Source organism: Petromyzon marinus, chromosome 1, assembly GCF_048934315.1.
Source record: "Petromyzon marinus isolate PM22_M1 ecotype Great Lakes invasive population chromosome 1, UKy_Petmar_22M1.pri1.0, whole genome shotgun sequence".
Lineage (NCBI taxonomy): Eukaryota > Metazoa > Chordata > Hyperoartia > Petromyzontiformes > Petromyzontidae > Petromyzon > Petromyzon marinus.
The window spans coordinates 32,000,664-32,258,865 of NC_133667.1; the positions used below are offsets into that span (position 1 = coordinate 32,000,664).

The 258,202-nt window shown below is 49.7% G+C and overlaps 1 protein-coding gene and 2 long non-coding RNA genes across 12 annotated transcripts; 2 read left to right on the top strand and 1 right to left on the bottom strand.

Annotated features, from left to right (window-relative positions):
- Window positions 1-251: 251 nt before the first annotated feature.
- Window positions 252-120,106, bottom strand: MEF2C (myocyte enhancer factor 2C). 10 transcript variants are annotated; one of them, XM_076067116.1, is made up of 12 exons: window positions 119,726-120,106; window positions 63,070-63,213; window positions 51,827-52,030; window positions 35,469-35,612; window positions 34,739-34,882; window positions 30,339-30,549; window positions 26,900-26,956; window positions 13,839-14,134; window positions 12,018-12,053; window positions 7,339-7,468; window positions 5,886-6,012; window positions 252-4,716 (listed from the first exon to the last, which is right to left on the bottom strand). In XM_076067116.1, the coding sequence occupies exons 2-12, from the start codon at window positions 63,121-63,123 to the stop codon at window positions 4,278-4,280; spliced, it is 1,842 nt and encodes a 613-aa protein (XP_075923231.1). In that variant the 5' UTR covers window positions 63,124-63,213; window positions 119,726-120,106; the 3' UTR covers window positions 252-4,277. The 10 variants fall into 10 exon arrangements, with proteins under 10 accessions (XP_075923231.1, XP_075923236.1, XP_075923225.1 ...); XM_076067121.1 differs by lacking the exon at window positions 119,726-120,106 and adding an exon at window positions 99,208-99,350 and having other exon boundaries at window positions 12,030-12,053; XM_076067110.1 differs by lacking the exon at window positions 119,726-120,106 and adding an exon at window positions 99,208-99,350.
- Window positions 120,107-145,252: 25,146 nt separating this feature from the next.
- LOC142924609 (uncharacterized) lies at window positions 145,253-150,333 on the top strand. The gene is made up of 2 exons (XR_012941715.1): window positions 145,253-148,059; window positions 148,770-150,333. It is a non-coding gene; the product is annotated as an uncharacterized LOC142924609 (long non-coding RNA).
- A 34,998-nt stretch (window positions 150,334-185,331) lies between these two features.
- Window positions 185,332-186,984, top strand: LOC142930611 (uncharacterized). The gene is made up of 2 exons (XR_012946569.1): window positions 185,332-186,414; window positions 186,812-186,984. It is a non-coding gene; the product is annotated as an uncharacterized LOC142930611 (long non-coding RNA).
- The last annotated feature ends 71,218 nt before the right edge of the window (window positions 186,985-258,202 follow it).

Here is a 258,202-nt window from a genome sequence, read left to right on the forward strand (position 1 = left end):
CGTTAATGGATTTTTTTTTCACCCCTCCTCCCAACCAGACAGCTTAGTGCCACAAGGGAAGTTATTCTCCGAGTGGCTGCATAAGTAGCAGCCTCCATAGCAGGTGGTAAGCGCTAATGCGTTTAATACGAGCAAATTGATGCAACAGGCATCGCCGGTAATTTCAGAAATGAATGAAATTGAATTAAAATAAGGCGGGGGGGGGGGGGGGTCACACTCACTTGACACGAAAGTTCACCTCGTTACGTATGTTAACTATAATATGATGTGTATTCTTTATTTTTTAAAACTTTTTTTTATACAAAGACATTGAAAAGGACAGTCTTGAGCTGTCTATAAGCGAGTTGAACATCAATATACTGTACACTGTAGCTAAGAGGACTCGTCAACAGTCGGTACAAAGGTGTTTTACAGAGTAGCTTCATAGTGACCGCACAAAATATATAATTTTTTTTCCTTTTTTTGTTGTTTTCGTTGTGTTTTTAGTAACAATACGGCAGAAACGAAAGGAAAAAAACAACCCCCACAAAAAACAGCAAATATTTCAAGTTGCTATACACAGGCAGATATTGTTTTTTTTGTGTTTTTGTACAGACGTATACCTCTGCTCTGTAGGATTTTTTTTCTTTAGAAAGCAAAAAAAACCATCACAAAAGGAAACGAGATTTCATGGCTTATTTAGGATAAACCTTCAAAATACAGTATAACGTAAAATTACTGTGCCAACAAATACAAATTAAAACACTTTTGAAACACTTTGGCTTCAGTAAAATCATTAAAAGCAGACTACACACAATAATTTTACTTTAGAATACAACTTTTTTTTGTCTCCCATTGATATTTACGAAAATAGATGCACTTTATCTTTCACTGAGGTTTTTTTTAAATTTCCATTAAAAACATTTCAAAGAGGTTAACCAAATTCTGAACCTTAATACAACACAATATATAATAATATATATTAGCTATATTAACTAATACATCAGTCCAATCCAATGCAAGCTCCTATCTTACAAACATCCCATGCAGATTCTACAGAAGAAAAGGGAGGGGGGGGGGGAAACCCATTCATTAAATAAATTAAATCTGTTTTTTTGCGTCGTTTTTTTTGTTAAATCAAACAAGCAAAGTATAAGCAACTAAAAGAGAAAGGGGATTTAAAGTAAATGATATCAGTACACGAGATGACAAAGCCGCTCGTACAGTTGATAACACGTTAAAACAAAACAAAAAACACCACGTTTTTCACCGCATTGTCGCGAATAAACTCCGCGGGATTTCAGATGAGAGTGTCGCACTGCCGCCCCACCACGTGATGTCACGACGCTCGCCGTCTCGCGAAGTAATGCAGGCAAAATTGGTGGACAAGAAACCGAAATAGAGAAACCAAAAGTGAACTTTCTCTGCATGAACTGCTGCCAAAACTGTAAATCTACATGCGTGGAACAACTTCTACACATCCAACTGCATTTTTCGCCAATATATTGTAACTTATAATATGCACGTTTGATTATATAAGCTGTGACGTTACCGTACGTATGTATGTATATGGGGCAAAACGAGCCCAGAAGAAAAAACGTGACAAAAGCTGTAAATTTGATCAATTCAGAGCACAGCACAAGCACTTGAAAAATAACCATTTTGTCCAGATTTTTCCAACAACGGAAACCACCCCCCCACCATTTTTTTAATATTATAAGTGTGAACTCATTGCAGTCTGGTGGGGCGAAACGAGGAGGAGAAAGAGAACAACATGAACCCAAACGTGGGAAATACGAGAGCAAGTCGGAGAAGGGGAAAAAACACCCCTAGATGGACGCAAGAGATTGGGATAAGGGATGTTTGATTAGACGTTAAACAAGAAGAAATAAAGCATCCTAATAGCAGCAGCATGGCTAACCCTGGCCACGCTTGTATTCATGCCAACCCAACATCTCCCACGCGCAAGAACGCCCCCACGTCCACCCTCCCCATCCCCTCTTGGCGGCCCCCCCCCCACCACCAACCTCCCCCCCCCCACCTTCCACTGAATGTGCACGGGACCAGCGTAGGTCAGAGCAGTCACACAGAGGTCAGGCTCCCAGAAAGCAACAAGCAGCTCACACAACTCACACGGGAAACCTTCCTCGGGTTCCAGAGAGATCGACGACGATGGAAAGTGGAGTGGAGGAGGAGACAGGAGGGAGGGAGAGAGAGAGCGGAGAAAGACGAGAAAGCGGAGAGAGAGAGCGGAGGGGGAGAGTAGAGAGAGTGGAAAGAGAGCGGAGGGAGAGCGGAGGGAGAGCGAATGGTGTGGACGTTTCACGATGCTGCTGTTGCCCTATCTGCTCTCGGCACAGGGTCGTTGCGCAAGTCTATGGCTCTGGCACGAGAAGCTACCCTGGCCCCGAGCAACTGCTAAATGTAAATGGACACTTTGGCAGACGCTATAAACAACCGATACAATAATAAGTTCTTTTTAAAAAAATCAAAATAAAACCCAGTTTATTTTAGGAAATACATTAGCTAAAACTGTACAACGGCGTATTTGTAGTGCATTGTTAATTATGTTGTATTATTTATTTCACGTATATATATTTCTCAAACTCGTAAAAACTGACGCATTGTTCGTTGCGGTGCGAGTGAATCCGATCTGCGCCGGGGGAGTCGAGCGGTGTCGTCTCGCGGAGCGTTGAGGGCCCCCCCCCCCCCACGCCAGCGCCGGCTATGGCTGAGAGCTTACGGAGCGTTAAGTGCTGCGGGCACCGGACGAAAGCGAAACGAACAACAACAACAACCCCGACTCTGCAAGTACAGCAGGACCCTGCCAAATTTGAACATCCATTAATGCACAGACCCACACAGTCAAAACAACAACCGCACCTTTACTTCCGGCACGATTAACGGATGACTGTAAACGGGGGGGGGGGGGGGGGGGGAGTATAATTAAGAAATCATTGTGGTTATTTTGTACTGAAACGAATCTATTGCGTGTACCAGTGAGCAGCAGGTGTTACTGCAGCCGCTTCGCTTAACAGCTGCAATGGACAACAATCGCGTCGGACTACATTATCGTAGACGATATCGTGGAAGATACCAGTATATTATCTATTTTATCGACGCCGCTCCGATTATTATTATCTACAAGCAAGACGTCGCTACAGACAACAGCTCCGGCCGAGGCTGTCGCAGACAAAGGTATCATTTTTAAATTGTCACGATTATCCAGAAGCCTCCGTGGCACTGCACCAAACACCAACCCGCAGACAAAAAAAACAAAACGCTAAAACATGATTGAGATACAGGCGTCACCACCGTCATCATTATCATCATCATCAACAACAACAACATGATCGTCACCGTCATTGGGAGGACGATATCATTGGGAGGACGATAAGTTATATCGCGGGGTAAGGAGAGTGTGCAGACGCTGGGCACCTGTGCCGGAGGGGGCTATGGAAGGAGGGGAAACGGGGAGAACTGTGAGCACAGCGGGGCGAGGGGTGACCGCACGCCCAGAGTGGCAAAGAGAAGTGCAATCGGTACTGATTGACAATATCGCGAGGAGGCAGTTTCGAGACAATCCTGCCACGGAAACTAAAATTCACTTGTGTTGGGATCGGGAGAGGCAGCCGAATAACGTTTCAACAGCCGGAGCCGCTTTACTTTCTGAAACTTGCCAAGCGTTTCGTTCTACGTGTTCCTGTCGCGCAGTCCAGCCCAGATATGACGTGCAAATGTTTTGCGTGTAAAAAAAAAGGTGTTCTTTTAAATAAAAAATAAAAAAAGCCACAATGGCAATTCGTTTATAAACATCGGTCAAAAGAGAGACACGATTAAGAGTCGACGAGGTTAACTGTAATTTAAGATCGTGTTTCGCGGGTGTGCGCTCAAAAAAAAAACTTCGGAGAAAAAAAAAAGCACCGAGCTGAAGAAATTAAATGTTCATGTCATAAACGAAAATTAAAAGTACAAGCGTTAGCACTAAAGTGTTCCATCAACAACAAAAAACTGGAGACCACGGAACACCGCTAAATACTGGTGGATTTGTACTGCGTAATTTTCATCTCAACAAACCCTGGGGGGTAGAGAGAGGTGCAGGAAAAAGAGAGAGGGAAAAAAAAACAACGTTGAAATGGCGAGTTTTGAAAACGAAAGAAAAAAAATGTACGACGAATTTAGTAAAGTGTATTCTCTCCTTAACCTCATATATATGTGTGTGTGTGTGTACGTATATATAATTATTTAGTTTCGTTTCATGGGACTATCGGCGCGCGTCGCCCGCGCGTCGCAGCTCCTTATCGCGGCGGCCAGCCGTCTATGCGCAGGCGCTTGGCCGCCTGAGCGTCTCCGGGGTCCGGCGATGAGCGCAGCATGCCGACGCCGTGGTGCCCCGCGTGGTGCCCAGCGTGGTGCGAGCCCATGAACTCTCCGCCCCCTCCGCCGCCCCCGCCGCCGCCGCCGCCGCCGACGTTGCGAAGATCCTCGCGATCGCTGCCCCCGTCGTACGAGCTGCCCGAGCTGCTGAGGCTGTCGCCGGTGGCGCCGGGCCCCGGGGATCGCGACGTGGCGCCTGTGGGGTCGCCGGGACCCCCGCCGCTGCCTCCCTGCGCGCCGCCCGCCACCAGGAACATGGCCGATGAGACGACGCCGCCCTTGGGGGGCGACACGGGCTCCGACTTGACGCTCACGCTCATGTTGGTGTTCACCGTCAGCCCTCCGCTGCTCGGGTTCATCCTGCGGTGGCGGAGAGCGGTGGGGGTGGGGGTGGAAGACGCGTTAAGTTTCGGTGTCGTTGTTTTAGTCGGTGCATCGTCACGGATGATTATCATCGTCGCCACCGCGATCGCCGCATCGCGCGCTTTCAGATGTGCTTTTGCGGCTGTCTGGAATGCCCTTCCTTGCGATATTAGAAAGTCACTGGAGCTATGCACTTTTAAATCATCTGGATTGAAATCTCATTTCTTTATAACTGCATTTTGGTGTTTAGTTTGTTGTCCTTCCCCCACACCTCCGATTAGCACGGTTGGCTACGTATGGTGCGAAAGAAGTTCAACATACAGTACATATACATACAATGCCGTGTAATCATCACTGTAGTTGTCGTGATAATAATGATCGCCGTCTGTGTCGCGTCATCTTTAAAACGATCATCACTGGTGTGACCGTAGCGATCCGCGCATTCAATTCAACTGGAGTCGTGAACCTTGCGTGCGATCGATGCCAGAGTAATGAGGTTGACGAACATTATTCATTATATACACCCGCATTTTCGCTCAGAAAGAAAAAAAGTGTTGGTAACAAGCTTGAAATTCAGAATTCTTGTTGTGACAGTGGACCACACCCTTTGTCAGAGGAAAAAAAACCCACAAGATGACGTCACAGAACTCCATCTGAATTCACTTCTATGGAACCATTTTTTAATCCATGCTTACAACTCATATTTAATACGATTGGTTTCCTTGGGCTGAGAACATGCGGCAGTAACTAATGTATGGACATGCACCTTGCCTTGTCAAAATTTCCAAGCTACTTTCCGAGTAATTCCAAAGCACAAAATTCTTACCACACGCATCATTCCCCCCCCCCCCCATTATTCTTTATTATTATTACTACTATTACTATCGCAAGAGCATTTGCATTATTACGATTATCAGTACGTTGTTGTTTAACCAAAAAGGAAAAACAAAACCCACGTGCCTCGGGGTCTCTTAAGCGCGACGTCAAATAAGCCCTCGAGAGTCTTACCGTTCCTGCAAATACCGAAAGTGATCGCACGGCCTCAAGAAAACATTGAACAGCGAGAAACCGCACAAACACGAGAAATTCCTGCACAGCGCAACGCGCATCAAAGCACGCACGCATGCACGCACGCACGGATACGGGGCAGGGAGGAGGCGCCTCACAGAAGCTGGTTGAGCATGCTCTGCGGGATGTTGTGCAGCTGCTGCTGCTGCCACGTGACGGAGCCCAGGTGGAGGGTGCCGGGCGAGTTGAGACCCGTCAGAGCGGTCAGCTCTGCGAGGGAGTAGTCTGCGGGGCACGCACGGAAAGCACACACGTCAAGGCGCCGAACGCACACACACACGCACACACACACGCACACGCGGGGGTGCAGGTATGAGACAGACCGGAACAGAGATACAGGGACAACAAGATCAGGCACTGTTAGCGAGCACCAATGAAGTCCGCCACGGCACGCGAGAGGCTGGTGTGGCTTGGGCCATGCCCGGCCACATTTGTCTCCCCAATGCCAGGTACTCATTTGAGGCCGAGTCGACCTAGGGGAGGCCCAGGACCAGTGCAGATTATCGTCACCGGTGTTGGCCGTGGGCGGGTTTCGTAGAGCAGCGCGCTAACTGCTACCCTACCGCTCCCTAACCAGACACGACGGTACACACAGACATGGGGATTTCAGGGCACACGTACACACAGACATGCACACGGACACACAAACATGCACACGGACACACAGACATGCACACGTACACACAGACATGCACACGGACACAGAGGGACACAGATGGACACCGGCACACACATAGATATATGACGCAGTGGTAGAGCACACATACATAGACATGTAAGGACACACAGGCACAAGGCATACGTACGCACGCATACATACACAGGGTTAAATGTAGTCATATAGGAGGTTGTTTTTACAAATTGTTACACGCTCTAAAAATGTCCAGATTGGGCTGTGACTCCAGGACACAATCGCCTGCTCTTACAAGTGATGCTGGTGTGCAAGTCTTTAAGATCTATGCTACGCCGGTGGCAGATTTTAATCATTGTCGAGTGTGCTATCTAATGAGCCACACCCACATACAGGCAAACATCACCTGTTTGGTGGTTTGGACCTTAGAGGCAAAGCGCCGTTTGTGAGCACCTATTAAGGCCGGTACTGCACACGGGAGGGTGGTGTGATTAGCACCACTCCTGGCTACCCTTTATCTCCCCAGTGCTGATGTTTACAAACTGCACCAGGCACTCATTTAAGGCCGAGTCGACCTAGGGGAGCCTCAGAACTGGTTCAGATATTCCTCAGTGACGTTGGCCGTGAGCGCGAATCAAACTCGGCTCGCCAGGTTCGTAGCGTAGCACACAAAGTGCTGTGCCACCACTCCCCAAACCACAAACAACACGCGCACAATCACACGAGCGCACACACACACACACACGCATTGGCACAAGCTGCCCTTGCTTCACGCGGTGAGCTCTACCTATCCCCAAACAGCAACACAGGCCCCCAGGAGCTGGGAACCGAGAGCTCGTTAGTGCGAACCTGGGGGGTGCGAAGGGGAGGGGGTCGGGGGGGGTTGGGGGGGGGGGCTGAGGGGGGGGGGGCGCTCCCACCTGTGTTGTAGGCCGTGGGCATGGCGGACGGATACCCCGAGAGCGCCTGTGGAGGTATGCTGGGCGTTGCTACGGAAACCACCGGAGTGGCCAGGGACTGGGTCACCTGCGAGCTGTTCAGTCGCTGGTTCTGCAGGGTGAGGAGGCAAGGAGGCGGGAGGGGGGGGGGGCGCGGAGTTACGCCAGTGGTGTCGGCAACGCGATGGCTCGCGAAATAAACAACAGCATGCGGAGAACCATTTTTATTTTCATTCGAAGTACAAATTGATGGCGTATTTCGTCAGATTCTGTGGTGTCCCGCTGCGAACGGATGGGCTCAATATTTATCGCTTTTGCGACTCGCAGATGGCAGTGAGGTGGAAGATGTTCAGCTGTTATTTCTCTCCAATAAGTCGTTTTTGTCCGCTCTCTGGGTCAGATCGCGCACACTCTTAAAAACAAGGGTGCATGTTGGAAAGGGGAATTGTTTTGCAGACCTTAGGTGCGTTGGTCACGCTTGCGCTACCTTTTAACTTGCGAGCTTTAAGCGGAAGGACGGACCAAACTGCCCCTAAAAATCAACAGCAGTATAACGAAGATGATGTTCAGCGCTATGTTTTCTGTTTGTAATAACAAACATGCGCCGCGGAATATTTGGTGGAAAATGCCGGTGAAAAACAGCAAAAATCAGATGGGTGCAGCATGCACCCTCCGCTTTTGAAACCAAAAAATCAGCACGAAAATTACGTTGCGTGTTTGATGTGCAAGATGTGGCCAAAATTCCGAGTCAAAGACCGGTGACTTGAAAATCAAAATGAGGATATTTATTTATACTGGAAGAATCTGATGAGCTACAAAGCTCTTTTTCACAGACGTCCAGTCATACAAAAGCGGCAATTTACCAGGTGCTTATTTTGAATCGGAGGCACGAAAAGAACGCATGTTCGAAGGATGCTTTAATATTTCAACAAAACGCCTGCTGAAATATTAAAATGTCTGGTGACATGACAATTCAAATAAAATGTGTGAACAGTATTTTCACATTGAGAAATGGTTAGGGTTTTTGCAATTTTCAAATTGGATTTTTTTCTTCCACCAATTACATAGAAGCTACACTATTAGCAGCCAAGCATGAAGCATTTCATATCCTGCTGCCCGCCTCCAAAAGCAGAATTACTTTGTTGTGTTGAGGAACAACTCAAATCAGCCTCTGCCCCCCACATCCTTCAACATGAATATTTTACACATGAACCTCTAGCCTTGTGAGCGAAAATCAAACTTTATACATCTTGTTTGTTCAGTCATTGGTGACTGCACGGACCAACTGTCAAATTCAATCCACTTCAGAACCCTGTTTTAAAATTACCATCAGCTGCTTCGACCAAAGCTCGCAATCTCAGCAGTGTCAGCTCGCCGTCTCAGACACAACCGTTACCAATGAACCGTTCCGCATTTCGACCACTTCAACGCGGCCCTTTTTGCGCAATGCGGTCCCCCCAATCAGAACATTGAATTCGCGCGTTTCTTTTTTTACAAAATAATTACGGAACGTTACGGGGACCGCGTGGATCTGCGCGACGCGGAACGGCGCGGGAAGTGAACCGCGAGAGACCTTCGCTCGCGATCGGGCGGCGGTGGTGGCGCTGTAACAGCGATAACAACGGACGCCACCTGACGACATCACCGATCGATGATCTGCCCAGATATGGTAGAAAATAGGTACGGCCTTGCCCGTATAGGGACGTCGTGTCTCTGCCCCATGTGTGGTCTTGTGGATCGTGAATCCTGATTATCATCACGTGCAGTCCACCATACAGCCACGTTCAAGTGTTGATTCATTTGGAGGGTTGATCGCTGCGTCAACTCGCTTGGCGAGCGATCGATCCCACGGACCGATTGATCCTATTGGTCAGTATAGCGTCGTCTGAAACGCCCTGCTTGTTTGGGATTGGCTGATATCTGCAGGATCGGTGATTCGCTCGCAGTCTGTTTCTATCGCGTCACAGCGGCGCCGCTGTCTCCAACTGAGAACTGCGGTGGCAGCGGCTCCTCCCGCACCTCCGAGTAGCTGGATTGGCGACTTACGGTGCGAAAGAAGTTCAACACACATACACATACGTACACATACATCACAAAACCCATCGCGGGTCATAAGCGGCGTGGAGGACGGAGCCAGAAGAAGAACACGTGCCGATCTACGCAGCGCCCAATCTCCCTGAACGTGCCCGATCTCTTCGGGATCTCGGAAAGCTGAACAGGTTTTTTTGAGCCTGATTTTTCGTTGCATCAGGCATACGTGAATTTTGCAGAGGGTTTTTTCCTGCCAAGTGACCGATAGATGGCACGTCGAGCGATGGATTCTTGTATCTATCCGTGGAGAATTTTGTAGGCGTGCTGGGTTTCAGATGGGTTTCTCTGGTATCTTGGGCACACGGAAGGCAAATGCTCATTCAAGGCATATGCCTGACATCCAAATGTAGCAGGAGCCTCATGAGAAAAAGAAAGAGTCTCAGAGACTCGGTAAGGCTTTTATGGTTGAAGCAAAGCCATTGCTAATTAGAGAGACTTCGCTTGCAGCGTCAGGAGATAAGCACAGCATTCGAGAGGAATTTGCCAAACCCGTGTGCGCTACTATCTGCAAGAGCCGAGAATCCAACTCAACAGACTAAAAAAGTTGCAAATATTATGGGCCTTGTCAATCCACTGCTGGCTGAGGGCCTCCCATGCAACGTGCAGGTCATGGTGTTTTTTTTACCATACTTCACCACGTTTGTCAAGTACGGATTGGTGAAGGCTGGCAGCAAAGACACGAGAGCATACACGTACATTACAGGAATAATTTGTTTTTGCCGAACTGGCCTCTACTGCCTACGACGTAGGCCCCACAGCAAGCCTATAGCAGCCTGCTGTGAATGGTGGTCACCAGTCTATGCACTATCCAAGCTCGAGTCTGCTTAGGTTGTGAGCTCCGATGAGACGAGATGGGGGGGGGGGTGATTTCGTCTCTGTATATACTCCTACGGCTATTCCACAGGTTGCCCATTCGTTCTCGAGCCCATAATTCACATTCTAGGAGCCTGCAGCTCCAGCTTGTGCATTACAATCGTCGGATTTCAAGGTGCACACGTGGGTAACGCATTAACCGCGGCTTTCTCGGGCCACTGTTTGGCTGCTATAAATTTCCACGCGATAAGCCACTCCTCGTTGAGCTATCGCTTGTGGTCAGGTCAGCTTCTGAAAAAGAGCTACAGAGCTCGGTTGGGCCTTACCTGGTAAAATAAAAATGGTTTGTAAAAAAACCGAGCAAAAGACGGCTGCACGGGCGGCAGCAGCGGAAAGTCAAAAGGGCCCGGCCTAAGCGTCCGGGCAACGGAAGAGAGGCACGCTGTGTGATCGTTACGTAACGGGCACAGCGAGGCAAAGAAGCATATCCTGCTCACTACGGGGGCATCGTAACGGGTCATTACCGACAGCAGACCCTAAACTAAACTCTTTTTATTTTTATTTTAGCAGGTACGGCCCACTGAGCTATATAGATCTTTTTTTTTAGAAGCGACCTGGCTACAAATGATAGCTCAACAAAATCAGCTTGTCATCACGTGCAAAATTATAGCACGTTGATTCTAAATGTGGACGGTAACACCGGAGGAGCCGGAGAAAAATCCACGTGACCACGGGGAGAGAAACACGCAAACTCCGAATATATAGACGTCAGGGTCGGGTTCGAACCCACGACCTCCTGTATACTGGGCGAGGTAGTTAACATCTCCTAGTCACCGAGTTATCACCCGCCGAGTATTGCGGCGAGCAACAGGCGAGGCGGCGAGAGGGGGAAGTGAACCCGCAGCGTTGTAAAAGACGCCGGGGCTCTCCCCGCGATCTACCGCGTAGTCACTCCGGCTTGTTGCTCGCACGCGCAACTCAATCCGCGCGCTTCTGGTTCCGTCCACCTCGGCGCTTTCAACGGAAAAAAAAAAATCGCCATTCATTCGTAACATGCCGTGATTTCGTGTGCTCTGTGCGTCGTGTGAATGTATTGGAACACCGCACACCGGCGCCAACGAGGTCGCTTGACAGTCACAAGGCATGCACGGCGGCTCGCAACACGAAGGGATGGACCTCTGGGCCGCGACGCAAAGGAGATGCTTTTAGCTTTCCCCCCTTGCAACGAACGCTATTTATAAAATAACAATAATATCACCGCCACTATATATAGGGTAAAAAAAACACACGCACACAAAGGGGCATGCAAAACAGCATGCGCTAATATTATCCACAGCACACTTTAGGAAAACATAGTTTATCCCCCTTGAATGCATAGAATTATCAAATCAAAGGCCTGACAAGAGTGTTCAGTGAAACGGTTTGTCCAAATCCCACAAATAGCCAAGTGTTATTACTCATAACAAAGGCTGCATTTAAACACATTAACCCTTAGCTCTTCGAACACAAAATGCATGCCACCATGGGAAAAAACCCCCGGTGGAATAAGTCATTAACTCATAATGGGTAAAGCCCTCTCTCGTGGGGCCTGGTGGAGGGGGAGGCAAGGGGGGGGATGGCGAGACGGGAGGGTGGTATGTTTGTCCAAAACCCCATGCAGCAATCGGTGCGATATTTGTGTGTGTGTGGGATCCGCAAAGGCACACGCAGGCAAGTGTGTGCGTGTGTTATGCGTTTACAGAAATCCGTTGACTAACCTGCATACTCACCAGTTCCATGAGATCCTCGTCCGTCTGCATGCACGACAAACACAAATCGGGGGCCATCAGGCGGTGAGCGAAATGACTAACGGCGTGGACGGTTCCCCCGTGGGTGTTGCCGATGGACAGGGGGACAAAAAAGTGGTCGCATCGCGATCGCAACGTCCAGACTCGGGGTTTTCCTTTGAGCGTCGTGGTCGGTGCCCATCCTCCGCCGGGTGATTCGGAAGTAGGCGGTGGAAATTCCGCGTTCCCTTTGGCGACGTCTGAACGATGGCGACGATGATATAGGACGAGTTACGCGACCCACCGCACGGGCGTGTTGCTCAAGGGTCAACTCGGAAGCCCACGAGAAAAATTTTAATGTGTCGTTGCCGCTAGCACCGCACAGAGGAAAACGACACGGAAACGGTGAATGGGGTGCAATTAATTTGCTTTGCGGGTTTTTTTTTTTTTACAGGGGACCGATCTGCCAGGCTATCACCCGAAAACCAAATCCGTTACTGGTCTGCCAGTCCATAAATATCTAGAGACTCAATCACAGACTAGTGTACCAGTGTACTGTCTAAAGATCCCACCAAAAGACGAGTCAGGCATATGTCTGACCTAGCGAACCCACTGGTCTGACAGTCTACCATTTGAAGACCCCATCAGAGACCAGTCCGTCAACCTATTATTTAAAAATCTGATCAAAGACCAGTCTGCCAGTCCATTGTTCTGAGTCTGACAGTCTATTGTCCAAAGATCCTATCACAGACTAGTCTGCGAGTCTGTAATTGTTTTAGAGACTCCCATCGTAGACCAGTCTGTGAGTATATTATTGTCTAAAGACTCCTTCGGAGATTGGTCTGTCAGTCTATTATCAGAAAACTCCGGCTTAAACATACTAACAGCAACACAAAATAAAATCAAGAAAACCGCAGCTGTTTAATAACCGTAATAATACTAACACGTACTAAAAATGTACAGAATATAAATTGTAGAAAAACTTGAGTGGGAGAATGAATTCTAAGGTTCAGATTTCTCAACGAAACAACAATATAAAAGTCAAGTGGTTCCGGAGGCACTAAAGGGTGTGAATAATTAAATCGGTAAATTGAAGCGGTCGATAAGCGGTGCCCACAGCTGCATACCTGAGAGTCAGCCACGAAGCTCGTGTGAAAGCTCACGAGCGTGGGCATTCCAGTGGCTCACTCTCGAGAGATGTGCTGATGCGAGATCAAACGCGCTGCATCCAAGTGCACCTCCAGCGGCTGGTACCAGCAGCGTCATGACCAGCCGCTGTGTGTGACGGAGGTTCGGGAATGGTGTTCATTGAACAATGTTGGTGGTAGTGGTGGTGGCCACTTTTCAGCGACAAGAGGAAGGAGAGAAGCGACGCTTACGGCAATGAATGAATGGTGCATCGGGCAGATAAAATACAGCAAGTTGCTCCTGTAGGGAATGCAGAGTGATGCATCTGCCGGTCATCCGGCTTTGGTCACCCACACTGCCTGGGTCTCATTCGTGACCTACTGCCGACAAACCCTTCACCTCTACGTGACCTCAAAGTGGACCTCCTGGCCAGGCACAAATGCCAGGGTGACGTCACTGCCGCTTTGCAGTGATTAGTGGTTCTTGTAGGCTTGCTGTTGTTGCACAGGAAACCTGTGAGTACAAGGTTGCTGTACACTCACTCATTCACTTAATAACTCACTCACTAAGTCCTTCACTAGAAACTCGTACAACGAATCAGCCATTGACTAAATAAATAACCCACTCAATAACTCATCCGACCACTCACCCACCCACTCACCAGCTTGCCCCACTCACACTCACCAGAGTGGGCATCATGCCCTTGCTGTTGGACGGGATGACAACACGCAGGTCTGGCTTATTGCGCTGCTGCTGCTGCTGCTGCTGTTGTTGCTGCTGCTGTTGCTGCTGCTGTTGCTGCTGTTGCTGCTGTTGTTGCTGCTGCTGCTGCTGTCCTCCAGCTTGTCCCTGTGAGGGCGGCGGCGGAGACTTTGCGGCCATGGATCGGCTCATCCCTCCGGATCCGGAGCCCGATCCCGGGGACCCCATGAGCACCGGCGATGCCCGCGAGGCTGCCACCGCAGCTGCGTATCCGTTACCTGCGCGATGGCAAAAAATATAAAATAAAAACGAGTTATTCTTTCGTGCGAATGCCACTGCGGTGTACGGTTAAACACACTGGACATGCAAATCCAGAAGTTGCCGGTTCGATTTTGATCTCTCCCGGAGTAGCAGTCGAGACATGTTTCTTAAAACCCTCCCGCCTCCATCCACAAAGCGGCGCAAATGAGTTCACCAGTTAGTCGATCGGCTGGTCACATGGGTAATCCCACCTCTCACAAGACGTCTGGCCAGCAAGTTCGAAAGAGTCGGTCAAAATATCCCTCTAGAGGGCCTCTCTCAAACTCCTCTCGTGGAGCCCCTTCCGCCAGCAGTGGCGTGGGCCAAGCACTTGGAGCGCTGCACCTTTACCTTGACCTGGCGACCGGGCCAAGGCCATCAGCTCCGCGGCTCCGAGGCGCGACTTAATTCCGTGAGATTTCGCGCGTATGCGAACTGTTTATTGTTGTTATTGTTATTAACTCGCAATACGTGTGAGAACCGAGTCCAATCACGGTGGCAGGCACCGGAGGGGCCACACGTTCCAGAGGGCGTCAACTGCAGAGAGGGATTAATGAAAGCAGCTCGCGTGTGCAGGTGCTCTACGGATTGCGACAGCGTATGATCGTTGGGGGGGTGGCGACAGCTTTGAGAGGCCTTCGTCCAGCAGTGGATTGATCATGCTTGATGACGATGATGACAGAATTGAAAAGAAAAACATGAGCGTTTGAGAAAAAGCACAGTGCATAAAACAACAAAAAAATACCAATTTGCTATGTATTCCGGCATCTGAAAAATGTAAATGTTTTCACTTGCTTCAATAAACATTTTCTTGATTGAACAACGAGCAATGGGGGAGTGAAAAATTTTGCACTTGATTTTCGATGCGATAATTTTCCCCGTCGGCCACGAATTTAAGCCTTTCAACAAAGAAATCACGTCACCAACGCTATCGGCTCCACGAATCACAGAAGTCGATCGTTTAGTTCGTCTCTGGTGTTTTTTCCGCCCAAGTGCTCCCTAAAAAAAAAAAAGTCAGAACGCACGCGGACATAATTCTACGAAAATAAATTGACGCCAAATAAATCGTGGTCGAAACATTCTCGCATCAGGCGCTCGTAATCACGCGCTCGTCTTTAGCGAAGATAATCAGTAAATATATCAGTCGTGTCACCTCACCGATGACACCAAACCATCAATCCAACAAAGCTTTTCATCGCGACACTCGCTCCTTTGAGAGCCTTTAAGGCATTCCTCAAAAGTGCGGCTTCAAAAATTGCCTCCAGTGGCCGTGCAGCTCTTTCACCGTTTGGAAGAAGACCCGCTCCTCATCTCTGTGGGCCCTATTAAAGGCACTTTGATGTTTGGTTATAAAACATTCCATAAAACAAAACGATTCATAACTCGACAAAAATGGCAGACTGATAATATATATTTTTATCTCAACAATTGGCACTCGAATGCATCTATCTGGCTTTATATTTTTTTCATTGGAATGTTTTTTTTCATTACAATTAGGATGACTGTATTAAGTGGGAATAAGTCTTTGTAATGGTGCAACTGCACCCAGAGAATATTGCAGCTCTGCCGCCAGCCAGGTGCGATTTTCAAGGGCATTTTAATTTGGCAGCGCGCTTTACAACAGGGCCACATTTCCCCGTCGTTTCCTGTTTACCGCCGCCGCCGCCGCCACCGTCCAGATGTGGGTACCACTCTAGACGGGCGAGCCAGGGCACGGCATGTAAAATGGTCGCAACCCTTCCAATCCTCCCACTATCTCCTTTACCTCCCTCCTCCCCTGCAACTCCCTCCCTTCTCTTCCCTCCCACTCACCCACCCACCATCCTACCATCACTCCCCTCCCCTCCACTCCCATCATCCCTCCCTCGCCACCGCAAGACCGACCTTCCCGCCGTAACGGCGGCCGCAGGCAACACGACTGAAAATGCCCCCGTGCAAAATGGAGACGCACTCGAGGTCATGGGTCGCAAGGCTGCCATCGCCGCTGCCATCGCCTGAACTTAAAAAAAAGCGTCTCCTTAGTCACGCTTGTTAATCAGCTTGGCGCAGGAAAAATAAGCGGCCAGCAGCTTTGGCGGTGGCACTAACAAGCTGCAAATTTGGACACAGTAATTTTTTTTGTTACTATCGGTGAAGTGAAAGGAGGAAGAAAAATAAATTCCCCCCCCACCCCCCCCCAATGCCACAGTGTTCACCTCTCAAAGAGGTTTGACGCCACGTTCTTGTGGCCGAGAAGCTGATTTATTTGCGAACAAAGCGAAGGTTTTCCCAGGGACGTTATTTATTTATCTCATCCAGCGGGCACGCCTATAAACGTACCTCGGGGGTGGGGGGGGGGAGGGTTTTTACTTACGCAACAGACCAATGAAGAAATTTGCATAGAATTAAAATAAAACTCAGCAGTTGAAATCGTGGAGCAAATTATACACGGCTGCATTTCACGCGTGTAATAATTTACAGGCCTGTTGTCAATCCACTGCTCAGTCGTGTTGGGGGTTGCGTAACCTTATTTCACCAAGCTGCTCAGGCGCACAGTTGGTGAGTTTTGTTATCCAGGGTCAGGAATCAAACTCGGCACACGCTAGAGTCATAGCGCGGCGTGCTAACTACCTCCTGCACGCAGAGAGATTGCGCTTTACCCAAGGTGTGAAAAAAATGTTCTTGCCAAAATTTTACAAATCACACCGAACTCGCACTACGAGTTAAATACAATAATTCAGCTATAATTGAGTTGCATTGCGTAGCGTTTCTTTCTGGAAATGTATGCAACTGGTGATTTTTGTTGTTCATAATATAATTCACGGTATTGTTATTTTTTTAAGTGTCAAGAAGGCTTGAGAACATGAGCAGGCTGGCTCCTCATTAAAAAATGTGATTCGATTATTTTCTACTTAGGGACAAAAGCCTACCTGCAGAGTGCAATCTCCAGACACGTTGACCCTTACTTGCGTGCCCGTGTGTCCCTCCGTTGTGAAAGCTGATATAGGTTCAATAAAAAAAAAATTGACTCGATTTCTAAGCGACGCATGGTGCAGCAAGCCCTTTACACGAGTCGATTAACTAGAACCCCCCCCCCCTCCCCCCCGGGCGGAGGACAGCACATGGGCGATGGGAGCAACGAGACGATGTCGGCTGCCTACGTTTCCCTTCTCACTGCGAGAGACACAGCGAGCCTGGGAAAAGTCGACAGCTCAGACTCACCGAGACAGAAATCGCCGAGCAGAGAGAATGGTGGGGGGGGGGGGGGGTGAGAATGCACAATGGATGGGTGTGGACTGCAGAGGCAGGCCGGGCAACAATGCTGGAGATAGACATGGAGTGACAGAGAGGGATGGAAGGATGATGGAGTGACAGAGAGGGATGGAAGGATGATGGAGTGACAGAGAGGGATGGAAGGATGATGGAGTGACAGAGAGGGATGGAAGGATGATGGAGTGACAGAGAGGGATGGAAGGATGATGGAGTGACAGAGAGGGATGGAAGGATGATGGAGTGACAGAGAGGGATGGAAGGATGATGGAGTGACAGAGAGGGATGGAAGGATGATGGAGTGACAGAGAGGGATGGAAGGATGATGGAGTGACAGAGAGGGATGGAAGGATGATGGAGTGACAGAGAGGGATGGAAGGATGATGGAGTGACAGAGAGGGATGGAAGGATGATGGAGTGACAGAGAGGGATGGAAGGATGATGGAGTGACAGAGAGGGATGGAAGGATGATGGAGTGACAGAGAGGGATGGAAGGATGATGGAGTGACAGAGAGGGATGGAAGGATGATGGAGTGACAGAGAGGGATGGAAGGATGATGGAGTGACAGAGAGGGATGGAAGGATGATGGAGTGACAGAGAGGGATGGAAGGATGATGGAGTGACAGAGAGGGATGGAAGGATGATGGAGTGACAGAGAGGGATGGAAGGATGTTGGAGTGACAGAGAGGGATGGAAGGATGATGGAGTGACAGAGAGGGATGGAAGGATGATGGAGTGACAGAGAGGGATGGAAGGATGATGGAGTGACAGAGAGGGATGGAAGGATGATGGAGTGACAGAGAGGGATGGAAGGATGATGGAGTGACAGAGAGGGATGGAAGGATGATGGAGTGACAGAGAGGGATGGAAGGATGATGGAGTGACAGAGAGGGATGGAAGGATGATGGAGTGACAGAGAGGGATGGAAGGATGATGGAGTGACAGAGAGGGATGGAAGGATGATGGAGTGACAGAGAGGGATGGAAGGATGATGGAGTGACAGAGAGGGATGGAAGGATGATGGAGTGACAGAGAGGGATGGAAGGATGATGGAGTGACAGAGAGGGATGGAAGGATGATGGAGTGACAGAGAGGGATGGAAGGATGATGGAGTGACAGAGAGGGATGGAAGGATGATGGAGTGACAGAGAGGGATGGAAGGATGATGGAGTGACAGAGAGGGATGGAAGGATGATGGAGTGACAGAGAGGGATGGAAGGATGATGGAGTGACAGAGAGGGATGGAAGGATGATGGAGTGACAGAGAGGGATGGAAGGATGATGGAGTGACAGAGAGGGATGGAAGGATGATGGAGTGACAGAGAGGGATGGAAGGATGATGGAGTGACAGAGAGGGATGGAAGGATGATGGAGTGACAGAGAGGGATGGAAGGATGATGGAGTGACAGAGAGGGATGGAAGGATGATGGAGTGACAGAGAGGGATGGAAGGATGATGGAGTGACAGAGAGGGATGGAAGGATGATGGAGTGACAGAGAGGGATGGAAGGATGATGGAGTGACAGAGAGGGATGGAAGGATGATGGAGTGACAGAGAGGGATGGAAGGATGATGGAGTGACAGAGAGGGATGGAAGGATGATGGAGTGACAGAGAGGGATGGAAGGATGATGGAGTGACAGAGAGGGATGGAAGGATGATGGAGTGACAGAGAAGGATGGAAGGATGATGGAGTGACAGAGAGGGATGGAAGGATGATGGAGTGACAGAGAGGGATGGAAGGATGATGGAGTGACAGAGAGGGATGGAAGGATGATGGAGTGACAGAGAGGGATGGAAGGATGATGGAGTGACAGAGAGGGATGGAAGGATGATGGAGTGACAGAGAGGGATGGAAGGATGATGGAGTGACAGAGAGGTATGGAAGGATGATGGAGTGACAGAGAGGGATGGAAGGATGATGGAGTGACAGAGAGGGATGGAAGGATGATGGAGTGACAGAGAGGGATGGAAGGATGATGGAGTGACAGAGAGGGATGGAAGGATGATGGAGTGACAGAGAGGGATGGAAGGATGATGGAGTGACAGAGAGGGATGGAAGGATGATGGAGTGACAGAGAGGGATGGAAGGATGATGGAGTGACAGAGAGGGATGGAAGGATGATGGAGTGACAGAGAGGGATGGAAGGATGATGGAGTGACAGAGAGGGATGGAAGGATGATGGAGTGACAGAGAGGGATGGAAGGATGATGGAGTGACAGAGAGGGATGGAAGGATGATGGAGTGACAGAGAGGGATGGAAGGATGATGGAGTGACAGAGAGGGATGGAAGGATGATGGAGTGACAGAGAGGGATGGAAGGATGATGGAGTGACAGAGAGGGATGGAAGGATGATGGAGTGACAGAGAGGGATGAAAGGATGATGGAGTGACAGAGAGGGATGAAAGGATGATGGAGTGACAGAGAGGGATGGAAGGGTGATGGAGTAGAGGGATGACAGTGTGATGAAACAGAAGATCACAGAGGCAGAAAGGAAAAAAAAAGGTAGGCAGCCAGCAGCGGCGAGGGGTGAGAGTGTGATGAAGGGAGAGAAGGACGCAAGAAGGGGGTGGGGGGACAGAATGGCGACACGAGGGAGGGGCAGTTAGGAACGAACCCAAAAGCTGCGACGACGATGAGAGAGGAGAGATGGAGGGATGGAGGGAGGGAGGGGATCGGTGACGCAGAGAGAGAGATGCAAAGATGCTGGGTGCAGCAGTCAGGTCTGGGCCTGCTTGTCACTAGCACTGCCATCACACAGCCCAGTGCCCTGGGCTTGGCGTGACAATACCGGGAGAAGGCTCGCCTGCTCGCTCGCTCGCTCGCTCGCTGGGAGGGTGCGGGGAGCTGAAAAATGAAAATGAAAAAGGGGTGGCAATGTGTTTTTTAACGCGCACACAGACGCACGTGAGCGCGTCTGCGCGATAAAAAAAAAAGTGTAACCGTGATTTTTTGTTACCACCCCCAAAGCGTTTGCACCCACTCGCAATCTCGTAATCACGAAAAGGAAGGAAGAAGCGGAGGGGGGGGGGGGGATCTGGCAAACACAATGGCCCTGCACGTACCATTTCTGGCTGGGGGAGTTCATCTTACAGGTGCCTGTGGCTCGCGCGGCAACACAATAGCGCTGGTTTTGAGAAATTCAAGCATCGATGTCAAAACATGCCGCGGGATTTTTTTGCTGTTTTTTTTTCTCGTCCTCCTCTTTATCTCTTCTTCTTCTTCTCTCCGCCACATGTGTATTTCTAATTTTTTTTGTTCAAAGCGAACGCCACAGCTCTCAAGCTTCCCGCGAGGTTGCTAAGCATCTGAAAGATTTAAAGGGGAAATAAATGCAAAAGGACACGACGGAGCCGCTGCGGTGGCACGTTACGGTGTTAAATGCGCACATGGAAGCTCTTTGCCGCCCGCGGAGGAAATGTTAACATTTGAGGTGTTTTCGAGCGCTCCTCTCTCCCTCTCTCCGATTAACGCCTTCATGAAAACTGCTCCGAGATGCAGTGCCACAGCGGCGGTGGTGGCAGCAGCGAGCGTAGGGTGGCGAGGAGGCACCCGCCGATCACAACGCAGGAGCATTTCGCCGCCTCGATCACACGGTGAAATATTCACACCGCCGTTTGCTGCTGGACAATTAAAAATAAAAATTCGGTGTTTGGCAGCAGCAGCAGCAACAGCAGCAGCTTTGTTTTGAAACCGTCAGCTAAGGTACCGAAGAAGGGCGACACCGCCAGATTAGAGGAGGCGGGAGAGACAGATGCATGCGTACACACAGGCAAAGATCCCCCTTATAGCCTTGGCAGGCTGTTGGGATAAGTGCTGTTAGCGAGCACCTATGAAGGCCGGTATGGCACACGAGGGGGTGGGCTGCCAGCACCACGCTCGACCGCCTTTGTGTCTCCCCAGTGGCGATGTTTTCACACCGCACCAGGTACTCAATTTGAGGCTGAACCGGCCTAGGCGAGGCCAAGGACCGATTCAAACAATCGTCACTGGCGTTAGCCGTGAGCGCGAATCGAACTCGGGTCGCCGGGTTCATAGCGCGGTGCGCTAACCGCTACACAACCGCTGCTTACACGAAGATTGTGTGTGGGGCAAGTGCTGTTGGCGAGTCGCATCTATGAAGGCCGAAACGGCACAAGAGGGGCGGCCAACACCACGCCCGGCCGCCTTACACACACGCGTGCGCTCACACACACACACACACGCGTGCGTTCACACACACGCGTGCGCTCACACACACACACACGTGCGCTCACACACACACACACGTGCGCTCACACACACACACACGTGCGCTCACACACACACACACGCGCTCACACACACACACGTGTGCTCACACACACACACACACGTGCGCTCACACACACACACGCGTGCGCTCACACACACACACACACGTGTGCTCACACACACACACACACGCGCGCGCCCACCGCCCTTTCCCTCTCGCCTCGTCTGCCGGCGAAAGTCAAACCCCCCCAGCACCGGCTCGTGGTGCCGGTGCTGGGGGGGGGGGGGTCGGCGTCACCGCTGGGATGGGCGGTGCGAGGTGGACGATGGCTCCCACTCGCTCGCTCCGGGAGCCTGCCGCGCCGGGGCACGTAAAGCCGCTAACGCGAAACCTCCCAGACATCAGAGCTGCTCGTGACAAAAAAAAAAAACCCGGGCATCATTATTTTCCGCGCTCTTCAGTGCAATTAACGAGCGGTAATCATGTGTGCTAGGAGCCCGGTAATGAGCCCAACGCATTTGCAAATGCAGACGGTTCGCCGTGGGGGGGGGGGGCCCGTGTGCATTGGTGAAGAGCTTTTAATTATTATTTTAATAATATATTTTTCCTGTTATGTTCAAATTCCGCTTCGCCTTTATTCTGAACGCTCTGGCAATGGAGGCGGCGACGCATGTCCTTATTTTTATTTAAATTTTGTCCACGACGCACACCTTCGGCACTCTGGGGCGTGCTTTCCAGTTATTGCTCTGCGAAGAGCAAAGCGTGCGGCCAAGGCACAGCAGAGGCTGCGTTTTTTGGGTTTTTTTTTCTTCTGTTGTACGCATGATGTACGTACGCATGATGTACGTACGCATGGTGAACTTCTTTCGCGCCGTTGCGTAGCCAAACCGTGGTGCGGGCGAAGGAAGAGAAACTCGATACTAAAAAGTGGTTGTAAAGAAATTGAGCTTTCAATGTCGTCAGCACCAAAGCACCGAAGCAAGCTCGGTTATTGCTGTTGCAGCGCACACGGAACATTCTGGAAAAGTGTGCTATTTTTTTTTCCTCTCACACCGTCTTCTCACTCGTAAATAAACACTCCGTCATCGGCTCGCGGGGTATAAAACTCGCCCGTCCGAACGCTTAGGCCACCGAGCCGAGAAATATGCTGCTAACGCTTTTCTGTTGTTGATGAACAGAACTCAGGTTTCTCCGCGGAAAGCACTTTCTCTTTGGCGATGCAACGTCGGATCTCCTCCCCCACCCACCCACCCACACCCCACCGCCACCGCCCCCACAACCCACCCTCTTACCAATGACATTTGTTGGCTCACAGGCTGTGAAGTGGTAAAAATAAATTCCGGTGAAGCCCAAACCATTCTCGTGATCATTATCATCACCTTCATCATCATCATCATCCTCGCCAGAATCTTGACCGTGAAGTGAAACCCGATGCACCCTTTGTTATCCTCATCACTACCACCACCACCGTCGTCGTCGCAATGATCTGCATCGTCAAGTGAAATCCGAGCCATCATCACCACCATCAACCATCGTAAGTGTTAGTCACTTCAATTTTTTTGAGCGCATTCCATTCGAGAAAATAAATAAATAAATAGATATAGCGCCATTGCTCACTCACAGAGCTTCACAATTGCACTACTTTACAAAATCCAAATTATACTGTATTGGCTTGTACAGAGGACCGGAAGTATTATATGAAGATTTGTTTTTGAAATGCTATCAATGGTAAATATACAGGTAAATTATAATCAATGATTGGAAGTGCATCGTCGGTTTTGCCAAACCACTGTTGTTTCAAGATGCAACACCCGCTACTTAGACAGAGTTGTACGCTACATGTGATGTGTTCCTCATTATAATACGTTTTAACCAAGTAGATTTGCGTGGGTAATTTATTAACAGGGGATCTAAATTTAGGGCCAAGGCACATTTGCTAATCTTGCATGACACCGGACCTCAAGGAAGCTACGAGCATCGTTACGATCCATCGATTCATCGATATTTGGGTTTATGTGAAACCTCCAGGCATTGGAGGCTACTATATTCACCGCAACATAATAAAATAAATAAACTTCCAATTCAATCGCAGGACCACTATGATATGACGGTGCCTTCGGGCGGGGGGGAAGGGGGCACCGTCATCCAGCAGTTGATAGATCAAGGTCGGCGACAGTAATCATGAGCATAAGAATGTATTTCCAATCGGAAAATCCGATGCGACACGCCTAGACTAGGACAAGGATGACGATGTCGAAGCCGAGTCAACCCTGGCCAGAATCCAACCACCTCCCCCCCCTCCCCGCGATCTCACAATTGTAAACCTGTCGCTCCGCACACACAAAAAATGAGCGCCACATCCAATCGTCACTTCAAACCCCGAACAAAAACCGTCGCTCGTTCCATAAACACCGCACAAGAAAAAAACTTCCTGGGGCTGGGCTCGGGGCAAACGAGAGGCAAAACCAAAGCCGATTCTCTCTCTCTCTCTCTTTCTCCCTCTCGTCGGCGAGCGCTCCCCGATCGTCAAACGAGGGTAGGTGTGCCCGCCTGTGCATTGTCGTGCAAGACAGCGCCGACAGCGGGCGGGCGAGCGAGCAGAGGGGCGGCGTGCGAGCCGCACTTCCTCCCATTCTCCACGACGGGAGCCGGCTCTCCTCCCCAACAACCCTCCACCCCCCCCCGCCTGCCCGCCGACACCCCACACTCTCCCCCACACTCTCCCCCACACTCTCCCCCACTCCCCACCCGCACAAGGTCAAGGCAGCCGGCCAATGAGGAAGCAGCTGTGGCTGTCGCTCGAGTCACATGATAATTACGCCCCCGGTGCCAGAGGGGGGAAAAAATGCCGCAGCCATCCCGACACGTGGGGGCCACACTGGCGGCAACATGAGCGCGCGGAAATCCTGGGGGGGGGGGGGGGGGCGACAGGGGCGTGCAGCGGGGATGGCGATAGGGATTGGGGATAGAGGAGAGAGGTGGGGAGAGTCAGCACAATGGGCGAACGATGGTGTGCACCGACCGCCTTTCGTGCCAAGCTAGCAGCCGGCGTTGGTGGATAACTCCGAGATCACGGTCTGCACGGCACCGCCCCCCCCCCCCCAAGTGGCTAGGAGTTGGCGGCAGGGTCGTTAACCGTCGAGTTTACCTGTGCGGAGCTTTGAGGTGTTACTCACCGGTGGGCTAGGTACGGTGTGAAAGAAGTTGAACATACGTACACGCAACACATGTACTCTCCTCCCAAGCGAGGGCGGGCATTCTTCGGGTACTCTGGTTGTCTTCCGCACGGCCAAACGCTCACCGACGGTACTGGCCAAAAACAACCCGGTGTAGTGACCCCCTCCGGCAAAATCAAGTCCTGAGACTGAGGCTTTTCTGGGATGAACAAAGGGCGTTAACCATTGAAATATTATTTTTATTGTTACTGCCACATGCAATCCACAAGGCGATGAGGTGGCTCGTCGACAGGAGCACATGAAGTAGGCTTGTGCCCTCTCACATGCAGTGCTTTGCAGTGTTATCTCCCCACATGAGTGGGTTTTCTCTCTGGGCACTCCCATCTCATCCCACATGTAATGTACTCATTCAGAAACCGGCCAAAAAATCCCAACGCGAAACCCTTCAAGAGGAAAAAATTATTACGACGATCTAAGATACAGCGAGGATTCTCCCGGTTAAATAAAAGGGGGGGGGGGGGGTTGATTATAATTATTGTGTTGCAGGCGGCACAGGAGAACGTGTGTGTGTGTGTGTGTTTGTGTCGGGGGCCAGGCTTGAGGGGGGTCGAGTCAGGGGAGCGGAGGAGCAGTAAGAGGGGAGTTGGGGATTGTGGGCTGCTGGGGGTCGTGGTGGTAGTGGGGCGAAGAGGAGGAGGGGGAGAGCGAGGGAAAGAGGGAGGGACAGGCAGGGAGAGGCAAAGCGAGACCAAGGCCACTCACACCCACATCACCGCTGTGGACTAATGAGCCGGGGCGTTCAGCTGTCGCGACGCTTCACGCGCACAAACAGCGGAACAACAGGGTCAAACGGAACAACAGGGTCAAACGTGAAACGCAACGCCACCGGACCTCTCCTCCGCCCAGTCCCCACAGAAGCGGGCGAGCGGAGGCGGCTTTAACGCCGGGCTCGGCGCTAACCGCGGGGGAGGAGGAGGTGGGGGGGGGCGGAGAAGAGGGAGGGGGCCCCGGGGCAGGGTTGGATGTGCCGTGACAAGGTGCGCGGAACGTTCGTCGGGGTCCTTAGTTGCAAATTGGGCTCGTAACAAACGAGCGGCACGCCTTTTAACGATTCTTGTTTGACCCAAAACGCGTTCCTTAATAAACACGCGTTGTTAATTAAGTGCCTTCGTCTTGCACTCGCGGCTCGCAGGACGAGCTGCGCTAAATGCGTTTCTTTGTCCGACGGGACGTTAGACAAAGAAACGGGTCAAGTTAAAGATTAATTAAGACACTCCTGTAGGTTGTATTTACGTAAGAGGGCGTATGTAAATGCGTTTTAAATATCAGATTCCTGAGTTGAATAAAAACCAACGCTGATGTTATGAATGAATCAACAACGAGAATCATTAATGGACAATAAGAAAATGATAAGACCGTATAATGAAGGTAATATTTTACAAAAGTACACAAAACCAAATCACCCCATTCGTAATTGATGATAATTCCCATTATAAATAAATACAAATCTCGAGAATAGGTTTTCCCATTTTTTCTGGCAACAAAACAGGTGTTAAGAGGTTAAAACACGAAACTGAAACCTTTTACAAGGAATCATGTCTGCAATAACCACAATACTTGTGGTCAGAATGCAAACAAAAAACATTCGCTGATACATATGCATTGTTTTAACATCTAAATATCTATTCTTGGTTCTTTCGGTAAAGTCACGTAGAAGGGAAACAATAAAATAATAAAAATATATTTTTATACCGAAAGAACCAAGAATATGAATCCCTGCAGTCACGAAAGCTTTAAATCAAAATCTTAACACCTGTTTGTTGCCAGAAAAAAGGGGAAAACCTATTCTCATATTTTGGTACTGGCAAAGGAGGTCCCATGAAATACAAATCTCACTTGACAAAAAGTATTCAGTGTTAATAGAGATTCATAACGTGACGACCCTGCCACTGATGATTTACCAACGACAGCGATGACAATGACCGCGGAAGGAAACGAAGACCATGATGACAATGATGACGATGAAGACAACGATGAAGGCACCAATGAAGACACCGATGATGAAGACGTGCCCGTAACTCACCTATGGGACTGGCGCCTGCACCAGAGCCTGAGACGAGTTCTGCCCCCAGCATGCCTCCTGCAACACAATGCCGAGACCCATGACACAAGCCCCAAGAGACGAGACCCATGACCACAGGGCCCAAGACGTAAGACCCATAATATGAGACCCATGACATGAGACTCTATGACAAAACAGCGAGACCCAAGACACTAGACTGACGCCATTGACACCCAAGACACAAGATCCATGACACAACAACAAGAATCGTAACGCTAGTCCGAGGCCCAAGACACAGCACCGAAGACACGATACTCACGACACAAGACCCGTGGCAACAACGAGACCCACGGCCGACAGACGGCAGTAACTCAAGTAGGTTGCTGACCTATCTGTAAATGTCACCGGGCTTGGCAAAATGAGACAGCATGAGGCAACATTGGTTTTGCCGTTTCACATTACCTATTTGGTTCCTCACTTGATCATCAACTAATGTCGCACCTGATCCTAAAACCTTAACTGCTAACCATTAATCCACAAGAACAAGAAGTATGGGGTGGGGGGGGTAAGAGATGATCTCTGGTGTGAACAAATATTCATTTCACTGGGGGAGATGAATATTGTATCCAATGGAACCAAAATTCCTCCTCTACACTTTGTTCTCAATCATGAATGTGGTAACCGAAGTAGAAATCCCATCCAGGGCTAACATCGACGCTCAACGAAGTCTGAAACAGTCCTGACCCCCCCACCTTCCCATGCCCCCCCCCCCGCCGCCCCCCTTTTCTCCTACTCCCCGCCCCCTCAACCACCTTTCACAAACTCACAATGATGAGTGCGATGAGGTATGATCAAACAACCCCCGTGCCCGACACGGCGGCAAGGGGAGGCTTTTATCCAGCAGTGGATCGACAAAGGGCTGTAAATAAATGATGCTACGATGGTTTATGATGGGAGGTCTGTGGGAGCTCGCGGATGACATGCACGAGCGCCGGCAGGGTAAGTGGCTGCGTTTGGATGAGGGAGTGGGGGGGGGGGGGGGCGAGCGGAGGGGGGGGGGGTGATGGAGGTTAGCTGGCTGTGGGGCACGTGGGCTTCGTGGGGGTCTGGGGGTGGGGGGGTGGCAGAAGCTCTGTGCACGGAGCGTGATCTGTGGTATGTCGAGCGGACGACCGCTTGCGTTTGGGCTCTTATCAGAAGGCAAAAAGAAGTCGATGGGCACGTCTTACGGGCGCGCAGACGGCGTGACATCGTCGGCCGTGGCCAAACGACGGCGCTATCAGGTGAGGGGGAGAGGTGCACGCGGGAAGGAGGATGCCTGATTGCATTTCCACCAAGGGATCAGCAGCCAGGGATACTCGACCAATTTGAAGGGAATGCGGAGCTGGGGGGGTGGGTGGGTGGGCGAGTGAGTGAGATGAGGTGTGGAAGGGATGTTCGGGATTGAGGGCTCTCAAAAATTCCAGTCACCAGCGGCACTAAAGAACGGTGCATTAACAGAGACCGCACAGATAACGATCCTGCCCCCCGACCGCACGCGGTTCCACGGCCTGCCATGATTCGGGGTCGCGATTCGATTCAGGAAACGATCCTTTTTGTTGGTAACTAACGCTGATAGCGGTGGTGGTGGTCACGATTTCGACACTGGCTCCAAATCCAATCACAAGTCAACTACAAGACCTACACAAGATGACCCTCGTCGTATTTAAGACCCTTCTCTCTCTCTCTCTCCCTCTCTCTTCACTCACCCCTGCGCCACCTCTGCCTTGTAATCTCGCTTCACTTCCACCCGCGTGTCCTCTGCTTGAGCAAGCGAGGCCTTCGCTCTCTTAAACCCTCCGCGTCAGTCTCTGCCGAACATCAAGGTCGCTCCCCTTCTCCGCTGCTGATCCTATCGCCTGGAACTCTCCTCCGTCGCCCCTCTCTACGCGCAACGGTGCATGTTGCTCATCCCGGCCGCGTCTCGTACTTCGCTCCTTAAAGCCGGCCGAGTTTAAGGACGCCACCGTAATGCACAGCTCGCATTGCTCGTATCGTTAAACCGCATTGCGTGGGGGCAAGGGGGCAGTGAGTTGCGGCGCTGTACCGTGGATGGGGTTTGAGATAGCGGCCTAAGATTTGAGTCAAACCTATGTGGCGAGTGAGCAAGCAAAGGGCAGCGGAGGGATATTCAGTGTTGTACTGTGTTTCTATGCCACCACATCGCCGGCCCCGCGCTGGCCAGAGGAATGAAATACGGGCGGTCTCCGGTTTACAACAGTCCACATGAACGACGTCAATATTATGCCACCATGGATCGATTTACGATGCAGAAACTTGATTTTACGACGCGTCTTCCAACACGACTCCAAACGCATTTGAACAGAGTCGGTCTGGCTTCCGATGTGACTTGGCGTTGAGCTTTTGTTATTCTCAAGTGTTTTTGGTGGCTTTTTACCCACTGAACCCTGTTAAATACGGCCGATAAAAGTGAAAAAACACATCGGCAAGTGATGTGTCTACCGTTTCCACTGTCTGTTGGAAAAGAGGGTCCCCGATTTAGGACAGGCTTTGCAGGAACGCATTTCTGTCGTAAAAGCGGGGAACTCCTGCATGGTCAAATATCCCCTCTCACGCCCCACCTGACCAGCACAAGCATGGGGGAGTAGTGGATTGACAAAAAAAACGCTGCTCACAAACACGTACAATAATAACAATTATGATAAGCTTTGTATAATAATATTCACTGCCACTTAATATACCACGGCAACTCAAAGTACTTTACACCACATCTCATCCGGAACATGCCAAGGGCAACCCCAGCGGCAGCTGCCCCTGTGCGGAACAAGGTGGCGGAGTACCGGCATGCCTCGTCTGCCGGTAGCCGGCGACGATTGCTCTCTACGCGATCCCAATTGAGGACGTTGCAGGAAATGTTTGTGTGGGATAACAAAACCGGCACACAATGTCCTAATCGTTTGCCACGGTGGCGAGGCGTTAACCACCTCGCGCCTGGTTTACAGGAGGTCGTGGGTTCGTTCCCGATCCTAACGCCTCGTTTTATATTTGGAGTTTGCATGTTCTCCCGCAGTCGCGGATACATTTTCTCCGGGTCCTCTGGTTTTCTGTTTTTTTTTTCCTCCCTCCACACTCAGAATCAACACGCCCTTAGAGTATTTGGCTGCTATACATTTCCACGTGATGATGAGCCACTTCGTTGAGCTATAATTTGTGGCCAGGTCTCTTCTGAAAAAGAGCTATACAGCTCAGTGTGCCTTCCCTAGTTTATTTCATAACACGTCGTGGGGGGGGGGGGTTGGGGGGGGGTGGTACCCGTAAAGGTCACTGTGAAAGCAGACGGCACGCGGCATTCAGTGTTAATGCACCCGCAGTGTTGTAAGCTGGGGCGGCCTTCCGGACACTTGCCGCACCATCGGCGAGGGCGCCGGCTTGCAAGGATCATGCGCGGTTGGAGCCTCACCAGGGTTGCCGGCGCTGGGCGGGCGCTGCTGAACACCGGGAGACACGGTGTTCCTCTGCAGGCTGACGGCCTGCGGGGGCGGCAGCATTGGCCCCCCCCCGTGCTGTGCCAGCGTGCCCCCGGGGCTGCCGTACACCAGCGTGTTGCCGGGGTTAGACAGCGGCACGGCCACCGGCAGCTGGAAACTGCCTGTGCCTGGCGGCACGCTCGACTGACACGGGGAATTGGGGTGGGATGGGGGGGGGGGTGGGTGCGGAATCGGGGATTGCGGATCGGGGGGGATAAGGGGTGGTGCAGGCCCACGGGCGGGGGGGGGGGGGAGAGACGGGAAGAAACAAGGAGCACAATAAATAAGTCAACAAGCAGGCGGTGGTAAATAAATAATAAACGCAAAGGACATTAGCGGAATTAGCGGCGTGAAAAAGAACAACGTCAAGCTGCATCACACCACACTGGAGGTGCGAAACTAGCAGCGTGTACGATTTAATTGTCTTCCTCCGTAGGCTTTGAGCGATCGCAAAGTCTCCGGGCAATGTCCCCAATCGTGTTTGTGTTGGTGAGAGCTTATAAGAATCCTGCCTGAAAATTGTGTTTTATATATATTGAACGTAATCTCCTCTGAGAGTGTCTATTACGGACGAGATAGCAAACACGCAAAAATAGTTTTATTTAACGGAAATATAAACACAATTATTTTATCTGAGTGTGACAAATGACATTACCGTGTCTAAACTGCCAACAAATTTACCTTGGAGAATGATATACAACTTGACTTCGAAGATTTTTACATTGCGAGTTATATATATGTTTTTTTTATTTTGCGCAATTCACTTTTACCATTAACCCACTTAAAATAGACGACAAGACGGGGAAAACAAAAGATTCGCGAGTGATTTTTGGTTGAGGCCACGTAATGATCTGGCGAAATGTGTGTCGTGAAAACACCTCCACCATCCCGACAGCCAAAGAAATCAAATAGTCACGCGCAGAGGCGTTCAAAGCGCGCCAAATTATTCCCGTTTCAGCTCGCTCACCGGTAAGTTGCACAACGATTTGCGCAGCCAACTGCATGGAATCGCAATGCTGGCTGCAAAAACCGACGTGCTTGGTTGCAAAATGGCAAAGCCTGCCGACATAAGCTGGCGTATCTCGGTATCGACATCTCATTTGCGATGCCTCTTAAGCGTAATTACCTTAAGCGTGCCACCCGCTGGAGAGTGGATGTTAAAAGACCTCGCGAGATCCGTCCCAACCAAGAGCATGTGGGAGTGTCATGGCACACAACTGCCAGATTTGAAAACGATCCTAAGCCGTAGCCAATTTAGTGACTAATTCGTCCGTTTTTGCCAGGTTTGGTTTCGTTGTTGTCAATGCACATCTCCCTGGATCCATCCTCGCATTAGAAAAACGGTGTGTTGGGATGTAAAAAAAAAATCGTTAAAATTAGGGGTGGATTCCATCACATGCATGTGCCTAGTATGTGGTGAATAAGCGCTAACCGTGACTGAATGCTCAACAATAGCCAATCGATGAAGGGAATGTTATTGGTGCAGCCGGATCGGATGATTAAAAAAAATGCTGCGATTTTGACATCACGGCATTGTGCCAAGAACGATAATTACCGAAACATAGTTATTTCCTCGTGGACAATTAGCAAGTTTGCGTGTCTCGGACTGTCTGACAACAATTCGTCGTAACTTTGTTCGCGCGGGGGGGGGGGGGGGGGTAAAAAAAATAAATGCTTCAAAGTTATAGTCGAGGTCGTTGCTAAAGTACTGGTCGTGATCTCATCGACGTAATAAAATGTACTAGAGTGCCGTTGCGATGACGTCACTAGAGTAGCAACATGACACGTTTGATCACAACTTTAAAGTCTTTGTTCACTAACGGAGCTTCAAACTAGTGTCGGCTGGCCTCTGGCATGCGCACAGCCCGAGCACGCTTATTGACGAGACAGGAACCGGCTATTTCTATGGCGTTGTCAGTCTTCACTTGCATTTTACCACTCTAAGCGGAACACACTCATTGGGAACGATCCAAAGTCGCGGGCTTAAAAGCGCGTATAACAACGTGTGTTTGCACATGCGAATAATACGAAAAATTATTCCAGATACCATTGAACAGCATTTCTTTAAGCACACGAACTCTGGACCGGTTTCAACCTTCCGGGTATCATCAGCAGAGCCAGGTTTGTTAAGTAAAATGCCATTGGCTTGCTGGACATCTGGACGGTTGATGGCACGTGCATGTTTGCGAGCCGTGAAAAAAAACACCGTGGGCTTCTTGCGCTGGTCTATGCAGCAAACGTTTCTTTTGCACAGGGTGCCTTTATTGCATTAATAATGCCTGTGGGGCCCGGCTTACGTTACTGTGCACAGCAGATGACACCGGGCATTCCAAGGCAATAACGCGCTATTAAATTATGCCGTATCTTCACCTGTGCACCCACCGAAACCCGCCCGCACACAGGTGTGTTGTAGCTGGCGCAACGGTTTTCAGAGCCATGCGTTTGCGGCGCTGCGTAAGACGTGATGAATATATAAAGTCAAGTAAAATAAGAATAAAAGAGTTGGGTTTTTTTTTTCTAAAGCTGCGCAAGCTATTCGAGACCATGTCTCATTCCTGACGATCGCAGTCAATTTGTTGCACGAACCCGTTTCGGGAAAGAATTATCGCATGTCGGTGAAAATGAAGCTTTAACAATGCCTGGATGTACAATTAACCTTCAGTAAAAAAAAACATCCTACGTGAGCTCTACATTCCATGACACGGTGTGATGAAGCACGCCTGCAATCCTGTAACTTGGGATGAGATGTGGTGGACCGTGCCAAAATCAGCCAGTACAGAAAGTAAGTCGGTGACCTATTCGGATTTTGGGTGTTCTTTTCTTCGAGTCACCTGGCTTCCTCCAACATGAAATATAAAGATCCAAAAGAAGAATTTGCGGATAATCCAGGAAAGGGACCACCTGAAATATTCTTAAAATGCAAGTAAGCCTTTTCTGGGTGCATAAAAAGAGTTATCAGTTTCATAACAGTGGTTCTTCATTAAAAATACTGACATATCATTATGGCAAGATTTTCATGTACTTTAACTATTTTTTTGTCTCTCAATTAAGCGAATTGCACGGAGGAGCAAATGTAAGTGCACCACATTTGCACGTCAGACTGTGCAAGTTTCATAACAGTGGTTCTTCATTATATCCCGAATCCAAATATTTAGGATGCAAAAACCAAATTGAGCATTCGTGGCGCTGAAAAAGAGGCAGCAATTTCAGAAAGGCACCGAGAAACGCAATTTAAAAAAAAAATCTACAATACAACAAGCAGTATTTCGAAACGCAAGCCTTTCACATTTAGTTTTTTGGGCAGAATAAACTTTTGCGGTGAGTGGTGTTTGGTTGGGAAAATGACAAGAGGAGGAATTCGTGGAGGGAGGATGAGGGTTGGGGGGTAAGACAAAAAAAAGCAGCTGTAGCCGTAGAGTTTAACCACTTCCCCGCTCTAACGAGAGGGAGCGACAGGCAAAACCCGCAGACAAATAAAAATCATGCATTCATTACATGCGAACGACAAAATGCCACCTTCGTTCAATTAAACTAACAGCAATTTGCGCTGGCTTGACAGTGGCACATGTGTGATACACAAAGGACAGGGTGCCAAGGCAAGTGCACGCGCTCGCTCGCTCGCTTCCCTCCCGCCCGCGTCTCACGTGGCCAATTATCCCATCCCCCCCTATTCCAGCGAAAGGCCGGCAGTGAAAAGCGTGCGCCATGCGTGTTAAAGCCACCGGCACACTCGAAAGCCACACCACCGTCGATGAGATTGTAAGTGCCTTGTGCCTCCCTCTGCTGCCACGCGTGAAAGAGGGAAAACTACCACGCACTAGGATGTACCGGCCGACATTTGAAAAAGGTCACGTTAATTGAACCGTTTCGCCAAATTAGGAAATGACAACTTTTACGTGTTATTTTTCTTCGGGGTTTTTTTTGTTTCGTTTTCCAATAATAAATGTTTTTTTTTTTCTCTCTCTCTCCAGTTCACACGTCTCTATTACGGCCGAGCGTTTTGTTCAGGGAGAGACTGCTCGATGCTTTAGGGGGGGGGGGCGGGGGAGGCGGGGGCGGTTGCTTTGAGGGGGGAGGGGGTCGTTTTGCTTGAATGTAAGTAATGAAATCGTGCGATGCAGGTAAGCTGTAACGGGCAATTAAATCGGTTGAATCAATTTTTAACTGTCGCTGGGGGTGTTTGCCCCCCCCCTTCCCCACCCACCAGCTACAAGGACACGGAGGTGGTGGGCCAAGTGGGGGGGGGGGGTGCGGTGGGGGACCTGAGAGACGTCGGTTGGAATCGGGACGGTAAATCCTGGCGGTGAGAGCGCGGGCTGCGGTGGCTACTTACGGGCGCCAACCTGTGATTCCGCATCATATTATCGAACTCCTCGTCAATTTTTTTATACTTTTCCTCCGTGCGCGGGGTTAAAACATAAGAGACGTCGGGCTCGGGACTGTCTTCCCCGCCTCGCTGCTCCTTCCGATTTAGAGCCTGCGAAGGTGGTGCAGAAAGACAGAGAGGAGAGAGACGGAAGGAGGGAGACAGCGAAAGAAAGAGGGGGAAGGAGAAAAGCAAGCGGAGAGAGTAGCAAAGCAACAGAAAGAAAGGAGAAAAATACAAGAGGCAGAGAAATACTCTGGCCGACAGAAAGAGAACGACGGAGGAAAGGAAGCAGCATTGGAGAAAGAGGATTGAAAGAAGAGAGCAACGCTGGTAAAGAGAGGAGAAATATTGCCAGAGATAATAATCCAAACGAGGAGGAGAGAAACAGAGTCGGAGAATGAGAAAAGGGGCGGCGAGGAGATGGAGGAGAGAGAGAGAGAGGCAGGCAGATGGGGACAGAGGAAAGAGCAGCAAGAGGAGAAGTGTAAAGCAAAGCAGGCAGAAGAAGATGGAGGTGCAAAAGACAGAGCGGGGAGAGGCAGGGAGAGGCAGGGAGAGGCAGGGAGAGGAAAAGCAAAGGCGGAGGGGGGCAGGGGGGGGAAGGAGGCGAGAGGGACAGAGGGGAGAAGCGGGGGGGGGGAGGAGAGGCTGAGTGACCAGGTAAAGGTAGGGCACGAAGAGAGTTGCTACTTACACACAGTCTCTGATTCCGCATCATGTTATCGAAATCCTCGTTGATTTTGCGGTATTTCTCCTCCGCGTGCGGGTTGCTGCCGAGATTGTCTTCCGGGTCAGAGTCCGGGCTATCAAAGCCGTTCAGCCCCTTTTTTTTCAAGGTCTGAAAATCAAAGTTTAGGACAGTTCACAAAAAACCTCGACGCGCCTGGATCCTCTCCAGCCGACAGATCGCCGCCAAATTTCCACGTAAAAAAAAAAATACATGCCGCTTAATTCCAGTCTGCCAACCGCTCTCTGCAAACAGAACAGCCGGCGTTAATGTAACACAACGATTCGAAATTAAAATCTCTGCTGCTTAGATTTTTTTTTTTTTAACACCAATTATACCCCCAAAAATCGTGCTATCGGGGTCACGTCACGACAGAGCCTCTTCCGGAGCTGTCACATCCAGCAAAAGCATCACAATGTGTCACGAGTATAGCCCCCCCGCCCCCTGGAACATGACACCACAGATCAACTTCTGGAGTCACTTCAGTAGCTCCCTCACATCCACCAAGTGACAGCTCTCCTTCTCGCTCTGCAAACAGTATTTGTCACACGTCAATCGGCCCGACCATTTTTTGGGGGCCTCTTGAGCTGGATTAATAATATAATTTACCATCATTAAGGGCGTGCAGCCGGGCCTTTACTCTACACACTGGTGTTGAAAGCCTCTTCCCCCACCCACCCGCCGTGACGTGTCGGTACTTGGGGGGGTTGCTTTTGCCATACTTCACCACACTCGTCAGTGTAGGTTGGTAAGAGGTGGGGGTGGGGGGAGGCAGCACAGGTTCAGATATCACTTGCCTCACTGATGTTGGCCGCGGCTGGCAATCGAACTCAAGTTGCTGACTTCATAGTGCCGTGTGCCAAACACTAAAAGCCACCGCTCCACCCCCTGCGCTGGAAAGGGCACGGCAGTGGGGAGATGTTAACTACCTCGCCTGGTATACAGGAGGTGGTGGATTCGATCCCGAACCTGACGCCCGCTGCTCAATATTTAGAGTATGCGTGTTCTCCCCAGGGTTGCGTGGAGTTTTCTCCGGGTCCTCCAGTTTTTCCCCTCCACATTTAGAATCAACGTTACGGCGTTAAGAGTATTAAGGTTGCTGTAAATTTCCACGTGATAAGCCACTTCGGTAAGCTATCATTCGTGGGAAGGTTGCTTCTGATAAATAGCTATACAGCTCAGTGGGGGCTTTACCTGGTAGAATAATAAACGCGATGTCATTTGTGCAGTCAGTGTGGTGACCGAGTGAGGATCACCAAATCGCCACACTTGAGACCGTGGCTCCACCACCCAACCCTCCGTTTAATCGCAGGCGGCTGCACAGATTCACTATTTTTTTTACTATTTAAATTTTTTATCAGGTAAGGCCCACTGAGCTATATAGCTCTCTTTAAGCAGCGACTTGGCTACAAACGATAGCTCAACAAAGTGGCTTATCATCATGTGGACATTTAGAGCAGCCAAATACTATAAACGCACATTCACAGGGAGAGAGACACGCAAACGCAAAATATACAGCAGGTGTCAAGAGTTTAGATCGAACTCACAACCTCCTGCATACCAGGCGAGGCAGTTAACATTTCGCCGCCGCGGCGGCGACCCTGTTTAAGCCAGGATCTCGGCGGCGGCGTCAGCTCTGTCTCTCTGACACAGCCGACACGAAACAACCCCGATTCGCGCGGAGAGATCTCAACAACGCGAATTTCTTTTTGTGTGCGTGTGCGTGCGTGTGCTGCGTGTGTGTAAACACATCGGAACGGATTATCGCAAAAGCCGGCACGTGCACCGTCCGGGACACGCGGTGTCATCGGAACACGGGGCACGACAAACAAAAAAGAAACCGTGACGTTTCGGCCACGGTCGTGGCACGTGCGCCCGTCGACCCGCTGGAACAAACGCGCGCGTCAAATGCACGCAGACGCACACGAAACAACACGCGGGGAGGGGGGGGGCCTTAAGGCCACAGAATGTGTCGCGCACGAGTGCGGCGCTGCGGCCGGCACACTCCAGATAGCGCTAATCACGCGGAATGCATTCGGCCGTGTCCGATATGGGCCGGTTGGAGTAGCGAGCGTGGCAGCTGCCACCGCGTTATCGGCATTGGGGTGCCTGGGGAGGCCGGAATGTCACAATCACGGCGAGCCTATCTGCACCTGTTCCACTTCTCTCCTCCTCCCTCTCTCCCTTTGCCCTATCTCTCTGGTGGCCGCCATCTCCCCCTCTCTCTCTATGCCTCTCTCCCCTCTATCTCCCTCCCTTCCCCTCCCGCTCTCTCTTTCCCCTATCTCTCGATGTCCATGATCTCCCTCCCTCGATCTCCCCTTCTCGCTCTCCCTCCCTCGTTCCCTCTCTCTGCTCCCCCCCCCCCCCACCTTGCGCTCTCTCCCTGCGATATTTTTCTTTTTGCTATCCCTCCCGCTCCCCGTCTCTCCCTTCTCGTGCTCTTTCCCCTCGTTCCCGCTCTCGCCTCCTTCCCACTCTCCCCTCGGTTTACTCCCTCTGCCACCACTCTCCCCCAAGCACCCCCCCCCACCTCTCAAGCTTCTCTCTCCCCCCCCCCCCCCCCCCCACTGCTCTCTCTCTCCCCTCTCTCAGCGTCCGCACAGTACAGAATGTGACATGCACAGGGCGGCCATGGCCAGATGCCCTCGCACCTGTCAGCCTGGCCCCCCACTCACCCCCCTTCTCGTTTTTCAGCCGAGGCCGGGCAACCTCATCAACGTGACTGTTTGTAACGATCGCCAAAAAACAAACGACGGGTTTCGTTAGGCGCAGTGGAGATGCTCCGACCGAGCCTTTCAGAATTTTATTTCGCATCTCTTTCTCCCGCCGCCGCCGCCGCCGCCGCCGCTGCTGCTCGGCTTACGTGTTCGCGAAACACAAATTGCTCGTCGCAATTATACACATGCGCTAAGAATTACAAGAAAAGAGCATGAACCCAACAAGATTAACTTATGACATCAGCAGCACACACCCAACCACTCAGGACGCGTTTTGTGAGCATTCAATTAAAAACCGTGTTTCCCCAACAACAAAGAGGTGCGTCGGTTTTTCCTGCACTCGTCAATCCACTGCTGGATTGAGGGCCTCTTGGCTGTGGGGGGGGGGGTGGTCATCCGATTGTACGTCGGCACACCGTTTCATCGAGAGGGCATCAGCAGCGGCACGGAAGTGCAGTACAATGGATTGTGCTGCACTGCTGCCCGCAGGCGTATCATGCCCCCCCCACAGCCCCTATGGCAACCCGCTCGCGGGCAGCCATCGGCCATCCAAGCACCGTCACAAGCTGGCGGTTCTTAACCTGGGGTGCCCTTTCTGGGGGTACGAGACATGGCTAGATTTTTTTTTAGAAGGTAAATCATCGAAAACACAAATTCGGCATGGCTACGTAAGTACAACTCACTCTGTATTTATTAACACTGTACCTTTCTAATGATTGAGAAGCAAAGAGGGTGGGGCAAGGCTGCAATAAAGGTGAAAGAACCACTTGGTCCAAGCGATGAAAACTCAAATCTCTAAACGACAAGGAACCCCCCCACCCCATCGCAACGGAAGAATGCATGCGGGGCCGCAAAGCAGACAGACTTAACACCACACAGACACGTGCAATGGATGTACAAAAGCTGTATCAGCCTTACGCAGACCACCAGCTCCACAGAACTACACGTGCGGTCATTCTGTTTGTTTGTTTGCTTGCTTGGCTGGCCACATTTTCTCAAACTCTTCCGGGTTGTTGGCACACAAAAAAAATCGACAAAATGACCCCACACGGTGGTCTGCGACGAGGCCGAGAGCACATCTGGACGGCCAAGGCACAACGTTCTCGGCGACGTCAGCGCCACCAGGTCGAGCCACAACCTCCGTTTTGGCTTTTGTAAATGTTGCGGATTTGCTCTCCAACACACCCGTGGTGCTGTACTAGTAACGAATTGGCATCTTCCGTTTACGTGACAAACCTCACTAATTGGCCTTGTCGGGCGGTGGCGGGTTCAACGACACATTGATATTTCCGCGATTTAACCCCCCCCCCCAAAAAAATCTGTATTATGGATGATATTGGTGGCCAAAGCCTACGTGCTAAACCGTCTTGGCTTCCTTCACGACTTCTGATGGGATGGAGGTGCATTCCATGTGACGTGCCAATAGGCGTGGTTATTTGGTTTTACACCTTCTGGGGGTAATTGATCGCCCATTCCTGCCGACAGGTTTTTTTTGCGTTTAGGGGGTGGGATTTTATTTTAATATCCACTGCCGTCATCTCGGCACAGGTGTGTCTATCTGGTTTGGCAGGAGAGACCTGCTGCTTTTGTCAATCTGGCCCGGCTGCTTTTCTTTTTTTTTGCTTTCATTTATCGACGACGACACCACGTGACTCTATCTTTGTTCCACTTCCCCTTTACTTTGTGGTTGTTGTTTTTTTTGCGCGTGGGGGGTGTGAGAGGGAGAATGTAAAAGGATCACAATCCCAACATTTGATGTGAACGAACAAAACGAAATCCCACCTACCTAGGCTGCCCATTTTTAAACCTCCGTTGTGCCCGACACAAAATTAAAACGCTGCAGAGATTCGCTTCGAAAATTAGTACGAGGTCAAATGTATATATATATTTAAAGAAATCAGCAGCTTAAATCGTGTATGGTTTCCGAGAATGCCTGCCGGTCGGACTGCCTGCCTACCCACCTACCGACCTTCTACATTGAAATAAAGGCTTGGAATGGTGAGTAGAGGCACACAAGAAGAGTCGTATAAATCTGTTTCCCAGGCTGGCGCTGTTGTTCTAGTGTGGAGGCACTAACTCCTGAGGCTGCCCACCCACCACCACATCTCCCCCTCCCCACACCGCCACCACCCTCTCTCTCTCTCCCCTCCTAGCCCAAACCAACCCCACACCACCACTCGCCTCTCCTCCACCTCATGTCGCCAGCCGCCCTGGCTCTGCCTTCAATCTCAGCCCCCCTCCCCTCCGTCCCACCGCTCAGCCTGGCTCACACAATGCCCATACATGGCACCAAACACAGCAACTGCACGGCCGCCTGCCCCATCCCGAGGGGAGGAGGGCTAGGGGGGGAGGTAGTGGGGGGGGGGAGGCATGAGTTGGGGGGGCATGGGGAGGCTAGGGTAAAGGGGGAGAGGAGTGGGGGGGGGGATTGTTGGGGGGGGGGGAGCAGGAGGCCTCATTAAGCCCACATACGGCTTTCCGCCAGGCCAGCCCGGTAACCATCTCACGTGGACGTGCTTGTGTGCGCGCACACACACACGAACACGCGCACAGGCGTGTACACGTCTGCGTGTGTACGTTCACATACAAGCTCCCAGGACGTTCAATAAATACACACGTGCGCATAGTTGTGTATGTACGTGTACAAAATATAACTGCGAGCACAAAAATATATCAGCCATACGGTATACGCACACACAATGAAGTGTACATTGCCTACACATACAAAAGCACGCATACACTAAACATTATACACATTTATGAGCGTGCATACACACAAGCATTGCCACCAAATACGAGTACCCACGCATAAAAAAACACACAGACACACGCAAGAATATCCCACTATCCACATGCACGCACGCATATACACATTGGAAATAAACGACATGGATCCATCCACACAGCCTTACTGGGGGAGGGTGGCATGACAGTGGGTAGCGTACCAAACTATAAACCTGAGTGCGATTCCCGGCCACGACTAACATCACTCGCGTGCGATACCAGAACAGGCCTAGATCCTTCCCTAGGTCGACTCAGCAGCTTTACAGGAGAATCCGGTGCAGTGTGTAAAACACCGGCACTGGGGAGAAAAATGCGGCATGGTTCGCCGTTGGCCATACCGCCTCCCTTGTTGCACCTTGCCAATATTAAAAGGTGCTCACTAACAGCACTTGCGCCCCAGCAAACACACCAAACGCAAAGAAAAACACAAATACCACCTGTCATAGGCCTTTGTGTCTCGAGAGACAATTCTTTTTTGCGATTTACGAGGTCAGCTGTAGGTTTCGCAGCGCCTAGAATGACTTAGTAGGCCAATCCTTGAGTAACAATCCTTGCCACGGCAATTGCTGAAGTGAATGCGGTGGCAGCTCCAGAGGTGTTTGTTGCTTTTTCTTTTTACGTCGCTCCCTCTTGGTCTGCCAAGCGGTGCGTCTTTTCTCCTCGCCTCTCCTGAGGCCTGTTTTCACAGCCTGCTGCCAGCCGAGTCGGTCGCCGGCAGTTTTCTCCCAGTCATTTGGGTTGATGTCGCAGCTCTTCATGTCCCGTTTACAGACATTTTTGAAGCGCAGGACCACCTGTATAGCCTTTCAAAGACTGTTGGGATAAATGCTATCAGCGAGCACCTATGAAGGCCGGCATGGCACACGATATGGTGGCTGGCCAGCAACCATGCCCGGCTGCCTTTGTCTCTCCAGTGGCGATGTTTACACACCGCACCAGGTACTCAAATGCGGCCGATTCGACCTTGGGGAGGCACATCACCCTGTCAATGCTGTTGGTGTCCGTGAGCGGCAAATCGAACTCAGGTCGCCGGATTGGTATCCCAGCATGCTAGCCGCTAAAACTACACTACCGCTCCACACATGCACACGCGCACACAAAGATCCCCCGTCTCACCTTAACAGACACGCACGGCACATTCGACCCATCCTGGCCCGCTTTGTCGCCATGTACACCGGGTCGAATTTCCGCGCGGTTGTGTTCACGGTGGACCGTATTTCTCCTTCTGGCGCGTGTTAACGTTGTTATTAATTCGTGACGAGATTCCGCTAGCAAAACGTCCTGGGCAGCACTACGTCCGGGGGCAGCACTTCGGCCCAGGTCCCGTTTCGACAAGGCGGCGAGCCCCGTCAGGGCACGGAAAGAAAACCCACGCCGAGAGGGCACCCTCCCCCCCCCTCGCCCCAGAGGCAAAGTCACTCATCCACGCACCCACCCCGCTCGTTCGCATGCCCGCAATAAGCACGGTCGGCTCCGTACGGTGCGAAAGAAGTTAAACATGCATACGCCGGTGCAATGAGCGCGCACGTTTCTAACGGGTAAAGTTGTATTCGCCGATAATAAAAATTTACAATGTTTTTACAGAATTGTAATTTGTCGAATATGCCTGTTTGCGTGCGCATTAACATGATAGGTAGTGCATAAATCATGAAACGTTATAAAAAATGTGGGGTTGGGTTTTTTCGCTCTCTCACTCGCTCGCTTGCTGCACTCACACCGCATTTGCGGAGAGAGAGAGAGGATGCATTAGCTGCTAAATCTGATCCGGGCATCGATTCAAAGCGATCGGTTTCAATTCCTCCAACGGATATAAAACCTTCCACGGCCACAAAAACTCAATGGCAAATCTCCCGGGCCCGACGGCTGTGATATCATCCATTATCGGCCCCATCCCTCCCGCGACCATGCGGCTGTCAGCGATGCTGCGCTTTGAAAATGTCAAATTACGGAAAAATGTTAATTGTCTCGCAACACTACTAAGTCTAATTATCCAAAAATAGCTTTGCTGGGCCGTTATTATTTTTCCCCTTCGTGTTTTCGCATATCCTTGCAGGTCACCTGTTTGGCGCAGCGCGCGGTGTTGAAACAATGTTTGGAGGGCGAGCGCAGACGGGAAGCCACGGTGGTGAGATGTTAACTACCTCGCCTGGTATGCAGGAGGTCGTGGGTTTGATGCCGACCCTGACGTCTGCTGTGTATTTGGAGATTTGCGTGTCTCTCTCTATCCCTGTTGTTGCATGGATTTTTCTCCGGGTCCTCCGGTTTTTCCCTCCACATTTGAGAAACGTGCGTTGCGAGTATTTTGCTGCTGCTATAAATGTTGACATCATAAGCCACTTCGTTGAGATATCATTTATGAGCAGGTTGCTTCTGACAAAGACCTATATAGCTGGTAAGATAAAAAGTTTAGTTTAGGAAACAATTATTACGATGACAATAAACATAAAAAATAAGAATAATTTGAGGCATTTTTGTCAATTCTGCTGCTGGATGAAGGCCTCCCTTCCCTCCCCATCGCCCCATGCAATTGCTCCCACGACGTTAACCATTATTCAGAAAACAAAGAGTCGTTGAAGGCACTTTTGTCGATCCACTGCTGGAACTTTTTTGTCAATCCAACCCGTAGGAAGGAACGTTGCAACGTCGCCCCGTTGCTGCCCGTTACATGGGCAGAGTGAATGACGCGGGCAGCGACTCGCTCGCAGTCTGCGCCCATCACAGCTCCCGGCGACTTTCTTCTCCGCTTGAAATTCGGACGACGGGGGTCGGGCGATGCACAACCCACGCTGCGACGCAAGCGGTTTCAGCGAGGGGGTAAAAAATATACACGTTAAAACAACGCAAGCGTTAAAAGGCGGAGCGCCCGCGGTTCAACGGGATGTATTTATTTTTAATGGTCGAATTGGCTAAGCGAACTTGACACTTGCCTGTCACCTAAGCTATCCCTTATGAGTGTTCATGTTCTTTGAAATGCGCTTTCATGTCTGTAGGCCTCACCGTTGTTTACGTGCCTGTTCATATTTATTTTATGCTGCGTACACACGTGCGTATTTGTACCACGCGTGTTGCCTACAGACGGGTAGGGGAGGGATGGTGATGAAAGTGGTTTGCGTGCTGCCCTATGAACCCGGCGACACGAGTTCGATTCCCTGGCCATGGCTGATAACATCAGTGCGGGGTGACGTCTAAGCCAGTCGTAACCGCACCGCATTCGACAGCTCGCGCTGACCAGCGTGGTGAAGTATGGTCAAACAACCCTTGTGAACATCACGATGTGGGGGAGGCTTTCATTCAGCAGTGGGATGACAATGGGCTGCAAATAATTACTAATTATTGTTTCAGTATGTACATGAAACTCCTCTCGTCTCTAACCGTGGTATGTGTGAAGCCAATGTGTGTGGGTGGTCCAAGACAGCCCTTTCGTGTTGTCATTTTACTATTTGAGCACCAATAAATTCAATTAAAAACTAAAATTCCCCACGACAACAATTAAAAGAACACTTTGGTGCAAAAACACAGATCTCATCTGTTGTGTCTCAAGTCTTCTCACGCAAGTTAGAAACTTCATTAACGAGAAAAACAAGACAGCCTACAATTAGGCCTCTCAGGTTAGCACTCCAGTGACATCAAATTTACATCACTCCAAATAACCCAATGCAATAAAGTCAATACCCCAGTGTAACTATTACTATTTTTATTATTTTACCAGGTAAGGCTCACTGAGCTATACAACTCTTTTTCAGAAGCGACCTGGCCACAAATAATGGCTTATCATGTGGACATTTATCACAGCCAAATACTCGAAATGCACCTTTTTAAATGTGGAGGGAAAAACCGGAGGATCCGTAGAAAAATCCACGCGAGCACGGGGAGAGAGACACACGCAAACCCAAAATATACAGCAGCAGCAGGCGTCAGGGTCGGGATCGAACCCACGACCTCCTGCACACCAGGCGAGGTGGTTAACATCTCCTAGCCACCGTGATGATGATGAGAGAGAGACACGCAAACCCAAAATATACAGCAGCAGCAGGCGTCAGGGTCGGGATCGAACCCATGACCTCCTGCACACCAGGCGAGGTAGTCAACATCTCACCACCGAGGCGGCGCATCTCGCCGTGACTTTTGAAGTATTTTTTTTCCCCTCACCAACGAAGATTCAATCTCAAGCTGGTCAGTGCCTGACACATGGCGGCCCAGGCACAGTACGTATCTGCGAGAGATAAGAGTCGTTTCATTTTTTTGGATTGCGCCTTAACTTCCTCACAACCGCACTACGTTACTGAGAGCGGGCGCGCGCGCACGTAAGAAAGATGGGACACGGGACAAATATATATTTAACAGCCTATTTGTCAATCAACTGCCGTACCACGGTCGGTCATGAGGATTGTTTGATCACACTTCACTATGCTTTGTTAATGGGGGGGGGGGGGGTGGGCCCAGGACCGGTGTGGATAACGCTCGCCACCCACGGTCAGGTGTGGTTCAAAATCGAACTCGGGATGCCGGGTTCGTAGCGCAGTGCGCTACCCCCTCCACACCGCAGCTCCACTGTGAGAACGCATACCGATGTGAAATATTTAACAGCCATTACCCAATAACATGACATTATGCATATTCATGATATGAGACCTAATTTTTTAGATGAAAAAAGCGTCCTGGATAGCACCAAGCTATTTCTGCACGGGAGCGCCGGGAATGTGTGCGTACCTGAGCAAATGCATGCGCGCGTGAACAAGCGAGTGAGCGTGTGCGTGCGAAAGTGCACGCGTGTGTACAAGCGCGTGTGTGCATGCGCACAGGTGCCCAAGTGCACGAGCGTGCGTGAAGGTGGACGCGGGGGGCGTGAGTGCACGTGTGCCTGCGCGCGTGTGTGTGTGTGTGTGTGTGCGTCCGCGCGTGCTCGCCGAGCCGAGCCCTCGTGGCGCGCGTGGGCGGGGGTTTGAGCGCAGGCCGAGTGGGATTAGCGGCGACAGCCTGCCGATTTACTCTGCGCCGCTGCACACGCGCGCACGCCTGCGCATGCGTGTGTATGTGTGTGTGCAGCGCGCATTAAGCGCCCCTCTAATGAACTGTCAGCCGCGGCGAGTTGACTTATACGTCTCATTGCCGGCTCGCCGCAACTCTCCGCCAAACGACGCTCGGCAGGAATGTCGGGTCTTTGTTTGTCCGCCCGTCCTTCCGTTTTTCTGTCCGTCGATCCATATTGTCCGTCTGGCTATCCATCGTCCATCTGTCTCTCTGGGCGGTCTCCGTCTGTGGTCTGGTTGATCTCCCTGTCCTTCAGAGTTTACAATTTGCACAAGTGGTTCATTTTTCACACATGCGTGGCCGTTGACAGGGACCTGCTCGTATTTGAAATGCACGAGGTTTCTCATGGCCACGGCTGAAACGGCAGCGCGGAGACGGAGTGAGGGAATCGGCTCATCGTTGCACTGCTACATCACAGGACCGCGAGAGATGGCGAGGCATTCATCCAGCAGCGGCTTGATCATGGATGAGGATAATAATGAAAATGGCGACTCGGTTTCTTCGCTTTTCTTGCACCCCTTCAAACCGCGTTCACGATCTCATGGAGCTCGTCGAAGTGGCGAGGGACATTGCACAGTCGGCTCCGGTTGCAACGGGAGCCGGGGGGGGGCCCGTTGGGATTGGTGCTGGTGAGACGTTTCCAGTGTGAACCCCTTAGCACTTCACTGTCCCCCCCCCCCCCATGGACCCCTTGGCCTGTTACGGACCCCTAATGATGCCCGTGTCTGCCCCTAGAGGCCACTGACCCCAGTGGAAACCCCCCCACCCCACCTAGTCTAACGGATGCCACATAAAGCCAGAGTCCGCCCAGCATTGGAGGGGCTTAGAATTTTTTTGTTTGCCTCTGCGGGTCCACGTAGCGATTACTCCAAAACGTATATTTTTTACGCATTTCTTCCACTGCGCACCTCCTATTATTAGCACGTTGGCTACGTTGGGTACGGTGCGAAAGAAGATCAACATACAGGACATACACAGTCTTCAGGGTGCACTACCAATTGACCGCTCACCGTGTGACCGCAAGAGACGCCAGTGCCGTTTGAGAGACCTTTACCCAGCAGTGGGTTTATCGTGGCTAATGAGGAGGGATTTCTGTTAGACAGGGGAGGTGGCACATGACTAGTCGCCACAACCAAAGCGCGGGGTATACTGGACGTGGCGTGCGGAAATACATTCTCGGTCACCGACACGATTATGGATCAACCCCCGGTGATGATAATTACGGTGGTCTTCCACCAACGTATTTGCACTCCGTCCGTTCGAACAGCTGAACAACGCCGCCCAATTTCAGCCACAAAATGCAACGGCAAAAAAACTCAAAGCACAGCCCTCACCCGGAATCTAACCCCACCTTCTCCACCCCCCACCGAAACCACCCGGCGGCCAGAACGCTACCCCCCCTTTATCCCCGGCACCGAAATCGTACACGCGGCCCAGGCTTCCTGCAACACAATCAGGGTCACGGCAAGGATGGGGGAGGGGGGTCGCCAACGGCTTGGCAAAAAAAAAATAGTCGACGAGGGGAGTTCCCGCAGGGACGGTCGGCGGCCTGGCACAAGACAAGCGACGCCATTTCATAGCCCTCACCACCGCCCCCCCCCCCGTCCATCCATCACCAGGAGGGGCTTGCGGCAGATTTCTCTGCTCCGTCTCCTTCAAGGCATCCCGATCCACGGTATCCAGGGTTATGCGGAGCGCGTGCCCCCCCCCGCCCCCCCGCTGTTATTCCGTATGTTTCCGCCCCGTCTGGGCCGTGCTATTTTTAGCCGCACAGCCGCAGCTATTTTTAGTCGACGGCTACGCCGGTCCTGCACCGAATCCCCGCGTTTAAAAAAATTCAGCAGCGGTGGTGGGGGGGGATGAAAGAACGCTATTGATCGCCGCGTTTTGGCAAACAATTACATAATAGGGCAGTTCTTGCACGGGGCGAAATGAGACTAAGTATTTTTTCTCGTCATCGGATGCCACAATCCTGCAGGACTCCCACGCGAACCATTACTTGTTACACGACCTATAAAAATTCCGAGCCTTAACGCACGCGCGCGCGCGCTGTATACGTCCTTCCGGCGACGAAAAACAAAGGAAAAATATAGATTAAGTTGGGCAGCAAAGTGGATTTGCCAAGGCGCGTGACGTGCGGAACAAATCTTTTTAATGACGCCGTTTGATAGGCCAATGAGCCTGGATTGTGGCATCGCGAGACCCTGAGCAGATGGTGGCAATCTTGGGAGGCATTCGTCCAGCAGTGGATTGATTACGGCTGCTGATGACGACGACGCTTGATAGGACCTTGGCTACGTCCCTGTCCCCCCCAGCACCCCTCCCACCTGCAAAAAAAAATATTGGCTGATAAAATGAACCCTAAGTGTTTTTATCTCTTTAAATAGGTTTGTTCTGCCTACAGTTTTAAACACTTGAAAGAAAACGCATCACTCTTTTGGCAGAGGCCGCAGAGCAGATTTAAAACAAGAAACAACTTTCAAGTGCAGCTTTCGATGCAGCAGATGGAAAACAACAAAGCTTGAAACGGCGTTGGCGTTGATTTTTTTGTACGATGCTAAATAGAATGCTTTCACATTAATTACATTTCGCTTCCCCCCCCCCCACCCGTTGCAGACCTCATCCACCTTGCCCCCAAAATAAGTAACAATGTAAGAAAATGAAGAATGAACCCTGCCCGTCCCAAGTCATTCGTCTAATCTTGCGACGATGCACGAGACGGGAAAGGTAAAGTTGACATGGCGTGCGCAGAAAGCCCGGAGCAACTTGCAGCGACGTTTGTGTGCTGTTCCAATTTAAGGAGATTACGGGGCCCTCGTGCCTAAGCGCAAATGCTTCCTTGGACCACGATGACCAATCAGCTCAGCCAGGAATGGGTTTATCTCCAAACAGGCCTTCAGAGATCCCCGACCACGTGTCTGACTCTCGACAATGCGGAGGGCTCAGTGCGGAGGGCTCTGTGCGGAGCTGCTCGCCGGCATAGAGAGCACGGAGGAGGGTTTGAATCACTTACATGCTCAAAAGACTTGAGACTTGGGGACAGTTTAATGAGAAGATCTCGGGGGGGATTTAACCATGGTGTTTTTGCTGCGCAGGGCTACTGAAGTGGTGGTTGTTTCGTGATAAGGTCTGTGTTGTCTCAGAGTTACTTTTTTAACTAATGACATAGAGGTGGCTGGGTGGGTCAGGGGTCAGAGGCTAGAGTGCCGAGTTGCTGCCTGTGTCCGCGTCTGGGTTTTCAGACGCCTATGATTAAAGTGGGTGCTCAAGTGTAGCGAATTGGTCTCCCGGTGAAAAACATTTTTGAAACTAATTTTAATGTGTAAGGCTTGCATGAACTATTCTTTTGCCACATCACCTGATGCTTTCTGTCATTTCTGAATGGATTCTTCTTTGGCAGAGGTGGTGGTAAAAGTTCTGACGGTGGTGGTGTTGACGGAAACTGTGGTGGAGAAAATTGAGGTAGTATTGGTCGTTGGTTGTTTTTTTGCACGACCTAACGGAACCATATGATGGATTGAGACTTGTAAGGGCGGAACTTGGAGGGCACCTGCCAATTGCTTAGCATTTACATGACCAAGCAGAATATATGTATCAAATGGCAAGTGTGATGTGGCATCAACAGCATTCAGCCACAGTGACCTCGAGACCTGGCTGCTTACATTCTATAGACATGCAAACAAATATTTCTCACCATGGCCACACAGACCATTGGGGGCAAGGAGCTGTGAGTGAGCACCTAACAAGACCAACGCAGCGAACGAGGGGACAGCGTAGCCAGCACCACACATCCCCCGGTCTTCCCAGCCGCGATGCTTTCACACCACACCAGGTACTCATTGTGGGGGCCGAGATGACTTGGATGGGAGACCCGGGACCGGTTGAGAAACGGATCACTCGGGCCCTACGTTTGTCACAGCCGTGGGCACGAATAAAACTGGATTCGCAGGGGTTGTTCGTAGGCGGGGGTAACCGCGCTAACCACTTGCTACTCCCACCGCTCCAATCCCTACGCACACACGTAAACCCCACGCAAATACACGGGAGTACGCGAAGAGCACGAGCAGAGGCAAGGGAACACACGAAAAACACAAGCGCGTTGGCACGGCGAGGCCTTACGCCTCGTACCACAATTACGGCAGAGGCTCCGAACACTCCCGCGCCACTCGCGGCCGCGTTTGAAATGTGACACGCGACCAAGAAGCAATTTTACAGCGGGAGCGGGGGGGGGGGGGGGCCCCCGCAGCTGCCCAGCAGGCTTTAATTAGCACGGCCACGTGGAGGGAAGCATTTATCAGTGGAATGCGCACAACAGCGTTGCCTGTTGGAAAAAAAAAATCCGAGGGAGACATTTAAAAAGGGGGAGGAAACTGGCGTTATTAATTCCAGGGGAGAATGTGGCTCGTGCTTATGATATGGCACCCACGTAAAGGTTTTTTTCTTGCCCTCCGAATGCGTGGACCGCGCGTTCGTGTCGGGGAAACATTAAATGGGCCAGTCGGGCCAGAATGGATATGGTTTGACCGGTCACGTATTGGATTTTTTAAATTTAGTTTCTTCCTTTGACGTCAATAGCTCAGTCAAAATGTTTATTTGCGCGGTTGTTCGGCTGCGTTGGTTATCGTATTAACGAATGCGGGTTTTTCTGCATGATGTAATTTCTCGGGGCGCCCCGAATTTTAAATATAAATGCTGAAGAAACAACTGGCTAAACAACGCTAATGCTCGAGCCATAGAATCGCAACTTCTCGGCGGTGCAGAACATCCTTGCAGTTCACTCAACGCGCCCTCGACACGTCGACGAACGTCAAGGCCTCATCATCTACCTGCGGTGAAATAAATGACATGAAACCCGGGACGGGAATGACTGCGGCTTTCCTGGAACCGACCCTGGTCAAGTTGTGATTGAGATTGACCAGCGAACGTCACAGACCGTTTGGTAAGAAAAATAAAGACGCTCCCCACCCCCCCCCACCACCATTGACGCTGCCGCTCACCTTCCCACTTAAGGTGCCCTTCCGAGCTCGTATTAGCACTAAAGCTGGGGTTAGAAGAGATAGACACGGCGGGTACACACATCGGATTAGCCTCAAAATCCCCCCCCCCCCACACCTACACTCAAGAGGTCACCACCAGCCCCTCTCTCTCAGCCGCTCCCGTCTGCATGCGCGCACAAACGCACGTGCAGGCACGCACGTGCCACCACCGTCACGATTGTGAGAAGTGCCCTCCCTACAAAGTGAAGACGCGGCCTCTGCCACCGCATACCCGCCCCCCACCACCGCCACCCCTCAGATTTCCCTCGTCCCTTTTCATCTCTCCTCCTGCCGATGCGCTACCCCCTTCTCTCCCTCCCCCGTACAGAGGAGAGCCCCCTCCCATCCCTCTGCAGGCGCGAGCTCTAGCGGTGGCAGAACGAACCAATCACCCCGGCTCCTTGTCCTCCGCTCGTCGATGCAGCTGCTCGCTCGGGCACACGACGCGCAGACGCAGGCACGCGCGCGCGTGCACCCACGCACGTGCACAAACACACACACACACACACACGTACGCGCACTTGTCCTTTGTCCCACGCATAAGCGCGGCCGCTGACATTTTGAGTGAATTCCGCTCTCTCTCTCCGTGAAGCAGCGCGACGACGCTTGTTCAGCAAGCGTGAGCGCAAGAATCGTCGTCGGCAAGGACCACTGGGGTTGAGGGGCAGTGGGGGGGTCGTAGGAATGGTGGGGGGGGGGGGGGGGGGCAGTTAGCAGCTTGCGCGTGCCCCCCGCGCCGGCTGAGCGGACGCACCTCGATAATGTCGGAGTTGGTGCGGCTCTCGTGCGGCTCGTTGTACTCGGTGTACTTGAGCAGCACCTTGTCCATGTCGGTGCTCGCGTACTGGAAGAGCTTGTTGGCGCTGTTGAAGATGATCAGCGCGATCTCGCAGTCGCACAGCACGCTCAGCTCGTAGGCCTTCTTCATCAGCCCGAACTTACGCTTCGTGAACGTCACCTGGCACGATGGGCGAGAGAGATAACGCCGCCGTTTTAGCGTTTTGTTTTACGCTGCAAACGGAGCTTGATAGTGAAGAGCGGCGTGCCACTACGGGCATAGGGGATCAACGGCGTAATCGGTAAACGTTATCCGCTGCAACACACGGACAATGCGGATCAGACACACAACACGTTGACAAAGAAAAAAACACGGAAACGAAGGGGGTGAAATGTGCGCAAAGTGGCACGTTCGCAATTAGACACAAGACGGACATGTGGGATTGAGAGACATCACATTGACCGTTACGAAAATAAGCGGCGGGCTTCAGAGGGCGGTGTCACCGGGAAGGGGCGATGGCCGGCGGTCGAGACCGACGATGGAGTGACAACCAAAGGAGGGGACATGCCCCGCGATGGGAGCAATGAGAGCGGTCCGTCACGTGCAAGCGCTCGACGGATTGCTGCATCGCGAGACCGTGGAACACGGCGACGGATTGGGGAGGTCCTCATTCAGCAGTGGGGAGATCATAGCTGCTGATGGTGGTGTTGAATTATGCACAGACTAAGTACGTGCACTCGCACGTACATCTTCATATCTACGCGAAGACAAAAATGTCTCGAATAGGCTTAACAGGCTGTTAGGTCAAGTGCCGTTCACGAGCACCTAAGAAGGCCGGCACGGCACACGAGGGGGTGGGTGGCCAGCACCACACCCGGCTGCATTTGTCCCCCCAGTGGCGGTGTTTACACACCGCACAAATTACTCATTTGAGGCTGAGTCAACCTAGCGGAGGCCCAGGACCGGTTCAGATAATAGTCACAGGTGTTGGTGGTCGTGAGCGGGCATCTAACTCGGGTCGCCGGGCTCGTAGCGGAGCACGCCGACCGCTGCGCCACCGCTCCCCACCTACATACAGACATATTCACACACAAAACACACACTCCCCACGTGCACGTGTGTGCACGTACCCAATCTGACACACACTCGATGATATATACACACACGCACTCTGGAAGGAAACGCTAGAGAGTATATGCGGGTTTCTTTGGGTGCGACTTCAGGGGCACAATGCGCTTTGGTTTTTGTTTAGGAACGCGATAACCTGTCAGGTGTAACTTTGATTAATGCCCTCTCATTACAAAACTCAAAAAAAATCCCTGTTCTTTCTGCACGACTCAACAATAACACATTTAACACGTGATATTAGAGGAATTAATCGATTTCCTCATCTCGGTGCATTTCTACTCTAACTTTATCTGCAATAGACTGGTTTCACTGGTCCCTGTCATAGCAACGTTGAATTTCCACCGATGGCTAAGGGGACCAGCAACAGCTGATATGAGCACTACCCAATGCATGCCAGTTTCTGATGACACTGATTTATTTCACCTCTGTAAAAGATATGGGGGGGGTGATGTGAAGCAACGGGGCAGAGTAGTTAGCACACTGCGCCAAGAAATCCTGGCGAACAGAGTTCCAACCTCGGCCACGGCTATCATCAGCGACGAGCGAATAGAAATCCCAACCAGTTCTGCATTTCACCGCATCCCCCCCCCCCCACCACCACCACTCCTTCACCAAACCCGCACCGACCAGCGTGGTGAGGATTTGTTAAAAACAAACCCCATGACCGACACAGCGTCGAGGGGACCGGCCTTCATCCGGTGGCTGCTTTACAAACGGCAGTAAGACTATTAAATTATTATTGATTACATTCAAAAGACTCTTGCCACAGGAACGTTGAACTTCAGGACTGCCAAGGGATCTTAAAGAGCGCCGCCCAATGCTTGCGCGGGTCTGAAGAGACCGACATTTTTACTTTTTTTTTAAGTCGGGTTGTTATTTTTTTTGTAATTTTTTTTTCTGAAGGATGCTCTCACCTGGCCGTGCACGTGGAGCTTGATTGACCCGCAGCGAGTGTGCCGTCCGTGCGGGGGCAAGTGGCTCCGCGAGCCAGGACTCGGGCAGTTGGTTAAATGCTTCAACTCTTACCGAGGCAGTTGTCAAAACATCGACATCAAGCCTCAAGGAACTTCCTCGCGCGCTCCATAAGGGCTCCTCGAGCTCCACAAACCGCGCTTTGTGCCAGGGACACGAGCAAAACATTTTTGTTGGAAAGCCGTCGGCGAGAAGAAAATGTGCCGAGCGGAAACCAGAAACCAAGAACCCTGTTTGGAAAGCGAAGGCCCGGCTAACGAAGGCGGGATTGCACAAACACGTGTCGAAACTCCCGGCCGTCATCCGAGGCTCGGCTTGTCACGCCGGGGCTTTGCCGTTACGTCGGGGGCCTAGAGAGCGACACGCACGAACATGCGCACGCACGCACGGCCTCCGCGCGCGTGTGCGTGCTCATGCGTGCGCATGCACAAATTCCGTCGCCTTGTCTCTTGCTCAGGTCCCAAAACGCAAGAGCCGAAGCTGCGCCATTAATGCGCAGCAACAGTTCTGTACAATGCAGCTCCCTTTGGCCTGTGATCATCGCGCACGAATCTTTCATTTATTTCGAAGTTGTTCGTATTTAATCCAATTAAATCTGGGGAAACCAAAAGTAATACAATGATGGGCAATTCACCGACAGTTTGCAATAAATATCCACTTGTGGAAGTGCAAGTTGGTGTTTTTTTTTGAGAGTATGGCCTGACCTTGAGAGAGCATTACCAGGACCTGGAAAGCATACAAAAACATTTTATGGAGTGATCATTTGGCCGAGCATACTCACTCGAGACGCGGTCGGCTGAATTATGACAGTTTTCACATGTTGTTAACATCCATGGGCACACGACGGGGCAGGAGAGTAAACTTCAAGGATAGAATGTATGGAAAAAGAAAAGAAACGTGAAAGGGAGAGAAGAGAAAGGATGGAAAAGGAAGCGGTAAAGTAACAAGAAGTAAACAAGAGGTAAAGGAATGAAAAAAATGAACGGGAAAAAAGGCTCAGAAAATATGAGAATGGTGAGGGAGAGGCTGCATGAGGGCCTGGACGCTGCCACACGGAGGAGCAGCGTCTGCTTTCACAGTGGGTGGCAGGGAAAGGGGGAGGAGTTCGTGAGTGGGTGTGGCTACGTTGAGGTAACGTGATTTACTGGATGCTTGAGCTGATTTTAGAGAAAAAGATGTGTGCATATTCATCCCTTTCAACGTCACCATGACTGCATTGTACGCGTATCCTAACGTTAAACTACTACTGACGTATGAAGAGATACGTGTTTGTCGTTGTGTTAGTAACTCTAAAACTACAACTAAACAATTTTGTTTTTATTTTACCAGCTACGTAGGATGGTTGCGCCCCTGTGTGTGTCTGTGACCGCCTTCCTGTGTAGCCGGTAAGACGGTGCTAAGCGGAAGGCGATGAATAGCGAGCAGAGTACATACTAAACGAATGACTTAAGCGTGGGGCTAAGCAGTGGATGGGGATGAATACTTCAACAGCAGAGTAACCATACTCTTTGGTTTTTTCGGTAAAGTCACGTAGGTAAAATAAAAATAAAAGAATAATAAAACAACTAAATTACATCACGACGTTTCGGAGGCAACACAAGCTTCCGTCTTCAGGTGGAACAGTCACAGCAAGATAGCTGCAGTTGTAGTTTTAGAGTTACTAACTAGCTGCAGCTATCTTGCTGTGACTGTTCCACCTGAAGACGGAAGCTTGTGTTGCCTCCGAAAGGTCGTGATTTAATTGAGTTGTTTTATTATTATATTATTTTTTATTTTACCTACATGACTTTACCGAAAAAAACAAAGAGTATGAATCCTTGCAGTCACGAAAGCCTCAAATCTAGCACAGTAACCCTTCTGTTCATGCATTTTGTGACAATTAACATACGTACAGCCCTTTTATCAATCTGTCGCTGGATGAGTGCCTCCCCTACGCCCGTGTGGGTTCTCAGGTAGTGGGGGTGTTGAGCAAGGTTATTTGACCATACTTCACCAAGCTGGTCGCAGTGTGGGTTGGCAATGGCTCGGGAGTCATAGCACAGTTGAAATCAATAACGCTTTTAAAATCGCATACACGTAACATCAATAGCGGATTTACCGAATTAGCGAGAACACAAAAATTCCGAACACGCACGTAAGGAAACGATGCCGCAAAAAAATATAACATAATGAAAACCAGCGCTTCGGGAACAATCGCAGTATTATTGGGACGCGAAGTCAAGGCGTTTATTTATTTATTTTACAAAACGCAGTTGTACCTGAAACGTACAAGGCAGTTAATTGTTAGGGCATCCCCCGGGGAAGTCATTAAAGCAAAATTCCAAAATACCAAATCGAACACGCTTTTGCAGTTTCCCTTGCATTTCCTGCACGAACAAGCCTCGACAAGTTTCCGACGGGTTCCTTTTCCAGCACTTTTTAAAAAAAATTATTATTTTCTCCTCGGTGCGCAACGACACGATGGCTTGTCGAGTCGTTTGATGTCGCGACTGAACACACGAAAACTGCTAAATGACTCTGGTCAGTCGGCTACAGGGCTTCCGTACAGGCCATTGCCCGAAACACCACCCAGTAGTTGTTTTTTTACAGGCTGCACTGTCATTTTTTTTCCCAGTCGCTGTGAAGCTACTTGGGTTGCCGTACCCGAGCCAGAGAGCGGTGAAGGGGGGAAATCAAGAGGCGGGGGGGGGGGGGTAACGTATATATTTACATCGGAGATTCATCGACGGACATACTCCCCCCTAGCCCAAGCGATAGCCACGGGAGCAAGTGGGCAGGCTTCGTTTCGTCACTGTTGTGAAATACGTAAATACCGTAAACCTCTGTCCGGCCACTCTTCTGGGTTTATGTGTAAAAACATTTTTTTTTTCCAAATAAAGATCGTCCGTGCGAGACGATTGTGGTATCAGCTTCACTAAGTATCATCAGCGCAGGGTGTGGCCTCATAAAACCTCATGTTTACATTGCACACTGCACCACGTGTCACATTTTTAAAGCGACCTCGAGGAGGCCGAGGGTTTGTTCGGACGTCACTCGCCACCGGCGTTCCCCCCTCAAGACGGGAATCGAACTCGGGGTCACAGCGGCGTGCGCAAATCACTTCGCCCCACCGCCCTGCCCGCGCGCAACGCGTACGAATCGACGATTCGTGTCGAGAGCATAATCGACTTTTGTGATGCGGTACAGCCCTGGTAGCCCCGCCCACCCATGTGCCCCGCCCATCGGGCCACCAGGGGACTCCGCCCTCCCACTCCGCCCCCTGCGGGAGGGCGCGTAGCTGGCAGTGCGCGCAGCGCGGAGCAGGTGGGAGGGCGCGTGGGAGGGCGTGTGGGTCACCTTCAGCGCGAGCGCTTGGTTCCTTCACAGGAGGGTGGCCGTGGCAAGGGTGGTGGGGGGGAGGTGAGATGGGTGGGGGGGACAGTGGGAGGATGGGGGTCAACCCGTCACCACAACCCCCTCCCCCCATCCCCACTCTCCCCCCCTGCCGGCCCCCACCCCACATATGAACAAAAGCTGCCAATGCCTTCACAACTTGACCTTTACGCCGTGCCTTGCTTTTTTTTGTGGCGAGCTCTTTTTTTCACGACATTTCTTCTTTTTTTGCAAAATGAAAGCAAAAGATTCACACGCCGGAGCGGCGTTTGAATTCCGTGTGTGTTTATTATTTTTGTAGCCGTTGATAGTAGTGCGCTTCAAAAAATAAAAACGAAAACCTCATGGGGCGGACTACGTGACGAGCCGTGGGCAGGTGTCGCGCCCAGAGACTCTACGGCCTCTGAAGTCGCGGTCCGAGGCCGCGGGACACGAATGCTGGCTGTGGCAACTCCGCGAAAATCCGATCGAAAACAATCGGCTGAACTTAAACCTCGCGAGCTGATACAGTGAGGGAAAAAAGTATTTGATCCACTGCTGATTTTGTACGTTTGCCCACTGACAAAGAAATGATCAGTCTGTAATTTTAATGGTAGGTTTATCGTTTATTTGAACAGTGAGAGACAGAATAACAACAAAATCCAGAAAAATGTTGTGAATTGATTTGCATTTTAATGAGGGAAATAAGTATTTGACCCCTCTGCAAAACATGACTTAGTACTTGGTGGCAAAACCCTTGTTGGCAATCACAGAGGTCAGACGTTTCTTGTAGTTGGCCACCAGGTTTGCACACATCTCACGAGGGATTTTGTCCCACTCCTCTATGCAGATCTTCTCCAAGTCATTAAGGTTTCGAGGCTGACGTTTGGCAACGCGAACCTTCAGCTCCCTCCACAGATTTTCCATGGGATTAATGTCTGGAGACTGGCTAGGCCACTCCAGGACCTAAATGTGCTTCTTCTTGAGCCACTCCTTTGTTGCCTTGGCCGTGTGTTTTGGGTCATTGTCATGCTGGAATACCCATCCACGACCCATTTTCAATGCCCTGGCTGAGGGCAACAACATTTGACGGTACATGGCCCCGTCCATCGTCCCTTTGATGCGGTGAAATTGTCCTGTCCCCTTAGCAGAAAAACACCCCCAAAGCATGTTTCCACCTCCATGTTTGACGGTGGGGATGGTGTTCTTGGGGTCATAGGCAGCATTCCTTCTCTTCCAAACACGGCGAGTTGAGTTGATGCCAAAGAGCTCCATTTTGGTCTCATCTGACCACAACACTTTCACCCAGTTGTCCTCTGAATCATTCAGATGTTCATTGGCAAACTTCAGACGGGCATGTATATGTGCTTTCTTGAGCAGGGGGACCTTGCGGGCGCTGCAGGATTTCAGTCCTTCACGGCATAGTGTTACCAATTGTTTTCTTGGTGACTATGGTCCCAGCTGCCTTGAGATCATTGACAAGATCCTCCCGTGTAGTTCTGGGCTGATTCCTCACCATTCTCATGATCATTGCAACTCCACGAGGTGAGATCTTGCATGGAGCCCCAGGCCGAGGGAGATTGACATTTCTTTTGTGTTTCTTCCATTTGCGAATAATCGCACCAACTGTTGTCACCTTCTCACCAAGCTGCTTGGCAATGGTCTTGTAGCCCATTCCAGCCTTGTGTTGGTCTACAATCTTATCCCTGACATCCTTGGAGAGCTCTTTGGTGTTGGCCATGGTGGAGAGTTTGGAATCTGACTGATTGATTGCTTCTGTGGACAGGTGTCTTGTATACAGGTAACAAGCTGAGATTAGGAGCACTCCCTTTAAGAGTGTGCTCCTAATCTCAGCTCGTTACGTGTATAAAAGACACCTGGGAGCCAGAAATCGTTCTGATTGAGAGGGGGTCAAATACTTATTTCCCTCATTAAAATGCAAATCAATTTATAACATTTTTGACATCCGTTTTTCTGGATTGTTTTGTTGTTATTCTGTCTCTCACTGTTCAAATAAACCTACCATTAAAATTATAGACTGATCATTTCTTTGTCAGTGGGCAAACGTACAAAATCAGCAGGGGATCAAATACTTTTTTCCCTCACTGTAAGTGTGCCGCCGCCGCCGCTGTACGTCCGTGTACGCGATTTTATTGGTCCAGTCCGTTCCGCACCTTTGCCCGTGATTAAACCTCCGCTCGGGGAGCATGCTGCGGCATATTTGCGGTTGAGGTGGGGAGAGCCATTGGGTTAAAAGACAAAAACCTCGGGCACTAAACGTTTATTTCCAAGCAATGTAAATAAATAACCTGACTCTTATTTCAAAATAACACGCTAAATATGCGCTAGTGCCTTTCCGCATCATACTTGATCAGAAATGAGTCATGGGCAAAAAAATAAACAAGTCTATTTTCTTAATAATATAAGTCTCTCAAAAATATGCACATATTTCAAGCTTAACCTGGAGAATGCCTCTAAGGCTCAGCGTTAAATATAATTACATTTTCTATAATTCTTTTCCGGCAAGTTCTCAATTTGAAATTGTGCCAAAATGCCAAACTGGGTCATGTTGGTGTTATGATGCACCCCACTTACAGTACAAACTTGCCTGCCAAGTAAACGCTGATGTATAAATTGACAAGGCGTGCATAGATTTTGTTGTCGGCGGTGAGCAAAGGAGGAGAGGAAGAGGTTGAGGGGGGGGGGGGCAAGGTTATTTAAAAAAAAAACATAAAAATCTGCGTAGCGCAGCCGAACGTGTGAATTCCGCAGATTTCCAACACACGCGCGCGCGTGTGTTCCAGCCAGCCCCTCCGTGCGTCATCACGGGCCTTCAATGCCTCACCGTTCCGCTGTAATTCCCTCGGCTCATCCCTAACATCAAGACGCGCCCCTCTGCTGGATAGACACGCTGTTGCCACATTGATGTTCCGAAACCGTGAATGTTTACTAAACTCTGGCGGACGGGGTGGGGGAATGGGTAAAGAGAAAAATCTTTTCCAGAGGGCTCAAAAAATCCACGAGGCGTGGTGGCGCCGTGAGCGAGGAGATGCGAGAGGCTGCACATTTCACCCAAGCACCTCCTGCAAATCCCATCACTGAAAGCAGTTTATCCAGGGATTTTCTCCACTGCAATTCAATCCCATTCCAGAATCATTCACTTACAACCTCTTAGTTGGGTCCCCCCCCCCCAACTCACACCCCCCCCTCCCACGTCCAATACCATGGGGGGGGGGAGGGGGCACGTGCGGCGTTGAGCCACAACCCCCGCATATCAAGCAAGGGTCACCACGGTGGCGTGTGCCATTATGGTTTTCTTGCAAATGGAACGGACGCTCTTAATGCATTCATTACTCAAGCCCCCCCCCCCCCCCCCCCCCCCCGCGCATGGCGGGAATAGATTCGCAAGGACGCGTGCGGTGTCTCTATCTCCGAACAGATCGCCGCGGAACTCTATGGATCCGCCGAAAGCCGGAAGTGGACGTGTGGCTCGGGGTGGCGGGGTGGGGGGGGGGGGGCTTAAAAGCCTGTGAGAGCGCTGAGCCCAATACTGTGGTCGTCGTCATAGTAGTAGCAGCAGTCTTTTTTTTTTCCCTCTCCACATTTTATTTACAATGATGCCATCAGCATCATGCTGCGAGATGAAGCGCCCGCTTGGAAATTTTGCCGAGCAGTGACCCACCAAAACCCCCCCCCCCACCCCCCCCCCCCCATGCGCAGGAGAACGGCCTCCAGAAGCAGACGTAGCGGGACTTCTCAGATCGTCGCCTCGCTCCAGTTGAGAAGCCGGCTTCATCGCGGGCGGCTGAAATCTGGGCTCGAACCTTGTTTTATTTTCAGCGCTGGTCTCAGTTCTCTGATCCATGACCTGCCACTGACCACCTACAATAATTGTGTAGATTAAAATTCTTGCCTGAGAATGAGGCCTTATTTTGAGAGTTACATTTGTCAGGCGAGCCCTGCTTGAGGAAGGGTGGCCATTTCCTCTTTGAGTTATTGCTGTTGTGCAGCCTCTCTCCGAGATGCTACGTTTGAAATCCTGCGAAAGGTGGGTAAACTGAGATACTCGGGGGTGGGGGGTTACTGAAGATGAAGTAAAATTTTCACGGTCTCAACCCCTGCCACCGATGATTGCCACTGGTAATGAGCAAACATAGCCAGATAATGAACCCGGATCTCCGAGAGGAGAGCGCAGCGGGGGGCTAGCCATCAAAACGCTGCTCTCAAGGGGGCGCAGGGAGCACGGCGTAAGCAGTGTCCTGAGCGGAAACAGTTAGAACGGACGATTTTGGTAATAAGCATTAAACTGTCTGTTGTTTCTATGGATGTGATTTAAAAAAAAAAACCCTGTGAATCAGAGAAACATTGGAGAGCAGCGCGCCAATTAAAAAAATGATAAAGGGTTCAAAAGGACGTGAACGCACGCGCGGCGAGCCCGCCAAAGATGAGTGCAATCATGCAATCGGCCAACGAGCCACTTAACGATCACCAAAACAAAACGAGATGCGCACATCCGCGCGCGCGTCTCCTTTTAATCAGAAAGGTCGCGGTTTTCAAAGAATTAATAAACTAATGGACCCGGCGACTGTGATCTGCGCAACGCGTGCCCTCCAACTTGCCGTGTAAATTCTGGTGCTCGAGCACGGAGAGGCACAAAGAGGGATGAGGGGAAGGGGGGGGGGGCCCACTCTTCCACTCTTCGCTCGGGCCGGGGGGGGGGGGTACGCTGAGCCACTAGAGCCTGAGAGGCCCCTGTGTGACGGTGGCGGACGCGAGCTTCATTAAAGCGTCGCCGCAAATTATTCCCGAGCGTCATGGTACCGCGGGGAAACGCAAACAGGTGATGTGGGAACATCCGCCCGTGTCCAGGGCGATGGGCTCTGTCACGCCGGTTTTCAACGAGGCCGTGGCGCGATCATCACTGTTCCTTGGATTTGCCCTACCACTGCTGTTTTTCTACCAAGGAAAGGCCCGCTGAGCTGAACAGCTCTTTTTTCAGAAGCGAGCCGGCCGAAAAAATGATAGCTCGACGAAGTGGCTTATCATGACGTGGAAATTTATACCAGCCAAATTCTCAAAACGCACGTCAATACTAAATGTGAATGGAAAATTAAAAACCGGAGGAACCCGGAGAAAAATCCACGCGGCCACGGGGAGAACATGCGAACTCTAAATATACAAGAATCTGGGTTGGAATCGAACCCGCAACCTCCTACATTCCAGATGAGGGAGTTAACATCTCGCCACAAGAGTGGCCAAGTAGTTCCCACAAGCCCCGCAGATTGCAGGGAGGGGGGGGGGAGGTGGAAACTGTTGCGTGGTGGTGGCCCATCTGGTGGCAGTGGTGAGAAAAAGCAATTGCAGGTCTGCAGCACTACACCTTTACCCCACGGATGGCCCAACCCATGCCCATGGAGTTCCCATCGCAGAATAGTCCTGCCACCACCACCACCACCACAATCACTACCCGTGCGAGGGAAGCGTTACCAAACGGGTAGTTGAAGGGTTAAATTCTCCACACTGGACAGTCGGGCAATTTCCCCATAAACCAATCCCTGGATTTGCGCCACCGCACACTCAGCCCGGCTTAAATCACGCGGCAGCCGATTTAAGTTGAGCTCTAAGTTGGGCGCCGAGCGCGAGTCGGCGGCCCGGTTGCAGGACCGGGCTCGCCGGGGCAAATTACTCGGTCGACCGATGCAACCACCACCCGCCCCCCCCCCCCCAAAAGAGCGACAGCGGCACCCCCCGCGGTAGATTGCCCTCACCTGTCGGTTGCGCTCGTCCGTTATCCGGGCGATCTGTATCTTTTTCCGCCCCATCTTCCGGCCTCCTCCGTGGGTGTGCGGGCGACGACGAAAATGTCCGCCGCTCTGTTGCCTCGGAAACGCTTCTTGCCCGACCTCCTCACTCTGCGAACGCGAGGAGACAAAAAAAAACAAAGCAGCTGCTCATCTCAAACGTTCCTGCTATCAAGGGCGCGGAGGGGACAGCATTTTCTTTTTATCTGCCACCTGGAGTAGATTTTTTCTTTGCGCGTGCGCCTGCTAGACAGATTAACCAACCGGCATTAAACTGCTGGGACTTGGCAGGCACGGTCAGGGCTACAGGCAACAGTACCCCCCCCCCCCCCCCAGTCTCCCCCCTCCTGCTCAAGGTCACGTCCTGACATTCACAGGAAGTGGCATCACCCCCCAACATGCAGCCACTTCAACCGTTAGCGTCTCGATCGCGGAGAAAGCCGGTCAGGTGTGAACGACGGATATGTCGCGCGGTTAGCTATGGGGCAGGAGGACAAGATAATCTTCCCCGGGCAAGGCTTCTCAAGTTTTAGATTATGTACACATTTCACTCGACGTTTGGCTGTCCTTTTGGCCAGACAAAAGATTAAAAAACACGCCGGTTCAAATAAACACGGCACGTCGCGTTTCGCTCATATAGGTCAAGCACATTCTGCGGTGAAGATGCACGGACAATTGGGCGTTTATTTATTAAAATAACAACACGTGCGGCTGTACATCTCTCACACGTCCCACAGTTTGTAAACAACACACTTGTGTACACGCACATGCAGGCAGGCAGACAGGACGCAGAACTGGGACTGCTGCCAAAACAGAAGGGGCAGTGTGCCAGGAGGCGCAATTTTGACAGCAAATGGAAAACGAGCTTGCAAAGCTAGAAAAAAAAGCACCCACGCACATGCGACGGCTTCCAGTCTATGGGAGCTGCGGAAGCGAGGCCCCCTGTTCGCAGGCGGCGGCTGACGCCAGCTCAATTAGACGCCGGGAGGAGACACACAGACAGGCGCGCAGCTGGTCCGCCTGTCTGTCGGCACAAGCAGCGGAGCACAGCCACTTCGAGCCGCGCGAGCCAACGCGTGGCAACGATCCCTGCCCCCCACCCCCTCAACTGCCCGAGTCTGTCATCATGCCATCATAGAGGAGCGGGCTGGGGGTGGGGGGGGAGGTCTATCGTCCACCAAGATGCTCTCTGTACACGGAACGATACCGCGATTTGATTGCGTTCATATGAAGGGCGCTGTTAGAACAGCGGTGGGTTCGTAGAGTGGCACAGCGGAGGGTTCATAGCGTGGCACAGTGGAGGGTTCATAGCGTGGCACAGCAGTGGGTTCATAGCGTGGCACAGCGGTGGGTTCGTGGCGTGGCACAGCGGAGGGTTCGTGGCGTGGCACAGCGGTGGGTTCATAGCGGTGCACAGCGGTGGGTTCATAGCGTGGCACAGCGGTGGGTTCATAACGTGGCACAGCAGTGGGTTCATAGCGTGGCACAGCAGTGGATTCATAGCGTGGCACAGCAGTGGGTTCATAGTGTGGCACAGCGGTGGATTCGTGGCGTGGCACAGCGGTGGGTTCATAGCGTGGCATAGCAGTGGGTTCATAGCGTGGCACAGCGGTGGGTTCATAACGTGGCACAGCAGTGGGTTCATAGCGTGGCACAGCAGTGGGTTCATAGCGTGGCACAGCAGTGGGTTCATAGTGTGGCACAGCGGTGGATTCGTGGCGTGGCACAGAGGTGGGTTCATAGCGTGGCATAGGAGTGGGTTCATAGCGTGGCACAGCGGTGGGTTCATAGCGTGGCACAGCGGAAGGTTCGTGGCGTGGCACAGCGGAGGGTTCGTGGCGTGGCACAGCGGAGGGTTCATAGCGTGGCACAGCGGTGGATTTGTAGCGTGGCACAGTGGTGGGTTCATAGCGTGGCACAGCGGTGGATTTGTAGCGTGGCACAGCGGTGGGTTCATAGCGTGGCACAGCGGAGGGTTCATAGCGTGGCACAGCGGAGGATTCATAGCGTGGCACAGCGGCAGATTTGTAGCATGGCACACAGCGGAGGGTTCACAGCGTGGCACAGCGGTGGATTTGTAGTGTGGCAGAGCGGTCAGCGCAAAACGCTACGAAACCCGGTGACCTGAGTTTGACAACCAGTGATGAGCGATACGCGAGTCAATCCTGGACATTCACCTAAGTTACCTCAGCCTTAAATGAGCACCTGGTACGGTGTGAAAACACATCAGTACTGGAGAGACAAAGGCCGCTGGGCATGGCGCTAAGGACTGAAAGAGTTCTGTGCTTCCCCATCCCTTCACGAAGCTGCAGAGACCAGCATGGTGAGGTATCGTTCAAAGAATCCCATGATTGACATGGAGGAGGCAAGGCTTTCGTCCAGCAGTGGACTGATAAAGAGCTACAAATTATAATTATACATTTAAAAAGAACTCTCCTCCTTTGTCGGTTTCCGAATCTGCAACGATTTATCCTGCTCGAGAGCGGATAAACTCTCATGATTTGGTGTCGCAATTAAATTCAAGTAGACCCGATTATATTTGTATTAATTGTGGTGAATTTACGGACCACAAGCGGCACAGAGCATGGGGGTCACGTGAGCGTGTTACATGCAAGGCTTACGAATCGAAAATAATCCATTTTCACACGCGTGACTCGACGCATGTTTCGCGATTGTAAAAAAATAAATCTATTTTAATTGACCAATCAATGCATCATTATGCTCCCAGTTTTTAATGAGCCTTTGTAATCAATGCTTGGGCAATATGGAATGCGAGTGGGATCTTTTTTTGTTAACATTACCTCCCAAACAATTTTTTTTTGTATTTTGTTTAAAAGCATCAGTTTTATTTTTAAACTTTAATCCCGCTGAAATTGTTTTGTCTTGCTTGATGCTGCGTATTTTTTAAGGGTTTTTTTTCCTGTTTTGGCTCATATTTCAGCTTTGTTTGCCGTTTTTGATCTTTCATGACGCGCTATGTATTGTTTCACGACCCAGGTCTCCCTGAACATGAAATGTTTAGTCTCGATGGGGGTCTCACCTAGTTTCAAAGAGAGATTTGATGATGATGTTGATGGTCATTGATGTGAAAGCTAACTCATGGGCATATTTATCTACCGGTTGAAATTAAAGAACCCCATGACGCAATTCTCAAGAGGCCATTTGCGCATTACTGCCAGCACATAGATCCGCTGATAATCTTTAAGAATAAGTAACCATCTCAAATTAATGTTCACAGAGGACTCTCGCCTACAAACAAGAGACTGCCTTTTTGTTCATGGTGGCCACACCGTGCTGATGAAGCACAGCGAAATCAAAATCGGTCCGGGATTTTCCTGCTTTAAACAAATGTTACGATAAAAAAAATTTTTTACCTGAAAGTCGATAGACGGACGAACCAAAATACCATTATATTTCATATTTTGGCAAGGAAAGAGACCTTTGCTTATTTAAACATTATTCTAATTTCTGCCGAGATCCAGGTTGCCCCTGCTTGCAAAAAACAAAGGCACGTGCATGACACTTAGCGATAAAAGACGGGACCGGGCGGTCCCCAGACCGGTGCGTATTTCAAAGCTGCAGCATAGAACGTGGTGCGGGGGGTGGGCGGCTGCGACGATGTCAACATCGGCAACGATGACCTCAACAACAGGAGAAATATGGTCATTTTAACGATGAAGATGTAGTCATTTTAACGGACGGACGGACGGGTGGTTGCGCTGGTTAAGGGGTGGGGGAACGGACAGACGGACGGACAGTTGGGATGGACGGGTGCTACTTGCCTACGCAAAGTTGAGCGAGCCAATCGCTGCGAGTCGGTCTCATCAAGGCGCATGTTTACACGCCGCGCGCCCACTCGCCCCCCCCGTGACCGCCGGGCATGACTGCACGGGGGCGATCGTCGTCGCGGCTACGTGGACACCCGGTCACACGTACCCGCGTTTATTCCCTCCATCGTGCACACTCCAGTGCCTTGCCGTGAGAGGTCAAATTCCGTCGGCGACCGCCGCCGCCGCCGCCGCTGCAAAATGTTGTTACGCAGAGCGAGCGTGTGGGGGTGTTTAAAAAACATTTTTTCTGAATAATCTCGACAGAGAGGGCCTCCCCCCCCGTGCCTGCGTGGGACGTATCGGGGGGGGGGGGGTTGTTTGACCATAGTTCACCACGCTGGGCAGCGCGGGTTGGTGATCGCGGGGCGAGGAGCACAGACGTGAGGAAGCATAGAAGTACTGCACAGATCGACAGTGGAATGTTTCTGCACTGCCCCCTACTGATCACCACGTCAGCCCCGCAAGCGCTATGGCAACCAGCTTGTGCATGGTGGTGGTGGTGGTCTCCCATACAGGCACCGTCCAGGCTTAACCCTGCTTAGCTTTGGAGGTGTGACGAGATCAGGGGGGCACATTGCGTGCGATTTGGTCGTTTCGCCCCGACACAACAACCGAACACATTTAAGCAAAACAAAACATGTAAATGGTAACGATTTGGCATAACGCACGCAGTTGCGCGCGCGATGACTTAATTTACAACGGCGGGTGGAGTCATTCGCCGTGCTTGTTCGGTGCCACAGCTGTACGCCAGCCAGCGCGGCTGTCAGGACGATAATAACCAGATACTGCACGTCCTGTCAAACAGCACGGGGCGACTGCGTTTGTCACGGCGGTGTAAAAGGCCGGAACGTCATCATTTGTGCGGCAAACTGGAACATGAAGGAACCCGTGAGCGCCGCGCTCATTTATCGGTGCACATCTATCACATCACGCACTTCCACTGAAACCAAACGCACATTGACAAAGATCCCCGGAGAACCTGTAACAGACAGTAGGGGGGCAAATGCTGTTAGCGAGCACCAATTAAGGCCTGCACGGTACACGAGGAGGTGGGTGGCCAGAACCATGCCCGACGCCTTTGTCTCCCCAGTGACGACGATGTTACACACCTCACCAGGCACTCATATGAGGGTGAGTCGACCTAGGGAAGGCCCAGGACCGGTTAAGATAATCGTCACGGGCGTTGGCCGTGAGCAGGAATTGAACTCGAGCCGCCGGGTTCGTAGCGCAGCGCGCTAACCGCTACCATTCCCCACGATGATGACTGCCATACGCATGCGTGCACCTTTCTCTCAAATCAGGGCAACACAGCCACACGGCCTCAACTCCTCTACCCGTGCAACGGGGCCGCAGCAGCAGCGTTAAGTATGATATTGCTCGCATGCTTGCTCTTGAGTTTGTCTTCCCAAGGGCAGCTCCCTGGCTCAAGCTCCCTGCCCATCCCATTCCATCCGATCAGATGCCGGCCGGTCGGTTTGGCCAGGGCCCCCTCCCTCCGTCCCTTCCGCATCGCACAACACCCCACCCCGTGCTGGAGTTCTTGAGTCATGACCAGGAAAGGAGAAAGAAGCAGGTTTCCTCTTGCCTTCCATCGGCGGTCTTTTATAGGGTGACACCATCAGCGGATGCAGTTTGACATCGTATTCAGGATATTGCTAGAGGAGGCTATGATTCACCCACCACAGTGATCAAATTCATTTTCACGATATGGTGGGGGGGGGGGGGGTTCCTGCTATTCAATTCATAAATATTCCATTGATATTTATTTTCCACTAATGGGTTTACAGCAATGACAACAAGAACCCATTACATGCAATGCACGCACAGATTTACGCAGGCGCCATCCAACGCTTGTATCGCGAGCCTGATCAATGCGTCGTCACACCCTTCCAACAAACTACGGTTCCACGGTGGCGCGCCGACACAATCTCGCCGTGACTCAGGCTCGCGTTCCGACGACAACAACAACAAAAAAACTCGCGAGTGATTCAGGTCACCCGCAATCGAATTGCCAATTTAATAATTTTTTTTAAGAAACCACTTTAAAAAAAAAAGTTGTTGTAGTTTAAAAAATAATAATAATACCTCCACGCCGACAAAGGCACCACCGCCCCGTTTTCCAGCACCCCAAACGAGTTTCAGGCGCGCAAAAAATTTTTTCAAACGTTTAAGACCCCCCCTCCCCAACACAGGGACGCACTTGCCCCTGAGCACGGCCGCGCACGAAGGAGTTCGATCCGGGGCACGCGAGGGGACCGGCTTAAGCGCCGCTGGCAACGGGCCCGCAATGTCAATATTAGAGCTCAAAAAGGAACTGGCCAAGGAGAGGAGGGGAAAACAAAGCGATCAAACCTGAAAAGTTTTCAGGTTCAAACTTGCCCCCCACCCCACCCCCCCCCCCCCCCCCGTGTGACGTTCGGTACAGTACCGCGCTGCTGCAGGCGCCAACAGCTGACGGTGGACACACTTCTCACGAACGCAACATCCACGCGCCCCCACCCCCCACCCCCCGCTGCCTTCGGCCTTCATTTACCTTTCCAAAAAACCTAAGAGTATCGCGGAAAATATTTATATCGGACAAAGATGTCCATTTAGATTCCGCGGGCCTTGGGGAGCCGGGCCTTGCTGGATAACGGCTGCCAATGTCGGGGATGGCGCATAAAACGTGAGCGCTTTGGATGCCTCTTGAGTTAGTGTTGCTAAAACGAAACCATTAAAACTGAACAAATTTGTTTTATTTTACCAGGTCAGGCCTATTGAGCTATATAGCTCAATTCAGTGGCTTATCAAGAGGAACATTTATAGCAGCCAAATACTCTGAACGCATGATTCTAAAATGCGGAGGGGAAAACCGGAGGACCCGGAGAAAATTCCACACGACCACAGAGAGAACACGCAAATTCCAAATATACACGCATAAGGGTCGGGAATGAACCCACGACCTCCTGTATACCAGGCAAGGGCGTTAACATCTCGGCACCGCAACGCCCCGCTGTTATAATCATTTTAGGCACAGTGAAGCTCAAGGAAACCCAGCCCAGCTACAGATTGAAATCGAGAGGTGTCCTGAAAAAGCCTGATAACCCACCGTGTAGATTATTGTTTTTTTTTTTTAGATAACCCATACAGGGCTTCGTCGAAACGCATGACAATCCACATGTGTGTGATGGTTTTATTTGAATAGTACACAGTACAGTGCTCACAGATAGCCACACGGCAAATGTATGAACTTACTCCATCCTCTATCCACTTACTGTGCCTTACTATCAACAACAAAAAGACAAACTAACCATACATTCTACATAATTATCTCGTGCTGGTTATCAAGTTTGATTTTTTTATCCAACACCCCTTGAATGCCACCGGTGTTACATGTTGCCACAAATTACATTGACCAACGCAGCCTGATTTAGACATGGTGATGAAACGGGCTCTGTTGCGTATCGCACAAATATGCTGCATAACGTTTGGAAAATATAAAATCCCACGCGATTCCTGCGTTACATTTTTTTGCGATCTATCAGGCTCTGTGACCCATGCTGTAATGCAATTACCGGGGGGACCTACCACATGGCCCGGCATCGAACCTGGGTGGCCAGGATCGTTGTGCAGTGAACTCGCGGGTGGAAATAAACCAATTAAATGTCTCGATTAAATAATTTAAACGTCCTACATTTATAGAGGTGGCATGCCATCTGAGATTCACCATCTATCCTGCAAGGGAAAACTGGGAGTTGCTATACCAGTGCGCAAGTGGCTTGCTCGAGCCAAGGCGCCAGCAGTCATCTACACAGTGGATGACATGCTTTGGTAAATTAACTGACAGGAAACGCGTGGCAGGAACCGAGCCATTAGCTCGGTGTGACATGGCTCGGCCGACAGGCTGGCCACCTGCTTGGCTAAGCAAGCAGGAGCATATTCTTAGTTCTTTCGGTAAAGTCACGTTGAAGGGAAACAACAAAATAATAAAATATATTTTATATATATATTATTATTTTGTTGTTTCCCTTCAACGTGACTTTACCGAAAGAACTAAGAATATGAATTACTGCAGTCACGAAAGCTTTAAATCAAAATTTTAGCAGGAGCATGTCAGCTATTCGCCATCATGGTCCCCCCATCCCCAAACCATCTCTGCAATTTGATTGATTGTCACGCATGGGGGGGGGGGGGGAGATATAATAATCACTTATCCCTCCATCTTGCTTGTATTTATTGTTGTTTATTCTCTCTCACCGGAATACTTTTGTTCAATCCATGTTAAACATACTTTAAATTGAACACAAATAATGGAGCACAGTTAGCATAAATTGCTTTTACGTGAAAAAATACATTCACGCGCGCAGGAATCCGTTGCGTTTGTCGCGAGTGTGAGAAATAATTTTAAATCGACGAGCTGTAGCTTCGTTATAACGCCCCTGTCATCCAGCTGACAAAAATTAACTGCGCAATCATGTACAATATACATTGTGCGTTGCTTCGATGGTTGTTGGTGATGAATAATACGTAAATAAACACCGGCACAGTGCTTAAAGTGCAATGTGCTAAAGGCGAGGCCATCTAAAATCGACACCTATCCACAGCGAATATCTGTATCGAGTTTTGTTTTATCTATGGCCATCCTGGGGATTGCCTATTGCAAGACCAGCACTGACCGATGTGGTCAAGTTTGGGCAAACAACCCCCCTGCATGCGGAGGTAAGGCCTTCAGCCAGCAGTGGATTGACAAAGACCAATAATCCATTTTGCCATCAAACAATAACATAAAACAACACAAATAACCCCCCACCCCATTGGCTTTCCGGGTCAATGGTTTTAGCACCATTTGTTGAAGCAACATAAACCCTGGAGCAGTTTTGACTTCATGAGTCTCATCAACATATCAATGTATACCAAGTGGGGGACAGTATAGTCTACTGTCCACAACATACACGTGGTTATGTACAGAGAACAATACGTACACATAACTACATAAAGCGCACAGACAACAGAGCGTACAGGTCTCCATTGAAACGAAATCCCTGCAAGAGCGCACGATGGTGTGTGTTTATATTTATCAGCTGAATATACACCACAAGTTTTATATATATACTGCATACCTTATACACCAGGGTGTGCACCGAGTAACAGCATTTCCCTGCTATGAATACGAAATTGCGCATGCTTTTAGCGAGCGGTCGATAAAACGTACACACTTCACCCCGTGGTTGTAGTGGGGGTGGCGGTGGTGGTGGTGGGTCTATACAATGTACACGCGCGCACTACTTTGGCGAGGGTATTCCGTCTCCACGTGCAATGTTTTCCGACAGCGCCCTGGGAGTTTGTTTCTGACGCCACACCAAGCCACGGTCTCCCGGCGACTGAACCGCCGGAACGTCTGATGACCCTGTCGGGGTTGAGCCATGGGGACTCGCACTTCCGGAACAGCAGGAGGAGGACGACGACCCCCTCCCCCCATCTCGCAATACCCAACTTCAATTTGGCCCGCGACCAAAATCTCCCCTCCTCGCCCCGCCACAAAGCTCATCGGATCGAGCTAATTAGGGTCCGGGGCCTGGTTAGCTCGCTGCTTGGATTCGAGACCGACCGCTTTGGGGGATACCACTTGTGCTGCACACACCTAGGTCGCGTGGTGGCCAGGAACTGGCTGTAAGTAGTACAGCAATGGATTAGTGAATCGATCTGTGCGGAGCTTAGAGCGAAACTGCCCCACCCCCCCCCACCCGACCGACCGAGGCGTGCGTGCGGGTTTTTCTCCGAGTGGTTTCCTGCCACGCGCCGAGCACTCGCTAAGAGGCGTCCAAAAAGTCAGTGGGTAAATGAAAGGGAATCGTATTATTTTATTTTACTGCGAAATTTAAACCGCATCGCGCATCCGGCTGAGATTCGAGACAAGGGTCCGTGATAACGCCGGGTTTATAAACTATAACAAAATATCAATAACGATGCACCATGCCGCACGCAAGTACGCAAGTACGCAGGCTCGTTCTGCGTCCTAGCGAACGTCGCTGTGGGCCTCGTCTTGAATCAAATACTCAAAAAATAAATATATATTTGTCGCAGCGGGAGATTAGCGGACACAGGATCCACACACGGGAGCCGTATGGCCCGTTCTCAACATCGCCACACACCGGGGGGGGGGGATACTCTGTACAAAGCCAACGTGGAGACTTTAATTGACATTATTGAACAAAATGCATCGAGGAAGGGCCCTAAAACTTGGATTCTGAAAATACAGCCAAGGCCAACGACTAAACTACCTGCTGGCAAACACACTAACGGGGAGAGAGCAAAGAGCATTCCCCCCCTCCCACCCCGCTGTGCGAACGCACGCGATCGCCACGGCACGGTGTGTACAGCTGCACGGGAAAGGTCGATTTCCCACATTGCGTCCCAAGGCCAAGCGCGGTGAGGAGCCACACGGAACAACCTGAGCCGGCGTTCCCATCGCTATGGCGACAGCAAAGACGACAGGGTCGCCTCCAAGCGAGCAGCCCTCCCCGAGGCACCAGACGAAAGGGTAACCCGGCGCGGGTTGGCGGCGATGGCGACGGACATGCAAAGCAAAAGCGAGCTTGCGTCGAAGCCAACAGAAAAAAAAAGCGAGAATTATTTGAATCCCTCCCCCAGTAAATGAACAAGGTTTCATTTCGAGGGTTGTCGCCGTTGTTGTTGTTGTTGCCGCTCTGGAGACGGGGTGATCGATGTTCGGTCGCCGCGTCGATGGCATTCGTCGGGACTTCTCACTCAACGGAGCGGGCGCTGCGTAAAGGGCTGCGATCTTCCACTTCCGAGGGTACTGCGCCATCGGTGGCGATCAAACGCAGGGGACGAGGGGTGGGGGGGAGGGCGGGCAAAAGGGATGAGAGCGGACGACGGTCGCTAGGGCACAGACTTCGCTGGGACGCGGGGTGCGATCCCTCCGCCGGTTTTTAATGCACGCCGCAAAACAACAAAAAAACCGGCGGGGAAACCAATCAACAGAGTGACGCCTTCGGGTGGCACCACCCCCCCCCCCCCCCCGGTGGTGTGACAACTCCCCCAGCGAGTCACGCCGTAGGTGTCATTTTTGTTGTTGTGTTTTTTTCCACGGAGCCTCAACAATTACCGTGAATCGACTGCTCAACAATGCCTTTTTGCGCGACGCAGCCGCCGTGTTTTGTTTACGTCGCCGAGAAGCAGATGGCACATCAATAAAAGCGTGATCGAGCGAAGCTCCTTTTATCCACAACTACATTCCCAGCGACTCATGTTATGCGTGCCCCCCCCCTCCCCCCCCCCAAAAAAAATCAAATCTGATCTCCGTGGGCTTATTTTTTCGATCGTAATTGAGAATAAAATGCTCCAAACGCTTGCTATCGTCCATGGATAACGAGATTTTTTTTTTATTTGCGGTGATTTGTGGATAACAGGATCCTCGCGTAGCATCCCCACATCGAACGAAGTGAAATGGAGGAGGCCACACTCGGCACAACAACATAAACACGAGGCTGAGAGCACAAGCAAAACTTTAACAAGAGGAAAAAAAGCAATCCATCCGTACATACCATCACAAGCAGTACACCATTCCCAAACGAACCCTTTCGGTCTAAAATCTAGGCTCTACCAGATAAAGGCGGCGCGTCGTTAAATATAGATGGAGCGCACTAAATTGGAGCAACACCGTCGTAAAAAAAAAATGGGGATGTGGGGGGGGAAAGAACACGGCGACGTAGGGCACGCCATTCCGCCAGCGTCCGCAGTCTGCACAAGACGGACGTCCTGCCGAGCCGCGCTCACTCGCTCACTTGGCTCACACATACTCAATCATGAAGGCGCGCGAGTTGACTTTGGCAACGCGCGTCGCAGATGAAATGGGCGCTATGCCCTGCGACCGTGATTCCCCGGCACAAATTCGAGATTTCCCTGCCAGAGCGATCCGTCCGCCGCTGGCGGGGATGTTTTGCATGTGCGACGCATTTGCCGCGGGGAAAAAAAAAAACACATCAACTGGTCGAGCCGGGCTCCTGGAGGAGTTCAGCTGGGCTATATGCCGGCCCAACATCATGAGGAGCCTACAGTGGAGAATCGCAACTGGGGTGGCGACACGGCACGGCCTCGGGTGAACGTGGGCACGCACGGTGCCCTCAATGCCCGGCGCTTTGCGAACATGATGGGTTGGAAGGACGGGAAATGGACTCTTGAATCCATCTGTGGGGAGATTTAAGAGCGCAATCCTCTCAAGACTCATGATGGGTTTTCTCCCGGGCCCTCTGGATTCCTCCCACGCTAGTCAGCAAGGGTTGGTGAAGGGTATCTGGGGGCCCCAGGAACCGGGTTCGGATATCACTCACCGCCGACGTTCTTTGTGAATTTGACTCCGTTCGCCAGGCGCCGGGGTCCACAGCGTGACGTGCTAACCACAGTGCCACCACCACTCCACCCTGCTTTTACTACGCAGCAGTCAGGGAAAACAAACTGAAAACCCCCCACCGCCGTTGCCTCCTTGTAGAGGACGCGCTTTCAGATGCGCTTCTGCGGGCTGTCTGGAACGCGCTCTTCCTTCCGATATTAAGAAGCCACTGGGGAGCTCTGCACTTTTATATCAGGATTGAAAACTAATTTCTTTAGAACTGCTGTGGGTGACACGGGAGCAGGAGGGAGGCGCGCGTGCAGCGAGTCAATCGTATTTGAGGCGACCAAGCGCCAGCGGCATTAATGACACTACACTGTAAGGAAATCAATAATACAGTGCGGGTATTCATCACGCTCTCTCCGCTTGCTCGTGAAAGCCTCCAGAGGATCTTGAGCTTCTTTTTTTCCAAGAGGCTGCCGATTGGGATACTTAACCCGATTTCCTTATTGAGCGATGTTAATTTGTGTACGTGTGCGTTCGTTGGTGTGCGTGCGCGTGACGGACAGAAGCCGGAGTGTCCGGGAAACCCTCCCGCAAAACCCCACACCACCCTCGCATAAAAAGGAAAACACACTCAAAAAGGTGCACTCAGCTACAGCGGCAACCTACTTACCACGCTGCCTCTTACAAGCAGGGTTATTGATAGCAACAATGGGTCTCGCGTCTCTGGGACAACGCTTGGGAGAAAGATTGCGCTACGCAGTCGACGAAAACACTCGCAAATGCATGCAAAAAGGGCAGCTAACAACTTGCCGTATTCCCCCTTATAAGCAGGGCTGTCATTACCGGTAACAAGAACCAGAAGAACACGGCAGTACTTATTTATCAGTTCTTAGGAACACTGGATCCATTTAGCCTCATGTCTCCAAACACTGCTTACGGAAAAAGTAAATCAAGGCTTAAATCGCAACACAGATAGGAGCCGTGGCATAGTGGTAATGAGCGTGCTGCGCCATGAGCCTGGTCACCTGAGTTAGACTCCTTGTCATGACGAAACATCGGCGGCTTGTGATATCTCAACAGATCATGGGCCGCCCAACCCGCCCAATCCCCCCCCCCACACCCCACCTTCACCAACCCGCACTGACCGGCATGGTGAAGTATGGTCTAACCGGTCTTCATCCATCAAGATATTGACAAATTGGGGGTGCTGCGAATCGAATTAGCAAACCTATTGCCAATCGCAAATCTAAGTGGTGAAGTCGGTAAAAGCAATTGATCACGGTCAAGTCATTCAAGATGATAACACCAGAAAAGAAGTGGACAGGGGAATGCCCTACAATTTTGTATGCGGTCCATGAAGTGCGGCGAGATCGGTCGCTGAAGCAGAAGATGAAACGCATCCAGAAAAGGACTTCAAGAGTCAAAAATCGAGCAGCGAGTCTGCGCACGCATCACAAATTGGGTTCAACCCCGCACCTCCGATTAGCACGGTTGGCTACGTAAGGCACGAAAAAAGTTCCACGTACACATGTAATGCTTGTGTCTGCGCGTTACAGGACAAACAACACAAAAACATCCGAAATATACCAGATGGCTGAAGGAAATTAAGAACACAAGAGAGAGCAGTGTCAGAGTCTTAAGAATGGCAAGCGGAACTACGGTTTATCACAAGAACGGAAACAAAACGTTCCTCGAAGAACATTTGGCCTCGTGAAAGTTTACGGTCGCCAAACACGATTTCATCTTTGTCGCGAGCTCGAGATGCTATTTACTACTGTTTATTTTACCAAGTAAAGGCCACTGTGCGATTAGCTCTTTTTCAGAGGTGACCTGGCCACAAATGAAAGCTCAGCGCAATAGCTTATCGTGTGGAATGTATAAGCATCCAAATACTCCGAACGCGCGACGTTGATTCTACACGTGGAGGAGAAAACCGGAGGTCCCTGAGAAAAATCCACGCGACCACGGAGCGAGAGACGCATGAAAACTCCAAATATACAGGCGTCAAGGTCGGGATCGAATCCACAACCTCCCGTATACCAGGCGAGGGAGTTTACATCTCGCCAAAGGAGGCGCCCCATAAAAAGGATGGCACGGGGGAGCCGCGAGTGAACGCTCACTCCTCCACTCATGTCGAACGAACCCCGTCCTTGAGTGATAACGTCGACATGTTCACAAATTATTTTCTCTTCCGCACCAACCGCCCCGCCCTTCATATTAACACGTCACAGTGCGATAACGAATATGATTACGATAATTATCTACATCCCCTTGTCGATCCACTGCTGGATGAAGGCCACCCCACGCCGTGACAGTCATGGAGGTTGTTTCGATGGGTTCAGAGCGGGTTGGTGAAATGGGTGACCATAGAACTTTGGTTTGGATATCATTCGCCACTGACGTTGGACGTGGCTTGGAATTGAACCGAGGCCGCCGGGTTCGTGGCGCAAGGCGTCAACCGCGGTGCCTTCCATTGGGCGCATTCACAGTGATTTGGTCGAAGAGGCATATGCTTGATATTTTCTCATCCCTGATGAAAAAACGGTTAAAAAATATAAATTAAACGCACGAGTTGTAAAGGTAGTCCCAACAATTGTAGTGGTTGCAAGTTTCCGGAAGTCAGCCTTCCAAAAGACATCGCATCTCCGCGATTCTTTCCTTTTTAATCTACACGCAGTAGTATATACAGAAAGCACTGTACTGATGCTGCAAGCCTCGGCTTGCTTATAGGTTCAATTGTTACCGTACAGGTGAAATAGTCAAAAGTAAAAGCACATTGTTTATCGTTCGAACAAGCGCTGGAATGCTGTCCTGTTAGTGGAAATTCCACATTACTATGCCAGAGTTCAACATGAAGTGGTGGGATTAATTTACAGTCCTTTGCTTAATTAAGCTGTACTGTGCGTATGTGTGCGGGGAGTGGTGGTGTAGCGGTTAGCGCACTGGGCTACGAATCCGGCGACCCGAGTTGGATTCCCGCTCACGGCCAACACCAGTGACGTTTATCTGAACCGGTCCTGGGCCTCCCCTAGGTCGACTCAGCCTCAAATGAGTACCTGGTGCGGTGAGTAGTAAACATCGCCACTGGGGAGACGATGTCAAACTGCATCCGCTGATGGTGTCACCCTATAAAAGACGGCCGATGGAAGGCAAGAGGAAACCTGCTTCTTTCTCCTTTCCTGGTCATGACTCAAGAACTCCAGCACGGGGTGGGGTGTTGTGCGATGCGGAAGGGACGGAGGGAGGGGGCCCTGGCCAAACCGACCGGCCGGCATCTGATCGGATGGAATGGGATGGGCAGGGAGCTTGAGCCAGGGAGCTGCCCTCGGGAAGACAAACTCAAGAGCAAGCATGCGAGCAATATCATACTTAACGCTGCTGCTGCGGCCCCGTTGCACGGGTAGAGGAGTTGAGGCCGTGTGGCTGTGTTGCCCTGATTTGAGAGAAAGGTGCACGCATGCGTATGGCAGTCATCATCGTGGGGAGCGGTGGCGGTTAGCGCGCTGCGCTACGAACCCGGCGGCTCGAGTTCAATTCCTGCTCACGGCCAACGCCCGTGACGATTATCTTAACCGGTCCTGGGCCTTCCCTAGGTCGACTCACCCTCATATGAATACCTGGTGAGGTGTGTAAAATCGTCGTCACTGGGGAGACAAAGGCGTCGGGCGTGGTGCTGGCCACCCACCCCCTCGTGTACCGTTCCGGCCTTCATAGGTGCTCGCTAACAGCACTTGCCCCTACAGTCTGTTAAGGCTACACGGGGGATCTTTGTGTGCGCGCAAGAGATTGGAGTGGTACACTCTTGTCCTGTATTATCTATTGTGCCCAACACTGATAACAGGAAAAATAAATACAAGCGTCTAAGTATGCAGATACTTAATCATATCACTGTCTTTTGTAAAAGAGTGCTGCATAAGTAACTGCTCACCACTCGTATTAATTCACTTTAACTCACAATTACTGGGTTTCCAATATAACTGTTTATTCGGTGCCAGTGAAACGTATAACAGTTGTTTGGGAAAAGTCGAAAGGACGGATAAATAAAAGCATGCAAGCTAAACGTTTGTAAAATTAAAAGCAAAAATGTTATCCTAACCGCCAGCACAATGAACATGCATAGAGTACGTCCTGCATTTTTGCCGAAAAGTGGGCAAATGTAATGTTGAAATGAGCTACACGTGACAGGTTCTATCCAATTAGAGTTAAAATAAATAAAAACCCGTGATGCAGCACGTAAATGATCGTCACGTGATGCCCGGTGGTGGCCATTAAAGAGAAACAATCCCATGCTGGCAAACGGCGAAATGGGCACTCAACTTATACAAAATATTATTTTTATTCGAAATAAGCTAAGGTGAGAAAGTTGGCTGTTAATCATAGGAGAGAACGCATCCAAGAGGACGTCCACGGCGGCGATTGGGAATAAGAGACCGGCTTTCGTGAAGATTCTAGGACAGATTGTTGCTTCACGAGCTCGAGAAATATGGCGAAGGCTTGGGCGGGAGGCCTTCATCCAGCAGCGGAATGATCATGGCCGATGATGGCAACGATGGAGCAAAGTTATTCCGCATACTTTCTGGAAACGTTACGAATGAATGAACGACAACTTCTGTCCCCTTTGTTGTGCGTCTTGCTCGTCGCTGCTACATTTGTGGAAGCTCAGCGGATTGTTTTTTTTTTACGAAACGATTTATTTTAATAAAAAAAAGCTTCCGTTAAAAAAAGAAAAAAACCCAACAAAGTTTACTACCCTACAGAACTTCTTCAATCACTCCTTGAGTAAGACACACGTAAAACATTGACTTTACAAAGAGCGGGAGTTCTCTATCGCAACGAAAGACGGGTTCATGCTCATAGCCCCAACCTTGATATTGTGTGCATCTGTCAACAAGGCTACCCTTTGTACCCGAGTACTTTCTCCGAGTCTGGGAGCAGAGCCATGTGTTTTCTGTTATCTAATAAAATAAATAACTTACGAGAAACGGGTCATTTCAATAAAAATCCTCGTCTAAATAAATAAATGTAAAAGCACGCCACTTACGATGTCTACAATTTGGCTCGCCAACGACCGTACATATAGGAGCTGCACAATTTGGAACGAGCAGGTAGTACACGAACGCGATTAAACAAACTTTTTTTCCAAGGAATGTTTTTCCTTTTTCACGTTTTTATTTATTTAATGCCCTCTACAAACTCTCTATTTCATGCTGAACCCCATTCATTTTCAAACTATAAACAAGTTTAAAGACGCCAATAAAAAACACGTTTGTTTTTACGCGTGCGCAGAACAGAGTGCCTGCTTTCATATCCCATTAAAGGAGAGTGAGGTTGGGCCGGCTTGGGCGGGACGTCGCTGCGAAGGAGGGACGATGGCGGGTAGGGTTGAGACTCATCGCCGAGTGGCAGCCAAGGGACGGAACGCACACGAGAGGTCGTCAACTGCAGACTCGCGGCGATTTGAGTCGGCGTGTGCGCGAGGTGCTGGTGGGATTGTTGCAGTGCAGCACTGTGGGAAATTGTCGGACGCTTGGGGAGGCCTTCATATCCAGCAGTGGAGTGAGCGTGGCTGAAGGCGAAGCTGAACTTGGGGGGGGGGGGGAAGTCAAATTCATGTTGGGGTGCAGCCAAAAGTTGCAATGTGTGCGCAGGGCGTGGTTCCACGATGGATGGGTCAACAATAGGCACGTGATCATTCATTGATTCAAGCCGGTTCTTTTGCTCACAACGCAGGAATCTTTAATGTAGACTTTACAGATTCACACCACTGTGGAGTCTACAGGCGCCTTAAGCATAAGCAGTAATTGATTGATGATGGGCCCCAGCCATCCTGAGACTACCCTGGGGGGCTCAGTGGTTTTGCCCGGGCTGCTTCTGGGACTATTTGGTGCTGCCCAGACTGTCCCAGAGAACTGGCCTGGCACTTGGCGTTCCCCGGTAGTTTCGGCTGCCAGTACCTTGCCTAGTTTTCCTGGGGCCATGGAGCGGTGTCACTCTCCCCCTTCTCGCTCTTCCCTCTACCGTGAGTCTCACGGTGGCAAGATGTCAACTACCTCGCCTGGTATACAGGAGTTTGCATGTGTCTCTCGCCCCATGGTCGCGTGGATTTTTCTCCGGATCCTCTGATGTTTCCCTCCACATTTAAAATCAACATGCGTTTAGAGCATTTGGCTGATATAATAAATGTCCACGTGATATGCGCCACTTCGTCGTGCCATCATTTGTGGCCAGGTCACGTCTAAAAAAAATAGATAAATAGTTGAGTGGGCCTTATCTGGTAAAAAATAGTTTCGTTTTAGTCCTTATCCCCCCCCCCCACTACATCCTATTTAAGTCTTCTTCTTCCCTAATGCTACCCCCTCACTTATCTAAAGCATCATTTTGCGATGCGGGTTGCATTTAGACTCGATACAAATGGTTGCTGCTACTGCTGCTGCTGTTGTTGTTGACTCATGAATCGAAAATTGTGACCCCCAGCAGTGTGACAGTTCATTGAACTATAGTCAATGAATTGTTACTTATGTATGTCACAATCGTAGTTTTGTGGTGACACGTACAAACAAGTGAGCGAGCACCATGGGGGGGGGGGGGGGGGCGCAACTACAGCAACGACGGCGATGGCGAATGAGGGGGTGACCCCCGTGTACATTTCGCAACCAATGACCAAAGCCGCTAATCCACAAAGGGGAGAAAAGTAAAAAAAATTAAAACGCAAGCCCCAGGGTCAGATGGCTCTCTTCCCCTCTCCGTGGCATACACGTCACCCCGCAAATTGGAAAAACAAAAGGTCGATACGGGAACGTGAAATTTCTAGGAATGCAAAAAGGGCCCCGTTTCCAATAATCGTTTCAATAACGGAACGGAGGCCATTCGCACAGCGGCGCTTGTTGTTTGTGTACGACGACTACAAGTTATCTCGTCCGAGAACCTGGGTCATCTCAACGCGCTATCTGTAAAAGAGCGCAGACACAAGGAAATAAACTGCAATGCAGCATTATCAAGATGTGTTTATTTGTCGCTGTTTGCTCAAAACGGAGGAGCGCTTAACTTTGGTGCGTTAGAAACTAGAAGGGGGGGGGTGGGGGGTTGTTTCAGGACCACTCTGGTAAGATAAAGGTGCAGCCCTGCAATGCCTTGCTCACGCCACTGTTGTCAGAAGCGCCTCTGGCTAGAGGGGTTTTCTGGAGGGAGGGGATTTGGAGGGTATTTGGTAGAACATGAGCACCATTATTTCGACAGTGGCGTTGGGAGAGGGAATTTTAACTGGAAACCTCTGGATTGCAAGTTCAGTGTGCTGACTATTACAGGATCGCCTGCACTTTAGATCAGAAGATAAGAACATTTGTTTATACTGAAGGAATCCGATGAGCTATAAAGCTCTTTTTCACATATGTCCAGTAGGGGCGGGTAAGAACGTTACGCTAGGTCTGGGTGGTGGCATTATTCAATTACGAAGTATAAATGTCACACATTTCCAGAGGCAAGGTAAGATTACCTTCAAAAGATATTACAGATCTGGCGCTCTAAAAATATAGTATAATTTGGTCATCGTTGGCTCAAGTGAACCACACAAAGACCCCCCCCCCCGTATAGCCTAAAGGGACTGTTGGAGCAAGTGCTATTAGCGAGCACCTATAAAAGCTGGCACGGGACCACAAGAGGGTGGGTGGCCAACACACCGCCTTTGTCTCCGTAGTAGTGATGTTTAAATACCACACCAGCTACTAATTTCAGCCTCAGTCGACCTCGGGGAGGGCCAATGACCCATTCAGATAAACGTCACTGCTGTTGGCCGTGAGCGGGAATCAAACTCGGGTCGCCGGGTTCGTAGCGCAGCGCGCTTACCGCGACGCCACCGCTCACCCTACACAAACACACACGCGCAGGTTTACAGCAGCAAAACAGGCCGGTACACAGACATCGTGTGCCTCTATTTTGATCAAACGCAACTTTGAGTCCAACTTCAAAACACAAGCCGTGCATGTAAATGCACGGAGGCGCACATCAAACACAGCGGGCACTTTTTTTTAATGCAGTGCCTTGAAACTTCCTGTTCAGGCATTCAATCCAATTAATTTAACATTTCTAATCAACCAGGTCGGCTCGCCAGTCCGTCGGGATACATTATCTCCTTTGCAAAGGCAGACCTGGGTCAGTTGCGGGAACACACGCGAGTGAGTAATTGCACGCAAATTATCGTACAGTTGAGTTGAGTTTGTTGTTGATAGTTGTTGGTTGTAATTGCTGAGACTTGCTACAATGCTTGCATACAATGGCTAACACCAGCCGGCGGGGCGGGGGGGACGCTGTCAACCAAGACTATAAAGTCCACCCGACCGCATGTAGCAGTGGCAATGTCGCGTATCCGCTTCGCTGGGGAACTGAGGTACACACAGATATACGTGATTATCAGTAGAAAACACGCAAATAGGTTGCTGGACAAAACATAAAGCGCGAGCTGCTTGAAAACGTGGGACGGATTCTCTACCGCGCTTTATAAACGTGCACGATTATTAAGAATATATGGCGTGCGTGGGAACATCTAGAAATAACTAAAACATTTTCACCGTGCGGAAATACTGCAATGGGTGTGGGCGGTTAATGGGTCAGGGCGCGCGTGTATGCCACGTGGTCATGCAACTTATCCAATGTTGGACATTTTGGAAAGTGCTGTATTTGGTGGGGATTCCCGTTGCAGCAGCAGTAGCGGCAGACGGACAGTTGTCTGTCCGTCTCTCAGGAATCGAACCTGTCGCCCCCCCCCCCCCCCCCCCGGGCTCTGTGAAAACTGGCTTGGTTGGTGAGCGAGCCAACAACCGCCACGGGCTATCTGGGACGGCCAGCCGTGCTGGCTCGAACCATTTCAAGGAAGAGACTGGAATGGAAACAAACAGCCAAACAGCCCCACCAATACTGTACTGAAAAGCACGCTTCCCTTTCGTTTGGCGGCGTGAACGATCCGGCGGCCAGGCCGGTTTTGAGGATGCCATGATCCACCCCGCTCTGCTGAAGGACACGTGGGTTTCTGATCTCATGCGCAAAGCCTCCGCTGCTAAAACATTTTTTTTTTAGAATACGGACGTTAAAAAGATGTAAATAAATACTCGGAAGAAGAGACTATTCAGCACTTTGTAAATAAATACACCATTGGATGGAGGCTTCGACCACACCGTGTCAGGGTTATCTGATCATAACTTCACCACGCTGGTCAGTGTAGAGGGGTGACGTATGGGGGGTTGGATGGGAGGGGGGGTGCTCGAAGCGGTTCAGATGTCCCTCGTCCACTTGATGTTAGTCGTGGCCGGGAGTTCAACTCAAACAGAATATTCCATGGTATATGTTGATTATAAAACGCCAAACGCTTGTGACTCGGCAAGGCTTTTACGGATAAACAAAAAGCATTGATATTATTACTTTTATATTGTACTGGAACAACCGTACCGATGTAAAGTGTACTTTCACGAATTTTGTTTACACATTAAATTATTATAGGGAAGTTCTGCTTGTTGCAGAACATGGTAAAAACACAAGATTACCAAATTAAACTGCCAGACACGGCTTAACTTGTTGCACGTTTAAATGCAATTCATTACGGGAATACAATATTACTTTGCATGTACCGGATGAATGTCTCAGGAAGCCCCAAGATTATTATTTTGTAAACGATACCACTTGGAGATGTTTTGACAATTCCTATTCGATATCTTTGTGCGGAAAGAACCAAGAGTGCCCATAAAATAACAGACGAAAGCTTGTTTACATTCATCATCTCCCATGCAAATGGTAGTTAAAAACTGGCAATGATTTAACAACAGGTATTGGTTGAAGAAATAATTGACCACTTGGCTGCCTACATTAATCATTTTAAACGCAAAAAAAAACTCACAAAAGACGCTTGCAAACCACATCCACATTACAGAAAATGGCACAATTAGGATTTTTTTTTCCGCTATGTGAATTAAACCCCACTAAGGACAAGACTTGACGAAGGAAATTATTATTACTACTACGCAACACCATGTATGTACTGTACACATAAAGCATCACGGGAGATTTTGCCGAGAGGTAGCTCTGACAAAACATTGACCGTCGATCTCCGGAACCAGAGCCGCCACCGACGGTCAGACATACGTACTTACGAACGTGCAAAAAAAAGCATACCAAAAAAATGTACACCGCAATTGTTACGTAAAAGAACCGTAATGGCAAAAAGGGAAGCTGCTCAAGCAAAATGAACCAATGTCACATCCCCTGTCCGTCAACGCCTCCCAGCGAGGCGGGCACTTCTGTTCGCTGCGATTGTTCAATTATGGCCCACAGCCCGAAAGGTCAGCGATGGCCACAGGTGTGACGCGGGCTGCTCGCTCCGATATTTCTCCGAGGTCCCTCCTCCCTCTCCTCCGTGCGTAGGACGCGTGGGTCCCGCAGGCCACGCTAGTGCCATTGCGGGCAGCGGGCTTGTGATGTGACCCCCCCACCCCCGTAGCTAGACACCCCGTCACCATCACTAATTCCTCTGGAAATGACTTTCCATCAGCACACTGCCTGCTGGCCACCGAGTGTGGTGCTGGCGTCATACGGGCCGAGGCGTGAATGTCTGCGTGTGTGTGGATGTCTGCGTGTGTGTGGATGTCTGCCTGCCGTGGGGAGCGGTAGTGTAGTGGTCAACACGCTGCGCAACAAACCCGGCGATCCGACTTCGATATCCGCTCACGGCACAACATCATTGATAATTATCTGAACCGGTGCTGCGACTCCCCTAGGTCGACTCGGCCTCAAATGATTACCTCGTGCGGTGTGTAAAACACCACCACTGGGGAGACAAAGGCGGCCGGGCGTAGTGCTGGCCAACCACCCCTCTCGTGTGCCGTTCCAGGCATTCGTAAGTACTCGCTAACAGCACGTGCCGCAACAGTATGTTCAGGTTACACAGAGTTCCTTTGCCTCTTTGTGCGTGTGCGAGCATGTGCGTGTGTTAGCTTGTTTGCTGTGACACATGTGACCGTGTGAGCCGGTGAGTTGTCACACATGCGGGTTGCGTGTGTGCGAACGTGCGCATTGTTTATGTATTCTCGTGTGGGCGGAGAAGTGGCGGAGTGTCTTGGCGCATTCCGCTGTGTGAACCCAGTGACCTGCGTTTGATTCCCGACCGTAGCGAACATCAGCGGGAAAAGGAAACGCGGTGTCAGAACGTGTCCTGGGCTTCCCCTAGGTCACATTAACCTAATTTGAGAAACCGGTGCAGCGTGTGTAAACATCGGAACTGGGAGGACAAAGTCAGCTTAAGCGTGACATTGGCCGCATCAGCCACCTCCGTGCGTCATGCCGGCCTTAATAGGTGTTCGCTAACAGCACTTGACCCCGATGGCTTGTAAGGCTATACGGCGGGGGGGGGGGGTTTTGTCTTTCGTTGACGGGTGGCGAGCAACGTGCGAGCATGTGTGTGCCTTCACACATGTTGGCCCTGGGTGCGAGAAAAAGCGTGCGAATCCACTTGGTTGCTCTTTGTTCACATACGAGAGCCCTGTGTGTGGTGTGCGTGTCAGTGTGTGGGCGCGTGTGTTTGCTCTCAAGTATGCGAGCTCCTGTGCGCGCTTCTGTGCGCACGTAAGGCAAGTGGTATGCACAGTACAGTAATGCATTCAGGGCAATACACTACGATATTTTTTTACAATTATCTCGGCCACCCGTATGTATGTTGAACTTCTTTCGCACCGTGCGTAGAGCCAACCCGTGTTAATCGGCTACACATGCACATTAAACTCTTTTTAAGAAATTACTAACCTAGGTCAACTCGGCCTAAAATGAGAGCGTCGTGTGATGGCAAGCGTAGTGCTGACCTTAACAGATGCCCTGCTGACCTAAATAGGTGCTCACTAACAACACTTTCCTTAACTGAGCCTGAAATTCTATAATGGGGTGGGGGTGGGTGGGCTGACTAACCTCTGTGTGTATGGGTCCACTTAAAAAATTGGTGGGCATTGTTAAAAAAAAAACTGCACCACACACACACAGACTTCACTTCGAGGCGACAATTTTTTGTCAAGAGAAGATCTGGGTTTAAACACCCCCCCCCCGCCGCCCGCCCCCTAAAGTGAGAGGTTGCTTCTGCCGCGTATTGGAATGACTGCTGTACCAAGATAGTATTGTGCTGTTCGTCAAAGGGTTTGACGGCGGAATTTCCAACAGAACATGTGACTAAGCCAGATGCCATTAGGAAGGGCTTGGATTTTGCGTCACACCGAAACCTTAAAAAATAAATTACAAAACCGCAAAACGCACAGACTTACTTAGAGGCCCCATCGCATGCAACGGCCGGGCTTGCGCCAGCCTAACAGCTGTGCACGCCTTTTTAATGTCCGAATGACATTGCGGTCGCCGAGGTTAAAGCCATGGAACGGCAGTCACTGATGTAACGTGCAATGAGCCACCACCACCACCATTCATCATCATACAATTTCCGTCCATCTCGCACCTCCGTAACGCAACGTACACCATTTTCCGCGAGCGTTTTAAAGCCAACCAGAAAACGTGCATTTTAGTCTCGATAAAAACAGCGCCAAACCTGTCTAGTTAGCGTTATCAAATAACTATATTTGTGCTAGCAGATTACAATCTGGTGATATGGGGGCAGAAATGATGGCATCGTGTATCAGATGCCCGTCAATTGTCATACTATATGAATACACGTGTTTTGCTGGCTGCCGGGAACAAGGAAGGGACACGGACGGAGACGTCCAAAGGACGTGCAGGCTGCTAGTTGCACGAATGATAAAATAGTACACAGACCCTTTATAAATCCACTGCTGCGTGAAAGCCTCCTCCCCCCCCTGCCCCATCGCTCCGTGGGGGTTGTTTGTCCATACTTCGCTTATCAGTGCGGGTTGATGATTAAAGGGTGGGCTAAGAACCTGTTCAGTTTCCATTCACCACCGATGTTAACCGTGATCCGGCAATCCAAGACAGGTTGCCTGTTCGCAGCGCAGCACGCGAACCACATCCGTACACTTGCACTGGACACGCTCACTTATTTAATGCCAACAATTGTCAATAATATAATGGAGGCTTTGCCTAGTCTCGAGACTATTTCAGGAGTGTCCTGCGCTAAGATGGTTTGCATATATATGGTACATTCATCATCATCATCAGACATCTAACAACTGCTAGATTAAGGAGTGACTAAAATCGTCCAATGTGCAGGAGCCAGGTGAAATATCGCATCAGTTGCAGTACATTATACACAGCCCAAACGTAGAAATCACTCGCCCTCACACACACCTAAACATCTGTTTACTGGTTAAACTTAAAGACAACAGAGAAACGTTCCCTCATGAAATACCGATCATTGCTGAAATGAAAAAGCAAAGATCCCCCATGCTGTTAGCGAGCACATAAGAAGGTCAGCATGGCACACCAGGGCGAGGGTGGGTGGCCAGCACCACGTTCAACCGCTTTTATCTCCCCAATGCTGATATTTACACACCAGGTAATCGTTTGAGGCTGAGTCGACCTAGGGGACGCCCCGGACAGGTTCCGATATCATTCGACAATTATGTTAGCTGTGGCCGGTTCGTAGTGCAGTGCACTAACCACTGTACTGTCACCATTATGGGGACGAGCGCGTTGGTCAAGGCGCGAAATAAATTAAAATAAGATAAGATGTGCACATTTAACGAACAAACACATAAACGCGCACACGCACATATGCATTGGCTGATACCTCAAGGGTCAGTTTACTCTGAACACAACCTTGCCCAAACACAACACCTCTCTCGATACCTGTGTACGTAACTCGCTGTGTCACCACCGACAATGGAAAGAGAACTTTGATTGGCAGTGGCTACAAAGGGATGTTAAAAGTAGACCGAGTGACTGCTGACTGCCTGCCCCATTGCCAGGGGTTTTAAGTTTTAACAGAAAGCAGGAGTGATATCATCTCGTCACCCCCCCCCCCCCACATCTGTCCTCTAAGCCGATTCCTGGATGTAGTTAGACGCTTTGTGTTCCACTCCGACGTCTGTGCGCATGCGGCACGACACACGGCCTGGGTTAGATTTCTGCCAGTGGCCCTGCTTATATTTAAAAGAGGTCCAATACTGGCCACACCTCCACTCCCACAAGTGGTTTCTGGTGGCAATAGTACATTGGGTTAGGGCAGGGGTTGGCAAACTGCGGCTGCGTAGCCACATGCGGCTATTCAAGGACTGCTTCATGACGTTATTTATTAAGGACCACCCCCGTCTCGTATTCACCACGTGAATCGTGGCTCTTGAATTTAAGGTTTTTTTGGTGTTTGTTTACAGAATTAGGAGAAAAAAATCTCGCTTCTTGTTATTTTGGTTGCCGACCCCTGGATTAGGGTCAACTCGGCCTAATCATCCTTACAAATATCCCAGTCATCATCATCTGTATCATCACTAATAGCATCATCAACGACATCGTCATCAGCGACTGGAGTAGGCAGCAACAGAAGTCGCAACAGCATCATTATCAGCAGCTGCATTGTCACTATAATCATCATTTCCAAGTGCTTGCGTATAATCTGTTCCGTATTATAATAACAGTATTCGCGAGTATATAATTACAATGAATAAAATGTAAAACATATATGTTTTGTCGTTTGAATACAGAGGACATAGTTTATCCAGAATACGATAAAAAAAACAATAATGGATACATGTATATTATATGCAGTATGTCATGCTAGTATACATGTCCAATTTGAACCTTGTAAACAAATACTCGGGTAATATGAACCTTGTGTCCTGAGTTTGATTCCAGGCCACGACTAACATCAGTGATATATGAACCAGTCATGCCCGCATCCCCTCCCTTGCCTTTAACCTTCACTGACCAGCATGATGAAGTATGGCCAAACGACAACCCAACAACCAACACGACTTGGGAGATGGTTTTGTTCCCAGCAGTGGATCGACAAAAGCAACCATAAATGGCGATACAAATACTACAGAAACTCGCGTGTAATATCCAGCACATGGTGCTTATCTATCCCAGTGTAAATCATCGCAACTGAGTCGATGCCCGTAAACAGATGTGCTCTCCACCTTTCGTGATCTTCAAGTGTCTCTCACCACTCGCATTGCCCCAAAAACCGATCCGGTTTCCTTCATCTTACCCTTTTCTCACTTTACTCCCCTTGCAGACTTCATCCTGCTTCTGTCTCTAGCTGCGACCCTCTTTGTACGTTGAACTTCTTAAGCATACCTACATGAATTTTGATTTAAAGCTTTCGTGACTGCAGGGATTCATATTCTTGGTTCTTTCGGTAAAGTCACGTAGAAGGGAAACAATAACAATAATAAAAATATAAAATAAAACAATATTTTATTGTTTCCCTTCTATGTGACTTTACCGAAAGAACCAAGAATATACATACCTACATATACATAATCTCATATGCCATATTACCTTTTCTCTCAATGGACTTCAGTAGTTCAGTACCTATACAGAATTAGTCCTGCAATGTCACTGTGTATTTGTGATGCGATAGAGGAAAACATAACATATGGGTGACGTTGTTTATGCAGAATAAGTACACAATGTTTATTTTCAATACGTCGAGAACAATAATAATAAAAACAATATGATAATAAATTATAAACAAAGACAGCCTTTGCTGCAACCGAAAGGTTATGTTGTGTTCGTGGTACAATGGAGAAAATACGGATGGTATTGTTTATGCCGAATAGAGTACGTTGAACAGAATAATTTACAGCGTTTGCCAATCCACTGCTGGATGAAGGCTTCTCCGTGCGAATGATAAACAATGTAATACTGTGCACGCGTTATAAACACAACTGGCCCTAGCCCAAAGAGCAAGCCCACTCGCTGGCTCAGATGTGCCCCTTCCCAGACTTTGGACACTCTGTAAACAACGCATTTCCTTCGCCAATAGCAAGAATGCTCAAGTTAAACATTAGCCGCAGAAAAGCAACGGTAAAATACGTCAGACCCTGGCTAAATGAATCCAGCGACCTCAAGTTGCCTGTATACAACTGTACCGAATTGAAAATAACAGTCTAATACGTCGATGCAGTTCGGCACTCGCAATTTTTGCAACGCAGCGTACGGCAGGATGCCCTGCTTCTTCTTCGGCTGCGCACGTTCACAAACGTCGCACGTGGGTGAAGTATGGTCAAATACCCCCCCCCCCCGGCCAGCCCATACATAACCCCGTGACTCAGGCAGAGTGAGGAAATCCCTTATCTTGGGTAGCTTGGCTGTATATGTGCATACTCTAAAAAGGAGCCACTGATTGAAACGTTTTTTTTGTAAAAGGCAATGGCTAAAGACGAATGTGGCAGATTGTCTTAAATGTACAATTAAAGATTCGTATTGTTGTCAATATAAACAAAAACGGTGCAATGTAATGACATATCAACTTACAATTAATTATAGGTATGTAACACGGGGTAATGTGCAACTATTTGGCAACTCTCAGCCCCCGTTTCGGTCATGGGGATTGTTTGTCCATACTTCACCACGCTGGTCAGTGCGAGTTGGTGAGGAGGAAAGTTCAAGGCCCACCAGATATATATACAGACCTGTATATTCACATACACATGCAAGTATACCTACTTGTCAAATTCGTTCAAGTCAAATTAAGTCAAGGTGGGAAAAAGTATATAGCCCCGGTCATAGGAATGTGGAATTTACGAAACACTGACCCAACGTCCACAAAATGAAATTGTCACGGCCCTAGGCAAGTTTGAGATTAGGCAAATCAACTTTAATGCATGATTCATGTATCCATAATTGCTATTGTGCTCATTATACCCTGTTCAACACATGAAGGTAATTTCATCTTTCTCTCCTCGAGTATGGATTAACTTTTTGCTCATTCAGTGATGACTGTGGTGACTAAATCTAAGGCAATAAGCTCCCGTACGTTCGTACCTTTTACAGATTGCCAAGTACACCAATGGCACTGTAATGTACACGCCAATATGCAAAGTGCCTATCTTTAGAAGTGAATGTCAAAACGTGTCAAGTGACCTCAATAGGTCCAGCTGTTTGATGCGTAGTTTGAAGGTCAGTTTTTGACTCCACAACATGTCATCATTAATGGTACATGTAATTCTATATTGTACTATCATGCGTGCCATTCTCAAGACTTTATGACCGCCTTTGCTACGTACAATATAGGGAATTACATAACATCGTACGTGCAAGGACATTACGGCATTTAATTCCCAACAAGCTATTCGCTTATGCAAATCCTGTTTTATATCTCTCACGTGTATACTATTACACAAACCTTGCAAAAGTACGCATACGTGATGCACAACACACACCACACGCAAGAAATTCTCATCTACGTACCGTAACTTCACCAACCCGCGTTGACCAGCGCGGTGAAGTATGGTCAATGAACACGCCACAATCAGCAACTACGCATGGGTGGCCCTCGTCCAGCAGTGGATGTTTAAAAGCGGCCCTAACGTGTGTGTGTACACATTAATGGGACGCGTGAGATTCTAACACGTGCTTAAAAAGTCATGCTCGTTGCGTAAATCAAACGTGTCGGCTCAGTCCACTGCTGGATGATGAGGCTTCCGATAACACCGTGGGGTTTACTTGACCATACTTCGCTGAGGCTGACAAATACTGCGCAGTACATAGACACCAGACACAATGATCCAAATAATAACGGCAGAATAATCACGCGGGGTTTTTTTTGTTTGTTTTGCAACAAGAAGAAACAAATATCACTTCCCTAAAATACGAAGTCACATAGAAGCAGCTGCTGCTTTAGGGTCACGCAACTCTATTCGTAGTTCGTGCAAGACGCAACTTACTGCATCGACATTGGGAGCTCGTAATGTTGCACCCTCACCTTGCAAAATTTTCTTGGTCGCTTGATTGCGACGACTGCGGTGGACTTCCAGACGCCAATCTCCCGGTTAAAAAAAGTCACCAAAATATGTTTTGTACAAATATTTATTCCAAACAACAAAAAAATAACCCGCCAACAAATCCACTATCCAAAGACTTGTTTCTTCGACGCATGGTCAAGTGCACTTTTCTCCATTACAGCACTTCATCAATTATTATTTGCGACCGTTAAAATGTTGCTCGCACATCACCCACACCATAATCAGCAGAAAGTAAATGTATCTATTTAAAAAAAAAACAGAGAGAGATGAGAGAAGGCGTGATTAGTTTGGCGTTGTTGTTGTTAGCGAGCCCTCCTTATCATGTGTCCGTGGTGGTCACTCTCCAACATCGACTGCAGATGCCATGAACCTTGGGAGCTTATTTCTAAATTCACCGACAGACTCGGACTCCTACTAAGCGATAACGCATTCATTACTCCGACTACCACCACACTTTCAGTAAATACAACGCAACAATGACCACATGCAAATGATCAACATCAACAGATCGGGCCACCTCCCTTCTCCTTGCGCGCACGCGCAATCGTTCAATCGCAATGATGCAACATGAACACAACGATGGGTTAGTAGAAGCGATGGTGATGATGATGATCGTTATTATGAGAACACACACCAAGTATAGCTGCTGACTACTACTGCAGCAGCAACAACAACGACGACAACAGCAGGAGTAGTAGCACAGTGCTTATGGCCGTGCTATATTGCGAGGCTAGTAGTCGTTTCCCTTCTTCATGTGCAGCAGGGTTGAAGGTGAAACTCAATGTTACGGACTCTCTCTCTCTCCCTCTCTCTCTCTCACACACGCACACCCACACACACATAGACCGATGTTTGTTTTTTTTCCAACCTGAAGCCTCTTCTCTTGTGCCTCTGCCCGTCTATTACAGCCCGCCGCTGGCAAGATACACACCACCACCAAGCCACACTTGCAAGAAAGCTAAGAGGAGGTTAACGCACAGCAACTCACGCACACCACAAACAGGCAAAACGGAGGCTTGTTATTTTTTAAACCACAGGCCCCCTCCGTGTCTCTCTCTATTAGAGCACGCCTGTCATACACCAACCACACACATCAACAACGCTGGCGAGTAAGCTAATAGGATAACACAACACACACCACAAACACACAGAGAGGCTTGTGTTTTTGTTTTAAAACACGAGGCCTTCTCTCCCCTCTCGATTACAGCATCTTGCCCCCCTCTCTGTCACACACCAACCCTGTCTCTCGACATACACACACCAACACTGTCTCTCGACACACACACCAACTCTGTCTCTCGACATAGACACACCAACACTGTCTCTCGACATACACACACCAACATTGTCTCTCAACATACACACACCAACACTGTCTCTCGACATACACACACCAACACTGTCTCTCGACATACACACACCAACACTGTCTCTCGACATACACACACCAACACTGTCTCTCGACATACACACACCAACACTGTCTCTCGACATACACACACCAACACTGTCTCTCGACACACACACCAACACTCTCTCTCGACATAGACCAACACTGTCTCTCGACATAGACACACCAACACTGTCTCTCGACATACACCAACACTCTCTCGACATAGACACACCAACACTGTCTCTCGACATACACACACCAACATTGTCTCTCGACATAGACACACCAACACTGTCTCTCGACATAGACACACCAACACTGTCTCTCGACATACACACACCAACACTGTCTCTCGACATACACACACCAACACTGTCTCTCGACACACACACCAACACTCTCTCTCGACATAGACCAACACTGTCTCTCGACATAGACACACCAACACTGTCTCTCGACATACACCAACACTCTCTCGACATAGACACACCAACACTGTCTCTCGACATACACACACCAACATTGTCTCTCGACATAGACACACCAACACTGTCTCTCGACATAGACACACCAACACTGTCTCTCGACATAGACACACCAACGCTGTCTCTCGACATAGACACACCAACACTGTCTCTCGACATACACACACCAACACGGTCTCTCGACATACACACACCAACATTGTCTCTCGACATACACACACCAACATTGTCTCTCGACATACACACACCAACACGGTCTCTCGACATACACACACCAACACTGTCTCTCGACATACACACACCAATATTGTCTCTCGACACACACACCAACTCTGTCTCTCGACATAGACACACCAACCCTGTCTCTCGACATACACCAACAATGTCTCTCGACATATACACACCAACGCTGTCTCTCGACATAGACACACCAACACTGTCTCTCGACATAGACCAACACTGTCTCTCGACATAGACACACCAAACAACCCCACACAAGCAACAAGGCCACTATTATGGTGGCTCACCACGCACATAGAAGCCTGCTTTTATCCACACTTTCTCCTCTCTCTCCGTATCTATTCTACAGCCCTCTTCAAGTACCCCCCCCCCCAACAGCTATCAAAGACACAAAAATCCCCCCCCCCCTCGATAGCATTTAATGGAACTGATGGGGCGAGTGCTGTTAGCGAGCACCCTGTGAATGCCGACAAGGTACGCGATGGGGGAGGGTGGCCAGCACCACGCCCGACCGCCTTTGTCTCCCCAATGACGATGTTTACACTGCGCACCAGGTACTCATTTGAGGCTGAGTCAACCTAAGCGTTGGCCGCGAGCGGGAATAGCGCAGCGCCGCTCATCGCCACACGACCGCTCCCCCATAGCTGTCACAAACGCATTCACCACACAAATACCACACACTCACACCACACTCACACCACACAAACACCACACACTCACCACACACTCACCACACAAACACCTTCACCACACTCACACCACACACTCACCACACAAACACCTTCACCACACAAACACCACACTCACACCACACACTCACCACACACTCACCACACAAACACTACACTCACACCACACTGACATCACACAAACACCTTCACACTCACACCACACTCACACCACACTCACACCACACAAACACCACACTCACACCACACACACACCACACTCACCACCACTCACACCACACTCACATCACACTCACACCACACTCACACAAAAACACACACACCACACTCACACCACACACACACCACACAAACACCACACAAACACCACACAAACACCACACCCACAAAGACAGACCCCACACACACACCACACAAACCCCACACACACACCCCACTCACACCACACACAAACACCACACTCACACCACACTCACACCACACAAACACAACACACACCACACTCACACCACACAACACACAACACACTCACACCACTCACACACCAAATACCACACAAACACCACACTCACAAACACCACACACACACATCACACACAAACACCACACCCACACACATCACACACAAACACCACACCCACACACCACACTCACAAACACCACACCCACACACCACACTCACAAACACCACACCCACACACCACACTCACAAACACCACACCCACACACCACACAAACACCACACTCGCACCACACACACCACACCCAAATAAACAACACAAACACCACATCCACCACACTCACACACACCACACCCACACCACACCCACACAAACACCACACCAAAACCACACACACACAAACACACACACCAACAACAACAACCGCCATTCGCCACTAAGTGGAGGTGACGTCACCACGACACTTGTGCCAGGCCATGTGCACCTTGAGGCCACGTGAAGTGTCGAACGCCCGCTGGCAGGAGGCCACGGGGCAGACCCAGGTGCCACGGATCGACTGACTGAGATGACTGGCTGATGCACCACCTGTGCACCCTACTGTGCCAACCTGCTGTGCTTTAGCCACCCGGCGCTCCGCTCGTTGTTGTGAGCGTCGCTCCTCCGCCCTCCGTTGTTGTTGGAGGGCGACTGCCTCCAACTGCCCAGTAGCGTCCTTCACGAGCCTCCTCCACAGAGGCCGATCTTGACACCGCTGGTACCAGTCATCGGCAAGTCCACTCAGCTCCACGTCCTCCTGTACCACATCACTCCATCTCTTCTCTAGCCCGTGCCGCGCCCGTCTAGCCCCCTCCATCCGGCCGAACAAAAGCTGTTTCGGCATGCGGTGGCTGGGCATGCGGGCTACATGACCCAGCCAACGCAGCCTTGCCTGCCGGAGGAGCTCACCGATGGGACCGTGCCCAGATCTTTCAAGGATTTGCGAGCTCCTCACACAATCCAGCCTGGTTAAACCCAGGATGGATTGTAGGCAGGCTAGCCTAAATGTTTATAACCTGCGAAGATGTTCCATTAGGGGGGTCCACACACCACACACAAACACACCACACACAAAAACACACACCACACACAAAAACACACACACACCACACAAACACCAACCACACCGGCAATGAACCTAAACACAACAAGCACCCAAGAGCTTACTCCGCAGCCTCAATCCTCAAGTTCCTCTTCGCCTTCCCCTAAACCCTCTCACCAGCCCCTGCCGCTGTCAGACACACACACAGACAACAGCCTTGTCATTTACGGAAAGACTCCCTATGTCAGACACGGACAGAGACACACACAGACAGACAACAGCCTTGTTATTTACGGAAAGACTCCCTATGTCAGACACGGACAGAGACACACACACAGACAACAGCCTTGTTATTTACGGAAAGACTCCCTATGTCAGACACGGACAGAGACACACACAGACAGACAACAGCCTTGTTATTTACGGAAAGACTCCCTATGTCAGACACGGACAGAGACACACACACAGACAACAGCCTTGTTATTTACGGAAAGATTCCCTATGTCAGACACGGACAGAGACACACACACAGACAACAGCTTGTCATTTACGGAAAGACTCCCTATGTCAGACACGGATAGAGACACACAGAGACAACAGCCTTGTCATTTACGGAAAGATTCCCTATGTCAGACACGGACAGAGACACACACACAGACAACAGCCTTGTCATTTACGGAAAGACTCCCTATGTCAGACACGGACAGAGACACACAGAGACAACAGCCTTGTTATTTACGGAAAGACTCCCTATGTCAGACACGGACAGAGACACACAGAGACAACAGCCTTGTTATTTACGGAAAGACTCCCTATGTCAGACACGGACAGAGACACACACACAGACAACAGCCTTGTTATTTACGGAAAGACTCCCTATGTCAGACACGGACAGAGACACACACAGACAACAGCCTTGTCATTTACGGAAAGACTCCCTATGTCAGACACGGACAGAGACACACACACAGACAACAGCCTTGTTATTTACGGAAAGACTCCCTGTCAGACACGGACAGAGACACACACACAGAGACAACAGCCTTGTTATTTACGGAAAGACTCCCCAAGTCAGACACGGACAGAGACACACACACACAGAGACAACAGCCTTGTTATTTACGGAAAGATTCCTTATGTCAGACACGAACAGAGACACACACACAGACAACAGCCTTGTTATTTACGGAAAGACTCCCTGTCAGACACGGACAGAGACACACAGATACAGACGCAAATAAAAAACAGGGGACTGGTTTTAGCAACAACCTCTCTCCTGTCCTCATTGCCGATTCCCTAACCCCTGTCAAACACACACACACACAGATATAGATACACACACACAGATATAGATACACACACAGAGATATAGACACACACACACGACACAGGCCGCAATTTTCACCGAATCGACTCTTCTCCGGTCTTCTTTGCATCTCCCTGTTCTCTCCCCCCTCCCTTACCCTCTCACTGTCAACCCTTACTCGCTGTCACACGCGCACGCAGAGAGACAGCAACAAACGCACACGGCAAGCAAAGCCTCTTCTCCCACCCCCACCACCTAAATACACGTGAAAAACACAGACGCCGTCTAAAAATTCCGGCAAAGCTCACGCGTCTCGCAAAGAGGGCAAAAAAAGGCCCCAAAAAAATGATCAGCAGCCGCCGTCGCCGCCGTGGTTGCTATTTTTACTAACCAGTAGAATGTGTCCGTCGCGGGGCCCGAGATGAAAATTCGTAACAAACCTCGGCCGCTGCTATTTTTAGGGATTATGGCCGAGGGTGAAGCCGGAGCCGAGAGAGAGAAGAGGCTCCTCCCACTTCCCCTCTGGCCACGCCCCCCGTCACCACCCGTACACGCCCCCTACACCCCCCCCCCCATACACCCCTCCTACCCCGCCGCACCCCCGCCTCGTGCTCCACCCCCCCCCACCTCTCGCCACCACCCACCCACCCCAGCTCGTCTCCATGACAACCCACCCCCACCACCACGGAAATGTATCCCTCCGCAAAGTAGCGCCGGAGAAGGGGAGGGGGGGGGTGGGCGAGAATGGTTGTGACGAGGTTTGTTCTAAGCGGACGGATGATAATGTTGGGTGTTGAGACGCGGTTTGGGATGCTTGGCCATACGCTTGCGGCGAGTGGAAGCGATTTTAAAAAGCGTAGCTTTTCGTGGTAAACGTACGCACTATTTGCGGGACGGGGCCGCTTCGCTCCTTAAAATGCGTCAAGTGACGCGCGCTGACGTCAATGGGATCGGCGGGCGGAGGGAGGAACGGGGGAGATAAGACTTTGGACGTGTCCAATTTCATACGAGGGTGTATTAAATTATATTACATGAATTGTATTATTATCTTCCAATTAATACACTCCTTTTTAATTAATATACTGTGCTTTAACCTCTTACTAATTTCCCCCGTGTTGAAATTATTTCCATTATTGTTATATCTCCCATTAAAATGTCAACCCCCCCCCATGTTGCCATGTTTTTCTCCTCTTTGGTTTCGCCCAATCTTGATTGACGTCATCGGAGGGGAGGGGGTGGGGCGGGCGGGTGAAAGCGGGGGGGGGGGGAAGTAGCGTTCCCCCCAAATCCCCCCGCCCCTCGTAACACCCTTACCCCCTCCCCTCACTCATCACCCCCCCCCCCCCCCCCTGACCGGCTGGTATCGCAAACAAGACCAGCACCCCCATTCCAATTCCCAAAGTAAGCCCCCTATCAATTTAGCTGGGGATGGTAGGGGGGGTGGGGGTACAGCTGACCACAAAATATACAAAGACAAAGATCCCCCGTATAGCTGTTGACGGACTGCTGGGGAAAGGGTTTGTACCTATAAAGGCCGGCACGACACACACTAATGGTGTAGGTGACAAAAGCACCACGTCCGGCCGCCTTTGTCTCCACAAATGACGATGTCTACACACCGCACCAGGTACTCATTTGAGGCTGAGTCGACCTAGGGGAGGCCCAGGACCGGTCCAGATAATCGTCACCGGTGTTGGCCGTGAGCGGGAATCTAACTCGGGCCGCCGGGTTCGTAGCGAAGCAGCGCACTCACCGCTACGGCTGCCTTACAAAAAGAGACACACACACAGACACACAGACGCCAGTGAGCACTGGACATTGAGGGCTATTGGTGCTAAACATTAGCGGGAAAATGACTGCACTTCCCTTAAACTTTTGTTTACATTTAATGCCACTTACACGCGGGTGAAATCTGCCCCATGTCCTGTGGTGCTGTTGGATAATTCACATCGCAGGATCGTGAGAGGTGGCAGCAGATTGAGGAGGCTTTCATCCAGCTGTGGATCGAACATGGCTTATGATGATGATACATACAGATACATGTAGGGTCCTTTCTGAAAATTCACTGTTGGATGAATAGAAGACCTCTCCCATGCGTTGAGGGTCGTGGTGGTAAAATGGAGTTGGGGGGGGGGAGAGTTATTTGACCATACTTCACCGGTAGGGGTTGGTTGAGGATAAGTGAATACATTTGTATTTATATGACCAGGCGAAAGCTATTTGAGGTTAAAGTGTTTTTACACGGGAGACCTGAACACGGAAAAATAATAATAATGCGGAAATGTCCGCGTGTTGAAGGACAAAATGAAAACAAAACAATCTCAAAGTAAAATTAAACAAGGAAAGAAAATAATCTTCGAAATACGATACATGTAAATAAAGGGGTTTTTTAAATCACCAAAAACATTCCAGATAAGTATACATTTCTTCAAAGGTAATACTGCAGTGCCAGGACTATACTATATATACATTTTTAAAACTGATTTGGGGCTAAGAAATAAGCAGCAGAGAGCAGTATAGAAAACATAAATTGTTGTACTGTGCTTATATGCTCCTACGACTATGCTCCTCGCCATTCAACCCGCTCTGACCATCGTAGCGTGCGTGGTGAGGTATGGTCACATACAGTGAGGGAAAAAAGTATTTGATCCCCTGCTGATTTTGTACGTTTGCCCACTGACAAAGAAATGATCAGTCTATAATTTTAATGGTAGGTTTATTTGAGCAGTGTGAGACAGAATAACAACAACAAAAAATCCAGAAAAACGCATGTCAAAAATGTTATAAATTGATTTGCATTTTAATGAGGGAAATAAGTATTTGACCCCCTCTCAATCAGAAAGATTTCTGGCTCCCAGGTGTCTTTTGTACAGGTAACTAGCTGAGATTAGGAGCACACTCTTAAAGGGAGTGCTCCTAATCTCAGCTTGTTACCTGTATAAAAGACACCTGTCCACAGAAGCAATCAATGAATCAGATTCCAAATTCTCCACCATGGCCAAGACCAAAGAGCTCTCCAAGGATGTCAGGGACAAGATTGTAGACCTACACAAGGCTGGAATGGGCTACAATACCATTGCCAAGCAGCTTGGTGAGAAGGTGACAGCAGTTGGTGCGATTATTCGCAAATGGAAGAAACACAAAAGAACTGTCAATCTCCCTCGGCCTGGGGCTCCATGCAAGATCTCACCTCGTGGAGTTGCAATGATCATGAGAACGGTGAGGAATCAGCCCAGAACTACACGGGAGGATCTTGTCAATGATCTCAAGGCAGCTGGGACCATAGTCACTAAGAAAACAATTGGTAACACACTACGCCGTGAAGGACTGAAATCCTGCAGCACCTGCAAGGTCCCCCTGCTCAAGAAAGCACATATACATGCCCGTCTGAAGTTTGCCAATGAACATCTGAATGATTCAGAGGACAACTAGGTGAAAATGTTGTGGTCAGATGAGACCAAAATGGAACTCTTTGGCATCAACTCAACTCGCCGTGTTTGGAGGAGGAGGAATACCTGCCTATAACCCCAAGAACACCATCCCCACCGTCAAACATGGAGGTAGAAACATTATGCTTTGGGGGTGTTTTTCTGCTAAGGGGACAGGACAACTTCACCGCATCAAAGGGACGATGGACGGGGCCATGTACCGTCAAATCTTGGGTGATAACCTCCTTCCCTCAGCCAGGGCATTGAAAATGGGTCGTGGATGGGTATTCCAGCATGACAATGACCCAAAACACACGGCCAAGGCAACAAAGGAGTGGCTCAAGAAGAAGCACATTAAGGTCCTGGAGTGGCCTAGCCAGTCTCCAGACCTTAATCCCATAGAAAATCTGTGGAGGGAGCTGAAGGTTCGAGTTGCCAATCGTCAGCCTCGAAACCTTAATGACTTGGAGAAGATCTGCAAAGAGGAGTGGGACAAAATCCCTCCTGAGATGTGTGCAAACCTGGTGGCCAACTACAAGAAACGTCTGATCTCTGTGATTGCCAACAAGGGTTTTGCCACCAAGTACTAAGTCATGTTTTGCAGAGGGGTCAAATACTTATTTCCCTCATTAAAATGCAAATCAATTTATAAAATTTTTGACATGCGTTTTTCTGGATTTTGTTGTTGTTATTCTGTCTCTCACTGTTCAAATAAACCTACCATTAAAATTATAGACTGATCATTTCTTTGCCAGTGGGCAAACGTACAAAATCAGCAGGGGATCAAATACTTTTTTCCCTCACTGTAACCCCATGACCCCGCACACGCAACAGAGGATTGTTAAAGGTATGTCTCTATAAAGCAATAATTCGTGGGAAACCGACTTTGAAAGAGTAAAGGTAGGGGACAGAGGGCAGTGCACAGGACCCGTTCAAGATATCACTCAGTAGCTGATATCAAGCCTCGGCCGGGAATCAAACTCAGGCAGTCGTGTGCGTAACTCAGCGCCGCACTAACCACTCCGCCACCGCTCCTTTCATCCTACCACCACCACTAATTCTAAACTCAGACGTTCAAAGCGTGAGACACGCGCGCCGAGAGCGTTGAAGGAATTAAAAAAAACCCACGGTAAGTATTTTATAACCGGCCACAGAAATTACTTGCGTACAAAAAAAAGGTTGAATCAAAATGACCATTGAAAATATCGACCGTACGCAACATTTGCAGGCGTGAGTGGCATATAACAGGCCTTGGAAAACTCTCTTAACCCCTGCCCCCCACTCCCTCTGTGTCTTAAGCACGGCCCCGTCGTGTCTCCACCGCCTCCGCGCGTTTACCAGTCTCGCTAGCGCGCCAGTGTGTCACCACTGCCCCGTTTAGACTTCGCCACAACAGGCAATACGCGGGGGCCGTGAAGTAAATGACTCGGCAAGTGGTGCAACACTCGTCCTTGCCTTCTTGTCTTGGCGCACGTGGCGCACACTGTGTGGGCACACCGTAGATTGATCGACAGGCAAGCATCCATGCGCGATCCTTCGCACGGCACGTGGCAGTCTTTTGTGTTTAGAGAACGGCCCCGCGGAAGCAGCTATCACAGAGCCACTTCTGAGATCACTTTCATGGTCCACACACACACACACACGCGTCCCCGCCTCAATCGCTCCACCACATGAGAGTACAGTCCTGTGACGTTTATCGCACGATCGTCAAACGAATATTTGAATCACCAGAGGAACCATTTAGCCAAAACCAAATGAATTTGATGTGTTTTCGTGCAGTCATTGGTGGGAGAGCTGGGATTAATGATCAACTATCTACCCTTGAGTACCGGGTTTAATCGCAGACAGCTGCCTGGATTCAAACCCATGGTATCAGCTGTGCCAGCTCAGTGCTCTGACCTCTGAGCCATCTGGCCATCTCCCAGTACTTCATGCACATTCGTACGAACGATACAGTACAGGGTGGTCCAAAAGTCAGGACACATCGGGTGAGGTCCGGTGGCGAGATGTTGATTACCTTGCGTGGTATACATGAGGACGTGGGTTCGATCCCGACCTTGACGCCTCTGTATGTTTGGAGTTTGCATGTTCTTCCCGTGGCCGAGTGGGTTTTTATCTGAGTCCTCCGGGTTTTACGTCCACGTTTAGAATCAACATTACGCGTTTCGAGTATTTGGCTGCTATAAATTTCCACACGATAAGCCACTTCGTTGAGCTATCATTTGTGACCAGGTCGCTTTTGACAAATAATTATATATGTCAGTGGGCCTCACCTGGTAAAAAAAGAGGTTTAAGTTCATTTCATTATTTTCAACACTGGCATTACAATTGAATTGTTTTTCTTTAAGTTAATATTTTATCTATTATTATTAATTTATATTTTTTTTGTAGGGGTCACCTCAAATCCTTCGTTTACAAAACTCGACCAAGATCCCTGAAAAATTGAGACAATAAAACATAATGGATCAACGTTTAAAGATTACACATGTAATCTTTAAAAAGTCCTAAATAAATTAGCAATAAAAATCATGCATGCATTAATGTTAATGGCAGTCAGTTTCAACACTTGTTAAAATACATTAAATAATCCAATGTGATAGCTCATTGGGGCTCACCTGGTAAAATTGTTTAGTTTATTTGTCAAAATAAATATAATAACCTTATGTGCCCATACCTTTGGGCCACCCTGTACAATGTGGGGTGTGTGTATAGCGTTGCGAGAACAAGATTATAAATTATCGTGTAAATATATCACTATTGTCTTGAAATTTATGGACGTATGAAAATATTAAGCAAAGAGTGATGAGTAAATTACGTTGCTATGAAAACAAGATCGGTCAACAGAACTGAATGATCCTTGGATTTAATTGGACTGTGTATGACACTACACTGTATAAAGGTGTCATATTTTACACTGTACATATAGTGACTGATGTAAATCCAATGGTGTCCTCGAATGGCTAGAAGAACTCAATTGCTGTGCAACATCCACATCTGCTTAACTGTCGTGCTTTTAGTGAAGCAAGTAATTCCCCTCCCTGGAGCTCTCTAGAGCCTCCCTCCCTGGAACTCCCTCCCTGGCGCTCCCTCCCTGGAGCTCCCTCCCGAGAGCTCCCTCCCTGGAGCTCCCTCCCTGGAGCTCCCCTCCGAGAGCTCCCTCCCTGGAGCTCTCTCCCTGGGGCTCCCTCGCTGGAGCTCCCTCCTAGAGCTCCCTCTCTAGAGCTCCCTCCCTGGAGCTCCCTCCCCTGGAGCTCCCTCCCTAGAGCTCCCTCCCTAGAGCTCCCTCCCTGGAGCTCCCTCCCTGGAGCTCCCTCCCTAGAGCTCCCTCCCTGGAGCCTCCCTCCCTGGAACTCACTCCCTGGAGCTCCCTCTCTGGAACTCTCTAGAGCTCCCTCCCTAGAGCTCCCTCCCTAGAGCTCCCTCCATAGAGCTCCCTCCCTAGAACTCCCTCCCTGGAGCTCCCTCTCTGAACTCTCTAGAGCTCCCTCCCTGGAGCTCCCTCCCTGGAGCTCCCTCTCTGGAGCTCCCTCCCTAGAGCTCCCTCCCTGGAGCCCCCTCTCTAGAGCTCCCTCCCTGGAGCTCCCTCCCTGGAGCTTCCTCCAGTGGATGCCCTCTGCCAGCAGTGGCTTAAACAGGCTACTGCAGGCCTGCGCCTTTACCTTTGTATATACAGTACATTGATGATGAAGCACAAGAGACCTGAGGCGCAGCAAAGGAAAGGCAGCTACCACCCCTGAACTGATTGATGAGATGAGTTTGAGAATATTTGTGTGTGTGTTCGTAACAGATGGAGCGGGTGGGGGGGGGAATAGTGAATTGGCTAAGATTGAGGAGATCACCAAGGAAAGCATGAACAAGGTCATATTAAAGGATTGTGAATATGGGGGGGGGGGGGGAAGCTATTTTATAGGCAATGTCCTGTTAAGTGGCAAGCCATATTAATACACGGCCTAATTGGAGGTGTTTTTTTGTTCACTACCATAAATTTCAATTAAGGAGCCAGTGGAAAAATCCACAATGTCGCGTTTGCACTGTGCATATTCCTACCACAACACACATACAATGGCAGGCATCAGCACATATGCTGATTGATTGATGTCCTTATTTAACCAGGTGAGAGCCTATTGAGATTATATATGCATGAGGATATTGATGGGAGAGGGCAAGTTCGCATCTGCTGCTGATGTGGCACTATACCTCCTAGGCGTGATGTGTCGCTGTGTTTTAATACTTCATGTTTGTTGTGTTGTTTTTATTTGGGATTATTATCCTGTATGTATATCAGGTTAGCTCTTGGACGTCCTTAAATCCGAGAATATTTCCTCCTCATATGAAAGCTAGCTACTAATCTCCACCCAGATTCTCGCTGGTGTAATCGTGTTATGCCGACCAGAAATGAATATCAACATCGACATTAAGCATCGTCTTATGGGCTAGAGTACGGTATACTGCATATATAAAAAACATAAACATCTAAATTGCTGGCCAAATGCTCGATATTCAAGTAATGATCCAGAACAGGCAGAATCATGATCTTTATTTAGACGGGAGGAATCCGATGAGATATTAAGCTCTTTTTGACAGATGTCCAAATACAAACTCATAAAACCCGAAGCAATACCACATAGGGATTTCAACATTATACTGTGCTGTACTTTGTCTGAGAAAGCTTCTCCGAGTCGCAATACTCTTTCAAGAGGTTGTGCTGCTTCATTGATTTGACCGGTTCCGACTTTGAGGTTTTTTTTTGTCTTTATTTGGAATACCCGGACAAACCCCACCATACATATGAAGGGGAACAACACACAACAAACTCCGCACAGATGACTCTAAGTACCAGGACCCTCATCGTGCTGGCCACCCTAGCCGCCCGACGAGAGTGCTTTCGTGACTTTCACATTTCACGAATTCTTTACGTGGATGATCCCACCACCAACCCTCTGTTACCATAAAAAGCGACGGATCTCACGCGTGCGTCACCACGCAAGTTGCTCTGTGATCTCACGACAGGTTGAGGCGGGGGGGGTGATGCGAGAGGGTGCCGCGGCTGATGTATGGAGAGGCAAGACGAGAGGGGGGAAAGATGAGCAGGTGAATACTTAATGAGGGGACTAAACCGTGAAATTTCACGTGCGCACCAGACGGAATAAATCCCCCCCCCCCCCCCCCCCGAAGAAAAAGTTACAATATGCACCCAGAAAACACTCCAGTCAACTCACCCACCCACCCGTAACAAAAAACAATGATAATAAAAAAGACTACGTAAATCCGAGTGGCTGGGTGCATTGTAACGCCAGACTTCCCCAGGATTGTCGCCACACAATGCGAACAATTTGAACGCCTCGCTCGCCGCGTGAATACCTCGAAGCGTCATGCACAGACGTTATGTCCTCTCCCCCCCGTGACTCTTTTGAGCGCTGATTATTTACTCGAGCCCGACACTCACGCTACCAGACATCTGTGGAAAAAGAGCGTAATAGCTCATTAGATTCCTCCAGTGTAAATCAATATTCTCATTTTGACTTCAGTCTCTCCGGTGAACAACAACGAGAAAGACGACAACAACCGCCACTCGCCACTAAACGGCGGAGACATCACCAGTGCTTGTGGCAGGCTAGGTGCACTCCGAGGCCACGTGAAGCGTCAAGGGGATCACTGGAAGATCACGGTACAGACCCAAGGTGCCGTGAGTTCACACAGACAACAAAGACAAAGATCCGCAGTGTAGCCTTGACAGGGATGGGTTGGGAGGGCATCACCACGCTCGGCCGCCTTTGTCTCCCCATACATGAAGACGGAGATGCCCCCCCCCAACCTCTTGTCACTGTATAGCCTTGACAGACTTTTGGGGTAAGTGCTGTTAGCGAGCACCTATGAAGGCCGGCACGGCACACGAGGGGGTGGGTGGCCAGCACCACACACGGCCGCCTTTGCCTCCCTCGTGGCGATGTTTACTACACACCGCAGCAGGTACTTCATGTAAGGCTGAGTCGACCTAGGGGAGGCCCAGGACCGGTTGAGATAATCGTCACTGGCACACACACACACACAGAGCGACACGCGCACACACAAAACACGTGCTACTCACGTTAAAGTGGACTAATAGATTTATGCACCCATGCCGGACACTTATATAATGGCTTTTCTTCACGTGCATTCTCACCCCCCCCCTTGTTTAAATCCCATCAGAATGTCACACAGTGCCGACTCCGCTCGCAGCGCCGATGCACAATAGTTTGTGATTGTACCAAACAGGTGCCGTTGGTGCCATTACTGCTCACTGACGCACGTGGGAGATTTGGCAGTGAGCTCGAGCCATTGTCGCTTTGATCGCAGTGCCTGCGCTAAGCTCGCCCACAGAGTGACAGGAGCCTGTGTGTGTGTGTATGTCGCTTTGTGTGTGCCTGTTTGTGTGTGTTGGTGGGTGTCTTTGCGAGAGTTTATGTGTGTTTATGTGTTGTTGCAGGGAGCGGTAGTGCGTCCGTTAGCGCGCTGCGCTCCGAACCCGGCGATCCGAGTTCGATTCCCGCTCGCATGGCCAACACCGGTGACGATTATCTGAACCTGTCCTGGGCCTCCCCTAGGTTGACTCAGCCTCAACATGAGTACCTGGTGCGGTATGTAAACATCGTAATTGGGGAGACAAAGGCGGTCGGGCGTGCTCCTGACCATCCACCTCCTCGTGTACCGTTCTGGCCTTCATAGGTGCTATTTGCTAACAGCACTTGCCCCCATAGTCTGTCAAGGCTATAGGGGGGATCTTTGTATCTGTGTGTTGGAGAGCAGTAGTGTGGTGGTTCGTCGCGCACTGCGATTCCCGGCTCACGGCCAACATCAGTGACAAATATCGGAATCAGTCTCAAACGAGTACCGCACCTTGCGCAGTCGTGTGAGAACAACAGAACCGGGGAGACAAAGGCGGCCGGGCCTGGGTATAGCCGCACCACCGCCCGAGTGCACCGTCCCACGGCTGACATCACTGCCCCCAAAAGTCGACAGCAAATGTGATCTCGCGTTGAAGAACATTGCGATGTCACGCGAAAGAGGTTTGCTAAACGTTCATCACGGGATAAAAACAGTTGCAGCGCGATTTAGCCATATCGACTTATAACTCTGGCCCTAAACCTCAACCCTAAATAACCTTATACGGTGGTCCTAAGCCTCCCTGTTCACAAACAAACGCAGTTTCTAACCAACAATCTCTAACTTTATCCCCCGCCAGCCATAAAAGCCGAGTCCTCAACTATACCCCCCTCACCCGAAATGACCCCCGCTTAAATGACCCCGAGTCACCATGGCAAGCCGTGACCTTTAAAGGGCGCGGTGGCTGTGCGTTCACCTTCCTTAAACAAAAATACCTCGGACTCTTGATGAAAGGATGAGAAACTTTCTCGAGTGGCGAGAGTGCGGGGTGATGTCACCGCATATTACAAGTGGCTGTGTGTGTGGTGTGTGTGGGAGAGGGGGTTGAGAATTGTGGTGGTGCTGGTGGTGGTGCTGGTGGTGGTGCTGGTTAGCGCACTGCGCTGCGAGCCCAGCCTACCCGAGTTCGAGTCCCACTAACCGCCACCAGGTGACGATTATCTGAACCGGTCCTGGGCCACCCCGAGGTCGACTTGGGTACCTGGCGCTATGGGTAAACATCGCCAATGGACGGCATCGCATCAGCCCCGGCTTCCTTGTGCCACACCCCCGACACCGCGCTGTATCCTCAAAGTCAATTATCAAAGGGACAAACAAAGATCACATGTGTAGCCTTGACAAACTGTTGGGGCAAGTGCTGTTAACGAGTAGCACCTATGAAGGCCGGTGGGTGGACTAGAATCACGCTCGGCCGCCTTTGTCTCCCTGTCGTGGCGATGTTTACCCATCACCGGGACCCGTTCAGATATCCGTCGCTGATGTTGGCCGTGAGCGCGGATCGAACTCGGCCTGCGAGGTTTCTCGCACCTCCGATTGGCACCGTAGGGCTAGGGGCCGTCCATAAATGACGTCACGCGATTTTGGACGATTCCCCCCCCCCCCCTCGTCACACGGCGTCACAAAAAGTCAGACATCCCCTCAAAATATGACGTCACAAAGCTCTGCCCCCCCCCCCTCCCAAAAAATAAAACGTGCTTCAAATCTCTTTAAACTATTGTCATTGTAGTGCGTATTTAATGTGGCGCTGCACTCTGATGTTGTAGGAGAAAACATTTATTACAAAGTCTATTTAATTAAGTAGAACGTGCTGTCTATGTTTATTTAAAGTTGCGCATTTTGATGTGACGTCACATTTCTCAAACCCCCCCCCCCCCTCGTCACACATCGTCACACATCGTCACAAATGTCTGACCCCCCCCTCCCCCCAGGTGCGTGACGTCATTTATGGACGGCCCCCTACGTACGGTGCGAAAGAAGTTCGGCATAGGCGCCGTACGTAGCGCGGCGCGCTAACCGATACACCTCCGCTCCGCGTGCGAAGCCCCAACACCGTTCGCCACCACAGGACGGTGGCGTCAGAACGGCGCCTGTGCCAGGCCAGGTGCACTTTGAGGCTCTCGCGTGAAGTGTCGAAGGCGCGCTGCTGACCAGGAGGAAGTCTCGGGACAGACCCAGGAGGTGCCATGGGTTGGCTGACTGAGATGACCACCGGTAGATGCACCACTAAGCTGTACCCCCCACTAACATTCGAAGCCCCCCCTCCACACACACACACGGAGTCGTCTTCTTACTTCCCTATCCTCGGCGGAAATAGCTGGACAGGAAACGGCACTCACCCCCACAGCTCTTGAGCAATAAATAACCAACAATCTCGCTGCGCCTTTCTCATTTGTTGGTCCACATTTATTGGGGCTTCCTTTCGAAAGTCGTCGCAATTCGAACCTGAACTCCGATCTACACTCGACAGTTTTTATTTCATCCTCTTGGAGACAACGCTCGTGTTTACTCCACGTGAGCGTAAGCGAGTCGTGCGGATAGAATGAAAACTCTCGCTACATTGGGCATTGTGGCATTATAGTGACGTTTTAAAAAAAAAAATCAAATAAAAACGTCAGTTGCTGAGCACGTGACCATAGACCTACACAAAACCCAAAGCGGTTGCATTAAAGCAACACCGCTCGGCCAGCACAGTACAGCAAATCATAGACGTGTATAAAAAAACAGGGTTTTTTTGGTGATATTCATGAAGTGGAAATACATCGACTGCTGCTTTTTAATTAAGTTGAATTTCTTTCGCGACGTACATAGGCACCCGTGCTGATCGGCGGTGCGATTAGCTCTATTTAGGAACATTGACAGCCCCCCACTCCTACCCCTCTCTCCATCCCCACCACTCCCCTTCCCGAGGTATCAACGAGACGGTAAAAACGAGAGAGAGAGCGAAACAGAGGAATGGATTCTTGAGTGGAATGGAGAGACTCCTTAACCGACACCTAATTCGAATCGATAGGTGCTGGCCGATCGTGATCATGGTGGCATTTGCATACGACACAGCAACACACTGCAACGTAGCAGATGGGAACGAGCAGTTTTCTTGAACCGAACGAGATTGCTGCAGGAACCGGGGGGGGGAGGGGGAGTGCTACGGAGGGAGATGGGAGGTCCATAGTGGAGGTATGAAGGAGGAGGAAGAAGAAGATACGTGTTATTTCATGCAGCCCAGATGATCGAACGCGAAGATTGTGCATGCAAGGAACAAGTCAATCTGGTAGAACGAGTCCTACACACAGTGGCGGAGGAATGTCGCAGGGAGGTGTGGCGCTCGGCGAGAGAGGTAATGACCGTGGCGTAGTAACGATGAGAGAGTGATAAGGAGGCGGCTGGACGACTGTGGGTGAGAGAGTATGAGTATGGACTGGGAGTGAGTCGGTGTGCGTCGTGTGAGGTCACGGGGTTGGTGGTAAGGGACACTGCCCTGTTGTTGTTGTTGATTGTGGGCAAGAAGACCGGTCCAATTACTGTGCTGTGCCAGCACAGACTGCATGGCTTACGGTCTGTTATTTATAAAACTAAAAATACCAACATATTCGTCAATAATATTGTAGTCTTAAACATATATACGTGTCATAAAAAAGTAAGGTTTTGACAATTTACCGTCTTTCCAACGCACTTCCGATTAGCACGGTTGGCTACGTACGGTGCGAAAGAAGTTCAACGTACATACTGTACATAAATCTACGTACAAGACGCATTTCATCCGTAGATCCCAATGCGCCATAATAGACGACGATTCGGGCAATGGGCCTTCTTTATAGCACACTGTTAGGTGTGATTGTGCACAATTATCTAATTATAAACAAGTGATCGCTGGCTTTTTTTGTGGAGTGAGAGTAGTGGCGCAGTGGTTAGCGCACTGCACTATAAAGCCGGGCCACCTGAGTTAAATTCCTGGTCCATGGCGAGTATTCAGTGGTGGGTGTCATCCGAACCGGGTCTGGGCCTCGCGTCACCAATAGGCGGCGCACTTTTACACACACCCAGCTACACGTAACATTTCCTTACATGGCAGGTAAGTCGATATATATGTGTGTATATATATGAAAAAAAGAATACGCATATAAATTCTCACGGATCAAATTAGCCAAAGTAATGAGTAAAATCCGAAACTTAACCCAATCTTTTTTTGGAAATGGACGAATATTATAATGGCCGACGTTTCGGGCTACGGCCTTTCGTAAAATGCGACGCAGTTGAATCACGTAAAGCATAAACCCCAATGAAGATTTGATCCCCATGTCATCAGCGTTGCCGTCTCGGTTAACAGGCCAGTGAGATTTTATTTATTTTCTTACCAGGTGAGGCCCACTGAGGTATAAAGCTATTTTCAGAACCAACAGGCCACAAATAACAGATAAACGAAGTGGCTTATCACGTGGAAATGTACAGCGGCCAAATACTCTAAACGCGTGACGTTGAGTATAAATGTAGAGGGAAAAACCGGAGGACCCGGAGAAAAATCCACGCTATCAACAAGGGGAAAACATGCATACTCCAAATAAACAGCAGCAGGCGAACCCACGACCTCCTCCTGTATAACCAGGAAATTCACGTCTCGCCACCGTGTCTCCCAAGGGGGAGGAGGGGTGGTGGACGGCGGGAAGGTACGTGTAATGAAACAAATCTGTGTAAATAAATCTAAGAGATGTACCACACAGTACGCCCACAGACAGAAGAATTGGCGTTTGTGATGTCAATACTGAGAAGGCATGGCTATCAGTCTCCCTAATAAACACACACACACACACCGGTCTGCACTGGAGGAATTGTGGTTTGCTAAGACGATTATAATAACAGAGGTCTAAATACCAATTGACAGTGAACCTTGATGCGAGCAGCACACACCATACCCATACACGTACATACAGCATACGGTATACATGTACGGTACAGATGAACACAAACAAGGTAAGGATACAGCCCCGCAATTCTCACACCACACTGCTGGCAATAAGAGCTTCCGCTAAAGGGAGGGCTGGAGAGAGTTTCTCTCTCTCTCGAGAGAGAGAGGGTGTTTGGTGATTTTGGTCTACTCTTCCACGCCGACCAGGGCGTCTTGGTAGAGGTGGGAGTACCCACATTTTACACCACCACATGCGAACCTGCATGCAGATCCACTCAATGGTGTACCCATTTACACTGCTGGGTGGGCACAGGCAGACGAGGGGATATTGTCGGATTTTACGAGAACATTTCCATTGTTTCAGCGACCATGCCTGGAGATTGAACCGGACCGGGGGTAAATATCTGGATTTGCAAGTCCAATGTGCGTCTCATAACCCGGACGTGAACCCAGGGCTATCAGCCTCGCCGTTATCCGACTGATCAATCAGCAAGCGGCGTATCACCAGAGGGGAGAGGTACCACTGCAGGGACACGCGCACGGACAACGACCACTGCTGGGGACACGTGGAGGCAGCTTGCCACCGATCGACTCTTCACGGCAGGATCATTTAGTTGTTACTCGAGAAAGCCGATGAGCTGTAAAGCTCCTTTTCAGGCACGTTACAACAACAAACAATACAACAACAACAACACACGATAGGAGTGCAAAGTACAGAAAAGGTAAACAAATCACTTAAAAAAAATATATACAAACTATTTTTTTTATTTGAAGCTTTCGTGACTGCAGGAATCCATACTCTTTGGTTCTTTCGGTAAAGTCACGTAGGTAGAATAAGAAAACTAAATACAAATAATATATCACGACGTTTCGATCGCAACAAAAGCGGTCGTCCTCAGGCGGAAAAAAAATCCACTGCTGGACGTCCGCTTGTGTTGCGATCGAAACGTCGTGATATTTTATTTTTTATCTTGTTTTACTTTTATACCTACGTGACTTTACCGAAAGAACCAAACAGTAGAAACTATATTTTTTTAAAATCTAACTCCTTGGGCGGTCCGAATGACAATGATAGTGCCCCTTTATTTTCACCATGCGAGGAGTTTAGCTGAAGTCCTCGCGCTCTGTCGAAAGGGAGTGAGCTGCTCATCTCGTTGTTATGTAGACAAAGTGTCCTCTGGTTTGTTGTGGGGAACGAGGCGTTGTAATACGAGTACAATGTACCGTACGGCATTGCGATGCTTGCGGTGTCCCCAACCACGCCGATGGTTTCCCGCAGCCTCCGATTAGCAGGGTTTTGGCCACGTACGGTGCGAAAGAAGTTCAACATACACACCTACACCTAGCGTAATGTATTGCTGTACTGTTGATGGGTTTACGCCGGACTAGATGAGAGCCATGTCAAGCAGGGCGGCCCTTTGCTTATAGTTATTTGGCAGTTCACCAGAATTGCTTCGAGCAAGCGCTTGACTTTGCTGATGAGACACTTAAGGTCGAAACCGGTTCAGAGTTTGATTGTGTTGTACCGATGCCGCGTTCCCAGAAGTTCGTGTGGCTGATGGGATGGGTGAAAAAAAAACATTATTTTGTGGACAAATGTGTGGAGGCGCGTCTGCTTTTTTTTCTTGATTTTAAATATTGGGTTGTGTAATGTGTTCTGTATCGAAAAACAAACTCCGTTATGTTGGCAATTAATTACCGCTGCTGATTAACACCGGGTCTAGGAATCGAACCTGATTGCATTTGAACACACGCACAATATCACATGGACAAATTTCACGCGCCTAATTATACAAAGACCACACACATCACGTACAATTGTTGACAAGGCAACTATCCCTCCCTCTCTGTAGCGAGACTTTGGGGGAAGTTAAATCTTGACTTAAAGCTTTCGTGACTGCAGGAATTCATTCTCTTTAGGTAAAGTCACGCAAGTATGAAGGCCGGCACGGCACGCGTGGTGGGGTGACCAGCACCACGCCCGACCGCCTTTGTCTCCCCAGTGGCGATGTTTACACACCGCACCAGGTACTCATTTGAGGCTTAGTCGACCTAGGGGAGGCCCGGGACCGGTTCAGATAATCGTCACTGGTGTTGGCCGTGAGCGGGAATCGAACTCGGGTCGCCGGTTTCGTAGCGCAGCGCGCTAACCACTACACCACCGCTCCCCACACACACGCACAGCCACACACACAGCGTGAGTGATAGGGGCACTCCGAACGTTGGTCACCAACATTGATCAGGTGACGACGAAAGAGCGTGTGCGTCCTGGGGCCTCATCTAGGTCGACTCAGCCTTAAACGAGTAACTGGTGCGATGTGAGTAATCACCACCGCTGGGGAGACAAAGGTGGCCGGGCGTGGTATTGGCCACCCCCACCCCCTCGTTGCGCCGTGTTGGCCTTCTTCATTAGGCGCTACTCGCTAACAGCACTTGCCCCAACAGCCTGCGTAGGCTATACGGGGGGTCTTTGTCGCTGTGCTGTGTGTCAAGCCATCGCGACACACGCACCAACAGGTGCTTGGAAAGGGCTTCAAAACTAAAATAATAATAAGTGCGGAGTTGTGTTTCACCGTTCGTTCGGGTAGAGCAGCAGCACCGGCGACAAAAAAACAACCAAACTTTGTTTGGAAATTAACGAGTGAAAGATACTTTTGTTAAGACTCCGCTTGTCAAGGTTTGTTGTTGTTGTTGTCGCGCAGATAAATGTAACAATTATCTGCTGTGCGGAAGGGTCGTCGCCCGAAACGTTACGGTTTGTGTTTTAAAAGCTGAACCGAGTAGTGAAACCCAGTTGTTGTTCTGCGATGGAAATATGAGAGACAGCTGTCACGTCTGAAGTGCTAGTCTCGCAATACCGCCGTTCTCGAAGCACCGCAATTACTAAGCCTTTTTTTTAAACGTAATAATAACAACAATGAAGAGACAATGTCCCGCGAGGTTTATTGCTGTATATTCTCGAGGATTTAAAGAATATACTGGCGAAATAATTACACTAATAGGAGCACAAATTGGCAAGTTATCGTAAATTGTAAATGAACCGCGGTCAGTCTCCTGTATTCCTTACTCGTCACTATCCATTTTATGTGACCCCGACCCTTGTGGACGCCTGTGAAAAAAGAGCTTTATAGCTCATCGGATTCCTCCAGTATTAATAACCATTACGATTCTGATATCTTCCCAGCTTCTTCCGCTACTTCAATCCAATGTTTATTTGTTACGCGAAAAATCCCGCGAAGCCGGTTACCCAGCTAGCTTCCGTGGCAACGGCCCGCAGCGGCCACTAACAATAAACAGAGTTACCGTCGTGGTGGAGAGGAACCCAGCCAGCAGCCAGCCAAGAAACTCGAGGCGTGGAGTATTTTTTTAACAGTACTGTGGTGTGATGATGTTGTGGGTGCGTCTTACAATCCGGTAGGGTTATGTGTGCGTGTGTCACTAGATCTGTACAACTTTATTTACGCATGGCCGCCAGCTCGAGGCGCGCTCCAACCTAACAATTTAACTTTTTTTTTATATATGAATGATTGCATACACAAAAAGGTTTTGCTGGCTGGCTAGCTGGAGGCAGGGAGGGACGGATAAACGAACGGACGGTCACGTCCAAAGGGATGTGCGGTTTGCTAGTTTGTCATTATATTAAACTTCGTCTGTTACTCAACAGTTACCACAGTACCGCATTAGTGTAACTTTTCATAGGCCTATTGAAAAATCTGGTCATCAAAGTATGTAATTCTCATCAGCCCGCCCCCTAGTGCAAAAGCAAGTGCAGTCCCTTATCCAATCTATCTATTTAAGTGCTACGAGGAAGCTCCATTGCCTTATTATATATTTAAAAAGCCGCAGTGTTATAGACGAATGTGTTGAGTTTATGTTATGATCCACATAGTCGTATTAGAGATGTTTGTTTGTCTTATAAATGCGGCGGTGATGATGATGATGACAAAGTCCGTGATGTACGTTCGGTCTGCTCTTGGAAATGAAACTGCCAACTCGGTGTCTTTAATTTTTAGTTTGACGGACAACGCAATCGATCGCCTATGCATTGATACTGAAACTTTTTTCACGTATCGATCCAAACCTGATAAATGAGCACGATGGGACTTCAACTCACAGCGATTCGTAACTTTGACGCTTGATAGGCACGTACCATAATGTCCATGTCAAGGTGATTGTCTACCAGTATTGAAATGATGAAAATATCGTCTCAGGACATTTAAACAACTTTTCAATGAAGATCAAATATGAATATTGCACTTGTTAGCTGTGGGTGTAGAGTGGTGGTGCAACAGTTGAAGCATTACATCCGTGAACCTAACAAACCGAGTTCGATTCCCAGCCACTGCTAACATCAGTGACTATATTTACTCGAATTGTAAATGTCGTGGGTTTACTCTCTAACACACCGGTGTGCTGAACTAGTAACTAATTAGCACGTTTTGTTAATGTGACAAACCTTACTCATTGGTCGTGTCGGGTGGTGGCAGGTTTAACGACACATTTATATTTACGCGATCTAACCCCGACCAAAAACTTCTATTATGGATATTTATCATTTGAACCGATCATTCTCTCAACCTCTCTCCCACCCCTGCACCAAACCGCACCGACCAGCGTGGTGAAGTATGGCCATACAACCCCCATGACCGACAACAGCGTGAAGAGGCCAGCCTCCATGCAGCACTGCACTGACCAAGGGCCGCGAAAATTAATGCCTTGGTTTACTTTAATGCGCTCTTTAAATGTTCAAGGAGTAGATGTTAACTACCCCCCCCCGCCCCTGGTATGCAAGAGGTCATGGGTTCGATCCCGACCCTGACGCCTGTATATATCTGGAGTTTGCATGTCTCTTTCACTGTGATTTCCGTGGACTTTTCTGCAGGCCCTCCGGGGTTTCCCTACACATTTAGAATCAACATCACACGTTTACAGTATTTGGCTGCTATACATTTCCACGTGATGATATCCCCCTTCATTGAGCTATCATTTGTGGCCAGCTATCATTTGTGACCAGTTCAGTGGGCCTTACCTGCTAAAGTGGTGTAATGTTGTATTTCGTTGTACGTACGTGAACAAATATTAGGCGAAAATATCAACATCGCATATCTGCTAAGAAATGTAAACGATGATTTCCCACTTTATTTAATTTCATATTTGTAAACCAATCAAATCCAGGTGAAATCCGACTGCAAGGCATCTTCCGGTGATGCTGGAGGGTAGCTTCCAGATCTGTTTGCGAGCCGTGCGCCGCGTGTTCGTGGTTCCCCCGAGAACATTTCAGTCGCCGAGACAAGCTCCCGGCACGCGGAGCAAAACGTCGGACACCGTGCGACGCTGACAACGCACGAGGCGACAACACCGGCTTAAGGGCCACGTCGCATCATCGCGAGCGCTGGTTCCACATCGTCGGACATTACGTAGCCGGCTACCTCGGGCTCGCAAACCCGTTGCCCCGATCCCAGCCGAAGCAGTCGTGACACAGCAACACAGGCAACTCAATTGTTGATTTGAAGCTTTCGCGACTGCAGGAATCCATACTCTTTGGCTCTTTCGGCAAAGTAATCACGTGGAAAAATAATAATAATAATAATAGATCACGACGTTTCAATCGCCACACAAGCGATCGTCCTCGGGTGGGGACGATCGCTCACGTGGGGACGGTCGCTTGTGTGGCGATCGAAACGTCGTGATCTATTATTATTTTTATTTTTCTACGTGACTTTACCCAAAGAACCAAAGAGTACAGACGACGACCGTTGCGGTGATTGCTCCTGGTCCCCGTCGTGTCCCCGTGACACCTGCCCGTAGATTTATATCTCAACAAAAGGGTGCGATAAGATGATATACAATTAGCAATTTTTCACGCTATCGTGGACAGGCCGCTGCTGCTGACGCGGTGATCTGGGCTTGACCGCCTGAACGTGAAATTGTAATTTGACGCTCTGCGTCAACATCAGCAGCCGTACGAAAGAAGACGAAGAACGTGGCTGGGCGCCCCGTGGACTCTGGTTGCAGTGCCTTACGCCGATGATACATACAGTTCTCCATCGCAGGGTTTCGGAAAAAATATCACTCGCAACCATTCTCCACCACGTGCTATGTTGGTAGCGGTAGTAATAATAATAATGACCGCTAAGTTAGTCGAGGAGCGGACTCACCTCTTGACCCGAAGTGGACTCCCGTGTGAAGTTGTCTTCACCAAACACGGCCTCGACTTCTCGTCGCGTCGACTTTTGTTCCCTTTATCAGTAGTTTGGTGATAAAATAATAATTTACGATATAATTTACTTGAACACACACACGAACAGTGAATGAAAAATAAATTAACTTACAATTTTTTTTAAAAGCAATTCACTGGGCGAGCAAATTGGCAAGCGCGTTGAGGTTTGAAAGCAAGAACGTTGAGCTTCTGGTTGAGCGCGTGCCTTCAAAGAACACGACAGGTCGACTGTCATCGACAGAGGGAGAGAGAGAGAGGAGAGACAGAGAGAGAAAAGCCAACATTCCCAGTCATCCAGAATTACTCAAGTCTAAGGATGAAGGAGCGGAGGAGGAGGAGTTGTCGCAGAAGAAGGGGGAGGGGGAGAAGGAGGAGTTTGTAGCCGGAGGAGGAGGAGGGGGACAACCAGGAGTTGCGAATTAACTTTAAGAAGAATGAGAAAGGGAAGAAACGCACGGGAGTTGATGTAGCGACTTGAGTGGCACACCACTGACCCGGCAGGGTACCGTAACGCGCACAACGCCGGGATTCTTGGGAAGTGCGTGTGTGGTGTGTGTGTGTGTGTCTGTGTGTGTGTGTCTGTGTGTGTGTCTGTGTGTGTGTCTCTGTGTGTCTGTGTGTGTGTGTCTGTGTGTGTGTCTGTGTGTGTGTGTCTGTGTGTGTGTGTGTCTGTGTGTGTGTCTGTGTGTGTGTGTCTGTGTGTCTGTGTGTGTGTCTGTGTGTGTGTGTGTCTGTGTGTGTCTGTGTGTTTGTATGTGTGTGTGTGTGTGTCTCTGTGTGTGTCTGTGTGTGTGTCTCTGTGTGTCTCTGTGTGTGTCTGTCTGTGTGTCTGTGTGTGTATGTGTGTGTGTCTGTGTGCGTGTGTCTGTGTGTGTCTGTGTGTGTGTCTGTGTGTCTGTGTGTCTGTGTGTGTCTCTGTGTGTGTCTCTGTGTGTGTCTGTGTGTGTGTCTCTGTGTGTGTCTCTGTGTGTGTGTGTGTGTATGCAGTGTCTATGTCTGTGTGCGTGCGATTCTCGCGGCCAACGCTTATCTGAACCGGTCGTGGGCCTCCCCTAGGTAGACTCAGCCTCAAATGAGTACCCGGTGCCGTGTGTAATCATCGCCACTGGGGAGACAAAGGCGGCCGGGCGTGGTGTTGGCCACCCCCTCCCCCCACCCTCCTCGTGTTGCGCGCCAGACTTAATAGGTGCTCGCTAATAGCTCTTGCCTTGACATCCCGCTGCATGAACGTCTATTACGGGGGAATCTTTGTGCGCTATTCAGCCAGAAGAGGGAAGAGCGACGTGACCGAGCGAAGGGATGCGAGGGGAAGAATCGATTGCGAGTAACGGGGCATTCCTTCCGACACGGTACACCACAAAAATCCGCACGAAGCGCTATGCAGCAGACACTGTCAATCAAAGTGCAGCTGTCACATCCACGCACGCGCACGCACGCACGCGCGTGCCTGCGGGGCCTGCTACAAACCCGCTTTTAACTCGCTCCAAATCGCCACCACCACCACCAAACCACAACTACCACAACAACAACCATCGTCGTCAGGAGCCAGTGTCTATCCACTGCTGGATGAAAGCCGACCGCCTCTGTCGCCGTCACTCGCGGATCCGTGACGCCACGGATTCATCTTCACCACATCCGTACACGAAGTGCAATTAATGAATTGGTTACTGTAATTGGATAACATGCGTACAGACACGTGGGGCAATATACGCAAATAGTTGTGACCACGTGTCATCGAAGTCCATCTCACTCCTGCTGCACGTGAGCTGATTTAATTGCTTCAGTACCTTCACCTTAACGTGGTTATAATCCATCCGTCAGTCATAATCTACCCACTGCAAGATTAATTCTACCGAAAGCCGCCGCCATCAATCATCGCTCCATCTCCGCGGTCGACGACCTCTGCCATTCCGGCCCACCGGACCATCAGCCCCGACTCTTAAAACATAAACTAAAACGCACACTAAACGAAACGTTTAATATTTGACCAGGTATGGCCCCACTGAGCTACATAGCTCTTTTCCAGAAGCGACCTGGCTACACATGATAACTCGACGAAGTGGCTTGTCACGTGAACATTTATGGCAGCAAAATACACGCGTGTTTCTAAATGTGGAGGGAAAAACCGGAGGACCCCGAGACACATCCACGCGACCACGGGGAAGAGAGACACGCACACTGCAAATATACAGCAGCAGCAGGCGTCAGGGTCAGGATTGAACCCACGACCTCCTGTATACCAGGCGAGGTAGTTAACATCTCCTAGCCACCGTGATGATGAGAGAGAGACACGCACACTCCAAATATACAGCAGCAGGCGTCAGGGTCAGGATTGAACCCACGACCTCCTGTATACCAGGCGAGGTAGTTAACATCTCCTAGCCACCGTGATGGTGATGATGAGAGAGAGACACGCAAACTCCAAATATACAGCAGCAGCAGGCGTCAGGGTCGGGATTGAACCCACGACCTCCTGTACACCAGGCGAGGTAGTTAACATCTCGTTGAACAACTAACGTCGATCTGATGGACGTTGTGCTCTTTAACGTGGTTCGTGAAGCTAAACGAAGTCATCTCGCGAGATGTTAACTCACAGCGAGGGGCGAGAGAGGTGAGGACTCGTCACTGATCTCGCCTCTGTGGCGCCCCTTCTACGTGAACAAAAGTTGACGACCCCCCTCCCCTCTCCTCTCTCTGCCTTCCTTGATGAACCTTGCAGGGACTATCACAGGCCTTTCTACAACACCGAGGCAATGGTTTACAAGTTAACGGAAATGCTCGGAGAAAATAAAAAATCAACCCTCGGACTCTCACTCGCTTCTGTTAACGATGAACCGTCGTCTTAGCCGTGGTTCAACAACAACAACAAAAAAACTCAGCCAGTTGAACAACTAACGTCGATCTGACGGCCGTTGTGCTCTTTAACGTGGTTCGTGAAGCTAAACGAAGTCATCGGCAGCCGCAGCAGCAGCAGCAGCCGCCTGTAAAGTGCGCGACGTTCAACGCCACGTGCCGGAGTGGTCCTGTGAGCAGAGCCCATAAGGGTACACGGTGAATCGTTTAGTTTTTAGTTTAGTTTATTTATTTTGGTATAGCCCTGTGAGCCATTCGGCTCTTGATTCGGGTGCAACCACAACAAACAAAAAAAACAAAAACACGAACAAGAAAAACATCTTAAAGTGACTATGTGACTGTGCAAACAAAAAAATCCATGGAAAAACAGCAAAATATTCCTGAAAAAAGCACCGTACACCAACGCTGTGTGCAAAAATCCCAGTGGGATGCAAGTCAAACAACAACAACATAGTATTGGTTATTTAGGTAAAATCACATAGAAGGGAAACAATAAAATAAGAAAAATATAAAACAATAAAATTCTCACGACGTTTCGACTGCAACACAAGCAATCGTCATCAGGTGTGAAAACCACAGCAAGACAATTTGAAAAAAGTGGCGGTTATTTTTAACGTTAGCACCACGGAGAGCGATTTGGCAGTTTGTTCAGATGGAAGAGTCCATCTATATTCGGAAAAGAGGAGGGGGGAGACGAAAATAATCGATGCGGTCTGAAAGCCACCGTAAGCGTGATCAATCAATTAAGACCCGAAATGGTTTATCAAATCCTTCCAATGATTGCTAAGCCAGAATCCATCTTCTCGGTTGAAATTGTCTGTGTTTGTATGTGTGGATAGCCTCATAAACGAATCTCTCATGGTAGCCAGATGGCTTGCAGAGAACCTCTGTCTTGGAGAAGTCAATGTCATGTGAGCCCACTGAATTATAACAGTGATCTGCCACGGCCGAGGTATTGGTCCTACCGTGTTTTAGGTCTGCTTTGTGTTCACGGATGCGGTCCGAGACATGGCGTTTGGTTTCTCCAATGTAACTACTACCACAGAGGCAACTTAGTTTGTAGACGCCAGGGTACTGGAGGGGAGGCGGGGTCCTCCGTGCTTCTTAGACGTCACAGTGTCAGATGTAAGACTTCTGGTTTAGTTTGAAGGTGTCGGGGGGGTGGGGGCGTCCCACAAGGTGTGGGTCGCCCTGGGCCCTGGGCCCCCCACCACGTGGACAACGATCACTGTGAGACTCGAGTAGCCACAAACATCAAGAACGACGCCTTGGACATTTCTGATGCGCGGCCACCACATTGCGTCCGACAGGTCTCCCAGGCCGCGGGCTCTGCTCCAGTTTGTTCCAGCCGCGGGGGGCAAGCTGCAGCAAGATCCTTTCCTTCTTGTGCCGCACTTCTACGCCCCCGTCTGCGTTGCTTCCAGCCTTCATCCTCACCACGTACGAGCCCGCCTTTGCAAGTGGCGTCGAAGCGTGGTTGACATGGCCCCTGGCACACAGCCCTTGCTACACGGCACGGTCCATGGTACACGGGATGACAGATGGGACCACTCCCTATCCAGTCGCACTGCCCTCCTTCCTCCCTCCCTTACCCGACACTTGCAACGGGCCTGTCCCCCAGCCCTGCGGGCGGGCCCCGGTCGCAGTTGCACCGCCTGCACACTCCACGGCTTCACGCGCTGCGTAAACAGGATTCAACGAACTCGCGCCACTGCCTCCCGAGTTCGCACATCCGATTGGCCGAGCGGTTGGCTACGCACGGTTGCGAAAGAAGTGCAACATACATACATGCAAGCAAGCAGACAAACCCCAAAAAACACTCCTTAAAATATGAACACGAAGCCATAAGAATAGAACACCCCGCCCGGAACCGTGCACGCAACATCGGGCATTGAAACGACTCGAGAGTAGCGAGACGCGCTCGCTGCAACCCGATCGCGAGGATGATCGTGATTGCTCTGATCGTGGATCGGAAGTGGGGTCGGAAGGGGGCCTAACTCTGCCGTGGCAAGAGAAGCATTTTGGTCCAATTACAATCACGTCCCTTTGATTGCGCGTAAGCTTAGAACTCACGGCGCCCGTAATTGGAACCCCCCCCCCCCCTGACAACAGCTGCACGTGCACAGAGTGTGCGGGAAGGGAGGGGGACGTGGGGAAGGAGTCGGGGGGTGAGGGGGGAGCTTTTGATGGAAGTGAGCTCGGGGAATGAATGCCATGGGTGGGTGGGTGGTTGGCGACACACGGAGAGAAGGAAATTAATTAAGCGGCACTCATAGAATGAGACCGACCCCCCCCCCCCCCCCACAGAAAGAAATAAAGGTGCATTGCACGGGGGGAGAGAGAGAGAGCGAGAGACGTAATGCACCGGGAGAGAGAGGTGTGTGAGAGGTACACGACGCACAGAGAGAGAGAGACGGAATGCAGAGGGAGTGGTGAGAGAGGGGTGAGAGTAGTGGTGGTGGTGGGGGGGGGGGGGATACACGACAGAGAGAGATACAGAGAGAAAGAGACGTAATACTATTTTTTTTATTTTACCAGGTAAGATCATCACGTGGAAATGTAGAGCAGCCTAACACTCTAAACGCGTGTTGTTGATTCTAAATGTGGAGGGGACAACACCCGACCACGGAGAGAGAGAGACACGCAAACTCCAAATATATAGGCGCCCGGGTAGAGATCGAACGCACGACCTCCTGTACACTAGGCGAGGCAGTTAACATCTCGCCAACGCGGAGAGATGTTAACACAGGGAGAGAGAGAGAGACAGGGAGAGACGCGCACTCGCCAATAATTGTACACGCCCTTTGCACGTCTCTTTTTCTATCCACATCAAAATAAAATAAATAATAGAGTTTCACATCCACTCGTTCAGCAAGCTTTGGCTCAACACAGGCGAACTCTGGAGCGTTTCGTGTTTCATCAGCAAAGTCGGGTCTCGCTTGAACGCACGTTGGTGAACTCCCAGATGTTTATAGGCAAGGGGTGCATGAAGGAGGGTTATTGTCCCCACGCGCGCGTGTGTTGTTACTTGTATTCTGTATGCGTAGTTTATGGTACGTACTATCACCGTACACACCGTTACGACAAGTGTTGTTGACAGGCTAGGAACTATTCAGGCCGAGGGAGTGCTGGTGTGTCCAGCTTGATGTTGACACACCGTACCTGGTACTCATTTGAGACTGAGTCGACCTAGGGGAGGCCCAGGATCGGTTCAGTATATTTGTTACCGATATTGGCCATAAGCGCGAATCGAACTTGGACGGTCAGGTTCGTATCGCTATGCACCTACACTTTAGAAACAGATTCCCCGTATAGCCCTAACAGACTGTTGGGGCAAGCGCTGTTAGCGAGCACCTATGAAGACCGGAACGGCACACTAAGGATTATGTGGGTGGCCAGTACCTCGCCCGGCCGCCTTTGTCTCCCGAGTGGCGATGCTTACTACACACCGCACCAGGTACTCATTTGAGGCTGAATCGACCTAGGGGAGGCCCAGGACCGGTTGAGATAATGGTCACAGTAAGCGGGAATCGAACCGCTACCACACGAGTTAACACGTGAACACACGCGAACACACAGGGAAGATTACACACCCAGGTCAACGAACACAGACAAACACACAGAGGTGAACATACATACACGGACGTTAATACAATACACACGCACACGCAGGGTAGTGAACAAACAGACACACGCACACAAATAGGCGTGTCACACACACCCACCCACAGTGACACAACAATACACAGATGGGTTTGGAGAGAGAGACAAACTTGACAAATTTGATAATTGAAAATGCTTTGAAACGTAACACAAACGGAGAGCAACGCTCAGGAATCCGGATAAGCCGACAGACAAATCTAAAAACGGCGAATGAGTTTATCAAGAGAGTGACGCTACACCCATGGGGGGGATTTTGCCAGAAATTTTATTTTCACATCACGGTTTCAAACGATTGCCTTTACCACGCCACTGTAAATGTGAAATATAACGAAGATCTTCACGGAGTCTACCTTTCTCGAGATATCGTTGCATATTGACGCTGCTCAACTTCATACGATCTGCTGTCAATGTATATTTCAAGTAAAATGTTCATAATTAAATTTAGTCCGCGTGCACACGCACGAAACACACAGACGGCCCCCTGTGTGCGTGTGTCAGGGTACAACGTGTCGGGAAAGCCAGCACCACGCCCGGCCGCCTTTGTCTTCCCGATGTCGATGCTTTACACAGCAATTTTAGGTTGAGATGATCTAGGAGAGGCCCATGCAGGAGCGGTATAACTTGCCACTGAAGAATCGGGTAGAGCAATGCGCTAACCACAACGCCACCGCTCCCGCCCCCCCCCCCCCACACACACGAATACAAAAAGACAAATATCCCTCGTGTAGCATACACACAGCTGTTGGGGAAAGTGCTGTTAGCGAACACCTATTAAGGCCGGAACGCCGTTCGAGGGCACGATGTGGCTAACAGGACCGTCGGGACATACACACACGCACACAAGATAAAGATCACCCGTATAGACTTGACAGACTGGGCAAGTGCTATTAGCAAGCACCTATGAAGGCTGACACGGCGCACGAGGGAGCGGGTGGCCAACACTACGCCCGACCGCCTTTGTCTCCCCAGTGACGATGTTTACTACACACCACACCAGGTACTCATTTGAGAGAGTCGACCTAGGGAGGCCCAAGACCGGTTCAGATAATCGTCACCGGTGTTGGCCGTGAGCGTGATTTCAACTCCTGTCGCCGGGTTCGTAGTGCAGCGCGCTTACCGCTACACCACCGCTCCCCACAAGAATGGCAAAGACAAAGGTCCCCCTTATAGCCTTAACAGACTGTTGGGGCAAGTGCTGTTAGCGGGCACCTATGAAGGCCGGCACGGCACACGAGGGGGTGGGTGGCCAGCACAACGCCCGGCCGCCTTTGTCTCCCCAGTGGCGATGTTTACTACACACCGCACCAGGTACTCATTTAAGGCTGAGTCAGCTCAGGTAATCGTCACTGGTGGTTGGGCGTGAGCGGGAATCGAACTCGGGTGGCCGGGTTCGTAGCGCAGCGCGCTAACCGCTACACCACCGCTCCCCGCAACACACACACACGTACACACAGACACACGCACACGCACGCACCTACACACACATGCACGCACCTACACACACATGCACGCACCTACACACACACACGCACCTACACACAGACTGACACACACACGCACCTGCACACAGACAGACACACACACATGCACCTGATGCACGCACCTACACACAGACAGACACACACGCACGCACATACACACAGACAGACACACACACATGCACCTGATGCACGCACCTATACACAGACACACATGCACGCACATACACACAGACAGACACACACGCACCTACACACAGACAGACACACACACGCAGCTACACACACACATGCACGCACCTACACACAGACACACACTGCTCTTTCCATTACCGTTTGCCATATCGCTCTTTCTTTATCTTAATACGAAGCGTTTCTCCGCATTTGTGTTCCATCCTGTGTGTGTGTGCATGTGTGGTGGGGTTATTTTTTTTGTTCATAGTGCGTCGAGCCTGCGATGTGTTCCCTACAACTGGGAATGAGCCGGGCAACTGGGAATGAGCCCGGATAAGGCGACTCAGAGTGGCCGGGTGACGGTGGTATGGGGGGCTGGGTGGATGGGGGTGGATGGGGGTGGATGGGGGATCGCTGTCAGGTGGAGTTGATTTGGCAGACTCGGCGTTCTGGTGTCTCTCATCATGACATATCAATGTTATCAGACACACACACACACTCATAGTTGCAGTGAATACAAAGACAAAGAACCGCTCCCCTCCCCTCCGCCGCCGCCCTCACCGTGTAGCCCACACAGGGGGTCGGGGCAAGTGCTGTTAGCGAGCACCTATTAAGGTCGGCGCGTGGGCACGCATGGGCTGCGGGGTGGTCACCAAACACTCCCGTCCGCCTTCGTCTCCCCAGTCGCGATGTTCACGCACGGGGTGGTACACACACAAAAGGCAAAGACCCCCCGTATAGCCTGAACAGACTGCAGGGGCAAGTGCTGTTAGCGAGCACCTATGAAGGCCGGAACGGTACACGAGGGGGTGGGTGGCCAGCACCACGCCAGACCGCCTTTGTCTCCCCAGTGGCGATGTTTACTACACACCGCACCAGGTACTCATTTGAGGCTGAGTCGACCTAGGGGAGGCCCAGGACCGGTTCAGACAATCGTTACCGGTGTTGACCGTGAGCGGGAATCGAACTCGGGTCGCCGGGTTCGTATCGCAGCGTGCTCAGCACTACACTACAGCTCCCACACAGTGTAGTGAATACACACATACACACAGTGTAGTGAATACACACATACATACACATACAGTGTAGTGAATACACACATACACACAGTGTAGCGAATACACACATACACACAGTGTAGTGAATACACACATACACAGTGTAGTGAATACACACATACATACACATACAGTGTAGTGAATACACACGTACACACACAGTGTAGTGAATGCACACATACACACAGTAAATACACACATACACACAGTGTAGTGAATACACACATACACACAGTGTAGTGAATACACACATACATACACATACAGTGTAGTGAATACACACGTACACACACAGTGTAGTGAATACACACAGTGTAGTGAATACACACATACACACAGTGTAGTGAATACACACATACACACAGTGTAGTGAATACACATATACATAGTATAGTGAATACACACGTACACACAGTGTAGTGAATACACACACAGTGAATACACACACAGTGTAGTGAATACATACATACATTGTGTAGTGAATACACACGTACACACACAGTGTAGTGAATACAGACATACACAGTGTAGTGAATACACACGTACACAGTGTAGTGAATACACACGTACACATACATATTGGGGGTGCATTTATTCACACACAGAGCTGAGTGAATGCACAGACACGTACGTGCACAGACACGTACGTGCACACACGCAGCTGAAACAACACACACACACGTGTGCGCACAGCTGAGTGAACAGCATCCACACGCACAGGGTTGTGAATAAAGACATGCACTTACACGCAGGTAAAAGTGAACACACACACACACACACGTCACTCCCGCGTACATGAAACATTGAACACACGGACAGCCTGATGAACACACGAACACTGGAAGTTAACACAGACACATTGGGAATTAGAAAATACCCCCCCCCCCCGTGATGTCTTAACAGACTGTAGGGGCAAGTGCTGTTAGCGAGCACCTATGAAGGCCGGATAGGCACACGAGGGGGGTGGGTGGCCAGCACCACGCCCGGCCGCCTTTGTCTCCCCAGTGGCAATGTTTACACACCGCACCAGGTACTCATTCGAGGCTGAGTCGACCTAGGGGAGGCCCAGTACCGGTTCAGATAATCATCACCGGTGTTGGCCGTGAGCGGGAATCGAACCCGGGTCGCCGGGTTCGTAGCGCAGCGTAGTGCTAACCGCTACGCCACCGCTCCCCCCACTTAGATAACACACAGACACACATCGCAGAGAACACAAGCACACGTGCAGGTGTGAAAACACACACACGCACACACACGGCGAGTTAATACAACGCACACGCACACACACACCCGGCGCAGTGAACAAACAGACGCACACACACTCACACTTGTTTAGAGTCGATCACAACTGACAGAACACTTAGCACACACACGCACACCTGCCAAAAACACTCACACACTTGACAACAAAGACAACGACAAAGATCCCCCGTATAGCCTTACCGGACTGTTGGGGCAAGTGCTGTCGACCTCTAGGGCGAGGCCCATGACGGGTTCAGATCATTAATCGTCACTGGTGGTGGTTGGTGGCTTTGAGCGGGAATCGAATCCGGGTGGCCGTGTTCGTAGCGCAGCGCGCTAAGCGGGAACGCACACACCTAACACACACACACCTAACACACACACACCTAACACACACCTAACACACACACACACCTAACACACACACCTAACACACACATACCTAACACACACCTAACACACATCTAACACACACACACCTAACACACACACACCTAACACACACACCTAACACACACACACACACCTAACACACACACCTAACACACACACACACACCTAACACACACACACACCTAACACACACACACCTAACACACACCTAACACACACACACCTAACACACACCTAACACACACACCTAACACACACACACCCAACACACACACACACACCTAACACACACACACACACCTAACACACACACACACACCTAACACACACACACACACACACCTAACCCACACACCTAAGACACACACACACACGTAACACACACACACACCTAACACACACCTAACACACACACACCTAACACACACACCTAACACACACACCTAACACACACACACCTAACACACACACACCTAACACACACACACCTAACACACACACACCTAACACACACACCTAACACACACCTAACACACACACACACCTAACACACACACACACCTAACACACACACACACCTAACACACACACTTAAAACACACACACCTAATACACACACACCTAACACACACACCTAACACACACCTAACACACACACACACCTAACACACACACACACCTAATACACACACCTAACACACACACACACCTAACACACACACCAACAACAACCGCCATTCGCCACTAAGTGGTGGTGACGTTACCACGACGCTTGTGCCAGGCCATGTGCACCTTGAGGCCACGTGGAGTGTCACCTAACACACACACACCTAACACACACACACCTAACACACACCTAACACACACACACCTAACACACACCTAACACACACACCTAACACACACACACCCAACACACACACACCTAACACACACACACACACACACCTAACACACACACACACACACCTAACACACACACACACACCTAACCCACACACCTAAGACACACACACACACGTAACACACACACACACCTAACACACACCTAACACACACACACCTAACACACACACCTAACACACACCTAACACACACACACCTAACACACACACACCTAACACACACACACCTAACACACACACACACACCTAACACACACCTAACACACACACACACCTAACACACACACACACCTAACACACACACACACCTAACACACACACTTAAAACACACACACCTAATACACACACACCTAACACACACACCTAACACACACCTAACACACACACACACCTAACACACACACACACACACCTAATACACACACCTAACACACACACACACACCTAACACACACACACCTAACACACACCTAACACACACACACCTAACACACACACCTAACACACACATACCTAACACACACCTAACACACATCTAACACACACACACCTAACACACACACACCTAACACACACACCTAACACACACACACACACCTAACACACACACCTAACACACACACACACACCTAACACACACACACCTAACACACACACACCTAACACACACCTATCACACACACACCTAACACACACCTAACACACACACCTAACACACACACACACCCAACACACACACACACACCTAACACACACACACACACCTAACACACACACACACACACCTAACACACACACACACACACACACCTAACCCACACACCTAAGACACACACACACACGTAACACACACCTAACACACACCTAACACACACACACCTAACACACACACCTAACACACACACCTAACACACACACACCTAACACACACACACCTAACACACACACACCTAACACACACACCTAACACACACCTAACACACACACACACCTAACACACACACACACCTAACACACACACACACCTAACACACACACTTAAAACACACACACCTAATACACACACACCTAACACACACACCTAACACACACCTAACACACACACACACCTAACACACACACACACCTAATACACACACCTAACACACACACACACACCTAACACACACACCAACAACAACCGCCATTCGCCACTAAGTGGTGGTGACGTTACCACGACGCTTGTGCCAGGCCATGTGCACCTTGAGGCCACGTGGAGTGTCACCTAACACACACACACCTAACACACACACACCTAACACACACCTAACACACACACACCTAACACACACCTAACACACACACCTAACACACACACACCCAACACACACACACCTAACACACACACACACACCTAACACACACACACACACACACCTAACACACACACACACCTAACCCACACACCTAAGACACACACACACACGTAACACACACACACACCTAACACACACCTAACACACACACACCTAACACACACACCTAACACACACACCTAACACACACACACCTAACACACACACACCTAACACACACACACCTAACACACACACACACACCTAACACACACCTAACACACACACACACCTAACACACACACACACCTAACACACACACACACCTAACACACACACTTAAAACACACACACCTAATACACACACACCTAACACACACACCTAACACACACCTAACACACACACACACCTAACACACACACACACCTAATACACACACCTAACACACACACACACACACACCTAACACACACACCAACAACAACCGCCATTCGCCACTAAGTGGTGGTGACGTTACCACGACGCTTGTGCCAGGCCATGTGCACCTTGAGGCCACGTGGAGTGTCGAACGCCCGCTGGCAGGAGGTCACAGGGCAGACCCAGGTGCCACGGGTTGACTGACTGAGATGACTGGCTGATGCACCACCTGTGCCCCCTACTGTGCCAACCTGCAGTGCTTTAGCCACCCGGCGCTCCGCTCGTTGTTGCGAGCGTCGCTCCTCCGCCCTCCGTTGTTGTTGGAGGGCGACTGCCTCCAACTGCCCAGTAGCGTCCTTCACGAGCCTCCTCCACAGAAGCCGATCTTGACACCGCTGGTACCAGTCATCGGCAAGTCCACTCAGCTCCACGTCCTCCTGTACCACGTCACTCCATCTCTTCTCTAGCCCGTGCCGCTCCCGCCTAGCCCCCTCGATCCGGCCGAACAAAAGCTGTTTCGGCATGCGGTGGCTGGACATGCGGGCTACATGACCCAGCCAACGCAGCCTTGCCTGCCGGAGGAGCTCACCGATGGGACTGTGCCCATATCTTTCAAGGATTTGTGAGCTCCTCACACAATCTAGCCTGGTTAAACCCAGGATGGATCGTAGGCAGGCCAGCCTAAATGTTTCTAACCGGCGAAGATGTTCCATTAGAGGGGTCCACGTTTCTTAAGCGTAGAGAAGGCAGGGAATGACCGTGGCCGAGAAGACCTGAAGCTTAGTGCGGAGCGACAGACCAGGTAGCTTCCACACAGCGTTACGCAACCGATGAAAAGATATTGCCGCTTGACTGATTCGGAGTGAAACCTCTGCTGTTAAACTGGAGCCGGTCATAAGCACACACACCTAACACACACACACACCTAACACACACCTAACACACACACCTAACACGCACACACACACACACCTAACACACACCTAACACACACACACCTAACACAAACACACCTAACACACACACACACCTAACACACACACACCTAACACACACACACACACCTAACACACCCACACCTAACACACACACCTAACATATATACACACACACCGAATACGTACGTACACACCTAACATAAACACACACAAACCTAATACGGACACACACACCTAACACACACACCTAATATGCACACACACACACCTAACACACACACACCTAACACACACACACCTAACACACACACCTAACACACACACCTAACACACACACACACCTAACACACACACACCTAACACACACCTAACACGCACACACACACACCTAACACACACACACCTAACACGAACACACCTAACACGCACACACACACACTTAACACATACAGCCAACATGGGCACAAGGCTGGCAAATAGGCACTCTCACACCACCACCAACAACAGCCCTCATTCGCCACTAAGTGGCACTGACGTCATCACGGAGCTTGTGCCAGGCTAGGTGCACTTCGAGGGCACGTGCAGTGTGCAAGGCTCACTAGCAGAAGTTCACGGGACAGACCCATGTGCCATGGGTTGACTCATTGAGATGACTGGCAGATGCACCACCAGTGCTCCAGACTGTTCCACCTCGCTGCGCTTTAATCGCCCGGCGTTCCGCTCGTTGTTGTGAGCGTAGCTCCTCTGCCCTCCGCCTTTGCTGGAGGGCGACTGCCTCCAACTGCCCAGTAGGGTCCTTGACGCACCTCCTCCACAGAGGCCGATCTTGACACCGCTGGTACCGGCTATCGGCAAGTTCACTCAGCTCCACATCCTCCTGTACCACGTGAATCCATCGCTTCTCTAATCCGGCTACACAGAATCTGCTTGGGCACGCGGTGGCTGAGCACGTGGGCTAAATGACCCAGCCAACGCAGCCTCGTTTGCCGGAGGAGCTCGCTGATGTTGGGAACTGTGTCCAGACCTTTCTCGAGGATCTGCGAGCTCCTCACACAATCCAGGCTAAGTGAATGACGCTATTCATCCTTTTGACGATTCTGCCCATACTGCTGCTTCTGCTGATGACGCTTCGAATGCTTGTCCCTGCTGCCGATGCTGCTACTGCTATCGATGATGCTCATTAAAGTATTGCTGCTGCTGATGCTGCGAACACGATGATGCGAACACGATGATGCTCATGCAAGTATTGCTGCTGCTGATGATGATGCTAACGATGCTTATTAAATATTGCCGGTGATGATGCTCATGAAAGTATTGCTGCTGATGATGATGCCGATGCTGCTTCTGCTAACGATGATGCTCATGAAAGTATTGCTGCTGATGATGATGATGCTGCTGATGCTTTTGCCCCCGCTGCTCCTGCTGCTGCTGCTGCTGCTGATGATGCTGATGATGCTGATGATGCTGGCTGGCGCCGAGAGATTACGGGACGCGTCTCTTGTCATCTGAACGCGACGCAAGCACCGCCGCGTGACACCGCAACGGGGATGAGAACCCATCATTATGCTTATCTCGCACGCGTTGGCGCACGTGTTAGTACACAGCACAAAGACAAGGCAAAGATCCCCCGTGTAGCCTCAACAGACCGTTGGGGCAAGTGCTGTTAGCAAGTAGCACCGATGAAGGCCGGCACTGCACATACGTGGTAGTGCTGCGGTCAGCACCACGCCCGGCCGCCTTTATCTCCCCTAGTGGCGATGTTTACGCACCGCACCAGGTACTCATTTGAGGCTGAGTCGACCATTTTCGGGGAGGCCCAGAACCGGTTCAGATAATAATACACAGACACGCACACACGCACGTGTGCGCGTGTCTGTGTTGATGCTGCGTTCAGCATCAACGCCCGACCACCTCTGCCCCCCACCCCATGCCCAGCGCTGATAGTTTTTGTTTTTACCCACTGCACCAGCCGCTCATTTAAAGGTTGAGTCGACCTTAGGGAGGCTCAGGATGGATTCAGAGATGGAGCGCTCAAATCAGCTCGCGTGCAGGAGCGCTGCGCGGACCTTTGCATCGCATGCAGGGTCGTTCGTGAGGAATGGTGATGGCCCGAGGAGACTTTCATCCAGCAGTGCATAGATCATGGTGGCCGATGATGATGCGTAATTAACAACGAGTGACCGGAAGGCGCGGGGTGGGCAATGTAGAGATATTACAGAGGAGCTCTCTGCATCGCCCTCCAGCAGAAGGCCCTTTTCGCCAGCAGTGGCGCGAGCAGGAAATTGCAGGGCTGCGCCTTTAGCTTCACCTTTTACATGACCAGCCTCAAGAGCATCGCCCGCCCCTCCTGAGTTGACTCTCTGTCTGTTTGTCTGTGTGTCTGTGTGTCTGTCTGTGTGCCTGTGTGTCTGTCTGTGTGTCTGTGTGTCTGTCTGTCTGTGTGCCTGTGTATCTGTCTGTCTGTCTGTGTGCCTGTGTGTCTGTGTGTCTGTGTGCCTGTGTGTCTGTGTGTCTGTGTGCCTGTCCTTGTGACTGTGTGCCTGTCTGTGTGTCTGTGTGTCTGCGTGTCTGTCTGTGTGTCTGTGTATTTGTGTGTCTGTCTGTATGTCTGTGTGTCTGTCTGTGTGTCTGTCTGTCTGTGTGTCTGTGTGCCGGTGTGTCGGTGTCTGTCTGTGTGTCTGTCTGTGTGTCTGTCTATCTGTGTGTCTGTCTGTCTGCCTGTGTGCCGGTGTGTCTGTGTGTCTGTCTGTGTGCCGGTGTGTCTGTGTGTCTGTCTGTCTGTCTGTGTGTATGTCTGTCTGTGTGTCTGTGTATCTGTGTGCCGGTGTGTCTGTGTGTCTGTGTGCCAGTGTGTCTGTGTGCCTGTCTGTCTGTGTGTCTGTGTGCCTGTCTGTCTGTGTGTCTGTCTGTGTGCCGGTGTGTCTGTGTGTCTGTCTGTGTGTCTGTCTGTGTGCCGGTGTGTCTGTGTGTCTGTGTGCCGGTGTGTCTGTGTGTCTGTCTGTGTGTCTGTGTGCCGGTGTGTCTGTGTGTCTGTGTGCCGGTGTGTCTGTGTGCCGGTGTGTCTGTGTGTCTGTCTGTGTGTCTGTCTGTGTGCCGGTGTGTCTGTGTGCCTGTCTGTGTGCCTGTGTGTCTGTGTGTCTGTGTGCCGGTGTGTCTGTGTGCCTGTCTGTGTGCCGGTGTGTCTGTGTGTCTGTGTGCCGGTGTGTCTGTGTGCCTGTCTGTCTGTGTGTCTGTGTGCCTGTCTGTCTGTGTGTCTGTCTGTGTGCCGGTGTGTCTGTGTGTCTGTCTGTCTGTGTGTCTGTCTGTGTGTGTGCCGGTGTGTCTGTGTGTCTGTGTGCCTGTGTGTCTGTGTGCCGGTGTGTCTGTGTGTCTGTCTGTGTGTCTGTCTGTGTGCCGGTGTGTCTGTGTGCCTGTCTGTCTGCCTGTGTGTCTGTGTGTCTGTCTGTCTGTGTGTCTGTGTGCCGGTGTGTCTGTGTGCCGGTGTGTCTGTGTGTCTGTCTGTCTGTCTGTGTGCCGGTGTGTCTGTGTGCCTGTCTGTGTGTCTGTGTGCCTGTGTGTCTGTGTGTCTGTCTGTGTGCCTGTCTGTCTGTCTGTGTGTCTGTGTGTCTGTGTGCCGGTGTGTCTGTGTGCCTGTGTGCCTGTGTGTCTGTGTGCCGGTGTGTCTGTGTGTCTGTCTGTGTGTCTGTGTGTCTGTGTGTCTGTCTGTGTGTCTGTGTGTCTGTGTGTCTGTGTGTCTGTCTGTGTGTCTGTGTGCCTGTGTGTCTGTGTGCCGGTGTGTCTGTGTGTCTGTCTGTGTGCCGGTGTGTCTGTGTGTCTGTGTGTTTGTCTGTGTGCCGGTGTGTCTGTGTGTGTGCCGGTGTGTCTGTGTATCTGTCTGTGTGTCTGTGTGCCGGTGTGTCTGTGTGTCTGTCTGTGTGTCTGTCTCTCTGTGTGTCTGTGTGTGTGTCTGTGTGTCTGTCTGTGTGTCTGTGTGCCGGTGTGTCTGTGTGTCTGTCTGTATGCCGGTGTGTCTGTGTGTCTGTGTGCCGGTGTGTCTGTGTGTCTGTCTGTCTGTGTGTCTGTCTGTGTGCCTGTCTGTGTGTCTGTGTGTCTGTCTGTGTGTCTGTCTGTGTGCCTGTGTGTCTGTGTGTGTCTGTGTGTCTTGTCTGTGTGTCTGTGTGCCTGTCTGTGTGTCTGTCTGTGTGTCTGTGTGTCTGTCTGTGTGTCTGTGTGTCTGTGTGTCTTTGTGTCTGTGTGTGTGTCTGTCTGTGTGTCTGTCTGTCTGTGTGTCTGTCTGTGTGTCTGTGTGTGTGTGTCTGTGTGTCTGTGTGTCTGTCTGTGTGTCTGTCTGTGTGTCTGTGTGCCTGTCTGTGTGTCTGTGTGTCTGTGTCTGTGTGTGTCTGTCTGTGTGTCTGTGTGTGTCTGTCTGTGTGTCTGTGTGTCTGTGTGTCTGTCTGTGTGTCTGTGTGTCTGTCTGTGTGTGTGTCTGTGTGTCTGTGTGTCTGTCTGTTTGTCTGTGTGCCTGTCTGTGTGCCTGTCTGTGTGTGTGTCTGTCTGTGTGTCTGTGTGTGTGTCTGTGTGTCTGTGTGTGTGTCTGTGTGTCTGTGTGTGTGTCTGTGTGTGTGTCTGTGTGTGTGTCTGTGTGCCGGTGTCTCACTGAGCACTCTTACTCGGGGCTCGTGCCGTTATAAATGTGGCACCAGACCATCAGCAAATGACTTGTACTGCTGGTGCCTTCCGGAAAGTTAAATCACCGGCGCTAATGGATTTCAAGAAACTGCCTTTTTGGAAATTCAGCATGCGGAGCGCTTTAACGAACCCACCACCCCACCCCCCAAATAAAAAAAACCACCATGGAAACAATCAAGAGGGAGACAGCCTGGTGGTTGAGGTTGCAGTGCCGAGCCAGTACCGTTAAGAGCCTGGGATCGAATCTAAGTTGCGGCCGCTGCCTGTAGTTTTAACCTGGGTTCCTCAACAAGTGTAGGGATTCCATTATCTCAGCTCGGCCACTAATTACTTTGATAACCACCTAAAGATTCACGTAAACACCTCCAGATGCGCGTCGACTGTGAGCTCTGGTTAGACTGGGTTCGCGAGTATAGTGTGGGTTGATGGTCTCAGCCTGGTCACCAATGCCTCTACATCAGCAACAACAACCCCCAGCACGTTACATTTCGTTCTGAACTCAATTTGGATAAGTTCCAGTCACTCGCAATACATGCTTTGACTGTCAGGCAACCCGACGTTAATCTTCTGGTGCTGGCTGAGAGAGCTCTGTCCTTCCCTTCCACTGTGTGGATCAGAGGATTATTTATTGAAACAATAAAAAATGGTTAGTAAAACTTGATAACTCATTAAACCGTTCGTAATTTATTGTGTAATTGTAATACGTTGCCATCGTGAAATACACTGCTTTGAAATTGGCTCCATCGTTTTGAAACACCCTGTACAGAATCTTTACCAGGTAAGGCCCCCTGAGCTATCCAGCTCTTTTTCAGAAGCGACATGGCAATCACAAATGATAGCTCAACGAAGTGGCATATCACGTGGAAATGTATAGTAGCCAAATACTCTAAACACGTGATGTTGATTCTAAATGTGGAGGGGAAAACCGGAGGACCCGGAAAAAAATCCACGCGGCCACAGGGACACGCAAACTGGAAATATACAGCAGGCGTCATTGGTCAGGATCGAACCCAAGACCTGCTGTATTCGGGCGAGGTAGTTAACATCTCGCCACCGTGGCACCAGTCGAAAGGGATCTCAGCAGCTCTGTGATGTCCGCTTTTGCGGGCGGTTCTCTAACACTGTTTTGCATTGCTCCGCGGGAGATCCGAATGAGCTCAGTCTACTTATGATGTTGACAGTCGATGGCACAATTGTGGGAGGGAATATACCAAAACTAAGGGTAACAAAAAGAAGATACACGCATTTTAAAATAAAGAAGATATCCATGTTTTCACACTGTAGATCATTTAAAAAATATATAACAATATTTTAATTTCGTTACATCATGATTGCGGCGTTAATACAATTAAAGTGTTTTGACTGCAAAATCACGAAGAAAAAATATATTTTTGGAGACAGGAGATCCGACCGTTGGCACCTCGAAACGTTTCTTGTAATTAATTGATGACTCGCGATGAAACACAAACAGGGGGTATTGTAGCTCCTAAACGTCTCCGCAGAATATTCTGTTTCATCTCCGTCGTACAGATTACCGAAGAAGAAGACGACGAAGAAGAAAATAAATACCGGAGAAAAATGTACGAAAACATTTTGTCTTCGCAGATTCAAGTGAAGGAAACCGATTATTTGACTCATGTATGATATTAACTTCATTCACAGTGAGGGAAAAAAGTATTTGATCCCCTGCTGATTTTGTACGTTTGCCCACTGACAAAGAAATGATCAGTCTATAATTTTAATGGTAGGGTTATTTGAACAGTGAGAGACAGAATAACAACAAAAAAATCCGGAAAACGCATGTCAAAAATGTTATAAATTGATTTGCATTTTAATGAGGGAAATAAGTATTTGACCCCGATGCAAAACATGACTTAGTACTTGGTGGCAAAACCCTTGTTGGCAATCACAGAGGTCAGTCGTTTCTTGTAGTTGGCCACCAGGTTTCCCACATCTCAGGAGGAATTTTGTCCCACTCCTCTTTGCAGATCTTCTCCAAGTCATTAAGGTTTCTCGGCTGACGTTTGGCAACTCGAACCTTCAGCTCCCTCCACAGATTTTCTATGGGATTAAGGTCTGGAGACTGGCTAGGCCACTCCAGGACCTTAATGTGCTTCTTCTTGAGCCACTCCTTTGTTGCCTTGGCCGTGTGTTTTGGGTCATTGTCATGCTGGAATACCCATCCACGACCCATTTTCAATGCCCTGGCTGAGGGAAGAAGGTCCTCACCCAAGATTTTACGGTACATGGCCCCGTCCATCGTCCCTTTGATGCGGTGAAGTTGGCCTGTCCCCTTAGCAGAAAAACACCCCCAAAGCATAATGTTTCCACCTCCATGTTTGACGGTGGGGACGGTGTTGTTGGGGTCATAGGCAGCATTCCTCCTCCTCCAAACACGGCGAGTTGAGTTGATGCCAAAGAGCTCCATTTTGGTCTCATCTGACCACAACACTTTCACCCAGTTGTCCTCTGAATCATTCAGATGTTCATTGGCAAACTTCAGACGGGCATGTATATGTGCTTTCTTGAGCAGGGGGACCTTGCGGGCGCTGCAGGATTTCAGTCCTTCACGGCGTAGTGTGTTACCAATTGTTTTCTTGGTGACTATGGTCCCAGCTGCCTTGAGATCATTGACAAGATCCTCCCGTGTAGTTCTGGGCTGATTCCTCACCGTTCTCATGATCATTGCAACTCCACGAGGTGAGATCTTGCATGGAGCCCCAGGCCGAGGGAGATTGACAGTTCTTTTGTGTTTCTTCCATTTGCGAATAATCGCACCAACTGTTGTCACCTTCTCACCAAGCTGCTTGGCAATGGTCTTGTAGCCCATTCCAGCCTTGTGTAGGTCTACAATCTTGCCCCTGACATCCTTGGAGAGCTCTTTGGTCTTGGCCATGGTGGAGAGTTTGGAATCTGATTGATTGATTGCTTCTGTGGACAGGTGTCTTTTATACAGGTAACATGCTGAGATGAGGAGCACTCCCTTCACGAGTGTGCTCCTAATCTCAGCTCGTTACCTGTATAAAAAAACACCTGGGAGCCAGAAATATTTCTGATTGAGAGGGGGTCAAATACTTATTTCCCTCATTAAAATGCAAATCAATTTATAACATTTTTGACATGCGTTTTTCTGGATTTTTTTGTTGTTATTCTGTCTCTCACTGTTCAAATAAACCTACCATTGAAATTATAGACTGATCATTTCTATGTCAGTGGGCAAACGTACAAAATCAGCAGGGGATCAAATACTTATTTCCCTCACTGTATGTATTATTGTCAGGCGGCCAGGTGGCTCGGAAAGCCAAGGCACTCAACCCGGCACTGCTCAGATCCTGGGTTCGAATCTGAGTTTCAGCCCACCGGTTAAAAACCCACCAAAAAAACTGGGTACTCCAGTGTAGCAAGTTGTTTGCCAGAAGTATTCACGACGGCTGTTAGCGACTCAACAGCTGCCTCAATCCCACCTCTGACTGCCGTTCAACTCACACCCACGTCGGGATAGGTGAGTGAGCAAGTGGACGATTTCACGAGTAACCTACTGATTCATTTAAATGCTGCCCCTGCTGGTGGTGCTGGTGGTGCTGGTGGGGAGTGATAGTGTAGCGGTTAGCGCGCTGCGCTACGAAACCCGGCGGGCCGGGTTCGACTCCCGCTCACGGCTAACACCAGCGACGATGATCTGAATCGGTCCTGGGCCTCACCTTAGGGTCCACTCGGTCCTCAAATGAGTACCTGGTGCGGTGCGTAAACATCGCCACTGGGGAGACAAAGGCGGCAGGGCGTGGTGCTGACCACCCACTCCTACGTATGTGCAGTGCCGGCCTTCATAAGTGCTACTTGCCTACAGCACTTGCCCCAACAGTCTGTTAAGGCTACACGGGGGATCTTTGTCTGTGGGTGCTCGATCACTGCACTTGCTCCTCCAGTCTGTCCAGGCTACACGGGGGATCTTTGTCTGTGGGTGCTCGATCACTGCACTTGCTCCTCCAGTCTGTCCAGGCTACACGGGGGATCTTTGTCTGTGGGTGCTCGATCACTGCACTTGCTCCTCCAGTCTGTTCAGGCTACACGGGGGATCTTTGTCTGTGGGTGCTCGATCACTGCACTTGCTCCTCCAGTCTGTCCAGGCTACACGGGGGATCTTTGTCTGTGGGTGCTCGATCACTGCACTTGCTCTTCCAGTCTGTCCAGGCTACACGGGGGATCTTTGTCTGTGGGTGCTCGATCACTACACTTGCTCCTCCACTCTGTCCAGGCTACACGGGGGATCTTTGTCTGTGGGTGCTCGATCACTGTACTTGCTCCTCCAGTCTGTCCAGGCTACACGGGGGGATCTTCGGTGGTGAATGATCGTCGTTGGCAGCGGCGTTACCGTGCGGTTCCGTGCCGTGTGCGAGATTGGTGACCGGGGCTGTTCCTAATTGCCGCGGGGCTGATTGATGTTCGACGGCATGCGCCCCGTCGCCCGGCGGACACAGGATCGCGCGAGTCGTTCATCACCTCCTTCATCACCTCCTTCATCACCTCCTTCATCCCTCCTTCATCCCCTCCTTCATTCCTCATCCTACTCTACAGAGGAGTTGCGGCGTGAAGAGCGGCTGGCTCAGCCAGACAGGCGGACAGACGAGTGGATCAGCACACAAAGACCAGGATCCTACCACCACCACCACTGTATATATATCCTTAACTGACTGTCGGGGGCCGTGAACTCCACGAAGCAACGCAGCACAGACACGGGAGGAAACCCGGACTAGTTCTCCCTTCAAGCAAGCACGGACCATCACTGAATTGTCCTACTTCCAAGCTGCCGCTCTGCTCACGACGACTCATTCACCAATCCCTATTAGAGGCTAGGGGGGTGGTGGTGGTGGGTTTGTGTCATCATCATCATATGTTAAAATATATAAACACATATCAATATATGTTTTCATTTAAAAAAAAATCCGCAGATGGGGGCGGCTGGCGGAAGGGCGCCGCCTCCGTTGGCTGTGAGCAGCAGAGGGGCGACTGCCACAGAGACGTGGGTTGCCATGGGAACCGCCTCTCGATGATGGCGTGGGGACCGTTACCATCGTTACCACCGTTACCATCGCTCCCTCGCTCACCTCGTGGTGCCCCCCCCCCCCCCACTAGCGCCTCACGTCAAGGCAACGCCGGACGCACCAGCCCAGCACCCCCTAGCACCCACCCCTCCCTCCCTCCCCACCGCTCACCCCATCCCACCCCAGCTCACCTCACTGCACCCCTCCCACCCCTCCCACCCCCCCGGACGTCGTGCGCCGTCGCCCGTAACGCAGCAGAAGCAGCAGCACTACGGGCAGGCAGCCTCCTCCCCCCCACCACACACACACACAGTCTCCACCCACACACACACACCCACACACACACAGTCTCCACCCACACATCACACACCCACACATCACACACCCACACACACACACCGTCTCCCCCCACACACACGGCGTCTCCACCCACACATCACACACACACCGTCTCCCCCCACACACTCCGTCTCCACCCACACACATACCGTCTCCACCCACACACCACACACCCACACACACACCGTCTCCCCCCCCACACACACACCTTCTCCCCCCACACACCACACACCGTCTCCCCCCCACACACACCGTCGCCACCCACACCGTCTCCACCCACACACACACACCGTCTCCACCCACACCGTCTCCCCCCCCACACACACCGTCACTCCCCACACACACACCACACACTCACACACACCGTCTCCCCCGACACACACACACCCACACACACACCGTCACTCCCCACACACACACCACACACTCACACACACCGTCTCCCCCGACACACACACACCCACACACACACCGTCTCCCCCAACACACACACCCACACACACACACCGTCTCCCCCCACACACACACCACACACCCACATCACTCACGCTAGCTCCAACAGACTCTACTACTAACACCAACACACTACACTACTAACACCAACACACTACACTACTAACACCAACACACTACACTACTAACACCAACACACTACTCACACCAACACACTAACGCTAACCATAGCACAAGCACTAACACACTACAACAACAATACTTCAACACTAACTGTAACACTATTAATCACACTAACTATAAACGCTAACACGAACCCTAACGCTCCAACCCTAACCCGTTTTAATATCCCGAACGCACTAACGCCAATCCCAGCACTTGCACTAACACACCAAAACACGAGCTCCAACACATTAACGTGCTAATAATAATAATAACACGAGGTCTGACGCACCCTTACACTAGCCCTAAACCTGACACTAACCCTACCACACTAACAACTGGTCTAACACCCTTACACTAACCCATCAAGCACTAGCCCGAACACAATAACGCTAACCATAACGCTAACAATAGCCACAACCCAAACCCCAATTTTATCCCGAACAAATAACTGGAACACAACAACATACTCTTTGGTGTTTTCGGTAATGTCATGTAGGTAAATAAAATTTAAAAGAAAAGAAAACTAAATTAAATCACGACGTTTCGGAGGCAACACAAGCTTCCTTCTTCAGGTGAAACAGTCGCACCAAGATAGCTGCATCAATTTTATTTTACCTACGTGACTTTACCGAAAAAAAACAAAGAGTATGAATCCTTGCAGTCACGAAAGCTTCAAATCTAGAACAACAACACTCCCATCTCAAGATTACCCTAACTCCAACCTAACCTCAAACCACAGTCCAACCTTGACCCCAAGCTCAAAAGTCCACTCTCATTAGCAGCAGAGGCAGGACACGTGGATTCACGCGCACGTGGACACAGCGACAAAGATCCCCCGTACAGCCTTAACAGACTGTAGGGGGAAGTGCTATTAGCGAGCGAGTTTGAAGGCTACCGGCACGGCGCACGAAGATATGGGGTGGGTCAGCACCACGCCCGGCCGCCTTTGTCTCCCCAGTGGCGATCTTTACACATCACAACATCTACTCATTTGAGGTTGAGTCGACCTAGGGCAGGCTCAGGACCGGTTCAGATAATCGTCACTGGTGTTGGCCGTGACCGGGAATCGAACTCGGGTGGCCGGGGTTCGTAGCACAGCAGTGCTGCTAACCCCACACATGGACACACACACACACGTGGACACACACGTGGACACAGACACACACACACACGTGGACACACGTGGACACAGACACACACACGTGGACACACACGTGGACACACGTGTAAGCAGACACACACACGTGGACACAGACACACACACGTGGACACACGTGGATACAGACACACACACATGGACACAGACACACACACGTGGACAACAACAACAACAACAACCGCCATTCGCCACTAAGTGGCGGTGACGTCACCACGACGCTTGTGCCAGGCTATGTGCACCCTGAGGCCACGTGAAGTGTCGAACGCCCGCTGGCAGGAGGTCACGGGGCAGACCCAGGTGCCACGGGTCGACTGACTGAGATGACTGGCTGATGCACCACCTGTGCCCCCTACTGTGCCAACCTGCTGTGCTTTAGCCACCCGGCGCTCCGCTCGCTGTTGTGAGCGTCGCTCCTCCGCTCTCCGTTGTTGTTGGAGGGCGACTGCCTCCAACTGCCCAGTAGCATCCTTCACGAGCCTCCTCCACAGAGGCCGATCTTGACACCGCTGGTACCAGTCATCGGCAAGTCCACTCAGCTCCACGTCCTCCTGTACCACATCACTCCATCTCTTCTCTAGCCCGTGCCGCGCCCGCTTAGCCCCCTCAATCCGGCCAAACAAAAGCTGTTTCGGCATGCGGTGGCTGGGCATGCGGGCTACATGACCCAGCCATCGCAGCCTTGCCTGCCGGAGGAGCTCACCGATGGGACCCTGCCCAGATCTTTCAAGGATTTGTGAGCTCCTCACACAATCCAGTCTGGTTAAACCCAGGATGGATCGTAGGCAGGTCAGCCTAAATGTTTCCAACCGGCGAAGATGTTCCATTAGGGGGGTCCACGTTTCGCAAGCGTAGAGAAGGGAGGGAATGACCGTGGCCGAGAAGACCTGAAGCTTAGTGCGGAGCGACAGACCAGGTAGCTTCCACACAGCGTTACGCAACCGATGAAAAGATATTGCCGCTCGACTGATTCGGAGTGAGACCTCTGCTGTTAAACTGGAGCCAGTCATAAGCACACTGCCCAGGTATGGGAAACTCTCCACTCTCTCCACAACTGCCCCATCACCGATTGGGAGTTGTGGGGGTGGAGTGTCCGATGGTACAAAATACCCAGGCAGGTGCTTAGTTTTGGTGGGGCTGATGGTAAGGCCCCACCTCTTAGTGGCACGCTCCAGTCTCAGCAGCAGCGTCTCCAACTCCTCCTCTGACTGAGCAGCTATTACCAAGTCATCAGCATACATAACGTGGTTGAGCAATAGGGAGCCATCCCTTGACCGCACCCGGGCATCGATTAGCCTCCCATTATATCTGTACCATATGGAGATTCCCCCGGTACAGCTATTGAAGGCTTCACGAACTACGTGGTCAAAATAGATGTTAAATAATGTGGGAGCCAGAGGACATCCCTGTCGCACCCCAAGGTGTACAGGGAATGGCTCTGACTCCCGGCCACGTAGTTTTACCCGGGCCCGCTCACCATCATGAAGGTCCTTAATGGACACACACGTGGACACAGACACACACACGTGGACACACACGTGGACACAGACACACACACGCGGACACACACGTGGACACAGACACACACGTGGACACAGATGTGGACACAGAATTGCAACGAGAATAATAAGACGGTAATGATGATCATCTTAACGCTCGATGTGAATGTTTTTGTTGCTGCAAATGAATGTTACGATGATTTTTTCAAGTCAAGTTTCTCTTGTACTGTATTTAACATTATAAACCGCTACACTAACCGCTACACTACCGCTCCCCCTATACATGCCTATCCGTGAGTGTTCATGTGGCCATCTGTCCTTCTCCCCATCAGCCTGTCGGTCTAGTCTAGCTAGCTACAGAACGGCTTGTCGATGGACACGTCAAATGCCTGGTGGTTGAGACTAACGACAGATCAGCGGACAAAGGAGGGAACACTCCGGGGAGAGCCCCGCCTACGGTGGAGATGGAGCGATTACATCAGTTGGAGTGCAGGTGCGAAATGGATCGTTGCATCTTGAGACCGTGAAGCGATGGAGACAGCTTGGGCGAGCGTTCGTCCAGCAGTGGATTGACAAAGGCTATGTACATTATTGTTGTTATGATTGTGAAAAGCAGCGTTTATTTAATTGTCCGTGGGTGGTTATAACTGTGATTGCCGTCAATAACGTCTCAGATGGTTCATTTGTTTACGTTTTAAAAAAAAATATCCGATGCAATTGTCGAAGAAAACACCTTGTAATGTCGTGGCGCTGTCAAGACGGATCTCGTTACCTGCTTCACGCCATCCCCGCGTAATCACAACCTTAATCTCAGTAGTGGATAATAGATCACAGCTGATGAGCAAGATGATGATAATGATGAGTTGACAGTTCATTTTCGTCGCTTCATTAGGAAGCATATTAAGGAAGCCACTGGGAAGCCGTTCACTTTGAAATCTAGATCGAAAACTCATTCCTTTAGAACGTATTCTTTTTGTGTTTAGTTTGTTGTCCTTCTCCCCCACCCCCCGGCACCTCCGATTAGCACGGTTGGCTACGCACGGCGCGAACGAAGTTCATAATAGGCGACGCACGAAACATCGCCGGCATAACAGCCCCCTCCCCCCGCGCCCCCATCCTCGCAAATCACAACTTAAAAAAAATATATTTACGATTTTTTTTTTTACCAGGTAAGGCCCACTGATCTACGTCGCTCTTTTTCAGAAACGACCTGGCCACAGAGGACGGCTCAGCGACGTGGGCTCATCGCGTGGGAACTTACAGCAGTCGCCAAATAATCTAAACGCGTGGATGTTCATTCTAAATGCGGAGGGAAAAAATTCCAAATATACAGCAGGCGTCGGAGTCGCGATCGAACCCATGACCTCCTGTATACCAGGCGAGGTAGTTAACATCTAGCCACCGTGGCTTGTCAATCCCTCGGTATGTACATTGAGGCGAAGGCGAGCTCCGCTATTCTCGTGCAGTGCAGCAGGAACCTCGGTAGAGAGACAAAAACAAACCCCATCGTTTATGGACTCCTGGGAAAATAAATTACGATAATACTTTGTTTTTATTCATTTAAAATCCGGTGATATATACGGCGCGGTGTTCTGAGAGGCGCCTGGCTTGCTTTCGCTTCCCGTGGCACAGCGGCTGATTTGGAGACCGCCTTGTGCACGCGTGTCCCTCTGCGTTTCTGCAGCGTGTACACTCCCCGCCAGCCCGTGCCGTGGTCGTGTCACCGCCCTTGATGGAGTGACGCGCGTGCGGTGTGTTCACGCACGCGCGCCTCCCCGGGAAGGTGTGCTTTGACCCGTGGGGTTCAGGGGGGTCCAAGTTCGCCTCTCGGGTTCCCAAGCCTTGTGCGGAATCCGAGCTCCCTTCTCCGAGACTGAGATAACAGCACCCAGAGATCCGCCACCACGAACACCACTAACGCCACCACCATCAACAACACCACCACCACCAGCATTACAATGACGCTTGTGCCATGCTAGGTCCACTTTGAGGCCACGTGAAGTGTCGAAGGCCCGCTTGCTGGAGGTCACGGAACAGACCGCAATTGCCACTCTGTGACTGAGATGGCTGGCAGATGCACCAACTGTGCTCCTCACCATGCCAACTTGCTGCGTTTTAGCCGCTTGGCGCTTAACAACACCACCACCACTACCACCACCACGCATCTATGACGGAGTCATGCAGTCTCTCCGTAGGACAACCGCTGTTTGGCTTACCACGAAGTAGTAATTATTGTATCGACCCTAGAGGTATGATGGGTTGAGTCGGCTCCTGACCAGGATTTGGAATTAGCGAAACTGCGCTTGCGATAATGCGATATTTGTGTCCACACACGCGCGTGCTCCTGCCAGCCATGTCATGCGGTACACAAGTCCGTTTATTTATTTACGACAATTCGACTTACGAACTTTCAGTGATACGAACAAACCTGTCCGTATGTGCAGTTGTCTGTTCGGACTGGGAGTCGTAAGTTCAACCGCCGCGCAATAGATGGCGGTGGTGACATCTACATATACAGATTATACAACTTTTAAAGCCATTCCCTGTGTTTAGTGTAGATGCCGTACAACATGTTTGGAATCGACAGGAGTAAAGTTGGACTTACGAACAAATCGACTTACGAACAGACCTATGGAACCTAACTCGTTCGTAAGTAGAGGAGTTCCTGTTCTTATTTCCCCCCCCCCACTTAAATTCCAATCGTGTTGTCTAGAATGTTCATTACAAAGTCTAGGATAATAAAGGTGGTTGTTTGACCGTTGAGAAATGAACGTGGTTGTTTGTGGAGAACACGCGGGGTGGCGGGGGAGGCGGCGGCGGTGGGGGGGGGTTAAACACCTTCAAAGATCACACCAAAGCCGCTTGTGCTTTGTGTGCTCCCTTAGCATTGACATTTAAATCCGTCCAATAGAATACAATTGAGAAACTTTCCTTCGTTGGTTTACCTGCGGTTGCCTTCGAGACGCGTTTTCTTCACGAGCGGCGGGGGGTGGCGAAGTTGCGATGAAAGATTTAAAACGCAGTGCAGCAGCGCAGCCGTTCAAGTGTGCAGGCGGTGCAACTGCGCGAGAGTCCACGTGCTGGAGGGGGGGGGGGGGGGCCCAGCCGCCGGGTTACGAAGAGGTGGGGGGTAGAAGGGGGAGATCGGGGCATTTAATTGCTATGCCCATGCCAAGCACGTTCCGGTACTAATAGACGTAGCGTTTTGTTGTTTTCGTGAGTTTATTTTGTTAAGAATGAGGCTCACTTAAGTGACTGGCACGCCGAGCTTGTTTTTATGCTGAACGTTAAATTTGAGTCCACGGTATCACAGCCGTCTTCTTTCCTTCTTCTTCTTCATCTCTAGAATTAAATAAATGATTGCTGTTTAACACGTCGGCTTTCGCGACCAACATCATCTATAATAAAGTATTTTTGGGTTAGATCGCGTAAATATAAATATGTCGTTAAGCCCGTCACCACCGACACAGCCAATTCGTAAAGTTTGTTACTTTAACAGAACATGGCAATTGGTTACTAGTACAGCACACCGGTGTGTTGGAGAGTAAATCCACATTGTGAATATTGTAAACATCGCAGTACGATTACAAATTGAAAGATCGTGGCAGATAGGGAGGCAAGAGGGGAGTAAGCGAAACAGCGAGGGAGAGAGGGGGGAATAAGTGAGACACGGAGGCAGGGAGACATGGGGAAGGAGACAGGGGAAGGAGACAGGGGGAGGGAGACAGGGGGAGGGAGATATGGGGGAGGGAGACAGGGGGAGGGAGATATGGGAGAGGGCGACAGGGGGAAGGAGACAGGGGGAGGGAGACAGGGGGAGGGAGAGAGGGGGAGGGAGATATGGGGGAGGGAGACAGGGGGAGGGAGACAGGGGGAGGGAGACAGGGGGAGGGAGACAGGGGGAGGGAGATATGGGGGAGGGAGACAGGGGGAGGGAGATATGGGGGAGGGAGACAGGGGGAGGGAGATATGGGGGAGGGAGACAGGGGGAGGGAGACATGGGGGAGGAAGTGGGCGATGGGAAGCTGCGTGGCCCCGTAAATCAGGGGCCTCTACGACACCACAACATCAGAGCGCGCAGCTGCCTGCGATGGCACAGGCGGCACCACGGGGGGGGCGGGGGGGGGGCTGGAGTGGGGCGGAGTGGGGGGCTCAGGGCTGCGGAAAAGCAGCGCTATGCCCCCCTCGCCCCCCCCCCGAGACTCGGTGGGAGCGAACAACAAAATGTATCCCGCAATTAGGAATCTCATTGGAATTGGGGAGGGTGAAGCGAACTGGCTTACTTTACAGTGAGGGGAAAAAGTATTTGATCCCCTGCTGATTTTGTACGTTTGCTCACTGACAAAGCAATGATCAGTCTATAATTTTAATGGTAGGTTTATTTGAACAGTGAGAGACAAAATAACAACAACAAAAATCCAGAAAAACGCATGTCAAAAATGTTATACATTTATTTGCATTTTAATGAGGGAAATAAGTATTTGACCCCCTCTCAATCAGAAAGATTTCTGGCTCCCAGGTGTCTTTTATACAGGTAACGAGCTGAGATTAGGAGCACACTCTTAAAGGGAGTGCTCCTAATCTCAGCTTGTTACCTGTATAAAAGACACCTGTCCACAGAAGCAATCAATCAGATTCCAAACTCTCCACCATGACCAAGACCAAAGAGCTCTCCAAGGATGTCAGGGACAAGATTGTAGACCTACACAAGGCTGGAATGGGCTACAAGACCATTGCCAAGCAGCTTGGTGAGAAGGTGACAACAGTTGGTGCGATTATTCGCAAATGGAAGAAACACAAAAGAACTGTCAATCTCCCTCGGCCTGGGGCTCCATGCAAGATCTCACCTCGTGGAGTTGCAATGATCATGAGAACGATGAGGAATCAGCCCAGAACTACACGGGAGGATCTTGTCAATGAGCTCAAGGCAGTTGGGACCATAGTCACCAAGAAAACAATTGGTAACACACTACGCCGTGAAGGACTGAAATCCTGCAGCGCCCGCAAGGTCCCCCTACTTAAGAAAGCACATATACATGCCCGTCTGAAGTTTGCCAATTAACATCTGAATGATTCAGGGGACAACTGGGTGAAAGTGTTGTGGTCAGATGAGACCAAAATGGAGCTCTTTGGCATCAACTCAACTCGCCGTGTTTGGAGGAGGAACGCTGCCTATAACCCCAAGAACACCATCCCCACCGTCAAACATGGAGGTGGAAACATTATGCTTTGGGGGTGTTTTCTGCTAAGGGGACAGGACAACTTCACCGCATCAAAGGGACAATGGACGGGGCCATGTACCGTCAAATCTTGGGTGAGAACCTCCTTCCCTCAGCCAGGGCATTGAAAATGGGTCGTGGATGGGTATTCCAGCATGACAATGACCCAAAACACACGGCCAAGGCAACAAAGGAGTGGCTCAAGAAGAAGCACATTAAGGTCCTGGAGTGGCCTAGCCAGTCTCCAGACCTTAATCCCATAGAAAATCTGTGGAGGGAGCTGAAGGTTCGAGTTGCCAAACGTCAGCCTCGAAACCTTAATGACTTGGAGAAGATCTGCAAAGAGGAGTGGGACAAAATCCCTCCTGAGGTGTGTTCAAGCCTGGTGGCCAACTACAAGAAACGTCTGACCTCTGTGATTGCCAACAAGGGTTTTTGCCACCAAGTACTAAGTCATGTTTTGCAGAGGGGTCAAAAACTTATTTCCCTCATTAAAATGCAAATCAATTTATAACATTTTTGACATGCGTTTTTCTGGATTTTGTTATTCTGTCTCTCACTGTTCAAATAATCCTACCATTAAAATTATAGACTGATCATTTCTTCGTCAGTGGGCAAACGTACAAAATCAGGAGGGGATCAAATACTTTTTTTTTCCCTCACTGTAGCTGAGCTACATCGGAAGCGAGTGAACCCGACTCGACTGATGAGACACTGAACGTGGAAACCGGCCCAGCGTTTTGCTCGTGTTCGGTGCAGTCCGTAGCAGTGGGGAGGGGAGGTGGGGAAGGGGGGGGGGGCAAACCACACCGTGTGGTCCCCTCCCGAAGCCTTCAAACTAATCAAGAAGGACGACATCTGACACCGTGACGTCGAAGCGCTGCCCGCCGCACCCCCCTCTTCTCCAACGCGAGGGGCCCCGGGCGGGCGGTCGCCCCAATTGACCGTACCCTATGGACGGACCTCTGCTTGTGATGAATCAAATCCGCACCTGCCAGAAGTCCACATTAACAGTGGGATGGGTAAGTGGGGGGAGGTTTTTTTATGAAAGGGGGGCGGGGAGGCAGAAATGTGAAGGAGGCGAATTGGTCTGCCAAGTAATTGAATTGTCTAGGTGGCTACAAGACAAGAGGTTTGTGAAAAAAAATGCGTCTTGTTTTAGGTTTTTTTTTTCTGGAATGCACGGTTGATTATATATTTTCAACGCCAGATGCGCGCAACGTGCAGCAGCGCCTTCTTCAGCTCGTCTGCTGCGATCGAGAGGTGGCGGGGGAAAAAACAAGAAAACACCCCCACCACATTTGGTACAAAAACCGCGACAAAGTGGCAGTGGTGGTGGATCTCTGTTGGCGAAGGTGGATGAGGGGGGGTGAAGGGGGTGGAGGGGGTCGTGAGCGCGACGGTTGTGAACCCCTACATCCTTCCCCCGCGTCCCCCCTCCGCCTCCACCTTAGCCCATTAGCGATCGCGTTAATGAAGTAGCGCGGAGGAACGACACGGAGAGCCCGGCTACTCCGCGCGCTCTCTCCCCGACCATCTGGACGTGGGCCGCGGAGCGCGCGTCGCTGGGACTCGGGAGAGACGCTCGCAGCTACATCACCACCACCACCAGCACCACCACCACCAGCAGCACACCACCACCACCAGCAGCACCACCACCAACAGCACCACCACTAAGAGCACCACCACCTGCACCACAACCACCACCAGCGCCACAACCACCACCAGCAGCACCACCACCACCAGCAGCACCACCACCACCAGCAGCACCAGCAGCACCACCAGCAGCACCACCACCACAACCACCACCAGCAGCACCACAACCACCACCAGCAGCACCACAACCACCACCAGCAGCACCACCACCAGCACCAGCGGCACCACCAGCACCACAACCACCACCAGCAGCACCACAACCACCACCAGCAGCACCACTACCAGCACCACAACCACCACCAGCAGCACCAGCACCACCACCAGCATCACCAGCACCACCACCAGCACCACCAGCACCACAACCACCAGCACCACCACCAGTATCAGCAAACAAGCACGACGCACGGGCTTTCTGCATTTGTAACACTGCCAAAGCTGTCTTAGAAAAGCACGGGATTATCGGCATAAGGCACTTCCACTAGAGTACAAGGAAAGCCTGTCAATAATAACAATGATATTTAATGTTTGTACACGTTGCGTTGCTCCTATATCATCTCTCTATAGAAGGCAAGATTAATGTGGTGGATTGAAGTGATTCCCGACGCAGCGTACGCGTATACATGTTTCGGCCATCATGAATAAAATAAGCACCGATGATGTATACGGTGTATACACACCAAGGCCGTAGCCATGGAGTCAACATTGGGGGGAACCAAATCTTCCAGGGTGTCTGGGGGTCCCAACTCAGAAAAATATCTAAATTTGATAAGTAATTTCCTGCCTAAAATATTAAAACATTCACTAACACATGGGATGGCCTTTTTTTTTACAATAATGTCTAATAGTGTACTGTATTACATTGCTCTGTTTTTACTTTTTTTTTACCATTTCTTGTTTCATTGTATGTAATGGCAGAGATTAGGGATTAATAAAGTACATCCATAGCCATAATCATATAAACAGAAATCTATGCGTTGATTTATCTGAAGACAAGTCCAGATATTGTGGCCAAGGATAAGTAAATTCATCTTCTCTGGTTCTTTCGGTAAAGTCACGTAGAATGAGAATAAAATAATAAAATAAATAAGATTTTTATTATCTTATTTTACTTTATTATTTTATTCTCATTCTACGTGACTTTACCGAAAGAACCAAAGAAGATGAATCCTTGCAGTCACGAAAGGTTTAAATCGAGATAAGCAAATTGTTATTTTTATTTACATAGCATAGAAATGATTTTTATAGCAATATATGAGAGGGGGGACATTTTGACCATATTTTAATATGGGGGGATGTGTCCCCCCCCCCCAATATATTATAATTACGGCCTTGATACATACCGTATACAGTACATACCAACGCCGCGTGTGTTTTTGCAGTAACGTGCGCAACTGCGATGTGTTGAGCGGTGGCGCAGTGATTAGCACACCGCGGCTTGGACCAGAGTGGCGGTTTGAATTTGATTCCAGGTCTCACGGCACGGCTAACATCAGTGGCGAGTGGCATCTGAGCGGACTCTGGCCCGCTCCTTGACACCGTGTGTACCTATGCAGGTGCAATCACACCGCTTCTGGCTGTCGCCTGATGAGGCTGGTTGTGATTGCGGGCGAAACGTCGTACTCGAATTGTGAATGATGCGGCTTTACCCTCCAACACACGGGTTTGCTGAACTAGTGACTAATCAGCACGTTTCCTTTTACGCGACGATCCTCACAAATTGGCTGTGTCGGGTGGTGGCGAGTTTAACCACCACGCATTTCTATTAACGCGATCTAACACCAGCCCTGCCGCCCCCCCCCCCCCCAGGAAAAAAAAACACAACCTCTTGTGGACAATATCGGTCGCCAAAGCCCTGCGTACGTGTTTCAAGAGGTGTGGGTCGCCGCACGTGGTACGTGCGTGTGCGCGTGGTACGTGCGCGTGCGCGTGGTACGTGCGCGTGGTGCGTGCGCGTGGTGCGTGGTACGTGCGGGTGCGCGTGGTACGTGCGTGTGCGCGTGGTGCGTGCGCGTGGTGCGTGGTGCGTGCGCGTGGTGCGTGGTGCGTCAGCGCAGACGGTACGCCGACCGGTTGCCGAAGCTGCTGCCAAACCTCGCCACCGACGTGAGACGTGGAAGTACAATATAAAAAAACCCAACAAAGCACCCCGCCCCCCACGAATTAATTCAACCGCAAATTTCGTTTAATTTACAAATCTAATTTAATCCGGTGTCACGCGAGTTCGCTAATTCGGAACAATCGAGTTACATAAGCTTCGTCGGTAATTAATTTGGACATCTTTCCTCCCATTCCCTCCCTCGGCCCGCTACGCACATCCTCCCCCACCCACCCACCCTGGCACTCACAGCACCCCCCCCACCACCACCAATACCGCCCCCCAATGCCTCTCCCCTCCAATAGCGCCCCCCCGACCCCCCCCCCCAACACCGAAACGCGCCCCCAAAGCCTCCCCCAAATACCGACCCCCCAAAACCCCCCCTAAATACGCCTTCCCCAATACCCCCCTAAATACGCCTTCCCCAATACCCCCCCTAAATACGCCTTCCCCAATACCCCCCCTAAATACGCCTTCCCCAATACCCTCCCATGCCTCCCCCTCAATACCTCCCACCGCCCCCCCCCCCCCCAATACCGCACCGCTCCCCTCCCCGCCACACACAACAACAACAACAAATCTAAACAATGAAGACGACGCCAGCAACGTGAATCAAAACCCAGCGAGAGGGCGGCGGCGGCGGTGGCTTTGGTGGTGGTGGTGGGGGGGTGCTGAAGTGGAGGAAAGTTTCCCGACCACGACAGCATCGGCAATCAATTTATGAATCATGAAATGCGAGCAGGCGCATGGCGCGGCTGCGTGTGTTGTACAAAGTCCCGGCAATAATCGGCCGTGATGACACGGGACGGCGCCAATGAACTCTCGCTAATTGCCACACACACGGAGAGCGGACCACACACGGGCGAGTTCCCATACTCCGGTACTCGTGACCGCACCGCCTCCACGCGAGGCTACGTCGTTCCGCGTTTACCAATTGACTCCCCCACCCCCCCCCCATTCAAATAAAAACGAACACGTTCCAAGCCGTTGTACGCGCCCGATGATTATTAAACACGACCCACGTGGCGCGCTAAGACATTAACGCTGCGTTAATAAAGCCGATTCACATGCTAATATTGGTATTTCTGTGCGCGCGCGCACGAGATCCACGCGACGCGGACAGCGTTCAAATGACAACAGAAACATTCGACCAAAGCTCACAAGGTGTGCAAAGAGGCACGGATTTGGGGGGGGGGTACACTTTGGTTGGAATTGCGCTGAGAGGACAGCGAGAGGACCACGTGGTCTCGAGCTGTGGTTCTCCAGCTTTCGTTTGGCTACTGCCGTCAGCACCTTGTTAAATTTAATTTCAACCGAGTTACCCACCCACCCTTGCCTGACCCACCTTGGTTCTGAGTGTGTAAATGTATGGATAATGAACATCAATGTTTGAACCAGTTGTCCATTCTGTGAGGTACATTATAACTTAGCCGGTAACTGCAAGCGAATGAAAACAAAATGCATTCAACGGACGTGACGTGATTTGTTCACGTTGGCTGTTGCTCTTGGAAACCAACATTGTTGACCATCAGTGAGTTTAGAAGGGGCATTCATATCGTCCTGGGTTCACCATATCGAGTTCCATTTCATCGTGGTTATTTTTACATTGGCAGATTCATCCCACTTCATTTAAAAACATTTCTCTTGCTGTGGTTTTCCCACCTGATGATGGTTGCTTGTGTTGCAATCGAAACGTCGTGATTCAACTGATTTTCTACCTACGTGACTTTACCGAAAGAACCAAAGAGTACAGATTCATACGTGATCATTCACCGACGACTCTCACGCATGAGATGCTTTCACACGTTTATAAATCACCTCCACGAACCCATCCTGGGACATTGCCACGCACCCCCGAGGTTATCGCCGCTGACTCCTCCAGGCGGTACGTGGTTCGGTAAAAAAAAGGTCGTTAATTATTGGGTCCTTATACGGCTCATAGTGAGAACCCGTATGGGATCCCTGCTTCCTTCCGCTCAAAATGAGCCCGTGGCTGGCTCGCTCGACTCAGTACGCCCCAAACAAAACGAAACAAGGTATCGGAGTCATCGCCACTGCTGACAGACGGACGACAGCCGCGCGGAATCCACAGACCGACCGGCGGCATTGCTCGTACAACGCAGGCCCCCATCTGGGTTCCGTGGGCCAACGTCTCTTCACTGCTGACAGCGGCGAGCTGATGTCCGGTGGTGCCATTGGTGGGTGGCACGAGGTGGGGCCGGGGGATGGGGGGGGTCTGGAGGTGGGGGGGAGAGGGGGGATAGGTGGCCTGGCACGGGTAGAGATGGAGAGGTAATTTTTTAATGGAGGTGGTGTTAGTGGGTGGGTGTGCGGGCCTTTTCAAGTGCCACTCGCTAACAGCACTTGCCCCCAGCAGTACGTTAAGGCTATACGGCGGGGGGGGGGGGTCTTTGTCTTTGTGTGGGTGAGGAGCGGTAGTGCAACGGTTAGCGCGCTGCGCTACGGACACGGCTAACCCGGGTTCGATTCCCAATGACGGCTAGATTCTGAGCCTCAACCTTAAATGAGTACCTGGTGCTGTGTAGTAAACATCGCCGCTCGGGAGACAAAGGCGGCCGGGCGTGGTACTGGCCACCCACCCCCTCGTGTGCCTTCATTAGGTGCTGCTCGCTAGCAGCACTTGCCCCCAACCGCCCGTTGAGGCCATACGGGGGACTTTTGTCTTTGCATACATGGGTGGGTGGCACGGAGGGGAGGGAAGGAGGTGCTTTGAGGGGCAACTTCTGTGGGTGGGTGGTATCGATAGAGACGCGTGGGTGGGTGGGTGAGGTGAAGCAGGGTGGTCGAGAACAGCAGGCGAGCTGATAAGGGTGGTAGTGGTGGTGGCGGTGAGGATGTTGGTTGATAGGGAGGGGGGGGGGACCACACGAACCCCCCCCGTCTCCGCGGGGTGTTATCAGCAGGACGCCTATCAGGCGCACGTGCCCATTACCTCGGGTGGCAGCTGACGAGGCCCAGGAGACACGCGGCCCAAGAGCCCCGAAGCCCGCGAGGCCCCCGTGGCTCGCGTGGCCCATTAGGAGATGGCAGCACAGGCAGTGGATATTCTTGAATCTACCTGTATGGGGTTTCCAGTGCCTAGCCCCGCGCTTGCGATGATTGCAACGTTGGAGTCGCCCTTGCCCTCTACCCAGAATGCTCTGTGCTTGGACATAACAAACAAGACCAGAACGAAGATAGCAGAACAACAGATTCGTCGAAAACGATGCCTGCGACGTTTCGGGCAAATGCCCTCTTTCAATGTAAGCGGGGCGGGCAGCTGCCCATCTCTTGCACCGCCAACGCCGATGAGAACCCCCACCACACGTGACCCCCCTGTGCCCTACGGCGCTCGGTGTGAGATCGGAGGTCGCGTCTTTAGCGACCCCCGTCTCGCGGCCGACCGGCACAGGGACGCCTCTATTTTTAACGCCGTCGCCGCCACAGTTGGAAGCAATCGCCAAGTGGCTCTAAAAATAGCAGCCTAATTAGCGGGGGAGGGAGGTAATGGACATTTTAACTCATTAGTGGTCGCCCGTGACGATTCGTCCGTTTGAACGCCGCTCCCTGCTTCCTGTTCCCTGCTTCAAACTCCCTGCTTCATGCTCCCTGCTTCCTGCTCCATACTCCCTGCTACATGCTTCCTGCTTCCTGTTCCCTGCTTCATACTCCCTGCTTCATGCTTCCTGCTTCCTGTTCCCTGCTTCATGCTCCCTGCTTCAAACTCCCTGCTTCCTGTTCCCTGCTTCCTGTTCCATGCTCCATACTCCCTGCTTCATGCTCCATACTCCCTGCTTCATGCTTCCTGTTCCCTGCTTCATACTCCCTGCTTCATGCTCCCTGCTTCCTGTTCCATGCTTCATGCTCCCTGCTTCATGCTCCCTGCTTCAAACTCCCTGCTCCATACTCCCTGCTTCATGCTCCCTGCTTCCTGTTCCATGCTTCATGCTCCATACTCCCTGCTTCATGTTCCACGCTTCCTGTTCCATGCTTCATGTTCTATGCTCCATACTCTCTGCTTCATGTTCCCTGCTTCCTGTTCCCTGCTCCCTGCCTCATGCTTCATACTCCCTGCTTCCTATTCCCTGCTTCACGTTCCCTGCTTCATGCTCCCTGCTTCCTGTTCCCTGCTTCATGCTCCCTGCTTCCTGTTCCCTGCTTCATGCTCCATACTCTCTGCTGCAAGCTTCCTGCTTCATGCTCCCTGTTCCATGCTCCGTGTGTCAGTCTGTGGATCTCTATTTAAGTTTATGGGCCCCCATGTAAGTCCATGAATCACGACGCAAACCCACACATTAGTGAACCAGTATGAATTCGGAACATTCCCCAAAGGCATTGAAGATTTACATCCAACATGCATCAATCCATCCGAAGCCATATCGTGGCCAAAAGTAATCTGGACGTAGGCCTTTATATAGATCATTATATTTTGTCTTTAGGCAGGTCTTCCGAGTAGAAGCGGAGGCTTGGCAGTCTAATTGGGATCTCACCGGATTGAAATCAAGAATTTGGATCACACCGAGTGGCCGAATGAGACCGCCCCCATCATGGTGGTACCACGGTGGCTAGGAGATGTTAACTACCTCGCCTGGTATACAGGAGGTCGTGGGTTCGATCCCGACCCTGACGCCTGCTGCTGTATATTTGGAGTTTCCGTGACTCTCTCTCTCATCATCATCATCACGGTGACTAGGAGATGTTAACTACTTTGCCTGGTATACAGGAAGTCGTGGGTTCGATCCCGACCCTGACGCCTGCTGCTGTATATTTGGAGTTTGCGTGTCTCTCTCTCTCTCATCATCATCATCACGGTGGCTAGTAGATGTTAACTACTTTGCCTGGTATACAGGAGGTCGTGGGTTCGATCCCGACCCTGACGCCTGCTGTTTGCATCTCTCTCTCTCCCCGTGGTCGCGCGGATTTTCCTCCGGGTCCTCGGGTTTCCCCCTCCACATTTAGCAACACGCGTTGAGAGTATTTTCTGCTGCTATACATTCCCACGTGATGATAAGCCACCTCGCTGAGCCATCATTTATGGCCAGATCGCTTCTGAAACAGAGCTGTGTAGCTCAGCGGAGCCTTACCTGTTAAAATAAAAAATGGTTGAGTTTATAGTTTGAATAGTTGTGCTCGAACAGTACTTGTGAAGGCCGACACGGCACACGAGGGGGGGTGGGTGGCCAGCACCACGCCCGGCCACCTTTGTCTCCCCAGTACTGATGACAACACACGCACACGCACATATGCCGTATATGCACACAGCTATATATACAAACGCAAAAGACAAATACCCCCCCACCCCCACCTTTCCGCATAGCCTAAACAGACTGTTCGGGCAAGTGCTGCTAGCCGGCACCTATGAAGGGTCGGAACGGCACACGAGGGGGTTGGTGGCCAGCAACCACGCACGGACGGTCCGCCTTTGTCTCCGTGGCGGCGATGTTTACACACCACCGCCCCGGGCACAGAGAGCGTTAACGCGACACTGAGTCGACCTAGGGGAGGCCCAGGACTGGTTTAGATAATCGACACCGCTGGCCGCAAGCGCACGGGGTCCGGTGCGCTGTGGGTCGTACGAAAAACGGTGGCATCGTTTGCATTCATTTAAATAAGAACTTGACGGTGAGGTTGATGCACTCCACAATGCGTCGTTGTTTAGCCTTCATCCGTCAGTGTTGTCACTGACGTTGATGATCATTGTCATTGTGATCATCGTGAATATCAACACAGGGTGCTTCCACAAAATGTTAACACTTACACGGGACTGATCGTTTTTAACGGGGAAAAATAACCGGAGAGTACCCTATAATATGATAACAAATGCAATGTCAGTAGCTTAACTAAAAGTCAAAGATTCTCCACTTGTTCGCCATCGTTGTCAACACGTGGCCTGGGATCTTCTCCACGTGTTCTCCAGAGCCCGGAGGCGGCAGCATATTTCTCGTGTTAACATTTTTTTTAAAGCACCCTGTACATTATAATCATCGTTCATAGCATCATCACGATCAGCGCCGTCACCAATAACAATAATTATCACGATCATCGCCGTCGTCACCACCATCATTACCATCTGCCCAGCAAAGCCTCACTCGGACTTCAAGACTCTTGACAGGAAGATCAGCCGTGAAAAAGAGCTTTATAGCTCATCGGGTTCCTCACGTATCAAGTTTCAGATTCTGCCCCGCTTTGCAACGTTTGGCCAATGTGTTGTCTTTGTGTTTCGGATGACACCCTGACATCAAGCGCAAAACCCCCGCTCGTACACGCGGAATCTCGCCCACAGCGCTATTGCTCCATCCCTGTGCGATCCGTCAACCCCTCGTCTGAGGCATCGGAGCACACAGCCGTGCGAACTCTCGCTCCCGTGTGGTTAGAGCGCAAATCTCGCGAGACGCGGCACCGCGGTTCCCGCAAGGAGAATCTCGCCCAGTAGCCGCGGTTTAAACGCGGCGAGACCTACCCCTCGTGAAGGCGCACGGGCGGCAAAGCAGACCGCTTCGGGTCACACTGTTTCACACCACGTCACCCCACACCACAGTACACCACACCACGTCACACTACACCACGTCACCCCACACCACAGTACACCACACCACGTCACCCCACACCACAGTACACCACACCACGTCACACTACACCACACCACGTCACCCTACACCACACCACGTCACCCTACACCACGTCACGTCACCCCACACCACCCTACACCACGCCACGTCACCCTACACCACGTCACCCCACACCACCCTACACCACTCCACGTCACCCCACACCACGTCACCCTACACTACACCACGTCACCCCACACCACGCCACACCACACCACACCACGTCACCCCACACCACCCTACACCACGTCACCCCACACCACCCTACACCACACCACGTCACCCCACGCCACACCACGCATGCCACGTGGCAGGCGGCCACGTTCACCATCCACTGCGTCTCGCCGCTCTCCCGGCTGGGCAACCGTGCCGAAGGCGGTCTCGAGTTGTTGTTGTTATTGTTCCGATCAGCGAGAGACGTCACGACGTTACATCTCCCTTGTTGTTGTTGTTGTTCCGATCAGCGAGAGACGTCACGACGTTACATCTCCCTTGTTGTTGTTGTTATTGTTCCGATCAGCGAGAGACGTCACGACGTTACATCTCCCTTGTTGTTGTTGTTGTTGTTCCGATCAGCGAGAGACGTCACGACGTTACATCTCCCTTGTTGTTGTTGTTGTTATTGTTCCGATCAGCGAGAGACGTCACGACGTTACATCTCCCTTGTTGTTGTTGTTGTTCCGATCAGCGAGAGACGTCACGACGTTACATCTCCCTTGTTGTTGTTGTTGTTCCGATCAGCGAGAGACGTCACGACGTTACATCTCCCTTGTTGTTGTTGTTGTTCCGATCAGCGAGAGACGTCACGACGTTACATCTCCCTTGTTGTTGTTGTTATTGTTCCGATCAGCGAGAGACGTCACGACGTTACATCTCCCTTGTTGTTGTTGTTCCGATCAGCGAGAGACGTCACGACGTTACATCTCCCTTGTTGTTGGTGTTGTTGTTATTGTTCCGATCAGCGAGAGACGTCACGACGTTACATCTCCCTTGTTGTTGTTGTTGTTGTTCCGATCAGCGAGAGACGTCACGACGTTACATCTCCCTTGTTGTTGTTGTTGTTCCGATCAGCGAGAGACGTCACGACGTTACATCTCCCTTGTTGTTGTTGTTGTTCCGATCAGCGAGAGACGTCACGACGTTACATCTCCCTTGTTGTTGTTCCGATCAGCGAGAGACGTCACGACGTTACATCTCCCTTGTTGTTGTTGTTGTTCCGATCAGCGAGAGACGTCACGACGTTACATCTCCCTTGTTGTTGTTGTTACTTTGTCACTTCGCTGCACCCCCAGTATCCCCCCGTGTCCCTCTGGGAGATGTGAACTCTGATGGGAGGTCACGATTCTGCGCACGCCCTGCGATCCGCGTGCACACGAGCGGAGCGGTGGCGCAGCGGTGAGCGCACCCCGCGTCCTTGAACCCAATGGCACGAGGTCCGCTTCTCGGCCGCAGCGTTTCATTGCGATCCGTCAAGGTGGTTCACTCGCTCCACGCATTGTTTATAGAACAAAGGGGACTTCTGGGTCTGCGTTGGCCCCGCTGTGCTGTTGCACAGCAGCAATGCGACCCATGTGTCGCAGAGAAGAGACCCGCGGAAGCGGATATCACAGAGCTATATCATGGGATATTGTTTTTTGGCGTTCTGTGGTCTGACACTGGTGAGACTAGGCCATAGTGTACGCCAATCACTTTCAAAGATAATGCGTATATTATCAGAGCATGTTATTGTTTGTATGTTCACCACTCGTGCGTGTGGTTAATGCAGACGTTGAACATCTTACCGCCTATTTAGAGCTTTAGTGACTGCAGGGATTCATATTCGTGGTTCTTTCGGTAGAGTCACGTAGATGGGAAATAATAAAATAATACAAATAAAACAATAAAATTCTCACGACGTTTCGACTGCAACACAGCAATCATCATCAGGTGTGAAAACCACAGCAAGACATTTTTTGCCACTTCTGCTGTGGTTTTCACACCCGATGACGATGATGATGATTGCTTGTGTTGCAATCGAAACGTCGTGCGAATTGTATTGTTGTATCCGTATTATTTTATTATTTCCCTTCTACGTGACTTTACCGAAAGAACCAAGAGCATCTTAACACCTGTTGCACTGCCAGAAAAAGGGTAACACCAATTCTTATTTGTCATCGCAGAACTACAGCTTCTTTGGTTCTTTCGGTAAAGTCACGTAGAATGAGAATAAAATAATAAATTGATAAAATAAAATAACACAATAATATTCTCACGACGTTTCGGCCACAACACAAGCGGCCTTCATCAGGTGAAGGGACGAGACTGTCTGGTAGGACAGCGCTGGAACTACAGCTCTTCGATTGCTTCAAGTGACGGACTGCAGTTCACAGCCTCACGGGCAGCACTGTTGCCACCCGCCCAGCGGCGAACTGGAGGCATGTTCGTTGCATGACAGTCAACCGAGCCATATGTGCCTGTGCGCAGCGACATTTATTCGACGCTTTTGTTTCTGCGGCACTTGGCGACCCGGGCCTGGGAGCCGTCAACTCACGAGACGCGAGAAACCCCCCCCACCACCACCACCACCCCCCCCACGGTTCAACCAACAGGCAGCGGCTCACACCGAGATTAAAACCCCAGGTGTTCGCCGATGCCAGCTCTTCGACCCGCAGGCCCTCGCTTAGCCACTTGTCCGCCGTGATAATCGATTCTAATCGATGCGGCCAGATGTCATCGATGGCCAACCGGCAACGGCGCCAAAGCCCGTCGTTGAGTGGCGTCAGCACCTCCGGTTAGCAAGGGTTGGCTACGTGCGTTGCGAAAGAAGTTCAACATACACACACACACACGGCAAAAACACCGCCGCTCGGCTCGGCTCGGCGAGACTCGTGCTCTTCACGCTACGGTTGGTGAGATGTTAACTCCCTCACCTGGTATACAGAACATCGTGGGTTTGATATATATTTGAAGTTTGGATCTCTCTCCCCGTGGTCGAGTGGAATTTTTTTTATGGTTTCCGCCCTCACCCTCCACATTTCTCATCGACGTGCGTTCACAGTATTTGGCTACTTCTATAAATTCCCACGTGACGACGAGCCACTTCCGTTGAGCTATCGTTTGTGGGCCAGGTCGCTTCTGAAAGAAAATATCTGCATCGCTCAGTGGGCCCTTACATGGTGAAATAAAAATCTGAATAATATTTTAACAGTTTAGTTCAGTTCCCTCCCAGCGCAATGTTTCGCTCAGACGTCCGTGACGAAAGCGTGAGCCAAATGAAAATCCAAGCCCGTGTCACGTCCCCCCGCCCCCCTCCACTGCCCCCCTCGCCTCGTCCTTTTCACGTCGCCCCCCCCCAGCCACCACTGCCTCCCCCACGCTCTCTCTCGCTCACCTCTCCCCTCGTGCTATGAACATCACCACGTGCTATGAACATCCCCTCGTGCTATGAACATCCCCTCGTGCTATGAACATCACCGCGTGCTATGAACGTCACCACGTGTTATGAACATCACCACGTGCTATGAACGTCACCACGTGCTATGAACGTCACCACGTGCTATGAACGTCACCGCGTGCTATGAACATCACCACGTGCTATGAACATCACCACGTGCTATGAACATCACCACGTGCTATGAACATCACCACGTGCTATGAACATCACCACGTGCTATGAACATCACCGCGTGCTATGAACGTCACCACGTGCTATGAACGTCACCACGTGCTATGAACATCACCACGTGCTATGAACGTCACCACGTGCTATGAACATCACCACGTGCTATGAACGTCACCACGTGCTATGAACATCACCACGTGCTATGAACGTCACCACGTGCTATGAACGTCACCACGTGCTATGAACGTCACCACGTGTTATGAACGTCACCACGTGCGCTCCCCGTCGTGTTGACGCGTTGTCGCCTTTCTGTTCGGTCACTGCCCGTGCCGCTCGCGGCCTTGTTAGACACGCCGCTGCCTTGTTGTGCTGCATTGTTGTGCTGCATTGTGATGCATTGTTGTGATGTATTGATGTGCTGCCTTGTTGTAATGCATTGTTGTGATGTATTGTTGTGATGCATTCTTGTGCTGCCTTGTTGTGATGCATTGTTGTGATGCATTGTTGTGATGTATTGTTGTGCTGCCTTGTTGTGATGCATTGTTGTGATGCATTGTTGTGATGCATTGTTGTGCTGCATTGTTGTGATGTATTGTTGTGATACATTGTTGTGATGCATTGGTGTGATGCATTGTTGTGATGTATTGTTGTGCTGCCTTGTTGTGCTGCATTGTTGTGCTGTCTTGTTGTGATGCATTGTTGTGATGCATCGTTGTGATGCATTGTTGTGATGCATTGTTGTGCTGCCTTGTACTGCCTTATTGTGCTGCCTTGATGTGCTGCATTGTTGTGATGTATTGTTGTGCTGCCTTGTTGTGATGGATTGTTGTGCTGCATTGTTGTGCTGCCTTGTTGTCATGCATTGTTGTGCTGCCTTGTTGTGCTGCCTTGTTGTGCTGCATTGTTGTGCTGCATTGTTGTGCTGCCTTGTTGTGCTGTATTGTTGTGCTGCCTTATTGTGCTGTATTGTTGTGATGTATTGTTGTGCTGCCTTGTTGTGATGTATTGTTGTGCTGCCTTGTTGTGATGTATTGTTGTGCTGCCTTGTTGTGCTTCCTTGTTGTGGCTGCGCCGTTGCCGTGATCAATCCACTGCTGGATGAGGCGCTTCTCAACGCGATCCATCCGCCTCCCGATTTCATTCTCTCCCTCTTCGCGGTGGCGGATGTCGTCCTCTCTGTGGCTGCCACTCCGTCGCGACGGCTCCACCACCGCCTCGTCTCCCTCCCCCTTCTTCTCGCGACGTCTCCCACCCCGAACACCACTCCCCCCCACCTCCTCCTCCTCGCTCGGTTTTCCTTTCTTCGGGTCAGCGACGACGTCTTCAACGTGCGAAAGTTCACCGATCGATCAATCGACGACGACGACGATGATGATGATGATGATGCGTTACCCCGTTTATCTTCCGTCCGAGTAATTCCACGTGCGCGCTCGCGCGACTCTCCCCGCTCGATCGCGTTTCATGCAGCGGCTCAGCGACAGCCTTCGCGCGGAACTCCACACAGTCGGGCGAGAAGCCAATGACGAATGCCCATTAACTGGGCGACTGGACATTGATCTCCCGGCCTCGGGAGCAGCAGCAGTGGCAACAACAACAACAACAGCAACAACGAGCCATACCGAGGGCCCTCTTCAGGGGTTAAATGACGGCCGCGCCAGGTATAGGACCCCCGGGAAGAAGGGACCCTCCGACTGAACATTGAGGACCCTCCGCGTGAACATTGAGGACCCTCCGACTGAACATTGAGGACCCTCCGACTGAACATTGAGGACCCTTCGCATGAACATTGAGGACCCTCCGCATGAACATTGAGGACCCTCCGCCTGAACATTGAGGACCCTCCGCCTGAACATTGAGGACCCTCCGCCTGAACATTGAGGACCCTCCGCCTGAACATTGAGGACTCTCCAACAGAACATTGAGGACCCTACGCATGAACATTGAGGACCCTCCGCCTGCACATTGAGGACCCTCCGCCTGAACATTGAGGACCCTCCACATGAACATTGAGGACCCTCCGACTGAACATTGAGGACCCTGCGCCTGAACATTGAGGACCCTCCAACTGAACATTGAGGCCCCCATGCCTGAACATTGAGGACCCTGCGCTTGAACATTGAGGACCCTCCGCCTGAACATTGAGGGGCTCTCTCCGGGCAAAGCGTGAGTATCGCGCGGACATAGTGAACGGGCACGTACATCACGGCGACAACCACTCCTCTCCGCCACTCCTGACGCAGGCCGTCCGGCTTGACCACCTGAATGCGAGATTGTCGTTGTTGCTCTGCAATCTACATCGGACGACACGAACGCACGCACGAACGAACGAACGAAGAAGATTACTTTTCATTAAATTAATTTGAAAGCTCTCCAGGTTTCCACCCTTCCTGAAGTGTGCGCGTATTTGTGTTGTTGTACCCATTCCGTTTTATTCAGGTAATCAAATCGGTTGATGAATATCGTTTCTAAATGTATTAATAAGTTATATATTATAATAATAGGTTTTCCTCCTTTTATCTGGCAACAAAACGGGTGTCAAGATGTTAAAACACCAAATTGAAACCGTTTACAAGGAATCATTGTCTGCATGAACCGACAATACTTGTGGTCAGAATGCAAACAAAAAAAACATTCGCTGATAATATAAGCATTGTCTTTTAAACTGATTGGTCCACACCAGAGACAGCTTTCTTTTTTTTCGTATATTACATACATTAAAAATAAGGTACCAGCCACGTGGAGCGGAACGTCGGACACCGTGGCGGTGAGCGCGCGTCACAACGCGGAAGCGCGCCGCAAAGCGAACCGTGCAGCACAATGGCGAAAAGCCCCACGTGGTTGTATAATGGAATGGAATGAATAAATCCATAACCTTCAACACGCAGTCACAGTGGTGAAACCAGTGACACGCTGTGAACATGCATGTGTGGTTGTGCTTGTGGTGGTGGTTGTAGTGGTGATTGTTGTATGGGTGGTGGTTCTGGTTGGGGCTAAATAAATGGTGGTTGCGATGTATGTATGTTGAACTTCTTTTGCACCGTACGTAACCAACTGTGCTAATCGGAGGGGCGATGGTGATGGTGGAGGTAAGCGGGTAGGGGGTTGTTGGTGACGGTGGTGGTTGTGGTGGCGGTGGTGGCGGTAGTTTTGCATCAACTGCCCCATGTGGAAGCGTTTAGAATCACGCTCGACAGAGTTAATCTGTGCAGTGTGCGCTCTCTGCCAGGGTGAGGACGGAACGCACGCGAGGGAGAAAGGGATGGAGATGGAGAGAGATGGAGAGGGAGAGAGAGAGAGAGATGGAGAGAGAGAGATGGAGAGGGAGAGAGAGATGGAGAGAGAGAGAGGGAGAGAGAGGGAGATGGAGGGAGAGAGATGGAGAGAGAGGGATGGAGAGAGAGGGAGAGAGATGGAGATGGAGAGAGAAGGAGAGAGATGGAGATGGAGAGGGAGGGAGAGAGATGAAGAGAGAGGGATGGAGATGGAGAGAGAGGAAGAGAGATGGAGATGGAGAGAGAGGGAGAGAGATGGAGATGGAGAGGGAGGGAGAGAGATGAAAAGAGAGGGATGGAGATGGAGAGAGAGGGAGAGAGATGGAGAGAGGGGGAGAGAGATGGAGAGGGAGGGAGAGAGATGGAGAGAGAGGAATGGAGATGGAGAGAGAGGGAGAGAGATGGAGAGAGATGGAGAGAGAAGGAGAGAGATGGAGAGAGAGGGAGGGAGAGTGATGGAGATGGGGAGAGAGGGAGAGATATGGAGAGAGAGGGAGAGAGATGGAGGTTGTACAAATTCTGGTACCTTTTTTTTGGAGCACAGGAAAAAAGTAGTCAATTAAAAAGTAGTCAATTAGTAGTCAGTTTGCGTGAAAGTAGTCATTAAAAAAAGCTATTAAAAAAACACTTGCGCAGTGAGCGAGCACCCATTCCGGCCGGCACGGCACACGAGGGTCTTGGACCGTGGACGGATCCCCTCCCGGGCCACCTTTGTCTCCTCATTGATAATATTTGCCCCTCCCCGGGGCAGGTACTCATTTAAGGCTGAGTCGACCTAGGTGACGCCCAGGAACTGGTCAGAGAATCACTCCTGTTAGCCATGACCAGGTATTGAACGTGCGCCGCTGTGTTCGTAGCGCGTTGCGATAACCACGGGAGCACTATTTTACACAAATGTAGACACAACAACAACATTAGCGAAGTGGAGGTGACGTGCCCAACGGCGGCTCATTCCGGGCTGGGTCCACTTTGAGGCCACGTGAAGTGTCGAAGGCTCGCCGACGACACGAGGTCATGAGACAGACCCAGGGGCCGTGATGGGTTGACCGACTGAGATGATTGACGGACGCACCATTTGCGACAGATGCACAAAACAGATGCAACACAAAGATGTGACCGCACACTCGTGGACCCATGCCAGGGGTTGGCAGACAAAACATCAAAAGAGCCATTTTATTCGAATGCGGGGGAAAAAACCCCCTAAAATATTGAAAGAGCTGCAATGTACGGAACAAAAATAAATTAACTCAGTTTTATTTGACCAGATGAGGCCCACTGAGCTTAACGGCTCTTTTTCAGAAGCGACCTAGCCATCACAAAATAAATAGCTGAACGAGGCGGTTCATCTTCACGTGGAAATGCATAGCAGTAAAAACACTCTAAAGGCGTCTTTCTAAACATGGAGGGAAAACCCGGAGGGCCCGGAGAAAAATCCTCGCGACCACGGGAAGAGAGACACGCAGACTCCAAATATACAGCAGCATCAGCAGGCGTCAGGGTCGGGATTGAACCCACGACCTCCTGTACACCAGGCGAGGTAGTTAACATCTCATAGCCACCGTGATGATGATGAGAGAGAGACACGCAGACTCCAAATATACAGCAGCAGCAGCAGGCGTCAGGGTCGGGATTGAACCCACGACCTTCTGTACACCAGGCGAGGTAGTTAACATCTTATAGCCACCGTAATGATGATGAGAGAGAGACACGCGGACTCCAAAAATACAGCAGCAGGCGTCAGGGTCGGGATTGAACCCACGACCTCCTGTATACCAGGCGAGGTAGTTAACATCTCATAGCCACCGTAATGATGATGAGAGAGAGAGACGCAGACTCCAAATATAGAGCAGCAGGCGTCAGGGTCGGGATTGAACCCACGACCTCCTGTATACCAGGCGAGGTAGTTAACATCGAATAGCCACCGTGATGATGATGAGAGAGACACGCAGACTCCAAATATACGGCAGCAGCAGGCGTCAGGGTCGGGATCGAACCCACGACCTCCTGTATACCTGGCGAGGTAGTTAACATCTCATAGCCACCGTGGCGGTACTTCATGAATAACGTCAAACCACATTTTGCGTAATCACTATTTCAGGAACGGCACACGCACAATGATTTTGCAATTTGCCGGAGTTTTTATTTTATTTTTCTTTCAACTTCGCAATTATCGTGTCGGGAGGCAGGAAGGAGTCCTTAAAGAGTCGCAGGTTCACCGACCCCAGACCTGCACGGCACCACGCTACTCAATACCGCACGAACTCCCCAAGCCACGGCACGAGTTGTTACATCTCGCGGGAGATGAGACGGCGCTTTGTGGAGAGTTCCGAGTCATTGGCGATGCACGGCTAAGACTGCGTCGCGTAGATGGCCGACGGAAGCAAGTCGAGCTATCGCCCAGCGCATCTCTAATTGGTTCGGACCTTGAGCTTTAATTAAAGTGTCGCAGCATTAGATTCAGCTCGACACTGACCCCGCATATAGACGGGTCAATCGTGTGGGTGGTGGTTTGAGCGGAACTGTGGATGGCGACTGTGGTGTGTGTGCGGTGGCTGTGTTGTGAGTGGTGACTGTGGTGTGTGTGGTGGCTGTGGTGTGTGTGGTGGCTGTGGTGTGTGTGGTGACTGTGGTGTGTGTGGTGACTGTGGTGTGTGTGGTGACTGTGGTGTGTGTGGTGACTGTGGTGTGTGTGATGGCTGTGGTGTGTGTGGTGACTGTGGTGTGAGTGGTGGCTGTGGTGTGAGTGGTGACTGTGGTGTGTGTGGTGGCTGTGGTGTGTGTGGTGACTGTGGTGTGAGTGGTGACTGTGGTGTGAGTGGTGACTGTGGTGTGTGTGGTGGCTGTGGTGTGTGTGGTGACTGTGGTGTGAGTGGTGACTGTGGTGTGTGCTGACTGTGGTGTGAGTGGTGGCTGTGGTGTGAGTGGTGACTGTGGTGTGTGTGCTGACTGTGGTGTGAGTGGTGACTGTGGTGTGAGTGGTGACTGTGGTGTGAGTGGTGACTGTGGTGTGTGTGGTGGCTGTGGTGTGTGCTGACTGTGGTGTGTGTGGTGACTGTGGTGTGAGTGGTGGCTGTGGTGTGAGTGGTGACTGTGGTGTGTGTGGTGACTGTGGTGTGAGTGGTGACTGTGGTGTGTGTGGTGACTGTGGTGTGTGTGGTGACTGTGGTGTGAGTGGTGACTGTGGTGTGTGTGCTGACTGTGGTGTGTGTGGTGACTGTGGTGTGTGTGGTGACTGTGGTGTGAGTGGTGACTGTGGTGTGTGTGGTGACTGTGGTGTGTGTGGTGACTGTGGTGTGTGTGCTGACTGTGGTGTGAGTGGTGACTGTGGTGTGAGTGGTGACTGTGGTGTGAGTGGTGACTGTGGTGTGTGTGGTGACTGTGGTGTGAGTGGTGACTGTGGTGTGAGTGGTGACTGTGGTGTGAGTGGTGACTGTGGTGTGAGTGGTGACTGTGGTGTGTGTGCTGACTGTGGTGTGAGTGGTGACTGTGGTGTGAGTGGTGACTGTGGTGTGTGGGCGGTGACTGTGGTGTGTGTGGTGACTGTGGTGTGTGTGGTGACTGTGGTGTGAGTGGTGGCTGTGGTGTGTGTGGTGACTGTGGTGTGTGTGGTGGCTGTGGTGTGAGTGGTGACTGTGGTGTGTGTGGTGGCTGTGGTGTGTGTGGTGACTGTGGTGTGTGTGTTGACTGTGGTCTGTGTGGTGACTGTGGTGTGTGTGGTGACTGTGGTGTGTGTGGTGGCTGTGGTGTGTGTGGTGACTGTGGTGTGTGTGGTGGCTGTGGTGTGTGTGGTGACTGTGGTGTGTGTGGTGACTGTGGTGTGTGTGGTGGCTGTGGTGTGTGTGGTGGCTGTGGTGTGTGTGGTGACTGTGGTGTGTGTGCTGACTGTGGTGTGTGTGGTGGCTGTGGTGTGTGTGGTGACTGTGGTGTGTGTGGATGCTGTGGTGTGTGTGGTGACTGTGGTGTGTGTGGTGACTGTGGTGTGTGTGGTGGCTGTGGTGTGTGTGGTGGCTGTGGCGTGTGTGGTGGCTGTGGTGTGTGTAGTGACTGTGGTGTGTGTGGTGACTGTGGTGTGTGTGGTGGCTGTGGTGTGTGTGGTGGCTGTGGCGTGTGTGGTGGCTGTGGTGTGTGTGGTGACTGTGGTGTGTGTGCTGACTGTGGTGTGAGTGGTGACTGTGGTGTGAGTGGTGACTGTGGTGTGAGTGGTGACTGTGGTGTGTGTGCGGTGACTGTGGTGTGAGTGGTGACTGTGGTGTGTGTGGTGACTGTGGTGTGTGTGGTGGCTGTGGTGTGAGTGGTGACTGTGGTGTGTGTGGTGGCTGTGGTGTGTGTGGTGACTGTGGTGTGTGTGGTGACTGTGGTGTGTGTGTTGACTGTGGTGTGTGTGGTGACTGTGGTGTGTGTGGTGACTGTGGTGTGTGTGGTGGCTGTGGTGTGTGTGGTTACTGTGGTGTGTGTGGTGGCTGTGGTGTGTGTGGTGACTGTGGTGTGTGTGGTGACTGTGGTGCGTGTGGTGGCTGTGGTGTGTGTGGTGGCTGTGGTGTGTGTGGTGACTGTGGTGTGTGTGCTGACTGTGGTGTGTGTGGTGGCTATGGTGTGTGTGGTGACTGTGGTGTGTGTGGTGGCTGTGGCGTGTGTGGTGGCTGTGGTGTGTGTGGTGGCTGTGGTGTGTGTGCTGACTGTGGTGAGCACCATCCTACTGTTGTAGTGGGTGCTGTGTGCGCAGTACAGTTCGTGTGTACAGAATGTGTATGCCGATCATCATTTGTGTTGTTAGTGACCGCTGACGAGAGCCAGCACGACACACGAGTGGAGTCCCATGCCCAGCAACACGCCCGGCCGCCTTTGTCTCCCAAGTGCTCATATTTACCCGCAGTACCAGGTACTCATTTAAGGGTCAGTCAACTTATAGGGGGGATGCCCAGGGCCGATTCAAACAATCACTACTGATGTTAGCTGTGGCCAAGAATTGAACTCGGGACCATCGTGTAAGTAGGGCAGTGCACTAACGTTACAACCCCGGCGGTACCAGATCTTTTCCACGATGGGCGAGATGTTAACTACCTCGCCTGGTTTGCAGGAGGTCGTGGGTTCGATCCCGACCCTGATGCCTGCTGCTGCTGTATATTTGGAGTTTGCGTCTCTCTCTCTCTCGACGTGGATTTTTCTCCGGATTCACCGGTTTATTCCCCCCCCCCCTCAACATTTAGATTCAACACCACGCGTTCAGAGTATTTGATTGCTGCTGTAAATGTCCGACATCACATGCCACTTTGTTGAGCTATCATTTGTGCTAGCCAGGTCGCTTCTGAAAAAGTGCCGAATAGCTCAGTGTGGGCCTTGCCTGCTCTAAACAAAAAAAAGAGGTGTTGAAAGTTTGTTTTAATGTCTCCGTGTCTTTTCGCTCTTGTCGTATATTTCCCTTCGCACAACGGCGCTTTGCCAAGTTGCTTCAAGGTCTCTCCCAAGGTTTTTTTTCCGACCTCCTGTCTTTTTTTTCTGATGATAATGAAACAAACCCCGGGATGGGTTGGGTTGGGGGTGGCGAATGTGTGCTTAGAAGGGGGCGCCCCCCCCCCCCCAACCTCGTCTCACGTCGTCCATCCCGTCCGAAACGACGGCCTTCCTTGCCGCTGACAACGCGAGGCCAAACGCACGGCTAATGAAGGCGCGGGCGAAGCTTTGTCATAGACGTGGCCATTGGGGTTCAATTATAATTAAACCGCCTCGCCCTATAGACACAAAGACACGCACTCGCCCCGGTGTGGGTCTCCAACGGACTACTGTACGGTATATATCTGTACGGTGTTTGTCATCCGAATCTCCAACTCGTATTCGCTCGGTCTCCCTGGCCGCTCTATTTGCGTGCCGTAAATAAGGGCCATTGCCCGAAACGTCACCCGTTGTAAATCTATTGACGAATGTGTTGAAGGTCATCTTGTATCGTGCTCAAATGTCACTGCATCGCGCGCTTTTAGATGCGTATCTGCGGCCGTCTGGAACGCTCTTCCTTCCGATATTTAGAAGCCACTGGAGCTATGACACTTTAAAATGTGGATTAATTTTTTTTTTAAGAACGTATTTTTGTGTCGAGTTTGTCGTCCTGCAACCCGGCACCTCCGATTAGCGCGGTTGTCTACGCATGCGATGCGAAATAAGTTCAACATACAAACATAATGAGCGGAACTCTGTTCTGCTTCTCCGCAGATATATATAGGAATGCCGTATGTTTGATCGTTTCTGTATGTTTAGTTGCTGTATGTTTTATAGTTGCTGTATGTTTAAGTTGCTGTGTTTGATAGTTGCTGTATGTTTTAGTTGCTGTATGTTTTATAGTTGCTGTATGTTTAAGTTGCTGTATGTTTTAGTTGCCGTATATTTTTTAGTTGCTGTATGTTTCAGTGGCATCAGCCTATTCTGGTTTTCAGACCGATGACATCAAAGCAGAGTCTGTTAACGCGAGCAAACTCTTGGCCGGTTTCGACCTTCTGGGTCTCATCAGCAAGGTCTGGCCTGTTAAACAAATGCCTCTGGATTAACAAAAGTCAAAGAGATTTGCTGCTCAAATGAGGAATGAGCGCGGTTCGAGTCTCCTGTCTAAAGCCCCGAGCCAGTGATGGAAATTCCATATTCATATGGCAGGGGGAGGCCTGTCCAGAGGACGAGCGATGCCCGCAAAGTGGCACTCGTTTTTATCGACCCCGGAAGGATGATGGGCTGAGTCAACACCCATGACAAGGATTTGAACTCGCGACCTTCCGATCCATTGCGAGCGTTCTCGGTAGTTACTGTGTTCGGTAGAGCACCCCGCATAAACTATGGGACTCATCCATCCACAAAACAACCACCCACTATGGGTCTCCCGCAGTTTGTGTGAACTCTGTAGGCTGACCCCGCATGCCCTATGTGAGTGGCAGCCACCGGATTTGGCCAAATGGCGACGGGTGGCATTTATCCAGCAGTGTATAGAACATATCTGCCGATGATTATGATGTGTTTGTACGTGTGGTGTGCTGCATCGCAGGGTGCATGAGAAAATGCGACGGTTCATGGATGGCAAGTGCTCATCCAGCAGTGGATTATTTGTTCACGATGGTGTCCGATGTATGTGTACGCGTGTGTGCGCGTGTGCGCGTGTACTTAACGCGCGTGCACGCGTCACGTTATGTGAACAACACGCAGGGCCCGAACGGCATCTTTCCTCCAGCGGTGGACAGATCGTGGCCATGACGATAATTGAAAAGAAATGTACACTTCTAAAGGGGCCTTCCACCCAGAGGTCACAAGGCGCTGGATAAATCAATCAAGAAAAGGCCCTTGACATTTGAGTGCGTCTCGAAGCGGGGATTTGAATAAACCCAGGGAGTCGGTGATGATGAAGTAATGCGTACGTGATGCGTATACAAACAAAAACAAAGATTTCACCCGTATGGCCTTTTAAGAGAGCAAGTGCTGTCGTTAGCGAGCACCTATGAAGGCCAGCACGGGAAACGAGGGGGTGGGTGGCCAGCACCACGCCCGACCGCCTTTGTCTCCCTAGTGGCGAAGTTTACACCGCGCCCAGACGCAATTTGTGTTCGCGCATCACCACCGGGTACGCATTTCAGGCTGAGTCGACGTAGGGGAAGGCCCAACACCGCTTCAGATAATCGTCACTGGCGTCGAGTGTCCCGTGAGCGTGAATCGAACTCGGCACGCCGGGTTCGTTAGCGCCATGCACAGGCGAACCGCTGCGCCACCGCTCCTCACACACTGCACGTGCGTCGTTCGTGTGCGCGTGTGAGACAGGCGGAGATGGCGGAACCTCTCCCCCCACCACCAACACCACCGCCCCCCCCCCCCACCGTCTATGTCCACAGCTGAGCGACTCCTCTTCCACGTGCCCCCCCCCCCCACCCCCCTAACGGCAGCTGACAATGCGGGAATGTGCGGCACGCGCTCTCGGCTAAGACGATGACAACAACAAACGAATCGCGGTGGCGGTGGAGCCAATTACGGCTCTGGGCGACACGAGCAGCAGCAGCAGCAGCAGCAGCAGCAGGAGGAGGTTAGTGGTGGTTGCTGGTGGTTGCTGGTGGTGGAAGAGGGTGAGGACGAGGAGACCACACGCGCGCTAGGGCCGACCGCGGCGTCGCGCGTCGCACCCCCCACGGGGTTAAAGCGCCCCCTGCGGTGCCGGAGCGAGGGCGGGGGCCGGGGCGGGGGGGGGGGGGGGTGGGCGCGCCTCCGGGGGCACCCCCCTCCTCGATGCGGGGTGCCGCCCGGATGGGGGTAGCCGGATTGCGAAGCGACAGCGGCGGTGGCTCAACATGATGGTGGGGCGGTGCCGGCGCCGCAGTCGTGTGGGTGTGGGCAGGCGCAGTTCGGGGGGGGGGGGGAGGGGTCCCGAGGATGGCACTTTGCCCCCGGGTGGGAAGAAAATGTTTATAGCTACGGCTCTGAACCCTCCACTCAATATCCCGCTCAAGACCCCCACTCTATAACCCCCGGCAGTCGGCACTCCACTCTATACAGACTCACTTGTTGACTCGGTACCTCCTGCTACACCCCCGCGAGGCATACGGGATGCGGGAGGTAGCCGACCCGCGAGAAATGCCCAAAATTCCACTCCAGAGGCGGACGCCGCTCGCGCGCGCGCCATTCCATTGCATACGCATCATACGTGCCACATACATCGTCATCCATCAATGCGAGTCCGTCAATCGATGGATTGAGCCATCGATTGCTCACTCATACACCCATTCATTCATCAATCCGTCCAGCCATACTCGTATTTATCCATCTAACCCATCAATTAATCCATCCAACTGTCCACCTCCGATTAGCACGGTTGGCTACGTAACGGTGCGAAAGAAGTTCAACATCCATCCATCTCTCCCACCCGTCTATCCAAACACACACAACCACCCATCAATCTATCTATCCACTCAACCACCCACACAGACCACCTGCCTCTCTGCTCTGCACCTGCACAGGGGTCCCGTCTAATGGGGTCTGGGGGTGTGGGTGGCCTTAGGGGGTGGGTACGGACAACGGGGGGGGGGGGGGGGCTGGGTGGGTGTGAGTCTAGGTGGGTGGGGGGTGTAGATTTAATTGAGATACCAGACTTTAGGACCGGGCAGTATTATCATAAAACATTAAAAACTTGGCTCATACACACGTTCAGTTAAGTTCTACTTCCTGAAAAACGTTTCTCACATTTTAAAGATGGTCACCACAAATCAAAAGACGGCGGCGATCTTGGGAAACTGGCGGCTATCTTTGATTGGTTTTCACTTCTCCAGGTGGCTTAACTTTTTTTCCCTTCGCTTCTTATTTGAAGTGACCCAGGGAGGTAAATGCGTACCGAATTTTGTGAATGTATCAAGCTACCTCCTCCACTAATGGCAACGCGGCTGAGAACCACTGGCATAGGGAATGACTTTCACGCGATGGGGGTCATACAGATCATCGTCACCGTCTGAGTTAAAGTGCCCCGGTGGCCACAGCTAAAATCCCCGAGCCCTGCTCTGTGCGCTCTCCGTAAAATGTTTATTGGTGGAACAGGCGGCAGAGAGTCGGGGTCAGCTGTTTACCAGCCCGCAGCTGTACACACACAGCCCATAGCCCGGAGCGGGCATTTACAGCCACCTACGGTACAGCCCCGTGAGTTACCCTATGGTCCTCACCCCCCCCCCCCGTCACAGAAGGGGTGGCCAGTCCATTAGCACGTGGGCGCGTGTGAAGGCGTGGGTTTCGTGTTAATGAATGGGGAGCGGTGGTGCAGCGGTTAGCGCTACGCTGCACTACGAACCCGGCTACCGGGGTTTGGATTCCCGCTCATGGCCAACACCGGTGACGATTATCTGAACCGGTCCTGGGCCTCCCCTAGGTCGACTCAGCCTCAAATGAGTACCCGGTGCGGTGGTGTGTAAACATCTTCACTGGGGGAGACAAAGGCGGTCGGGCGTGGTGCTGGCCACCCACCCCCTCGTGTACCGTTACGGCCTTCAAAGCACTTGTCCCAACAGTCTGTTAAGGCTATACGGGGCGATCTTTGTCTTTGTGTGTTAAGGTACGGAGTGTTGGAGGTTGGTAGATGTTGTTGTGTGTGGGTATTGGTATTGGTGGGTGCCTGTGTTTAGTGATGTGTGGGTGAATGTGTACATGGGTGGGTGGTAATGGTATTGGTGGGTGCCTGTGTTTAGTGATGTGTGGTTGAATGTGTACATGGGTGGGTGGTAGTATGTGTGTCTGTGTGCAAGAGCATGTGTAAATGGGTAAGTTTGGATGGGTGTGTGCATTGGTGTGCGCGTGTGTGTGTGTGGGGAGCGGTGGTGTAGCGGTTAGCGCGCGGCGTCACGGACCCGGCGATTCCCGCTCACGGCCACCCACCAGTGACGATTATCTGAACCGGTCGTGGGCCTCCCCTCGGTCGACTCGGCCTCAAAACGAGTATCTAGTGCGGTGTGTAAACTTCGCTACGAGGGAGACAAAGGCGGTCGGGCGTGGTGCTGGCCACCCACCCCCTCTTGTACCGTGGCGGCCTTCATAGCTGCTCGATAACAGCACTTGCCCCAACAGTCTGTTGAGGCTACACGGGGGATCTTTGTCTTGTGCAAGAGCGTGCAAATGGGTCTTGGTGTGTACGTGTGTGTGTCTCTTGGGGAGCGATAGTGTAGCGGTTAGTGCGCTGCGCTATGAACCCGGCGACACGGGTTCGTGTCCCGTTCACGGCCAACACCAGTGACGATTATCTGAACTGGTCCTGGGCCTCCCCTAGGTCGACTCAGCCTCAAATGAGTACCTGGTGCGGTGTGTAAACATCGCCACTGGGGAGACAAAGGCGGTCGGGCGTGGTGCTGGCCACCCACCCCCTCGTGTACCGTTCCGGCCTTCATAGGTGCTCGCTAACAGCACTTGCCCCCTACAGTCTGTCAAGGCTATACGGGGGATCTTTGTCTTTGTCTCGTGTACACGTTCCACTCCGCAGCACCACCTGTTGTCTGATTGATGCACGTGGCTCTGGCAGCTATGAGATGAGATATGCGGCCGAGGGAGTCACCACCCCCCCCCCCCACCCTGCACCAGGAACCCTGCACCCTGCACTACGGGGGTCGGGGGGAGGTTGGAATGTCCGATGGTCAGGGGGATTCGGGGCTGTGTCTGGAGTCAGGAGGTCAGAAGTTCAGGACGTTCCGGGGGAGGTCACGGGAGAGTTTAATTGCGAGCGTGGGTCCCGTCGTGAATTGCGAGCGTGGGTCTCGTCGTGAATGTGGTGAAGTGATATCGGCATCGCCCGACGCGTAAGCCATCGAACGGACAACCGGACTCGACATACGGCCGTGTCAGTCGCTCCTCGAATGTCACGCGAGAGAGGGGATGTCAGGCGACGAGGTAGTCAAAGGTGAGAGGAGGTGAGGAACGTTATGGATCGAGGAGGACGGCAGTGAGATCAGAAACGAAGAGAAGTGCCGCGGAACGTCTGGATTGAGGAGGTGAGGGCAGGGGGTAAGAAATGAGGGCGTCAAGAAGGTCGGGGGGGGGGGGAGTTAGTAGGCGAATCAGAGAGAGGAGGTTCAGGGTCTTTGGAGTGAGGAGGTCAAGATTGAGGATGCCGAGAGCAAGGAGGCCTGGAGTGAGGTCACGAGTTGTGGAGGTCATTGGGAGTAAAGGTCTAGAGGAGGTGAGGCCAGGCCAGTGTCAGGATTGTCCGGTTGTATGAATGTTGAACTTCTTTCGCACCGTACGTAGCCAACCGCTGTCAGGATGTGGGCGACCATTGATGTGCGGGACGTCTAACAACAAAATAACCGAGCAGACGAGACACCCATTTCCCACATCTGTTCCTCCACGTCAATCAAAAAAACAGCTCAAGTATTTTTCCCCCCCTACTGCAACCCATCCCAATCGGCCAAACGCCCTTTGCGGGAGTGAATTCTTTCGGCAGCATCGGTCGAACGCAAACGAAACCCCTGGGGTAGGGGAAGGGGGGGGGGGAGGGGAACTTCGTTCGTTCCGACATTCAGTGTTGTCTCGCCGGCAGAGTCGAGCTTGAAAGGCGATGTCTCGTGAAGTGCCGGACGCGCGCGTGTCGTAAGGGTACGAGTAGCAAGAACCCATCCCGCTGCGTTCGAGCAGTCACATCCAGGAGTGTATTTGCCACCGAGGAGTGAAAGTCCACTTAGGCCCAAGATCGTTGTTTTTATTTCAAGGTCGGCTCGGGGCCCCGCGGACAACGTTCTCGAGTCTTCCACAATTGTAAGAACGAAAAAAAAAAGTACTGAAACTGAACTGACCAAAATCAATTACGTCGCGGGATTACATTCACACTTAAACTTCGGTGATTTTTTTTTAATAACAGAGTCACTTTGAATGAAGACGGAGATGTCACAATGGACGAGATGCAAAGGAGACGAAACGGAGGTGGTTTCGTGATAGGTGGGGGGGGGGAGCAGCCACCGTTAAATGCTTTTGATCCAAATTGCGTGCGAAATCCGGACACTATTAATAGAATTCGGAACGCAACGTAACCGAACGTGACAACTTGCCCACAACTCCACCTCGATAGGCTTCGCTTTGGGGGGGGGGGGGGTGGGGGGCTAGAGCACAATCCGTCACGACTCGGACGTGTCTCGCGTTAGCGCCGTCGCTTCGACGTCCGCGTTATGTATTTATTTACGAAGCGTCGATTTAATTTGTTATGGCATTCCTTTTTTTCACGCGGCTTGAGTTGCGATCTTTTGAATGAGAGGCGCTGTATGACGAATAGACACGTAATAATCGTTCACTCGTACTTGATTATGTTCTACAGACAGCGCCTGAATTTGCAAGGCGCTTCACGGCAATTATAGAAGTTGTACGTAAGGTGACGGTGCTTGAGTCGTGGGTGCTGTTATTAAGAGTGGTGGTGGTGTAGTTATGGTGATGGGGGGAAGAGGTGAATAAGGGGTAGGGGTTTGGGTAGTGATAGGGGTTGGGGTAGTGATGGGGCTTGGAGTAGTGATAGGGGTAGTAATATGGGTAGTAATGGTGGTTGGGGTAGTGATAAGGGGAGTAATAGGGGTAGTGATAGTGGTTGGGGTAGTGATAGGGGTAGTAATAGGGGTAGTGATGGGGGTTGGGGTAGTGATAGGGGTACTAATAGGGGTAGTAATGGGGGTTTGGGTAGTGATAGGAGTTGGATCAGTGCTAGGGGTAGTGATGGGGGTTGGGGAAGTGATAGGGGTTGAGGTAGTAATAAGGGTAGTAATAGCGCTTGGATTATGCCTGCTCGTAGCTGGATGGGATGTCACGCAAATGTGAGGCTACTTACTGCTTGTCATGGTGACGCCGAGTTCATACTCCGTTGTTAATCACTGGGTGTGGATTTACAACAACAACAAAATCCCACAACTATCTTAAACCGATATGCTTTGTTGTTGTCATTGTTGGTGCTGCTGCTGCTTCTGTCTTCATTGTAACCAGGCGCCAGTGACGGCTTACTTAAGAGCGATGTACATACACGGTTGAATCATGTAGCTAAAACAATACGATCTTAGCAATACGTTGAATTTTGTTTCACGTGTAATTATTGATATTTTAAAACAACACGATCTCGAGATGCAGTCGCATACAGACGCTACGCGAATAATGTTTTTTTAAAATATTTAAATTAACAATGATGCCCTGTCGAGGTGCATACGAGGGGGCGTCGCGTTTCACACGTCGACAGGAAAATAAATAAATACATTAGGGAGCGGTGGCGCAGTGGTTAGCGCGAAACCCGCGCATCGAACTCGGAGGTTTACCCGAGTTCGATTCCAGACAACGGCTATCAGCAATGCTGTGAAGGGTGCGCGTGAGTGCCGATCCGCGGCACCCCGGGAGGAACGTCCCTCGAGGAGAGATGGAGCGATGAGTTCATCTCGCGCACTGGGAGCGTGAGAGGAGGAAGGAGGGGGAGGAGGAAGGAGGACGGCTTGAGGAGGGGTTCATCCGGCGGTGGATCGATCGTGTGCCTGTGCGATGGCTCATGAAGAAGGGCCGTTTGACAACAAAACAAAAGCAAAACGTGGCCTGTTACAGGTATGCAGTATACACGGCAAGACCCCGGTTTACGGCGGGGGATGCGTGCCCGAAAGGCGCGACGACGAAATATCGAAACGTGAATCAAAAGCGATTTACAGGGTAGGAGGGAGTCGCGGGGGTGGTGAAGGGGAAGGGTTGAGAGGGGAAGGACGCGAGAAAGACGGGAGGACGACGCTGCAGGCGACGCGAGTGCGGGGTCGAGCCGACGCAGATCGGTGTTGATCATTATAAAGTGACGACGTATTTGCGAAGCGACGTAAAAAGGGGAGGCGTACAATCGGGGTGTTACCCGTGAATATATATTTCCAGTATTACAGGCATCGACGAATGCGTTGAGCGTTTGAGTTCGTTGGGTCAAATCGTCAATTTATCGCGCTGCGTTTTGCTATGTTGGAGGTGGGGCTCTGCGGTGAATGTCTGCAACTTCACTGGACATCACCACACACTCCGTCACCCATTCGCAATGTCCATAGCTCGCGATGTCCACGTGGTAGTGGTGGTGGGGGGGGAGCGACTCTTGACTGATACCCCCGGCACCCGTGAATGAGGCGTCGTGAAGATAGAGGCGCGGCCCTGCAATGTCTCTTTCACGACTCCCGTTGGCGTGTTTTGATTTTTGTTCTCGCCCCCGCCCATCGCAACGTCCGGACTCGCACGGCTGGCTATGTACGGTGCGAAACAAGTTCAAAGTACTGGAGTTACACGCCTACGTCTCTGGAGAGATTCTCTAGAAGTGGCGGGGGGGGGTGTATTTGGCCTACTCTTTCACGCTTGCCAGACGTCTTGAAACAAAGGGTGGGAGTCCCCACACTTTATCCCTGCACCGCACGTCGGAGCCAGGGGGGATTGTAAGGAGCGTGCCCCCATCGTTTCGACTGCCGCGCCGCCTGGAGATCGAATCGCTCCGGCTAATCGGCAGCGGCTCACCAGCACCGCGTGTTGTATATTTATTTAGCACAATTAATGAAATAAACTCATTATCACAGTGCATTAGCTGTTATCGGCCAATTCCACCCCCCCCCACCACCACTTAATCCCCCTTCTCTACCCCCCCCCCCACTGAAAAAATGCCTCTTCCCCCCATTCCCTGCCACACTAACTTATCTATTGATAGCTTATCGTTATTATGGTTTTCCTTAACATTGTTTTCATTATGCACTTCCTTTCCTAACCCCCCGCCCCCTCGCCTTAGCCCCTCCCTTTCCCAGCCTCCCCCTCCTTCCCCAGCCCCCCCCCCTTCCCCAGCCTCCCCTCTCTCTCTCTGGTGTTAAGTGCGTAACAGCGTTTAATTGCAGCCGGAATAGTCCGGAACGCCGTTCCGAACTCTTTTTTTTGTTATTGTTGGCATCTCCCGGCCATCTCCTCGCCTTATTTTTGTGCCCTTACGTGCGCGACGTAACAACGCAGCGCGCGCATCACAAAACTGGAACGGTGAAACCAGCGCTGATGTCCCACACGTTGCTACGCGCTAAGCAATTATCTCGTTGTTTCACGTGGAACACGTGCACACAAAACCAAAGATACCCCGTAGAGCCTTAACAGACTGCAAGCGCTGTTAGCGAATACCTATGAAGGCCGGCACGGCACACGAGGGGATGGGTGACCAGCACCGCGCCCGGTCGCCTTTGCCTGCCCAGTGGCGATGTTTACAGACTGCATCAGGTACTCATTTGAGGCTGAGTGGACCTTAGAGGAGGTCCAGGACCGGTTCAGATAATCGTACCTGGTATTGGCCGTTGCGCTACCGCTCCCCACAAGTGTACACGTACACACACACACTGCGAGCTCAATCTGTAATTGAATCGACAGCGTTAATAATTGCTTGGCGCGGCACGTGGCGCGTGTTTAACAATCATCGGGCTCGTGCAGCGTGCAACGAGTTAATTTGTATGTGACTGGTGAGAGGAGAAAATTGGTAAACCGCGGCAAGACGAAGCCGTGGATGGCGGTGGTGCTGGCGGTGCCGCGAGGACTGGAGTTCGGGAAAATCTGGATTCAAGAATTCTCGCTTCAACTCGGGATGAGTCCATTTGTTCTGAAATAATGATAAAAAAAATCACGCTTGGATGTGTGCTGTGAGGCGTGTCCATAAATGTATAATTTACGATTATTATAATTAACATATATACGTTTAACTACAGTCCATCGGTCAATCCACTGCCGGATGAAGTTCACACCGCACCGTCATGCAGTGAGCGGAACGATTGGTACCCTGACCCGGCCCTTGCCCATCGCCGCGCCTCCACCGGCCTGGTGAAGTATGGCCAAACGGCGCCGCGCGTGCGTGTAACCGCCCTTCATCCAGCAGTGGATTCACAAAGTGGCTGAGCATTGTCTGGTCACCGTATTGGGTATGAGCAGCTTTCGGTGACGTGGTCATATAATGAATACATAACTGTTACGATTATTAACGTGACATCTTTCAAGTTACAGAATATCGTTTGTCCAACTGTTGCTTTTTAATCGACTTACCTTTGGGTTTAGTTGTTGTTGTTGTTGGTGTTTTTTGTTGTGCTGAATATTTACATTTACCTATTTTGTGCGTCACATCGGAGGCTCCTACTCTTTGGCCGCTGCCGCTCGCGTCATTGTTTCACAATCACCTTGGTCAGTGAATACCACTTTTCCCAAGGTTTGGCAAAAACATTTTCCAAGGTTTGGCAAAACTGTTTTGCAAGTCGTTGAAAATGGTTTACACAGATAATCACAATTTTTTTTTTTACTTTTCTCGTACGACTGCCGGTGTAGATGCAGAGTATCGACTACGATTTCACGTACACGTGGTCAAGCCCGGACAACGGCGTCTGGAGCAGCGGCGTGCATCATCGCGGCGATGTCTCCTTTCGTATTTGTGGATTGGGGCATTGCGTTGTCAAACGTCGTACGATCTGTTTTGGATAAACCCACGGTCACACACGGGAGAGCTGTGAACTGTCCACTTGTGCATCAGGTTATCCCCAATCTATACTGCCATGGTATGTGCGCGCCAGTGGATGCGATTTAAGGGTGAGCTATGAGCAATTGTTTGGCATTCAGGAGGCTGCCAACAATCGCAAACGCGTCCCGTGAAGGGAGACGACGCGCCGGCGAGATGGAGCGGTGAAAATCAGATCGCCCCGCGCAGGCGATGGGTGTGGTGCTGCTGCATCGCAGGATCGCGAGAGACGGACGGGGGGAGGGTTGGAGAGGCCTTCGTCAAGCGGTGGATTGATCATGGTCGATGATGGCCCACGCAGAAGGGCCATTGCCCGAAACGCCGCTTCTCATGTTGATATATTTTACTTTCTTAGGAACGCCTTGTTGCCGAATGTATTAAATTCTTGCCACGTTTGGTCGAGCACAACAACATATGCGACTAAATGTTGACGTAAATCTTTCGTGACTGCATTGGATACATAATCTTTGGGTCTTTCGGTAAAGTCACGTAGATAGGTTCAAAGAAAATAACAAAAAAAACTACGACGTTTCGATCGCAACACAAGCGTTCGTCATCCTGATGTTATTTTCTTTCAACGTATTTACGTGACTTTACCGAAAAACGCAAAGAATAACATTTGCGACCCCATAATCGGGACTGCTTGTCAGCAAGGTCTTCGTTTGGGGCTGTTCGGCCAATTCTACGCCTATATAATGATCAGTGGTGGGGTGGTTGTTTAACCATACTTCACCACGCCGGTCAATGCGGGTTGGTGAATGAGGGGAGGGGTAAGGTGGGGTGGTCGCCGATAACAACGTCAGCCGGGTGTGGGAATCCAACTCGCCGGCGGATTTATCTCACGCCGAGTTAACGAGTTACGCGATCGTCGGATTAACATTGAGGGGAAGGGGGCTTAGGGTTGTGGGGAGGGGGTCGCGGGGGGCAGATAAGAACCAGACACCCCCCCCCCCTGGCCCCTCCCCCCACCCCCCTCGACACCCCCCCCGCGACGCCTGGCAGGAGGTGGGGCGATAAGAGAGGTGGCCCCGCGCCATGTCCACAAACACCACGGTCACAACACACACAACATAATACACACTACATACAATACACACTACATACAATACACACTACATACAATACAACATACACACAATACAACACACACAATACACACACACTACACACACAACACAACACACACAATATATACACACAATACAAACACCACGGCCACACGCAACCCGAACAACACGCGCAACACACACACCGCAAACAACGCACACAACACACGCAACAAAACACACACCACACACAATACAACACACATAGCACACACAACACAACACACATAGCACACACAACACACACAACACAAACAACTCGAACGCCCGTCCGCGCTGCAGACCCGGCGACGTGAAACACACACATTGACAATATATTACTTTTTGCAAATTCACTGCTGGACGATGGCCTTCCCACCCACGCCTTGTATGTACGTATGTTGAACCTCTTTCGCACCGTACGTAGCCGACCGTGCTCACAGAGGTGCCTTGCAGGTCGTGGGTCTAGAGACGTTCGACCATACTTCACCTCGCCCGTCGCGTGCCGCGCGGGCGCCTTCACGTAAGTGCTGCTCGCTGGCGGCACTTGCCCCAACAATCTGTGAAGGCTATACGGGTGGTGGTGGCGGGGGGGGTCTTTGCCTTTGCTGTGTACGTCGCGCCTGGCGGGACAATTTGACGTCCCACCAAGTCGTGAGCGGAATTCCTCCCCCCCACCCCCAATTCCCCCCACACACAATTCCCCCCACCCTCAATTCCCCCCACCCCCAATTCCCCCACCCCCTAATCCCCCCCACCCCCAATCCCCCCACCCCACAATCTCGCCCACCCAACAATCCCCCCCCCCAATCCCTCCCAGACCCCCCAATCCCCCCCACCCCACAATCCCCCTCCCACCCCCCAATCCCCGTCCCACCCCCCAATCCCCCTCACCCCCACCCCCAACCCCCACCCCCCCATAATTCGTCCGCGAATGAACGAGGCTTTAAACGCGGCGCGGCCAGCGGCCTCGCCGCTGCTCCCCGAGGTAGGGCACCGTCGTTTCCAACGTCGTCTTCCCGAGAGGAGGAGAGAGACGCCTCCCTCCCTCCCTCCCGCAAAACCCAACCATCCCGACGCATCCGTGCGAGCGACTTTCTCCTGTTGGACGCACTGCAATTTGACGACGCACAAGCGGGCAATCTCTACGAGTCCGGTGCTCTTTAACTAATTTTCACGTTCGCCGATAAGACATCGTCAATGTGTGGTGCGTGTGTGCGAAGGCCGCCACACATCTGACACCATTGAGGGGTTGACAGCGGCACGATGATGACGATGATGATGGGTGGTGTTTTCACCATTTGTATATTGTCGGAGTGTTGAGGGGGTTGGGCGCACTAAAGGCCACCAAATGGCCCCGCTTCACCGTACCCCCAAGGGAGACTCCTCAGCACCCAGATTAGCATTTGCCACAGAGAAGCTTCGCTCAGTGACTAAATAAAGACATCACCGAAAGTGCGCGAGGCTTTCCCGCACGGGTCGGGTGTATAAATAAAGCGACGCTACTAATAATAATTTGTTTGTTTCTATATATTACAAAAAAAAATCCACGCTTTTATTTCGCACGTAATCTTTGCGGCTCATATCGCGCGCGTGGGGGTACTGCCCACGGGATAAAGCAACCGCGCAAAACTGGCGTCACGCCTCGCCCCACCTCCCCCCCACTGCCCTCCGTCACCGCCCTGGTCTCCCGACCTCTGCGCTGCGTCGCAGACCATCGCGACCGCCGCGCCGATCGCGATCAAGGTCGTGGTGGCAATGGTGGTGGCAATGGTGGTGGTGTTTTGCTTTTTTTGTTAACGCCCCCTTCGAAGTGTTAAAAAGAATCAACGCGCCCTTTCGAGTATTCGGCGACTGCTATGAATTTCCACGTGACAGGCCCACTGCGTTCGAGCCATCATTTGTGTGATAGCCAGGTCGCTTCCGACAAAGATCTGTGGGCCCCACATGGTAAAATACAAATAAAAAAGGGTATAGTTTTCATAGCGCATGGGTGATATATAGAGCTATAGGAGGCTCCACGATAGGTTTCGCAGCTGGTCGTGAGACTGCCACATTTGTCCAAAAGCTGGGGGCGCCCTTTGAGTGATTGATATTTTTCGTCGATCAAATTAACAACGAAACTTTAAAAATATATATAGAGCTATAGGAGGCTCCAGGATAGGAGGTTTCACAGCTGGTCGTGAGACTGCCACATTTGTCCAAAAGCTGGGGGCGCCCTTTGAGCGATCGATATTTTTCGTCGATCAAATTAACAACGAAACTTTAAAAATATATATAACCAAGCGAGTGAGAGCCGGTTGGGACAAATGGCTCTTTCGCAAGGGAGACCTGTGTTGTCACAAAAAAAACACACGCAAAAAATAAGTATCTCGAATGGTCGTTCGTGTTAATCTGAGCCAAATTAAAATGTTCTCAATCTCGAGGCGCTTGCTCATTTCTAGGTGCATCGTTGTCGTTGTCTGGTGTTGTTGTTGTTGTTTATACCACGGCGCCTGGAACCGCTGTCGTGAGTAAGGCGGCAAGTGTCGCTCTTCAACTTGAAGGAGCTGTTCGGCGCTTTTTTCTTTCAATGGTCTTCATTTCCGTCCAATTATCGTAAAAAAAGAAATACGCCAAATGTCCGCCCATCATCAACAACAACGACAAGGCAACGATACGAAGGAGAGAGTCCAGGGCGCTCGGTGATAGGGTTGCGTTTTGGCAATTTCATGAAAGATGTGAATATGGCCCCTCCGGTCTTGTGGTCATTGTATAATAATAGCAATAACCACCATCAGCCCCGTGATTAGTTCACTCCTCCCACGGAGCCGTTTCCACCTCTCACGCGGTCCGCGCGCAACGTAGCAACCCACGCACGTACGCGCCTACTCGTCACCCGGGGACATACGAGACCCGAGAGCTCGTACGAAACACGTGCGCGTCGCAACGCCAGGGGTTCAGTGGGCCACTTACGGCCACTTGGTGACCTTTAGTCCGCCCCCCACTCCCCCAACACCCCGACAGTACACAAAGAGTGAAAACACCCCCCACCATCATCATCATCGTCAATGGTTTCAGATGTGTGGCGGTTCTCGCACACACGCGCACGCACACACTGACGATGTCTTATTCTTCTTGGTTCTTTCGGTAAAGTCACCGCCACGTAGAATGGGGATAAAATAATAATACAAAAAAATTCTCACGACGTTTCGGAGGCAACATCAAGCTTCCGTCTTCAGGTGGGACAGTCACAGCAAGATCGCTGATCAAGTGGAGAGGCTCTGAGAACCTCGAGCTTAAATACAGGTTAAAGGGGGAAGAAGGGCGGGGCCAAGTGGGGGACATTAATGGGGTGTGGGGCTAAGTTAATCATTCTTTTGTTCTGTTGATGGTGCGGTACGTCCAGTGGGCCACTGCACGTGGGGCAGTGGTAAATTAAGTTAATCATTCTTTTGTTCTGACGATGTCTCATCGGCGAACGTGAAAATTAGTTAAAGAGCACCCGACTCGTAGAGATTGCCCGCTTGTGCGTCGTCAAATTGCAGTGCGTCCAACAGGAGAAAGTCGCTCGCACGGATGCGTCGGGATGGTTGGGTTTTGCGGGAGGGAGGGAGGGAGGCGTCTCTCTCCTCCTCTCGGGAAGACGACGTTGGAAACGACGGTGCCCTACCTCGGGGAGCAGCGGCGAGGCCGCTGGCCGCGCCGCGTTTAAAGCCTCGTTCATTCACGGACGAATTATGGGGGTTGGGGGTGGGGGTGAAAGGGGGATTGAGGGGTGGGGGGAATTGGGGGGGTGGGGGGCGAGGGGGGAGTCACTCCGCTCACGACTTGGTGGGACGTAAAATCGTCCTGCCAGGCGCGACGTACACAACAAAGGCAAAGATACTCCCCCACCACCACCACCACCCGTATAGCCTTCACAGATTGTTGGGGCAAGTGCCGCCAGCGAGGAGCACGGCACGCGACGGGCGTCCGTTGAATTTGTTTGTATTCGCTTGCAGTGATTTTCCAGTTACCAGCTAAGTTAGGATAACCTCACAGAATGGACAACTGATTAAACAAAATTGATGTTCACTATTCACACATTTATTACTCAGAGTCCTTGTGGGTCAGGCAAGGAGGAGGAGGAGTAGGGGGGGGGGTAACTCGGTTGAAACTAAATTCAACAAGGGGCTGACGGCAGGAGCCAAACGAAAGCTTGACAACCACAGCTCTAGATCACGTGGTCCTCTCGCTGTCTCTTGGCGCAATCCCAACCAAAGGGTGGCCACATTTGTCCATGATTCTTTGTGCACTTTCGTGCAGTTTTTGCTTGTCAACGAAACGTCGTCTGCAATCGCGTGGAACACCCGCGCACTCGCACTCACCAAGATCTCAAATCGCCACGTGTTCAACTCAGCGACGGGTATACAGTGAGGTTGAGAACCACCGCCTCCCAAGACGCTTGGCCGGCGTGAATGAGTAGAGCTAAACAAATTGCACCCTCCTTAGAAGGGGCTCTCATAGAGCTCTCCTCGAGGGGAGGTTTACTCCGTTAGCAGCGGCGATTGGTGGTAACTTTCAGGGCTGCGCCTTTATCTTCGCATCGCGAGTGGGATTGTATATATGCTACGTTAGGCACGCGTTTTTTTTAAACTACTGCAGAGAGAACATTTTTGGCAATTATGAATGCAAATGCTTTAGAAACGAATTGCAAATTGCAGGCACGTGTGTTAAAACACAAATTAAATAATATAATTAAAATCATTAATGTTTTTACATAATCAAAATGGATATTCTAGAAAATTAAAGTGTGTTTTTTTGTTCACGTGTTCTCTTATTCATATATATATTTAAACGGTTTAATTTCGTCACCGTTTTTTTTGCTGCTGCTGTGCATTTGTATCTAAACTCAGGTCTCCCCTTAAAAAGAAAACAAGACTCCTGGTCTTAATCCACGCCTAGATAAATGTATATTGAACTTCTTTCCCACCGTACGTAGCCGACGGTGCTAATCGGAGGTGCGATGCTGCTCTCATCTCCCCCTCTCTCTCTCATCTCCCCCCTCTGGTTCTCATCTCCCCCTCTGTCTCTCATCTCCCCCTCTCTGTCTCTCATCTCCCCCTCTGTCTCTCATCTCCCCCTCTGGCTCTCATCTCCCCCTCTGTCTCTCATCTCCCCCCTCTGTCTCTCATCTCCCCCTCTCTGTCTCTCATCTCCCCCTCTGGCTCTCATCTCCCCGCTCTGTCTCTCATCTCCCCCTCTGTCTCTCATCTCCCCCCTCTGTCTCTCATCTCCCCCTCTGTCTCTCATCTCCCCCTCTGTCTCTCATCTCCCCCTCTGTCTCTCATCTCCCCCTCTGGTTCTCATCTCCCCCTCTGTCTCTCATCTCCCCCCTCTGTCTCTCATCTCCCCCTCTGTATCTCATCTCCCCCTCTGTCTCTCATCTCCCCCCTCTGTCTCTCATCTCCCCCTCTGTCTCTCATCTCCCCCTCTGTCTCTCATCTTCCCCCTCTGTCTCTCATCTCCCCCTCTGGCTCTCATCTCCCCCTCTGTCTCTCATCTTCCCCCTCTGGTTCTCATCTCCCCCCTCTGTCTCTCATCTCCCCCTCTGTCTCTCATCTTCCCCCTCTGTCTCTCATCTCCCCCTCTGGTTCTCATCTCCCCCTCTGTCTCTCATCCCCCCCTCTGGTTCTCATCTCCCACACCCTCTGTCTCTCATCTCCCCCCTCTGGTTCTCATCTCCCACACCCTCTGGCTCTCATCTCCCCCCTCTGTCTCTCATCTCCCCCTCTGTCTCTCATCTCCACCCTCTGCCTCTCATCTCCCCCCTCTGGTTCTCATCTCCCCCCTCTGGTTCTCATCTCCCCCTTTGTCTCTCATCTCCCCCTCTGTCTCTCATCTCCACCCTCTGTCTCTCATCTCCCCCCTCTGGTTCTCATCTCCCCCTCTGGTTCTCATCTCCCCCGATGGCTCTCATCTCCCCCTCTGGTTCTCATCTCCTCCTCTGTCTCTCATCTCCACCCTCTGTCTCTCATCTCCTCCTCTGTCTCTCATCTCCCCCTCTGGTTCTCATCTCCCCCCTCTGTCTCTCATCTCCCCCCTCTGTCTCTCATCTCCACCCTCTGCCTCTCATCTCCACCCTCTGCCTCTCATCTCCCCCCTCTGGTTCTCATCTCCCCCCTCTGGTTCTCATCTCCTCTTCTGTCTCTCATCTCCCCCGATGGCTCTCATCTCCCCCCTCTGTCTCTCATCTCCCCCTCTGTCTCTCATCTCCCCCCTCTGTCTCTCATCTCCACCCTCTGCCTCTCATCTCCACCCTCTGCCTCTCATCTCCCCCCTCTGGTTCTCATCTCCCCCCTCTGGTTCTCATCTCCTCCTCTGTCTCTCATCTCCCCCGATGGCTCTCATCTCCCCCTCTGTCTCTCATCTCCCCCCTCTGTCTCTCATCTCCCCCCTCTGTCTCTCATCTCCCCCCTCTGTCTCTCATCTCCCCCCTCTGTCTCTCATCTCCCCCCTCTGTCTCTCATCTCCAACCTCTGGTTCTCATCTCCGCCTGTCTGTGTGGTGGGTCTCTGTGTGTGTGTGTGGTGGGTCTCTGTGTGTGTGCGTGGTGGGTCTCTGTGTGTGTGCGTGCGTGGGTCTCTGTGTGTGTGTGTGGTGGGTCTCTGTGTGTGTGCGTGGTGGGTCTCTGTGTGTGTGCGTGCGTGGGTCTGTGTGCACGTGTGCGTGGTGGGTCTCTGTGTGTGTGTGGTGGGTCTCTGTGTGTGTGCGTGGTGGGTCTCTGTGTATGTGTGTGCGTGGTGGGTCTCTGTGTGTATGTGTGTGCGTGGTGGGTCTCTGTGTGTGTGTGGTGGTTCTCTGTGTGTGTGCGTGGTGGGTCTCTGTGTGTATGTGTGTGCGTGGTGGGTCTGTGTGTGCGTGCGTGGGTCTGTGTGCACGTGTGCGTGGTGGGTCTCTGTGTGTGTGGTGGGTCTCTGTGCGTGTGTGTGGTGGGTCTCTGTGCGTGTGTGTGGTGGGTCTCTGTGTGTATGTGTGTGCGTGGTGGGTCTCTGTGTGCGTGGTGGGTCTCTGTGTGTGTGGTGGGTCTCTGTGTGTGTGCGTGGTGGGTCTCTGTGTGTGCGTGCGTGGGTCTGTGTGCACGTGTGCGTGGTGGGTCTGTGTGTGTGTGTGTGGTGGGTCTCTGTGCGTGTGTGTGGTGGGCCTCTGTGTGTATGTGTGTGCGTGGTGGGTCTCTGTGTGTGTGCGTGCGTGGGTCTGTGTACAGGTGTGCGTGGTGGGTCTCTGTGTGTGTGTGGGTGGGTCTCTGTGTGTGTGCGTGGTGGGTCTCTGTGTGTATGTGTGTGCGTGGTGGGTCTCTGTGTGTATGTGTGTGCGTGGTGGGTCTCTGTGTGTGTGTGTGGTGGGTCTCTGTGTGTGTGCGTGGTGGGTCTCTGTGTACGTGGTGGGTCTCTGTGTGTGTGCGTGGTGGGTCTCTGTGTGTGTGCGTGGTGGGTCTCTGTGTACGTGGTGGGTCTCTGTGTGTGTGCGTGGTGGGTCTCTGTGTGTATGCGTGCGTGGGTCTGTGTGCACGTGTGCGTGGAGAGTGGTGGTAGTGGAACCATTAGAGCGCTGCGCCATGAACCCGGCGACCCCGAGTTCGATTCCCTTTCACGGCCAACACCAAGTGATGATTATCTGAACCGGTCCTGGGTCTCCCCCTAGGTCGACTCAGCCTAAAATTAATACCTGGTACGGTGTGTAGTAATCGTCGCCACTGGGGAGACAAAGGCGGTCGGGCATGGTGCTGGCCACCCACCCCCTCGTGTACCGTACCGGCCTTCATAGGTGCTCGCGAACAGCACCTGCCCCTTCAGTATGTTAAAGCTATACGGGGGGGGGGGGGGTCTTTGACTTTCTGTGCGTGCGCGGGTCTGTGTGTGGGGGGGGTGAGCGGTGGTGCAGCGGTTAGCGCACCGCGCTACGAACCCGGCGACCCGAGCTTGATTCCCGACCGCCGCTAACATCCGAACCGGTGGTCCTGGCACTGGGTTCAGGCTGACTCGACCGCCGTTGCCCGCCGTGAGTGGGAATCGAACTCGGTTCAAAAGCGCGGTGCGCTCATCGCCAACATCGCCACGAACAAGGCAAAGGCCACCCCCAATCGCGTGGAGCCTTCACAGACTGTAGCTACTACATATGTAGTAGCCGCATGTGTAGTAGCCGCACGTGCAGCAGCCGCATGTGTAGTAGCCACACGTGCAGCAGCCCCATGTGCAGCAGCCACATGTGTAGTAGCCGCATGTGCAGCGGCCAAATGTGTAGCAGCTACATATGTAGCTGCTACGGGCCCCGCACTTTCAAGGGCCCCGCGCTAAATGCCTTCAAGGTATCAATTCCGGTTCAGTGATTCTGCACTTGCTCTATTACTATAGTACTATACTGCCTTCAAGTTTTACGAACGACTGGGTGTTAGCGATTTTACTTATTATCTGGCTATATAGCAAATGAAAAAATACAATTACTCTACTGTGTAAGTAAAAAAGTTATAATTTGTATGTACTTATATTCTTGGTTCTTTCGGTAAAGTCACGTTGAAGGGAAACAATAAAATAATAAAATATATATAAAATATAATTCTCACGACGTTTCGACTGCAACACAAGCAGTCATCATCAGGTGTGAAAACCAACGGCAAGAACATTTGAAAGAAGTGGCGGTTTGTATTTCTTTATTTTTAAACGTAGGCACCATGGAGAGCGATTTGACAGTTTGTTTAGATGGACAAGTCCATCTATGTTCGGAAAAGAGGAGGGGGGAGACGAAAAATTAATGTATGCTGTCTGAAAGCCACCGTAAGCGTGAACAATCAATTAAGACCCGAAATGGTTTATCACATCCTTCCAATGATTTCTAAGCCAGAATCCATCTTCTCGGTTGAAATTGTCTCTGTGTTTGTATATGTGGATAGCCTCATGAACGAATCTCTCATGGTAGCCAGATGGCTTGCAAGGAACCTCTGTCTTGGAGAAGTCAATGTCATGTGAGCCTACTGAATTATAACAGTGATCTGCCACGGCCGAGGTGTTGGTCCTACCGTGTTTAAGGTCTGCTTTGTGTTCACGAATGCGGTCCGAGACATGTCGTTTGGTTTCTCCAATGTAACTACTACCACAGAGGCAACTTAGTTTGTAGACACCAGGGTACTGTATGTCCGGAATCACATCTTTTACAGACGGAACCAGATCAAGGATTTTATGTAATGTGTTGAAACGGACCTGGATCTTGTGTTTATTCAAGATTTTGGAGATCCTTTTTGTGATCCCCGCAATGTAGGGTAAAGTGATGGTTTTGAAAGGCTCCTCAAGAGGGTCCTTCTTCATGGTTTGAGTGATAGCTTTGCAGATTGTATAGTCGGAGTAACCATTAGCCTTAAGAGCTTGGTGTACGTGCTTGAGTTCACTGCCTATGTGTTCCTGGTCAGATATGCATTGGGCTCTATGGTGCAGAGTCTTGATGAGAGAATTCTTCTGTGATGGATGGTGGTGGGAATCCGGTTTCAGATAAGCATCCGTATGGGTAGCTTTCCTGTAGACAGAGTGGCTCATTGAACCATCAGGTCTCTTTTTTATTAGGACATCCCAGAAAAGTAGCTTGCCATCTTTTTTGACTTCCATGGTAAATCTGATGGCTGGGTGTATGGAATTGATGTGGTCGAAGAATTGGTCTAGAGCAGGCCGGCCATGTGGCTAGATGACAAAAGTGTCATCCACGTACCTCTTCCATAAGGTTGGGCGCAGAGTGGCAGTCTGGATGGCGTCAGTCTCAAATTTCTCCATGAAAATGTTGGCTATAACCGGAGATAGGGGGGAGCCCATTGGGGTGCCCTCAGTTTGTTTGTAAAAAGTTCCATTCGAAGTGAAGTATGTATTGGTTAAGCAGTGTCTCACCAGGGGGGTACACCAGTGTTTAGTCCTTGATGAACCAAGTCTTCAATGATTGCGATGGTGTCAGGTACAGGAACTTTGGTGAATAAAGAAACTACATCAAAACTGACAAGCAGGTCGTCCGGGGACAGGGAAATGCCACTGATTGTCGATACCAGGTGAGTAGAATTTTGTACCGCAGAGGTGGTTTTTCCAGTGAAAGACCGCAGGATTTCAGACAGAAAACGAGCCAGTTTGTAGGTGGGGGAGTTGATAGTAGAGACGATGGGACGAAGGGGTGTATTTACTTTATGTATTTTTGGTAAGCCGTATAATCTTGGTGGCCTGGCAGCAGAAGGTTTCAACGAAAACTTTTTAGTTTGATCAATTAATGCGGTTGAATCAGAAATTATTTTGTTGGTTTGTGTGACGAGGCTGTTGGTGGGATCTCTTTTTTATTTTTGTATAGCTGCCATCGTCGAGTAATTCTTTAATTTTGTTGTTATATTCTATTTTATCCATGATGACAGTAGCATTGCCCTTGTCGGCTGAGAGGATTACAATGTCATCCCTCTTTTTTAATTTATATAATTCATAACGGTCATCTTTGCTGGGGTTGTATGTACTTATTAATTTATTTAGGGCCCCTTTATCACAACATCTGCTACAGGCACCGCGCTTAGCTTAATCCGGCACTGAGTAGCGCCCTTATGAAGGCCGGCACTGTGGCACGCGAAGGGGCGGGTGGCCCAGCACCCCCCCCCCCCACGACCGCCTTGGTCTCCCCCGCTGGCGATGTTCACACATCGAGAGGTGCCCAATTCGACTCGACGCCAAGCGCTGCGAGCGGGCGAGCGACGCCTGCGAAGGCCGGCACGGCGCACGCCTCACCCAGGGCTGCCTCCGCGCTGCCACTAACCCCGGGCATTTAAATCTCCCCGTGGCTGCACTCCGGCAGCGGCATAGCCGCGCACGCACGGGGCGATACATCACCCAATCGATTCGGGCTTCGGCTCTTACACGACTTAAATAATTGATCACCGCTCTTGCTGTCCCTCTCGCTCTCTCGCCTTCTCTCTCGACGCGCGAAGAGGAGGACTAACGCGACGCTCGCCTAGCGTGTCTCTCCTTCCATGGGAGGGGGGTTGGTGGATCACGCAAACATTGACCGCCACCCATTGGCAGCATCGTCAGGAGCGCAATTAATTAATTAATTAGAACCCCCCCCCCCACGTCTGTGCGGGAGACCATGAGGCGTCACGTGACTGCAGGTGACATACACGTGGCCATGTATATGAATACGACGTAATTGCGTTAATTACGGACGGAATGGTTCACAACTCCCGCTTCCAGCCGATCCGATTGCGGCGATTCGATTAATTGGGAATCGTTTTTGACACGGAACCGTGTGAATGGAAGCGCCGTCCAGTGGCTTTCGTGGTGTCGTAGACCCATGACATGCGACGCACGCACGAATGAATGCGCCTGCCTGTCGATCCATGACTGCGCGGGTGGGCTGGTGAGCGTGCGGGTGGATGTGTGGGGTGAGTACACGAATGGTCACGCGGGTGGTGATGGTGGATTCGTGGGTTGGTTGGTTAGAGATTGAGTGGGTGGGCGAGTCAGTGGGTGAGTAGGTGGGTGGGTGGGTTGGTTGATGAGTGGGTTCAGGGGTTGGCGAGTGGGTGGGTTGGTGAGTGGGTGGCTTGGTGAGAGATTGAGTGGGTGAGTGGGTTGGTTGGTGAGTGGGTGGCTTGGTGAGAGATTGAGTCAGTGGGTGGCTTGGTGAGAGATTGAGTGAGTGGGTTGATTGGTGAGTGGGTGGCTTGGTGAGTGGATTCGTGGCTTGGTGAGAGATTGAGTGAGTGGGTGGCTTGGTGAGAGATTGAGTGGGTGGGTGGGCAAGTAGGTGAGTTGGTTCGTGGGTTGGTTCGTGGGTGGCTTGGTGAGTGGGTGGCTTGGTGAGTGGGTGGTAGTCTGGCTGGGTAGTTGATTGGATCCCCCTGTCGGTGCCGAGGCGTGCTCACGTCACGTGCCGCTTTGAAGGGCGCTCCGTGCTGTCCCCCTCTCGGTCTCACTTTGAAGTCCCTCGCCTACCAGCTCCTTCCTCTCCCCCACCAGAAGCAGCCCACCCCCTCTTACTCTCATCTTCCTCACCACCCTTGCCTCCCCCCCATTCCCACCTCATACCCCACACACCCCAGCGCTCCCCACTCTCTCACCTATACATCTGTGTCACACCAACGTCTGATTCATCATCCCCATCGCATGCTCTCTCCCCCCTCTCCTACCAGTAGCCCCTTAACCCCCTCCCGCCCACCCCCTATCCACTGCCCCCCCCCACGCACCTGCCGTCGCTACAACAATAGAAACCAGCCTAGAGCATGGCTGCTTCGCTTGGGCGTTGATCCGAAACGTTTGTCCGATTGTCTGTACGTAGCCAACCGTGAAACGCATTTTCGTCGACGCAAGAGAGCGCCGCTTTTTACGTGGCGATGTGTGCTCATTGATGTATTTAACATCAAATTGGGGGGGGGGGGGGTTTCTGTAGGGATCCAGTAACCAGGGTTACCTGGCGCATCGCGCTACGAGCCTGGCGTTTGATTCCCCCCGCGTGCCCCGGCGAACATCAGTGGCGAGCGACGTCTCAACTGGTCGTGCGGTCGCACTCTCGTTCCCCTCATTCCAAATGATCCAAGCCACACATCCATCGGTCACTCGATTCCTGCTTGCACCGTGTGAGCGTAATCATCGATTTAAATCCGCGGTCTCCGATTAGCGCGGTTGGCTCTACGTACGGTGCGAAAGACGTTCAACGTACACACACACACACACAACTAACTAACAAAGTGACGACTCCGCGTGCCACACCTGACCATAACTCCAATTCCGTCTCTCCACACGCACGCACAGTAACACCTTAGCCCATCACCTTCCCCGACTCTCCAGATCGATATTGTCAAGCAACATTTGCTCCAGCAAGCAAGCACACAAACACAACCTCGAGACCGGGTTTCGGCAAACCTGGGTCCTCATCAGCCACTCCACGCTTTGCCCGACGCGCTGTGAAGAAAAGCTGCGATATTCTTCGGTGTAACTTTCTACGTGACTTGACCGAAAGACCCAAACAATACGAATTCCTGCAGTCACGAAAGCTTTTGAGTCAAAATTAAAGCGTCGACGTTTTTTCCCCTCCCCCAACCCCCGGCGACTCATGCTGGGCTGTGCTGCCCTCTGCTGCCCTCTGCTGCCAGCGACTCTTTCTTTGCCTCGTGTCCAGCTCCGTGGGGTAGTCGCACCCCCCCCTCTGCCCCTCTCTGCGGGCTCCGGTAGCCGCGTGCGGCTCTTTAAAAGGACCGCTTCGTGACGTTGTCTACGGAGTGTTCAAAAAAATGTTAACACTTATCATGGGACTGTCGTTGTTAAATGGGGGGGGGGGGGGGGAATAACGGAGAATAATACACCGTGACACGATAGCAAATGTAACGTTAATAGCTTCAAAAAGGTCGCAGAGTCTTCCGCTTGTTCGCCAGCGTTGTCAACGCGAATCTTCTCCAGCTGGTCTCCGGAGCCCTGAGGCAGCACACTTCTCTTGGTTATTGTTGCAACATTCTCCAAAGTTGTTAACATTGTTCTGAAGCACCCTGTGTTACGGACCCCACCGTCTCGTATTCGTGACATTGAAATATTGAGTGGCTTTTTCTTTGTTACCGAATTTAAAAAAAACTAAACACAACGGCTCTTCGCTCTTTGAGTTCTTGCAGGTAAAGTCGCGTAGCATCAAAGAGCACGGATTCCTGCAGTCACGAAAACTTCAGGTCGAGATACAATGATGGCTCTTCTTTGATATTTTCGTTGTCGATCCCCCCGTTCTAGCTGGAACATTACCGAATTTAAATAATAATTATAGCGCCGGAAACACTGCCGTATTATATGGATTATAAGACACTCTGGAAGAGTTAAGACGTGTCCCAAACATTGGTGGAGGGAGAAGGAGGAGGTGGGGGTGGTGGGGGGGGGGCATTTTAGAACAAAACATGTGCCCTAAAATCCAGAGAATAAAGTGATAATGTCACGCTGCCGATCCATGGAAGTTTCACCGAGTCTCAAAATCGATCTTCGGGAGGATCGTACGCTGCGGCGTTTGGTCAAATTCCGTTCGAAATAATAATAGTTAAAATAAAACCGCTCGGAGAATACCCAGGAGGCATGCGATGGGGGGGGGGGGGGGAGGGGGCATCACTCACAGGTTTATCGATGGATCCGTTTTTTTTTGTTTGCCAGTGTCAAAAATTAAGTAGTGAAATTTAACGTTATTAGAATACGTTAGAATGTAATACGGTCGAAGTGTTCAGAGTTTGAGCACGGGTTCCCCCTGAAACCCTGGGCTGTCCACGATACGGGAGACCCTTGAATATCGCGGGCAACATCCTCGTCGAGGAAATGTAGAATTTAAAATAACTCGTAGCACGTGGCGGTGTCCGCGAAACGTTTGGCGATTGGAATGGGGTCCGCAAACTCAAAAAAGTTGGTAACCGCAGGTGAGTACCGCTGTTGAGATTCGAGTAATTTGTTTGCTGTGAATGTGCACGTGATGAGCCACTTCGTTGAGCGATCGTCTCTGGCCAGGTCGCTTGTGATAAAGAAGCGAAATAGCTCAGTGGGCTTTACGTGGATAAAATTAAATAAATACAAAGTTCAGTTTTATTTGTATAATATGTTTTAGTAATTTGTTTTTGTACTGTTTGTACTGCTTGCTGTTGTAACGTTCTGAACGCCATGCCCCTACTGGACGTGTGTGAAAAAGACCCTTCACAGCTTATCGGATTCCTCCCGTATAAATAAATCATCTCCTATTCTTGAGACTGCATCACATTGAGAGCTACGCTCGCACCCCCTAGTGGTAGCTGGTGCGTCACAGCAGTTGTGTGCTCCACGACCTTCAAAAGCGAGCGGGTGACCTTTCTCTGCGCAGAGCCGTTCTCTCCCTCTCTGCCTTTCCCCCCATCTCCTTTCATCTCCCCATCGTCGCTCTCGCAGTCTCCCCGCAGCGTTCGCTCTCTATAGTTTCTCTCTCCCTCTCTCTCTCTCTATCGCTCGCTCTTTCCCTGCACTAATTTCTCCCCGCGTCTCGCAAATGCACCGCCGCCTGCCATGAGCCGTTAACGTCACTGAAACGCCGAGTGCTTCTGATATTACAGACACTTCCGGTCTGTGCTCGAGTGCCCGGTTGCAGTGTTTAAACATCGCCACTGGGGAAACAAAGGCGGCCGGGCGTGGTGCTGGCAAACCCACACCCTTGCGCGCCGTTCAGGCCTTCATCGGTGCTCACTAACAGCACTTGCCCCGACAGTCTGCGAAGGCTATACGCGGGGGTGGGGGGTCTTTGTATTTGTGTGTGTGGCTGACGGAGAGCGGTTGTGCAGTTGTTAGCGCGCTGAGCAACGAACCCGGCGACCCGAGTTCGATTCCCCGCTCACGGCCAACACCCAGTGGCGAATATCTGAAACCGGTCCTGGGCCTCCCCTAGGTCGACTCGGCCTCAAGCGAAGTAGTGCCTAACGTGTGTAAATATCAGCAATGGAGAGATAAAGGCGGGCGGGCGTGGTGCTTGCCATACCCGCCCCCTCGTGTGCAGTTACTGCCTTGAATAGGGTCCCATGAGAAATAGGAATACATTTTGAAAGCAGTAATGAAATGCGCACATTTTATTTTTTAAACACGTGCCTTGGTGCCTGTTTAAGACGTGGTTATATTATCACTGCTGCCTTAGCTTCTGTTGGACGTGATATTACTCCGACATCTCTTGCGCTGTTGCGTATCATCGCCACTTTTCACAATGCAGTACGGGGTGGTCCAGATGTCTTGGGACCGCCCCCCCCTCCCAATTAATTGAGACCTCTTGCTTTTTTCCACCTTTGCATTCATCATTTATGTTTCAAATAACCCTTACTTAAAACAAAAAGTACGTTTTAGATAATGAAATGGGGGGGGGGGGGGGGGGGAGGTGGGGACGTGTGACAATACCACCTGGACCACCCTGCCGTTGTAGAAACTTGTCTCGTTTGAACTTGAACCGTAAGATTTCGTAGACACCACACAGGTCGAGAGGCTGACCTCGCGTTTCATTTGTCAGTTCAATAAGAAGAGAGAAAAAAAGGCATTTAGAACGTGTTATGCGTGTGCTTTTTTTTTTTATAAAAATCTGAAAGCTGATATTTCTGATCGACGTGATGGCAATTCTATTCGGCGATGCTGCTGTTGCCGCGTTGGCACGGGTTGCACAAATACAAACAACAAAACACTCAACACGTTCGTCAATATAACACTGCAGTGGCGTTGACAGGAAACACAAAACATATATATAATAACCCTTTGCTTCTTTCGGTATCGTCACGTAGCAAGGAAATATACAAAATATATAAGAAGGCGACGTTTTGAGGCGCCTCGGTGGCTAGGAGATGTTAACTCCCTCGCCTGGTATACAGGAGGTCGTGGGTTCGATCCTAACCCCGACGCCTGCTGCTGTATATTTGGAGTTTGCGTGTCTCTCTCTCATCATCATCACGGTGGCTAGGAGATGTTAACTACCTCGCCTGGTATACAGGAGGTCGTGGGTTCAATCCCGACCCTGACGCCTGCTGCTGTATATTTCGAGTTTGCGTGTCTCTCTCTCTCATCATCATAACGGTGGCTAGGAGATGTTAACTACCTCGCCTGGTATACAGGAGGTCGTGGGTTCGATCCCAACCCCGATGCCTGCTGCTGCTGTATATTTGGAGTTCGCGTGTCTCTCGCTTCCCGTGGTCGCGTGGATTCTTCGACGGCTCCTCGGGGTTTTCCATTCATATTTAGCGTCTCAAGAATTTGGCTGCGACTATAAACTTACACGCGATAAGCCCCTTCGTTGGGCGATCATCATTTGTGGCCAGGTCGCTTCTAAAAAAAAAAAGCTACATAGCTCAGTGGGCCTTGCTTGGTGAAATAAAAAACGATAGTAAATAGAATGCGTGCTGTATATAAACGAGCGCGTTGACGGTCGTGAAACCGCTATCGCACGCACGAGGCACGCGGTGGCGCTACAGGACTGTGGATGGTGACCGGACGGGCTGCTCCGACATTTGCCGATGAGACCCCGTACGTCGACGCCTTTTGCTTGCAATTGAACCACGATGCAGCAGACAAACAAAGAACAAAAAACGTCGCTCCCAGAAAGGGCGTGTGGCCGTTTGGGAAATGATCAACTAAAAATATTAATGTATATGTTTTTTTTTTTAAAAAGCGAAAGATGTGGGAAAGCAGGCTTATGTGACGGCAAACGCGTTCCTGTTAACAGCCGCTCTTCACTGCTGTACCGCGCGTTGTTCGGCACGCTGTCCAACGTTTCGGGCCCCAGGACCGTTACGGGTCTCGCTCACCACTGACGTGAAAGCCTTGCGCGGGAATCGAACCCAGGGTGTCCGATTTGTTTTTGTCTCGTGACAAAATCACAAGGGGAAGCGCCGCGACTTTAACTCCGCCTGATCTCGTGAAGCTAAGCAGGAAATTTGAGCCTGGATAGTTGCTTGTGTTGGATGGGTGACCACGATGCACACACAGGTCGCCACGGTAGTATCGTCGACGTACTATACAGGACTGTATACGTCTTTATTAAAAACATCTTTATCCTGGAGAAATCCGATGAGCTGTGAAGCTCTTTATTGCACAGACGTCCCTATGACTCCCCGCTTTAACCATCTCACACACACACACCACACGACGCACACACGTGTACCGGGTTTATTGCAATGTTATATATATATTTTTAAATAAATGACGATTATATGCTCAAGTAAGGTTGTCATGCCGTGCGAGTATTACGAAGTTGACCACATTAGGCACTCCCGAACATCTTTTGCGCGCAGGACAAACGACGCTTCGCGACTTCACCTTTTGCAGGAACTTTGTGCGCGCCGCGCTCGCCGCGGTTTGCCGAGGGCGGCTGCCACGGCCACGTGACCGGAGATGAAGATTGCCCTGGGGGCAGTTGACCACTTTTGTGGGGGGCGGGGAGGGGGGCCGTAGGAAAATGATTTGGGGCACTTGGACATGTTTGTTTGATTGGAGGCGATCGAACGCAATGTTTCTCAGCTGAAATACGCGTGACGGTTTTTTTTTAATTGTTGGGTGAGATCACGTCAACGAGGCAGAATCTTCATTTAAAACTGGAGGAATCCGATGAGCTATGCAGTTATTTTTCCACAGATGTAAATGTGAATGTGTTGTACGCCCTCCTCCACCCGACGCAGACAATTGTCAAGGTTGGTCACGTGAACAGAACGTGCCAATTAGTTACTGCTTACAGCACCGCCCGTTTGTGTGTCGGTGAGCAAACCCCCCGCATTTAGATCTGAGTGTGCAACGTTTGGCTGCTGATTAGAACCAACATCATTAGGTGATGGCCAGAATTGTAAAAAAAGTCTTCCTGTTTCCGGTCTTCAATAGAGGAAGGTGATGTCATGATTGTGCGACTACAAGTGATGGGGGTAATTAATGCATCCGTATAAATCGTAATATAGTATGTCAATATCACATTCTTACACATTAGCGGTTAGATTGAGTCACAGTGAATATACCGATATTATTAGTTCTATATAGTTGACAGATTGAGGCAGTTGATAGTTTTGAGGCGGTTGATATGGTGCGCATGTCGAACTTCTTTCGCACCGTACATAGGTGGCGGGGAAGGACAACGGAAGGGTTGGTCGATTGGGGCAGCCGGCAGTTGTGGGGCAGTCGGCAGTTGTGGGGCAGTCGGCAGTTGTGTGGCAGTCGGCAGTTGTGGGGCAGTTGGCAGTTGTGGGGCAGTCGGCAGTTGTGGGGCAGTCGGCAGTTGTGGGGCAGTCGGCAGTTGTGGGGCAGCCGACAGTTGTGGGGCAGTCGGCAGTTGTGGGGCAGTCGGCAGTTGTGTGGCAGTCGGCAGTTGTGTGGCAGTCGGCAGTTGTGGGGCAGTCGGCAGTTGTGGGGCAGCCGACAGTTGTGGGGCAGTCGGCAGTTGTGTGGCAGTCGGCAGTTGTGTGGCAGTCGGCAGTTGTGTGGCAGTCGGCAGTTGTGTGGCAGTCGGCAGTTGTGGGGCAGTCGGCAGTTGTGGGGCAGTCGGCAGTTGTGTGGCAGGGTGGCAGCAGTGCCGACGCTTGTGCCTCGCAGCAAGAAGGGCTCCGGGTTCTATCCCCGACTCGGGCGCCTTTTTTCTGTGCCGAGTCTGTATGTTCTCCCCACGTTCTTGCATGGGCTCCGTTCCGGGTTATTTGGCTCCCATCCCCCATAGCTAAAACAGACACATGCGGTGTCACCGGTATTGGCCAACACATCCCCAATGTTGAAAGGTGACCCGCAAATATTAGACGATTGAGATCGCACGCAGCAGCAGCAGCAACGTCGTCGCCCGTCCTCTCGAAATCTTGGCAGGGCCCTCCCGAGAAAGAGTCTCGTCATATAAATAATAATAAAAATAATAATGATGGTTTCTGGCATTACGAGAGTTGTCGACTGGTCCTGCTACACATTAAATATGCTCTCTCGAAGTTCAATTGCCATTCAATAAGTATGCATTTTCTTAAAGTTTCACATCAAAAGTTAATCAGTGTTCATCTCATATATATAAAAAATAAATACCTTAATCTGTATGTCTCAAAAACCTTCTAGGGTACTTCCCGATAAGGTAGAAAGCTGAAATTTGGTACATAGGTAGCTTTCAGAACATAAACAACAGCACACATCTGAAAATCCGAGATTTGTTTTTTTTTTTTAAGACCACCAAATCTCGATTTTAGGTGCCCTATAGCCATGTTTGTGCGTGTCATTCAGAAACCGTTCACAATATAAGATTGTGGGATTTTTCGTTTGATAGAGCGTTAAACAGCAAATAGAATGAAAGCGAGAACCATTGTTCTATCCGAGGATAGTTTTTCCCCTTTTATCTGGCAACGAAACAGGTGTTAAACTAACAAAACAGGTGTTAAGTTGTTAAAACACCAAACTGAAACCTTTTACAAGGAATCATGTCTACATTAACCATAATTCTTGCGGTCAAAATGCAAACAAAAACATACTCTGATAATATATGCATTGTCTTTGAAACTGATTGGTCCACACCAGAGACAGCTTTCTTTTGAGCCTCTACTCAAACGGTGTTAGACCAGAGGACGCCAAAAGGCGAACAGCACAAAGCCAGATAAAAGGGGAAAAACCTATCATATTTTGGTACTGGCAAAGGAGGCCCGATGATGTATTGTAATATCTTTGATTGTTTTTGAGATATCTCGGATGAGAGCGGTTTTGAATAAAACAATATGCATTGTATGATGTTCACATCTGAATAATTATAAAACGGTAAAAGATAGGAGAGCTTTCCCTCAGAGTATTAAGTTCATACATTTTTGTTCTTTCTAATACAAAAAGAGAACGGAATCTTTAAATTGAGCGGTTTCCAATGGGCTCGTTTTTAAACATAATAAGTTTAATAAACTCAACAATTTTTTTTGCGGAAAAATAAAAATGTTTGGAGTAGTTGTTCGTGGTGTGATTGTAGATTAAAAAATTTTTATAAAAATTATATTAGGTTAATTATTATATTTATTGGAAACGTTTGCCTGGCGAAAACACAGGCTTGATGAACGCGTTAGTAAGCGGTAGAGGCAAGACAATTGCGAATATCTTTATTATAAATATTACACGTACTGTATGTACGATCGATCATTATTTAACAGCCCTTGGCCAATCCACTGTAAGACGAAGGCCTCCCCAAGCCCCGTCGTTAATGTTTTTTTTTAACCATACTTCACCACGTTGGTCCAACGCGAGTTGACGAAGGGGGAGGGCCAAGGACCGGTTCAGATGTCACTCGTCGCTGGTGTTAGCAGTGAGTTGGGAATTAGAAAGACAAATACCCCCCCGTGTAGCCTTAACAGACGTTTGGGGCAAGTGCTTTAAGACAAATACCCCCCCGTGTAGCTTTAACAGACGTTTGGGGCAAGTGCTTTTAGCGAGTAGCACCTATAAAGGCCGGCACGGTACACGAGGTGATGGGGTGGCCAACACCACTCCTGGCCGCCTTTGTCTCCCCAGTGGCGATGTTTACACACGGCACCCGGTACCCATTTGAGGCGAGGGGAGCGCCAAGGACCGATTCAGATTTTCGTCACCGATGTTTGTCGTGAGTGGGAATCGAACTCGGGTCGCCCGGTTCCTTGCGCAGTGCAATAACCACTGCGCTACCGCTCCCCAATCAGAATCTTTATTTATAGTGGAGGAATCCGATGAGCTATAAAGCTCTTTTTCACACACGCACACATCGTGACATCTGCGAGCAGGAAACTCAACCCCCGCAATCATCCCACACCGTGGGCGTGGGGAAAGGGCGGATGGTAGAGGGCTTTGGGAGAGACTCAACACTGCCCATAGACTCAACACTGCCCATAGACTCAGCACTGCCCATAGACTCAACACTGTCCATAGACTCAACACTGCACCATAGACTCAACACTGTCCATAGACTCAACACTGCCCATAGACTCAGCACTACTCATACACTCAACACTGCACCATAGACTCAACACTGCCCATAGACTCAACACTGCCCATAGACTCAACACTGCCCATAGACTCAACACTGCCCATAGACTCAACACTGCCCATAGACTCAACACTGCCCATAGACTCAACACTGTCCATAGACTCAACACTGCCCATAGACTCACACTGCCCATAGACTCAACACTGCCCATAGACTCAACACTGTCCATAGACTCACACTGCCCATAGACTCAACACTGCCCATATAGACTCACACTGCCCATAGACTCACACTGCCCATAGACTCACACTGCCCATAGACTCACACTGCCCATAGACTCAACACTGTCCATAGACTCAACACTGTCCATAGACTCAACACTGCCCATAGACTCAACACTGTCCATAGACTCAACACTGTCCATAGACTCAACACTGCCCATAGACTCAGCACTACTCATAGACTCAACACTGTCCATAGACTCAACACTGCCCATAGACTCAACACTGCCCATAGACTCACACTGCCCATAGACTCAACACTGCCCATAGACTCAACACTGCCCATAGACTCACACTGCCCATAGACTCACACTGCCCATAGACTCAACACTGCCCATAGACTCACACTGCCCATAGACTCAACACTGCCCCTCTACATTAAGCAGCCGCCCTACTTAACCTCATTCCGTTCCGCTCTCAAAGCCTCACTATTCTCTTCCTCTTCCCTCCCCTCGCCCCTCCACTCCTTCCCATCTCCTCCCCATAGCCCTTTCGTGACCCTCACGTGCCCTCTGTCACGGGCGATCATTCCTCGCCACTTGCACTGCCCCATGGCATCTAAAAATCACGACGATGTGTTTTTCGTTACTGCTTTTAAAGGCAAGGCGCTCAATAAAAAAAGTAAAATAACAACCCATATTATATCATCATGGGACCTCCTTTGCCAGTACCAAAATATGAGAAGAGGTTTTCCCCTTTTTTTCTGGAAATAAAACAGCTGTGCCGAGATGTTAAAACACCAAACTGAGCCGTGATCGATCCACTGCTGCTGGGTAAAGGCCGCGCCGCCGTCGACTCTCACGGCCGTGCGATCCACCAAGTGCACTGGATGCTCCCGTCGCTCCATCTCCGCTGGGGGACGTCCTCTCGGACCTCCGTTGCATCCGTTGGCTGCCACTCTGCACTTAGTCCGGACCGCCGGCGAACATTGTCGTCTTCGTCATCATGGAAACATGTGGTTCATCAATACAGGTAGTCCTCGTTCAACGCTAAGCGTAAAACGCGTGAAGCGACGGCAATTTCCCCATAACGAATGTAAAAAAAAAAAACTATAAAGTTTGTCGAGATCACGGTCGACTGCTGCGCACGCCACGCAGTGAGATGGAGGGGCAAGCAAGTGAGGGTACGCCGCCGCGTTACGGCACCACTCAGACGCGCAGCTCAAGAAAGTAGTTCGCCGTCGACCGCTTAGAAACCGCCTTATAACAGTGCGCGTTATAACGGTGCGCGTTATAACGGCGCGCGTTATAACGGTGCGCGTTATAACGGCGTACATTATAACAGTGTGCGTTCCGCGTTATAACGGTGTGCGTTATAACGGTGTGCGTTATAACGGTGTGCGTTATAACGGTGTGCGTTATAACGGTGTGCGTTATAACGGTGTGCGTTATAACGGTGTGCGTTATAACGGTGTGCGTTATAACGGTGTGCGTTATAACGGTGTGCGTTATAACGGTGTGCGTTATAACGGTGTGCGTTATAACGGTGTGCGTTATAACGGTGTGCGTTATAACGGTGTGCGTTATAACGGTGTGCGTTATAACGGTGTGCGTTATAACGGTGTGCGTTAACGCACACCGTTATAACGGTGTGCGTTATAACGGTGTGCGTTATAACGGTGTGCGTTATAACGGTGCGCGTTCCGCGTTGTAGCGGGGCGCGCGTTCAGAGATGTGCGAAAAGTATTCCCGAATGGGAGAACCGCGTTGCAGCGAAAACGCGCTATCGTGTTCAGCGACGGTTCTACGGTGACATCGAGGGGGCGATGGTGCAGCGGTCAGCACGCTGAGCTGTACAAACTCGGCCACTTGAATTCGATTCCCGGACACAATGTCAATGAGCTGTTACGTGGGCGACGCTACACATGAAATGGGTGGACGATTGGTTAGGTGAGGAAGTAAATGAGTGCGTGAGCGAGCGAGGAGGTGGGGTGAGCTGGTGAGTGAGTTTTGTAGCGAGAGGTTGAGGGCGATTTTGTTGAGCCCTGCAGTTGACACATTGAGAGATCAGCGTCGAGTAACATTTGCAAGGGTCACCTGGTCGACCAAGACGAGACGACGACCTTTGACACCGTGCCAACCCACGCCGGAGCTCTTATACCTTGATATAAATAGCAGATTGATTTCTGATGCTGTGCTGTACTGAATTAGTGTTGGTATGCAAGCACGAAATATACCGACTTTTGTGCGCACATTGTAAACGCGGCTACACGATTAGGCCGACACTTGCACGCGCCTCGTGCAATATGGGAAATCTGGCATGTGTACGAACACACGTGGCTTCTCCAAGAGACATTTCACGTCGTTGCACATTGCCGGCTCCGGGATTTGACTCGGAACGTGGCCAAACAAAAAAAAAATAATTGTCGAAATTTACAACAACTAAATATTTGGACGAATTATCAGTAAACGTTGTATAATTACGAAAAATTATAATTACATGTGCACGTACAATTAAATAATCAACGTGACTTATTGAATACCTGGGCTATTTAAATACCTGGGGTGCTTTCGCGTTAACTTTGATATTTAGATACTCGGTGTTTTCGAGATTAATTAATTAATTAATACAAATATCGTTACATAAACTGTAGGGAAGGATGCATTTGACAGCCGTGCATAATCAACACGGATGTGATATGAAGAAGGGCCAGTGCCCGAAACGTCGCCTATTGTATATTTAGGTTTAGGCCATTACTATCATCATCATCATCGTCGTCGCAGACCAACGTGCTGCGTTTCTAATTGTCAACTGCGCTTGTGCACCACTGCTAACGCACCAGCAGCACCATCATCAAATAATTTGTTTAATTCACTCACGATGGTGAAATGTCACAAAATACAAAGATCTCCCGTTACAGCCTTGACAGACTGTTGGGGCAAGCGCTGTTCGCGAGCACCTAAGAAGGCCCGGGACACGCAACGCGACGGGGGTCGGTGTCTAGCACCACGCCCGGCCGCCTTTGTCTCCCCACATGGGGAAGGCCCTGCAGGATTGATGTTGGCCGTGAGCGAGAATAGAACTCGGATCGTAGGGTTCGTCGCCATACTTCCGCTCTAGATTTAAAGCTTTCGTGACTGCAAGGATCCATACTCTTTGGTTCTATTCGGTAAAGTCACGTGACTTTACTTCCGCTCCGTACATTTTTGCGCAGCCATGCTGCCATCCCGATCTCACGTAAAGCAAAAACTAAACCGATAATCTATTGAACCGGGAGGTGCAGATGAACCCTGAATTCCACCCACGTGCAGTACGTGCACGGCCAGACAGGTGCGAGACGCGTGGGATCCTGAGTTCGTTCAACCCGCGCTTTGCGCACGCAATTTGCACGCGCTCAGGGTTAATGTTTAGCGAGTGATCATCTCATGTACGGGAAGTCCTCGACTAACGCGCGGGACGCGCCCCGCAGTAACGCGGAACGCACGCTCGATGATGAACTACTTTCTTGAGCTGCGCGGCTTAGCGGAATGATACAGTACGCGGAGTGATACAGCAACGCGTTGGCGTACCTTTAGTTATTCGCCCCGCCAAATCGCACTGTGTTTGCGTAGTGTTGGTAGTGGTCGTACATCGTGTCTATAGTCAAACGTTATCGTGACACGATTCGCGTGGAAATTGTTTTTTTTTGCTTTAACGTGGCACTTTTCAGGAACGCATCTATCGCGTTAAACGAGGACTTGCTGTGATGACGGCTCATAGTGTTCGTGTTTCTGTGATTCCCGTAGCACGAGGCGGGGGGGGGGTGTTTGTTTATTTCAATGTTCATTAAACTATCACAAGAGGCCACGTAAACACGGGCGTCTTGTAAGAGAGGGAAAGAGTTGTGCAGGCGAAAGAAGACATATACAATACTCATGTAGCAATGCGTCTATAATGCTTATGTAATAAAACACACGCTTATTTATTTATTACGAACGTGGTTTGTGTAATTCCGTCAAGTACATATATTGTAGAGTAATGTAATTAAAATACGTGTGTGTTTGTGGCGTGCACATTTGTACATTATTTGTATTCAAAAGTTCCAGCGAAGAGATCATTTTCACGTTGCCAAAAATAATTATAACAATACAACAGGCTACATAATCTTTAAACATATATATTAATAGTATGCGTTGATATCAACGTAGTAGTGTTTTTTATTAATAGCAATAATAATTATAAGTAATTACATACCTTAACACGTTTATTAAACAAATAATACATTTCATAATTATAAAAAAATACTATTATTAACTGCGTTCGAGTTATGTTTTTTTTTATTAAGATAAGCGTAAAATTCGTTTTGGGACAATTGTGTGCAGTCAAATTGTACCTCGTCACTAATTGGGATAATTTTTATTCACACCTAAAATGCGATTTTTTTGCATACAAACACCCTCTGTATATTACAGTATACACTATATAAAATACGGATATGCAAATATATTGTTGACAATATCATCGTTATCACCCCATTACTAAGGTGACAAATGAATATATTTACTCACGTCTAAAATAAGGTGTAAATATATATGTATCGTAAAACAATGCAATTTATCGATTTATATGATAACAAAAATAATTTCAGCATGGCACTCGTTATAATTCGCATTATCATTGTAATCGGTATAATTATTAGTCATCATTATGATCGAATTATCTGTCATGTAACACATACATAGATTATTTATAGATATTAATAATATTCACAGTTTTGTGCTCTTTTGTCAATCGACTGTTGAATGAAGGCCTCGGCACCCCGTATCGATCTTGGGGGTTCGTTTGACCATACTTCACCAGGGTGGTCAGTACGAGTTGGTTAATTTTGGGGAAAACTCCAGGGCCAGTTCAAGATATCATTCGCCACTGATGTTAGCCGTGGTCGGTAATCAAACTCGGTTGTATCAAGTTCACAGCGAGCTGCGCCTAGAACTATTCGATTTAAATCGATGATTGCGGTCACAATGCACGCGAGCTTTGAGAGAATTGGGCTTTTAATAATCGATTACTTAACGAATTTTTTGTATGCGAATCAAATGCAGATAAAAAAAAACCTACGAACGAGACGCGAACGAGCGACAAACAATACAGACGGCACGGGGAAGGAGAGAAAGGGAGAGAGAGAAGTTAACCCGACAAAATTAGAATCGATTTAACACGCAGGCTTTCGCGACCAAAATCATCCGTAAGCGAGGTTTTTGGGTTAGATCGCGTAAATATATATAATCGATTCCATGACGTTTCTCTCTAGAATGATTCCTGACCATTTAATCGAATCGCCACGGGGAGTGGTGGTGAGTTGGATGCAAAGTTAATGCGCTTGATTGGTGAACGTGAAATTTGCCCCCCCCCCCGCCCCCTACGAGCTGGATCACGGCCTTGAATAGACTCAAACAACGTTGATCGAACCTTGGTTTTGTGTCGTGAGTGAAGGGAAACGATTAATCGATGACTCGCGTGAATCAGCCGGATGGTTCAGTCAACGCTGTTTGGTTGTAGTCAAGGCGGTGGACCCGACTCAGACAAACACACACACACACGTGGACAAACAGATAGACACACACACAGAGGGTTGATGATAAGCCGATAGATAGTTGTATAGACAGACGCACAGGCAGACGGGCAAACAGAACGGCAGACAGAAAACGCCTGCAGACTGGGAGACATGCGGACAGGCAGAACAGGTAAGCCGACAGATACGGCAGAAAGATAGAAACACAGACAGACGCGAAGACACTTACAGACAGACATATACACACTGATAGAGAGGCAGGCAGACACACAGACATATATACAGGCAGGTCGATAGACACGCAGACACACCCACGGATTGTATTTACCAGGTGAGAGGTCGTTGCCAGACGTCTTGTTTCAAGAGAGACCTGAAAAGACAAGTTATATAAACATAGAGATAATTGCGTCATCACCTCCATCATAATCAGCATCATCATCAATCACTGCGAATTACATTGAAAAATAACAAATTCAAATGAAACTTCGTTTCCAACTCAAAAATTCAACTCGCCGAGTCCCGAACTGTAACTCTGCCCGGCTGGGCTATTCGTGATCGACTCCGATCAGCGTAGCGGGCCTAGGAGCAGTTAAACAATCACCACGTGCCTCCCCATTCCTGCCTTACTACAAGACGTTATAATAAAAAATGAAAGAGACGTTTCGGGGAATGGTCCTTCTGCAGACAGGCTTGTGTGAAGGGTGGCGAACCCGGCGACCCGAGTTCGATTCCCGCTCACGGCCAACCAACACCGCTGACGATTCTCTGAACCGGTCCTGGGGTCACTCCAGTAGGTTGACAGTTTCAAATGAGTACCTGGGTGCGGTGTGTAAAACATCGCCACCGGGGAGACAAAGGCGGCCGGGCGTGGTGTTGGCCACCCACCCCCTCGTTTGCCGTGCCGGCCTTCATAGGTGCTCGCGAACAGCACTTGCCCCGACAATATGTTAAGGGTATATGGGGGAGCTTTGTCTTTGTACGACGTGCGCTATAGCCACTGACCCCGGCAAGCTGAGATCGATCCCCGGCCAATGTAATCATTAACTAGGAGCGAGTGACATATCTGAGCTTCGTGACGGGGCCTCACCTCGGTCATCTCGGCCTTAACAAATGAGTACTGCACCTCGTGTTGTATGTGTGTAAACATAAGTCCTGGGGAGACGGCCGGGCGTGGCACTATAGCCACTTCCAGCCTCCTTCCCCTCGTGTGCTTGGTAACAGCACTTGCCCCAAGATTATTGCATGGGCTACACGGGGGCTTTCACTTTGTCCTTTGCATTCCAGCTACGTGAAAACGTGAGGAGTCTTGAGGTTGTATCATTAATTACTCTGTATGCAATGTTCATAGATTCCTACGACAATTATCATCACAACAATAACGACATCATCATCATCATCATATATGTAATAAAAAAAGCACAGCCTTTGTCAATCCACTGCTGGATGAAGGCCTCCCCACTGAGCCGTGTGCACTCATGGGGGGATGTTGGACCACGTTGGCCAAGCGCGGGTTGGTGGGCAAAATGGGGGGCAGGGGGGGGGCGGGTGGAGAAGGGGGTCTAGTCAGCTTCACATCAGAGCACTCGCCACTGATGTTAGCCGTGGCCGACGATCGAAGCCAGGTTCCCTCCGGGTGTACGGCGCTCGACGTCAGCAGTTCGCGTGTCCTCGCTGCTGCTGGGAAGTCGGGCAGCGTTCATGACCAGCGTTCAGATGTTGTGTTTGTTGTTGTTGTTGTTTGTCGCCTTTATGATCAGGCCAAGGACCGATTCGCACATCGCTCGCCACTGTAAAAAAAAACTATCAACTCCTTTTGGGTTAGATCGACGTGAAATATAAATGCGTCGTTAAACCCTCCACCACCCGACACAGCCAATTAGTAAATAAAACGTGACAATTCGTTAACAGTTAAGCACGCCGGTGTGTTTAAGAGAATACCGACTACAACATTTACAACTCGAGGACTACTTTTTATTTTACCAGGTAAGGCCCACTGAGCTACGTAGCTCTTTTGCAGAAGCGACCTGGCTATGACAAATGATAGCTCAACGTAGTGGCATATCACGTGGAAATGTATAGCAGCTAAGTACTCTAAACGCCTGATATTGATTCTAAATGTGGAGGGGAAAACTGGAGGAACCGGAGAAATCCACGCGACGACTGGTTGAGAGAGAGAGAGACGCAAACTCCAAATATACAGCAGCAGGCGTCAGGGTCGGGATCGAACCCACGACCTCCCGTATACCAGGCGAGGTAGTTAACATCTCCTAGCCACCGTGATGATGATGAGAGAGAGACACGCAAACTTCAAATATACAGCAGCAGGCGTCAGGATCGGGATTGAACCCACATCCTCCTGTATACCAGGCGAGGTAGTGAACATCTCCTAGCCACCGTGATGATGATGTCAGGGTCTGGATGGAACCCACATCCTTCTGTGTACCAGGCGAGGTAGTGAACATTTCCTAGCCACCGTGATGATGATGTCAGGGTCTGGATGGAACCCACATCCTCCTGTGTACCAGGCGAGGTAGTGAACATCTCCTAGCCACCGTGATGATAATGTCAGGGTCTGGATGGAACCCACATCCTCCTGTGTACCAGGCGAGGTAGTGAACATCTCCTAGCCACCGTGATGATAATGTCAGGGTCTGGATGGAACCCACATCCTCCTGTGTACCAGGCGAGGTAGTGAACATCTCCTAGCCACCCGTGGGACCCTGACGGCTCACAACCTTCTTGCAGCGCATCACGCGCACTAACTGCTGCGCCATCGCTCGCTCGATCGCGAACTTTCATGCTAAATTGCAAACTTAAAATAGCTACGGTATCATATTGCAAATAAAACGCGCGCGAGCTAGGAGACATAGGTAATGGTTCGATTTATGTGGGCTGTGGAAGATTTCCAATATCTGGTATATCTGATAAAGAGCTTTACAGCTCATCGGATACAGATTCCGAATCTGAACCGTGACAGCCGACGGAAATGTTTGACCCTGCACGGAACACCGTGAACCCCCTCAAGGGGAAAGGTGTGAGGGCGCTGTACAACTCATAAATGTTAGCTCGAGGCGCGTGTTACAAATTCACCCTCTCAGAGTCACTGCGGTGGCATCGGACTTCTGAAAATCACTCAAACCCATAGAGAGCACGCGTTCCACCCAGACAGCGTGCCCCCTCCCCGCCCTCCACGTCCCGTACTGCCAGGCGACCCACGCCGTGTCCGCTCTCCAGATTTGGGTCACGAACGCCAGACTGAGTCTCCCTCCGGCGACCGCAAAACGTGTCCCCTGGGTGTCTCGCTTCGGAGCGAAATCACTTTGCACCCCTCCCACGCTCCCACTCCTCCCCCACCCCCCCCCCCCACCTCCTTCCCACACCCATCAAACAAAAAAAACACCCCCCACCCCCCACCACCACGACCACCACTAACAACAATAACAAACAGCGGAAGATCCGGGTTTTTTTTGTTTGTTGAGACGATGATGATGGTGATGAGATTCGCATCTCGTTTGAGAGACGGGTGTGAGAATTGGTTGATAATTTGGCTTGGTTGGGGGAAGGCAACGTCAGCGTGTCACGGATGGGGGGGCGCATCTATCTCTGGCTGCGAATTAAAATAAAACAAAATCATCCTCGACGGGAGTCACCGTCACGGGACTCGCGGCGTCTCGACTGGGGGAAGAAGAACCCCCCTCCCCGCCCCACTCCCGAACGCGACGTTGCATCGCCTCGGCAATTTAGTGGTGTCCGTTGTTGATGTTTGTTGTTGTGGTTGTGGAGGAGGTGATAGCGATGGGGGGTGGGGGTGGTAATCGTGGTGATAGAGAAACATCGGCTTGTTGTTACCAAATATCGGAGCAACGGGAACGTTTGCCGAAACAGACGGTCACAAATACAATTAAACACACACACATACAAAGACAAAGATACCCCGTATAGTCTTAACGTACTGTTGGGGAAAGTGCTGTGAGTGAGAAGCACCAATGAAAGCCAACACGGTGCGACGAGGATGTGGGTGGTCAGTACTACGCCCGGCCGGCCGCCTTTGTCTCCCGAGTGGCGATGTTTTACACAGAAAAATATCGCCCCGTGTAGCCTTAACAGAATCCCGGGGCAAGTGCTGTTAGCGAGCGCACGCACGTACCTATGTGTGGCTCTTAGTCTGTCCATCATATTTTATATATAGGCAATGCTATGTCACGTACAATGTGATATCAGTTTGACGTCCTTTATTTAACCATTCATGAGCCCAGTAACATGAATGGTACTAAAGTATGAAGGATCATGCATTGACACACCACACGTACTGTTTATGCAATAATAACAGCAAATAGACGTTTACGAATCCCGTAAAAGGATTTTTTTTTATATATACAGTATATCCATAACATTAGAAAAGTTTATGCACAACTGTAAGTAGGGGCGGTAGTGTCATGGTTTTAAACATATATATATACCCGGTGAGTATGGGTTCGATTCCCGGTCACGGCTAACATCACGTGGTAATGCAAAGCAGCCAAATACTCTAAACGTGTGACGTTGATTCTAAATGTGGACGGAAAAACCGGAGGACCCGGAGAAAAATCCACGTGACCACGGGGAGAGGGAGACGCAAACTCCAAATATACAGCAGCAGCAGGCGTCAAGGTCGGGATCGTACCCGCGACCTCCTGTATACCAGGTGAGGTAGTTAACATCTCCTAGCCACCGTGATGATGATGAGAGACACGCAAACTCCAAATATACAGCAGCAGGCGTCAGGGTCGGGATCGTACCCGCGACCTCCTGTATACCAGGTGAGGTAGTTAACATCTCCTAGCCACCGTGATGATGATGATGAGAGAGAGACACGCAAACTCCAAACATACAGCAGCAGCAGGCGTCAGGGTCGGGATCGAACCCACGACCTCCTGTATACCAGGCGAGGTAGTTAAAATCTCCTAGCCACCGTGATGATGAGAGAGAGAGAGAGACACGCAAACTCCAAATAGACAGCAGGCGTCAGACAGGGCTCGTGATCGAACCGGCGACGTCTTGTATACCAGGCGAGGCAGTAGACATCTCGCCACGCTAATTATTATAATTCCATTATAAATTAACAACCCCACTACTGGATCAAAAATCCTGCCCTCACCACGCCGTGTCGGTCAAGAGGGGGGGGGTGGGGGGTGGGTTGACTGGCCATGCTTCACCTCGCCTGGTACATACGACATTTTCATATATTTTATACGTGTACATATATATTAAAAAATGCTTAAATCGCATTAATTCCCACGCGAATGAATGCGTCGACTTAGCGAACGTGCGTCTTTGGGAGCGACTCGTTTCCGCGGGTGAATGTCGCTGCTATGAACGCCGCTATCGTCCCATGGAAGGCCGCCGCGGTGGCCATGAGATGTTAACAACCTCGCCACGTGTGCAGGAGGTCGCGGGTTCGATCCCGACCCTGAAGCCTGCTGTATATTTGGAGTTTGCGTCTCTCTCTCTCTCTCCGTGGTCGCGTGGATTTTTCTCCGGGTCCTCCGGTTTTTTCCCCTCCACATTTAGAATCAACATCACGCGGTCAGAGTGTTGAGCCGTACTCTACATTTTTACGTGACGATGAGACAACTTCGTTGAGATGTCATTTGTGATGGCCAGGTCGCTTCTGAAAAAGAGCTACGTTGCTCAGTGGGCCTCACCTGGTAAAATAAAAATAAAAAAAATTGTTTCGTTTAGAGTGGTGGTCCAATGGTTAGCCTCATTGCTATATCAAACCCACGGCTAACGTCAGTGGCAAGTGATTTATGATTCAGTACTGGGCCCCAACCCCACCATACGTCAACAACCTGTTTTGCTGACCAGCGTGGTGAAGTATGGTCAAAGAACCCCCAGGATTCCTGCACAGATGCCCCCATCCAGCAGCGCATTCGCACAGGGCTGTAACATCGCAACAGTCATGCGTTAGGACTTTGTGTATGTGGTTTAATACGTAGTTTTATTATCAATATTAGCATTACTATTAATACCAATTCAGAGCAATCTTTATATATACCCAAGTATAATTGTATTATACTACGAATGTGAAAATAATGCGTAGTGAACATTAATTAACGCTATTTCACATATCTGTTAATTATATACTTACAATCCCTAAATACATTTAACCTGAATACTATATATGTGATTCTCAGAAACAATTGACGAATTCTTGGCAATCATGCGGCGATCTATCTACCACCAAAGACAAAGATCCCCCGTGTAGCCTGAACAGGCTGTTGAGGCAAGTGCTGTTATCGAGCACCTACGAAAGCCGACACGACACACGAGGGGGTGGGTGGCCAACACCACGCCCGGCCGCCTTTGTCTCCCCATTGGTGATGTGTACACACCGCAGCAGGTACTCATTTAAGGCTGAGTCGACCTAGGAGAGGCTCACGAACCGTTCAGATGATCGTCACTGGGTGTTGGCCGTGAGCGGGAATCGAACCCGGATTGCGGGGTTCGTAGCGCAGCGTAGCGCTAACCGCTAAACTACCGCGCCCCACTATAATTCACCATCGCCACTACCGCCACCACCACCACCACCCCAACCAGCACCACTACCACCGCCACCCCAACCAGCACCACCACCAACCACCACAACAAAGAGGGCAAGTTGCCAAGGCGTCGTGCGTAATGATGCGTTCCGGCCGCTACGTCTAAGCGTGAATCTTGCCCGAATGAAAGTAGGAAAATAAATATATAACTGCGCCGACAATATGTCTCCTTCATCACGTACAATATATTCTGTACGTTACAAATATATGTGTTTTTTTTTTTACATCCCATCAGCCACACCACACGGCCTTCTCGGAAGCGCATAAGTTCAGCAGGCTTGGCGGTTCGATACTGGAGCATTAACGTCGGACCGGTCAGTTTCCACATTCACTGTCTCATCAGCAGTCTCGCTCGAACCGACGCTGCTAGACGAACTGCCAGATATGTATATATATTAATGGATGATAATTATTACATTGTGTTAGAAATTAGATCGTTTCGTGTCGAACCATGGCACCCGCATTTTATAGAGACGGCCCTTGCCTGCATACAGGAAGGAAGTAACGCTGTCGGGAAAGCATCCCATATATACACATAGAGTACACATAGAGTATATATATGGGGATGGATTATGCGTAGAGAATAACGGTATAATTGTCCTCCTTTGAGCGCTGTTTCGATTAACGCTCACTCCTCCAGGAACGCATCTTGAGCGCTAAGCGAGGTGTGCCTGTAAACTTCTCGCTGTTGACTGTGGCATTGCTTCAAACCAAGCCAGGCTGCCTATCCACTGCTGGATGCCAGCCTACCCTTACACACCGCCGTATAAGCCGTGTGAGTTCCCCAACATAGTATCATAAATATTGAGAATGTATACTCAAGAAACGATTACTGTCTGATATTCATTCGATCTGGTAGAATGGAATCCAGTATTAATAGTAGGCAAAATAATAGTACGTGGTATTATAGTAAAATATTTAGTACGGTTTATTCTTTGCTTCTATAGCACCAACAGTAACCCGTTATCATATAACTGTACTATCTGGTACAGTATTTATAGGATGCGTTATTATAATATCCGTTTTTTTATATATTATCTATAATTATAGCATCTGATGTTACTACTATTTGAGATTATATTGTAGTACGGTTTTGTAGTTATATATCGTGGAGGAGATAGTATTGTATAATCTATTATTTTATTATGTAGTATAAATCGAGAGTTTTCAATTGGTTAGTATATTTTACAATAACAATCATATTAGCCAGTATTATAACACGTAATTAAATTAAATACTACATACGATCGTATCGTATTTAGTATTTATATATTTGGTATTATAATATCTAATTATATAATAATCATGCCTATTATATTTGTATTCCTTTTAATGCAGTGTAATTGACACCTGTGTTGCGTTTTCTATAATAATACATCTACTATAATAATGCATAGTATCATAATAGAGTATCGATCATTTAACATATTATCTAGAATTATAGTACTTATTAACGTATTAGAGGATTATAAGACGCACTATAATCTCCCCGTGTGTTTCATAGGCAAAGTTGGTGGTGCGTCTTACTTTCCGGGAGCGTCTTATAATCGGGACAATTAGGGTAATTGTTGTTTTAAATTCGTTCATTCAGAGGCGCGCGACACGGACAGATCCTCAGATGTAACGGACCGGACGACAGCGAACGAAGTGGACGTATTTACTATACCAATGTGATTGTCTATTTACAATACCAATGTTATTGTCTATTTACATCACCAATGTGATTGTCTATTTACAATATCAATGTGATTGTCTATTTACAATATCAATGTGATTGTCTATTTACAATACCAATGTGATTGTCTATTTACAACACCAATGTGATTGTCTATTTACAATAACAATGTGATTATCTATTTACAATACCAATGTTATTGTCTATTTACAATATCAATGTGATTGTCTATTTACAATATCAATGTGATTGTCTATTTACAATACCAATGTGATTGTCTATTTACAACACCAATGTGATTGTCTATTTATAACACCAATGTGATTGTCTATTTACAATACCAATGTGATTGTCTATTTACAATACCAATGTGATTGTCTATTAACAATACCAATGTGATTGTCTATTTACAATACCAATGTGATTGTCTATTAACAATACCAATGTGATTGTCTATTTACAATACCAATGTTATTGTCTATTTACAATACCAATGTGATTGTCTATTTACAATATCAAAGTGATTGTCTATTTACAACACCAATGTGATTGTCTATTAACAATATCAATGTGATTGTCTATTTATAGCACCAATGTGATTGTCTATTTACAATACCAATGTGATTGTCTATTTACAATACCAATGTGATTATCTATTAACAATATCAATGTGATTGTCTATTTACAATACCAATGTTATTGTCTATTTACAATACCAATGTGATTGTCTATTTACAATACCAATGTGATTGTCTATTTACAATACCAATGTGATTGTCTATTTACAATACCAATGTGATTGTCTATTTACAATATCAATGTGATTGTCTATTTACAATACCAATGTGATTGTCTATTTACAACACCAATGTGATTGTCTATTTACAATAACAATGTGATTATCTATTTACAATACCAATGTTATTGTCTATTTACAATATCAATGTGATTGTCTATTTACAATACCAATGTGATTGTCTATTTACAATACCAATGTGATTGTCTATTTACAATACCAATGTTATTGTCTATTTACAACACCAATGTGATTGTCTATTTACAATACCAATGTGATTGTCTATTTACAATACCAATGTTATTATCTATTTACAAAACCAATGTGATTGTCTATTTACATCACCAATGTGATTGTCTATTTACAATACCAATGTGATTGTCTATTTACAATACCAATGTGATTGTCTATTTACATATCAATGTTATTGTCTATTTACAATATCAATGTGATTGTCTATTTACAATACCAATGTGATTGTCTATTTACAACACCAATGTGATTGTCTATTTATAACACCAATGTGATTGTCTATTTACAATACCAATGTGATTGTCTATTTACAATACCAATGTGATTGTCTATTAACAATACCAATGTGATTGTCTATTTACAATACCAATGTGATTGTCTATTAACAATACCAATGTGATTGTCTATTTACAATACCAATGTTATTGTCTATTTACAATACCAATGTGATTGTCTATTTACAATATCAAAGTGATTGTCTATTTACAACACCAATGTGATTGTCTATTAACAATATCAATGTGATTGTCTATTTATAGCACCAATGTGATTGTCTATTTACAATACCAATGTGATTGTCTATTTACAATACCAATGTGATTGTCTATTAACAATATCAATGTGATTGTCTATTTACAATACCAATGTTATTGTCTATTTACAATACCAATGTGATTGTCTATTTACAATACCAATGTGATTGTCTATTTACAATACCAATGTGATTGTCTATTTACAATACCAATGTGATTGTCTATTTACAATACCAATGTGATTGTCTATTTACAATACCAATGTGATTGTCTATTTACAATACCAATGTTATTGTCTATTTACAACACCAATGTGATTGTCTATTTACAATACCAATGTGATTGTCTATTTACAATACCAATGTGATTGTCTATTTACAATACCAATGTTATTGTCTATTTACAATACCAATGTTATTGTCTATTTACAATACCAATGTTATTGTCTATTTACAATACCAATGTGATTGTCTATTTACAATACCAATGTGATTGTCTATTTACAATACCAATGTGATTGTCTATTTACAATATCAATGTGATTGTCTATTTACATACCAATGTGATTGTCTATTTACAATACCAATGTGATTGTCTATTTACAATATCAATGTGATTGTCTATTTACAATACCGATGTGATTCTCTATTTACATCACCAATGTGATTGTCTATTTACAATACCAATGTGATTGTCTATTTACAATATCAATGTGATTGTCTATTTACAATACCAATGTGATTGTCTATTTACAATACCAATGTCATTGTCTATTTACAATACCAATGTTATTGTCTATTTACAATACTAATATGATTGTCTATTTACAATACCAATGTGATTGTCTATTTACAATACCAATGTCATTGTCTATTTACAATACCAATGTGATTGTCTATTTACAATACCAATGTCATTGTCTATTTACAATACCAACGTGATTGTCGGCAGTGTCTGTCGTGATTGCCAGTCCAGGATGCTGTGCAATGATAGTACAATAGAACAGATCATTGTGATGTATATTATTATATTGTATATACTTACGCCGCGACCCTCACCAGGACAAGCGGATTGAGAAACGAACGAAGGATTATGAAATTGTAAAGTATTTGGAGTAGTATTTTACGAGATCTCCTTATATTATGTCAAGTGTTATAATATCGAGTATTAATAGTATTCGTTTTAAAGATCCAGTACAGTATTCACCGTAACCGCGATAAAGTGCAGCCACTTTCGGCTTTGAAATATCACCTTAAGAAGATCGATATTTTAGGATGATATAATCGATATTCTTAGTATGTATCAGAAGAGTTACGAAATGTTTTTGGCTGTTGGTATATTTGGATCCACGTAAAAGAACGAAACACGACAATTCATCAAATGTATTGATAACATTTGAAAAAAATAATTCATAAAATCAAGATCGTGTTATTATCAAGATCGTGTTATCATCATATCCGTCCTCACGGTGCAAGCTGTTGCATAAAAAAATATAATATATTTTTTATTTTTTTAAAAAATATATATAAATATAATATATGTTTATAAAATATAACAACAGATAATATAATGTTTTATATATAATTAAATACAATTACCTACGTGTATGTACACACATACTGTATATAATATAAACATATGTATTATATATGTGTGTATATATGTATATGCTTGACAAAAGAGACACACGTATATTCACACATGTGCCATTATTTTTATATTCGCTTATTAATTATCCTGAGCAGGATGCCCATCAGATGTTCAACAATATTGCGCGCGATAATGAATCAATTAATCGATTAACTCATTTAATTGGAACTGACTGGGCCGATGTGTTAACGGCATTAATGTTTTAATTTAAGAACACGGCCCTTGCCCATATCAGAAACGCATCGAAGGTTCTCCTTTAACATGTCCAAGTCGCGCTTAATGGCATTGCGAACGAAGGAAAATAATAATAATAACAAAGGGGCCTTAAAACGTAACCCATTCGCGAATGAAATGAGCAACCGCGAATCGCGACAATCCCATTCACGTGAACACGCCAAGCGGATACAAAGTAAATAAATGATGGATAATTTAACTCGCTAACATTTAACTCGCTAACATTTAACTCGCTAACATTTAACTCGCTATTATGTACTGTGTGTGTACTGTGTGTGTCTACTGTGTGTGTACTGTGTGTGTTTTGTGTGTACTGTGTGTGTACTGTGTATGTACTGTGTGTACTGTCTATACTGTGTGTGTACTGTGTGTGTGTACTGTGTGTACTGTCTATACTGTGTGTGTACTGTGTGTGTACTGTGTGTACTGTGTGTGTACTTTTCCTAATAAATTGACGCCGTTGGTTGCTGAACTATCGTTATACGCGCGGCCGCTGAACTTGGTTTTTTGCTTTGGTCGGGTGGCGGAGGGACGCACAGAACAGAACATTCTCGGATTGATCCCGTGTACAGCATAGGGCAATGTTTGTTGTGCTGTACTTTCTATGACCCAGGTTTGCCTTTAAGGGGCTATACCCCCGTGGGTCTCTATATGGTTTTAAACATATCAAGCTATATGAATAATATGAATACTAATTTCAATTGCTTACTTAATAAACGCATTCCTGTGTTTCAAGACTTCAAACAAATCTATTTTTAAAATTGATTTTTACTTATGTTTTAAGGGAGGGTCCGGAAATGGGTGATTTGTTGATCTTTCAAATATTACTTTGCACGACTGTCGTGTTCCTGTACTGATTGTTGTTGTAGCGTTCTTACCCGTCCCGGCTGGATATCTGTGAAAAAGAGCTTTATAGCTCATCGGATTCCTCCTGCAGTCTAAATGAATATTCTGATTGTGATTGCAGATGTTTGGACCAGTTCAATGAATTAGATTAAAAAAGAAGAATATTCAATCTTCCAATATCTGACGTCTATCAATAGCTATCGAAATAAATGTATATAGATATACACACGATGTAATCACAATGTTATATATGCACACACTGCAGGTATAATATTACTATTCAAAGATAGGAAATTACCGTTATATTTAAAATACTAAATAATGGAATTGACCCAACAAACGGATAATTATATTTTATATCGGCATGTAAGAAATACAGCCGTTTATCAATATTGTAATATGTCAAAACATTCACATTAATACGTAGTATAGTACTAGTAGTACAAGTAGTAGATGTAGTACATCTACTACTACTACTACATCTACTACTACTACATCTACTACTACTACTACATCTACTACTACTACTACATCTACTACTACTACATCTACTACTACATCTACTACTACTACTACATCTACTACTACTACATCTTCTACTACTACTACTACATCATCTACTACTACATCTACTACTACTACTACATCTTCTACTACTACTACATCTACTACTACATCTACTACTACATCTACTACATCTACTACTACTTCATCTACTACTACATCTACTACTACTACATCTACTACTACTACTACATCTACTACTACTACTACATCTACTACTACTACATCTACTACTACTACATCTACTACTACTCAGAATCAGAATCAGAAAGGGTTTTATTCGCCATGTAAGTTCACACCGACACGGAATTTACTTTGGCAGGATGGTGCATACATTCAACATATAGGAATCTAAAATCTTAAATAAGTTTTAAACAAGTCTTACTATAATAAGGGTTAAAAGTCTAACACCAAGGGGCTGAAGTATATAAAATTAAATACATATCGAATATAAAATAGCTTTAAGATATAATTTAAAAATAAAAAATACAAATAGGGTAACATAGTTAATATCGGCAAGGTGTCGTTATGTAGATCAAATGTTAAAAACAGTGTTAGCCCTTGGCCTTGTTTAACAGGCCAGCAGCAGATGGGAAGAAACTGTTTTTATGGCGTGAGGTTTTGGTCCTGATGGACCGAAGCCTTCTGCCGGAGGGGAGTAGCTGAAACAGAGAGTGTCCAGGGTGGGAGAAATCGGCCATAATCTTCCTCGCTCGCCTCATGGACCTTGTCGTGTGCAGGTCCTCGAGGGTTGGTAGATTGCAGGCAATCACCTTCTCAGCAGTGTGGATGATACGCTGCAGTCTGCTCTTGTCCTTGGCAGTGGCAGCAGCGTACCAGACGGTTATGGAGGAGGTGAGGATGGATTCAATGATCGCTGTATAGAATTGCACCATCATTGTCTTTGGCAGGTTGAATTTCTTCAGCTGCCGTAGAAAGTACATCCTCTGTTGAGCTTTCTTGGTGAGGGAGCTGATGTTCAATTCCCACTTGAGGTCCCGGGAGAGAATAGTGCCCAGGAAGCGGAAGGACTCTACAATTTTTACTGGGGAGTCTAACAGGGTGATGGGGGTGAGTGGTGCTGTATTCTTCCTGAAGTCCACAACCATCTCAACTGTCTTTAGAGCATTTAGCTCTAAGTTGTTCTGGCTACACCAGGTCACCAGATTGTCAGCTTCCCACCTATAGTCAGACTCATCCCCACCAGAGATCAGCCCAATGAGGGTGGTGTCATCCGCAAACTTCAATAGTTTGACGGACAGATGATTGGAGGTGCAGCTGTTGGTATACAGGGAGAAGAGCAGAGGGGAAAGGACGCAGCCCTGAGGAGTTCCGGTGCTGATGGACCTGGAGTCAGAGACTTGTGTTCCCAGCTTAACGCACTGCTTCCTGTCAGACAGGAAGTCTGTGATCCATTTACAGGTGGTGTATGGCACGTTCAGCTGGAAGAGCTTGTCCTGAAGCAGGGCAGGGATGATGGTGTTGAAGGCAGAGCTGAAGTCCACAAACAGGATCCTGGCGTAGGATGCTGGGGCGTCCAGATGCTGTAGGGTGAAGTGGAGGGCCATGTTAACTGCATCGTCCACAGACCTGTTGGCTCTGTAGGCAAACTGAAGGGGGTCCAGGAGAGGGTCTGTGATGGCTTTGAGGTGTGCCAGGACCAGGCGCTCAAAAGACTTCATTACCACAGATGTAAGGGCGACCGGTCTGTAATCATTTAGTCCTGTTGGCCTTAGCTTTTTGGGCACAGGGATGATGGTGGAGGACTTGAGACAGGCTGGTACATGGCATGTCTCCAGGGAGGTGTTAAAGATGTTGGTGAACACCGGAGACAGCTGGTCAGCACAGTGCCTGAGGGTGGCTGGAGAGACAGAGTCCGGCCCGGCTGCTTTGCGTGGATTCTGCCTCTTGAAAAGTCTATTAACTTCTCCCTCCTGAAAGGAGATAGTCGTCTCTGTAGTATTGGTGGGGGATGGGGCCTCTTGGGTTGGAAGGGGTGGTTCAGGACAGTCCAATTGTCTTTCAAATCTACAGTAGAACTCGTTCAGGTCGTTGGCTAGGCGGGAGTCGTTAGTGGTGTGGTGGGCTCTGGGTTTGTAGTTGGTGATCTGCCTGAGCCCTCTCCAGACAGAAGCAGCGTCGTTTGTAGAGAACTGGTGTTTTAGTCTCTCTGAGTACAGTCGTTTAGCCTCTCTCACCGCTTTGCTAAACCTGTTCTTCGACTCCTTGAATCTGTCTCTATCTCCACTCCTAAACGCTTCCTCCTTCTCCAACCTCAACCTTCTGAGCTTTGCTGAGAACCAGGGCTTATTGTTGTTAAAGTTCACCCTGGTACGTGTTGGGATACAGCAGTCCTCACAGAAGCTGATGTAGGACGTCACAGCCTCTGTGAGTTCATCCAGACTATTGGTAGCAGTCGTGAACATATCCCAGTCAGTACAGTCTAAGCACGCCCGCAAATCTTCCACAGCCTCACTGGTCCACTGTTTAGATGTCCTCACAGCAGGTTTACAGAGTTTTAGTTTCTGCCTGTATGCAGGAATCAGGTGGACCATGGCATGGTCAGAGTGTCCTAGTGCTGCTCGGGGGACGGCGTGGTAGGCTCTACTGACTGTAGTGTAACAGTGATCCAGAGTGTTCCCTTCTCTGGTTGGGCATTTAATGAATTGTATGTATTTGGGGAGTTCGTGGCTGAGATTACCTTTGTTAAAGTCGCCAAGTACGATAACCAACGAATCTGGATTTGCTCGCTCCACACTCAGAATCTGATCGGCGAGCATGCGTTGGGCCTCTTTAACCTGAGGACAAGGCGGCAAATAAACTCCGACCAAAATGAGCGACGCGAACTCGCGAGGCGAGTAAAACGGTTTACAGGTTATAAAAATTGATTCAAGGAGTGGAGAACAATGTTGCAGAATCACTGTGACATCTACACACCAGCCACTGTTAATGTAAAAACAAATACCACCGCCTTTCGTCTTGCCGGAGAGTGCTATGTCACGATCCGATCTTACAAGATGGAATCCTGCTAGTTGTAGCGAAGTGTCCGGAATCAAATCACACAGCCATGTTTCCGTGAAGCACAATGCAGAAGCTGAAAGAAAGTCTTTGTTTTTTACCATCAGTAGCTGAAGTTCATCCATTTTGTTGCACAGTGAACGTACGTTGGAGAGGAAAAAGCTCGGAAGCACTGTTCGGATCCCGCGTCTGCGTAGCCGTACTAGAGCCCCCGACCGTTTACCCCTTGGGCGGCGTTTCGTCGCTTGAGCAAAGCCTAGCGCGGCATTGACTAGAATGCCTACTAATTCTGCCGCTGGAAGCAGAAAAGTAGGAATTAAATCCACAGGAGTTGTTTCCCTGATATTTAAAAGTTCGTCTCTTGTTAGAGAACTCCGAAAATCTTGGCAAAACACTGAATTGACAGACAAAACAAGACAAAACAGGGCGCACCGACCGGCTGAGGCTACCATCATCAGCGCCATCTTCGCACCAGCACGGGTGTGCTGAACAGCAGGCCTCTCTCACCAGCACTGGTGTACTACATCTACTACTACTACATCTACTACTACTACATCTACTACATCTACTACTACTACATCTACTACTACATCTACTACTACTACTACTACTACATCTACTACTACTACTACATCTACTACTACTACATCTACTACTACATCTACTACTACTACTACATCTTCTACTACTACTACATCTACTACTACTACCACTACTACTACATCTACTACTACATCTACTACTACTACATCTACTACTACATCTACTACTACATCTACTACTACTACATCTACTACTACTACATCTACTACATCTACTACTACATCTACTACTACATCTACTACATCTACTACTACTACATCTACTACTACATCTACTACTACATCTACTACTACTACTACATCTACTACATCTACTACTACTACATCTACTACTACTACATCTACTACATCTACTACTACTACATCTACTACTACTACATCTACTACTACTACATCTACTACTACATCTACTACTACTACATCTACTACTACTACATCTACTACTACTACTACATCTACTACTACATCTACTACTACTACATCTACTACTACTACTACTACATCTACTACTACTACATCTACTACTACTACATCTACTACTACTACATCTACTACTACATCTTCTACTACTACTACTACATCTACTACTACATCTACTACTACTACCACTACTACTACATCTACTACTACATCTACTACTACTACATCTACTACTACATCTACTACTACATCTACTACTACTACATCTACTACTACTACATCTACTACTACTACATCTACTACTACATCTACTACATCTACTACTACATCTACTACTACATCTACTACATCTACTACTACTACATCTACTACTACATCTACTACTACATCTACTACTACTACATCTACTACTACATCTACTACTACATCTACTACTACTATATCTACTACTACATCTCCTACTACATCTACTACTACTACTACATCTACTACTACTACTACATCTGCTACTACTACCACTACTACTACTACTACATCTACTACTACTACATCTACTACTACTACATCTACTACTACATCTACATCTACTACATCTACTACTACATCTACTACTACTACATCTACTACTACATCTACTACTACTACATCTACTACTACATCTACTACTACATCTACTACTACTACATCTACTACTACTACATCTACTACTACATGTACTACTACTACATCTACTACTACATCTACTACTACATATACTACATCTACTACATCTACTACATCTACTACTACTACATCTACTACTACATCCTCTACTACTGCGTAGAGCGAGGCCTCATGGTTGCCAAGCACAGTGCCAAATGGCCCAAAAACGCCAAGCGGCCAGCAATAAACTGCACTATCACTCATGAGAATAACGAGAAAATAACTACATTTTTCATCCGACTGACAAATATTATCAAACGTTTCCATTTTTATTTTGCATTCTGCAAGTAATCTTTTTCTTACACTATTATCATTATTAACACATTATTTTTAGATATATTTTCTTCATCCTCCTGTGGAGGACACCTCAAATCCGTTATTTTACAAAACTCCACCACGCACTCAGAATAGATTGTGACAAGAAAAGCATAACCAAAGATTACACAAGGTTGTCATCTTAATAAACAAAAAAGAAAAATAAAGTCCTCAATCCGTTTCAGAAGAGCATTTCACCGGTGCACCCATTAGTGTCAACGGAAGGCAGTTTGAAGATTTGTTGAAATTAATTAAATAACCCTTACGTGATATGTTACAAGGCATATAATAACCCGATGTGTCCCGGACTTTTGGGCCGGCCTGTATACACATTTGTAGTACTGTTCTGGACGGGTGGGGACGCAGGTAACTTTACCGGACATCTGTGTAAGAAAAGAAAGAAAGAAGAGCTTGATAGCTCATCGGATTCCCGCCCCCCCAGCATAAATAAAGATTCTGATTGTCGCAGAGCAGCAGGTGAGGTCGACTCGTAGCGGGTTGGGCAGACAGCAGAGGGCGCTACCGTGGGAGATCAACCACGAGCCGAGCTTCCTACGTTTTGTTAAGTCAATAAACATCTCTTACACGTAAAATATAGACGTATTACCTACGTAGTCGTGTTATCTATTTCGAGACGTATAATCTACATCTATTTTTTGTTACACATCTCATCAGACACACGGCCCTATTGGACTGCATAATTTCAGCAGCTGTGGTTCGATACGACAAGTTTTAATGACGACTTGACACACTTCTCTCGAAATGGCACTTTACTGAAGGCACGCTCACTTGACATCAGGCGGAGAATCCCCACTGCAACAGCCCCGAGTCTCCCGCGCATCTCCCTTTTATATCTCAACACGAGGCCACGCCCTCCTTCTCGATCATTCTCGCTGACTCTGGACGCTTGCTCCACCGGCTGACTCCATGGTCCACTACCGTCATCTGACCACGCTCCCTTCTCGAACATTCCCGTAGCCACCAGCCCCTTCGCACTCACAACTGATACCCCTGTCATTACCTCCCGTGGCCACTGATGCATTCGCACTGCTGGCTGACTCCCCTGTCATTACCTCCCGTGGCCACTAGTCCATTCGCACTGCAAGCTGACTCCCCTGTCATTACCTCCCGTGGCCACTAGTCCATTCGCAATGCAGGTTGACTCCCCTGTCATTACCTCCCGTGGCCACTGGTGCATTCGCACTGCAGGCTGACTCCCCTGCCATTACCTCCCGTGGCCACTAGTCCATTCGCACTGCAAGCTGACTCCCCTGTAATTACCTCCCGTGGCCACTGGTGCATTCGCACTGCAGGCTGACTCCCCTGTCATTACCTCCCGTTGCCACTAGTCCATTCGCACTGCTGGCTGACTCCCCAGTCATTACCTCCTGTGGCCACTAGTCCATTCGCACTGCAGGCTGACTCCCCTGTCATTACCTCCCGTGGCCACTAGTCCATTCGCACTGCAGGCTGACTCCCCTGTCATTACCTCCCGTGGCCACTAGTCCATTCGCACTGCAGGCTGACTCCCCTGTCATTACCTCCCGTGGCCACTAGTCAATTCGCAATGCAGGTTGACTCCCCTGTCATTACCTCCCGTGGCCACTAGTCCATTCGCACTGCTGGCTGACTCCCCTGTCATTACCTCCCGTGGCCACTAGTCCATTCGCACTGCTGGCTGACTCCCCTGTCATTACCTCCCGTGGCCACTAGTCCATTCGCACTGCAGGCTGACTCCCCTGTCATTACCTCCCGTGGCCACTAGTCAATTCGCAATGCAGGTTGACTCCCCTGTCATTACCTCCCGTGGCCACTAGTCCATTCGCACTGCTGGCTGACTCCCCTGTCATTACCTCCCATGGTCACTAGTGCATTCGCACTGCAGGCTGACTCCCCTGTCATTACCTCCCGTGGCCACTAGCCCACTCACACCGAATGCAGGTTCTATTGTCATTACATAAGCAACGAAATTCTGGGTGGGTTTCGACTATTCATTGTCTCATCAGCAGGGTCGGGCACCCTTGAACCACTGCTGGAGAACTGCCAGAAGTTTAGAAGCAAGGGCCCTCTTTGTTACACATGGGTCCTATTTCGACGCAAAAAAACACACAATTTAATACACAACACGGCATGATAATTAGCATGTGTTCGTGCCGTGGTGCAGAATGCGTTAACAAAATAAATAAGTGGACAGTCACCCTTTCTTCCCATATCTGCCCCTTCACACAAACAAATAAGAGTATTATTTTACGCATCCCATCATTGCGCGGTTATAACATGCGGAACTCGATTATCCCCAGTTCAGAATTCGACTTTTCACAGTCGACTTTCAGTTCCCCTTTTCGAAGTCGTACAGTGAGTGACTGGGCAGGGCTGACAAGGGCAGAGGGGGTGTTGGGGTTAGAGATTAATCGATTAACAGATGAGAATAAATAATCACGGTTCCTTATACGTGCATCGGATCGCGCCTCTAAGAGCAGCGTCTCCGTGTCTCCGCGTGTGTCTCATTGCGCCCAATCTCCACACTCCCTCTCTGTGCGTCCCTCGCCCTGCTGAGCCCAGCCTCGCTCGCTCTCTCTCTCTCTCTCGCTCCGTCTCCCTTCTCGCTCCCCTTCACTGCTGGAACCAACTCCGCCTGCGGCACGCACAGAGAGAAATCGTCCTCACACGATGCCCGCAGCTTACGTCCCTCACAATCCCAACATCTCTGCTCCCCCTAGCCCATCATCCTACTACTACTGCTGCTGCTACTCCCTAACCCCCAGCTACGACCAGGCATACCCGAACCCTTATCACTACCGCTATCAAATACCCCAACTCCTGTCACTACCCCAACCGCTAACACTACCCCTATCAGTACGCCAACCCCTATCACTACCCCAACCCCTATCACTACCCCAACCCCTATCACTACCAATATCAAGACCCCTTTCATTACCCGTATCACTACCCCAACCCCTATCACTATCCCAACCCCTATCACTACCCCTATCACTACCCCTATCACTATCCCTATCACTACCCCTATCACGACCCCTATCACTACCCATATCACTATCCCTATCACTACCCCAACCCCTATCACGACCCCTATCACTACACATATCACTTCCCCAACCCCTATCACTACCCCTATCACGACCCCTATCACGACCCCTATCACTACCCCTATCACTATCCCTATCACTACCCCAACCTTTATCACGACCCCTATTACTACCCATATCACTTCCCCAACCCCTATCACTACCCCTATCACGACCCCAATCACTACCCCTATCACTACCCCAACCCCTATCACTACCCCTATCACTTCCCCTATAACTACCCCTATCACTTCCCCAACCCCTATCACGACCCCTATCACTACCCCAACCCCTATCACGACCCCTATCACGACCCCTATCACTACCCCATATCACTACCCCTATCACTTCCCCAACCCCTATCACGACCCCTATCACTACCCCTATCACTACCCCTATCATGCCCCCTATCACTACCCCTATCACTACCCCTATCACGACCCCTATCACTACCCCTATCACTACCCCTATCACGACCCCTATCACCACCCCTATCACTACCCCTATCACGACCCCTATCACGACCCCTATCACTACCCATATCACTTCCCCACACCCCTGTCACGACTCCTCCCCCTCCTTAACCTCTCTCGCCTCTTCTCCCGTCACGATAACTGCACCACCACCACCACCACTCTTAATGACAACCCCCGCAACTCTGTATTATCTCACTCACGATCATCGTACGTACAATTGTATAATTGTTGTAATAGCGCCGTGCGATACGGCGCTATATATAGAAATCTATAAGTGATTAGGATAATTTATTATATGCACCACTTCGCTGCATTCGTAATAATAATCGGCACGGCTTTGCCCTTGAGTGTCGCTGATGAAACGCATCACCTGCTGTTGCTGGCCTTGTATAGTTGAGTGGTGCGTGACCTCTATGTTGTATTCCTCCAAAGTGTTCTGTACGTACGTGTGCACGGTGAACTTCTTTCGCACCGTACGTAGCCGACCGTGCCAATCACAAAAAAAGCAGTTTCTCAGAGTCTGCAACGTTCTGATGTTAGTCGCCGCTGTAACTTTACTTTGTATTTCTCTCTTCTCTCCATCTCTTCCCAAGGTTCCTAGCGGCTCTGTTTCTCTTGTGCAACACGACGCGGCTGAATGTGTCTAATCCGCGTTAACAAATGACAGCAGTAATCACAACAACAACATCAGCAACAACAAAGGAGCTCCGTGGGTGTTTTACATCGCAGAGCCGCAAGCGATAGAGGCAGAATATTGTGTTCATACTGCAAGGAATCCGATGAGCTATAAAGCTCTTTTTCACAGACGGCCAGTAGGGGCGTGTCAGAGCGTCACAACAACAACGCAACACAAAACAAACAAAAACCACGATATGAGTGCAACGTGCAGGAAAGGTAAACAAATGACAGAAAGAAAATATACAAATAATAAGAAACTTCATTCAACCAGGTAAAGGCCACTGAGCTATTGACGTTTTTTTCTTTCCCAGAAGCCACCCGTCCACAAGCACAAGTGACACCTCAATGAAGCGGCTTCATCGTCACGTGGAAGAAAATTCATGATAATCGCAGCCAAATAATCATCCCGCGATGGATTTATCCTGACGGCGACCGCGACCCCCCCCCCCCTAACGTCTCACGCGGCAGTGAAGATCTCTTTACACTTCGCGGGGACCCCCCAACCCCCCCCCCCTCCGTTCAGCCCCCCTTTGACCTATACACCCACAACCTCCACATCAAATTTTGACTTAAAACTTTCGTACGCTGCAGGAAATCATATTCGATGGTTCTTTCGGTAAAGTGACGTAGATAGAAAAAATAATAACAATAAAATAATAAAAATGAGGTGAATGGAACAAAAATTAATAATAAATCACGACAGTTTCGATCGCAACACAAAGCGGTCATCAGGAACACCGCTTTGTGTTGAGATCGAAACGTCGCGATTTTTAAAATTATTATTATTTTTTCATTCACTTCATTTTTATTATTTTATTGTTATTTTTTTTTTCTATCTGCGTGAATTTACCGAAAGAACCGTGTAATATTAACCTCCACATCCCCTTAAACCACCGCCCCTCCCTCCACCCCATTCACCCTGAAAAATCAACGCCCTCTGAACAACCCAAATGCGCTCAGCGTACAACCTCCCCAGACTGTCCGGAGCAGCGATGTTCGTGAGCACCTATCTACTGGAAGTCTGTGAAAACTACTGGAGATCTTTGGGGGGGGGGGGGGAGCTTGATGGCTCATCGGATTCCTCCGGTATAAACGCGTGTTGTGAAAAAAAATGAACGTCCATATTTCTCTCAATTACTAATTTTACGAGAGAAATCCTCTTAGCCCCCCCCTCCAATCATTCCAACTGCCCCCCCCATTTTGCTCGTCGGTCTTTAACCCCCCCTCCACACCCGCCTAAACACCCCCCCCCTCCACCCCCTTCCACCCCCACATCCATCCCCCTCCTATTCGCGTGACGATCTCAGAACGTGGCAGCGTTCATCCGCGCTGCGTTGTCTCCACTCCAGTCGCGTTGCAGTTGCTTGGCGCGTTCGCTCCGTGTCGTTTTGCATCTCTTTAAATTCCACATTATTGCAACCCGCAGGGGCCACCTCCAATCCCCCCCCCCCCAACCCTCCTCGCCCTCTTCAGACGCATAGAGCATCGCAATGCCCGCTGTGTAAAGTAAAAAAAACAACTCGGCAGAAAAAAAGCGTTGGGCAAGAGTGGAACAGACTGCTAAAGTGTTCAATGTTCATTAACCGAGGAGGAGGAGAAGAAGGAGGCGGAAAAAAAGCGCTTTGACAAAAAATCGCGACGCGCGTGGTGGAAAAAAAACCGAAACCCCCCAACACATTAAAGTGAGCCTCTCTCTCGTTCTCACCCACCCCCCACCAGACAACCCCTCACACCACCACCACCGCGTGGCTTTGCCTTTTGTCGAGAAGATTAGGCCGTCTCCTCGTTTCAGACGAAACTCAGCAGACTACGGCGGCGGCGCGTCGCGAGCCCAGACGATCTCCACAATGAATAAAGTCTCTCCCCACCCCCCACTCAACACGACCGTCAATAACACCGCCTCAGAGAGGGTGCAGATTTTGTTTTGTTTAATTGGAAATGTTCGTAAGAGGCGACGTTTCTGGGGCAAAACGGTCCTTGCTCATGGCAGAGAGAACGCGTCGAGTGTTGGTGGTGTTTGGTTTGTTGTTGTTGTTGTTGTCGAGTGTTGGTGGTGTTTGGTTTGTTGTTGTCGAGTGTTGGTGGTGTTTGGTTTGTTGACGAGTGTTGGTGTTGTTTGGTTTGTTGTTGTCGAGTGTTGGTGTTGTTCGGTTTGTTGTTGTTGTTGTTGTCGAGTGTTGGTGGTGTTTGGTTTGTTGTTGTTGTCGAGTGTTGGTGGTGTTTGGTTTGTTGTTGTTGTCGAGTGTTGGTGTTGTTTGGTTTGTTGTTGTCGAGTGTTGGTGGTGTTTAGTTTGTTGTTGTTGTTATCGAGTGTTGGTGGTGCTTTTTGTTGTTGTCGAGTGTTGGTGGTGTTTGGTTTGTTGTTGTTGTTGTCGAGTGTTGGTGGCGTTTGTTGTTGTCGAGTGTTGGTGGTGTTTAGTTTGTTGTTGTTGTTGTCGAGTGTTGGTGGTGTTTGTTGTTGTCGAGTGTTGGTGGTGTTTAGTTTGTTGTTGTTGTTGTTGTTGTCGAGTGTTGGTGGTGTTTGGTTTGTTGTTGTTGTTGTTGTCGAGTGTTGGTGGTGTTTGTTGTTTTCGAGTGTTGGTGGTGTTTAGTTTGTTGTTGTTGTTGTCGAGTGTTGGTTTGTTGTTGTCGAGTGTTGGTGGTGTTTGTTGTTGTTGTTGTCGAGTGTTGGTGGTGTTTGTTGTTGTTGTTGTCGAGTGTTGGTGGTGTTTAGTTTGTTGTTGTTGTTGTCGAGTGTTGGTGGTGTTTGGTTTGTTGTTGTTGTCGAGTGTTGGTGGTGTTTGTTGTTTTCGAGTGTTGGTGGTGTTTAGTTTGTTGTTGTTGTTGTTGTTGTCGAGTGTTGGTTTGTTGTTGTCGAGTGTTGGTGGTGTTTGTTGTTGTTGTCGAGTGTTGGTGGTGTTTGTTGTTGTTGTCGAGTTTTGGTGGTGTTTGTTTTGTTGTTGTTGTCGAGTGTTGGTGGTGTTTGTTGTTGTTGTCGAGTGTTGGTGGTGTTTGTTGTTGTTGTTGTCGAGTTTTGGTGGTGTTTGTTTTGTTGTTGTCGAGTTTTGGTGGTGTTTGTTGTTGTTGTCGAGTGTTGGTGGTGTTTGTTTTGTTGTTGTTGTCGAGTGTTGGTGGTGTTTGTTTTGTTGTTGTTGTCGAGTGTTGGTGGTGTTTGTTGTTGTTGTCGAGTTTTGGTGGTGTTTAGTTTGTTGTTGTTGTCGAGTTTTGGTGGTGTTTAGTTTGTTGTTGTTGTCGAGTGTTGGTGGTGTTTGTTGTTGTTGTTGTTGTTGTTGTCGAGTGTTGGTTTGTTGTTGTTGTTGTTGTCAAGTGTTGGTGGTGTTTGTTGTTGTTGTTGTTGTTGTTGTTGTCGAGTGTTGGTGGTGTTTGTTGTTGTTGTCGAGTGTTGGTGGTGTTTGTTGTTGTTGTCGAGTGTTGGTGGTGTTTGTTTTGTTGTTGTTGTTGTTGTTGAGTGTTGGTTGTGTTTGTTGTTGTTGTCGAGTGTTGGTGGTGTTTGTTGTTGTTGTTGTTGTCGAGTGTTGGTGGTGTTTGGTTTGTTGTTGTTGTCGAGTGTTGGTGGTGTTTGTTGTTGTTGTTGCCGAGTGTTGGTGGTGTTTGGTTTGTTGTTGTTGTTGTTGTCGAGTGTTGGTGGTGTTTGTTGTTGTTGTTGTTGTCGAGTGTTGGTGGTGTTTGTTTTGTTGTTGTTGTTGTCGAGTGTTGGTGGTGTTTGTTTTGTTGTTGTTGTTGTCGAGTTTTAGTTGTGTTTGTTGTTGTTGTTATCGAGTGTTGGTGGTGTTTGTTGTTGTTGTCGAGTGTTGGTGGTGTTTGTTTTGTTGTTGTTGTTGTTGTCGAGTTTTGGTGGTGTTTGTTGTTGTTGTTGTCGAGTGTTGGTGGTGTTTGTTTTGTTGTTGTTGTTGTTGTTGTTGTTGTTGTCGAGTGTTGGTGGTGTTTGTTTTGTTGTTGTTGACGAGTTTTGGTGGTGTTTGTTTTGTTGTTGTTGTCGAGTGTTGGTGGTGTTTGTTGTTGTTGTTGTCGAGTGTTGGTGGTGTTTGTTTTGTTGTCGAGTGTTGTTGTTGTTGAGTGTTGGTGGTGTTTGTTGTTGTTGTCAAGTGTTGGTGGTGTTTGTTTTGTTGTTGTTGTTGTTGTCGAGTGTTGGTGGTGTTTGTTTTGTTGTTGCCGCTGCTGCGTTGTTGTAATTTGTGATCACACACCGCTGACTGCTACTCCCAAGGCCACTTCGTAGGTTCGGGAAGATTTCTTGCACGTGGAACGACGAAAACAGGAGACTGGGTGTGGGTGAACGCGTGGTAGGAGGCTTCCGCGACCAATATCATCCACAATAGAGTTTTTTTTTGGGGGGGGGGGGGGGGGTTAGATATAAATGTATAAATGTGTCGTTAAACCCGCCACCACCCGACACAGCCAACTAGTAAGGGTTGCCACGTAAACAGAACGTGGCCAATTCGTCACTGGTACAGCACACCGGTTGTGTGTTGGAGGGTTTTAACGACACATTTGTATATGCACGCGATCTAATCACCCTCCCCCTCTATTATCGACTGAATGTAGTCGCTTGCACATCGAGGGCACCGCAAGACGGCCGATGGAGTTGCACCGTCGCGAGCGATTTCAGTAATACGTGGATGCGACTGGGACGGCGGGATTGATCTCACGCCGTGGGGAGGTGCTTGGCTTCGAGTTAAAATCAGAGCGTGGGCCAGAGCTGAATGGAGGGGAAGACCCCCCCACGGTCACCGACGATTTGGCTCACACAGAGAGATAGAGACGTGGTGGTGGTGGTGGGGGGGGTGATGGATCGCATCTGCGACGAAAACCTCGTGCTTGGATTTAAATCGCCGGGGCTTCCGAGTCGGAATCGCAATGACCAACACGTGACTTGGTTTCGCCGAGTCGATGAACCTCGACATTAAGCTGACCTGGGTTGTTTTAGGAAGTTATAATATATATGCCTATAACCTACTAAACACTATATATATGACTGTAACCTTCTAAACACTGTATATTTGACTATAACCGATTCAACACTATACACTACATACATGGCTAGAACCATAGCAATACTATATACATGACTATAACATACTAAACACTATATACATGACTATAGCATACTAAACACTGTATATACCTATTGCCGACTAAACACTATATATAACTAGAGTCTATACGAAACACTATTCATATGATCATAGCCTACTACACACTACATATGACTAAAGCATACTACACACTATATATGACTATAGCATACTACACCCTAAATATATATAAAAGCATAGCATACTAAACACGATATATATGATTATAGCCTACTGAATACATGAGTTTAGCAAAGGCGTTTACTCGTATTATCATTCTTATAAGAAATATTAAAAGGTTATCTGACCGAAACGTCGAAGTTGTGTTTTTACTTTTCAGCAAACATTAATTATATTATTTGTCATAATATAAAGAATAATCTGCCCGTGAAAACAAAAATATTTCATCGACGATTAAGTCCATTTAAAAATCCACCGTTAACAATAACATGTTACATATTAATGGTACGTTAAGATATCTTAAAAATGTCCTTTATTTTATTCATATCTTAAACGAGTATCAGTGCCAATATTGAATGGCCACTCCGGGCCGAGTATCATCGGCACCTATTGTCATTATCGGTAGCCAGCATCACGTCCAGACGCCTTTGTCTTTCTGTAGTCATGTTAACGGTGCCGCACGAGTTGGACTCGATTTAAGGCTGAGTCGACACTGAGGACACCGCTATTCACCGATGTTAGCCGTGGCCTGGAATCGAACTCAGTGCGCTAACCGTTGCGCTGTCGCTCCCTCCCCCATATGACATCCTCCCGGTACACAAAAACAACACGGACAAAGATCCCCCGTGAGCGGGAATCGAACCCGGGTGGCCGGGTTCGTAACGCAGCGTGCTAACCGCTACACCACCGCTCCCCACTAACACACACACACATGCTTACGTATACGTACGTATGGCCGTGCAAATTAACGTTGACACTAAATACGTATTAAGGCGAGTCCGATGGAATGCGAGTGAATATTTCATTCGATCATTTTGTGAACGTGCAGGAGCGTCTGGCATTGGTTTTTTTGTCGTTGTTGTTGTAAATCCAAGACCCGACCGAGATTTACTCTTGTTAACAAACACACGCAACCACCACCAACACTAAGGTTGTTTCAATTGGTGAGCAATCGTTGCTTGAATCACCCGGATGTTAGTTCGCATCCATATGATTACATCCATGTGGTTACATCCATATGATTACAAACATCCATTGCGATTCTACGGATGGTTTACATCCATACGACGACATCCATATGATACGGATGTTTTGCATCCGTATCATACGGATGTTTTGCATCCGTATGATTGCATCCGTATCATTACATGGATATAAATATATGGATATGATGACACTGGTCTTATGTGAAGAAAGAGCTTTATAGCTCATCTGGTTCCTCCAGTATAAATACACATTCTACTTTTGATGCGATTCACAACTGCGTTACGCTATTCTCATGCGAATCGTAAATATGCTTAGCACTATGTACTTATACTGGAGGAATCCGATGAGCTATAAAGCTCTTTTTTCCACAGATGTCCAGTAGGGGCGAGTCAGAAAGTTACAACAACAAACAACACAAAACACACGATAGGAGTGAAAAGTGTAGGAAAGTTCAGCAAATTACACACAGAAACACGATACGCGCGTGTGTGTGTGTGTGTGTCTAGACACAGAGAATATGAAGCCAGACAGATATCTATCGGATAGACAAAAACAACTATAGACATCGATATATAAACAGACATGTGGACAAATAGGGAGAGCGATAGAACCACATAGTTGCGTAGTTTTAGCTGATCTTCAACTTGTAGTGGTTCGACAGTCGTTATGTCAGTCAAACAATGTAACACTCGTCAACAAAACTGCCGTATAATACAAAAAATATATATCTTCTTTGGTTCTTTCGGTAAAGTCACGTAGAATGAGAATAAAATAATAAAATAAAATAAACAATAACATTCTCTGTCGTTCCGACAGGTTTGTTCCTTTCACCTGAAGAAGGCCACTTGTGTTGTGGCCGAAACGTCGTGAGAATTGTATTGTATTATTTTATTTTATTATTTTATTATTTTATTCTCACTCTACGTGACTTTACCGAAAGAACCAAAGAAGATGAATCCTTGCAGTCACGAAAGCTTTCAATCGAAACAAAAAATATAATCGGCAACGTTTCGAGCTATATAGCTTGTTCATAGCACAATAATAGTTCAATAATTTTTCTTCACCACAGTTAATAACTTCATGTCAGTCGGCTCACTCCGCCTCCCAGCTCTCGTCGTCGTGAAGATGCAACAAGGACAATAATCGATCCGTCAAACATGGCGGGGGACCACGTGACAGCCTCACAATGGGTGACGTCACTGCACAGGTATGTGACGCGTTGCAGAGGAGTGTTCAGTTGGGGCACAGGAGTGAAAAAAATATGACAGGAGAACATCTATAATTGTTATTTAATATTGTTTATTATGATTATTAACAGTCACCTGAAGTCACCTGAAGACGGACGCTTGTGTCGCGACCGAAACGTCGTGTTTTTTTTAATTATTTTTTTCTATCTACGTGACTTTACCGAAAGAACCAGGGCATAAAGAGAAAATCTTAGACCAGACGGAATGAAAGCGCTTAGACTACACATAATGGAAACTCTTAGACCAGACAGAATGAAAGCTCTGAGACCAGACATAATGAAAACTTCTATACTACACATAATGGAAACTCTCAGAGAATTCGGAATGAAAGCTCTGAGACCAGATGGAATGAAGGCACTTAGACCACACAGAATGAAAACTCTTAGACCAGACGGAATGAAAGCTCTTATACTACACATAATGGAAACTCTTAGACCAGACAGAATGAAAGCTCTTCGAACGGAGAGAATGAAAGCTCTTAGAGCAGACAGATAGAAAGACAGCATGCGGACATGATCAAAGAAGCGAGACCAGCTGTTAGAATTCACAATCAGTGGATCAATTTATAACCTAAAATTGTTGAACAGCCAAATGAAAGAGGCCAAATTATGAGAACGATGCCTCAATAATTCTTCTTTTCAAAACCGGAGACAATAGCGATTTGAAGAATGATATATTAGCTTCTTATCACTCGTATACCAATTGATTACATTTATTATATGTATTAAAGGCAACCGGATAATTAACAATTTAGAGCCAGACAACCCACGTGTTTTGCAAGCTGTATTTATAAATTCATCTCTCTGTAACACGAGCGTTCACCACCAATTACGAGAACAGACGAACGAATATTAAAAGGCGTTTACGTCTGCGACTTTTGTAGATTATGAACATGAGGCATTCGATTCATTGGCGACCAATGCAGCCGTCCAATTTCTCAACAACAACAAAAGCAAGCAAAGTCCTTTAAAACATCCGCAGCAATCGTCAAAAACAACTGATGAAGAAAGGGCAGCTCCGCCGAGACTCATGCACTAAGTATATCATCATGAGACCTCCTTTGCCAGTACCAAAATATAAGAACAGGGTTTTCCCCTTTTTTCCCGGCAACAAAACTGAAACCTTTTTGTTTTTTATGAGGAATCATATCTGCATTAACCACAATACTTGTGGTCAGACTGCAAACAAAAAACACTCTCTGATAATATATGCATTGTCCTTGAAACTGATTGCTACATCATAATAGATGATGCGGTGGTGGAGATGTTAACTACCTCGCCTGGTGTGCAACAGCTGGTGGGTTCGATGCCGATTCGGACGCCTGCTGCTGTATATTTGGAGTTTGCGGTGTCTCTCTGCCCGTGGTGGCGTGGAATATTTTTTTTTATCCGGGTCCTCCGGGTTTTCCCTCTACATTTGGAGCCAACATTACGCGTTTTAGAGAATTTGGCTGCTATAAATGTCCACGTGACGATAAGACACTTCGTTGAGCTGTCATTTTTGGCCGGGTCGCTTCTGGAGAAAAACACACAAATCTATAAAACTCAGTGGGCCTTATCTGCTCAAATGAAACAATAGTGGTTAAATAAAATACTCTCTCCGATGCTGATTTTAGATTTTTTTTGCCACGACAGCGAGCGGCGAGTGGATTGATCGAAGTCGTCGTCGATGATAACGACAAAGATGACGACACAATGAAGAGACACGTGGATGGAATATTACGCGGAGAATTGTAGATAGACAACGAGCTCGGTGGATAGGTGTGTCTCGGTAAATGGATGCATGTGCAGTCAGACAGATACACAATTGCAGACAGACATATATACGTGAACAAATAGCTACAGACACATGCACATAGCGTGTGTACGTTGCGTTGAGTTTATCTTGTGTGTTGTTTGTCTTGTGTGTTGTGTATCTTGTGTCTGTGTATATTGTGTTTGCGTATGCTGCGTCAGTTCGTCTTGTGTATGTGTATCGTGTGTATATTGTGTAAGTTTATCCTGTGTCTGTGTATTGTGGCTGTGTATCTTGTGTCTGTGTATCTTGTTTCAGTTTAACTTGTGTATGTGTATATTGTGTTTGTGTATGCTGCGCCAGTTCGTCTTGTGTATGTGTATCGTGTGTATATTGTGTAAGGGTATCCTGTGTCTGTGTGTCGTGTGCCTATTGTGTAAGTTTATCCTGTGTATGTGTATCGTGTGTATATTGTGTAAGTTTATCCTGTGTATGTGTATCGTGTGTATATTGTGTAAGTTTATCATGTGTATGTGTATCGTGTGTATATTGTGTACGTTCGCCTTGTGTCTGTGTATCGTGTGTATACTGCGTCAGTTTAGCTTGTGTATGTGTATCGTGTGTATATTGTGTAAGTTTATCCTGTGTATGTGTATCGTGTGTATATTGTGTAAGTTTATCTTGTATATGTGTATCGTGTGTATATTGTGTACGCTCGTCTTGTGTCTGTGTATCGTGTGTATACTGCGTCAGTTTATCTTGTGTATGTGTATCGTGTGTATATTGTGTAATTTTATATTGTGTATGTGTATCGTGTGTATATTGTGTAAGTTTATCTTGTGTATGTGTATCGTGTATATATTGTGTACGTTCGTCTTGTGTCTGTGTATCGTGTGTATACTGCGTCAGTTTATCTTGTGTATGTGTATCGTGTGTATATTGTGTAAGTTTATCCTGTGTATATGTATCGTGTGTATATTGTGTAAGTTTATCTTGTATATGTGTATCGTGTGTATATTGTGTAAGTTTATCCTGTGTCTGTGTATCTTGTGTTTGTGTATATTGTGTAAATTTATCCTGTGTCTGTGTATCGTGTAGATTGTGTAAGTTTATCCTGTGTATGTGTATCTTGTTTTTGTGTAAATTGTGTATATTGTGTGAGTTTATCTTGTGTATGTGTATATTGTGTATATTGTGTAAATTTATCCTGTGTCTGTGTATATTGTGTAAGTTTATCCTGTGTATGCGTATCTTGTGTTTGTGTATATTGTGTATATTGTGCACGTTTATCCTGTGTCTGTGTATATTGTGTATATTGTGTAAGTTTATCCTGTGTCTGTGTATATTGTGTAAGTTTATCCTGTGTCTGTGTATATTGTGTAAGTTTATCCTGTGTATGTGTATCTTGTGTTTGTGTATATTGTGTATAATGTGTACGTTTATCCTGTGTCTGCGTATATTGAGTATATTGTGTATATCGTGTATATTGTGTCTGTGTGTCTTGCGTTAGATGGAGCCATAGAGGAGGACAGAGCGGCTCACAATCGCGAGAAGGCTGCGAGTTCAAACGGTTGCGGGGATTAACTCAACCCATCATCGGTCTGGGGGGGGGGTCGATAAAACGAGTACCAGAGGTTGTCCTACGATGGATAGACTCGTCTGCCCACGCCAGTGTAGCGGCTTAGCGCACTGCGCTACGAACCCAGCCACCCAAGTTCGATTCCCGCTCACGGCCAACATCTGTGACAAATATCTGTACCGGCCCTGGGCCTCCAATAGGTCGACTCAGCCTCAAATGAGTACCTGGTGCTGGTGTAAACATCGTGGTGCTGCGTGTAAAACATCCTGGTGCTGTGTGTAAACATCGTGGCTGGGGAGACAAAGGCGGTCGCGGCGTGGTGCTGGCCACCCACCCACTGCCTCGTGTGCCGTGACGGCCTTCAGAGGTGCGCGTTAAAAAACACACTTGCCCCAAAAGTTTGTTCAGGTTAGAAGGGGGAACTTTGTCTTTGGTGGCGATGGTGCATGATGGTGCATGATGGTGGCGATGGTGGCGATGGTGCATGATGGTGGTGATGGTGCATGATGGTGCATGGTGGTGGCGATGGTGGTGATGGTGCATGATGGTGGTGATGGTGGTGATGGTGCATGATGGTGGCGATGGTGCATGATGGTGCATGGTGGTGGCGATGGTGGTAATGGTGCATGATGATGGCGATGGTGGTGATGGTGCATGGTGGTGGCGATGGTGGTGATGGTGCATGGTGGTGGCGATGGCGGTGGTGGCGGTGACGACGCACAGTGGCTTTATAATTGGATGGAATTCGCGCGTAAGCGACGTTCCGTGTCAATCGTGACGTGGCGATAGATTTGTGCTTCCTTGTAATTGGAAGCTTCGCCCCCGTGTATCGCGCGAGAGGCAACATCGCTCAGCCTCCGAGTAAATCACCGGAAAGACGCATTAATCAACGCGTCGTGCACCGCGCCGTGTACACACACACAACACAAACGTGTCCCTTTAACAGACCGTTTGTTAGCGAGCGCGACCTCAGCTCACACACTGACGAACAAACAACAACAGCAGCAGCAACAGCAACAACAACAACAACAACAACCGCCGTTTGCCCACTAAGCGGCGACGACGTCACCGCGACGCTTGTGCCACGCTAGGTGCACCACGTGAAGTGTTCGAGGCTCGCCGCCACGAGGTCACGGAACGGTCCGCAGGTGCCATGGGGTCGACTGGCCGAGCTGGCTAGCAGACGCACCGACTGTGCTACCCGACTGGGCCGATTGTCCGCGTGAAGACTGACTCACCCGCACACAAAGGCAAAGGTCCCCCCGTATAGCCTCGGCAGACTGTTGGGGCAAGTGCCGTTAGCGAGCAGCACCCGTGATGGCCGGCACGGCGCACGCAACGCACCAGGTACTCGTTTTGAGGCTGAGTTGACCTAGGGGATGAGGCCCCAGGGCAACCGTATTGGTAAAAGTCGACGTCTGATACTCAACGAGAGATGAGTCACAGACGACCCCACGTCGCACGCACGCGATCCTTCATGGAACCAAAACACTCGCGTGCTCGACCGGTCCCGGGCTTCCCCGAGGTCGACTCAGCCTCAAAACGAGTACCTGGTGCGGTGTGTCAAAACATCGCCACTGGGGAGACAAAGGCGGCCGAGCGTGGGTGCTGGCCACCCAACAACAGCACGTGCTCCAACAGTCTACTCGGGCTATACGGGGGGATATTTGTACTCAAAACACACGCGCGCTCAGACACACACACGCGCGCGTCCTTCACAGAAGCAAAGATCGATGATGCCCGCTCGTGCTGCTGCTGATCGTGCGTCGAAGACGCGTCTATGTCTCTACCATCATCACTGCCGCCATCATCATCATCATCGTCATCAGAGACAAAGATTCCCAGTAAAATATTAACAGACAATTGGGGCAAGTGCTGTTAGCGAGTAGCACCTATGAAGGCCGGCACGGCACACGAGGTGGTGGGTGGCCAGCAATCACGACCGGCCCCGCCATCGTCTCGCTCGTGACGATGTTTTACTACACACCGCACCAGTTACTCATTTGAGGCTGAGTCGTCTTAGGGGTTGGCCCGGTTCAGATAATCGTCGCCGGTGTTGGCCGTGAGCGGGAATCGAACTGGGCTGGCCGGGTTGCGTAGCGCAGCGCGTCAGTCGCTACACTAACCACTCCCTACACCACCACCACCACCGCCAGTAACAATGAGGGCAAATTGCCAAGGTGCATTGATGATGAGATGCGTTTTTTGGGGGGGGAGGGGGTGGTGGTGGAGGGGCATTGGATTTCCAGGCTTTGCTTTACTCGGTGAAATAATAACAACAGCAATCGAAGATTATGAAACACAAGACTATAGACGTGTTGTCGCTCGAACGATTACACAGATTCGGTATATATATATAAAAAAAAAGTGTAACAATGTATAATAATAGACTGTGACTATGATTACTTTATAATACAAGTAATAAAAACGCGTACATTTCGCTCAAATCTTGAACTTCGCCCCCCTCCAGGAGAGAGGGATGGCTTCACGTTGTCGATGATGAATATGATGAGTTTACTCACACCGCGTATAATAATAATGATAGCGTGGTGCGAGCGGCCAGTGCAGCACATCAGCGGTGGGCGCTCTGCGCCACGGCCCGAGTTCGATCCCCGCCCGCGGCCACCAACACCCGAGGACCCTCTCGCGGTGCCTCGCCCCGGCACTCACCGCTGTCGCTCGCCCCGGCACTCACCGCTGCCGCTCGCCAACAAGCACTTTGTGCGTTGAGTTGCCGACACTGCGGCCAAGAGCGGGGCCCCCATCATACCCGCTGCATCTCGCGGCTTTAGGGGCGCAGTTTCCACATTTGCTGAGAATCGGAGATTAAATCCGATGCCGTGTATGGACTCACGACCATTGCTGAACATCCTATAGCTCGCGCAGCTTTAGACTTTCCGCTGGTCGATGTTTAATACGACAACAACAACAAGAAAATGATGATTCAATAAAATTTTAATCCGAATTATTGATTCCGTTTGTTATCCGGTGGGTTGGGTGCAATCTTATAACAACACCAAATAAACATGTGAGTTCGCTTTTTATTTCTAATTTATTCTACATTTCAACCACGGGAGGAAGAGCGCGTACACACAAATGTGCAGCGTTTATTTGTGTGCGTGTGTGTATGTATAAGTATACATTTGTGTGTACATATTGTACATTTGCGTATGTACATATGTATGTATCCGTGCGTGTACATGCCGTGCGTATGTATGTATATATGTTCGTGTCAAATGCTGCCAGTCATCTCGGTCAGTCAACCCATGGCACCTTGGTCTGTCCCGTGAACTCCTGCCAGCGCGCGTTCGACACTTCACGTGGCCTTGTGCCAGGCTAGGTGCACTTCAAGTGCACCTAGCCTGGCACAAGCGCCGCGGAGACGTTACCGACACACTTGGCGGTGAATGGCGGTTGTTGTTGTTGTCGTGCAATGCGAAGCTACACCGATATAGGACATTGCTAAAGTGGAAATACTAATGACAGTGTTCACAGCGAAGGTGATTCGAGTGTGATACTTGCAGGGAAATGTGCGCGTCTCTCACATCCGTTCACCTGACACAAAAAACCCTACCGTATCGGCTTGGGGAGGACTTCATCTAGCAGTGGATCGATAACGGCTGATGATGAAGAGTGCAAATGTGTAACCAGCGACAACAATACACTGTGCTCAATCATCAGAGCGCGGTTATGTATGTCGAACTTCCTTCGCACCATACGTAGGCATCCGTGCTAATCGGAGGAGCGAGAATGATACGATGAGATGAGCCGTGGTCAATCCACTGTACACACACAGTACACACACAGTACACACACATAACACACAGTACACACAGTACACACACACAGTACACACAGTGTACACACAGTACACACACACAGTACACACACAGTACACACACACAGTACACACACAGTACACACACAGTGTACACACAGTACACACACACAGTGCACACACACAGTACACACACAGTACACACACAGTGCACACACACAGTACACACACACAGTGCACACACACAGTACACACACACACTGTACACACACAGTACACACACTGTACACACAGTACACACACTGTACACACACAGTACACACACACAGTACACACACAGTACACACACTGTACACACACTACACACACAGTAAACACACAGTACACACACAATGTACACACACAGTAAACACACAGTGTACACACACAGTAAACACACAGTGTACACACACAGTAAACACACAGTACACACACTGTACACACAGTACACACACAGTAAACACAGTACACACACAGTACACACACACACAGTACACACACAGTGTACACACACAGTACACACACAGTACACACACAGTGTACACACACAGTGTACACACAGTACACACAAAGTACACACACAGCACACACACAGTACACACACACAGCACACACACAGTACACACACAGTACACACAGTGTAAACACACAGTACACACACACAATACACACACATAGTGTACACACACATAGTGTACACACACAGTACACACACAGTACACACAGTGTAAACACACAGTACACACACACAGTACACACACATAGTGTACACACACAGTACACACACAGTACACACATACAGTACACACACAGCACACACACAGTGTACACACAGTGTACACACACAGTACACACACAAAGTGTACACACACAGTACACACACAGTACACACACAGCGTACACACAGTACACACACAGCGTACACACAGTACAACACAGTACACACACAGTACACACACACACAGTACACACACAGTACACATACATAGTACACACACAGCACACACACAGTACACACACAGTACACATACATAGTACACACAGTACACACACAGTACACACGCTCAGTACACACACAGTACACACACAGTATACACACACAGTAAACACAGTACACACACAGTACACACACAGTACACACACACAGTACACACACACAGTACACACACAATACACACAATACACACAGTAAACACAGTACACACACAGTACACACAGTACACACACACAGTGTACACACACAGCACACATAGTACACACACAGCACACACACAGTACACACACTGTACACACAGTGTACACACACAGTGTGCACACACAGCACACACACAGTACACACACACAGTACACACAACATACAAACAGTGTACACACACAGTACACACACACAACACACAGTACACACACAGTACACACACAGTGTACACACACAGTACACACACAGCACACACACAGTACACACATTATACACACATGACACACACATACACACAGTACACACACAGTAGACACACACAGTACACACACAGTACACACATTATGCACACAGTACAAACATAGTACACACACATTACACACACAGTACACGCACAGGACACACACAGTATACACACACAGTAGACACGCACCGAACGCAGTACACACACAGTACACACACAGGAGACACACAGTAGACACGCACAGTACACACGCTCAGTACACACGCTCAGTACACACAGTACACACACAGTAGACACGCAGAGGACACGCATAGTACACACACAGTAGACATACACAGGACACACATAGGACGCACAGTACACACGCTCAGTACACACAGTACACACACAGTACACACGCTCAGTACACACAGTACACACACAGTACACACGCTCAGTACACACAGTACACACACAGTAGACACGCACAGGACACGCATAGTACGCACAGTACACACAGTACACACACAACCAATGTTGTCTCACGTCCGATCGCATAGGCGCATATGATTGAATTAAAATCGCATATAGCGAATTTTGGGTAAAAATAGCTTAGCCGCATGTACCGTACGCGAAATAGCACAAAGCGAACCCGCATATTGCGAGGGGAAACCTTAATCAAAGCAATAACATAACCGCACTCTCAGCGGATCTTCAAGAACCTCGTCAGAGAGTGTGTCAAAAGTCGTGGCATCGCAGGCGGATAACACTCCAACCAGAATCGACGATTATTTAAAACAAAAAAACACCGCTCAATAGCAAAACGAACATCTAATAAGCAGACGCTTCGAGCAATGATCATGTTTCAAACCAAATTCATAACACAGAGACACATGATCATAAAATGTTGTAAAAATTGTGGACCTTCTTTGACAATACAAACATCTTTCCAGCAGAGCTAATTTATTTTAATACGGATATTTTGTGTCAGATCCACACGCAGTTGGCGAATGTTCCTCTACCGTACGACTTTTTAGGCGGACGTCTTTACCAAAGATAAAGACAAAGGTCCCCCGTGTAGCCTTAACAGACCGTAGAGGCAAGTGCTGTTAGCGAGCGCCTATGAAGAACGACGTCCCGGCCACCTTTGTATCCCTCGTAGCTCCACCACCACCACCACCAACAACAATGATGGCAAATTGCCAAGTCGACGCTACGTGCTGCGGCCGTTACTACACCGGCATGCGTCTGGCCCTGAATGTAGAGCGTTTAACATCTTTGTGGATCCTAACACTATCCGCTGCTGGATGAAGGCCTGTCCACGTCGTGTCGGTGATGGAGGGAGGGGGGGTGTTTGACCATACTTCACCACGCTTTGATGGTGTTACGTCGGTGAAGGAAGGTCAGGGGCGGCGTGCGAAGACGGGAACTCTTTCGGCTATCACTCGCCGCTCACGTTAGCCGCAAATAAAAGAGAAATACTAAGTTCATATTGTACAGGCACGGGCTTCATGTGTCACACGTACAGCGTGTGTTCGTGCGTGGTGCGTAGCGCGCGCTGTGTACACACACACACACAAGTTCTGCTTATGATTCAATATGCAAATATACCGGTGCGTATAGATGCGTGTGTGTATGTGTATATTTATATATTTATATATTACTACGGGGAGCGCTCACGGCCAACACCGGTGACGATTATCTGAACCGGTCCTGGGCCTCCCCTAGGTCGACTCAGCCTCAAATGAGTACCTGGTGCGATGTGTAAACATGGCCACTGGGGAGACAAAGGCGGCCGGGCGTGGTGCTGGCCACCCACCCGCTCGTGTGACGTGCCGGCCTTCATACGGTGTTCGCTAACAGCACTTGCCCCAACAGTCTAGTAAGGCTATACGGAGGGATTCTTTACCTTTGTGTATGTACGTGTGCATGGATGAGTGGAACCTCCGATTAGCGCGGTTGGCTACGTACGGTGCGAAAGACGTTCAACATACACACGCACACACGTGCACGAACAACGTGGCGGTACAGAACACGCATCTTATTCGAGACTGAAACATTATCGCACCCCCCCCGGCTTTGACATTCCTCACAATCATCATCGAAGACGAGCTGCTGCTGGAACCATCAACCACATCAGAACATCAACAACAGGCCGATGCGCATAGAGTAAACCAATTCAGACACATAGAGACACACAGAGACACACAGAGACGAATGAACATAGAGACCCAGAGACACATAGAGACACACAGGGACACATGATCATAGAGACCCAGAGACACACAGAGACACACAGAGACACACAGAGACGCATGGCCATAGAGACCCAGAGACACATAGAGACACATAGAGACACATGAGCATAGAGACCCAGAGACACACAGAGACACATGGCCATAAAGACCCAGAGACACAGAGACAAATAGAGGCACACAGAGACACATGATCATAGAGACCCAGAAACATGTGAACATAGAGACCCAGAGACCCAGAGACACACAGAGACACACAGAGATGCATGACCATAGAGACCCAGAGACACAGAGACGCATGGACATAGAGACCCAGAGACACACAGAGACACATAGAGACACACAGAGACACATGACCATAGAGACCCAGATACACATAGAGACAGATAGAGACACACAGAGACACACAGAGACGCATGGACATAAGAGACCCACAGACACACAGACACATAGAGACACACAGTGACACACAGTGACACACAGAAACGCATGACCATAGAGACCCAGAGACACATAGAGACACAGAGACACATGATAATAGAGACCCAGAGACACAGAGACACACAGAAACACGTGAACATAGAGACCCAGTGACACATAGAGACACACAGATACACACAGAGACGCATGAACATAGAGACACACAGAGACACACAGAGACACATGATCATAATGACCCAGAGACACAGAGACACACAGAGACACATAGAGACACACAGAGACGTATGACCATAGAGACCCAGATACACATAGAGACACAGAGACACACAGAGACACATAGAGACACACAGAGACACATAGAGACACACAGAGACACATAGAGACACACAGAGACGTATGACCATAGAGACCCAGATACACATAGAGACACAGAGACACACAGAGACACATAGAGACACACAGAGACACATAGAGACACACAGAGACACATAGAGACACACAGAGACGTATGACCATAGAGACCCAGATACACATAGAGACACAGAGACACACAGAGACACATAGAGACACACAGAGACGTATGACCATAGAGACCCAGAGACACCCAGAGACACAGAGACACACAGAGACACACAGAGACACATGAACATAGAGACCCAGAGACACACAGAGACACACAGAAACGCATAGAGACACATAGAGACACACAGAGACACATAGAGACACACAGAGACACATAGAGACACACAGAGACACATGAACATAGAGACCCAGAGACACACAGAGACACACAGAAACACACAGAGACACACAGAGACACATAGAGACACACAAAGACACATAGAGACACACAGAGACACATGACCATAGAGACCCAGAGACACACAGAGACGCATAAAGATAGAGACCCAGAGACACACAGAGACACACAGAGACACAAAGAGACACACAGAGACACACAGAAACGCATGATCTTAGAGACCCAGAGACACATAGAGACACACAGAGACACACAGAAACGCATGATCATAGAGACCCAGAGACACACAGAGACACACAGAGACACAGAGAGACGCATGAACATAAAGACCCAGAGACACACAGAGACACACAGAGACACACAGAGACGTATGACCATAGAAACCCAGAGACACACAGAGACACACAGAGACACACAGAGACGCATTAACATAGAGACCCAGAGACACACAGAGACACACAGAGACGCATAGAGACACACAGAGACACATGATCATAGAGACCCAGAGACACAGAGACACACAGAGACACACAGAGACGCATAGAGACACACAGAGACGCATGAACATGGAGACCCAGAGATACACAGAGACACACAGAGACGCATGATCATAGAGACCCAGAGACACACAGAGACACACAGAAACGCATGAACATAGAGACACAGAGACACACAGAGACACATGATCATAGAGACCCTGAGACATAGAGACACACAGAGACACACAGAGACACATGATCATAGAGACCCTGAGACATAGAGACACACAGAGACACACAGAGACGCATGACCATAGAGACCCAGAGACACAGAGACACACAGAGACGCATGATCATAGAGACCCAGAGACGCATGCCCATTGAGATCCAGAGACACACAGAGACACACAGAGACACACAGAAACGCAAGAACATAGAGACCCAGAGACACACAGAGACACTGTGGTCCGCGCTCCTTCAACGGAGGAGTGTGAACAGCTGAACGACCCCAAGTCACTCCATCTCTC

Bases quoted from the DNA above. Each gene is read 5' to 3' on its own strand.
- MEF2C (XM_076067116.1), bottom strand. From the start codon at position 63,123: ATGGGGCGGAAAAAGATACAGATCGCCCGGATAACGGACGAGCGCAAC. The intron at 52,031-63,069 runs GTGAGGGCAATC...CCATCGTGCCAG, and splicing joins CGGACGAGCGCAACCGACAG to GTGACGTTCACGAAGCGTAA. The intron at 26,957-30,338 runs GTGAGGCTCCAA...ATTGTGTTGCAG, and splicing joins GCCCAGCGCCGGCAACCCTG to GAGGCATGCTGGGGGCAGAA.